Below are 249,195 nucleotides of genomic sequence, written 5' to 3'. Positions count from 1 at the left end.
CCTGATCAAAAGTTTACATACCTCAGTTCTTAATACCGTGTATTGCCCCCTTTAACATCAATGACAGCTTGAAGTATTTGTGGATGATGCTCTTTATCTTCTCAGATGGTAAAGCTGCCCATTACTCTTGGCAAAAAGCCTCCAGTTCCTGTAAATTCTTGGGCTGTCTTGCATGAACTGCATGTTTGAGATCTCCCCAGAGTGGCTCAATGATGTTGAGGTCAGGAGACTGAGATGGCTACTCCAGAACCTTCACTTTATTCTGCTGTAGCCAATGACAGGTCAACTTGGCCTTGTGTTTTGGATCATTGTCATGTTAGAACGTCAAAGTTCGTCCCACGTGCAGCTTCCTGGCTGATGAATGCAAATGTTCCTCCAGTGTTTTTTGATAACATACTGCATTCATCTTGCCATCGATTTTATTTTTTTTTAGTATAATTCTTTATTCAGATTCAGAAATGTTTTCATTATAACAGATCATCTGCGCAATAACATTAAATGGAATAAACCTATATTAAAATAGAAAATTAAATTAAGACCAGCAACGCCAAACAAATATAACAGATACCCCAGCAGCGACGCACATTAAATTCATATTAAAAATGATATGAAATGTAAATTTAAAAAATTAATACGCCACCCTAATGAAATTTCATTATCAAGTCAAGTAGGGTCCTGTAACCTCAAAGTATAAATGGTACATCAGCTATTAATCTATAATGCATTACATTTCGCTGCTTAATATCTTCCTTTATTGTACCTTGGCCTATATACTTTAAGATAATAACCTTTCTTCTGACCCTGACATTTGGGGGTCTGGAGACAATCTACTAGAAAGAAACTACAGAACATGAAAAAAAGGGGGAAACTAGCGCAAACTCAAAACCCTCCCGGCTTCCGTCTGGCCCCCCCCCCCGAGGTTAACCCATTAAACCCGGTTTGCCATCATAGATCTTCTCTCCTGGCCTAGATGGGGATGCACTCGGCATACTGGGGTGTGCAGGCAAAGCTCGTCCATGGTCGCCAGGTATCTCTGCATTGTCCTCTCTACCATAAAAAAATGGTGCCATACATTCCATTGTCCTGATTTCATCTATTCTAGATAACCAGTGTTTCAAAGAAGATTTAAAAAAAATAAGAAAAGGTCTGATGTCACCGGTAACCCACCTCCATCCCTGTAATTTGCAAAAAAAAAAAAAAAAAAAAAAAAAAAAAAAAAGGATTCGCCCATGGGACTTTAAATGAGGTGGGCACCATTTGGCCAAACAGTATCAGAACAGTAATTGAAGTATATGCGTTTATTCAGGTAAAAATCATGCATACATTATCATCAGCAATGGCCAATTGTAGAATAACATACGTATGAATTGAACAATAGGTACATAAATGAGTAATAGACCTGTAATACATGGGCATCTAATGTACCGCAGGAGTAAAAAAAGTGATACACAGGCATCTAATGTACACCATGTGTTTTGCAAGACCCAGCTCGCTCTTCAAGGGTTGATGCGTGTATTCAGTGCTGTTTCTTGGCGTAGGCTGACAAGGCCTAGGGCGGCACTTTGCAGGCTCTTGCCGCCCCCTCTCCCGCACTAGAAAAGCCCCCCCAGACCCTTCTTTCCGAGTCTCGCAGCCGCATCCCGCACAAATACAGTGGCCGGCTTGCTATAGCGGCCACGTGTAAATAATATTATGTGCAGTAAGTATGCCGTGCTTGGCCGAGAGGGAGCGCAATCTGACTGGCCGAGAGGGAGCCTTATGCTTCGCCTACCCTCCTCCGTGCAGCTTTCTACTCTGCATCGTCTCCCTGGTCTGGGGCGGTGTCTATTGAGGAGGAGGCGGAGAATATCATTATAATCACCTCCCTAATTTCAACTGGAAGGGCCGGTGTCTTATCAAATACAGTCCCCTATCCAGAAGTGTCCGCCCTGTACTGCGCAGGCGCAGTACGGGGGACAAACGAGACGCCGAAAGTCTCCGAAGTTCAACAGCTGATCGTCAGCTGTACACGGCGCCTGCGCATTTATTCTTACCCTATGACCAGGATCATTCCCTACTATCTAAGTGGACATAGAGTTAGAATAAATAGTGCCCGAAGCGTGGCGAGCGGCCCTCTTACACAGCCATCGCTAACAGGTCAGCTCAGATGGTCAGCTGATCAACTTCGGACATTTTCGGTATCTCCTGCTCCTCCGTACTGCGCAGGCGCTGCGCCTGCGCAGTACGGGGCGGACACTATTTGATAGGAGGACACTATATGTCAGAACACCGGGATGGCCCAGAATCGAGGAGAGTAGGAGACGGCTCATCTCACTGCAGGCAGTACAATGCTGAGCTCTCGGGATACGCCTCTGATCGGGTAAATGTATATCCATCCTCCCCCATACATAGAATGTCCAAGTAGTCAGTGTTCCCCTATACACTAACCACCCCACACACACACACACACATATATTTGAAGCTCTCATATACACTCCCCCCCTCCATGCAATCGTACATTACCTCCTCCCCCTCCATGCAATCGTACATTACCTCCTCCCCCTCCATGCAGTCATACGTTACCCCCCCCTCCATGCAGTCATACATTACCCTCTCCCCCCTCCGTGCAATCATACATTACCTCCCCCTCTGTGCAGTCATACATTTACCCCCCCCCCCATGCAGTCATACATTACCTCCCCCCCTCCATACAGTCATATATTACTTCCCCCTCCCATGCAGTCATACATTACCTCCTCCCCTCCATGCAGTCATGCATTGCTCTCCGATTCCTCTCACTCCTTGTGACAAATCCCCCACGGCTCCTGACTGCAAAACTTTTGTAATGTGTGCCAAGCAGCCAATCACATGTAAGTGCTCAATATGGAAATCAATATACAGATCTTGTTGCAATAAAGTGCTGAAAACTCATTAAACAGTCCTCATACAGTGAAAGTTCATGTACTGCAAAGTTTGCATGCATGGAGCACTTTGCACATGCTTAAATCAATGCAAACTTTGCAGTACATGAACTTTCACTGAATGAGGACTTAACCACTTCAGCCCCGGAATGATTTACCCCCTTCCTGACCAGAGCACTTTTTACAATTTGGCACTGCGTCGCTTTAACTGCTAATTGCACGGTCATGCAATGCTGTACCCAAACGAAATTTGCGTCCTTTTCTTCCCACAAATAGAGCTTTCTTTTGATGGTATTTGATCACCTCAGCCGTTTTTATTTTTTGCGCTATAAACGGAAAAAAAACGAAAATTTTGGGGGAAAAAAAAATGATATTTTCTACTTTTTGTTATAAAAAAAATCCAATAAACTCAATTTTAGTCATACATTTAGGCCAAAATGTATTCGGCCACATGTCTTTGGTAAAAAAAATGTCAATAAGCGTATCTTTATTGGTTTGCACAAAAGTTATAGCGTCTACAAAATAGGGTACATTTTCTGGAATTTACACAGCTTTTAGTTTATGACTGCCTATGTCATTTCTTGAGGTGCTAAAATGGCAGGGCAGTACAAACCCCCCCCCCCAAATGACCCTATTTTGGAAAGTAGACACCCCAAGGAAATTGCTGAGATGCATGTTGAGCCCATCGAAAATTCATTTTTTTTGTCCCAAGTGATTGAATAATGACAAAAAAAAAAAAAAATGAAGAAAGACAATAATTTTTTTTTCTTTTTTCAATTTTCAAAACTTTGTGAAAAAAGTGAGGTCTGCAAAATACTCACTATACCTCTCAGCAAAGAGCTTGGGGTGTCTACTTTCCAAAATAGGGTCATTGGGGGGGGGGGGGGGGGGGGTGTTGTGCCACCTGGGCATTCCATGGCCTCCGAAACTGTGATAGGCAGTGAAGAGTGAAATCAAAAATTTACGCCCTTAGAAAGCCTGAAGGCGGTGCTTGGTTTTCGGGGTCCCGTACGCGGCTAGGCTCCCAAAAAGTCCCACACATGTGGTATCCCCGTACTCAGGAGAAGCAACAGAATGTATTTTGGGGTGTAATTTCACATATTCCCATGGCATGTTTGAGCAATATATCATATAGTGACAACTTTGTGCAAAAAAAAAAATGTGTCTTTTTCCCACAACTTGTGTCACAATATAAAATATACCATGGACTCGACATGTCTCTCAGCAAATAGCTTGAGGTGTCTACTTTCCAAAATGGGGTCATTTGGGGGGGGTTTGAACTGTCCTGGCATTTTATGCACAACATTTAGAAGCTTATGTCACACATCACCCACTCTTCTAACCACTTGAAGACAAAGCCCTTTCTGACACTTTTTGTTTACATGAAAAAATTATTTTTTTTTGCAAGAAAATTACTTTGAACCCCCAAACATTATATATTTTTTTAAAGCAAATGCCCTACAGATTAAAATGGTGGGTGTTTCATTTTTTTTTTTTTCACACAGTATTTGCGCAGCGATTTTTCAAACGCATTTTTTTGGGAAAAAACACACTTTTTTAAATTTTAATGCACTAAAACACACTATTTGCCCAAGTGTTTGATGAAATAAAAAAGATGATCTTAGGCCGAGTACATGGATACCAAACATGACATGCTTTAAAATTGCGCAAAAACGTGCAGTGGTGACAAACTAAATACATTTTTAAAACCCTTAAAAGCCTTTACAGGTTACCACTTTAGATTTACAGAGGAGGTCTACTGCTAAAATTACTGCCCTCGATTTGACCTTCGCGGTGATACCTCACATGCATGGTGCAATTGCTGTTTACATTTGACGCCAGACCGACGCTTGCGTTCGCCTTTGTGTGAGAGCAGAGGGGGACGGGTGCTTTTATAATTTTTTTTTTGCTTTTTTATCTTATTTTTAAACTGTTCCGTTCATTTTTTCATTTTTTTAATCATTTTTATTGTTATCTCAGGGAATGTAAATATCCCCTATGACAGCAACAGGTAGTGACAGGTACTCTTTTTTGAAAAAATTGGGGTCTATTAGAACCTAGATCTCTCCTCTGCCCTCAAAGCATCTGACCAAACCAAGATCGGTGTGATAAAATGCTTTCCCAATTTCCCAATGGCGCTGTTTACATCCGGCGAAATCTAAGTCATGAAATGCTCGTAGCTTCCGGTTTCTTAGGCCATAGAGATGATTGGAGCCATTCTGGTCTCTGATCAGCTCTATGGTCAGCTGGCCGAATCACCTGCTACATTCTCAGGTTCCCTGTTGGGACAGGAGAGCCAGAGAAAAACATGGAAGACGGTGGGGGGGTGCATTAGCCACTAGAATTGCTTTTACATGAAAGCCGACCGCTGGCTGAAAAGAATGATACCAAGATGATACCGAAACCTGCAGGCATCATTCTGGTATAACTACTCAAAGTCCAGCAACATACCAGTACGCCAGTACGTTGCTGGTCCTTGTTGGGCATATATTGTAAACTTTTTTTTCATGCAGCCTGTGGGCTGAACGAAAAAAAGATATTGATCGGTGGGTATGCCCACCATTAGAATACCTCCCTTCATCCACCCACTTCTAATGATGGGCATACATGCACCGTTTATATGTGCCGAAGCATGGGGGCATCCTCCCGCAAAAGGTAGGAGCAAATTGCTCCTCCACCCACTGCTGCCCCCACGCTTCGGCATATATGCTGAAGTATGTAACTGTGGTGGTGAAATCACCTCCGACAGCGCTGGAGTCACGGCTTTATGTATCGTGGGAGCAAACGCTGTTGCTGTCAAGATAAATAAATCTGCTCTGCAGCTGAATGGCGTACCTGAAAACAAAAAAATGGTTACCAAACATGATAAAAACATAACAACAGTAAAACATTGCAGAATAGAATACAGTAAAAAAGAGCAGAACAATAGAGAGAGAGAATAGAGAGAGAACAATAAAACGACAACTATTTTTGGTTTTTATTATTTTATATTTTTTTTGTTTTTTTACTTTTTTTTTTGTAACTTTAACTTTTGTAACTGGTACCAGGTTTGGGTCTCTCAAAATGCAATGGCATCTTGGGAGACCCTGTGAAAGTGTGTCCTAGTCTGTGCAGTGTTGTACCCTACGCTAATATTTTAGTGTATGGTAGCGTTCAAAACATTCACCAATGCAAAGACCAGGATTGTCAGGACAGAAGGGACAATAATACCGGGTGTCACGCCTAAATCCGCGCTTGCTGCAGACACGACATCTTTTTTGGGGGGCTCGTTGGGTAGGGGTACGCCGGAGGACATAAGGAAAATGCCTCCCATGCAGCCGGCTTACTGCATTTGGTTGGGAAAGGTGAGGTGGAGCACTGTCTGGATACAGAAGGGCTCTGACGATCTCTTCCTGGAATTTAAGGAAGGATCCAGTCCGTCCTGAAGCTCTGTATAGCACATAAGCGTTCAGCAAAGCCAATTGAAATAAATAGACACTTTTTTGTACCAGCGTCTGGCCTTATGGGCAACTAGGTATGGCGCCAACAACTGGTCGTTGAGGTCCACCCCTCCCATATTTTGGTTATATTTGTGGACACAGAGGAGTTCCTCCACAACACCAGTCGCCATAGTAATTTGGACCGTCCTGTCTGCATGAAGGGAGGTAAGAACGAAAACATTCTTATTATCCCTCCACTTCATAGCGAGCAAATTATTACACTGCAAGCAGGCTCCCTCCCCCAGCCTAAGACGGGAATCTACAAGCCGCTGGGGAAAGCCCCGGCGATTAGGTCGCACGGTGCCACATGCTCCAATCTGATGATCAAAAAGGTGACTAAAAAGTGGCACGCTCGTGTAATAATTGTCCACGTACAAGTGGTACCCCTTTCCGAATAAGGGGGACACCAAGTCCCACACTATCTTGCCAGCACTTCCTATGTAGTCAGGGCAGTTTGTCGGCTCTACGTGACTATCTTTGCCCTCGTAAACCATAAATATACATGTATAGCCTGTGGCCCTGTCACAGAGCTTATACATATTGACCCCGTATCTGGCACGCTTGCTGGGAAGGTACTGTTTGAATGACAAGCGGCCAGAAAATTTATTCAGGGACTCATCAACGCAGACAACTTGATGGGGAGTAAACAAGTCTGCAAAACGTTGGTTGAAGTGGTTTATGAGGGGCCGAATTTTGTAGAGCCGATTGTATTCAGGGTCTCCACGAGGACAAAAGAGTTCATTGTCGTTGAAGTGCATGAACCGCAAAATCTGCTCGTATCGTGCCCTGGCCATGGAGGCAGAGAACACGGGCATATGGTAAATTGGGTCAGTGGACCAATATGACCGCAACTCACTCTTTTTAGTTATGCCCATAATGAGGGAAAGGCCCAGAAAGATCTTAAATTCAGAGACGGTAATTGGTCTCCAATCTCTGGCAAGGGGAATATGCAGCACACAAGGCAATTAGGGTGTGCCCAGGCACACCTGGCACACCCTGTGCGCACACCTATGGGTCTGGTATGCCTGACCATGGCAGGGACCACAACTCTGTCGTCAGAGCTATCTGTCATGGAGCCGCTGTCATCTACAGGATCGTATTCTGAGCCTGAATCTGACAGATGAGTGACTTCCTCTTCACTATCTGTCATGCTCAGAAACGTGCAGGCCTCTTCACTAGTGTACCTTCGATTTGCCATTTTGGGCTCTAAATTTAGGGGTACACTAGTGAGACTCACAGGCAAAAAAGCTCCTGACTGTTAGCGACTGATTCAAAATGCTACCAAAAAACTGTTAGCGATCGCAGGGATCAGGCCTGACTCTGCGAACGCTGCAGTTATGTGTGCTTAGTGTTTTGTAAGTGTCAGTGATCGATCGATACTGCACTTGGGTGGGCTGAGCAGGGCTGGGCCGAGGGGCAAAACGCAGGTGCTAGCAGGTATCTGGGCTGATCCCGCTAACACTGCATTTTTGGGAACCCTAAACTGCTGGGGACACTAGTATAGATCTGATCAGAACAGATATCGATCCGTTCAGATACTATAGCACTAAGGGAGGTGTATGCTGCGTGCGTGGGTGTTGTCGGTACTGGCGCTAAACTGACGCTGCCTGGGGCAACGCAGACCTTATCTGACCCTAAAAACGTAACTTATATCACCGCCGGGCAATTAGGGGGTTAAACCTTTATAAGGTAATAAACCGTGGGTGCCTTAAAACTATAATAAACTATAATAAACAATCTAACTAACCAACGTCACCCGTAACACTTATACGGTGATCACTGGTGAAAGGGTTAACTAGGGGGCAATCAGGGGGTTAAAACCTTTAGTAGGTAGTATATGGGGGTCCCTGTCGCTATAAAACGCTGATGGCGAACCTATATACTTAACTCCCTAACTAGCGTCACCTGTGTCACTAATACAGCGATCAGAAAAACGATCGCTTAGTGACACTGGCGACGGGGGGGTGATCAAGGGGTTAACCTTTATTGGGGGGGGTTAGGGGGGTACCCTAGACCTAAAGGGGGGTACCCCAGACCTAAAGGGGGCTAACCCTAACTGCCCTAACACTTATAACTGTCACAAACTGACACCAATGCAAAAAAAAAACTGCTATTGGTGTCACTGTGACAGGGGGTACAGGGGGGTGATCGGGGGGTGAAAAGTGTGCCTGCGTGTTCTACTGTAGGTGTAGTGTTGTGTAAACTCACATTGATGTCTTCTCTTCTCGGCGCCGGAACAAAAAGACCGGCTCGAGGAGAGATGACATCACTTCCTCTGCCTCTGTTTACATTACAGAGGCAGAGGAAGGATTTCATTCGCCGGGAGCGATCGCGAGGGGGTGGCCACGAATGGATGGCCTCCCCCTCACCTCTGATCGCCCGGGAACAAATGCTGGCCCCTTCTGGCACCGGGGGGGTCCGATCGGACCCCCCACCCGCGGGAGGCAGATCACGTACCAGGTACGTGATTTTGCCTGCCCGTGCCATTCTGCCGCAGTATATCTGCGTTAGGCGGTCGGCAAGTGGTTAATGAGTTTGCATTGATTTCAGCATGTGCAAAGTTCTCCATGCATGCTGAAATCAATGCAAACTCATTAAAGAGGAGGTCCAGGCCCCCCCCCCCCATGACAAAATTAAAAGTCAGCAGCTACAAATACTGTAGTTGCTGACTTTTAATATTAGGACACTTATTGGTCCAGGGAGACTGTGATGTCGGCACCCCAGCTGATTTTTGGATCAGCTCTCGTGTGCTGCCGCCACCGTACATGTTAAGGGAAACTGGAAGTGAAACTTCACAGTTGGTTCTGTTATGGAAATGATTAAGAGCTCCAATCGAGCCCAAGGTTATCTGCTGCTGTCTCTAATTTGAAAGTGTTGATATGCATGCATATAAAAGTAAACACTCTGAGACACGCTCAGCTCCGTTACTTCTTACACTTCTAATTTATTCAAGGCGGTGCTAATGTTTTATACACACAAATACGTCATTGCTATGTTAGTCTAATAGGTACATCTCATTGGTTAAGATAGAAAAAGAAAATGGAGAATCTTCATAACGAGGTCTGGCTGATCTTGGTTTTATCTTCAGTTCCGCGTTCTTCTGATGTGTGGGATGTAGGGGGTACCCGCCATCTTGAGAAAATATAGGAACAGAGCAAACCTGTATACTTATATAATGAGTAAGGAGAAAAATATGTATGCACATAAGAAAATAGACATTTTCAGATTACTATTATTATTATTTACATCACATTCCTTCACAATCCCCCCTAAAATGACTATTTTCTTTTTTCTGTCCCTAATACTAAAGGTCCCACTTTGGCCTGGCCCTTCTCCTTAGCAACTCTTTTAGGCTGTATATAGAATTGGGCAGCAACTGTTCACTTCCCTCCTCGATACAGCTGGAGAGGTGCAGTCAGGCGCTATCTATCCCTAAAACCCTATAGGATTGTGAGATTATGGACAGGGAGTGACTGTAGAGGAGTGAAGGGTTTGTCATCTTCCATCATAAGGGGGTCCTCTTCTTCTTGGTGGAGAAATGTAGGTGTGCTATTGTCTACAGCCTTGCTCATTAACTTTTTACGAAAGGTAGAATACAGCATACAATCAGGGCTAAAAGAACCAGGATTATTAATACCCTTACCCGTATCTGGGCGAGCACCTTCTGCCACCCACTCATCCAGCTAAAATATTGGTCCCATGGGTCTGTGATACCTGAGTTCTTCTTCAACTCCAGTGACAGATCTTCTAATTTCTTTATAGCTAGAGTAACCTTACCATTTGGGCCAATATTATCAGGGATTTATGTGCAGCAAGTTCCTGTTTTTATTTTTATGATTTTACAAAACACCTCCTTTCCCAGCTAGCACCATGTCTAAGGCCATCAGGTCCTGGAATGTCATGTAGGAAGTGGGGGCTAACTGGTCAGCAATTCGCTGGAGGGCATCTTTAGTGTAATTTACAAATCTCTGTTGGTTATAATATGTGTAGTGTCAGGTCACCTAGAGGCTGGGTGACAGATGCACACCGTTGGGATCAGGAGTGCACCGCAAGGTAGTGGACCCTACGGGTGACTGCTGCGGATTGAACCCTGGGAGGTTCAGGAAGCAGGTCTACTGGATCACTGACACAGATCCCACTGGGAGCTAGAGCATAGATTCCTCAGGGCGCGGAGCCTAAGAGCCAGCAGGTGTTCACCAGAGCCTTTAATGGTAAGGATGGACTGCGCTGCAGTCTGGCTCCAGGTCGCGGCCCCCAGGGTCTCACAGCTCACGCTCACGGTAGACTACAGGAGAAGAGGAAGGAGGCAGCAGGCTATAACAACAAGGAAAGTAAGGTACAAGCCAAGGTCGGTAACAGGAATCAGATGTAGGAAACACAGCAAGTACACACAGAGGCTAACACACAGTGGTTGATCAGCACTGCTGGCTTGCGGTGCACAGGTTAATATAGGGTTCCCTGATAGGGCCTGGGGTGGGGCCATGCTTAGAGGGGAGGTTACAAAAGCAGTCAGGTGAGGGTCAGCTGGTCTCTAGAGATGAACACATGGAGACAGGTATGCTGATCGACAAACTCTATTGCATAACCATGACATGTAGTTAATCCAATCTACATTCTTGCTGACAGTTTTTATGGGGATCAGAGACTCAAAACCAGCTTTTACCTGGTCCCTGGCTTTAAATTCATCAGGTACCCCCCTTGGGACCCCTATGGCATCTATGTATACATGAGGGTCAAAGCTTCCGGAGAGAGCTGCTCGCTTCCTCCTCTGACTGTATGCTGGGTCAGTGTATGTATCAGGGGTATCTTTGGTTAGGATATGGGGGCTTTCTATTTTCATCTTTTTTGTCTAATGCACTCTGTGGTCGCCCGCCCCCACAGAAACCACAACTCTGTCCCCAGTAACTGTCTGTGTGGCATACATATATGTCCTTACCGTCAGGGATATCACTGTACCAATGGCATCACCATGAAGGGTCAAACGGACAAGGTACTATGTCACAGTAATCTAAGGTAAAGGTGGTCACATGTGTACCTGAAGAGTTACACCAAAACGTAATTATGTTATCTTTTTTTGTGATGGCCACCTCCTGGGCCCCTCCCCCCTAGATCAAACAGAAAAAGGATATGCAGCGCCCGAAAACACGCTCTCCTGCAGTGATAAGCGTGCATTCAGGTGTTCTTCCTGGCCAACTTGACTGAGGTGGCTGTGGTCAGCAAAACTTGGAATGGACCATCATAACTTGGCTCAAGGATCTCCAGACAGTAGTTGGTGTGTTCCTGTATCTAATTCAGGATCTGGAATGGAAGAAAACACCTGGACATGCATTCAGGTTAATTCTCGTGATTATGTGGTTACATAATTAGTCAACACATCAGACTGCAACTGTAACTGTTGTGGAAAGTAACAACCAAGTCTGGGAGCTGAACCAAACAAAATGTCATAAGGGGATAGGGCATGTTTACCCTGGGGGTGTGTCTGACACTGAACAGGGCAATGGGCTAACTGTCTGGCCAACTCATGTTAGTCTCTTGGGCCATCTTTAACATCCTGTTTTTAGTGTCCCATTCATCCTTTCTACCTTCCCGCTACTTTGAGGGTGGTATGGGGTGTGTAGTGCCAACTGAACCCCCAGTGCTGCCCAAATCTCTTTAGTAAGGGTTGCTGTTAAGGCTGGGCCCTGATCTCTCAATATCACCTCTGGGACCCCAAATCTACATACTATCTCACTCAGTAGTTTCTTAGCTGTGGTCCTGGCAGTCATGACCACTTCCACTAGGGCGTATTCGAATCTGCCACTTCTTGGCACTTGAGAATGATCAATTTGCATCCTCTGGAATGGGGTATAGGGCTTTTGCCAGGTGCTTCTTCTGTGCTTCTTCTGTGCTTCTTCTGTGCATCCTGGGTTACATTTGGTGCAGATAATGCATGATCTGCAGAAGTTGTCGGTCAGTGGAGTAACTCTTGGTGCAACACTTGTTGATAAGAGAGTTCATAAAAGTCTTGTCAAGTGGGCAGCTCCATGTGCCCATTGCACCACAGCTGGGTACATACTCCTGGGTAGACAAGGCTTCTTGTTGCACTCGAATAGTCCATTTCTGAGAGTTGCTCCTCTCCGTTTCCAGCTTTCCTTCTTATCCGGACTTGTTGTTTCCTGTAGTTCTTTTAGATAAACTCTGTCCACTGGGAAAGTCTGTAAGGTAAGCACGGGGTGGTCTTCTTCTACCACCCTGCTGTCCACTTCCCGTGGACCACCAGCTGTCTGTTTGGCAGCTGAATTGGCTAGATCAGTGTTTCTCAACTCCAGTCCTCAAGGCGCACCAACAGGTCATGTTTTCAGGATTTCCACTATTTTGCACAGGTGATTTGATCAGGTTCACCACCTTAGTAATGACCACAGTCGTTTCATCTGAGAGAAATCCTGAAAACATGACCTGTTGGTGCGCCTTGAGGACTGGAGTTGAGAAACACTGGGCTAGATGATTGCCTTAAGCTTCCTTTGAGTTCAGTTTGTCGTGTGCTTTTACTCAGAATAGTCACTTGGGTTGGGAGAAGCAAGGCATCAATCAAGTTTTCACAGGTGTTCCTGCAGCCATCAGGAATCCTCTGTCCTAGATAACACCATTATCATGGGCAATGCTGAAAGCATATCTTGAGTCCATATGAATGTTGGCTCTTTTTCCCTCTGCCCATTTACATGCTGTAGTAAGTGCTTATAGCTCTGCCTCCTGTGTAGACATCACCGGTGGTAAGGCTTCAGCTTGTAGAACAGTGTTTTCAGTGGTGACCGCGTGTCCTGTGTGGTCATGGGGTGACAAGTCAAGACTCTACTCCTCCTCCTCCTTTCCCCCCTCGAGAAGTGGAAGAAGGGTGGTAGGGTTCAGTGTTTGACAACTTAATAGAGTAATGCTGTCCAATAGGAGGGAACACAGGAGTCTCAAGTGTTTGGTAGTGGACAAGTGTTTCAGCTGGATCTTGGTTGAATATGGCAACAACGTCATGGGGAGCAAGCAGAACGAGGCAGTGTCCGAGGACCAAGTTCAAAGTTTTGTCAAGCAAGGCTTGTGTAGCAAATCCAGCTCGCAGACACAATAGGCCTCCTCTTGCTACCGCATCCAGCCGACAGGAATAATATCCTACGGGGCGTAGGCTGATGCCGTGTGATTGGGTGAGTACACCTGCAGCATGTCCCAGACGTTCGGATACAAAGAGCTTGAGCGTTTTGTCGTAGTCTGGGAGCCCTAGCGCCTGAGATGGCACACTTAAAGGCTTCAAACTTTAGATATTTCTTCAGGAGACATCTGGAAGTCGTCTGATTGCAGAGCATCAGTAGGAAGGCTTCTGTAATCCATGCTCTGCACTAGGAAATTAGTCCAAGGAAAATGACAGGTGTTGAGCACCACTGCAATTTGGGCTTTGAGGCTCTGCAGCCCTGGTTGGCAAGAGAGCACAACAGGCTTTCTGAGGTGACTTCAACAGGGGGTAAGTCAGCTGCACAAAGGAGAAGGTCATCAACGTGTTGGAAGAGAATCACTTCCGGGTGTTCCTCTTGTCATGTGTCAAGGATGATAGCCATAGCTTTTGCAAACTGGCTTGGAAAGTTCTGTGCCCCTTGTGGCACAACTGTTTAGGTATGTTGCCGTTTCTTTCCGTGGATGAATGCGAAAAGGTACCAGCAGGAGGGGTGAGGGTGGACACTGAAGAAAACGTTTGTAAGGTCCACCTCTGTGAGGTACTTTGCAGTCAAAGGCATCCACACCTTTAAGTGACCGTTGTCTTCTGGTCCTGTGGACCATAGGCACGCAGGGATTCTGTCAAGTACTTCCTGCAGTATTGAACTTGAAGTTTTTGCTTCATTAAGTGTCATCAGGAGAGGCTGAGAACACAACGCAGATTAGTCTTCTAAAGATAGGGGAGTATGTAACTTCATCCCCCCTTCAGGCGTGTCCTGATTGAGGCCTGTAGTCTGGACAACACATCAGCTCCTAGTAGATTCAAGGGACATGTAGAGGACGCCGCAAATCAGGAAATGTCCCCACGTGGAGTGGCTCTACAAATGGACTGGAGCGGAGCACCCCATCCACTCCCACGCAGGAAACGTGTGTGTCTCTTTTCATAGTGGGAGAAACTCAGATCATCAAAGGCCTGTACGAGTTTAGTATGATACTTCTTCAGACTCCCCTTTATCTTGGGTAATATCTTGGATTGTGGTCTTCTGATCCGTCAACTTCTCCTTTGCCCAGTCGTGGAGTTGTGCACAGAACTCCACGCCTGAGGTGTAGGAAGGGCACTTGTCAGGCTGGCATCATTGAAGGCCGTCTGCATGACTGGCCAAAAGACATGTCCTGCTTTGATTTGGCATAGGCTGATCAAGTCTCTCCAGGCAGCTGAGTAAGTTTCTTGTATCTGCACTATCCTGTGGTAGAAGGGAATTGGCTGCTTCTCTGGGTCAGGCAGACTTGTCACTAAGGCCGCTGCTTGTGATAGAGTAAAAGCGACATACATCACTGGTGCCCCTTCTGGTAACCGAAACTGTTGTTGGGGCGGGGGCTGGCAAGGGGCACTGTTCCTTACGGTTGCCAGCATGTGTTTGAGATCCTCTCGGAACTGAGAGTCTGGAGCCGGACTGGGGGTTAAATCAGTGGGTGGCTTTGCTGCCTGCTGTTGGGCTTCCCACTCAGATGCTTCTTCATCATTAACATATCCGGCCTGGGAATGTGATGCTCCCGTATTGGGGAAGACAGGTGTGTGGTATGAACCATCTTGGTTTAAAACAGGGAGGGCTGGGTACAGGCTGTTTAAGCTTACTGGGTGTACCAAGATGGCCGCCGGCAGGAAGTGCACTGGACTGGGTAGAAAGTGAAGGCATGGGTGCACTAAGATGGCCGCCGGGCTGAGTTGTCACAGTGGGTTGTGCTTGGGTGGTGAGAAAGGAGTGGTTGTTAGACGGAGGGCAGTGCTGTCCCTCCCCTCCTTTGTTTCAAGTTCCAACATATCATCAGCTCTGTGATACACATACATAATACAATCGCCATCTTTCTTAACTTCTTTTATCCAATTTTCTTTATCACACAGGATTTTTCTCCCTGTTTCTTCAGCAACATAACTTTCGCCACTTCTTTCAACTTTGTTAACTATTTCAACATCTTTTCTCCTCTTCACTATCACATTCTTTTCTCTCTCTGTTTCTCGGCTAACGGCTTGAGAGGAGAATACATACAACCAAGGGGTTAATATTTTTTCTCAGTGTTCTTATCAACAAATTCCTTCGGTGTGGGCACATTTGCTATAACCCTGTAATGTACGGTTAATCTCAGAACAAGAACAAACACGTCAGGGGTAGTGAGGAGCAACGGCCCGCGACCCAACAGATCCCCCGGGCAGCCCCCCTCCGACCTTAACCAGTCCCCACCCCCTCTCGTGTATAGCAAACAGTAAACCACAAATACACTCACGACAGGACATTACACCTGCCACTCTTCGAACTGCAAAATTTCAGCAGGCTAAGATAACCCCAGGGGCAGACAACTCCCCCTAAAACCCAGTTAAAGGCCGTCATTACAGTTACCTCCCAGAGGCCGACAGCACATCTGGGGGTGATACATCTGTAATGCTTTCAGACTGCAACGCCAGCAGCTGAGATAACCCTCAAAGATTCGACGAACCCAGAGTAACCCGTCCCATAACCGACTACCACAATAACCCATCTCATTCCAGAAGCCGACAGCTCGTCTCGAGATGAGAACACACATGTAGCACTTTTAGACTGCTGAGTTTCGTAGCTCAAAGAATGGCAGACAGTGAACAAATACAGACAGCAGAAACCCATTGACAGGTTCGTTAAAACAACCTCAGGCGAGGAAATACCTGCCTCTAAGACAGTCTCAGCATACCGACAGAATCCAGCCGTCAACCGAAAGATAAGAGAGTCGTACAGTGGTAAGAATATAAATCAAACTTACCGGTACTGTTAGGGCTGCGCAAACCCCACTCTGATCAATCGATTAACGCCCGAATGCTTGTCGCGGTATAGCTTCGACTGTAGCCTGAGGTCCCGGGTTTCGGCACCATCTGTTATGGAAATGATTAAGAGCTCCAATCGAGCCCAAGGTTATCTGCTGCTGTCTCTAATTTGAAAGTGTTGATATGCATGCATATAAAAGTAAACACTCTGAGACACGCTCAGCTCCGTTACTTCTTACACTTCTAATTTATTCAAGGCGGTGCTAATGTTTTATACACACAAATACGTCATTGCTATGTTAGTCTAATAGGTACATCTCATTGGTTAAGATAGAAAAAGAAAATGGAGAATCTTCATAACGAGGTCTGGCTGATCTTGGTTTTATCTTCAGTTCCGCGTTCTTCTGATGTGTGGGATGTAGGGGGTACCCGCCATCTTGAGAAAATATAGGAACAGAGCAAACCTGTATACTTATATAATGAGTAAGGAGAAAAATATGTATGCACATAAGAAAATAGACATTTTCAGATTACTATTATTATTATTTACATCACATTCCTTCACAGTTCCTTACTGCACATGTGCAAAGCAAGCTGCGCTTTCTGAATGGCTTGGCGGTGGAGGAAGGAGGGCCGAACTTCCAAGGGATGGCACGGTCTCATGGAAGTGGGGAAGGGTACCTGTCAAAACAGGTACCCGGCCCCCCCCTCCCCCCTGAAAGGTGCCAAATGTGGCACCGGAGGGGGGAGGAAGCAGATAAGCAGAGTTTCCATGTTTGGGTGGAACTCCGCTTTAAACAGTCCACATTCAGTGAAAATTCATGTACTGCAAAGTGCTCCATGCAATAATCAATACATAATTCATATACACTAATAAACTGTGATATTATGAAACTGATAAAGCTGCACTGATAGGCTGCGCTGGTGGCCTCGATGAGGCTGCACTGATGGCCACTGATAAGCTGCACCATTGGGATGGGCACTGATGAGGCAGCGCTGCACTGATGGGCACTGACACCCACTAATGAGGCAGCATTCTTAACCACCTCAATACAGGGCACTTACACCCCCTTCCTGCCCAAGCCATTTTTCAGTTTTCAGCGCTGTCGCACTTTGAATGACAATTGCGCGGTCATGTTACACTGCACCCTAATTAAATTTTTATCATTTTTTCCCCACAAATAGAGCTTTCTTTTGGTGGTATTTGATCACCTCTGCGGTTTTTATTTATTGCGCTATAAACAAAAGAAGAGGGACAATTTTGAAAAAACACAATATTTTTTACTTTTTGCTATAATAAATATCCAATTTTTTTTTTTTTTTAACAAATTTTTTCCTCAGTTTAGGGCGATATGTATTCTTGTACATATTTTTGGTAAAAAAAAATTGCGATAAGCGTATATTGATTGGTTTGCACAAAAGTTATAGCATCTACAAAATAGGGGATAGATTTATAGCATTTTTATTATTTATTTATTTTTTACTAGTAATGGCGGCGATCTGCAATTTTTATTGTGACTGCGATATTGCGGCGGACACATCGGACACTTTTGACACATTTTTGGGACCATTCACATTTATACAGCGATCAATGCTATAAAATTGCATTGATTACTGTGTAAATGTGACTGGCAGGGAAGGGGTTAACACTAGGGGGCGCTCGAGGGGTTAATGTATGACCTAAGGAGGTGATTCTAACTGTGGAGGGAGGGGACTGACTGGGGGAGGTGACCGATCGCTGTCCCTATGTACAAGGGACACGCCATCGGTCTCCTCTCCTCTCTGACAGGACGTGGATCTGTGTTTACATGCACAGATCCACGCTCCTGCTCTGTTACCCGGCAATCGCGGGTGCCCGGCGGACATCGCGGCCGCCGGGCACGTGCACCGGGTCCCGGGCGGCGCGCGCGCGCCCCCTAGTGGCTCGGGGGGGCAAGGACGTCATATGACGTCCTCCCAGAACAATAGAAGCCTCGTCCCGCCGTCATATGACGGTGGGCGGTGGCTTAGTGGTTAAGCTGCACTGATGGCCACTGATGAGGCGGCACTCTTAAGCTGCACTGATATAAGGCACTGAAGGGGTATGGTTTACAGATGACAGGGTGGGTCTTAAACAGTAGGGGGTATGGCCTTGACAGGAAGGGGTGTGTCTGATTTAAACTAGGGGGTGCTGCATTTAGTCAGGCCTAGGGCAGCACAAAAGCTAAATACACCACTGCGTGTATGGGTGTACCTAAGATGGAAGAATATAAATGGGTAGATGGTATAATATTGATAAAGTAGTTGCAGGGCATGGGGGCCATGATGTAAGAGCCCATACTCACCACTAAATGAGGCCAAAACGGCAGGTGTGTGATTCCCAGAGGCAGCAGCAGGTGTCTCACCCGGGAGCTGAAGAGGCGGAGCCAAACGGGACCCCGGTGGGGCAAACCAGAGGACAGGCATGGTGCACATGTGAGAGTGTGTCCCCAAGAATCTCACTAGGTCCATATGTAATGAAGGCTATTGGCGTAAATAAGTATAATAATGCATTAAGTACTAATGATATGTATGTGTCTCTGTATAATTAGAGAGCCTGAGCCAAGGATAGTGAGGACATAGGAGACTGAACGGCGGAAAACGGAAAATTGTATACTTACCTTCTGTAATTTTCCTTTCCTGACACATCCCATGGCAGCACACACATTGGGTTGTGACTCCGCCTCCACAACCTGATAGGACTGGTTAGCTATAAGTTTTGAAGAGGAGTCCACCGTTGTATTCTCAGCAACTATCACCTTAGAAGGGTGGGATTCTATGTGCTGCCATGGGATGCGTCAGCAAAGGAAAATTACGGAAGGTAAGTATACAATTTTCCGTTTTCCTTACGCACCATGGCAGCACACACATTGGGAAATAACTCGCTACATGGGTGGGTGCTTTCAGAAAATTTTATTTACTCAGGTACAAGGTATAGAAGAGTTAGTTTGAATGATTGCTCTCCCGAACTCAACCGTAGTTAATTGAGCCGGATTTATTCTGTAGTGTGACATGAACGTGGTTCTGGAAGACCAAGTTGCTGCCTTGCAAATGGTTTCTGATGACACTCTACAGTACGCTGCCCAGGAGGTGGCTACCGCCCTGGTCGAGTGAGCCTTCAGTCCATCCGGTATTGGGAGTGATTGTATAAGGTATGTTCTTTTGATGGTTTTAATTAGCCAAGCCGCTATTGTTCTTGAGGAGGCTGCTTGCCCTTTTTTTGGGCCATGCAGAATAACTAGCAGGTTTTCCGTCTTCCTGAACGGTTTAGTAGCTTCTAGGTAGGAAGAAATAACAGATTTCACGTCCAAGGGGTGGGGATCCCCCTCATTAGTGAGGAAGACTGGAAAATTGATTTCAGAGTTAAAGTGGAAGGTAGATGCCACCTTGGGTATAAACTGTTCCGAGGGTCTGAGGACCACTCTATCCGGATAAAAGATTAGATGCAGCTCTTTAATTAACAGAGCTTGCAGTTCTGAAACTCTCTTGGCCGACGTTATTACGATCAGAAATGAAAGTTTTAGCGTTAGATCCGATAAGGATACCGATTCAAGAGGAAAGAATGGTTCTTTTGACAGGGCTTCTAGAACAATGGATAAGTTCCAGGTTGGAAAGTTTGGCTTCCTGGGTGGCCTTATCTTCAGGCATGCCCTTAGGAATTGAGTTTTATGAGAGGGTTTAATGCCCATCTGGTTCCCATCATTGTGGACAGGGCCGAGACTTGTACCTTGAGGGTGCTTGAACTTAGACCCCTTTCTAGGCCTAATTGCAAGAATTCTAGAATTTGAGAGACTGATGGAGAAAGTGGATCACAAGACTGTTGCTGAGCAAAAACGGTGAATCTCTCCCAGATCCTATCCTGTTATATGTGCTGTTTGTTGACCTTTTCCTGGCCTGTTGTAGCGTGGTCACTACTCGAAGTGAACATCCTTGATCCAGCAGCCTTTCCCTTTCAACCTCCAGGCCGTTAGATGTAAACGTTCTGGAGATGGGTGTAGGAATCGAACCTGCGAGAGCAAATCCGAGCTCACTGGGAGCGGAAGCGGTTCGTCTGTGTTCAACTGTAATACGGTCGCGAACCAAGGTCTCCTCGGCCAGAATGGCAACACTGCTATGACCGTGAATGTCGAGTTCCTCAGTCTGGCCAGAAATCTGGCTATTAGGGGAATTGGATAAAAAATATACCCCAGGTGAAACTTCCATGGGTGGTGAAGGCAGTCGATCCCTGCTGCTGTAGCGTAGTCGGCCCTCGCTAGGAATCGGGAACATTTGTTGTTCTCTGGAGTTGCCGCCAGATCTATGTCGGGAGTTCCCCATCTGCGAGTAAGGAGAGCAAAGGCTTGAGGACTGAGGGACCACTCGTTGTTCGATATACCAGTCCAAAATGCAACCAAAATGCAATTTTGTAGGAGAAGAAGAAATAAGTGTTTAATGCAGTACAAAGGACCACCGGAGCACTATGGGTTAGCTAAAGAGACTTTGACCTAGTGGAAACTGTAGCAGTCTCCAAAATCACATCCTTAACAACCGATGAGTCATCAGCTGTCAGCGGGGTTCTCCACTGATGCCCCCCCCCCCCCGAATCCATACCAGACCCTTATCTGAGCATGTAGCCTGGCAAGTCTGGAAAGGGAGGGGACGAGTGAGCGCCCTTCTCCCCTGAACGTGCCTGAAAAACGCATAGATGTGAACCTAGACTAAATGTGTTAAGAATTGCCCATGTTGCTTGCACTTTACAGGAAATTCTAACAATTAACTTCTGTTTTGGTCTGTTAAAACCATTTCAGTAATATATTCCTGTTCGTCAATCTGTTAAGTACAAAGAAATTACTTGTTGATCAATACATAAATATTTTCTGAAGAACTTCCTGAGCTGTATTCTTATCAGTTGCGTTGTTACCAGCTATCGCTGAGAGCTACAGAACCCTTCCCCCCGTTATGGAAATGAGAGGGTAGATTATTGTAGCCCTGTCCTAGGACAGTGATGGCAAACCTTGGCACCCCAGATGTTTTGGAACTACATTTCCCATGATTACATAGTTACATATAGTACATAGTTACATAGTAAGTGAGGTTGAAAAAAGACACAAGTCCATCAAGTCCAACCTATGTGTGTGATTATGTGTCAGTATTACATTATATATCCCTGTATGTTGCGGTCATTCAGGTGCTTATCTAAAAGTTTCTTGAAGCTATCAATGCTCCCCGCTGAGACCACCGCCTGTGGAAGGGAATTCCACATCTTTGCCGCTCTTACAGTAAAGAACCCTCTACGTAGTTTAAGGTTAAACCTCTTTCTTCTAATTTTAATGAGCGGCCGCGAGTCTTGTTAAACTCTCTTCTGCGAAAAAGTTTTATTTCTATTGTAGGGTCACCAGTATGGTATTTGTATATTGAAATCATATCCCCTCTCAAGCGTCTCTTCTCCAGAGAGAATAAGTTCAGTGCTCGCAACCTTTCCTCATAACTAAGATCCTTCAGACCCTTTATTAGCTTTGTTGCCCTTCTTTGTACTCGCTCCATTTCCAGTACATCCTTCCTGAGGACTGGTGCCCAGAACTGGACAGCATACTCCAGGTGCGGCCGGACCAGTCTTGTAGAGTGGGAGAATTATCGTTTTATCTCTGGAGTTGATCCCCTTTTTAATGCATGCCAATATTCTGTTTGCTTTGTTAGCAGCAGCTTGGCATTGCATGCCATTGCTGAGCCTATCATCTACTAGGACCCCCAGGTCCTTTTCCATCCTAGATTCCCCCAGAGGTTCTCCCCCCAGTGTATAGATTGCATTCATATTTTTACCACCCAAATGCATTATTTTACATTTTTCTACATTGAACCTCATTTGCCATGTAGTTGCCCACCCCATTAATTTGTTCAGATCTTTTTGCAAGGTTTCCACATCCTGAGGAGAAGTTATTGCCCTGCTTAGCTTAGTATCGTCTGCAAATACAGAGATTGAACTGTTTATCCCATCCTACAGGTCGTTTATGAACAAATTAAATAGAATTGGTCCCAGCACAGAACCCTGGGGAACCCCACTACCCACCCCCACTACCCACTCCCAATTTATCACCACCCTCTGAACTCGCCCTTGTAGCCAGTTTTCAATCCATGTACTCACCCTATGGTCCATGCCAATGGACCTTATTTTGTACAGTAAACGTTTATGGGGAACTGTGTCAAATGCTTTTGCAAAATCCAGATACACCACGTCTACGGGCCTTCCTTTATCTAGATGGCAACTCACCTCCTTATAGAAGGTTAATAGATTGGTTTGGCAAGAACGATTCTTCATGAATCCATGCTGATTACTGCTAATGATACCGTTCTTATTACTAAAATCTTGTATATAGTCCCTTATCATCCCCTCCAAGAGTTGACATAATATTGATGTTAGGCTAACTGGTCTGTAATTCCCAGGGATGTATTTTGGGCCCTTTTTAAATATTGGTGCTACATTGGCTTTTCTCCAATCAGCTGGTACCATTCCAGTCAGTAGACTGTCTGTAAAAATTAGGAACAACGGTCTGGCAATCACTTGACTGAGTTCCCTAAGTACCCTCGGATGCAAGCCATCTGGACTCGGTAATTTATTAATGTTAAGTTTCTCAAGTCTAATTTTAATTCTGTCCTCTGTTAACCATGGAGGTGCTTCCTGTGTTGTGTCATGAGGATAAACACTGCAGTTTTGGTTACTGAAGCCCCCCGATTCCCTCGTGAAGACTGAGGAGAAGATGATGCGTAGAGTATTTGTATATTTAAAAAAAAAAACTTAGTGATTGGAAACCCCAGACATGAAATATGAGCAAGGCATATTCTTCTTTTATAGTGTGTACTTTTTTTTTCAAGTAAGAGCACTAAGTGCTATTTCTGTATCGATAAATGTGAGAAAAGTCCTGGACAGCCGCACTTAAAATGATAATAGCCTTTATTGATAAAAACAACAAAAGTACATGCCACAGCAAGAAGTACAGGAAAGCTGATGCGTTTCACACTATAGTTAGTGCTTAGTCATAGCTATGATTAAGCACTAACTATAGTGTGAAACGCGTCAGCTTTCCTGTAATTCTTGCTGTGGCATGTACTTTTGTTGCTTTTATCAATAAAGGCGATTATCATTTTGAGTGTGGCTGTCCAGGACTTTTCTCACATTTATCGTTACTAGCATTGCTGGCACCTGAGGCTTCCAGTTTGGAGGAAAGGTTCCTGATTGACCTCCTTGGACCTCCTAGGAGCGGTGATTTTTCTTTCTCTCTGCTATTTCTGTATGCTGCCTTTGTTCCCCTGTTATCAGCATGAATAGCCTCTGCCAAGTTTTCCTGACACCAAGAGGTAAAAAGATGATGGGAGGGAGCACCAGGACACAGCCTGTGATTGACAGCCTCATCTGTGTGCTGTTTTTAAGGGGGTGTGTCCCTTTCCACCAATTGGTTCTCAGAGCTCCCCTCACTGAGCTCTGCAGTGTCTAAGCTTCCTGCTTTGACAGCTCAGACAAGATTTATAAATTCTGGACTTTGAAGGATGTAGAGAAGATAAGACTGCAGATAAACATGTACAATTTATGTAGGAGGATTTGTTTAATCTCTGTGTATCACCTGAGGTCAGTCTTCACTGTGTATATGTAAGGGTTTACAACCACTTTAATGCTACTACCACATCTGGTGGTAAGCTGCAATTTATTATTTTGTTGTTCTTGTGCTTGGGATTCATATTATTCCTGTGTGGGAAATACATGTTTAATTAGTTTGTTTTAGCTTTGCTATATAACCTTACCATAATGGCTTTTAAATGTGTTTAGTTGTTCTTGGCTGCAAAAAGAAGTGCTTGGGTAAACAGTTAAATGTGGTAGATAATATCAGGTCTTATAGGTTTTTCCATTATGATATTTAACCTGACATGGTCTTTACCTGTTTATGTTTCACATTCACTCCCCTCAAGGTCTTTCTCATGAGTGTCTGGAGATACTCTTAGAACGGCTTGGGTGACAACTAGCTTTGTTCTCATTCATCACATTTTCAAGGACGGCACACTTGGAACGAAGGAAACAAGTAAACAAGGACTGGAATACATTTAACACTATGGAATTGACTTTAAAGCTAAACTCCAAAAAAACAAGGTTAAATACACAGTTATGTATAGTGCAATACAAAAGCTATGTATTGCTTTGCATCTCTCTGAGCAGAGGTAAAGGGAAATCTGTGCAATGGGACAGGCTGCAAAATATAAACTGACAGGGTTCCTAACACATCTCTTCGCTGTCCAAAAAAAAAAAAGTGGAACAATAACTTCATTCAAATTCATTTAAAGTGGTGGCAAGCCTTTGAAATCACTCTATATTGTGTATTAGCCTTAATACAGGGCACCTAGTACAATTTCCATCTCTTCCCTCTGCTAACTACATAAATCACTTCTGACAAGTTATACAGACACCACAGAATCTAGGTGTCTAGAAAAAAGCTCTAGGTGATTTCCAGCCTCAGCTCTGCATGACTGTATAGAAGTGGGTGTGTCCATTCCTTGCACTGAGACCTCAGATTACACTCAGCTTTCTGCTCTATGCTATGTGGTGTGTGATTACAGATTCCTGCCTGCTGGAGCTGTGACATGGCCTTTGATCTGTGTGTTTTAGAAGATAAACAGGTACAACTTGCGTAGGAGGATTTTTCAGCTCTGGTAGTCACTTCACTGGGTATATGTTTGGGTTTACAACCAATTTAACTCTAGAAAACTAGTTGAACACAATTGAAATACATACATACGTGAGCATTATCTGCCAAAGGATTAGTAATTCTGTCCAGCCCCTTTTTTGATTAGTTACCTCTGCCAGACAACACAGTCAGGTGGGGGTCACCACTTTGTTTACGTCTGGAAAGTGCAAAATTTTGAATCCAGGCAAAGTGTATGTATAGCTAATACTTTTGTCTTTTACTTTGGACATTGTAGGGAAGGATTGGGGTAAATGTCAGGTTTTTATTGCGGTCTGTGCTTCTGCTAAGTAGGCTCGCTCTCTCTTTTTTTTTTTTTAACATAGAAGTTTATTTAAATTTTCACAACAAAAACAGTTCACTTCGTATTAGATTAAAGTACAGATGGCATGCATAAAACCGTTTCATAATCTGGTATATATGAGAATCAATTATCACAGTAGTTATCTATTTCAGAAGGAAATATTAATACACACGTTAAGGGTAACAATACATGGCGTAAGTGCAAGGGGTCCCACCTTCCATTTCAGAATATTCTAGTCAATACATATATAGTTTGGAGACTCCCGTGGGTAGGTCAACTCCGTTCCCAAAGGGCTCGAGCCCAACATTTCATTCAATAGTTAAGTGTTTTGCTTTCACCCATGCTGCCCAAATTTTCTCGAATTTTTTTGGACAATTCCTTCCCATATATGTCATTTTATATAATGGGAGCGCCTTATTTACCAGAGATTGCCAGAGTTGTTTGGTGGGAGGTTGGGACTGATTCCACTGCAGTAAAATTGCTTTTCTAGCGTATAGTGTGGTGTAGAAGATGAATAGTTTCTTTCCCCATGTGACTTCAAGAAAGTCACAGATACCTAGTAGAAGGGGTATTGGGCTATATGGGACTTGCAGTCCCCCTATAGAGTTGATGTCATCAAGTATATTCTTCCAAAATTCCACCACTCCAGGGCAGGACCAGACCACATGGAAGAAATCGGCCTCCCCTGACCCACATCTAGGGCACCTCGCTATTCTATCAGGGTATATCCTTGCCAGGCGTATTGGAGAATAGTAGGCCCTGTGTATGAATTTCAGCTGCATAAATCTGTCCCTTGCTGAGATTGTCAAGGGTAAATACTGTTGAATTCCCTCTTCCCAGTCCCCATCCGACAACTCCGGAACATCCACCCTCCATCGCTCACATAACTGGGAGACTTTAGAGGTATCTTGAGTCACAAGTAGGTTATAGACGACGGATAGTGTTCTTCCGCCCTCTTGGTTTTTTAATACCTTTTCTATCGGTGTCTCCTCCAGAGTCAACGGGCCGGGGAACTGGGACCGGAACGCATGCCTCACTTGGAGGAACCTAAAGAACATATGATTGGGTAGATCCTTTTCACTTTTTAAAGCATCAAAGGTGATTAGTTGTCCCTGGGCAACTATATCTCCCAAGGTTATGACTCCATATCTGGCCCACACAACCGGGTCGGGAATGGAGTGAAAATGGGGCAGGCGGGGGTTGCCCCATAAAGGAGTTGCTGGGGACCAGTTATCAGGTCCCAGAAATAGCTTATTGACAGTATCCCATACCTTAAGGGTTGTCTTCATTGGGCAGGTCACATCCGCATTTGATCTAGGGCCTCTGTGCACCAAATTTCTCAACTCTGCATATGAGCCGATCAACGCCGCCTCCAAGGAAGCCGCAGGATTAGCCGGCTCCTCTGAGAGCCACCATTTAACTGTTACCAACACCGCTGCCCAATAGTATTTTAGGAAGCATGGCAAGGCCAGACCTCCCAGGGTCCCTGGAAGTTGCAGAGTTGCCTTGGCTATTCTAGGAGCCCTCCCATTCCAAATAAATGAGGTCATAATGCTGTCTAAGTGTCGAAAGAAGGTTATTGATATAGGGATCGGGGTTTGTCGGAATAAGTATATAAATTTGGGTAGAATTGACATTTTAATTAGGTTGACACGGCCAACTGGAGTTAGTGGTAGGGATCTCCACGTGTTACATCTTTGGGATAGGTGCTGAACCACCGGGTTTAAGTTTAGGTTGATGTATTTTTTCAAGTCTTGGTGTATCTCTACCCCTAGGTACCTAAACTGGGAAACCCTACTAAGTTGTCCATCCGTCTGCGAGGGAGTAGACCCCGCCCGCAGAGGAAACAGGATCGATTTCCCCCAGTTAATACATATACCCGAGAATTTCCCAAATCTATTAATTACTGAGAGGGCCTCCTGTAGGGAAGTACCATCATCCCTAAGATAGAGCAAGGTGTCGTCAGCATATAACGACACCTTTTCCTGTAGAGGACCTCTCGTAATTCCCCTTATTCCGGGTGTGGCCCTGAGAAGGACAGCCATAGGCTCCATCGCCAGGGCAAAAAGACCCGGCGATAGCGGGCACCCTTGTCTAGTTCCCCTACCCAAAAGAAAAGTAGGGGAGAGTACTGTACCTGTACGAACTCTGGCTGTGGGGGCCTTGTATACCATCCTGACCCAGGAGATAAAGACCGGTCCAAACCCGAACCTGCGGAGGACCTCCCATAGGTAGCCCCACTCTACAGAGTCAAAGGCCTTTTCCGCGTCTAGAGAGGCCACTATTTCATCTCGGGCATCCTCCTCCCCAGAGGCCAGGACAGCATACAACCTACGAATGTTTATGTCCGTGCCCTTTCCAGGCATAAAACCTGTTTGATCTTCATGAATTAGATCCAATATTATTTCGTTTAACCGCTGGGCCAAAATTTTGGTTAGAATTTTCGCGTCCGAATTAAGTAAAGATATAGGTCGATATGAGGGGCATAGTTGGGGGTCTTTTCCGGGCTTTGGCAGGACAACTATAATGGCTTGTGACATGGAAAGCGGTATTTCCCCAGTTCGTAGGGTCTCTGTAAGCATTGTGTGTATCCTAGGTGCCACCTCGCCCATATACAATTTATAAAATTCAGGGGGCAAGCCGTCTATTCCCGGTGTCTTCCCCGTTTGTAGGGAGCCTAGAGCCCGTTGGACCTCTTCCAGGGTTATTGGAGCCTCGAGGCTCTCTCGTGCTGCAGCCGTGAGAGTCGGAAGCGTTATTTCGTCCAGGAAGTCCCGTAGTTCCTTCGCTGAGTATTGTGCCCTAGAAGAGTATAGGGACGAGTAATACTCAGCAAAGCATCCGTTAATCTTCACAGGATCTGATACTAGGGTCCCATCATTCATTCGGATACGAGCTATTGTGGATATAGGGGATTGCTCTCTGGACAGCCAGGCCAGAAGCCTACCTGTTTTTTCCCCTTGCTCAAATATTCTTTGAGTTTGGGCCAGTTGGCGTTTGTTCGCCTTGGCCACCCTCAGTAGCATTACCTCCCGATAGGCAACCTTCATGTCTTGTGCTATAATAGGGTTGGCCGTGAGGGTGTATCGGGTCTCTAAGTCCCGGGCTTTAGTCTCTGCCTCCTCCAACAACATCTGATTATTCCTACGCTCTCTAGCTATGGATGACATATAGCAGCCTCTAATGTAGGCTTTAAACGTGTCCCATACCATCCCCGGGGTAGAGGAGCCCGCGTTAGCCCGCCAAAATTGTTTTATCTCTTTTACTATCTCAATTTCTATAGTAGGATGTTCAATCCAAAATCTGGAAAGTCGCCAAATTCTGTCCGCCTGTGGAGTGGAAGTCTGCAGTGTGCATAGTAGTGGGGAGTGGTCAGAAATACCCCTCGGTAACGTTTCAATGTTTATAACTTTGGGAAGCATGGGCGAGCTTGCGTATAGAAGGTCAATACGTGACAGAGTGTTATAAGATGATGAGTGGCATGTGTACACGCGTTCTGTTGGATGTTTCCAACGCCAAACATCCTCCAATCCCAATACCTGCGCCCATCTAGTTAACGCAGAATCCGTGGCTGGGTCCGGGGACATTTTATCTAGTGAAGGGTTGGGCGTGATATTGAAATCTCCCGTAAGAATTACATAGTCTGTGGGGAATTGCGCTATTGTAGTGGTGATCTTCTGCAGAATGGAGATGTTAGCCGGCGGGGGCAGATATACCCCCACTATAACCATAGCCAGTGTTTCAATATTAGCATGGATTATTACGTATCTACCCTCTGGGTCGATGAGAATATCGAGGGGTTCAAAATTTAGCGATTTGTGGATCAGTACACTAACCCCCCTGGCGTAATTAGTGTAGGTAGCATGGTAATGGTGTCCCACCCACGGTTTCTTTATCCCCAGTACTCTGCCCCCCACCAGGTGTGTCTCCTGAAAAATGCAAATGCTGGGTGTGTATTTTTTAAGATATTCAAAAACTAGTGTGCGTTTAATTTTGTGGTTAAGACCCCTCACATTCCATGATAATATTTTCAGCTGAGCCATATTTCAAAGTGGTATATATTTCTTCCAGACAGCCATATATGATTAAAGTATATAGATAACTCCTTCTCGTCCCTCCCCCCTCCCACTAAGGGACCCAACTTGTCCCGAGGGGCATTAACCATTCTGTTAGCCTGAAGCATGTAGCCTATGCCTTTGCTATTTTTAAGCCATCTATATGAGTTTTTCCATGAGTGATGAAGCGAGAAACAAAGAACAAAACTTAAAATTGAACAACCTAAACAAAACATCCCTCCCATCCCACCCCACACCCCATTAAGTAAACCTCGGGGTGTTTGAGTACCCATAACAACCATAAAACAAGAAAACGCAAAAAAAAAAAATTAGGAGAAGCCTCCTGGGGGGCGGCGTGCAACAATTGGCACACCTAGGACCTAGTTATCTTAGTGTGAGATCAGAGATCACGCTACTCACTGCATCCGCAGGCCTTTACTGATATTAAACTAAAAGAGGGGAAGGGAGAATAAGTATTTATTCCCTAAAAAAAAAAAAAAAAAAAAAAAAAAAAAAAAAAAAAAAATTTTTTTATAGGGGGGGAGAAAAAAGAGAATCTTAGTAGTTGGGGGGGGGGGGGAACCTCCCCCATAACCAGGGCCCCTCCCCTCTATGTGGACCCGGGCAACCTATCTGCGCTGGAGCAGCCATTAACACTTAGATATTTCTAAGGGTACATTCTTAGTTACAAACAATAGTAGACTCTTAAAACCCGTAGAACGTGAAAGAAATTGGTTAGACAGTAATAACAGTCATTGAAAGTCCTCCTGAAAAATCAAACCAGGTGACAGAATTCCACCCTTAACCTCTCCCTCCACCACCCATCTCTAACAACAGGAAGAGCACTGATTGAGCAGGGCCTCGTGTCTTGCACCCTCCCCCTCTTTGTCATTACCCTTGGGTCCAATAAATACAGCAGCAAAGTTCCATAACTCCACACTGTTGGTCAGGACCGTCTAGATCCGAGTAGTCCCTTCGTGGGTAGAATAAGTCCCGGGAAGAAGAGGAAAAACAGATATGTGTGATTGGCCGGTATGGCCATATCCCCATCAGGCAACTAGGCCTCTCAGGATTTATGTATTCCCTAGTTCCCAGATATTGTGTCAGTCACCAATGGGGGTAGGGGTTATTAGAGATAACAAGTTATAGATCTTACCACCCGTCGTCACCAGGTAGATAGAGGGTTAGTCATGGTGTACTCCATACTTCGGATCAATGATTGCGTGGCAGGGATTCAAGCCATCTGGCTGCTTCCTCCGGAGAGGTGAAAAATTTAGTGGTTTCTCCATCAACCACCCTGAGTCGCGCAGGGAACAGCATGCTGTATTTTAGTCCTTTAGTACGCATTTGGGCCTTTACCTGGTCGAATGTCCTGCGTTGCCTCTGTGTTTCTACTGAATAGTCGGGGAATAGCATTATCTTCGCGTTCTCAGTGCGCAGCTCTCCCACCTTTCTTGCCTCCCTTAAGATCAGATCTCTATCTCTAAAGTTCAGTAGACGAAATATGAAGGTGCGTGGGGGAGCTCCCGGTGGGCCCCGAGCTGACGGCATTCTGTGGGCCCGCTCCACCGCGAAGTGTGCAGAGAATGGTGCCTGCGGGAGAAGATTTCGCAGTAGTTGCTCCGTGTATGCCTCCGGGTCTCTTCCCTCCACTCCCTCCGGGAGTCCCACCAGGCGCAGATTGTTCCTGCGGTTTCTGTTCTCCTGATCTTCCGCACGCGATTCCAGTGTCTTCATTTTAACTTGCAGTATACGGATGGAGGCGCCGTGGTCTCGCAATTCATCTTCATTCTCTCCTACCCTCCTTTCAGCCTCCGTCAGCCTGTCTCTGTATTTGTCCATATCCCTTCTTATTAGGCCCATTTCTGACTGTATTTGCTCTATTTTGGTAGTCAGGGTAGTTTGACAACCCGTGATGGCCTGCATGAGTGCTTGAAACTGGTCTTCTCCCATTTGGGAAGACTCAGCCTGAATGTCTGTGTGGTCTGTCTGTGAAGCCATGTTTAAACACACTGCTCCCCGCGGGCCCCGGGCTGGCGATGATGTTGTAGGCGCCTTTTGCTTCTGCTTCTGGGCACCACCAGTTCGTCTTCTCATGCCCAGGTTTGTTCCCAGACTTCCAGCTATTATGTGACAGGCAGGGTTCCCTCAGCAACCAGGGTATAATCTGTATCTTCTGCCCGCCGTGTAATCCTGTCTCCCTCACCTCCCAACGGGTCCTTCCTCTGCTCCCTCCGCCACTCACCCTCAGGTAGCACCACCGTGGGACACGCAGCGGCCCTGCGTCTGCCGTTCGCGTCACCTGAGGCTGGGGATTGCGGAGGCCTCGTAGGCCTTAGGATGGTGGATCCCCTCCGGGATGAAGAGCCGGTCGCAGGCCTCTGTGGCGGCGTGGATACCTTCTGTTGTCCGCCCCGTGTCCCCCAGCGGCGACAGCCGTAGCGGATGGTGCGTTGCGGCCCCTTCACGGCCGATTGCGGCACCCGAGGCCGGGGATCGCGAGGCCGCACAGGCCGCAAGATCGCGGATCGTCACCGCGGGGTAGAGCCGGGGCCTCCGGGGTGGCCTGGTCAGCTCCTTTTATCCGCTCCGGGTCCCCCAGCAGCGACAGCCGCAACGGATGGCGCGCCGTGGCCCCTCCGCGGCCGATTACTGTACCCGAGGCCGGGGATCGCGAGGCCGCACAGGCCGCAAGATGGCGGATCTTCAGTGGCAGATGGAGCCAGCCGAGGGCCTACAACAGCCGCATCCAGCGGTCCCCGCCTGCAATACTCCTCCGTTCCTTTAGTGCAGGTGTAGTATAACACCCCCAGGTAAGCTAGAAGGGGGTTTTCACAGGGTGGAGGCAGGATTCCTGCGGATGCAGCAGGGGGCCGGCGGAGCTCCCTCAGATCACTAATCCTGGAGCAGGGCACTATACTCAGGCTCCAGCTTTCCTCCTCTCAGTGGCCGATTGCAGCCACCTCTCCACGGTGTAGTGAAATTGGCTTTTGGTCCACGAAACAGCGGATTAGGAGGCCTTTTCTATGCAGAGCTCTGTCTCAACCTTCCTACCAGGTCGCCATCTTGACCACACCCCCCCAGGCTCGCTCTCTCTATATGACCTGGTGACCGTGGTCAGAGACAGAAACTGTAGGGAAATCTAAAATTTTAGTCAGCAGAACAAAAGGTAAGGAGAAATCTTCCAATGGGGATACCTGTTGTGGCAACTAAGAGTTTCCACATCGGGGAGACTTTCTTTCACTTCTGTTGCTTCTCTAGGCTAGGAAAGATAGGCAGACTTCCCAACAGAACACAGAAAAAAATAAACGGACAAATAACTTTTCTTATCCAAATGAAAAGGCATGAAAAAAAAAATTGGGCTATGCAAACAGTTTATCTAATTGAGAACACTTGGCATGCAACACAAGCTCAAAAAACATCAAAGTACACAGGACGTATGTAGCACATCCTATCCTGCTGCTGCAAACTTCTCCCACTTGCCAGATATTCCTGGCTTTTAAAAGCTGAATGTTGCTGCAGTAAAAAAAAAAAAACAGTAATCTGAGAAATGGTCATTAACACTGTTCAGGGGCCAAATAAAGAGATACAAAGTAACATCTACTCTGATTTGTTCAGTTGCAGACCAAAGAGATAAGATTTGATCTGTAGATTGTCAACTAAGGCTACATTTGCATGGAAGATTTGGCCTGGTTTGAATGATAGTGACAGGAATCTGCTGATTTCTGCAGCTGTTGTTGCCACCTGTGGGCAGCAGCTATCGGTGCCTTTTCACACAGCAAGTGATGACCTGTGGTGAACGCTATGTACGCACTTTGTATATATAACAAAGTTATAAACCTTCAGGTATACAGTATTCGGACGGAAGGGATAAACGATGGTGGTCATTTTCTATGAGAAAACCAATTAATAACATTGAAACATATAAATGCAAAGACTATTACAACAGAAATGTTTTGTTGATGTGGATTTATAGGAAACAGAAGTGAGCAAATAAAATTGTATATTTTATGAAAGGAACGAATTAAAGTGTTACAAACCCACAACAGTAAAATCAGTCTGTATATGCAGTAAAGCAGGGGTAGGTAACCCTGGCCCTCCAGCTGTTTTGAAACTACAAGTCCCATGAAACATTGCAAGACCCTAACAATCACAGGCATGATAGAGGTAGAGGCATGCAGTAAAGCATTCTTTACAAACAAAGTTTGTTTGTAACTGCTTATAAAATATTCACTGGAGTTTGGCTTCAATTTGTTAGTGTATCTAAATCTGTTAGTATATCCAACACTCCCCTCTTCCCAGACTGACAATGTTGTTGGCCAAAGGTGCCCCCTGTGCTCATTTATCCAGAGTGGGGGCACTCTAATGCAGGAGGTGTGTTGCTGGGCAGATCACCAGGTGAAAACAGAAGGAAAAAGCCTAAAAAAAGAATGCTAATGCAGCCACCATATCGAAGGACTGGTAAGCTGCAATATATTTGTTTTGTGTGTAATACCCAGTGGCGGCCTGTGCATTGTGGGTGCATGGGTGCCGCCCCCCCCCCCAACACCTCCACCGCCCTCCCTATCCTTGTGCCCGGCCCCTTTCAGAACGCCGGACACATGGATTCCTATGGCGGGGGTGTGTTTTTGAAGCACCTGATTAGAGCCAGAGGCTCTGATAGGCTTCAATATAGGGTGGGCTCTCTGCGCCCTGATCCCACCCAATTGTGTGACCATAGCGAATGAATTTTCGCTGTTTTCACACTACAGTGCCTCCCCGCCAATCAGGAGGCAGGTCAGTAAGACCTGTTTCCCAATTGGCCAAAGTGCCAGGAGATCCTATTGGATGCCTAGCGTTGTGGAAGAGGATACACTGGAGCCCAACCCGCCGCTGCTGCTACCCGGAGGACACAGCCAACCAGCCAGTTGCATAGTAAGTGATGGACCTGAGGGGGGGGGTTAGCTGGCTGACAGTGCCGCTAGTCCCACGGCCGCCCCTGGTACTGGGGGTCATCAGCGCCGCACCCCATCACCCTGAAAGGGGGGGTAGTGCTGGTTGTTTGCCGCCCCCCCAGAAGAGAAGCCCACCAGCCACCACTGGTAATAGCGCTTTAAAGGCTACATGCAAGGAATGTGATTCTTCTATTTTTCTGACTGTGCTAGGGAAATGCCTTGATAGCTGTACAGCAATTATTTATTTAAACTCACTGACTTTACAAAAAGATCTCTTTTTATAGTAAAGTAATAGAGAACATGGCAAACCCAGACCCAATTCTGACATGTTGAAGACATTAGGGGGGGATTTATTAAAACTGGTGCACACAGAATCTGGTGCAACTGTGTATAGTAACCAACCAGTTTCTAACTTCAGCTTGTTCAATTAAGCTTTGACAATAAAACCTAGAAGCTGATTGGTTAATATGCACAGTTGAACCAGATTCTGTGTGCACCAGTTTTAGTAAATCTCCCCCATTGAGATGAATTGTGATTTTGATGTGATTACTATGGAAGGAAGCTACATGAGTTACACTTACTCCAGCTAAGGTCAGGCACCCTTGTCAACAGTAGAAATATTACAATGTTAATTACTGGGATTGCATCATGCGTAGGTGGCATAGAGCTCCAAACAAATACAGCAACACAGATGAACGGTTTTCATGCCATCTGACAACTGGTGTTCTAAATCATAGTTTATAGTAATATAATAGACTACATGCCTTTTATAGTAGGGCATCAGTGTGACAACTGTACTTAGTACTGCACCCAAAAGGAGAGCAGAATTTTTAGCATAAAACTTCCAAGTGTGTTTACATTTTGCTCTAATAAGAAACCCATACCAGAAATCACATAGGTTGTCATTTCTGATCTCTTAAAAAAAAAATAGTTGCCTGGCTGTTATGTTGATCATAATGCTTCAATACTTTCTGAGGCACTGGCTCAAAGCAAATATATGATCAGGGAGTTCTGACGTTCCTATGACTTCCCTAGCTACATGCTTGTTCTGGTTCAGTGACTCAGAAAGTAGATAGACCATAGACAGCTAGCATATTCAGAGGCAAGCGGTGGCACCCTCCTTATTTCTTTTAGCAGAGCATTAAAGTGTATGTAAATCCTAACAAATAAACATCTCTTATTTGCTTATTTTTAGACTGTGCAGATCTATTACCAAAAAAGATGGAGGATAAGAGAACATATTCTGCACGTTCATACTCATATTTCCATTGGAGGTACGGGCAGACAGCTTACTGAGTGTCTGCAGGATCCACAGATTGCACCTTCGTTCTGCTGATCACGGATGCAATGCTTTAAAGGTTGCAATGTAAAAGAAAAAAAACACATTTTTTTTACCTACAAAAAGATATGCCTTTATTATTTTGTTTTTACAAAAGGTGAACTCATCCTTTAAATGTAATAGGGATGTTAGTTTATGCACTCGGGGCATAGTACTTTTTACTCTGATGGCCCTAATCTGACCCCCTGTCTTCAGCTGATCCATATACCCCACTGGCTTCCTCTGTCTTATCAAGAGAGGAATTTTCTGATACAATTTCAGATATTATGGGCAGAATTTCTGACCTTTTTGGGACATGAGATAGCAGGGAGTCACAGCCATCCCTCTTCCATCCAGAGGTATTTCAAACCCAAGTGGGGAACGCTGGACAGACAGGTTTGTCACAAGATACAAGGACCCTTCACAGTGGACGTTCTGGTAATGCCATGGGATCAGTTCAACCTGATCTATGCCTTTTTACCTTCCATATTCTCCCTCATCTGCTCCCCAATATCAAAATGGAAGGTGTTACATAAGTCTCATCTCAGCAAACTGGCCTAAAAGGAAATAGTCTGCAGACATACTAAGACTCCCTCCTGGCAGACACTCTGTGGACACTTCTGGATTGTTGGATTCTGAACCTTCTGTGTTCCAAGTGTTCAATCCTGCTTCTCGGTCGCTGGCTTTAACAGCATGGCTGTTGAAGCCATGACTCCAAGGGAGAGGGGCCTTTCAGACTCAGACCTGGAAGGCCTATTTTGCTTGGTGTGAGTTGAGGCACTTTCATCCTAGAAAGTAATCCATGAGACATTCTGTCTTTCCTCAAGCCTGGTCTGGTTCTGCATCTAGCCTTAGTACCATCAACGGCCCTTGGCCGTACTCTTTCAGAGCTCTTTGGTCTCTAAGTCATTAGTTAAGAGCTGAGCCTGAGCTAGTTAATCCATCTGATCCTTTTTCTTGAGCTAAAAGTTGAGCTAAACTTCGAGATACTTACCTATCCTTCAAAGGAGCGGCGTCCCTTGCATAGCACGGGCTGCAGCTGTCTTCATTGTCTGGTATGGGATGACCACACTCCTGTGGATGTACAAGAGTGCAGTCATCCCTGCACACAGGCGCTGTGCCGGAGTATGAACTAAACTGCATATTGGATGTCTCTTCTGCAATAAGAGACAATTTGAGAGTGGGACTTTACTTCTGCTTTAAGATCTACCATAAAGTAGAGAAGGAGGGGGGGGAGTCTGACAGTAACCCAGGTAGTGTGACAACAACTGTTAAATGGTGCCCATAGGGACTGTTCGATCCTAAAGAAGGGACGCAACATGTAGTGTGGAGTCAGAGTGACATCATTGTGCATGGATTCCTTGGTAGTGACTGTACCTGAATTTCTCTGATCTTTGCTATCATGCCAATTTGCACAGTGGGAGTAAACGTGGGTTACTATCTGTCAAGTTAAATCGTTCAGGAGAGGTTGTAAAAACGTCCCGTGTACATTAAGCCTAACCTTCACAAACAGATGCAGTGGTTGGGAGCATTGTATAAACCGCATGTAGTCTTAGCTACATACAGTACACAGCGCTGTATTCTAGATGTGGGATGGGATCATCCATCTCCCAGAACAAAGTGGGTGTTCATCTCAGGTGTTCTTAGGTTTTTGTAGGTCATTTGTAAGTCAGTATTCACAGATTCTAAATGTCCATGTAACATTATTGCTTCTTCATCGGGTGAGCTATCACACAACCAATTCAGGAATATATCTGTTGGATGAATTCTTCTGTATGTAGCTGTTCAGTAATAACCTTTTCTAGTATGCTAAAATTAAAAAAGTTAAACGGAAAGGGAAGCGTGCTTCTGATATTGTAAACTTGAAATAGATTTGGTGCATAGTTGTCATTTGTGTTATGTAATTAAAGCATTTTTAGATTTTCCTTAGTTTGCCAATCTAGATCCCAACTGACTGACTATCAAAACAGCGATTGTGTATATGCATCGGTTCTATATGGTCCAGTCATTTACCAAATTCCATCGTAATGTAAGTGATATGCGATTGAAGCTCTTATTTGCACTTTTTTTCTGTACTTTTATTAGTGATTGCAACTAAAACTAAAATCTCTGTATTGTAGAATGTATTACCAAAAGCCTGTTCCTGAAACTTACTTAACAGGGTACTGACATACTGGTGGGTAGAACTTCACAAGTGGTACAGGCTGAGCTCTTTAATGCTGTGCACACATGGGCGGACTTTTCGACCGGACTGGTCTGACGGAACGAATCCGTTGGACAATCCGATCGTGTGTGGGCTTCATCGGACCTTCAACGGACTTTTTCTGCTCCCCCCCAACACAACCCCCACCTCAAATCCCCCTTTTAGTACAAATTCTCTTCCCCTCCACCAATTTTTTTTTTGTTTTTAAATCAATGTTTATTGTAGACAAAAGATAAAATACACAAAAGGAATACAATTGTAAAATGTAGTACAATGCACTGTTACAAGTTATAAGACATAGCATTGGGAAGAATACATTATGCGTTAGTAAGGTGTAACAAGAAGAGAGCAAAAAACAAAAAGCAAAAGATGAACATCAAGGGTGACTATCCCTGAAAGTAACCAAGTGGCTATATAATCATCACAATTACCCTATTTAGTTAGCGTGGTGTAATTTCCCTAACATTACATTGCAATCTAGCATGCTTGTCCATTAGGGTAGCTGTGAGCCGTCGTGCGTCTTAGGGTATTTTCGTTATATCGGTGTAGGTCGAGGGTATAAGCCTTGAAGAGCATTGGCGGTGGTAGGGAACGTGTGTAGACTCACTAGCCAGGTTGCCCATTTGGAGATTGTTGCTTGTTGTCATTGGTTGGTTCCCTCCACCAATTTTTTCCTCAGCACAAATCCTCCCTCTCTCCAACTTCTTCCTTCTAGTGCAAATCCTCTTCTACGTCCAAAATCTCCCCTTCCAGAATAACAGCCCCCCATTGATGCACAAATCTTTTTCCTCCCAATCCCCCCACCTCCTAGCACAAATCCCTCCCAACAATCTTCCACCCCAGACCACCCCCCCCCAATTCCTCCTCCTAGTAAAAAAGTTTCTTCCCCCTTATAGCACAAACCCCCCTTCCTCAAATTTTCTTTCCCAGTACAAATCCTCTCCCCACTTCTATCACAATTTCCCTCCACCAATCTTCCTTTAGTACAAATGTTCTTCTCCCTCACAAATCACCCTCCTCCTAATACAAATGCTATCCCCCCCCCAACCCCCCACCCCCTATAGCACAAATCCTCTCCCCTCCCAAATTACTCTTCTTTTTCCTACCCCCAGTCTCCAGCGGCGGATGCTGTGTGCAGTAGAGAACCGACAACGGCTGGGAAATGCCTGGGAAGGGATGTCACCCATAGACTTACTATGTGGCTTCCATTGTCAGCCGCCTCTCCTGCACACTCCCACACAGTGAAGCCACAGCTGACAGCTCAGTGTGGGACCTGACCAGAGCGGCTGCAGAACAGGTAAGTATAGCGATTTTTTTTCTTTACATGGCTAGATAGCTTAGTCTTAGAATGTGACAAAGAGTAGGTTTAGAGTTAGTTCGGTTTTGACTAAACTTCCACTTTAGGCTGTAAAGGCATCGGGGGGGGGGGGGGGTACACAAGCGAAGGGGCACAATAAGGACCACACTTGCAACCACCCTGCAGCTGTGTGCAGTTCATGTGGTTGCCTTCTGGTCCAACGCCACCACTGAAGGAAATTCAAAATTTTCAAAATGTTATAATCTTGCAAAGGACACTTTCACTTTGCATTCTTATGAGGTTACAAAATTCTTGGTTGACCTTCAGTTACAGGAGACAATAAAATAACACGAGTGCATGCTAAACTATTAATACTAAAATATAACTTCATTTTTAACAAAACATGATTGAGAGTAGAGTGGAGACTGGGTCAGGCATTTGCTAATTAACATACCATGTTGTTGACCATGGTAGGTGAGTTGTAGTAGTGTGCTTGCAAATAAAATTGTGTTTACTTGCTGTGAATAACACAGCAATAGATTGCAAAGACTTATGGTTGCTTAGAAACACAGGTGATGCAAGTGGGTACCAAAATGTCACAGCTCCCAATTCTTTAGGGACATAAGACATCACAGATCACTGCTGACCTTTACTGGATCTCTGTATGTCTCGAATAGAATAACTCACATAGCAGACTCTGCTTGTTGGAGTCAATGTGGCTGCAGCTTGCTGTTTTTATGTCAGTTGCCATTGACTAGGGTATATGTCATGAACTGCTATGGTAAATTGTTAAGGACTAGTACAATGCAGTGTATTACATTTTTGTTTTTGGATTTAATACCACTCTGTAAGACTACAGTAGAGCGGGCCATTGGGAGTTGCAGCAGTCTCTCCATTCCATTTTTAGCCATATACTATCACTACCAAGTCACAGGGCAAACATAAAAGCAAATATAAAAGCTGAAAACAGCAGATAAAAAAAAACACTATGGAGTGTATTTATAAAAAAAAATGCAGCACTATTCAGTCTTTGAATCAGAAAAGTACTGCATTATGGCCACTAGATGGAGCTGATGATAATAGGAAATACCTATTTACTATGATTGTCAGCTCCATCTAATGGCCATAATGCGTTTTTTTCCCTAATTCACACTATTTTGTATCAATGAACAACATTTGACTTTTTTTGCCCCATTCACACAGAATGAATGAACTTGCAGTATCACAAGACAAATAGCTCTGCAAATCGTTTTGTAAATACATTCCTAGGTATCCATTAAAAAGTTATTACTGTATTTTAAATTAGCTCTGCAAAGTTTTTTGTTTTTTTTTATAAATACACCCCCGTGTTCATTAGAACAAAGTCATAATCTGTAACTAGTTTAGGTACCTGAATTGGTAGCATCCTTGTGCAATCTTCTGTACAGCAGAGGTGAGAATGAGAGCAATAAGCAGCACAAGGAGCCAATTGGTTGTGCTACAGTGCTCATGTGCTAACAAGGGACATGCTGACAGATGAAAATAAGCAGGGCGGCAGAGAGATGAGCTCATCAGTGTATTGCTTCTTCATTATTGTCCAGACACAGAATGTTAAAGGGGGGCACAACAACTTGGGCCCACCTTCGTGGGACTGTGGCTGCTCTCCCCCCTTTTTTCTTTCTCAAAGCTGCTGTAATGGGTATTGATGGTATATTCGTTTGCAGTATTGGGTACATGGCTCCTTTAAGAATTCCCTGAGTTTTCCCAGGTGGGCTATGAAAGCCAATGAGAACACCTTTTATTATTATGGGATGCTGGCCCAGGGTTATATAAGGCATCTGGATCGGGTTCTGGTCCTTTTTGGACCTTCTAGCAAAAAGAGCGCCCACCCTCTCGCCCTGTCGGGGTGTTTTCTTGTTCAAGTATTTTATTGGAGATAAAAGACAGAATACAAAGAACATGTTCACAGTAAAATTTTGTGATGCATAAGGATCAATACAGTTGGAATACAAGAACCATGTCTCGGAGAAATAGATGACATAAACATTAGAACAATCATCCTTCTTTGAACTGAAGCTAAACAAATCTTCATGATTGTGTGCCGTGGAAATCAATTGCTTTTAGAGTAATTAAGGTTTGTTGGGTCTATAGTAACCAGGCATGGGGGTGCGCCCAATAGACCTGTTTAGTTTAATTGATATAAATTGTTCTGTGGGTAGGCCAGGGGGGATGGATTTGTTTTGGCTGTCCCCTGCCCCGGGTGTCATGGTGGGCTTGTGTTGTATAGTAGATGGCAGTTCAGGGGAATTTTGAGTATGTGGTATATAATAATTGTGGAAAACCGCGTCGCGATGTTTTAAGTTGTTTTCTGCCACCCTGGATTGGGGGGGGGGGGGGGGGGCATTGTTTTTCTCTGTATATGCTTAAGTTCTAACAACTGAGCAAAGAAGTTGGTGAATCTGGCTGTTCTTTTTTTTTACAGAAACGGAATCTGGCTGTTCTTATTGTTATTTGAATTGAAATCTTCTTGCAATGATTAAATCAATAAAGTATCGTGGCCATTCCATGCCAGTTCCTGTGTACAGTGTTCTCTTTATTATTTTGTATTGATGGTGTTTATGGGTTGTGGGGGTTTTTGCGGCCTGCAGTCCCAAGAAAAGTCAGGTCTCTAGGCTCCCTGTACTGTCTGACAAAGCTATATGAATAATAGGAATGAATGGGCAAAAGTACAGTCATAACTACACTTCTACCAGTGTTGTAGGCTGTAGTAGCAAAGATTTTTGGAACACTTTAGGGTTAGGAAATAGGGGGAGATTTAGTAAGACTGGAGAGTGCAAAATCTGGTGCAGCTCTGCAAAGAAACCAGTTAGCTTCCAGGTTTTATTGTCAAAGCTTAATTGAAGAAGCTGATTGGTTACCATGCACAGTGGCACCAAATTCTGAGCGTTCCAGTTTTAGTGAATCTCCCCCATAGGGTCTATGTATGCAGAATGTGGGGGAATGTTAGTGTATTAGACCAACCTTTCTCAACCCAGGTGCCCTCTGGGTTCCTCAGGAGTGCCATGGCAAAATGCCTAAACGTTTGCCCAAAAATTTGTCAAGAAACTGGCTGCTGGATCAAGACTGTTTTTTTTTTTGTTGCATTAAACCAGAGGATTTATTGTGCAGTACCTTGAGCACCATAAAGACTAGCCTCCAGCGTTATAACCACTGATGATGCCATTGGTTGATAAGCAGCACATCGGGAACCTGCAAAGTGTCCATGTCTTCCCACCATCACTCGGGTCATGTTAGCTGCGTGAAGAAGAAGAGAAATGCTGGAATGCCAAAGGTATTTTTGCTTTGTAAAAATAAATTACCTCTATCGTTGGGTGACCCACATGTGGATGCTGCTATGTTATATAAAAACTATTAGTTAAGTATTTTCCATTTTAGAATGGGGGGGGGGGTCTCTAGATTGTTCAGAATTTTGAAGGGTGTCTTAAACAAAAAAAAAAAAAAAGAAACAATGTATTAGACTGTAAAATGTTCTCTGGGTTCCAAATCTTTTAGAGGTTTTTTTATTTTTGCCGAGATGTTTATCTCATGTTGCTTGAATGAAGTTTCTGACATAAAAAGGAAAATTAAAAAAATAAATAAAATAACAAACATGTTATACTTAGCTGCTCCTTTGCACAGAGCAGCCCCAATTCTCCTCCCACCTGCTGAGTGGTCCCAAGCCGCACTCTGTGTATCTACTCACACACCAGTGCAGCGCGGCTCGGGTCTGCCCCCCCCCCCACGCTCTCTCCTCATTGGCTCACTGGCTGTGATTGACAGCAGCAGGAGCCAATTGCTCCCTCTGCTGTGTGAGCTCTCGTGCACATCGCTGGATTGAGATGGGGCTCAGGTAAGTATAAGGGGTGGGGGCTGAGGGGGGAAGCTGCACCCAGCATGTTTTTTACCTTAATGTAGTGATTATCAAACTATGTGCCACGTGAGAGTTGAAGGTGTGCCGTGGGAGTTTAGAAAAATTGCTAGCGTTTTGAAACCGTGAACATATCGAAAAATTTAATGGTAAATAAATGTCGCACAAATTAAAGTAACATATATAAAAACGCAATCTCAGTCTGTCATGAATTGGTTCCTTTCGTAACGCAAGACTTGTGCGAGATCACGGGAGAACTTGATCACTCTAATTATATTATAATAATAGAGACTGTTCCATTCCAACATTGATGATTATAAATAAAATGTGTTCATTGTTAAGCGATGGAGAAATACTTAATCAATTCTGGAACTCTGAAAGAGAAACTGTTAAATGAAAAGCAAGGAAGCAATAAAAATAAAAATAAAATATATATGTCAAAATAAAGTTCTTCACCACAAAAATTGTTAAATCTTTTCAGGTGTGCTATGAAAATGTTTAGATATATTTGGTGCGCCGCAAGACAAAAAACTTTGAGAAACACTGCATTAATGCATGCGATTGCTTTTATGGCATGCTAAGACTGCACAACCAGTTTGGCAGGTAACTTTCAGGTAATTTTCTTCTAAACAAGTTCCTATGCGCGCACCTGGGAATCTTTAAAAAAGATAATAGCTAGTTTTTTTGTCAAGGTTATATGTTGTCACCTATACCTATCTACTGTCATTTGTATCTTTAACTCTTTAGCAAAAGTGACTTTTGTGGAAGAAAGAAATGTCTTTATTACCTGCGCAGTGTCTGGATCCTTAACTAGTTAAACAAAGCAGGATGTGCGGTTATTGACTAAGGCAAAGCTTTAGTAAAGGTCATATTTCATACTGGCTGCCAAGGGAAAGTGCCCCAGGTAAAGCACAAGCTGTCAGCTTACACTACCTCGAAATTCTACCACCTCCTTCTGACAACTGTTTGAAATGCTTGTACGGTCTGCAGGAACAGGTGCACGCATAGGGACTTGTTTAGAAGAAAATCTTACCTGTCAAACTGGTTGTACAGTCTTAGCATGCCATAAAAGCAAAGATCATTCCGTAACTGATGGCAGCAATGCTAAATTATGGCCTTACATGCACCTCTGATAAGCTCATCCCAAAAATTCAGATCCAAAGGAAACAGTTGGCTGCTACTTTGTTTAAAGTGAAAGGCAAATATACTTATGGTTGAAGAAAATAGACAAAATTCTGCCGTGCTAATAGTAATACAAACCACATTAATAGAGTGCAAAACTTATGTGAAAAAAGTATATAAATTATAAGTCTGTTTAAAATGTGCATAGATAAAAGCAACAGTCCCAATCAAAAGTGACATCCACCGCTGTGTATTGAGGAGCGTCAGAAAGCTTCTATATTCACCATGTGGACCATCACCAGCAGTTAGATGGACTCTTATCAGAACCTATGGACTCTATTACGGAATCAGATAGGCCTGAAAACAATATCCTAGTATTGGGTGCTGAGACACAAGTGGTTACAGCTGATCCTCATGAAACCTCCAGTTCCTCAGGATTATAATGGATATATATGGCCATTGGCCACAATGATGGTACATGATTCCTCATAGAATCAAAACAGATATGTCCACATAGTGTGCATCCATAAAACACATTTATTAAAGTAAAGTGCAGGGCTAAAACATGAAGATGATAAAAAAACAGCTCTGTGTATACAAAACATAGTAGTAAACTAATCCAGATATTCCAGAGATTGCCTGCAAGCGTTGCCACATCATGTACGTTAGTGTGGACCAACGCGTTTCGTCAAAATTGACCTCAGGGGGGGGCATTACCATAATCAGGCAGTACCATATGTTTCACTCTATTAATGTGGTTTGTATTACTATTAACGCAGCAGAATTTTGTCTATTTTGTTGAGTGCACAGTGTGTCTGACTGTCTCTGCCAGCGGCTTTCTTTGTGTATGCCAGTGCATTTTCCATTTTTTATGATTATGATATCTCTAAGGGAAGACCATACATGGAACGAATGTCTTTCGTGCAGAAAGAAATTCAATTTATTCTCCCCAAACCACGCAGACAGTATTGACAGGGAATCTCTCCCACCGAGACATTGTCTTCTCCCTGCGGGGGGCAGGGGAAGCCATCCCTGCCAGGAGAAGACACTGATTATTGCTAGCGGCTATACCAGCCACTAGCAATAACTACATTTAAAATCCAGCAGGCTGGTTGTACGATCGATCAACTTGGTACATTCAAGCTGCCCATACATAGTTCGCATCTCAGACGGTTCCTGCTGTACTGGTTAGGGTTTGAACCCTCTATGGCCGGCCTAAGACGCGCTCCCCTATGTCAGCAAGTGTCTCAACAATGGGGCTAAATTCCCAGAAAGGAGGAGTGGTTTTCTAAGCTAAGCACACTCTCCTGCGTGCATGCCTAAACTAAGGGCAGATGGATTCCAGGAAGTGAATGCTAAATAAATAATTTGCCCTTATTCAAGATGGCCACAGCTAGAAATGCTACGGGTTATTTTTCAAAGTGATTTCTCAACAAAATAAAACATGGAGACACGGATGGATGGGGGAGTTGCTTTGAATATTACAAAATAATTAATTAATCCCTCCTGAGATGTGTGCAAACCTGGTGGCCAACTACAAGAAATGTCTGACCTCTGTGATTGCCAACAAGGGTTTTGCCACCAAGTACTAAGTCATGTTTTACAAAGGGGTCAAATACTTAATTCACGCATTAAAATGCAAATTAATTTATAACTTTTTTTTTGTTGTTTTTTTTTAATTTTAAAATATTTATTGTTACAAAGGGTACATGTAACATGAAATAACCCTCGCAGGGGAATCTCCAGAGGAGAAAACATAAATGAAAACAGTAAATATAAAAGTTATTAGTGGAATACGGATTAACAATATAAATCCTAAAAGGACAAAGATATTAAATAATACCTGGACAGATCCACTTATGTTATTAAAACAAGGATAGAAATGAGAGAGAAAAATTTGCAGGTAAGGCTAAATGAACCTAGACAGATTATAAATCTCAGTTCGCCCTGAGGCCCCGACACCCCATATGGGATCAAACTGTGTGAGGGCTGCAGGGACACCCGGCAATTGGATACAGAATTAGTCAGAGTATATTTTTAGGGGGGAACTTAAAAAATAAATAAATAAAAACCAAGCTCCCCCTATTGTGAGCCTAACTAGAGAGTCTTCCTCGTGAAAATATTAACGAGTATAGTATTTGGGTCTGTTCCAGAGGTAACTGAGATAATGCAGAATGGCAAAACCACTACAACTTATGCCAAAAACATATGGGTGTGAAACTGCTGGAGGGAGGGATTTTAAGAATTATTATCTCCATTCTACTCACCAGCAGGAGCTGATGAGGGGAGTGGATATACACGTAAAGAAGAGAGGAGAGAAGAAGGTAGAGTAAGGCAGATAGAAAAAGAGGAAGGGGTAAAAGGGGGGGGGGGGACATGGAAGGGTTAGGACAGGAGAGGTGCCTGCTTCAAGAAGAGCTGTAATGAGCATAGAGAGTTATTCACAGGAACTTTTCAGAACAAATGAATAGGTTCCAGACTAAAGGGGAATCCCAATATAATTAGCCCAGGGTTCCCAAATTCGTTTACATTTTTCATTTTTATCGAGGATCACGTTAGAGGTTCTTTCCTGGAACATGATCCATGTAACTTTCTGTTTGGTTAAATGCATGGAAACCTTTGGGGACTTCCAAGCCCGAGCAATTGTCAGTTTGGCTCCAGTTAAGATATAGTGGGACAATATTTGATTATTGTTAGAAAGTTTGGGAATTTTCTGGTTCAGGAGGGCTATTGTCGGAATTTGGGGGACTACAGAGCCATAACTTTTTTTTTTAATAGTGCAACTGATTCTGACAGTTACACTTTTAAAAGAGACATAAAGCCAATCCTTTTTTTGGGCTATACTTCTAATAGAACTTTTATCATTATGGATAGAAATATATTCCTGTGACCCAAAGCCAGACATTGCTTACCTAAAGTCATGCCTGCTACCGGATGAAGGGGCAGAGCTGTTGTGGTTGAGAAAGATCCCGATAACATTGCCGGGATCCACCCCAGCTACATAATTAACAAGCTCTGCCTATTTCTGCACAGCTGGGAGTCAAGCCAGACATGTCATCCCCATCCCTGTAGTCACTGCTGGAGGAGCAGAGATGGGAAGGTGCATCCCTGCGTCTGTCAGTAACTACCCTGAGAGATCAGATCTCAGATGTATTAGACTTGAGGTAGGGGCCACAATTTGGAAAATGCCTTGGTGTGGCAGTCCAACACAATTACATCATAATATATATAAGATGTGCAGTCTCATTTGCCTATGATCCTGTGTGTATCAAACTCAATTTGATTGCATGCCGCATCAGCATTATGGTTGCCCTCAAAGGGCCAGTTGTATCTGTAAGACTAGATGTCCAGAGCACCCCACCCCCTTTACATTAGATGTCAAGAGCCCCCCCCAATAAATCAGAAGTCAAGAGTCCCTCATCCTCCCTTACATTACAGTGCACCCTCCTTATCTTGTGCTGCTGGGAACAATCTGGGGGTGGAGCTGGAAAGCAGAAAGTGCAGGGTCTGGAGGAGGAACAGAGGAGGGCTGGAGTCTTCTGAACACTGAGACCAGGGGAGACAGAGACGAGGGGGTGCTGCGGAGGAGAATCTGTAGGAGGAGTTCTGTACGCCTCTCAGCTGAGAAAGGAAAGGGGTTGGGAGGCAGAGACAAGCCTCTCTGTGGCTGCATGGAGAAGTGCAGGATTGGCAGAAAAGGGCCACATGAAACAGCTTGGAGGGCTGGACTCGGCCCACAGGCCTTGTGTTTGACCCATGCTTTAGACTATTGTTAAGTATGCAAGACTAGTCCCACTTTGTGTCAGTAGAAGAGTGTGGATATCAATTAAATGCAGTATCTCACAAAAGTGAGTACACCACTCACATTTTTGTAAATATTTTATTATATCTTTTCATGTGACAACACTGAGGAAATGACACTTTACTACAATGTAAAGTAGTGAGTGTACAGCTTGTATAACAGTGTAAATTTGCTGCCCCCTTAAAATAACTCAACCCTAAGTGAAAATGTCCAAATTGAGCCCAAAGTGTCAATATTTTGTGTGGCCACCATTATTTTCAAGCACTGCCTTAACCCTCTTGGGCATGGAGTTCACCAGAGCTTCACAGGTTGCCACTGGAGTCCTCTTCCACTCCTCCATGATGACATCACGGAGCTGGTGGATGTTAGAGACCTTGCGCTCTTCCACCTTCCATTTGAGGATGCCCCACAGATGCTCAATAGGATTTAGGTCTGGAGACATGCTTAGCCAGTCCATCACCTTTACCCTCAGCTTCTTTAGCAAGGCAGTGGTCGTCTTGGAGGTTTGTTTGGGGTCGTTATCATGTTGGAATACTGCCCTGTGACCCAGTCTCTGAAGGGAGGGGATCATGCTCTGCTTCAGTATGTCACAGTACATGTTGGCATTCATGGTTCCCTCAATGAACTGTAGCTCCCCAGTGCCGGCAGCACTTATGCAGCCCCAGACCATGACACTCCCACCACCATGCTTGACTGTAGGCAAGACACACTTGTCTTTTACTCCTCACCTGTTTGCTGCCACACACGCTTGACACCATCTGAACCAAATAAGTTTATCTTGGTCTCATCAGACCACAGGACATGGTTCCAGTAATCCATGTCCTTAGTCTACTTGTTGTCAGCAAACTGTTTGCAGGCTTTCTTGTGCATCATCTTTAGAAGAGGCTTCCTTCTGGGACAACAGCCATACAGACCAATTTGGTGCAGTGTGTGGCATATTGTCTGAGCACTGACAGGCTAACCCCCCCCAACCCTTCAACCTCTGCAGCAATGCTGGAAGCACTCATACGACTATTTCCCAAGGACAACCTCTGGATATGACACTGAGCACGTGCACTCAACTTCTTTGGTCGACCATGGCGAGGCCTGTTCTGCGTGGAACCTGTCCTGTTAAACCACTGTATGGTCTTGACCACCGTGCTGCAGCTCAGTTTCAGGGTCTTGGCAATCTTCTTATAGCCTAGGCCATCTTTATGTAGAGAAAGAATTATTTTTTTCAGATCCTCAGAGAGTTCTTTGCCATGAGGTGCCATGTTGAACTTCCAGTGACTAGTATGAGAGAGTGAGAGCGATAACACCAAATTTAACACACCTGCTCCCCATTCACACCTGAGACCTTGTAACAGGGAAACAGGGAAAATGGCTAATTGGGCCCAATTTGGACATATTCACTTAGGGGTGTACTCACTTTTGTTGCCAGCAGTTTAGACATTGATAGCTGTGTGTTGAGTTATTTTGAGGGGACAGCAAATTTACACTGTTATACAAGCTGTACACTCACTACTTTACATTGTAGCAAAGTGTAATTTCTTCAGTGTTGTCACATGAAAAGATATAATAAAATATTTACAAAAATGTGAGGGGTGTACTCACTTTTGTGAGATACTGTAACTGTTATATATATATATATATATATATATATATATATAAAAGGATATAACAGTTATTTATTTTATAAATAGTCTTTTTATAAATAGTTTTTACTCTATGACGTAGTTCTGACTTAGGGAGGTGGTTCCCCAGATAGACTGCTGGAAAAATGGATGGACTTTTTTGTAAAAAAATTTCCCTCTTCTCTTTTTTTTTTTTCTTTTCTTCCTTCTCTTCTTCTGTCGCTTCTTACAGTTTTTTTTTTTCTTTTTACTGTTTGTTTTTTTTGTGCTTTTGGATAGATTGTTGTCCAAGTGAAGTAATGATTACCTAAGAACAAATGCTTTTCCTGAACAGGTGGTAAGATATAAATATTCTGATCTACAAAATACTGGAAAGGATTGTCTTTCTCAACCTCTATTAATGCTTTGATATATGAGATCTAGGATTATGGGCTTTTGTATGTAATTTTGCAGCTTACTTAATAAAAATGAATATTTAACCACAGTCCCTTTAACAGCTACAGCGGGCGTGCATGCGCCGCCTGTAGCGCCCATGCAGCGTGGCAGGGGAGCCAAAATGCGTGGCCGGCGGCCGCGAGGCCCGCCGGCCACCCGCAATCGCTTCACAGAGAGCCAGACCAGGAAACTGTCAATGTAAACAAACAGATCCCTGTTCTGACAGGGGATATCAGAGTGATCGTCTGTTCCTAGTGATTAGGAACAGCGATCTCTCTGTACTCCCAGTCAGTCCACTCCCCCCACAGCTAGAAACACCTCCCAGGGAACACATTTAACCCCTTGATTGCCCCCTAGTGTTAACCCTTTCCCTGCCAGTGACATTTACACAGTAATCAGTGCATTTTTATAGGTCCCAAAAAAGTGTAAAAAGTGTCCGATTTGTCCGCCAAAATGTCGCAGTCCTGCTAAAGATTGCTGATGACCACCATTACTATTAAAAAAAAATAATAATAATAAAAATGCCATAAATCTATGCCCTATTTTTTATATGCTATAACTTTTGCGCAAAAAAATCAATATACGCTTATTGCGATTTTTTTTTTTACCAAAAATATGTAGAAGAATACATATTGGCCTAAACTGATGAAGGGGTTCGTTTTTTTACATTTCTTTTTTTGGAAATTTATTATAGCAAAAAGTAAAAAATATTGTTTTTTTTTTTCAATATTGTCAGTCTTTTTTTGTTTATAGCGCAAAAAATAAAAACTGCAGAAGGTGATCAAATAGCACCAAAAGAAAGCTCTATTTGTGGCAAAAAAGAGATATCTATTTTGTTTGGGTACAGCTTCGCACGACAGCGCAAGTGTCAGTTAAAGCGACGCAGTGCTGTATCGCAAAAAATGGCCTGGTTGTTAACCAATTACGGACCGCCCGGCATCGTTATACGTTGGTACTTTGAAGGGGAATATCATTGTTCTGGCAGCAGCTAGCTACCATAACCCCTGTATCCTCTTCTTCAGCGGGCGGTCCATTTTAGATAAAAGTGGTCTCTGCGGCAGGTTTGCAGTGAGATCAATTTTTTCTGCGGCAGGAGGCCCCCCGCCATGCTCCGCTGCCCTCCCCCGCACCGAAGCATCCAGCAGCGGCGGAGGCGATCTCATCCTTCTCCCTGTTAGGTATGGAGATGAGTGAGAGGAAGATGGCCCCATCCGTCTCCATACCATTGCAGGGCGGAAGCAACATCAAAACGCCACTTCTGCCCACAGCTCTTAAAGAGACATTTTTTTTTGTTTTTTTTCAAACAAATTATTATTTTTTTTTTTTAATTGCATTTTAGTGTAAATATGAGATCTGAGGTCTTTTTGACCCCAGATTTAATATTTAAGAGGTCCTGTCATGCTTTTACATTCCTTGTAATAGGAATAAAAGTGACATTTTTTTTTTAAAAGAACAGTGTAAAAATAAAAAATAAAAGGTACAATAAATAAGAAAAGAAAAAAAATTTAAACGCACCCCGTCCTGCCGAGCTTGCGTGCTGAAGTGAATGCATAGGTGAACAGCGCCAGCATATGAAAACGGTGTTCAAACCACACATGTGAGGTATTGCCACGATCGTTAGAGCAAGAGCAATAATTCTAGCCCTAGACCTCCTCTGTAACTTAAAACATGCAACCTGTAGAATTTTTTAAACATCGCCTATGGAGATTTTTAAGGTTAAAAGTTTGTCGCCATTCCACGAGTGGGCTCAATTTTAAAGCATGACATGTTGGGTATCAATTTACTCAGCGTAACATTATCTTTCACAATATATTTCTATTGTAGGGTCACCAGTACGGTATTTGTATATTGAAATCACATCCCCTCTCAAGCGTCTCTTCTCCAGAGAGAATAAGTTCAGTGCTCGCAACCTTTCCTCATAACTAAGATCCTCCAGACCCTTTATTAACTTTGTTGCCCTTCTTTGTACTCGCTTCATTTCCAGTACATCCTTCCTGAGGACTGGTGCCCAGAACTGGACAGCATACTCTAGGTGCGTCCAGACCAGAGTCTTGTAGAGTGGGAGCATTACCGTTTTATCTCTGGAGTTGATCCCCTTTTTAATGCATGCCAATATTCTGTTTGCTTTGTTAACAGCAGCTTGGCATTGCATGCCATTGCTGAGCCTATCATCTACTAGGACCCCCAGGTCCTTTTCCATCCTAGATTCCCCCAGAGGTTCTCCCCCCAGTGTATAGATTGCATTCATATTTTTACCACCCAAATGCATTATTTTACATTTTTCTACATTGAACCTCATCTGCCATGTAGTTGCCAACGCCATTAATTTGTTCAGATCTTTTTGCAAGGTTTCCACATCCTGCGGAGAAGTTATTGCCCTGCTTAGCTTAGTATCGTCTGCAAATACAGAGATTGAACTGTTTATCCCATCCTCCAGGTCGTTTATGAACAAATTAAATAGGATTGGTCCCAGCACAGAACCCTGGGGAACCCCACTACCCACCCTGACCATTCCGAGTACTCCCCATTTATCACCACCCTCTGAACTCTCCCTTGTAGCCAGTTTTCAATCCATGTACTCACCCTATGGTCCATGCCAATGGACCTTATTTTGTACAGTAAACGTTTATGGGGAACTGTGTCAAATGCTTTTGCAAAATCCAGATACACCACGTCTACGGGCCTTCCTTTATCTAGATGGCAACTCACCTCCTCATAGAAGGTTAGTAGATTGGTTTGGCAAGAACAATTCTTCATGAATCCATGCTGATTACTGCTAATGATACCGTTCTCATTACTAAAATCTTGTATATAGTCCCTTATCATCCCCTCGAAGAGTTTAAATACTATTGATGTTAGGCTAACTGGTCTGTAATTCCCAGGGATGTATTTTGGGCCCTTTTTAAATATTGGTGCTACATTGGCTTTATTCCAATCAGCTGGTACCATTCCAGTCAGAAGACTGTCTGTAAAAATTAGGAACAACGGTCTGGAGATCACTTGACTGAGTTCCCTAAGTACCCTCGGACGCAAGCCATCTGGTCCCGATGATTTATTAATGTTAAGTTTCTCCAGTCTAATTTTAATTCTGTCCTCTGTTAACCATGGAGGTGCTTCCTGTGTTGTGTCATGAGGATAAACACTGCAGTTTTGGTTACTGAAGACTGAGAATAAGAATAAATTCAATACCTTCGCCATCTCCCCATCCTTTGTAACCAGATGTCCTTCCTCATTCTTTATGGGGCCAATATGGTCTGTCCTCCTTTTTTACTGTTTACATACTTAAAGAATTTTTTGGGATTTTTTTTGCTCTCCTCCGCTATGTGTCTTTCATGTTCTATCTTAGCCGTCCTAATTGCACCCTTACATTTCTTGTTGCATTCTTTATAAAGTGTGAATGCTGAAGATGATCCCTCAACCTTGTGTTTTTTGAAGGCCTTCTCCTTTGCTTTTATATGCATTTTTACATTGGAGTTAAGCCATCCAGGACTTTTGTTCGCTCTTTTAAATTTATTACCCAATGGGATACATTGGCTAATGCCCTTATTTAATATACTCGTAAAGCAAACCCATCTCTCCTCCGTATTCTTTGTTCCTAATATTTTATCCCAATTTATGCCTTTTAGCAAGGTTTGTAGTTTAGGGAAGTTGGCTCTTTTGAAATTCAGTGTCTTTGTATTCTCTTTATGTTTCCTATTTGTGTGATTTATACTGAAACGAATTGACCTGTGATCGCTGTTACCTAAATTGCCCCGTATTTCCACATCCGTGATCAGGTCTGTATTGTTGGTAATCAGTAGATCCAGTAATATTTTATTTCTAGTTGGTGCGTCTACCATCTGACCCATAAAATTGTCCTGCAAGACATTAAGTAACTGGCGAGCCTTAAGTGAATGCGCGGTTCCCTCTGCCCAGTCTATGTCTGGATAATTAAAATCCCCCATTATAACACTTCCCATCCTTGCTGCTAATCCAAATTGTGATAGGAGATCTGTCTCCACTTCTTCCCTCAGGTTAGGGGGCCTATAGCATACTCCCAGTAATATTTTCACCTTAGCTTCATCCCTTTGGAGCTCTACCCATAAGGATTCCACCTCCTCCCTAGCTCCCTCAGTGATGTCATCTCTCACATTCACTTGTACATTATTCTTGATATATAGGCATACCCCTCCCCCTTTTTTACCCTCTCTATCCTTGCGGTAAAGGGTATACCCTTGAATGTTTGCCAGCCAATCATGAGAGCTGTTGAACCAGGTCTCTGAAATTCCCACAAAATCAAAATCCTCCTCGTACAACAGTATCTCTAGTTCACCCATCTTGTCCGCCATGCTCCTGGCATTGGTGAACATGCCACATAGTTTAGACCGGTCGCATATTGTCCTTGTATTGGGTGTTTCGAGATTGCAACTAGGACTTGCTACTATACTTACCTTGTGTTTTTGTGCTTTGGTCAACCTACCACTAATGCCCCCAATACTACCCTCTGGAATATCTTCCGCACTGACTATCTCTACCTCTGGACCCTCCCCCCCATCGCCTAGTTTAAAAACCCCTCTAACTTTTTGGCCATCTTCATTCCCAGCAGATCTGCACCCTCCTCATTTAGGTGCAGTTCGTCCCTTCTATAGTTCCGGTTATCGACTGAGAAGTCGGCCCAGTTCTCCAGGAACCCAAACCCCTCCTTACTACACCAGCTCTTCAGCCACTTGTTTACTTCCCTAATCTCCCTCTGCCTTTCTGGTGTGGCTCGATGTACCGGTAGTATTCCTGAGAATACTACCTTGGAGGTCCTTTTCCTCAATTTAGCTCCTAAGTCCCTAAAATCGTTCTAAGAATTGAGTCTCCTACCACCAGAATCTGTCTTTCCTTTCCCTTCGCTTCCCCCCCACACTCACTGGAGAAGTTCTTCCCCCTGCAGCTAGGAGAGTCCCTCGGCTCCAGCAGTGCTGGTCCCTGACTGGTTTCACCAGTGTCACTCAATGGAGCATACTTATTGGGATGCTCCAGTCCTGGATCGGCCTCCCTGGCACTTCCCCCTCTACCCTTCCTGACTGTCACCCATCTACTCTTTGCTAGTGCATGCACCTCTTTGTCTCCACCCGCCTCTGTGCTGGCCCCAGCCGGCACCTGCCGTGTACATTCCTGGCTCTCCTTTAGTATGGAGGGACTTCTCAGTGCTGACAGTTGCTTCCCCAGATTCCAAACCTGGGCTTCCAGGGAAACAATGTGCTTACATTTTGCACAGCAGTATTCGCCCTTGATCGGATGATCAAGGAACGCATACATGCAGCAAGATGTACAAAGAGTCGCCTCTCCACACCCATTGGGCATTTTACCTATTAAATTTAGTGAGGATTGGAGATTATACCCTGTCCAAATTACCTAACAGCTAGCTTCCTGGCACTAATACTCAAGACAATACACAGGTACTCACAGACCTACATGCACTCGCAGAACAGTTGCAGACCTACGTGCACTCGCAGACCTACGTGCACTAGCAGGCCACTCGCAGACCTACGTGCACCCGCAGGCCACTTTCAGACCTTCGTGCACCCGCAGGCCACTCGCAGACCTACGTGCACTCGCAGACCTACGTGCACCCGCAGGCCACTCACAGACCTACGAGCACTCGCAGACCTACGTGCACTCGTAGGCCACTCGCAGGCCTACGTGCACACGCAGATCTACGTGCACTCGCAAGCCACTCACAGACCTACGTGCACTCGCAGACCACTCACAGACCTATGTGCACTCGCAGACCACTCGCGGACCTACGTGCACTCGCAGACCACTCGCAGACCTACGTGCACTCGCAGACCTAGTATTTCAACGACCGCCATTTTATTCTCTAGGGTGTTAGGAAAAAAAAAAACCACAAGACAACAAAGACAATACACAGGTACACAACAAGACAATACACAGGTACACAACAAGACAATACACAGGTACTCACAGACCTACGAGCAGTCGCAGAACAGTTGCAGACCTACGTGCACTAGCAGGCCACTCGCAGACCTATGTGCATCCGCAGGCCACTCGCAGACCTTTGTGCACCCGCAGGCCACTCGCAGACCTTTGTGCACCCGCAGGCCACTCGCAGACCTACGTGCACTCGTAGGCCACTCGCAGACCTACGTGCACTCGTAGGCCACTCGCAGACCTACGTGCACTCGTAGGCCACTCGCAGATCTACGTGCACTCGCAGGCCACTCGCAAGACCTACGTACACTCGCAGACCTACGTTCACTCGCAGGCCACTCGCAGACCTACATGCACTCGCAGGCCACTCGCAGACCTTCGTGCACCCGCAGGCCACTCGCAGACCTTCGTGCACCCGCAGGCCACTCGCAGACCTACGTGCACTCGTAGGCCACTCGCAGACCTACGTGCACTCGCAAGCCACTCGCAGATCTACGTGCACTCGCAGGCCACTCGCAGACCACGCGCGGACCTACGTGCACTGCACTCGCAGACCTAGTATTTCAACGACCGCCATTTTATTCTCTAGGGTGTTAGGAAAAAAAAAAAAAAAAAATATATATATATATATATATATATATATATATATATATATATATATATATATATAATGTTTGGTGGTTCTAAGTAATTTTTTAGCAAAAAAACAAAACTTGTAAACACCAAATCTCAAAACGAGGCTCGGGGCTCTGCCTATCATCTCATAACAAGGTACCCAACAATTACTATTGTCTAGTCTTCATGGCACTGGCTCACCGCAACAGTAAGTGTTCTTATGAATTTCTTGTTAATCATTATCATCATTATTGCTATTCATTACAATGTGTTGCAAGGGCTGTATTGCACTGTATTAACTGTATTCTGACTACTGTACATTGTAATCCAAAACTAAGCTAATAACTAAGTAATAAAAAAAAAAAAAAAAAAATACTAGGAGATGCCACCACACTGTGCCATATATTGGTATGACTGCTGTGTCTATCAGATCTGGCGCTGCCTTGAGGGAAGAGCCGAATAGCTGGCAAGGGTCAAAGAACACGTTGGTCATGGGATGCTATTTCAGTATTTCAATTTTAAAGATTGACGTCTGCAGCTTTCTGTTTGCTTTTATTGTGTAATAATGACCATTCTCAGACTGTTTTTGATCTGCTTCCTATGATGATCTGGTTCTGCTGCTGCTCCAAATATCCAGTCCTGGGACTTACACAGCTGTGTCACACAGTACAGTCTTGCGAGCGGAGAAGAGCTATTCTTGCCACTTCCCACTTCCACATTGTGTCTGGGCACTGGGCAGTGAAAGTATTCTGATGAGCTCAGCTGTATCTACTCCTATCAGCTCGTATGCTGCTTCACCCTTCCCTTCCCTTCCCAAGCTTTGCTGCACAGGGACTGCAAGTGGCTGATACTAGGTCAAATGTAGGTACTTAAACTGCACGCATAAAAAAATATATATTTTAAAGTAGAACTAATGGCAAAACTTTGATTTTCATTTTGAATAGAGCAAGGGAGAGTTATAACCCCTGTCAAATTTTTTTGTAGCCATCTGTGTCCCATTGCGAGAATTTCCCTTACTTCCTGTCCCATAGCCAAACAGGAAGTGAGAGGAAATCCCTGTAAATTAACCACTTTGGCTCCGGGAGGTTTTACCCACTTCCTGACAGGACATTGTTTGCGATATGGCACTGCGTTGCTTTAAACTGGCAATTGCGCGGTAGTGCGACGCTGTACCCAAATAAAATTGATGTCCTTATTTTCCCACAAATAGAACTTTCTTTTGGTGAGATTTGATCACCTCTGCGGTTTTTATTTTTTTCACTATAAGGGACAGTTCACACCATAGAAACGCATTCTGGATGCGTTCCAGGTGCTTTTCTGCATGCGCGTTTTTGATGCATTCCAGGGCGTTTTTGATGCATTTTGGTGCATTTTTGATGCAGTCCAGTGCTTTTTTTCCCCCCCTCTTTTTTCTTAACCTTAAATAAGGACAAGGTGTTGCAGTGAGTTTTTGGTGCATTTATGTGCGTTCCGGTGCGTTTTTGATGCATTTTACAGCGTTCCAGTACAGTCCAGTGCAGAAAAAATGCAGCATGTTCTACTTAATTTCTGGAACTGGAACGCACTGGAACTGCAAGCACTGGTGTGAACTATGCCATTGAAAACAATATAACCTACTTTCCATGCATTTTTGATGCAGAAAAAAACGGGCCAGTTCACACCACATGCAGGTCCGTGCAGTTCCGAGTGCTTTTTTTCTGCACTAAAAATGCATGCACAGTGTTTTCTATGTATTCCAATGGCTTTAGTTCACACCATGCAGTCAGTTTCCGGTGCAGAAACTGACCAGAAGCCGACCGGAAACTGACTGCATGGTGTGAACTAGAGCCATTGGAATACATGGAAAACAATGTGCATACATTTTGTGCAGAAAAAAAGCCAATGGAACTGCATCTGGTGTGAACTGGCCTTAAACAAAAAAAGGTTGACTATTTTGGAAAAAAAAAACAAAAAAAATTTTTACTTTCTGCTATAAAACATTCTCAATAAGTTTTTTTTAAAAATCCAATTTCTTCATCAATTTAGGCCAATATGTTTTCTGTGACTTATTTTTGGTAAAAAGTCCCCAAAAGCATATACTTATTGGTTTGCGCAAAAGTTATAGTGTTTAAATATTTTTACTAGTAATAGCAGTGATCAGTGATTTTTAGCAGGACTGCGACATTGCGACGAACACATCTGACACTTAGTGGCACTTTTTGGGTACCAGTGACACCAATACAGTAATCAGTGCTAAAAAAATGCACTGACACTGTATAAAAGGCAGGGAAGGGGTTAACATCAGGGGCAATCAAAGGGTTAACTGTGTTCCCTATTAGTGTTTTCTTACTGTGTGGGGGACGGAAGCACTCGAGGAAGAGAGACATCTGTGTTCCTGATTAGCAGGAATCACAGATGTCCCTCTTCCTGTCTCACAGAAGGACGATCTGTCTTGTTTACATAGGCAGACCATCCTGCTGTCTCTCCAGCAGTTTGGCCAAGATGGCCGGCGGCCATTGCGGCTGTTGGACCCGCTGATTGGCTCCTACTGTGTCCAATCACAGAGAGAGCGTGGCTCCAGTGACGCGTGCGCCAGAGCTGTGCACAAGAATCACGTATAGGTATGTGATTTTGTGCAGTAAATGTACGTGGGGAGGTTAAGGTAATTCCTTGGGGACCCCCAAGTCACCAGAAGTAGTGTCCCCATTGGAAGATTTCCCCTCTATTACTTTTCCAGGGACAACTCAATATTTGGGAATTTCTTTCACTTTCAATGACAATGGTAAACAGGACAAATAGAGAGAGTGAATCTCCCTAACTGGGGCACAGGCAGCAATAAAAACTGACAGGAGTTCTAATCTCTCTCCACTCTATCCAAAACTAAAAAAAGTTATACTTATCATACCTTCCAATCGTCCCCGGATTTGCCGGGACTGTCCCGGGATTCAAGTAAATCCCAGTGTCTTGTGAATCCGGGCTGAATCCTGCAGTGGAGACCAGTGCCGAAACAAGTTCCAGTACTTGACCCCCACCTGTCAATGTGCACCACGCAGTGCCAAGCCAGCACAGTCCCCCCACCTCCCCGCCCGCCAGGTCACCTGCCTGCTTTACAGAATGGAAGAGGAAGGAGGTTAGAATTGCTCCACCTCCTCCTCATGTCCCCCTGTGTCCACCCACAAACCCCAACGTGGAGCCAATCCTGTGGCTGTGAAGGGGTTGTGTGGGCGGGAAGTTTTAAGCAGTGTCACAGCCTGAGCCTCAGGAGAACAGCCAGTCTCAGGTGAGTAAAAGTTTGTGACTGATCTCACCCCTCTCTCTCTTCCTGCCTTCCATGTGTCATAGTGATCCTTCCTGCCTTCCATGTGCCATAGTGATCCTTCCTGCCTTCCATGTGCCATAGTGATCCTTCCTGCCTTTCATGTGCCATAGTGATCCTTCCTGCTTTCCATGTGTCATAGTGGTCCTTCCTGCCTTCCATGTGCCATAAAGATCCTTCCTGCCTTCCATGTGCCATAGTGATCCTTCCTGCCTTCCATGTGCCATAGTGATCCTTCCTGCTTTCCATGTGCCATAGTGATCCTTCCTACCTTCCATGTGCCATAGTGATCCTTCCTGCCTTCCATATGCTATAGTAATCCTTTCTGCCTTCCATGTGCTATAGTGATCCTTTCTGCCTGCCTTGCATGTGATCCTTCCTTCCTTTTTTTTTCCATATACCATAGGGATCCTTCCTTCCATATAACAGTGATAACTTCCCTCTCTCCAATCTCTCTCCCTAAAGCCTCGTACACATGATCAGATTTTCGTCAGGGAATTGTATGATGACAGACTGTTGGCCTAAAACCCGACTGTTAGTATGCTCCATCAGACAATTGTTGTCCAACTTTCCGCAAACAAATTTTGGATTGCAGGCTAGTAAATTTTCGGTGGACAACAGTCTGTTGTCAGATTTTCCTATCGTCTGTACACAAGTCCATCACACAAAAGTTGAAAGTACAAACATGCATGCTCAGAATCAATGCTCACCAAACACGACATCAGCAGAAGGTGCCCAAAGGGTGGCACTCAAGAGCTGAAATTCCTCATAGTACGTCACTACGTTCGTGTTTGTTGGTCGACAATTGTGTACCGTTTGTACGCAAGTCAAGTTCACGGCACACACCCTTCGGACAAAAGTCTGACGCTTTGTTGGCCAACAATCCGATCTTGTGTACGAGGCTTAAGAGTTGGTTCACACTGGAGACTCCAGCTTGTGGCACAGCAATTAAACCATATTTTATAGTTACAAGGAAGCCCGTGTTTTGTTTAAACATGTCCCTTAAGCCCCTCCCACTATCATGTTTGGCCACACCCACTTTTTGCTAAGGTCCGCATAGCAGTTCACTATCTCCCTGAAAAGTCCCTCATTCTCAAGTTCAAAAGCTTGGAGGTATGTATTGATTAAAGGCCTGCAATAGGTTGTGTCTTTTATATCTGCCTGGAGTTCAGCTTTAAGTAGATGGAACCATGTCACAACAACAAGAGGGCATTCTGAATCTACCTGGAGCAGAAGCTCTGATGTGAGGCTGATTTTGAAGAAAAACTAGGTGTAATGGTTATTAATCTGCTGTCAGTGCAAAAACAACATAAAAAGATCATCTTGCACAAGTTCATAAACTGCATCACTTCATCTAAATGTGCAGGAAAATGTTTAACTGATGTGATATCCTTTACTGGCGGAGTAGATTAAAATCACAAGCTTTAGCAACCACTCAGACGCATTTATCATGCATGATTTTAATTTGAATCTTTCACTTGTATTAATAACCATAGACATATGAGGTCAGTCAGACATGCAGGCAAAAGGTTACCATCCACAGACATGTCTGTTGGCAAATTGTCACATAAACAGTAAAAGCTTTTTTAAGTTTTTGATAGAGTGGATAGAGTTAGAACACCTCTGAGGTTTTCATTGCTGTCTGTATCCCAGTTAGGGAGATTCACCCTCTATGTGTCCTGGTGATCATTTTTACAGAGAGTGAAAGAAAAGTACACATTTTCAGTGGTCACCATAACAGGAACAAGGGGAAATCTTCCAATGGGGACACTTTTTCTGGCGACTGCTCACTTTGGAGATATTTCCTCTTCCTTGTGGCTATGGGACAGGAAGTCAAGGAAAATCTCCCTAATGGGACACAGAAGACAAAAAAAAAAAAAAAACCCAGGAGGGGTTATAACCCTTCCTTATTCTATCCTAGAAGAAAAAGTTTCTTACTTGTACAGTAGTGGAAACAGGCTCCTTTAAATCTTAATGATTAGTTATATGCTGCCACCTTCAGGTGAGAATAGTGACAAACCATCCTGCTCCCATCAATCTTAACAACTCTGGAAGGTTTTACTCCCTTCATGACCAGGCCATTTTTTGCTATTCGGCACTGCGCTACTTTAACTGGCAATTGCAAGGTCATGCAACACTGTACCCAAATAAAATTGATATAATTTTTTTCACACAAATAGAGAGGAGCATGTTACATGTTACACTAGGGTTGCCACCTCATCCCTTTAAACCCGAACACCTTTGAGTTACACAGGTTCTGAGGCTAATTAAATGCAGCTAAGGCACCGAGTTTAATTACCACCTTAATCAGCCACAGAACCTGTGTAATTATATGTGTTACAGCCATATTTAGGGTGTAACTTGCTCCTATGCACCTGCCTCCAGAGCTCCCTTCTCTGTGACAGTGGATAGGGGATCCTCTCCCCAGACCAGCTGTCACATTTTGAAAATAGTAAGGAATCTGTGAATGACTAAACTACAAATACCACCCACTACCATGGCAGGCAGACTTGTAATATAAATGAATTGCAAACATGCTGATCAGCACGCTCCTTGTTCACTTACACTGCCTACAGCCCAGTCCCAGGAAGGAACGTAGTTTAGTAAGGCTACTTTCACACTGAGACGCCTTACAGGCATTACATCGCTAAAAATAGCGCCTCTCCTGTGTCTCCAGTGTGAAAGCCCGAGGGCCACCGTCACTATCACACTGGTGCGGTGCGCTTGCAGGATGGTCAAAAAAGTCCTGCAAGCCTCATCAGTGGCTTACATCTGGCCACCCATAGAGATACATTGCAGTCCTTTTTTCAAATCATGAGTCAAAAACTGACCGATGGATTGCAAATTTGAACCTGCACCTGAATAGAGAATACAGCCTTTTAGTCTATTCTAGTTAAGGGTCATTTGTAATACATCTGCATTCACAACAGAGATTATCTGTGAAATTACTCCTTGTGCATGTAACCTTATGCTTATGTATCGTTGATCACTTTTTTATGTCAACGGATTGAAGAAAAAAAAAAAAAATCTGTTTGAATTGTACAAATAAACTGATGTACTGTAATTAGAATGTTCTTGTAAAGCACAACAGAGACAGTAGAGGGAGCACTTGCTGCATTTCTATGGCCTCTTTCAAAATGAATTTACGCAATGTTGATGAAATGAAAGTCACATTCTGCTCAATCAGATGTCATTCAGACAAATACATGGAATATCACAGAGCACTAAAGTTCTAAGTACATCCCACCCAATGAATATTATAATTCTTTTTTTTTTTTTTAACATATTGGGTTCTGATCAGATTCACGATAAAAATCCACTATAAATGTAGATACTATGTGAGATAATTTGTGAGGTGCCAAGTTGAATTATGTTCTGCGCTCAAAACTGAAATCAGAGATGTTGTAAAGAACAAAAAATACCAGGGGCAAATCATTAAAATCTGGAAACGTCCCCAGTGATCCTAAATCAGGGGCATTTGGCAACTATGGTCTTAAGACAAGCAATCTACACTATAAACCAGTGGCAGCTGGTGCTCAAAATTTTGAGGGGGGGGAGGGGGGGTGTGTGCGGGGGCAAACAAACTGAAAAATTCTGGAAAATACTGATAAAAACGATCAATTGCAGCCTCACTGTGCCCGTCATATGCAGACACTGTGCCTGTCATATGCAGCCGCCGTGCCCGTAAAATGCAGCCACTGTGCCCTCAATTGCAGCCACTGTGCCATCAAATGCAGCCACTATGCCCATCAAATGCAGCCACTGAGCCCGTCAAATGCAACCACTGTGCCTATCAAATGCAGCCACTGTGACCCCAGCCCCCTCCCCTGCTCCCTGTCTGACTGCCACTTACCCCGTCTTGGTGGCGGGTTAGGCAGCGGGAGACGGCGGCGAGCTGTGGGATGGGCAGCGGGTCAGGTGGCGGCTCCTGTGTCCTCCATGCTTATTCCATGCTTTTACTCCTGCTAGGCATCCAATAGGAGGGCCTGTCCTTTCAGCCAATCAGGTGACGAGTATCAGACGCACTTCCTGATTGTTGGAGAGGCGGTTCAGTGTTAGAAAAGCAAATATTAATTTGCTTTTCTAACACACGGGTGGGCTCATGGCACAATGCTTTGCCCCACGAGTCCACCCTATTTTGAAGCCTATTAGAGCCTATGGCTCTAATCAGGTGCTTCAAAAAACAACCCCACCACTATAATTCAGGCGCCCTGCGTCCAAAAAGGGGCCGGACGCCTGAATAGGGGGTGGCCCCGGTGGCCATGGATAGATTCATGCTATGCATGAATCTATCCATTAGGCATATATGGGGAGGCATGATAGAGGGGGCGGCGCCCAGACTCCCCTAATGGACAGGCCGCCACTGCTATAAACCACAGTTGAATTGGCAGAGGAAGAGGGATATACCTTCATGACCATTCGCCCCTTTTTAACTAATGAAACCACCAAGCTACTCATTCACTTCCTTGTTATCTCTCACCTTGACTCTCTTCTCATAGGCCTACCTCTCCATAGGTTGTCCCTTCTTCAGTCTATCATGAATTCTGCCGTCAGATTCATCTACCATACCATCCGGTCAGCGTCTGCTCCCCCTCTCTGCCAATCCCTACACTGTCTTCTGATTATCCAGCGAATTAAATTTAAAATACTAACATACAAAGCCATTCACAAATCTGCCCCTGAGCTACATCACCAATCTCATCTCCAAATTTCACGCAAACCATCCTCTCCACACCTCCCAAGACCTCCTACTCTCATGCTCCCTTGTCTCCTCCTCCCACGCTCATCTCCAGGACTTCTCGAGAGCCTCTCCCATCCTCTTGAACTCTCTACCTCAATCTGTCCAGCTATCTCCTGCTCTGGCTGCCTTTAGGGGATCCTTGAAAACTCACCTTTTCCGGGAAACCTATCATGCCTCCAATTAATTTTTTATCACTTCTATCAGCTCACTCCCCACCCCAGTTATAGCCCCACACTATTAGATTGTAAGCTCTTATGAGCAGGGCCCTCTTAACCCTCTTGTATTTTATTGCAACTGTACTGTTTTCCTTTGTGTTGCGTAAACTGTTGGCACCATATAAATCCTGTCTAATAATAATAATAATTACAGGACCCTCACCAACTAATTATTAGGGTCGTGCCACCATCTTAACTACAAATTTATAAAAATGTATTTTTCTAATGTACATACTAACGTGTTCAATTTACAGAACTGTTCTAGAAGATAAACCGTGGTCAGCTTTCGTTATTCCAAACTTTATTTTTTTTTATAGTTGTTTTGATGTGATTTTAACACTTTTCCATACTTGTTGCAGTTGTCATATCATGGCCTTAGGTTATAATATCCCTTTAGAGATACACTGGCCTGCCAGTGAAAAAAAGCAAAGACTTTGCTCTCCTTGTAGCTATTGCCATTGAAGCAGACAGCACACAAAGCATATGGGAACATGGAACACCATGAATTTGACCTTGGATCAGCCTCTTGCAGCCCCTGTAAAGCAGAGCTGTAGTGTGAGAGGAAGAAGGAGTGCAGGGAGCCAATCTGTTGAACAGAAAGAAAAGTGACAGAAAGATCAGCTCATCACTGTGCTGCTTCTTAACTCATGGTTCAGTCACAGGATGAGGCAGGTCCAGGATATCCTGAGCTCACAGAAATTGGGTTGAAAGATGTTGGAGAATGAGAACATCTAGTGGAAGAAGAAAGTACTGCAGTATGTGTTAACCACTTTAAGACCAGACCTTTTCTGGCACATTTTGTTTACATGCAACAATCAGTATTTTTGTTCTAGAAATATTCTTAGAACCCCCAAACAATATATATTTATTTCCGCGGCTTCTGTGTTAACCCGGTCTTCTTTCCAGGTTCCAAATCTTCAGTCTCCTGATTGGCCGGGACGAGAAGCTGGAAACCGAAGGCGAATATTGATTCGCTAAAGTCACAAAATGGGAGGGTGCGGGGGCACAGAGGACAACAAAAAACAAGCCAATTAGAGCCTCAGGCTCTAATCATGTGCTTGCAAAAAAAATGACGGACCTAATAGAAACCTATTAGTCCGGCGCCCCGCACAGTGCACAGCCACACACATAGAACGATTGATTTTTAAATAAATGATAATATGAATAACATTTTTTAACTTTAAGATGTTAAAAATATTTAGTCATATCAGTTATTTAAAAATAAATCCTTCTATGATTAGATTACGCAAACTAGCTCCTTATGGACCGGCCATCACTGGTGCAGAGTATGGAATAAGGCAGTGCAAAAAATAGGTAATGTAAAATGCACATACATTACGCATAAGGCAATGTGAAACAAGGAAAGTACACTGCGGAATACAGAATAAGGCAGTGTGGAACAGGGAACATAAAGTGCAGAATATGGAATAAGGCAGTGTAGAACAGGGAATGTGTAGTGCAGAATACTGAATGAGTCAACATGGAATAACGAAAATACAGTGCAGAACACAGAATAAGGCGGTGTGGAATAGGGAATGTACAGTGCAGAAAATGACATAAAGCAGTGTGGAATAGGGAACATACAGTGTAGAATACAGACAACATGGAATAAGGTACATATAGTGCAGAATACAGAACAAGGTGGTGTGGAATAGGAAATGTACAGAATGTGCAAATTACAGAACAAGGTGGTGTGGAACAGGAAACGTACAGAACGTGCAAATTACAGAACAAGGTGGCGTGGAATAGGGAACGTACAATGCAGATTACAAAACAAGGTGGTGTCGAATTGGAAATGTAGAGTGCAGAATACTGAATAATGCAAAGTGGAATAGGGAATGTACAGCACAGAATACAGAGTAAGGTGGTGTGAAATGGGGAACATAAAGAGCAAAAATCAGTAGGGTGTGGAATAGGGACTGCATAGTGCAGAATATGGAATAATGCGGTGTCGAATAGGGAGCGTACAGTACAGAACACACAGCACAGTGGCTTAGTGGTTAGCAATTCTGCCTAGCAGCACCAGGGTCACCAGTTAGGATTCCCAACCACAGCCCTAGCTGCCTAGAGTTTGTATGTTCTCCCTGTGCTTGCGTGGGTTTCCTCCGTCACTCCAAAGACACGTTGGTAGGTTAATTTGCTCCTGTTTGAATTGCCCCTAGTATGTGTATGTATGAATGTGAGTTAGGGACCCTTAGATTGTAAGCTCCTTGGGGGCAGGGACTGATGTGCATGTACGACATATACGCATATGTAAAGCGCTGTGCAAATTGATGGCGCTACCTGTAATAAATATTAATAATAATGCTGTGTGGAATAGGGAATGCATGGGGCAATATACAGAATAAGGCAGTGTGGAATTGGCAACACACAGTGCAGAACAAGGCAATGAGGAACAGGGAACACATGGTGCACCATCAAATGCTTTAAACAAAGTAAATGGCAGGTGGTCACAGAGTTGGGATCCAGGGAATGTGCCAGAAATGCCCATGACAAGCAGTGAAACACAACCACTGTGGAGTATGGCAAAGATTAGAATCAGAGCCTGCATATGTAATGAACAAATATGGTTGCCATGTTAGTAAAACTTCACATTAATGTGATCACCTTTGAGATGGGAAAAAAAACAGTAGTAGTGCTATTTTGAAACATTGGTGAATGTTGGAGGGAGGTAGAAGTAGAACGTATGTTGTCTGTAGGGAAGTGGTAAACAGCATTTTCTCTATGATGTTTTATTCATAACTCTGGAATATATGCTGCACGGCTCTACATCAGGTAGAAAAGACAAGAGTGTACTTGTTACAATGCAGAAACAGCGCTGAGCAGATGGTAAACATAGTAGTAATACCCATACAATCCAAGGCCTTCCAAAATGTTCTCATTTGATAACGGATTCCGTTCGTTGTCCCTTTAATGTCACTTAGTATGAATCCTAGGATATAGCTGCATGCGTCTCCTATGAACACACACAAGTTGCCACCAAGTAACCCTGTGAGAGACATGACAGCATTGGAGAAATCCATGTTTCTCTTTCAGAGTAAAACGCTGCAAGCCACATTCCTACACACATCACTAGTCAAGCCAATGCTGCAAGCAAAATCTAATGTAAATAAGTCTGACTGCCATCAGAGGGCTTGTTTAAAAATAAACCTTCTCATGATGCACTGCCAGACCAATAAACAGGTCCCATGAGTGACGTGGCAGGGGCCTGTCATGGGAATGTCAAGGCTCAATGACATCAAAGAGGCAGACGCAAAATCCAAACGATAAAATTAGCTGCCAATGGGGTATCCAACCAGCACAAATGAGAAGTAGCCTGCAGCAAGCATTGCAATTTGCTTTGATGAATCAGGTATACATTAGTCATTGAGCTGCCATGTTACATGCTATTACTGTCATCCTATAAGTCGATGAGACAATACAAATACAAATACAGGAGGCTTCGTAATGCTAATGTACTAAATGATTGACATTTGCTGCTCAGCACATTCCCACTAAGGATCACAGATATACAGTGCACATGTAATGACAGAAATACAGGGGCTGCCATGGCTGATTTCCAATACAAAATACAACATGACTGGCTGTTATGCTGACCTCCTGGCTTTAAAGTGGTTGTAAACCCTTTAAACCACTTTAACCTACAGGTAAGCCTAGATTAAGGCTTACCTGTAGGTGCTTGAAATATCTCCCAGACCTACACGGTCTAGGAGATATTTGCAAATCGCCATAGGGTGATTTCTTCTGCACATGCGCCGGTGTTAGAAAGGGCACGCTGTGCCGTTTCTAGCTCGGGTCATGCCGTTAAAGGCGGCTCCCGCGCGCATGTGCGGGAGTGATGTCATGTGACTCCGGCCAGTCACAGAGCCGGAGTTCGTGGCCCTGGAAGGAAGAGGGGTGAAGAATGGACGCTCACTGCTAGCGAGGAAGACAGGGACATTGCAGGCTTCTCCTGCAGGTAAGTGTCACATAATGGGATGCTATGCAATGCATAGTAGCCCATTTGTTTCCCTGCAAAGGTAAAGCATAAGAGGAAGTAACACCCATCAGGGTTTTCATGCAGATCGGAAAAGTTGCAACTCTTGATTGACACGCTTCATTACAGGTCTGTGGATTAAAGCAAAAGAATCAGCATGATTGCCATGAAGCTTGCATTTTCAGGAAAGATTAGCAATTGTGCAAGGTTTCTCCTAAAAGGAACCACATTTTTTTTTCCTCTCTTCTGATGACTGAGTAATGCTGCTAACTGGGATTAGATGGGGTCTTACTGCAGAAGGTGTGCCACAGCAGAATAACACGGAGGTGAATTTATAAAAAAAAAAAAAAAAAAAAGAAAAGAGGAGCAGCAGCAGGAGTAGTTGTTGGCCTCAGCCAATCATATGGAGGAGCGCTTAAATAAAACGTTTTATTGGAGCGAATTCTTGTGCGCTGCTGAATATTGTGATCCATTGGGCTCCTAGGCTTAAGCTCTCTTGCCAGTCCAGGTTTGGTCCATGCTTCTGTCTCTTGTTGTCTTGTCACCAACCCCCACACTTTTTTTTATTTGATTTCTTTTGTTTAACTGTTTAGAGGGAGCACTGGAGCCATGGTTGCTACACACTTTCCAGTCATACTGTTTGGTTATGCTAGAAGTAAATTACAGTTTCCATCCTAGGACCATGTTAATCAGTTTGCTCCCAAAGGAGGAATTCTGTATTGCATACTGTACACTATGTTTTATCTTGTGCATTTTGCATTCCTGACCTTTGATGGTTGTCTTTTATTGTTCTCTTGGAGCATGTTGTTTTTTGTAATTTCTTTAAAAAAATGGTAAATAATTGAAAAAAAAAAACTGGTGCAGCTGTGCATGGCATCCAACCAGTTTCCATCTTTCATTTTCTAAGCTTAACTGAAAAAACAGAAGATGGAGGCTGATTGGTTGTCATACACAGATGCTCCAGTTGTGATAAATTCCCTTCAATGTCCTATATGTGTAAGGTCCCACTCAGGGGCAGACTGACCATTCGGGCACTCGGGCACTGCCCAAGGGCCCCATCAGTGTTGCCAGCCTCAATAAAACCAGGGACAGTATATAAAAATCTGTGTTTTTTAAAAAATCCCAAGATTATAGCTGCCCCGCTTCTCCAGTACCTATTCTGTGTGTATATTGTGTGTCTGTGTGTGTATACTGTGGGGGCCCCATAATCTCCTATTGCCCGGGGGCCCCATGAGTTGTCAGTCTGCCCCTGGTCCCACTCACACTGACCCTCCTTGTAGTTTCAATCCTTTAAAATAGAATGCCTGCATCTATAATACAACCCCTATTTCCCATCATCATGCTAACACCTCCCTGTAACCCTCACATTAACTTCAACTGTCAAACTAACCCTCCTCCTCTAGAGGATTTTTCCACCTTTGAGCGTGGATACTGGAATAAGTGTCCCCACTGGGACCTCCTAATCTGATGACAATATAAAATGTGAATATTTTCCCTCAATATACCATCAAAATAAGGGGAAATCTTCCCAGCAAGGACACAAATATCTATAAAAACTAACTTAATTACACTCTATCCATAATTTAAAAAGAATAAGATTTTGCATACTCCTGTGCCATTGGCAAATGACCAACAAAAAAAGAAGAAAGGGCAAATGTAACCAATAAGGAGCCTCACAATAAAATAATTAATAAAATCAGGGGTTCTAACCATTCTTATCCCAACCAGACCAGAAAAAAATTAAAGAAAAATAAAGAAAGAATTGAAAAAAAAAAGGATTGGAGTTACTCTATAAAGCCTTTTAAGCAATTGTTTGAATCTGTGAGCTGGGTTGCAGGTCCTTGGTGATCGATTAATACGAGATTTAGGACAGCTATAAAGGACAGGACCCCGATTAGATCGTATTCTAAAAGCAGTTCAGAGAGAAAGTGGAGTATTTTGATGGAGATTTCTGTTATGGTAGCTTCAGCTAATGGCTACACAGTTGGATACCAGTGAGAAGGAAAGACAGATTGCTTCTTTAACACAAATGAATGTCTTGCATCACTCATAGGCTGATTGAAGGTAGATTAGAAGATTAAAATCACACTTATTTGCACATTTAAAGAGATTAAATGGATGGAGCCCCAGGCCTTTAGTTTATGATAAAGATAGTGAAATATCTGAATTAGGGCTGCGGAAATTAACGATTAATTCCTTGATTAATCGTTAATTTTTTTGATCGATCAAAATTCTTTTGATCGGTACTCCCCTCTCCGCCGGCTTCCGGGTCTTCAGGGAGTTCCGTCGGAGATCAGATGACGTCACGGACATCGACGTCACCAGACTCCTCCCCCAAGTGCCTCCGTCTGCTAACGAAGGGAAGGGGGGAGGAGTCCGGTGACGTCGATGTCCGTGACGTCACCGGACAGCCTGGACAGTGATGGTAAATATGGATGTGGTTAACTGGGATCATTCAGTGAGCTAAGTGTAGGCAAATTTGATAACCTTTTGACAAACTTTGGTATGTCTGCGTGACTGGCTAAAGTGGTGCCTACTTGCCTACTATAAAGTGACTGACAGTCAATATACTAGATACATTTTATAATTAAAATTAAACTAACTTTCTACGTTTTTCTTAAAGTTTAATAAGAAAAATTACTTACGTCAGTGCTACAGTTTGGGTTTAAAACGTATTTGTGTGAACTGTGAAGTTAAGTCATGGATTGTGGAAACTAACTAGTGTCGGGTGATTGTATATAGTGTATACCACATTTACCACTGACTAATGTAGAGTTGCAATGCAAGGAGATCAACTAAAAGTAGTTGGATCTGTATGTGCGTTATAATTAATCAAAATTAGTCGATTAATCAATTAAAAAAAAAAATCGATTAATCAAACACGAAAATTTTAATCAGTAACAGCCCTAATCTGAAAGTTTCTGGGACAGTCAAGTGGTGCTATTTAAAGGGACAATTAACTGTTTGAAAAAACCCCCCAAAAAAACCTATTGTTATGTATTCCTAACCCTAACTAAAAATGATTGCTCTCAGCTCTCTTCCTTTTTTTGCTGCTCTGATTCGACTTCCTGTTAGGGGGTGGCTATGTTCACTTTCCATTGTCACAATGCATGTAGGAATGTAGCTACCCTCTCTTGCTCACACCCAAGATGGACTATGGTCTCAGGCCCGATTCCCACCTATGCAGGTCGCAGTTTGCATATTACCGGTGCATTTTTCATTACACGCTTTTGATCCATTGAAGTCTATGGAAACAAAAACTAGAAAACAAGTCCCTGGCCCTTTCCATAAAATGCATAGATGTGAAACTACATCCATAGGAAATCATGTTAAATGGACTGTAGTGTGTTTCTGCAAAACTGAAAATGTACTAAAAAATGCATAGGTGTGAACGCCTTAGGGATTTGTAGTGTGCATAGAGCAGTGCACACGGCTGACCAACATGCACTGCTTATTCCAAACAAGAAAAAGTAAAGGGGGGGGGGGGTGTATGGTCCTGGAACTCACAAAAGACATTAAAGATTACAGTGCCATTTAGTGTAAGTAGTGGGTGTGTATGGATGCTTTTTGGAGAATAAGGATATCATCCATTGTCACTTTACTAAAGTTTTCAGTAAGTCTTCTGGATTCTTGTAAGAAACAGCAGATAGGAACTAGTTCAGAAAAAAATTACTGTATTAACACACAAGGACTTTTTTTTTTGTCAAACAGCTGCTTCTCTCAAGATCCTGAATCCTGGCGTGAGTGTTAAATGGCCAGGTCTGTCTAATTTGGCCTCAATTTAATGACCCAATAGGAAACAGATTGACCAGCATGTTGCCAGCATAAGCATGAATGCTCTCTCTGGTTTTTGTATGATACACTAAATATGCACAGAAGATGAAACACAATTAATTGAAGGATTACTACATTGCAGGGGGCTGCAAGCATGACATATCAATCCTCTTTAGTGTAATAGGTTTCTAAGGCATTAACATATTCCACTCATATAATATCAATACACAACTATAAGCATGATCAAAGAAATAATCATATGCAAAGTGCAATAACTCATAGCAACAGTCAGAAGTAAACTCAATCATATTAACCGCTTGGCATCCGCGCTATAGCCGAATGACGGCTACAGCGCGGACCTACATTCCCGGGAGGACGTCATATGACGTCCTCCCCTGTGCACGCTCCCTGCCGGGCGCGTTGTGATCACCGAGTCACTGAGACTCGGCTGATCACCGATCTGTGTAAGGGGCCGGTCCCGGCCCCTTACCATGTGATCAGCTGTCAGCCAATGACAGCTGATCACATGATGTAAACAAAAGATCGGTAATCGTTTTTTTTTTTTACTCACGCTGACAGCGCGAGTAGAAAAAAAAGCCGATCAGCGGATCGGATGTGAGGGACATCGGTCCCCAAGTGGAAGAGGCACATCTGCCTCATCAGTGCCCAATAAAAGTGCCACCTAATAGTGCCCACAGTGCCACCTAATAGTGCCCACAGTGCCACCTAACAGTGCCCACAGTGCCACCTAACAGTGCCCACAAGTACCACCTATCAGTGCCCACAAGTACCACCTATCAATGCCCACCTGTAGTGCCAATCAGTGCCACCTGCCAGTGCTGCCCATCACTGCCACCCATCAGTGCCCATCACTGCCACCTATCAGTGCCCATCACTGCCGCCTCATCAGCGTACATCAATGAAGGAGAAAAATTACCCGTTTAAAATTTTTTAAAACAAAATATAAAAAAATAAACTTTTTTTTAAAAAAAAATTCAGTTTTTTACATTTTTTTAATAAAAAGTAAAAACCGCAGAGGTGATCAAATACCACCAAAAGAAAGCTCTATTTGTGGTGAAAAAATGATAAAAATTTCATTTGGGTACAGTGATGTGTGACCGCGCAATTGTCATTCAAAGTGCGTCAGCGCCGAAAGCTGAAAATTGGTCTGGATAGGAGGGGGGTTTAAGTGCCCGGTAAGCAAGTGGTTAAACTAAATTGTGTTTGGTTGCTATTGGTTAGTGCAAGAGCAGCCAATCACAAATACATTTTCATCTGACTTAAAGATGATTCCAAGCTCCAGCTTGGACCAGTGTAACTATGCAATACAGTACCTCACACCACTCACATAAATCTTTTCATGTGACAACACTGAGGAAATGACACTTTGCTACAATGTAAAGTAGTGAGTGTACAGCTTGTATAAGGCCCCTTTCACACGAGGCGGACTCCATTTCCACGGAGCCCGCCTCGGTCCGCCGGCTCAGCGGGAGATCAGTCCGTTGATCTCCGCTGAGCCGGCGGATGACAGGTCCCTCACTGCTCACTGAGCGGGGAGGGGCTTGTCAGGCGCTGCTGCCGCCTATGGAGGGATCGGATGAAAACGGACAGCATGTCCGTTTTCATCAGAGCTCACCCGATCCGATCTGTCAGCAACGGACCTGGACGTAGGGCCATCCGTCTGCTTTAAGCGGATCGGACCGGGTCGGATGTCAGCGGACATGTCTCCGCTGACATCCGTCGCTCCATAGGCTAACATGGACCGCCCGTTCAGGTCCGCCGTCAAAACTGACAGGCGGACCTGAACGATCCGATCGTGTGAAAGGGGCCTACAGTGTAAATATGCTGTCCCCTCAAAATAACTCAACACACAGACATTAATGTCTAAACTGCTGGCAACAAAAGTGAGTACACCCCTAAGTGAAAATGTCCAAATTGGGCCCAAAGTGTCAATATTTTGTGTGGCCACCATTATTTTCCAGCACTACCTTAACCCTCTTGGGCATGGAGTTCACCAGAGCTTCACAGGTTGCCACTGGAGTCCTCTTCCACTCCTCCATGACAACCCACTGCACCACTGTGCCGCCCACACTTGATACCATCTGAACCAAATAAGTTTATCTTGGTCTCATCAGACCACAGGACATGGTTCCAGTAATCCATGTCCTTAGTCTGCTTGTCTTCAACAAACTGTTTGCGGGCTTTCTTGTGCATCATCTTTAGAAAAGGCTTCCTTCTGGGATGACAGCCATGCAGACCAAGTTGATGCAACATGCAGCGTATGGTCTGAGCACTGACAGGCTGACCCCCCCACCCCTTCAACCTCTGCAGCAATGCTGGCAGCACTCATACATCTATATCCGAAAGACAACCATTGGATATGACGCTGAGCACGTGCACTCAACTTCTTTGGTCGACCATGGCGAGGCCTGTTCTGAGTGGAATCTGTCCTGTTAAACCTCTGTATGGTCTTGGCCACTGTGGTGCAGCTCAGTTTCAGGGTCTTGGCAATCTTCTTATAGTCTAGGCCATCTTTATGTACAGCAACATTTTTTTTTTCAGATCCTCAGAGAGTTCTTTGCCATGAGGTGCCATGTTGAACTTCTAGTAAGTAGTATGAGAGAGTGAGAGCGATAACACCAAGATTTAACACACCTGCTTCCAGAGGCGTAACTAGAACCTTCAGGGCCCCGATGCAAGAAACCATGATGGGCCCCTCTGCCCCCTTCCATCCGAGCCTCGGGCTTCCAATTTTGGGAGGGTGTCCATGGACATCCTACCAAAACTGTGCTTCCCGCATGCCCCCTGGGACATGAATCCAGCACAATCACAGCAGCCCTTTACCATGTGATCAGCTGATCACACCTAAACAGACTTGCCAGGCATCCGCAGCCCTTTCCTCCCATGCGGTGTCTGTGCTAGTTAACGGCAGTCATTTCCTGTCAAGAATGTCAGTAAATTGTTTACACTGATAATTAGTGCCCCAATCATCAGTGTCATCTATCAGTGCTCAACAATGCCGCCTACAAGTGTTACCCATCAGTGCTCATTAACCAGTTGCCGACCGCCGCACGACAATGTACGTCGACAGAGCGGCACGGGCAGGCAAAAGGACTTACAGGTACGTCCTTGCCTGCCCGCGGGTGGGGGGTCCGATCCCCCCCCCGGTGCCTGCGGCGGTCGGCAAATCTCCCCCGGCGATCGGTGGTGAGGGGGAGGCCATCCATTCGTGGCCCCCCCCTCGCGATCGCTCCCAGCCAATGGGATCATTTCCCTGCCTCTGTATTGTACACAGAGGCAGAGGAAATGATGTCATCTCTCCTCGGCTCGGTATTTTCCGTTCCGGGCCGAGGAGAGACGACATGTGAGTGAGTGCACCAACACACACACACACACACACAGTAGAACATGCCAGGCACACAAAACACCCAGATCCCCCCCCCCAATCACCCCCCCCTGTCACAAACTGACACCAAGCAGGTTTTTTTTTGTTTTTTTTTCTGATTACTGTATTGGTGTCAGTTTGTGACAGTTACAGTGTTAGGGCAGTGAGTATTAGGCCCCCTTTAGGTCTAGGATACCCCCCTAACCCCCCCTAATAAAGTTTTAACCCCCTTGATCACCCCCCGTCACCAGTGTCGCTAAGCGATAATTTTTCTGATCGCTGTATTAGTGTCGCTGGTGACGCTAGTTAGGGACGTAAATATTTAGGTTCGCCGTCAGCGTTTTATAGCGACAGGGACCCCCATATACTATCTAATAAATGTTTTAACCCCTTGATTGCCCCCTAGTTAACCCTTTCACCACTGATCACCGTATAACCGTTACGGGTGACGTTGGTTAGTTTGTTTATTTTTTATAGTGTCAGGGCACCCGCCGTTTATTACCGAATAAAGGTTTAGCCCCCCGATCGCCCGGCGGTGATATGCGTCGCCCCAGGCAGCGTCAGATTAGCGCCAGTACCGCTAACACCCACGCACGCAGCATACGCCTCCCTTAGTGGTATAGTATCTGATCGGATCAATATCTGATCCGTTCAGATCTATACTAGCGTCCCCAGCAGTTTAGGGTTCCCAAAAACGCAGTATTAGCGGGATCAGCCCAGATACCTGCTAGCACCAGCGTTTTGCCCCTCCGCCCGGCCCAGCCCAGCCCACCCAAGTGCAGTATCGATCGATCACTGTCACTTACAAAACACTAAACGCATAACTGCAGCGTTCGCAGAGACAGGCCTGATCCCTGCGATCGCTAACAGTTTTTTTGGTAGCGTTTTGGTGAACTGGCAAGCACCAGCCCCAGGCAGCGTCAGGTTAGCGCCGGTCGCGCTAACACCCACGCACGCACCGTACACCTCCCTTAGTGGTATAGTATCTGAACTGATCAATATCTGATCTGATCCGATCAGATCTATACTGGCGTCCCCAGCCGTTTAGGGTTCCCAAAAACGCAGTGTTAGCGGGATCAGCCCAGATACCTGCTAGCACCAGCGTTTTGCCCCCCCGCCCGGCCCAGCCCAGCCCACCCGGCCCAGCCCAGCCCACCCAAGTGCAGTATCGATCGATCAGTCACTTACTAAACACATAACTGCAGCGTTCGCAGAGTCAGGCCTGATCCCTGCGATCGTTAACAGTTTTTTTGGTAGCGTTTTGGTGAACTGGCAAGCGCCAGCGGCCTAGTACACCCCGGTCGTAGTCAAACCAGCACTGCAGTAACACTTGGTGACGTGGCGAGTCCCATAAGTGCAGTTCAAGCTGGTGAGGTGGCAAGCACAAATAGTGTCCCGCTGCCACCAAAAAGACAAACACAGGCCCGTCGTGCCCATAATGCCCTTCCTGCTGCATTCGCCAATCCTAATTGGGAACCCACCACTTCTGCAGCGCCCGTACTTCCCCCATTCACATCCCCAACCAAATGCAGTCGGCTGCATGAGAGGCATTTTTATGTCCTCCCGAGTACCCCTACCCAACGAACCCCCCCAAAAAAGATGCTGTGTCTGCAGCAAACGCGGATATAGGCGTGACACCCGCTATTATTGTCCCTCCTGTCAATCCTGGTCTTTGCATTGGTGAATGTTTTGAACGCTACCATTCACTAGTTGAGTATTAGCGTAGGGTACAGCATTGCACAGACTAGGACACACTTTCACAGGGTCTCCCAAGATGCCATCGCATTTTGAGAGACACGAACCTGGAACCGGTTACAGTTATAAAAGTTACAGTTACAAAAAAAGTGTAAAAAAAAAAAAAACACAAACAAAAATATAAAATAAAAAATAATAGTTGTCGTTTTATTGTTCTCTCTCTCTCTCTATTGTTCTGCTCTTTTTTACTGTATTCTATTCTGCAATGTTTTATTGTTATGTTTTATCATGTTTGCTTTTCAGGTATGCAATTTTTTATACTTTACCGTTTACTGTGCTTTATTGTTAACCATTTTTTTGTCTTCAGGTACACCATTCACGACTTTGAGTGGTTATACCAGAATGATGCTTGCAGGTTTAGGTATCATCTTGGTATCATTCTTTTCAGGCAGCGGTCGGCTTTCATGTAAAAGCAATCCCAGCAGCTAATTAGCCTCTAGACTGCTTTTACAAGCAGTGGGAGAATGCCCCCCCACCGTCTTCCGCGTTTTTCTCTGGCTCTCCTGTCTCAACAGGGAACCTGAGAATGCAGCCGGTGATTCAGCCAGCTGACCATAGAGCTGATCAGAGACCAGAGTGGCTCCAAACATCTCTATGGCCTAAGAAACCGGAAGCTACGAGCATTTTATGACTTAGATTTCGCCGGATGTAAATAGCGCCATTGGAAAATTGGGGAAGCATTTTATAACACCGATCTTGGTGTGGTCAGATGCTTTGAGGGCAGAGGAGAAATCTAGGGTCTAATAGACCCCAATTTTTTCAAAAAAAAGAGTACCTGTCACTACCTATTGCTATCATAGGGGATATTTACATTCCCTGAGATAACAATAAAAATGATTAAAAAAAAAAAAAAAAATGAAAGGAACAGTTTTAAAATAAGATAAAAAAGCAAAAAAATAATAAAGAAAAAAAAAAAAAAAAAAGCACCCCTGTCCCCCCTGCTCTCGCGCTAAGGCGAACGCAAGCGTCGGTCTGGCGTCAAATGTAAACAGCAATTGCACCCTGCATGTGAGGTATCACCGCGACGGTCAGATCGAGGGCAGTAATTTTAGCAGTAGACCTCCTCTGTAAATCTAAAGTGGTAACCTGTAAAGGCTTTTAAAGGCTTTTAAAAATGTATTTATTTTGTTGCCACTGCACGTTTGTGCGCAATTGTAAAGCATGTCATGTTTGGTATCCATGTACTCGGCCTAAGATCATCTTTTTTATTTCATCAAACATTTGGGCAATATAGTGTGTTTTAGTGCATTAAAATGTAAAAAAGTGTGTTTTTTCCCCAAAAAATGCGTTTGAAAAATCGCTGCGCAAATACTGTGTGAAAAAAAAAAATGAAACACCCACCATTTTAATCTGTAGGGCATTTGCTTTAAAAATATATATATAATGTGTGGGGGTTCAAAGTAATTTTCTTGCAAAAAAAAAAATTTTTTTCATGTAATCAAAAAGTGTCAGAAAGGGCTTTGTCTTCAAGTGGTTAGAAGAGTGGGTGATGTGTGACATAAGCTTCTAAATGTTGTGCATAAAATGCCAGGACAGTTCAAACCCCCCCCAAATGACCCCATTTTGGAAAGTAGACACCCCAAGCGATTTGCTGAGAGGCATGTCGAGTCCATGAAATATTTTATATTGTGACACAAGTTGCGGGAAAGAGACAAATTTTTTTTTTTATTTTTTTTTTGCACAAAGTTGTCACTAAATGATATATTGCTCAAACATGCCATGGGAATATGTGAAATTACACCCCAAAATACATTCTGTTGCTTCTCCTGAGTATGGGGATACCACATGTGTGAGACTTTTTGGGAGCCTAGCCGCGTATGGGACCCCGAAAACCAAGCACCGCCTTCAGGCTTTCTAAGGGCGTAAATTTTTGATTTCACTCTTCACTGCCTATCACAGTCTCGGAGGCCATGGAATGCCCAGGTGGCACAAAAACCCCCCAAATGACCCCATTTTGGAAAGTAGACACCCAAAGCTATTTGCTGAGCGGTATAGTGAGTATTTTGCAGACCTCACTTTTTGTCACAAAGTTTTGAAAATTAAAAAAAAGAAAAAAAAAATTTTTTTTTTTGTCTTTCTTCATTTTCAAAAACAAAATGAGAGCTGCAAAATACTCACCATGCCTCTCAGCAAATAGCTTGGGGTGTCTACTTTCCAAAATGGGGTCATTTGGGGGGGGTTTGTGCCACCTGGGCATTCCATGACCTCCGAAACTGTGATAGGCAGTGAAGAGTGAAATGAAAAATGTACACCCTTAGAAATCCTGAAGGCGGTGATTGGTTTTCGGGGTCCCGTACGCGGCTAGGTTCCTAAAAAGTCCCACACATGTGGTATCCCCGTACTCAAGAGAAGCAGCAGAATGTATTTTGGGGTGCAATTCCACATATGCCCATGACCTGTGTGAGCAATATATCATTTAGTGACAACTTTGTGCAAAAAAAAAAAATACATAAATAAATAGTCACTTTCCCACAACTTGTGTCAAAATATAAAATATTCCATGGACTCAACATGCCTCTCAGCAAATAGCTTGGGGTGTCTACTTTACAAAATGGGGTCATTTGGGGGGGGTTTGTGCCATCTGGGCATTTTATGGCCTTCAAAACTGTGATAGGTAGTGAGGAGTAAAATCAAAAATGTACGCCCTTAGAAATCCTGAAGGCAGTGATTGGTTTTCGGGGGGCCCCGTATGCGGCTAGGCTCCCAAAAAGTCCCACACATGTGGTATCCCCATACTCAGGAGAAGCAGCTAAATGTATTTTGGGGTGCAATTCCACATATGCCCATGGCCTGTGTGAGCAATATATCATTTAGTGACAACTTTTTGTAATTTTTTTTTTTTTTTTTGTCATTATTCAATCACTTGGGACAAAAAAAATGAATATTCAATGGGCTCAACATGCCTCTCAGCAATTTCCTTGGGGTGTCTACTTTCCAAAATGGGGTCATTTGGGGGGGTTTTGTACTGCCCTGCCATTTTAGCACCTCAAGAAACGACATAGGCAGTCATAAATTAAAGGCTGTGTAAATTCCAGAAAATGTACCCTAGTTTGTAGGCGCTATAACTTTTGCGCAAACCAATAAATATACACTTATTGACATTTTTTTTACCAAAGACATGTGGCCAAATACATTTTGGCCTAAATGTATGACTAAAATTGAGTTTATTGGATTTTTTTTAGCACAAAAAGTAGAAAATATCATTTTTTTTCAAAATTTTCGGTCTTTTTCCGTGTATAGCGCAAAAAATAAAAATGGCAGAGGTGATCAAATACCATCAAAAGAAAGCTCTATTTGTGGGAAGAAAAGGAAGCAAATTTCGTTTGGGTACAGCATTGCATGACCGCGCAATTAGCAGTTAAAGCGACGCAGTGCCAAATTGGAAAAAGTGCTCTGGTCAGGAAGGGGGTAAATCCTTCCGGGGCTGAAGTGGTTAATGCCACCTATTAGTGGCCATCATTTCTGCCTATCAGCATCACCTATCAGTGCTCATTAATGCCGCCTAACAGCATCCATCAGTGCCACCTATCAGTACTCTTCAATGCTGCCCATCAATACTGCCTGAGTTCTGCCGATCAGTGTTCCTTAGTGCCCATCAATGCCACCCATCAGTGCACATTAGTGCCTCTCATCACTGCTCATCAATGCGGCTTATCTGTGCCTCCTATCAGTGCCATCTGCCTTTGCAGGACAGCACGGCTCTGAGCGAAGAGCGTGTCTCTCATTGAACAGCAGAACAGAGACACCGTCGTTGACAGTTCTATTTCCCGCTCTGTCCATCCTCTCTCGCATGGGATGAGAGGGGACACAGCTGATCTGCTTCCCCTTCTCCCCCCTCCTGTGTGTGCTCTGCAGGCAGTCAAGCGTGAAGCTAACAAGCTCACATTTCCTGCGGAGCGCAGGAGAGGAGGAGAGAAGATCAGCTGTGTCCTCTCTCATCCCGTGCAAGAGAGGACGGACAGAGAGGGAAATAGAACTGTCATTGCCAGTGTCTCTGTGCTGCTGTTCAATTAGAGACACGCTCTCCGCTCAGAGCCATGTGAATAGCAACCCCGCTGCCCCCCCCCCCCCCAACAGTGACAGAATACCAGGCGCCGTCGCAAGTGCAACTGTTGTGACCCTGGTAATTCCACCACTGCCTGCTCCCCATTCACATCTGAGACCTTGTAACACTAACGAGTCACATGACACCATGGTGGGGGGGGGGGGGGAGTGGCTAATTGAGCCCAATTTGGACATTTTCACTTATGGGTGTACTCCCTTTGTTGCCAGCGGTTTAGACATTATTGGCTGTGTTGAGTTATTTTGAGGGGACAGCTTGCTTGGCACTATTCAGAGAATGCTATGCATTCTCTTAAATAATGCAAAATGTACTCTGGTTGGATGAGGTGAAGATTGTGATGTCACAACCCCGCCTCTCAAGCTTGTCCAATCCGAGAAGGCTTTGCATTAATTGAGTAAATGCAAAGCAATCTCTTGAGGGTGCCCACAATGCAGCAAGGCGGCTGCTTGGCATGGGACCTGGTAGCAAGTGAAGATCAAGTGGAGTAGCAGTATCTACTAGAGTGATTTCCAGCTTCCACGCAGATCAGCCAGGTATGGTATATGCATGGTTGCATAGGTCCGAGCTGGACCAATGTAACTATGTAAAAATATCCATACCTGGAATTCTTCTTTAGGTGTATTTATTGGTTGCTATAAATTTACTGTACTTTGCTCATCACCACCCTTCTCCAGAGCAACAGCCAGGTCTTTTCTTCGTAGTTCAACTCTAGTTATTTGGCTTCTCTCCTTTCTACCTCTTACACGAGAGACTCTGCAGAGAGGTAGGAGCCAGTGACAATGAAGTGGCTCAAGGGGATACACACCGTGACATAGCAAGGTAACCAAATGAAGTAGGCAGGGGGAACAAGATCATATTTTTTAGCAAAATTAATGTTGTCTAGCAAGACAGGTTTTGCGTTGTTTTTTGTAATATACAGTTGGTGACTGGTTCTCTTTATAAACATCTATTCTTAAGAGAAAATAATTCCACTACCATGTTTTGTATTGTAGTTAATTCCAGCCCGCATTTAGTAATGGTATCACATAGCCACCAGAAATTATGCTTCACAAGTGTTAGGGAAAGTACTCAAGAGTTGGCTCCAGTAAAGCAGCAGCAAATTGCACAGCAGCTGTCAAAGTCTGCTCATGCCAAGAGCTGGCAGTGACAAGGGCTTCCCCAACACTGATGATCTGATCTGTGTATGAAACAACTGTCACCAAGACCAATGCAGCAGAGCGTAAACCCAAAAAACATGAGACTGTTACAAGATCCAAAATGGCAATGAAGATATTGGATGTAGCATAGTGGGCAATGCTTGGAAGGATTTTCATTAGTATATATTGAGTCATACGGGAATTCCATGCAAATTTAAAAACAGTCTTTAGCCTGGTTAGACATTAAAAACTATTGAATATATTTTGATACACTGTTAGAATAACTGAACAAAAAAAAGCTGAACAAAAGAAACGTAACAGATTCCTTCATCTACGCTAAACGGTGCAGATGGATGAACCTCCCACTGCAGCTATTGTATTCAAACAAGCCAGCCGGTTCTTAGAATACTCAATAGAGCCTGCATCTGATCGCAGGTGCTGTATGGCTGACACATTTCTGCCCGGCTTCTTTGATTTTTCATTAGGAACTGGAAACATTTTGCTCATTGTTTGGCCAGCTTTAAAAAGATTAGCGGTATTAATAAGTCAAAAGAATAATTGCTGCTGTTCTCTTATTAGATTTGATTGTAGACCTATGGGTAGCTTAGGTTTTGGAGACTCAGAATCTAAATCTGTGTTTTTAGACATCATGGGGTTGATTTACTAAAACTGGAGAGTGCAAAATCTGGTTCAGTTCTGCATAGAAACCAATCACCTTCCATTTTTTTTTTGCCAAAGCTTAATTGAACAAGCTGAAATTAGAAGCGGATTGGCAACCATGCTCAACTGTACAAGATTTTGACCACTCCTGTTATAGTGTATGGTCAGCATTACTATACGAAAAATCAGCCGAACCTATTTTCGAAAAACGAACATTCGGCTGTGGGATAGTGCCATCATGTAATGACCGATAAATCTTTCATTGTACATAAATGAATCAACTTTGTGTTCGTTTTTTTACATATACCTAGTGCAAACACATTAACCTTTCAATTTATCGTTCGGTCGGCAGAAAATTTCCAAACTTGTCCTTCGTTTTTTTGGCTCAAAAATGTCCCAACAATTATCGATTTTGTGCCAATTAACTGGCCCAAAAAACAAACAAACTGGCCAAATGACCGAATTTTGGCCGATTTTTCGTATAGTGTATGGCCAGCATAAGTCAACCCCCATGCGTCAGACTCTACAAAATCACAGATATCAAAAAAGCAGCACAGACAGGGCTTCCTGCCTGTGTATGTAAACCAACAATGAACTTCTTTTATTTGCTCCATTTTGGTCTGTTAGCTAAATTTCTGAAAGTTTTGTTAAATATGTGCAAGAAAAAGAACCCCTGTGGATCCTGCCTAAATTCCGTAAATTGTAACTTCCTGTGCAAAACTTAAGCAGCGTTCATCTTTACCCAGATTAGCGCTGAACTACAGAACTCCACTTCCCTATGTCATGGAGACAAGGAGAGGGGGAGGTAACCTGAGTCCAAACTAAAAACGGGCAGCTTAGGGGGACACACTGCTAATCTGTAGAACAGTATTGTGCTTGAAATTTGTCAAAAAAAGAAAAAAAAAGAAAAAAGAAAAAAAGAAATACAATGAATGCAACCATCACATGTAAGGACTGATAAGCTGCAATACAATACACTTTTGTTCTAGGTGCAATGTATTGCTTCGTGTTATCCTCCGTTTTAAAGTTGTAGCAGTTAAGTAAAAAAGTGCATGAGTCAATGTCAGCCGTCACCTGCTGCTGCTCCCTAGAATATCTCCTAGGCCAGGGGTAGGCAAACTGGGGCCATCCTGCCGTTGCAGAACTACAAGTCCCATCATGCCTCTGGGAGTAATTGTAACTGCCAGCCTTGCAATGCCTCATTGGAAATTTAGTTCAACAACAGCTGGAGAGCCCCAGGTTGCCTACCCCTGTCCTAGACAGTGCAGGTTTAGGGGATATTTATTTAACCTACAGTTAAGCTTCATTATAAGTAGGTAAAATTTAAAATACATACTTTACTACCTACTTTAAGCAAAACAAGGCTTACTAGTTACAGATCCACACTTGACAGGATCCCCTCTGTTAAGGGAAATGTTCCCATATGTATTACAGTTAACATTCGTATAAGCTTTCAAAATATTAATATATTTGTAAATGAAGAATCAGTTTCCATAAACCAGTTGGATATTATATTTACTGATTAAAAAAGGTAAGCCAGTTATCAAAAAAAGGACACATACATCTCAAATATATTTAGATTTTTTTTTAATTTTAGCTTAAAAGGAAAGCGAGGCAGAAAAACAGTCACAATAACTTATATAAATAAGACAAAGAATGATATAAAATTTAAAAAAAAAATAAGGAAAAGGAGGAGAAAAAACCTGACGAAGAATATTTTTCCTGGTTAGCACCATCTTGAGAGCAACAGCATCGAAATAAAATAAAAAAAAACACAATGCATAAAAAAGGAAAGTAAAAACTAAACATTTACACAAATAAAAATATATATTTATATAAAACAGCACAAGTATAAATCAAAATTAAAAAAAAGGAACAAAAAAAAAAAAAAAACAAAAAAAACCCAAAAAATAAAAATAAACAAATCTAGGGGTCACGGAAGCAAGTGTCACATCTGGTCAAACTGGTCAATACTCCCTAATAATGATCACAATAACTCCAGATAGGCAGCTGAAAAAGAACTTCTTCCTTCCCAGACGTGCTCCCTGATAAAATAATTAAGAGGTGGTATTCAGCTTCTGGATCAGTGCATTAACACATAGCTGGGGTACTGATTAGTGAGACGGAGATGTGAGGTAATCTAGTAACCCGTGAAATCCCCCTTCACCAGTCTTCCTGCTGTAAAGGACATCAATTAAGCTGGTGGTATAGATGCATAGTAAAGGGGCTACCCATAGATGACACAACAAAAACGAAATAATACAAGAACGATGGCAACCTATGAAATAGGGGAGTAAACCACAGGACCCACCGCAGACTGGGACAGGACGAGGCAAGGCTGAGGCAACAGTTCCGCGGGATATCAGGACTTTTACCTGTAAGGTCTGAGGCAACAAGACTCTAGTATGTTGCTAATACTTGGGGGTATTGAGGCTCATGTGGGATGGACAAGGTCTTTCTAGAGGAGCAATATGGTCATGAAAAGGACAAAGACTCCACATAGAATAGCACCCACAGGCGGCCGGTATGGTCAGTCTACATCTGCAGTGTTAATCTAGGTGTCCGGCAGCTTGTACTATTAAGGTGGTGTAGGAATGCGCCATTAGCCTTGGCTCCCGCAAGATGACAGGCTGTCGTAGAGTGAATCACTCAAGGATTCAGAATTCTCCAGCCCTGTCTGACCCTGCTCATTGTCTCGAGATTTGGCTTCACTTGTACCCTCGTCGCCAACTTCGGAAGTGCTGGGGGTGCGGCTGCCCACAGTGCCCGGGAAACAGATTGATGGGTGGGCATACCCAGACATGTCACAGTCTCTGTCTCCTTCTGATGGGATCTAAAATAAAAAAAAATAAAACAATGTGAAGGTCAACAATGACTAATGTGAGTAAAAAGCATGATTATTATACACTGCAACGTTATTGCCTACACTACAGATGCATGGATTCCATTTCTCACAATATGGATTTATACCAAAAAAAAAAACAAATATACCAAGAAACCTTTCACTTTTAACATAAATGTATATACCCCACATCATGGACTAGTCTCTCTGCTTAGAACTGCTATAAATTAGCGTGGAGGATCAGGTACATAAATCTACTTTAATAGGTTCCCTAGACTCAAACAGTAAACCTTGCAGTGTGGGCGTAGCCCTAGTGCAAGGAAATTTTTCCTAGTTCCTTAGGGTTGGGTTTTAGAGCCCTTTCACACTGCCAGTGCCTGGGCATTGGCGATAAACCCCTGCTAGCGGCCGAATAAAGGGTTAAAAGCGCCCGCAAAGCACCACTGCCGATCAACAGGCAGGGGCACTTTAAGAGAGGTGTATACACTGCTCCTAAAGCACCTCAAAAAAGCTGCTTGCAGGACTTTGACGTCCTGCCAGTGCAGCACCCCAGTGTGAAAGCACTCGGGCTTTCACACTGGGATTGCAAATGAGGCTTTTTTTCAGGCGCTTTTTTAGCGCTAAAGCGCCTCCAGTGTGAAAGGGGTCTTAATAGTGTTATGTTGCCCATAAAATAGCAACCTTGTGGCATTTTTTGACAAGTAGTCATATCTACAACACATCTGGCTATCCATTGTGTTTGTTAGGATCTGATTAAAAAGGGTGTTTAATGTGGGCGTTCATAAAATCAAAAAAATAACAGGACAACAGAAACTGTCTAAAGCCATGTAGTGTATGGTAGTTAAATGATCACATCCTTAAAAAAAAAAAACACAAAAAGCCCGTAAATTTAGACAAAAATGATATACAATCTTGATGGTACTGTCAATGTACACAACTGCAGTGGTCATTTAAATTGTTAGATAGTATATATGTCTTCTGTGAGAAGGGTTTAAGCATTAACAATAAAAATGATCTCATTATTTTTTAATTAAAGTAATTTTCCCTGAACACAGCAGACGTGGCTCTGCGTTCTCCTCTCTGGTGACAGAACACTCCCTTATTTCCTCAAGGCAGAGAGGAGATGTGATTATCTCTGTCTCTGCTTTGACACAATAATCTTGCTCATTTGGAAGCACCAAGTGCTGCTGCACACTTGTATCATTTATTCATAGTTATATATTGAAGCTAACCGACAGATCAATTCAGGTATACCGAAAACTGCTCGTTAAAGCCAATGTGCAAGTACTTCTTTTTCAGACAATGCATTATAATTTATATATATATATATATATATATATATATACACACACATATACATATACACATACACACACACACACAGCAAAAAAGCAAATCTATTTTTATAAAGAAAAGCAGTTGTTCCTCAAACACAGATTAGACAACTGCTGACCTTGAAGGTCATGAAGCCCACCGAGAAAACTTGTACTGCATGAGACTACCATTGCTGCATTGCTGATCTCCACTTATAAAAATGCTAGTTGCCTGCAATGCCAATTCAATGGCTGTCATGGAGAAAGTCTAAAGATCAGGAGTTCCGATTTCCCCTTTTTAATCTGTACTCTGGTTCTTGGTCAATGACTCAATAGTGAAGACAGGGACAGCAAAGGAACTAGGAGGAGGTCAGCAATGGAAGTCTCTATATTTGTCTTGATACAATGCCAACTCAATAAAGAGTCCAAACCAGTGGCGGCCCATCCATACGGGGAACAGGGGCGCTGCCTCCCTACTCCATGCGCCTGACTGCTAATCTACATGCAGGGCGCCAGATCCATGGATTTCAACAGGGTTTTTTTTCTTTTTTTTTAAGCACGTGATTAGAGCCTGAGGCTCCAATAGGCTTCAAAAAAGGATGGGCTCGGGGCGCACCCACCAAAATATTTAGCACCAGCCGCCACTGGTCCAAACAATATCCAAGCAGATAAATATAGGGTGGAAAAGTGTATGGTGGCACATACAAACAACAATTCTTGCTAGAGAAAGTGTAAAGCTAATCTACATTAGTATTTAGCTAAAGGAAGGTTTATGGTGTCTGAACCAAAAATATGGCAGCATGTCACTATAATGGTAGATGTTCTTCATTTGGTCTAGATATGATCAGCTCAGAAAACTATATCTAGGTTTTATCAGTGACCTTGCAAACACAACCTTGCTGACCAATTTCAAGGGAAGAACTGATCATCTATGAAGGGTGTAACTACTTGTGTATATCTATTGTTATAGAGCAGCCATTCTCAACCAAGTTTCCTCCAGAGGTTACTGAGAGTTCCTTGAGCTGTGACCAAGCTGGCTTCCCAACTGATGGTGCCTGCATAATTCTGAGTCCAATGCCACTTGATAAGTCCCCAGCAGAATGACACCAATGGTCATTTTTTAGCTGTCCTTTAAGGGTGGCATTCTGACCGACGCTGTACAGGTCATACTTCCCTCCAACCCCAATTATTTTTATTTTATTAGGAGCTCCCCAAGACCTGGAAATTATTTCAAGGGTTTCTCTTGGGTAGAAATGTTGACAAAGACTGTTCTAGAAAATGAACATTATGTGACTACCATCTTATGCCTATGGCCAATTTAGGACAACCTCATGAGAGAAAAAAATAAATAAAACACACTTAAGCTCAATGCAGTCCTCAGAGAAGTACTTTTATGACAGCCTTCCATTAGTGCTGCTTGAAGGAACATCCCCTTACCTCTTCCAGATCATGTACTCTGGACCGGAAGCTTTCTGCAGAGCCAGCATTGATCTTGGCATTTGGAAAGGTCCAGTTCTTGTTCTGCTGTGGCAAACTGTGATCTCTACTGGAATCTACATTAGAAGGAACCCTATGTTAAGTTTATAGTAGCAGCTATAAATAATTTAAGGCTACCATTTACACCAGTGGTTCTCAACCGCAGTCCTCAAGTAACCTCCAACAGGCCATGTTTTGGGAATTGCTCTTAGATAAAATAGCTGTCCAAAATACCAAGCCATTGACTGATTTAAAGCACTTGTACAAGATAAAAGGAAAACCTGCAAACCTGGCCTGTTTGGTTACTTGAGGACTGAGGTTGAGAACCATTGATTTACATCATATACAGTACATATCCAGGAATGTAACCAATTAGAATTCAGTTTCATTTAGCTAGATCATTGAAAATATTAACCTCTTTTCACACCTAAGGGTAAAACAAATGTTAATGCCCAAGCACAATTTAGCAACTTTTACATGTGTTAGTAAAACCATACATATCACCACAACTACTTTGTGCATCCAGGTGGAATATACCATGTTTATTTCAGAACAAATTTGACTTTAATTTTGTGGTAAATGGTATTATTGTCAAAGGAAAAATTGGCCCAAAAATAGTGGAAAAAATCTTATTTTTTTTAAATTAGCTGTGTATTTCTGATTACTACCATAACCTACCAGCAAAGAACAACCCAAAGTAAATTCTCTTACTCCTGACGATCTCAATAATACCACATATGTGTGTTATTTGTTGTTTGTACCCGTAGTACAGCCCAGAAACAATAGAGTGCATTTTGATTTTTTTTTTCCTACCTAAAATATACTGACACGGATACTAAATTTCCAAAAAAAAAATAAAAAAAATAAAATCCTGCCCAAAATATACTGACCATGACCTTTGACCCAGACACTGGCACTGATCTAGATCAAACCTTGATCTAGGTTTTTTTTTCATATATGTGTACTATCTGCGGGAAGGGGTTAAAGCAGCATTAAACCCAAAACCATATTTTATATTACAGCTTACCAATTCTTAGATGGGATGGCTGCATCAGTTTTCTTTTTTGGGAATCTTTTATTTTCATCTGATGCACCTGGCCATAAGTCTGCTGTTTTTCAAAAGAACAAGCTGTTCAGAGAAAGCAGCAGTTAGAGGGTTGAGACAAACCATTTAACACCAACAGCTGTGCTTACAATGGTCAGCTTTTATTTTTGCAACATTTTTATCTTAAAAAAGGAACAAAACTGTTGCTGTAACTGCTTAAAAAGTGTTAACTGGAGTTTGGCTTTATTTGTTTGTGCAACACTGCCCCCCCCCCGACTCTCAATGTTGCTGTCCAAAAGAGGTGTATGTTGTTTCTCCATCCAGAGTGGGGGTCTTGCATACAGTAGCTGTGTTACTGGGCAGATCACCAGGTGGAAACAGAAGGAAAAAAAAACTAAAAATGAAACTATTAAAACCACTACATCCAATGATTGATAAGATGCATTATATTACATTTTTACTTTTGGGTTTAATATTGCTTTAATTCTATTTGCTTGCTGTGATTTTACAACATTTTATACAGTTCCCTTTGCTTTACAGATAAGGTCTATGCACAGTATATGCATGCATAGACTACTACTACTTCTAAGAACCAAACTATTGAGAACTTAGAGAGACATACCTTCTCTATACATCCTGTGTCCCACAGTAGGTTCTGGCTCTGCCAACAGTGCATGGAATGCTGGAATACTCTGATGCTGTCCCGGGGGGTACATTTCCTCTACACCCCTCATGTCCCTCTCCAAAGTCCGTGCTCTTCTGGGAACCTTAGGGAAAGCAGAAAACCTTCCCACTGGAAGGACAGAGGGAGACTCCTGCCTAGGCTTTATCTTTGGGGCACTTTTGTTTGGCGTTCCTCCACAGTAATCGGGTGGAGGAAATGTCCCAATACCACTGTCCAGGGTCCGAGTGAGTGAGTCGCAAGCTGTGGGGAAAAAAAAAAAAAAAAAAAGAATTCTGTAAGGTGGGCAAACTTAAATTTGAAGTTTCAGGGTCAGTACTTACAATGAATGGAAATAATTTGGAATGTCCATTTTCTTTTCAATGCTATCTGAAGCTAAAACAAAAGTTTTGGCTAAAATTGCACTTGAGATAAACAGTGGTGGTTTCCTATGCACAGGATATGGAAGTAGTATTATGGTGTCCTAAAGCTGAAGTGTAGAGAAATAATAATAAAAAAAAAAAACAAAAAAAAAAACCACGTGCTGTGGGCTACTGTGTTGGGTTGACATCTTTGGTCCTCTGCCCCAGATACTCTGGCAGCTGTGATCTTTTAGTGCTCCGGGGGTTATTATGAGACTGCAGCTGTGACAGGTACGTATCAAAAATGCTGGTTATGCCTGATCTTTCCACCCACTCTCATAGAAGCTGTACTTTACTGTTCACACAGTGAAAAGTGCTCAACGAATGGAGCAGACAGACCTTTCATTCATCTGCCCATGCTCCATTCATACAGTGCTTTGAATTGTGGGAACTAATATTATGACTTCTATGAATGGAGCACAGAGGCAGAAAGGGTGATCATAGCCAGCACTTTGGAACGCCTGTCACAGGTCCCCCCCCCCCATGTATATAACTGTTAAAAAAGGTTATACACTTAAAGCGGAGTTCCGCCTTTTTTTTTTTTTTTAAAGTCAGCAGCTACAAATACTGCAGCTGCTGACTTTTAAAATAAGGACACTTAACTGTCCAGGGCGCTCGCAATGTCGGCACCCAAAGCTGATCTATCCCTCGGCTGTCGGGTGCTGCCGCCGCCATCCTCGGTAAGGGAATAAGGAAGTGAAGCCTTCCTGGTTCCCTACTGCACATGCGCGACTCGCGCTGCACTATCCCACTTTTCCGTGCTGTTTTATGGGACCTGTGTCTCTCCCAGAATACAGCGTGGGGGACGGGAAGTGGCGTAGATACCCACGGGTGCCTCAGGTATCTATGCCCGGAAGTGGGAGCAAAATACTTGTATTAAACAGGTATCTGCTCCCCCCTGAAAGGTGTCGAATGTGACACCGGAGGGGGGAACCGTAAAAGCGGAAGTTCCATTTTTGGGTGGAACTCCGCTTTAAAGTATGACTAAAAAGGCAAAACTTTTTTTTAGTTTTTGATAGCGTGCAGAGGGATTAGAACACCGGTCAGTTTTTATTGCTGTCTAAGCCCCCATTAAGGAGATTCACCCTCTCTCTTTGTCCTGTTTACCATTATCATTGAAAGTAAAAAAAAGTTTTAAAAAATCCCAAATTTTAGGTTGTCCTCAGAAAAGTAATAGAGGGGAAATCTTCCAATGGGGACACTAGTTCTGGTGAGCTGGGGGTCCCCAAGCATTTCCCTTAAAATTGGCAGAGATTTCCTCTCATTTCCTGTTTGACTATGGGACAGGGGCTCAAAATGAAAAGGAAAGGTTTTGCCTATAGTTCCACTTTAAAGAGGAAGTAAACTTCCTCTGCTAACATTTACTTATAGGTAAGCCTATAATAAGGCTTACCTATAGGTAGTGTAAATATCTTCTAAACATATACCGTTTAGGAGATATTTACATTATATGCAGCCAGTGACATCACTGGCACATACGCTCTGAAGGAACAGCCTTGGGTGTGGTTCCTTCTGAGCCCTGTGCTGTGACTTTATCTGGCCAGTCACAGTGCCCAAGCCTGCGAACCTGGAAGTAACTCCGGGAAAATATGTCAGCCTTCTCAGCAGTGTGCAGGCACCACTGGAAAGCTTACAACCTCTTTAATGCTTCTGTTTACAGTAATCACATTGAGTTTCATTCTAAATGGATGCTGTGAAAACTTTTTTTTTTTTACACATTAGGCCCATACATGGGAGACAGCAGGCGGTCTTGGGAGTAACTCTCATGTGTCAAAGCTGGGGGTTCTCATCAGTGACCAAGTGCACTACAGCTGTGCCTGGATGGAAAGCTGGAGTATCAAGGTTTTATTTCCAGCTTTGACTAGTACATAAGTACTTAAGTTATTTTATGTACTTTCCCTTTCGTTAAGGAAACATCACATACTGCAACTATTCTATTTGCTATGCATTCTTTTACCTGAATCCTTTGGGGTACGTTAAAACTGTTGAAGAATAGCAGCTATCGTGCATTAAACAGAGCTAAAGCATATTCATACACACACACTAGATTTCCCCAGATAGCTTATAGTCCGTCAAAATTTCCAGTATGTAGAGGATAGCATGATATAAATCGGACCAAAAGGAGGTTTTCAGGTACCTGCAAAATGCTGTGAATTGATCGATTCAGAAATTCTCTCATCAGGGGGAAGAGCCACTTCTCTGTTCTGTTTGGAGAAGGAAGAATATATGAGAACCAATGCTGCGATCTGGACAAAAATCTCTGGCTCTTATATACCATGTGCCTACCTGATCTATGTTCTTCTGTTCACATCGCTGGACATGCGTGACCATCCCATTCCTTGGAGGCCGAAAGGGTCGAACTTCCTTGTTCTCAGGTGATAATCTAGGAAAGTCACGCAGAGGTGTCTTCCCTTCTAGACGGCCTTCCAGAGGTGGCTCTTTCCCATCCACTCTGAAATTGGAGAATATAGATGCACATCAATTTCCATAAGCCTATATCTTTGATTTACCAACACCAAAACAATTGATCAAGTACCAATAAGAGTTAGAATCCCGTCATCAATTGCCACCATGGTAGTGTATCAGTGTTTCTACCATGTGCATGGCTGACCAAGGTGTAACAAAGCCAAGTCATATAGATTAGAAAATATTAAGGAAACATTCTGTATACATTTGCTCTTTAGATAAAAGTGGATCTATGTAGGGAATCTCGAGCCTTGCAGGTGTTGGATCGTTTGCCACTATTAACTAACTCCATGGAGAGAACAGTTGTCCTGATATAGCACACTGAATAGGGATTTCACCAACAGGGACATGCTTTGGATTTCACAGACAGTATGGAAACCTTTTAAGACAGGACACTATAAAAAAATACGACTGACATCTCAATATACAGATATTTTTTTTTTTCTCAAGCAATTACACAAATCACAATGAGCACAAACTGCTCCTGCTCATAAACTGTTCCTTTTATGAGAGTGGTCTGTCAGACTCAAAATATTGGCTAACAGCCCAATCAACACTGATTATTTTTAATCCTCAAAACATACATTTATGTTAAAGTGGAACCTCACTCTCTCAATCAACATTGACTGTTTAATTCCTATGCTGCTAGCATTAGTAAATCCATAGGAAAGTATATATTTACTTGTTTTAAACTTTTTTACCTTTAAGTTACTTCCTGGTTTCTTGCCTAGGCAAATTATATCATACATTCCAGGAGTCTTCCAGAGAAGGAGTAGTTTTCAAAGCCAAGCGCACTCTTCTGCATGCGTGCCTGAGCTAAGGGCATATGGATTCCAGGAAGAAAATGCTACATGAACCATCTGCCTCACTTAAGATCTCCACAGCCAGAAACGCTAGGGTTCGTTTTTCAAAGCGATTGCGCAACAAAATAAAGCACATGGATGGATGGGGGCAGTTTGCTTTGAGTAGTAAAAATGAATGTAGTGAAGCTCTGCTTTAATGTGATATTAAACCCTCTGTTATTTGAGCACTTTCAGCCGTTGATTTAATCACTTTATGAGGATACAGATTCTTTATCTTTTAATCCTTGGCTATGTTACAGTTTTAGCTGGTGCCATGACTGCTGCCTTAGGGTTACGGTTTAAGGGTGGCTCGTTTCTCTTGCAGTGTTCTATAGAGTCATCCTTGCATGCAGGGACTAGAGTTGTGTCTCTCTAAACTGTGTGCATCAATAGCCCCAAAGCTTAGGATGGCAAGGCACTCCCCCACTCCTTCCTTCACTATTTTAACAGACTGACTCAAGACTGCACTGTCCACTGTTAGATTTAATACAGAATGCTTGCTATTAGTCTGAAGAAGATGATATACAGATTTCAAGCATGTGACAGATGAATTACTGGCTTCACAGATCTTTCAAGAACCTCATTTAAAGATTTCTGTATTACCCCCTGATTAAGAACAAACAAGCCTGCACACCAGCGACATAAAAACATCCATTGAGTTTAAAGTTCTTGTAAAGGCATAATGTTTTTTATCTTCATGCATTCTATGCATGAAGATAAAAAAACCTTCTATGTGCAGCAGCCCCCCTAATACTTACCTGAGCCCTCTCGATCCAGAGATGTGCACGAGAGCCTAGCCTCTCCGGGGACTCGCACTCCTCATTGGTTTTTGGCATCAGCGCAAACCACTGGTTCCCGCTGCTGTCAATCACAGGCAGTGAGCCAATAAGGAGATGGAGGGACGGGGCCGAGCCGTCGCTCCATGTGTGAATGGACCCACAGAGCCGTGGGTTGGGAGCGTGCCTGCTTGAGTGCCCCCGGAGCAAGCTGTGGGGGCACCCGTCAGGAGGGAGGAGCAAGAAGCGCCAGTGAGTGACCCACGAAGAGGAGGATCTGGGCTGCTCTGTGCAAAACCACCGCACAGGAGGCACGTATAACAACATGTTTATTTAAAAAAAAATAATAAAAAACAAAGACTTTAATATATCGCTTTAATAAGCAAGCAGTAAGGACAAGCGGTACGCACAGGCAACCTTCCACTTGAGGCCATGTCCCCCACGCAGATTACTTCCTACAGGGGTTAAATAGGGTGAGGGCCAACGAGTGGGGCGGCTTAGGTGCCTGGTCATACAGTATATAATCTTGTACTCAAGGGGAAATTCATGTGGTGACGGCAGTGTGGAAGTCTATGATGTACAGCTCTCTTTCGACCTGCTTATTGTCCTGGATTTCGGGAGATCCAGTTCCTGGTATTTTCCAGTTCCTGGCGCCCATTTACCCATTCGGTAGGACATGCAAGTTTGACTACCTGTTAGTTCAAGAGTCCATTGATTGAGGTGAGCGAAGCGATTACCCTGGAGGTGGAGGGATTGTTACTTAAAGCTGTTGCGCCTGCTATTTTCCATCACGTGGAACTTCTTCCCTACTACTTCCTGGGCTTTGTTGTTCACCATTCATGTTACATGGACTTCATGTTTATTCATTTCTTGCACTGCCTTTGGTTTGTCGATAAATAGGAACTAATGACAGTCCCTATGATTAAGTCCTGTAGGGGATGAACCGCGTTAAGGGGGGTTGCCTGTTTGTGCGGCTTGTCCTTACTGCTTGCTCTTTAAACTCACTGGATGTTTCCACATTACTGATGTGCAGCCTGGTTCTTTCTTAATGTACAGAACAGGAATAGAGGTAGGCTTCTGGGCTTCGGGCACCCAGCTATACCACAGGGCGGAGAAGAGCAGCGTGATGCTTTTGAGCCATGGTGCAACTTTGCTGGTCATTGCTGGATAACCCTCATACTAGAGAAGAACAAGAATAACAGAGACAATATCAGCAATCAGGTGGAGATCAGGGAAAGACAGCAAGAAGACCTCACCACTCAAGAGATAAAATTAAATTCTTACTACTCAGAGCTGGATCACTCACTGGGCAACCTAGGCTGGAGCCTAGGGGCTCAGCAAGTGTCCAGGGAGCCCTTTTGACCTCCACACCTTCCCCCAGCCTGTCACCATCATGCCAACAACCTAAAATAGTTGGAATTCACCTGGCTGTATTGCAGCAATGTATGATATTGGGCAGCAGCTGCCACTTTGCACACATGCATGCACATACCACATTGGTATTCCTCTCTGATATTCTGCAATTTTTCAGCAGTGCAGCACAGATGATCAAACAGTGTTGATGTTCAAAGCTGCTGCCAAAAAGCTGTACTCCTTAGGCAGCTGCCTCTGTTTCCTCCAGACTTCTGGCTGAGCTTGAATGATAATCACCAATGACAGGGGACCATGTCTGTCAATGGGCAGAAAGTGTGAATGCAAGTCTTCACATGTACTCTCCAGCAGCTGCCTCTCTGTGTCCCCGATATAAAAAAGGCACACATAGCTAAAATCCAGATTAGAGAGAACAACAGCCCATCACACAAAACCCAACAATATAGATGGGCCTTTGCCACTAAAATATCTGCATCTGCAAAGTAACATAACCTGTACATTACCCATAGTAGACAGTTTTTTGGGTTTTTTTGCTGTCTGTGTCCCTGTTGGGGAGATTCACAGTCTTTTCCTGTCCTGGTGACAGCGAGTCATGATGGGACATCTTTCTGAAAAGGACAGAGATGACTACACATTTAAAGAGTGTGGAGGGCTTAAAACATTTTTTTTTTTTTTTTTTAATTGCTCTGCGTCTTCCTGTCCCAGTGACATCCACATCCTCTGCTGTGATGCAACCCTGGCGCAGGAAGAGTGCTACCCAATCATGACACAGCCATACAAACTTAAAGTGGTATAAATTCAAAGGCACAGAAAGAGCTACCCAAATGATGACATAGCAGTACAAACCTAAAGCGGTATAAATCCAAAAGCAAACATTATATTGCAGTTTACCAATTCTTGGATGTGATAGCTGCATTAGTATTTTTTTTTCAGGGTTTTTTTTTTTTTTTTTTCCACTGTGTGTTTCTGTGAGTAAGTTAGTTTTTCAACAGACCAAGCTGTCCTGCAAATGTAACAGTTATAGGGTTGAGAGACCATTTAACACTGACAGGTGTGTTTAAAATGGTCAGCTTTTATGTAAAACTTTTATCCCAAAAGGAAAAAAAAAAAAAAAAAAAACTGTTGCTGCAACTGCCTATAAGGTGTGAGATGGAGTTTGGCTTCAATTTGTTATTGTATCTAATTTTGCTAGTGCATCTAACACTTCCCACCCCCAAGACTGGCAATACTGCTGTCCAAAGGTGTCTGTGCGCCTTCATCCAGAACCTTGCTGGAGGTAAATGTCTTTTTTGCATGTGTGCGCTGTAATATTTTGCTCTGCTGTATGGTCTTATGGCTGCACCAGCTTTAATGCATCTTTTAGGGTGTGCCCCCCAAATATCTTGTTTGTCTATTGTATGGATTCTGACCAAATCCTTTTGGGTGTGGAGCACCCCACTCCCTCATTAAGTACTTCTCATTAGTGTCCACGTGTGTCACGGGTGGAGACCTCAAAGTTCTCCCATATAGAAGAGTGTATTGCTCTCATGGTTCAGAGAAGCAGGATCTCCCAATCTATGGATAGTGTAGGACCCACTAATCATGGGGTACTTTGTCGCAGTAAGTGGGCTTAGCACCATATAGCAATATGGTGTGACCAAATCCCCATATTTTTTGAGAATGTCTAGGTGTTTTAAATTAGCCTTGCTGGAGGTAAACGTCTTTTTTGCATGTGTGCGCTGTAATATTTTGCTCTGCTGTATGGTCTTATGGCTGCACCATCTTTAATGCATCTTTTAGGGTGTGCCCCCCAAATATCTTGTTTGTTCATCCAGAGTGGAGGCACTTTAATACAGAAGGTGCGTTACTGGCCAGATCACAAGGGGAAAACAGAGGGCAAAAAGCCTACAAAAGAAAAACTAATGGAGCCACCACATCAAATAAATTATATTTTTGGGTTCAAATTTAATACTGCTTTAGGAGAAACTTGAACTCTTGCCCGCTCCATTAGAAAAAATGGCTGGATTTAGACTTTAATGTACACAATCAGTAAATATTGTTTAAAAGCCTTGATTCTGTGTTTAATTCATAAAGATATATGTACCAGAGACAGACACATTACCCAATACCATATACATGCAATGCATCTTCTATAGCAGTAAAACAGTGACTAAGCTTTACTGCTTTCTTTCTTAATGCAAGTCAGCCATTTTCCAGGAAAAAAAAAAAAAAAGTTTAAGAAATGTCCTAAAAGGCCCCTCTCCATTATAGGGAGGGTTAACCTCATCAAAATGGTGTGAGTGTCGCAATTGCTATACATCCTCCATAATACCCCAGAAGATATATAGCAAAATCTAATGCCTCTTCATGGACCTTATTTGGAATGTAAGGTCTAGAATCAGGCTAGAAGCTCTCCAACTGCCAAAAAGATGGGGGCGATCTGGTTATTCCCAACCCCTAAATGATATTTTTTGACCTCCCAAATCCAGCAGATTGCAAGGTGTAAATCTAACTTTACAAGATCCCATTCAGTGGATACTGTCATTTTATATGTCACAGAACCCCTAGTCTCTCTGCTGGAAGATTAGCATTTTTTAATCCAAACATTGGTATCCCTAACCTTTTACTGATTCGCAAACCTTGGAAGGCAGGGACTCAGTATATGCCTATATGGAACAATCAAATCTGGAATTAGGTACAACAAGGGAAAAAAGTTTTTGACCTCCTGCTGATTTTGTACGTTTGCCCACTGAAAAGAAATGATCAGCCTATAATTTTAATGGTAGGCTTATTTTAACAGTGAGACAGAATAACAAAAAATAGAAAACCGCATTTCAAAAAAGTTATAAATGGATTTGAATTTTAATGCGTGAAATAAGTATTTGATCCCCTATCAATCAGCAAGATTTCTTGCTCCCAGGTGTCTTCTATACAGGCAACGGGCTGAGATTAGGAGCACTCTCAAAGGGAGTGCTCCTAATCTCAGCTGGTTAACTGTATAAAAAGACACCTGTCCACAGAAGCAATCAGATTCCAATCTCTCCACCATGGCCAAGACCTTAGAGCTGTCCGAGGAGGTCAGGGACAAGATTGTAGACCTACACAAGACTGGAATGGGCTACAAGATCATCGCCAAGCAGCTTGGTGAGAGGGTGACAACAGCTGGTGCGATTATTCGCAAATGGCAGACACACAAAATAACTGTCAATCTCCCTCGGTCTGGGGCTCCAAGCAGGATCTCACCTTGTGGAGTTTCCATGATCATGGGAACGGTGAGGAATCAGCCCAGAACTACACGGGAGAATCTTGTCAATGATCTAAAGGCAGCTGGGACCATAATCACCAAGAAAACAATTGGAAACACACTACGTACACCGTTAAGGACTGAAATGCTGCAGAGCTTGCAAGGTCCCCCTGCTCAAGAAAGCTCATGTACAGGCCCATCTGAAGTTTGCTAATGAACATCTGAATGGTTCAGAGGAGAACTGGGTGAAAGTGTTGTGGTTAGATGAGACCAAAATCGAACTCTTTGGCATCAACTCAAATTGCCGTGTTTGGAGGAGGAGGAATGCTGCCTATGACCCCAAGAACACCATCCCCACTGTCAAACATGGAGGTGGAAATGTTATGCTTTGGGGGTGTTTTTTTGCTAAGATGACAGGACAACTTCACCACATCAAAAGGGATGATGGACCGGGCCATGTACTATCAAATCTTAGGAGAAAACCTCTTTCCAGCCATGCACGGAAAATGGGTTGTGGAGGGGTATTCCAGCATGACAATGACCCAAAACACACACCCAAGGCAACAAACGAGTGGCTCAAGAAGGTCATTAAGGTCCTGGAGTGGCCTAGCCAGTCTTTAGACCTTAGTCTCATAGAAAATATGTGGAGGAAGCTGAAGGTTCGAGTTACCAAACGTCAGCCTCGAAAGCTTAATAACTTAGACAGGATCTGCAAAAAGGAGTTGGACAAAACCCCTCCTGAGATGTGTGCAAACCTGGTGGTCAACTACAAGAAATGTCTGACCTCTGATTGCCAACAAGAGTTTTGCCACCAAGTACTAAATAATGTTTTGCGAAGGGGTCAAATACTTCTTTCACTCATTAAATTGCAAATCAATGAATTTCCTTTTTGAAATGCGTTTTTTTTTTTTTTAATATATTTTTGTTGTTATTCTGTCTCCCACTGTTAAAATAAACCTGCCATTAAAATTATAGACTGATAATTTCTTTGTCAGTGGGCAAATGCACAAAATCAGCAGGGGATCAAATACTTTTCTCCCTCATAGTAAAAAATAGGGTTCCTTCCCCTAAACTTACACAATTGTCTATTCTACACAGGATATATTGTACCCCTCAAAAACTATACACCTGGAGCAGGATCGACTCGCCTTGTTGCCTCAGGTGCTCTAGTGCTGCTGGCTCATCAATTCACATGCGCCGACGATGCCCTAAAATTATTCTGATACTGATCAGCTGTCTTTCAAACTATTCTGGACTTGTGCTCTATTCAAGTGCCGTTTGACCCCAAGATTGCCCTCCTAAGCATTCTCCCTGAGAATGTAGTACCACCATCATTTACAATTAGTGCTGGTGCATTTATGGTTTCTCGCACATCAACTCACTGCTTAAGCCCTGACTATCTCCTGGTCCTTCCACCTTTTTCCAATGGCCTAACCCAGTTAATGCCATTTTAAAAAGAGAGAAAAACGAACATATCAACATATGGGTTGTTCTAAGAAGCATAAAAAAAAAAAAAATCTGGTCCCCCCGGCTATCTCCTTCATTGACCTGCTCTTTCACCGCTTTTCTAGACTTGTTTAACTGAATAATTTTTATCTGCTGATAAGAACTGCTTATGTCCACTGTTAAGCCTGCATTTCTGTACTCTTTGGGTTACTTTCCACTCTTAAACATATTATGCCATGTACATCATAAGTTTCTACAGGTTTTATCGCACACTTTTTAAACTGTCTATTTTTGTATTCTGTAAATGAAGCAAAACATTTTAGTAAATATTACAATTCCTAAAAAAAAAGTCTTTAAAAGTACAAAAATTTTTTTTTTTTTTTTTTAAATCATAGTTAACCTAGATGGAAGCAGCATGGATCCGATGCTGCATCTGTCCCCCACCGGCTCTACGCTGAGAACCGAGCAAACACCACCGATCGCTCGGTTCAAAGGGCTCCCTCAGCAGCTGTCAGTTACCGTTGTCTGCTCTGCCCCCCTCCCCCCCACTGGAGCGTTGGGATGTGGAGGGGGCAGGAGTGGCCGGCTCAGGCTCTCAGCGGCTTGATGAGTTGTTAAGCAGGGTATCAGTCCAGGCCTGTGGACGGATCCCGGCCATATGGTTGCGATCTTTCCTGAGCCTAGACCGGCTCTATGACGTCACCTGACAGCGGGCTTCAGCCAGCTGTCTGCTAAAAACAGGGTCACAGGATTGCAGAATGACCTGCACCGATCCACAGAAGTACTACAGCCAAATGAGCTTTGGCTGTACTTCTTTAAAAACCAACATTATGTGAGTGGCAGCATTCTTACACAGCAGCTTTTCGAACAAACGCATTCCTCAATGCAACAGAGAGACCCGCTAATCACTTCACCTCCTAATGTTAGTTAGCAGTTAGGGAACACGCTTCTTAACAGGAGAACTTGGCAAATTACAGATAAATTATTAACTTACAGATCACGGAATATGATGAGTGTGCATTTTTGGCTGCAAAGATTTTACAAGGAGCACCACAAAAACTTGTGTCAACATTAAGGAGCTCCCATTTAATATCCTACAGGGCCCAAAACAACTACTAAAACTACTACTTCTGTAATACAAGTTCTGCATACAATATAACATTTTTGTTTTTGGGTTTAAAGAACCTTTAAATTTGATAGAAGTCACAAATCAATTTTGTTCATTGTAGAGAATCTACAATCTCTAGTTTTACAACAAGAATACATAACACCAAGCATGTAAAAGCACATAAAATACCTTTAAAGCCCATCTCCCAGGAAAGTAAAAATAATCCCTTATAGTGGGGCTGCCCTCGCACTGTAAGAATTGAACACTCGTTTAGGTCTAGGGGACCAGGAACAGCAGTTTTATTCAGCTGATCCTCCACTCCTCCTGGCAGCTGGTGCTGTCCTTTTTTCACCTATGCTTCTGCAAGGGCCTGTACCTCTGCAACCTGATGATGCAAGATGACCTTCAACATCCGGAGCATAGGTGGGAAAGGCTGCAGGAACCGTTCTTACAGCCTGGAGGGAGCCTGTGGGCGCAGACGATCGGGTAAATAAAAACTGCTTTTGGAGGCCCCCTAAATGTAAACAAGAACTCAACACTTGCATTGCGGGGGTAGCACCAACACAAGCAAACATTTTTCCTTTTCCTGGAGTTAAACTTTAAAAATATTGAGAAGTCCGACAGTTTGTCTTACAGAAAATACACTGCACTTTCACGTTACATTTTCTATGGACAATTTCATAAGTTTAATCATGCCCAGGACCTCACTCACACAGATGATGAGACCTGTAGTTCATGAATGGGTAGTGTGTGGGTGGCTTGAGCTGCCAGCTGCTGTGCAGGCTTCCCATGTAAGTGTATGAGGATGGAGCGGCTGCATGGACAGATGCTCATCCCAATGTGACAGGCATTTGGGTGAATGGCCCTGAACACGCACTGTATATGGGGCTGCTCACTTGCACCCCTTTCAAACTGGGACGAGCAATTGTGTCCATGCAGCCGCCGTTTCCCTATACATTTACATGGGCTGCCTACACACAGCGCCTGATGGCTTAAGCCAAATACATGGCCTATTCACAAACTACAGGCATCAGCGCCCGTGTGCAAGGCCAGAAAAGCTGTTTCTGCTCCCCTTGCTGATTTAGGTTCTCTTTTAGCACGGCTTGGCAGGGATTAGCCATGAAGGGAAAGTCAAGACCCAATATCAAAAACTAAAGCTGGCAATTGAGAAGTCTTTTTTTGTTCAACCAGGGGGTTGAATGACAAAAACTGACCCGATTAAATCCTCTCCGCTGTGTCATTGTATTCTGACAGTGGAGAGGCTTGCCTGCCATCAGATCACACTGATCAGCGCTGCAAACTATAGATCGAGAGGAAATTTTCCAGCAGGGCGATTGTACAGAAGTCGATCGGTAGTGCTTTACAATGCATTGTGTTGCACTGCAAAGCAAGTGTGCTGGGGTGCCATTTAAAATGAATACCATTTCAATGCTTCAAAATGCGCACATGCATTACCACACAGCACTTTTGGGAGAGAGTAGAGAGAAATGTATACAAATCTGAATCCCAAATACATATGAAAAATTGCATCCACAATCAAAATATTTTTACCAAAACAAAGCAGTTACTGGCGGGGTGAAACAGAGAAAAGGTTAAAGCCCAACTCCAGAAAAAAAAAAATGAAGAAATTTAAAGTGGTTGTAACGGCAGAAGGTTTTTTTTGCTTACCATCCTATGCAGTAAGGCAAAAACCTTCTGCATGAAGCCCCCCGCAGCACCCCTTAAACATTTTCCTGAGCTGGATCTTGAATGAGCGATGTGCACAAGAGCCAAGGCTCTCTCCCTCATTAGCTGATACAGCAGCCATTGGCTCCCGCTTTTGTCAATCACAGCCAGTGACGAGGGAGCAGGGGGCAGGGCCGAGCCCCATTCTGTTTTTCTTATGGGCATGCACGAATGCCCCCATAGCAAGAAGCTTGCTGTGGGGCACTCGGCAGGGGAGGATGAGCCAAGAGCACCGGCGGGGGGACCCAAGAAGAAGAGGATTGGGGCTGCTATGTGCAAAACCATTGCACAGAGCAGGCAAGTATAAAGATGGTTATTTTAACAAAAAAAAACCCACACAAGACTTTACAATAGTGCACTGTGCATCAATTATATTACTCCTCAGTTTCAAATCGAAACCATTTTTCCTAAGCCATCCTGCAGTGTAATTGAGCACAATGACAGTTTCCTCTATCATCCAAGCTAATTTCATGCCCTGGGGTCTAGGCATTTTCCTTGCTCCTTAAGTTCTTGGGCACCAGTCCCTTCTCTCCCTGTACGAGTTCCTCTGCCTCTGGAACCTATAAGAGGATGTGGCTGCTGGAAGTGCCACCTTCACCAAAGGTGTCTACATCATACAGGCAGCGATGTGGACACCTGAAGGAGGACCCCTAATAGACGTAAACAGAAGAGGAGAGAAGGATTAGGCCGGCGGTGTCAGGTGACTGTGGTTTCAGGTCAGTAAAACGTGTATTTGGATACGTTTTTCCTTTTTCATACCAGCAGTTAGAGGCAGGTGGGAAGGAGGCGTGCCTTCAATGTCCTGGAGTTGGGCCTTAAAGACTATTAGATTGTAAGCTCTTCTGAGCAGGGCCCTCTTAATCCTCTTGTACTTTATTGTATTATAACTGTATTGTCTCCCTTTTATATTGTAAAGCGCTGCATAAACTGCTGGTGCTATATAAATTCTGTACAATAATAATAAAAAGTAACTCCACTTTTGTTGTGATTAATAACATTCAATGTATACGCTATATTATTTTTTTATTTGCGATTTGTTTTCCCACAAAAGTAGAGTTAACCTTTAAGTCTCTGTATAAAGAGAATGCAATGTCCCACCCCAGACATTGGGAGAAGAGGGTAGGAGAATAACTCACCAAAACAATTCAGAGAGCCATTTCATAAGATTGATATCATATGCATTTTCATTAAAAAAACAAAAAAAAAAAAAACCACAGCTTTGGTTTTACTTATTTTAGTATTGTTTAGTCGCAATGAGTCATAGCTATGTATAGCAGCATTATCTGCACTTAGTAGACTCATCTTCTGCAACACACACCCCAGCGCCTGTATAATATGGGCACATAATTTAACCTGGCAGTAGTTTTGACACTAACTTGAAGTATTAGGAGCCCATTTACCACACCTCTGTTTTGGTGCATTTCTTTAAGCATTGTACATGCTGTACTGTTCATCCTCTTAGAAGATGTACTTGCTGGAATCTATACCAAAGCTAAAAACAAGCAAGACTTTTTTGTACATGTGCACCACACAGCAATGCATGGACGTGAACTATGCCTTATACTGCAATGCAGCAATCTAGTGTCACTTAACATGCAGTGACTTCTCCTAGTCTGTATGGAGAATTCACCGCAGCCAGTGACATTAGCCTAACTGTAAAAGCAAAGCAAGGCTTGTCAGTCATGCGAGGAGTGGGGGAAAGTCTAGTAGGGTGTTAGAAAAAAATATTTGAACCTGCCCCTAAAAAGTAAAAGCGGTTTTAGGTACAGCACTACTTCAAGGCCAATTGACTGCACACATTGTAATCTATTTTTACTACCAGCTTATTTAAAGCAAAAGTCTACATTAAAAAAAAAAGTAAAATATTGTGGAGCAAGACAGTTAAATATGTTAAACTTGCATATTAAGTTCCTGAAGTATGCCTATGTAGTCTTTTGAAGCATTCATTGTGTCTGAAAAAACTAATACCTAACAGTAATTGGCAAGAAGAAATTGGTTATATATAATTTATCTCTGAATTCATGACACTCACCGATTCAAAAGCTGTTGCATAAAGTTGTCCGCAGTCAAAGACCTCTGATTTTGTGCCGGGTCCACAGGCACAGGTGTACGATTTTTATCCAGAGAAAGTCCATTAATATAGGCCCTCTCCTCCTGGAGAGCTTTTCTCAGATCCTCTGCTTTTTCCATTAACATGGAGATATTTAAGCTTTCACCTTTTACATCTCTAGTCCGAGGAGAGCCTCCAGCAGCCCTGTCCCGCTTTTCCTCTTTCACTCGTCCAGCCTCTGGTCTACGGCTAAGTGCAGGCAGCTTACTTTTCTTTAGGCCAAACCAGCTGGCAATACCACTGGAATTACGCTGCTTAGGATCTGATGGAGGTGAGCGATGTTGTTCCTGTAGCCTTAACATGTTCTCTTTAATGCCCTTCATGACTTTTTCTTCTATAGCAGAATGCAGAGCACTTAGTGGAAGACTTTCTGTACCCTGTGGGCCTGTGCTACGAGGACAGGCATACTCTGGACATGTACCAGCTTTCTTTCCTATACCAGCAGATTGCATCCTTTGCTTATCTTCACTAGAGGATGTAGGCTGCCGAGGACTAGGCCTCAACTCTTCACTTAGAGGTCGGGATACAAGAGGTTTGGCTGTTGCTTTACTGGGGGATTTTGCAGGTAACTTTGTTGGACTGCCATGAGGGCTGCGAGGAGATTTGCTAGGGACAGGTGGTGCCCGAGGTTGATTACGAGGTCCATGAGGAGAACCGGGTGGACAGTTTGAGGCAGGCTGTCGAGTGCGAGCAGAATCAGATTTTTGGCCATGATACCGTGGTGGATAACTCTCAGTGGATCCAGGTTCAGGAGTCCTTAAACTACTAACAGCTAAGGATCGCTTCATTGATGGGCGGAGGTCAGGTCCATCAGTTATTACCCTAACATTCTCGGTTCCCGAAACAGTGAGCTCAGACTGTTGGCTGTCTGAACACCTCAGCTTTCCCATTCTTTCTTTAAATGGGAGATGGCCAGGAGACTCTACGGTTTTTCTGGAAGTTACATGTTTTCTATTGAATGCCTGATTACGATGATCTTCTGTACAATTTACTTGGGAATGAGCACAAAGTCCAGGGGAACAGCCAAAAGAACAAACTGAACTAACCAACTTTGAAGAACCCTCCAAATCTTCAACAGTTTGGTTTGCAGTGGAAAGTTCTGAATTTTTAGCAGGAACATTCTCATAATCATGAGACTTTTTGGTACAACACTGTACTGCAGATCTACTTAGTAAGCTGTTAGAACTTTCAGTTTGCCCTTGCCTATTGGAATCTGAGTTTATTAATTCAGACGGAGATGGTGGATCAGCATCCACTTCAGGACGAGGTATTTCATCAGCTGCCTTCCTACTTGGGCGCGGAGAGGGAAATGCCTCATAATTATTGCTCCGACAAGGAATTTTGGAGGTTTGAGTGAGCTGAGGGCTGAGCCTTAGAGAGTTTTGACTCTGTGACTTCTCCCCTGAGCCTGGAAGCTTCAAAAACTTGAGAAATTTAGCTGGAGATGGGATGTGGGGTGTTCGGGGCTCGGTGGAGGGAATAAGTGCATCTTGTGGGTCAGAAGAAGAAGAATTGTGAGCCATAGATGGGGGCTGAAAAGAATCATCTTGTGACTCCTGGGTTGCACTCTTGTGGGTAAGTCCACCTGTGTCTCTTGGTAAACTTAGAGTGCTCCCAGTAGAAGGACAGGGAGAAGCAGGTCCTTCAGGTGCATTTTCTGAACTTAACGTTTTTCCTGGGGAACAAGACATAGTGTCCCCTCTGTCTGTAACTGCTGGTGATGCTCCTGACACATGCTGACTTTCTACCATTTCATGAAGGCTTTTGCCATAGCACGTCAGTGAGTGAAGATGCCCAATGTGTCCCCTATTGAAACCAGTTCCATCAGAATGGCCCTCAACTGGGCCCCTTTTATCTCCTGCTCCACGGGAGCAGATACAAGGTGCTAAGCCCTTTGCCAAGTCAGTTAATGGTAAACGCTGTCTGATTTCACTTATTGGAGGGGGAGGCTCTCCAATATCATCATCTGAAGAGGAAGAACTTCCTTCTGCTTGACGTATTGACTGCTGTGCTTCCTCTGCTGCCAAACCAAAGTGTTCTCCTCCACCCTCTCCAGGGCTACCTGCTGGTGGTTCACGTTGTATTGACTTCCATTTCAGCAATTCCTCCCACCCACTTTGGGCTAAAAGCAAACAGGAAGCCCAAGGTTCATCTGCACCAAGTTCTGGAGGGGTCATGCCCTCACCATTAAGGTAATCTAAGCCTTGCTCTGTTCTGATGCGCAGCCCATTCCCACTCGATGCCGGCAAGCCCCCAAGATACGTTGAAGGGGCAGTGCAGCTTGATCCAGACTGAGATCCTGTCGCCTCTAATCTCCGTAGAACTTCCAAGATCTGAGCCTTTTTCCTGAGGAATGGAGACATGGCATCTAAGGAGCGACAAGACGACTGGGCTCTCGCAGAGCGCTGCTTCTCCTGTCGGGAAAAAAAAAAAAAATTAAAGATCCTCTGCCTTCTTATATGTTTTGGATAAGTCAACAGCTAGAACTCTCTGCCATAATTCCCAACAAAATTTCTGTCCACCTGAGAGTTTTGGTTGCTGACTACTTTTGCTTGTTCCAGCTCCTCCAGTTGCATTTTCCATCATTTTAAGAGGGAAGTTTCAGGAAAAAAACTTAAATTTTAAATAAGGAACTTTGAAGCAAAATAAGGGTCAGTGCCCATCTGCAGCCTCACCATTGCCATCAATGCAGCCTGATCAATGCCCACCTGCAGCCTCACAAGTGCCATCAATGCAGCCTTATTAGTCCACATCAATGCAGCCTCACTAATGCCATCAATGCAGCAGCCTCGTCGCCATTGCCATCTATTGACTTCCTATTACACAGAGGCCGCCAAGTAAACAGGAGATTCTCACTGTATGTAATCTGACGGCACTCGTCCTGCGCGCCCCCCCCCCTTGCCTCAGAGGCAGCTGAAATTGAAGTATTGGCGTATAACACGCACACGCTATTTGCATCCGATTTTCATGGTGAAAAAGTGAGTGTTATACGCCAATAAATACAGTATATAGCATCTATATTCTGGTGGACAGCAGCATTGTCAGTGTTGGAGGAGGGTAGTGTTGGACTAGCAGGTTTACATGGACTTGACAACCAAATTAAAAAACTTTATAAACTGTTACAGCAAACAAGTTTTTTTTCCTTTTTTGGGATACAGGTTTTACATAAATGAATAAAAGTTGACCATTGTAACCACCCCTGTGAGTAGTCAACCATCTAACTGCCACTTTTTCTGGAAAGCTTGGTCTGTTACGGGAAGTTGAAAAATAACAGTCTTACTGGCTGGATCACCAGGTGAAAATAAAGGTTAAAAGCCTACAAAAACAAAGCTAATGCATCCACCACATTTAATAATTGGTAAACCTCAACAGAATACATTTTTGTTATTGGGTTTAATACTGCTTTAATACTTAGAAAAGAAGAGGAAGGCATATATCTGTTTACCTCTCTCTGCACTGCACATTGTCCTAGTGGAAGAGACACAGGCAGCCTCTCTAGATCACCTCCATGACAGTCAGATACAGCCTGCAGTGGATGCAACTGGATAGGAAAAGAACAAAAGAAATATTAAATCTGAAAGTACCAGGATCTCAAAGTATCTTATGTCCACAGATGTCACCTATACAAAAGCATTTAAGAGTTTCCTTTGGATAGCTGTGCAGCAGTATTTTGTTGAACCACCTTTGCTTTAATTACAGCTTTTAGTCTGTTGGGATATGTCTCTACTAACTTTTCACATCTAGCTTTGCAATATTTGCCCACTTTAATTTGCATAACTGCTCGAGTTAAGTTAAATCTGATGGTGTCCATTTGTGGACTGCAGTCTTCAAATCATTCCACAGCTTTTCAATGGGGTTCAAGTCTGGGCTCTGACCAAGTCATGCAAGGACATTCACCTTTTTCTCCTTCACCCACTGTGTGGTCATTTTTGCTGTGTGCTTTGAGTCATTGTCATGTTGGAAGGTAAACCTTCTTCCAATTAACAACTTTCTGGCAGAGGCCAGCAGATTTGCCTCAAGAATTTGCTGGTATTTTGCCCCATCACTTTTTCCTTCTATCCTAACAAGTGCTCCAATCCCTGCTACAGAGAAACACCCTCATAACAGGATAATACCACCTCTATGCTTTACTGTAGGAATGGTGTTATTTGGATGGTGAACTGTATTGGATTTCTGCCATACATATGGTTTGGTGCTGAGGCCAAATAATTAAATTTTAGTCTCTGACCATAACGCCTTTTTCCACATGGCCTCAAAATCTTCAAGGTACATTTAAGGTCCTTGAATAGCCTAGTCAGAGCCCAGACATAAACCCCATTAAAAATCTGTGGAATGACTTAAAGACTGCAGTCCACAAACGGTCACTGTCAAATTTAACTGAACTTGAGCAGTTCTGCTAAGAAGAGTGGGCAAATATTGCAAAGTATAGATGTGTAAAGTTAGTAGACACATATCCCAACAGACTGAAGGCTGCATTTAAAGCAAAAGGTGGTCCAACAAAATACTGACATGGGGGGGTGGGAAAGAATCCTTTTTCTAACTCAGTGATCCGGTTTTTGATTTTTTTTCTGGTGGTGTTATAAGCTTTCACTTTCACTAATAAATACAGCTGGATAAAACAAAAACTGTGTCTATCTTCATTTCAGGCTGCAAAGCAAAAAATGGGATTCTATAGGGGGGGGGGGGGGGGGATTCTTTTCTACCTACTGTACATACTTTTTTTTTTTTTACAATATAAAACAAACTTGTGTAAAGTAGTGCAGACGGAAAGATTTAATGCATCAATGCACATAAAGTATGTTTGGTGAAATTAGGTTTGTGTGTATGGGCGACTTTACACAAATAAATGATGAATAGATGTGTACAGACACCTTTTCCAATTCATGTCTATGGGTGACTGTATGCAACTCTAGGACATTCAGGACATCAGAAAGATGCAGTGTCTTTATGCTGCACGGGCAAATGCATCCATGTGTTTGTAGCCTAATGCCTCATAAAAAGTTCCAGTGAGGCAAAGGTTACAATGTAGCTGAAACGGGAAGGTGATGTGTTATCACGTGATTCACCAATTCAAATCAACTCATCTGTGCTTTGTAATGTGACCTGATGGATACAGCTCTTACCTCCGGGGATGATCCTGAGGAGCGCTGCAGCTTTTGGTGAAAGAGGTCACCTAATGCTCTGTTCTGACGCTCAAGGTCAAACACCCTCTTTTTCAATTTTATACATTCCTCCCGAAGATCCTAGCAAAAGTAAGATTTTTTTTATTATACAACAATTAAAGCTAACATAATACAAGTCTCCTATAAGCAAAGCAGATGTTGAAGTGTATCTAAAATCAGGGACAGGTAAAACAGGAGCGGTTTTGTAATTCTGTGCAAGCTACAGAAACTGGGTTTTAAGCCACCTTGGCGTGCCATTAAGAACAAAACTCCAAAACTTAGAAAGAAACCCTTCAATTATAGACCAGACAAAAAGAATGCACTGCACCAGAAGGTGTTTAGCTTTTCAGAGCCTTGGATAATGAGTAAGAGGGTCCTGGGGTGCTGCACACATACATACGTTTCCTGGCCTTTTCTAGAGCAGTGATCCGTATATTTCTAGACTACAAGCTGTCAGACTAAATGAGAGTGCAGCAGAGAGGCCATAACAAGGCCACTGTGTAAAGAGCTACTCCTCAGGTTTCAAAAAGAATCCTTTGGTGCCCATGTTTTATGCAAAAACTCCTTCCACAACTGATCATTATGAATTTAACTCCATCACCATAAATACTTTTGAGTGTTTTGCACCATTTAAATAAAGTAAATCTGACAGCTTGGCAACGTTAAAAATGAGCAAACCACTGCACTGAAATCGGTTAACCCAAAAAAAAAAAAAAGATACTGTTCCCTTAAAGCATGTTATACAGCACAGTGCTTGTGCTGTGTCATTTGGACCCCCCTATCACCTGAAATACCTGGCTGATCCTGCCTGGCTATACCCTCCCCTCTGCAAACTGACCAGGATAATCATGGCTGCTGAGCCCTGACACCATGGTCAGTTTGCGCGATTCAGTCATCCGCAGCCTGCTATCTGTCTCCTGTGTCCTTCTCCCCCCCCCTCCCCTCTCTGGGCGCCACCCCACCGCTCCTGCTGCTCTCACATCTATTAAATACTCCAATCTGCTCTGTACCGTTATAATAATTGTCCCTGTGCCTGTGATCTGTAAGAAAAACTGCCCAATTGTACCTATATGAGCACGGCAACCAGCGCTCAGCTGATTGTCGGCTCTCTCTCCCCCTCCTCCCTGGCTGACGTCAGCGGGAGAGCTTGGCCCCGCCCACTGCAGCCATGAGCCAGAGAGAGAAGAGAGAGCTGACAGTCAGCTGAGCGCCAGAGCCACGCTCATATAGGTACAATTGGGCAGATTTTTTTACAGAACACAGTCACAAGGACAATTATTATAATGGTACAGAGAGGATGGGGGTATTTAGTAGAAGTGGTTTAACAACCACTTTAACTAAAGATAATGTTTCCGCCATGGGTCTCCCCCATTAAATGGCAAGGCACCGTGGATCAGGACCAGACACATGCCGGATGGCAGTTCTGAGTGAGGCAAAACCTAGCTAGGGTATATAGATCTTTTGTGTAGGAAATGGTTAAGCCCACTGCAAGCAATACGACCTTTTAAGGACTTGGACAGTTTGCAATCATACATGCCTTTTGTATGAGTCATCCAAAGTAATCAGGAAAACTAAAATATTAGGAGGCTTTAAGTCTTGTATGGCTCATTAACCAATTTTAGAATTCATTATTAGATATTGTGAGGCCTAGAAAATATGCAATTTCCCCATCAGGTAGAAATCAGAAATTATCAATATCTAAAAAGGAAAACCATATAAATACAGGGAAGAGACACAAACTCCGTGCTTATGAGGTTTCTGGAAGGAATGGACCCAACCATCCAAACACATTTTATTGTATGCTTTTGCATTCAAGACTGTATTACAGCAGTGCTGGAAATTGGCAGTAATTTTTAATAAATGTATGCTGCCCCTAATTGCAAGGGATACCATTTAGGTCAAATAACTTTTTATTCAGACAAAAATTTCAGGGTAGAAATATACAGGAGGTCATACATGTGATTAACTTTTCGCAAGGGGCATCTTTTAAATGTGCTCATTTATATAGATTGTCAAATATATGAAAATATTTTATTGGAGAAAAAAAACAGTGCCAACGTGAGAAGTGCCTGTTAAAAAGAAAACAGCAAGAACAGCACGTGCTTACCTTTTGATTTAAAAGTGCCTGCACAACATGGTTTGCAACCTATAAGAAAAGAAAAAAAAAAAAAAAGAAAATGTAGGTAAAAATGCCAAAAATGTATTTACTACAGTTCTCCTACACACTTCAGCCAACATGAAGACCTGCAGTTCCAAATTCAATGAGATGTCAAACCGCATTTATTCAAAAAAGTAATGAAAAATGATTGTAAATAAAGACAGAGGGTAGTATAACGCCACATTTTGAATGTTGTTTTCAAAGAATACTTTTGTCTGCAAATAAAATTTACACCTTTAGAAAACTAAATTTTTCCATAAACTGACTTTTGTAACAGTTATTTCAATTTACTCAAGAGACTACCTGTGGTTTGCGATGTGACCACTTAGTTCAGCAGGAGCGGCTGAGATTCGAACCATGTATGGGCAGGCTGAATGTACCACGTTGATCGATCAATCAACTTGGGTACAACCAGCATGGCGAGTTTTACCTGCGATTAACCACGACATTGGCTCAGCAGAAGAAATTCCCGCATCAACACTATTGATAGGGGAATCGACCCGTGGTTGCAGGAAAGAACTTAGCTGCATGTATGGCCGGTCTTACTCATGATAGCGATTATACAATATGTTGGAAGTCTTAGAGGCCCCCAGTACCTAGCAAATTGGATCACTTCCTGGCTTTGTTCTGAGTTCAAAGAAAAAACACACACACCAAGTTGTTAACAGAATGCCCCAACAACCCTTAATTGCCCATTGGCCCCCTGCTACCTCACCACTACATCACAGGGCAGAGCAGAAGTTAAGAACCTTTTAATATGAGCCAATCAGAACACAGAGGAACCCACTCAACAGTAGGCTTGTTAACACTTTTTGTACACTGGTTGCTACTGTGCATTTTTCTTGTAGTCTGTTCTTTTCTGGAGTATTTCTGACAGATGGGTCACTATGCACCGAACAGCTATCCTTACTAGTCCCTACTATAGATGAAAGTTTAAATCTCTGGCACCAAGTAAGAATAAATGACTTTCAAATAGAGCTTAAACCTATAGAGATTTCAAAGCCAATATCCCCAAGTTAGTTTAAGCTGTTCTCTTACATAACGTCATAGGACAGCCTTGTGCTTGACTAATGTTCTAGGAGCTGTGTGCCCAGTTATGTGTATTAAGTCTTATCTTCAGGATTCAAATACCGAATGAGATTTCTGGCATTCCATATGGATGACACAATAATTGAAGCCAGCCGTGGGCTGTGAAATATTTGCATTCCCGCAGCTGTCTGGAGCACACTGCTATTTCAGTGTCTACCCTCTCATTGAGGGATGGACAAGTGTGTTTCATAGACAGTCCATTGTATTTAATACCCCCCGGCGGCCTTCGGTGCTGGGTTCATATTACATACAATACCATAACGGGCATTTCCTACCACATAAAAGTCTAATAAAAATCTATCTTTGCCAGTTCCAGAGCATGATGCATCCCAGTCACATGGATAGCAATTATATTACAGATATTACCACAGCAAGCAGTGTATATAGCTTTCACAAACCATACAACAATTCAACATACCTCATCAAGGCAACGCTCATATGTTTCCCGCTGAGTTTCATTGGCTTGGACAAGAGCAGAGTTTTCAGCCTGCAAGAAACATTCATAGAGATTTACAACTTACAGCAAATTATTCTTCTATGAGTAATTTTAATAACCCCCGATATACATAAATGATTAAAATAGGGTGGATAAACAAGGAGTGCAGCTACCCCAGGGCCAAAAAAGCTGGATGAGGTCCAGATTCATACCCCTTTTGCTTCTTCAGGAGAAGAGATGTAAATGGAGGACCCCTCCACACCATGTGTTGTCGCTGTGAAGCGGTCTCCAGCCCTTAACATTTTAATTATAGATATCTTGCACTTTGCAATCTTTGATCTGAGATAGTCTCAGCCTGGTTTAAACATTATCATGCAATGTTGTATGCAATGTTGATGCTATAGATTGAGCTGCTGTGAAGTAATTTGTTATAACTGTATTCAGTGACAGGATCACCTCTTTGTTGAGAGAAGAAACTATGCTCTATGTGGTTTAGTGAATAGCATTTTTGACTTGCAGCTCTACCATCCTTTGTTCGAATCTCGACACGATCTGCATTAAGTTTACATGCTCTCCTTTGCTCTCATGGGCTTCCTCTGGGTGCCCCAGTTTCCTCCCACACTCCAAATACATGCTGGTAGGTTGAATAGCTACAGTCTAAAATTGGCCATAGTAGGATATTCTATGGCAGTGATGGCGAACCTTGGCACCCCAGATGTTTTGGAACTACATTTCCCATGATGCTCATGCACTCTGCAGTGTAGTTGAGCATCATAGGAAATGTAGTTCCAAAACATCTGGGGTCAAGGTTCGCCATCACTGTTCTATGGCGTATGTCCAAGATGGCTGCTTCATCTCCTGTCTGCCCCAACATCAATCTGAAAAGCGCTTTGAGTCCCCAGGGAGAAAAACGCTATAGAAATATAGGTTCGATCAGATAGAAATATAGGTGAGATTCTCTTACTTGATCCCTTTTGATCCATTAAATATACCATATAAAGTGTTTTATTAGATCTAAAATGCCTGTTGATCCTGACAGAAATCTTGTGAGCAGCCAGTGCTCCATATACTCTCTGCCTGTGCAAAAGGAGGAGTTATATACACGTGGTAAAGAGAATAGATGAAAAGAAGTCTGTGTTCTTAGTAATACATCCGATATGAAGTAGCAGGGCTGAAACCGCATGCTTAGGAATTCAGAGCTGTGCTTTCATGCCAAAGAAGGTGGTAGGAGCATATTTCTGGCATATCAAGAGTAATTTTCCTTACTTGCGCATATTATATTTGCCTTGACATACAAAAGTAAAATGGTTTGTATGAGTGTAGATTCTTTGTAATCTGGTTTTACCACCATGGTTTTGTCTACCTTGCCAACTAGTGGAGAGAAATAGCTGGCAGATGCAAGTCCAAGTGCTTAACAGCAGCAGGCATGCTGTCCATACTTTAAATAAAGGAAATAATTGCAACAAGCCCCCTGGCTTTTCTATTAATTCCAAGATGGCAGTGGAGACTCTTGCTGTGACCAAACCAATATGGGAGGTAGCCATGTGGCTGAAGAGAACACATATGACCTCTTTCCCACTGAAAATCATTAATACAGATTAATTCCATCATTTTTTTATATCACCAAAATGCACAGCGAAGGGAACCCTTTTAGTTGCTGTGTATATGAAGCCGTTATTTGCAGAATAATTTGGTGGTATGATAAGGCGATCAGCTTTTAGACATTTTCAGGTGTTTTTAATGCACCTGTTTACCAGCGACTCAGCGTCGAGTTTTTTATGATCATGAACTCATACAGAGTATTTAATGACATTTGCAAAATAAAGCTTAGTGTTTTTTCCCCAAATAAACATTTGGCTGCTCTAGAAAACACCTAATTTCATTATGGGAAAATGCCATAAATTCCCATAGTCCGTTTACAAGGGAAAACATTAGCATTTGCCTCACCTCAAGCTCTCGTAATCTTTCCAGTAGCTCCTGAATGACTAGTGGCTCAGACACCCCTCCACTAATAAGCCGGATTTCGTCCTCCACCTCTGACGTCATTCTCTGAAAGTAGGAATACACCCAAGCTTAGTATTGACTGACATTTGACATATGGCACAACACAATATAATGTGCCCGGCTCCAAAACACAGGCAACAAAACACAAGAGACATTTAATAGTGACAAGAATAGAAAACAACGGACGCACATCCATGAGGGCACAGACACATATTTGGATCTAAGAATACCAAAGACTAAACAAGGTCTTGGGTCTTCAATGGGCTATGAACTTCTTCCAGCTGCAGACTTATTCAAGTGGCAGCAGTTTTACCAGCAGAAGAGAACTAAACATACCATAATGATAGTTGTAGTAATTTGAGCAATGGCAACAAACAGAGCTCCCATGAGAAAGCACCTAAAGAGATTTAAAGGAAGCCAGCACTGAGTAGATTATGGAGCCTGTCTTTCCTGACTTCTCCTTGCTGGCCATAGAAGTCAAAATTCAGCCAGTTCAGAGGGACCCGCCAAATTCTGATCAGTGTGAGGCTGCCTGTTCAACAGAAATCAAATCGATTATTAGCCACCGATCAGTGCATTATGACAGGGCCAGATGCAGCTGTCAGAATACAATATCCCGGAAGGGGATGATTCCTCCATCCACCTTGACTGGCTAAAAGAAAATAAAAATCATCTTTGGCAAGCTTAATTCACTGACCTCAATATTTCGATAATCATGGACATGAAACGAGTATGGATATTAGAGTTTTGACTTCATTGACCGCATACTTGTTTTGCCATCAGTGAAGTTAATGGCTCAAAAAGCACTTAAAAAGACTGATACAGCCAAATAATTAGCATTTCCTAAAGGCCAACATGGGCAGCTTACAGATCTATCTCAGTACAGACTTTTAAATGTGGGCAAATAATTCTGTACTTAATACAACTGCAAATGGCATGTATGTAGTATTTTAGTTTGGAATGAAAATTTGTCCATTTTGAATGTCAGTTAACCAAGACCACCCCACCAATGTAGGTTTGCTTGTTACGAGAGCAGCGCCAGGATGTTAGGGTGATCCTTAAAGGAAATCTATGGTCATAGCTTGTACTTTCATTTTGGAACATCGGCATTGTACTAGCAATTCAAACAATCGTTCTATTTAATAATCCGATATAAGGCTACTTGAAAAAATTCACCTTTCATGTTGTAAGTTTTGCCTGTCTGTTGGCCATCTCTTTCCAGACATCCTGTACTCCCTCCCTTGTGTGCTTTGCAACTTTTCCTTGGTTGTCTATTTTCAACTTCTAAGGACTAAATTTCCCATGGTACCTTGCTGCCTGAAAGCAGCGATTCCTGTACGACTCCACCTCCTATAACTCCTCCTCTCAGCACCTCTGTAGTTCAGAAGGCAGGCTCTGGGAATTCTGTGACACAGCAATGCCTTCTCAATGATGCGCATCAAGGAAGTAAATGTGTGAGATTTTCACAAAGTAAGTTTACAAACTTCAAGATCATTCTGATTAATGGAAGTAGGCTAGAAAGAACTGAAATAGAATGTAGAGATGAATATATGATTTTACATTTAGACCAAATATACACTTTAATGTAACTAGTGAGAGATGTTAAAAGGTGTTGCACTATCAGTTGACGAATATCAACTCAGTTTCTCCCTAAATTTCTGCCTGTAGGCCCTTATTTCCTCCCAATTACTTCTCAGAACACCAGATCATTCAACCTTACCCTCACAAAGCTTCACCCACTGTTATCACGGTAAAAGGGAATATAGGGCTTATAAAAAAGGAAAGACCAAAAAAACTACACACAATAAAAAAAAAAATATTTAAAGCTAAAGTCACATTGGTCCAGCTTGGACCCACGTAAGTGTGTATGTATGTATGTATGTATGTATGTATGTATCATACGTGGAAGATCCTTGTAGAAGTTGGAAATCACTGTAGCAGGCACTGCTACTACAGTGATTGCTGCTGGCCTGGCCTCAAGGTCCTGTGTCAAGCAGTTGCCCTGATGCTTAGTAAACAAAAGAGAGTTTGCTTGCCTCGTATGACCGCCATTCATAGAACGCTTGCATTTTCTCAATTAGTGAAAAAGTGTTCTCAAATTGATTAAGTGGAGCTGTGAGGGGGTGACATCACAATCTCCACCTCGTCCATCAGAGTTCTCCATCATACGTAGTAGCCATGGGGTTGAGTTGTGGGAACGGCAGATGGAGAACTCTGAGTTTAGCTCACCATCAGATCTGCTTCTCATGTAAATGACAGTGTGTGGCAGTAGGCAGATTCCAAAACCATTATTCAGTCCAAAATTGGCTCTGGAATCTGCCTGTTGCCATGTGCTGTCAATCACAAGTCAGATGGACCTGATGAGGACCAATCTCAACACCTTGATCAAGGTTCACCCACTGTCTAAGTTCAGCCCTGCATTATTGGTTGATAGGATGCTGGCAGCCTGCATTCTAGCAACCAATAAAGCAAATACGCAATATTCAAAATCCCCCCACCCAATTACTTGTATTTCTGTCCCTATGCCAACTGTGTGTTGGTCCTAACTACCTCCAGTTTCGTTATCTACAAACTGTAGCTAGGGTTGCCACCTCATCCCTTTAAATCCGAACACATATTAATTACACAGGTTCTGTGGCTGATTAAAGTGCTAATTAAACTTGTTGGCACTTGGTGTCTTATCTGCATTAAATTAGCCTCAGAAACTGTGTAATTCATGTGTGTTCGGGTTTAAAGGGATGGGGTGGCAACCCTATCTGCAGCAGCATAACGAAACATTGTAAAAAGTAATTGCATGAATCTGTTGTACATGTCAGAACAGTTCCCAAAATGGTTGCAAGGCTTTCATGAATTTGCAGCAGTACATTTTAAAGGAAATGCCAGAAAAATCTCCTAAATGCTTTATTGTATTTACCTTATGATTGGCAAAAAAAAAATGTAGTTGCGTGCTAACTATACTTGAGTAACACATTTATAGTATTAAGTCATATGACCTCAGTCCGTGCTGTGGGGATCTTCTGTTATCTACAGTACTTAGAAAACCATGTGAATTTGGTTAAGTCAGTTTTGTGGATCAGCAAGTTCACTATGGGTGTGCACATTTAAGGATTACATACATTTAAATTGCATCAGACAGTTCAGTGTATGTCTGGTAGAAATATTTGCTGTTCCGTCATTTATAGTCTATGCTGCTTTGTATTAATGCCGAACTTGAGTCCTACAGCTAATACACAGATTAAATAAATATGAGAACTTTATCTACCAAATGATTTATATATGTTAAACCATCCAGTTCGGGGATTTGCGCAGTTCTGACTTCTCTCTACTGAAGTGAACAGAGCTAGGTCTTGAATGACTAGTGAAGGTGAAGGAGAAGGAGAGGGCTGCAATCTCACCTTTATCACTCTGCTTCTTCAGCTGGCCATGGATGGAAATTCGGCTCGTTCAGCGGGCTGAATTTCCATCCATCTATGGCAGTTTTGGTTTGTGAGAAGTTGATCTAATGATCAACTTTTCACGAACGGCCGTGCTGGAAAAGTTTTGCTCGCTCAATGCTGCAGCCAGCTTGTCCAGATGGGGGAATCTGTTCAATTTCTTTCTGATCAGCCTAACGGCTGATCAAAAGAAAAGGAAAAAAAAAAAAACAAAAAAAAAAAAAAAAAAACTGACCCATGTATGTCCAGCTTTACTCCTTCGGCCTTCATTTATGCAGGTATTTGAGCAGAGTACCTATACGGTTGCTAGTGCTGTCCCTCCCTCTCCCAAACTGAACTGCAGGGTACTTTAATTAAACCTAGTTTCTTTTACAAATGCACCTAAATATTTTATGTAATGACACATACAGTACATGCAAAAACTAGTGCCCTTTAGGCCTCATGCACACTGGACGTTAAAATAACGTTATAAAAAACGCCAGTAGCTTTGCAGTGAGTCTTTCAACGTTTAACGTTTTTTGCAATAGTTTTTTTTTTTTTTTTTTTTAAGTTTTTCTAACAAAAATGTTAGAAAATGCTGGTGAGCCACATTTGAGCGCGTTTAAGCGTTTTTTTGTGGTCAGAAAAACAGCTCCTGAACACGATTTTAGGGTGTTCATACAACAGCCCATAAACGCAACTGCTGACAAATGTCCAAAAATGTCCATGTGTGCATAGACACATAGGATAACAGAGGGGAGTTTATGGGCTGTTAAAAAAAACGCCCAAAAAACGTCTGTTTATGAGCTTCAGTGTGCATGGAGCCTTAGATTGTAAGCTCCTCAACCAAGGCCCTCCTTTTTCTTCTGTATTGAACTGTGCTGTATTTGTATACTGTCCCTCTTTATATTGTAAAGCGCTGCACAAACTGTTGGCACTATATAAATCCTGAATAATAATGTTTTTTTCCAGCTGCTTTAGTTTTCATCCTAAAGCCCTAAAACAGACCTTGAACGAAAAAGGGCATTTTAACAATAAAGCTCTTTAATATTTGTATTATGTTCTGATGTATGGTACCATGCCTCTGCAATAAAACCAATGCTGAATGAATAATACAGGCCAGTGCTAACAGATTCACATGCTGGTCATAGGATGCACAGTGTTGGCAAATCTCCCATCCAACAAAATGCTGAAGATAGAATTCCATGTCCCTGAAGTCTCAGTAGATTTTAGTAGCAGTGAGGATAACAATGAAGTAAAATATGCTCTTGTACGCCATGGGTTTACGAGCCATAAAGTGGCATCCAAAGTGGTAGGTAAAATGGAGGATATAAAAATTGGAGAAAGGAAAGTTCTCCACAGAAGAGGATAGCAAACAATGAGGTTCCATCTTTTGTTTTTTTGGAAATCAAGCAAGGAACCTGATTGGCCAATACAGGCAAACTTCGAACTTCCGTGGGGAACCTTTGTTCCTCCTCACATGATATAAAGCACTGCAATATCTTTGCAAAGGTCAAACTCATTTTGCAGTTTTTTTTTTTAGCAAATATGACATTTGTTGTCCAGCTTGACAAGTGTATTCACAGGTTTTTATTGGGCTGAACTAGGGCTGGGGAGGGGGGGAGAGGGCTGGGGAGGGGGGGGGGGGGGGAGAGGGCTGGGGAGGGGGGGGGATAGAGGGCGGGGGAGAGAGGGCTGGGGAGGGGGGGGGTGGGAGGGCTGGGGAGGGGGGGGGGGGGTGGGAAGGCTGGGGAGGGGGGGGGGGCTTGGTACACAAGTTATGTTCTGTTTTGTATGTATGTCTAACAAAATGTTGAATAAACATAATTTTTCCAAAAAAAAAAAAAGACAGAGCCTGCTTGAGGCCCCTTGCACATGGGCAATCTAGCCGCAGTGCACCCAGGAGGCAAAGGTGAAGAGTCCAGCTGACACTGAATGCTGCATTGAGCGGCACCGGTGTTTAGAACCTGGTGCATTCAGGGACAAAGGTATGGCTGGGCGGCTCCATGTGCAAGGGGCCTAACAGTGCAGGTATAGCACCCACTGGGGAAAGTTCTGCCAAACACTTTACCTGTCTGTGTAACTTAGTGCCACTTAGCCTGCAATTTTACATGTAATAAAAAAGGGCATTGACTCTTCATCAGGCTTTGGGGTCCTCCCTGATCTTACACACGGATTCCGTCTGGAGGTTTTGGAACACAAAAGACCATTCAGGGATTAGGTTCCAGGATGCAGAATAACTGCGTCCTGGACCCTCATTTCTGAATGGACAGGGGCCTAAACCCTGGTACCACTCAGTATAGTGTTCAGCCCTATCCAGCCACAGCTTGCTATACTCTATGACAGGCTGCCTGCAGCAGGGCCGGACACAACCTGTCCCTCCAAGAAGCACTAAAGTGCCGGGATGGATGCACTGCAGCTGGATTGCCCCGTGTGCAAGGAACCCTAATCAGTTCACTTTCCTGGTTACAAGATGTGGAACACTAAGAAATGGTTTTGTTTGCATAGTCAGGAGATTTATTCACAACAATATGTTTTTGATATTACAACCGCAAAGGCACTTTTTTTTCTTGCATATAGACATTTACATACATTTAGCTATGAAAAACCTGGATCTGACATGCAATAGCTATCATCCCACTTTAGTGACAAATAAGTGACTAGACTTCCCCCATCTGGTTTTAAGGATTATGGAGATTAGGCAATTCCCAGAATGCACAGTGTTTTGTATGGAATGTACATCTGGGTGGGAGGGGCCTATGTGGAGCCAGAGAGACAGCAAGAAACAGGTCACCCGTATATTCTCAAAACACAAAACATCTGGGGACAGAGGAACAAACCTTTCTATTGATCTCACCTCATTTGTGATCTCATACCCGGGAGCTTGGCGAGCGCAGGGTCCACAGCATGTCACCCCCACCTACGACAAAAAGATCAAACGGTTATCGGACCATCAAACAATATTACGTGCTGCCTAACCTTATAGCTCCATGGCTCATCTTCAATTAGATTGCAAGCTCCTTTCCTCTGATCTTCAGGGAGAGCACACATGCGGTGTTGGTACCATACCATTAAGCCAGAAGCCAGAGGTCTAACCCTGGACAATTACTCCCTAGAGACCATAATCACATCTGTTAGGCAGTTGTTTGACCTCTTTAATGACGTGTGTTTTTAAGCTCTCTGCACGGCACAATGCACACCGCATTAGAGATCTGTGCTTCTAGGCCATTCAGTAATTAAGTGTTTGACTCTGTATAACGTATAATAACCTGATCAGCACAGCACTACTGTCTACCTCATATTACCCTTGTGTTCAAGAGAGGACACTGCAGGCACGGGCTGGCCCCAGCACAAAGCGATGGCATGCTTAAATCCACTTATTAACTGCTTTTCACAGCAACTGATCCCTAAACTGGCAGAACATTTTGTTCATTGCAATATACTTTTTTTTGTTTGCATGACCCCATGACAGATTTCCTCTGTCATCTGCTATCTCTTCAGATAAAAACCCTTAAATGATGCAAAGTCTGTATAAGCAATATGCAAGTATGGCAACTGCCTAAGAACCAGGTTTAGCACATTAAGCAGATCTCTATCTCTGTGCACAGCTATGATAAATAAAAAGATGATCATTCACACACCCTACTCAACCGCCCTTTTCCTAAAGACCCTTGGCTTGCACTTCCTTGCTTCAAACTAGGGCTGCAACTAACGATTATTTTCATTATCGATTAGTTGGCCGATTATTGTTTCGATTAATCGATTAATCGGTTAATAACCTTAAAAAAAAGTGTAGTGTATAATTTAGTTAATATGTAAAGTTTAAAAAAACGCAATTTATTCCTAAATATCTTTATACGCAGGGGTAAATATAAATAACCAACTGTTTGGTTAGGGACTAAAATCTTTAATCCTCTCTGAGAATAACAGACAGAAGAGATATACTCTATTAGAGGTTGAATTGGTAAATATCATCAGACTCAGATCAAATTTTTTTATTTAAAGAAAAAAAAATTCTAGACTGTTTTGCAGATTTTCAAACAGAACTGTAATATTACATGCTGTTCTGCAGCTTCTCCATTGAAGTATATTGAACCAAAAAGCACCCTTTCCAAATACACAGCAGCTGAAAAAAGCATAGATGTGAACATTAAATGAACTGTAGTGCATTTCTGCAAAAAGCACCAAAAAAACACATGGGTGAGAACCAGGCCTAAGACATTTAATAACATAATGGAGTTAAAAAAAACAAAAACAAATTAGCCCTTCGTTTTTTTACTGTGCAACAGTGAAAGTAATATTTACAGTAGAGATTGTTTGCTCTTTTTGTACTATATAGGGCTAATTTTTAGCTTTTTTAACCCCATTATGTTACTGGCCGATTAATCGATTATGAAAATAGTAATCGATTAATTTCATAATCGATTAGTTGTCGATTAATCGATTAGTTGTTTCGGCCCTACTTCAAACCTCCCTTTAGCACCAAATCCCAATGAAAGCAAAATACCTTCTTGCTTTTTAGCAGGCAAACAAACCAATCGCTCAAGCACGGAAGAAACAATTTGTATCTAATAACGTATGGACTCAGTTTTTCTTTTTTATCAAGGGGAAAATTAAGCTGGCTATACACAGAGCAAAAATTTTTCTTTCCTGCAACCACGGGTTTCTGGGAAAAAAAAAATTGCCCCCCGCCCCCAGCTGGTAGAGGACAGAGATTATCACTAGCGGCTATAGCAGCTGCTAGCGATATTCACAAGTGAATTTGGCAGGCTTGTTGTACCCAAGTTCATAGATTGATCAACCTGGTACATTCAGACTGTCCATTAACGGCCGGCCTTACAAGCATACTCACAGATACCCACAAGAAATTGCTCAATGTGTGCTCCCCCATTGATCCATTATGCCCATGCTTCACTTCCCTTCCACTCAATTGATAGGTTTGTTTTTTTTTAAATAAGGACGGATATTGGGAGAAGCTCTAGGTGCAATTTACAAGAAAATGTCCCCCCCCAATCCTTGGCAGCTAGATGTGCTTGCTCTACACTACAAAACACTCTTCACATATTGGACAAAGCCATATGTTTGCTTTAAAATAGTATTAATATTATGATTATTATAATAGAGGATTTATATAGCGCCAACAGTTTGCGCAGGGCTTTACAACATGAGGGCAGACAGTACAATTACAATACAATTCAATACAGGAGGGATCAGAGGGCCCTGCTCGTATTAAGCCCAAAAACAAAAACATAATATATATTGCAGCTTACCAATCAGGTGTGGATTCGTTCTTTGTGTTTTTTAAAGGATTTTCCCCCTATTTTCACCTGGTAATCTGGCCAGTGACATACAGTATTAGAGTGCCCCCATTCTGGGTAAAGGAGCACAGGGGGCATAGCAGACAGCAGCATTGTCAATCTTGGAGGAGGGGAGCGTTAAAGTGATATTAAACCTACAATTTAAATTTTTTTAGAATAAAAATCATGTTATACTTACTTGCTCCATGCAATGGTTTTGCACAGAGCAGCCCCAATCCTCCTCTTTGGGTCCCCCGCCAAAGCTCTGGGCTCCTCCTCCCCCACCGAGTGCCTCCCACAGCAAGCCACTTACTATGGGGGCACTCACTCTCGATATGTGAGCGTGGCTCAATAACCCCCCCCACTCCCTCCTCCAGCTGCTGTGTCTCAGTCTTAGCCAATCAGGAGGCAGAGACCCAGGAGAGCAGTTGCTTTCATCCACATTGCTGGATTTCGGGGGGGGGGGGGGGGGGGGGGGCACGGGAATCGGGCAATGCATGAAGGTAAAAAAACTTCTGTCTTTAGAACCACTTAAAATGCACTAACAGGTTTAGATACACTAACAAACTGAAGCCATACTCCAGCTAATACTTTATAACCAGTTACAGCAAGCCGTTTTTTCCCTTTTAGCATAAAGGTTTTACATGAACAACAAGAAATTATTGTAAGCACCCCTGCCAGTGTTGAATAGTTTGTCTCATACCTGTAAACTGATAACTCTGGAAAAGAGCTTGTTCTTTTGAACAAAAAAAAAGACTTACTGCCTGGATCACCATATGGAAATAGAAGAAAGAAAGCCTAAAAAAAGAAAACGAATGAAGCTACCACATCGAAGAATTGGTAAGCTGCAATATAATAACTGTTTGCTTTTGGGTTGAATCCTGCTTTAAGTAGGAAACTGGTGTAAAAGAAGAGTAGCGGAGGTAGATACTGTACTTGTCTCTTTAACCGAGGAAGGATTTGTGTATTATGACATTTAAGGCTTAATTATCTATTATCAATGAAATGTGGGAGGCTGCGGAAGAAACTATCATTCTTTGTATGAAAACATGAAGGGACACCAAATTCATACACATTACTCTATATAACAGCAACAAGCAAAAATACAGGGCTTAGTAGTAAGACTAAAGGACTTCACTATCTTGGGTTCATTTCTAGTGGTGGGGCTTACCATTATTATTTAAAAACAGCCTAAAACATAAGGAGCGTGTCTATGCTTCATATATTTCTCCTTTACACAATATCTTCTCTAATAGTGAAAATACCAAAAAGGGCCCCACAATCTATCCTGAGAGATCAGAAAGTGAAAAATGAAGACCCAGACACACACATAGAAAAAAGGCACCACTTTTAAAAGGCATTCTTAAATTTTGCATTTCTTTTTAACAATTAAAGCCTCTGAACGCAAACTGTCGTGTCTAGGCTTGCATTTTAGAGCAGCATTCAAGGCCATCGATAAAATGCCCCAAACATCCTCAAACATCATGCCCTTGTAAATGTGCATTATGCATAAATTACGTGCCAAAACAATATTTTTTTCAGTCGCAAGCATAGACTGCAGTATTTTAATATGCCAATGTGCATGAAGCCTTAAAGTGGTTGTAAAGTCAGAAGACTTTTTTATCTTAAAGCGTTTGTTAACGCAATGTGACTCAGCTCGGGTGCCCCCATAACAAGCTCCTTGCTGTGGGGGCACTCAACAGGAGGGAGGGGCCAGGGGAGCTGAAGAGGGACACAAGCAGAGGAGGATCGGGCTACCCTGTGCAAAACCATTACACGGAGCAGGCAAGTGTAACTTTTTTTTTTTTTTTTCTCTCTAAAAAGAACAAGAGACTTTACAATCACTTTAACCGCTTCAGCCTGGGAAGATTTTACCCCCTTCCTGACCAGAGCCTTTTTTGCGATTCGGCACTGTATCGCTTTAACTGACAACTACGCGGTCGTGCAACGTTGCACACAAACAAAATCTTTTTTCCCACAAATAGAGCTTTCTTTTGGTGGTATTTGATCACCTCTGCGGGTTTTATTTTTTGCACTATAAACAAAAAAAAGTCCCCAAAAATATATATTATATTAATAATATATCTATAAATAATAATACTAATACTAATAATACTAATAATATATTATATATACACACACACACACACACACACACACATATATACATACATACATTCTTCTACATATTTTTGGTAAAAAAAAAAAAAAAAAAAAATTGCGATAAGCGTATATTGATTGGTTTGCGCAAAAGTTAGAGTCTACAAAATAGGGGATAGTTTTATGGCATTTTTTATAATTAGTAATGGCGGCGATCTGCGATTTTTATCATGACTGCGACATTATGCAGCCACATCGGACACTTCTGACACTATTTTGGGACCATTGTCATTTATACAGTGATCAGTGCTATAAAAATGCACTGATTACTGTGCAAATGACACTGGCAGGGAAGGGGTTAACCACTAGGGGGCAATGAAGGGGTTAAATGTGTTCTAGGGAGCAATTCTAACTGTGGGGAGGATGGGCTTCCACTCACATGACAGCGATCACTGCTCCAGATAACAGGGAGCAGTGATCTCTGTCATGTCACTAGGCAGAACGGGGAAATGTCTTGTTTACATAGGCATCTCCCCGTTCTGCGGCTCCATGACACGATCGCCGGGACACCGGCGGACATAGAGTCCGCAGGTCCCGCGGGCACGGTAGCGCTGTACGCGGCGGGCGCGCAGCTAGCCCCGCCAATTAAAGGGGACATACAGGTACGCCCATTTGTCCACCGCTGCCATTTTGCCGATGTATATAGGCGTGCAGCGGTCAGCAACTCGTTAAAGTGATTTTTTTCCTTTTTGAAAATAACAAAACATGTCATACTTATCAGCTCTGTGCAATCCTGGCTCCTTCCCCTTGACTAGTGCCACCAATAGCAAACAGTTTGCTTTGGGGGGCACTGGTGCGTGCTCGCACCTGAACCCCGCTCTGTGTGTCCATAAAACACAGAGCGGAGGCTCGGCCTCACCCTCTCTCCTCATTAGCTCACTGGCTGTGATGGATTGGGTCTCAGCCAATGAGGAGAGAAAGACCTGGGACAGCCGAAGCTCCAAAGCTCCCATGCACATCGTTGGACCGAGAAGGGGCTCAAGTTTTTTTTTACCCTTATCCATATAGTGCATGAAGCAAAAAACCTTCAGCCTTTACAACCCCCTCTAAACACTTACCTGACTCCTGGACCAATGTAACGCTGTGCCTGGATGCAATCTTCTCTCCTCTCTCTTCTAACAATGACTGACAGGCAGCAGTGGGAGCCATTGGCTCCTGCTGCGGTCAGTCAAATCCAGTGACGAGGGAGTGCGGCCGAGCCCACAGATGTGCCACCATAGAAATTGGCTTCCTATGGTGCTGCACCGAGCAGAGGAGTCAGAGCGGCGCAAGCAGGTGACCTCAGAGGAGGAAGTTTGGGGTTGCTCTGTGGAATACCACTGCATAGAGCAAGTATGAATTTTTATTACAAAAATAAAATAGATTTTACAATCACTTTAACTGGACTAGCTTTGAAGCATAAACACATCTTTTTAAACTAAGATTGATCATTAACGCGAGACCTAAAATCAGGAAGGCACATGTCAATACCAAATCTCAACTATTTTGATCAAAAAAAATTTCACTTTTATATTATGAAGAAAAAGCTTGTCGCACTTCATGCGATTACAGCAAGGCAAAGAAATAAAAAAAAATTACATGGCCACTGGCTACCAAAACCCCTTTTTGTAATCAAACCTTGTCTGATAGACATGTATTAAGATAGGAGAGTTAGTAAAGCGCACTGATCGAGAAGCACTACAAAAGAATATAGTAGAGAATACATATAATGAGCAAAAATGTCTGCACCTATGTGTATAAAGAATTACCAGCCAAAAAAAAAAAAATTAAAATGCACAGATTTCATTTTACCGATTGACACTGAAATAGAAATTGTAGTATTAAAGTTTTTAAAAGAGGTCAGCTGACCACTTTTATATGTACAGTATCTCACAAGAGTACACCACATTTTTGTAAATATTTTATTCCATCTTTTCATGTGACAACCCTGAAGAAATGACACTTTGCTACAATGTAAAGTAGTGAGTGTACAGCTTGTATAACAGTGTAAATTTGCTGTCCCCTCAAAATAACTCCACACACACGCCCAATTAGCAATTTTCCCTTTCCGGTGTCATGTGATTCATTAGTGTTACTAGGTCTCAGGTGTGAATGAGCAGGTGTGTTAAAGTTGATGTTATCGCTCTCACTCTCTCATACTGGTCACTGGAAGTTCAACATGGCATTTCATGGCAAAAAACTCTGAGGATCTGAAAAAAAAAAAAAAAAAAGAATTGTCGCTCTACATAAGATGGCCTAGGCTATAAGAAGATTGCCAAGGCCCTGAAACTGAGCTGCAGCACAGTTGCCAAGACCATGCAGCGGTTTAACAGGACAGGTTTCACTTAGAACAGGCTTCACCATGGTCAACCAAAGAAGATGAGTGCACGTGCTCAGCATCATATTCAAAGGTTGTCTTTGGGAAATAGACATAAGTGCTGCCAGCATTGCTGCAGAGGTTGAAGGGGTGGGGGGATCAGCCTGTCAGTGCTCAGACAATATGCCACACACTGCATCAAATTGGTCTGCATGGCTGTCATCCCAGAAGGAAGCCTCTTCTAAAGATGATGCACAAGAAAGCCTGCAGTTTGCTGAAGACAAGGACACTAAGGACACGGATTACTGGAACCATGTCCTGTGGTCTGACGAGACCAAGATAAACATATTTGGTTCAGATGGTTTCAAGCGTGTGTGGCGGCAACCAGGTGAGGAGTACAAAGACAAGTGTGTCTTGCCTACAGTCAAGCATGGTGGTGGGAGTGTCATGGTCTGGGGCTGCATGAGTGCTGCCAGCACTGGAGAGCTACAGTTCATTGAGGGAACCATGAATGCCAACATGTACTGTGACATACTGAAGCAGAGCATGATCCCCTCCCTTCAGAGACTGGGCCGCAGGGCAGCATTCCAACATGATAACGACCCCAAACAGTCACTTTTGTTGCCAGCAGTTTAGACATTAATGGCTGTGTGCTGAGTTTTTTTTGAGGGGACAGCAAATTTACACTGTTATATAAGCTGTACACTCACTACTTTACATTGTAGCAAAGTGTCATTTCTTCAGTGTTGTCACATGAAAATATATAATAAAATATTTACAAAAATGTGAGGGGTGTACCCACTTTTGGGAGATACTGTATATATGAAAAACATTAACAATACTACAGTTCCTCTTCCAGTGCAACCAATGAAAATTTATTCCACTGAAGATGGTGCCCAAAACAAGAGGAATAGGAAATGTACCAGAAGTGTACAGAATTCCCATTATCGAGAACTGTCAAAGGAACAGGTTCCCTATTATTATTATTATTATACAGGATTTATATAGTGCCAACAGTTTGTGTTATTATAGGATATAACAAATAAAACAAACATTTTGGATTTGCCTTCTATCTTTATCTTGGTTCCAACAGTCACAAGGACAAAGAGGAGCGAGTCTTCCCAGTGGGAACACAAGCACCAATAAAAACTAAAAGAGGAAATTCCTTTCCATTCACTATAATAGATTTATCCATAATCAAGACCAGCCTTTAAAACATTTTTACTCCAAAAAGAACCCCTGCTAATATAAAAGTTTATTAGGAGGAGTCCTTGAGAAGAATGCCGCACCCCCCCAATATATTGGTGGTCAGAATGCCACCCTTGCAGACAGCTAAATATAAAATTATTGTCATACTGCTGGCTCTGCTAAGTGGCATTGGACCCAGAAATATGCAGGCACCATCAAATGGGAGGCAAATCAGCCTCCGTTCAAGAAACTCTTTGTAAACTCTGGAGGAACGCTGGCTGATCTAAACTGATCAACTTGTGCTAAATCTATAGTAAAATAAGTATTTATAAAAGGTGCTATTTAGAATAACTAAAGCCGACCATGGACAACCACAGGCTGCAGGAAAGAATTAAAAAAAAAAAAAAAAAAAAAATTGCACAATTCCCTTAACACAGGCAGTGTTTATGAGGGAATTCCTCCCACTGAGCCATTGTGTTCTTCCGACGGGGGGTGGGGGAAGCTGTCCCCGCCAGGAGAACACAGTGTTTATTGCTAGGGGCTATAACAGCCGCCAGCAATAAATCGCATGTAACATCCAGCAGGCTGGTTGCACCCAAGTTGATCGATCAACTTGAGTACCTTGAGCCTTCCCCAAACATTGCTTGAATCTCAGCCTGTTCCTACTATGGCCGGCTTAATGGAATCTAAGTTTACATGACTACAAAACACCATGTATTACTGATCAGTGCTACCACTGAGATGGCATTGAGCTTTATTGCACTACCAAACATGACCAGTAGTAAATTAATGGCATTCGTCAATGAAGCTGCACAGAGCTTATAAAGTTTTAAAGTAGAACTATAGGCAACCCCCCCTAGTTTGGATAGGGTAAGGGAGGGTCAGATTTTTTTTCGCCATCTGTGTCCTATTAGGGAGATTTCCCCTCTCATCCTGTCCCATAGCTAGGGTTGCCACCTTTTCTTCAAGCCAAACCCGAACACTTTAGCTGCCTTTGGGTGCCCCACAGAGTAGTAATACGGTGCACATAGCGTGCCCCAGCAAACAGTGGATGTGGCCAATTTGCTCTTGCTGACATCACTGCCCTGCCCCCCCGATACCTACCCCCAGACAGCCACCCACAGCTCCCGGCCTGCAACAGATTTGTGTATGGGTTACTTGGGGAGCCACAGCCCGGTCTGAATAATGTGTCCAGGTTTTAGTTCATCTGAAACCCCAACACGTGATTCAAAACCTGGACTGTCCGGGTGAATCCCAGACAGGTGGTTACCCTACCCTAGCTAAACAGGAAGTGAGGAGAGGAGATCCCTGCAAATAAAGTGAATTCCTTGGGGACCCCCAGTTCACCAGAACTCATTGAAAGATATCCCCTTTTACTTTGCTGGGGACAACCCAAAAATGTGGGATTTTCTTTTACTTATAATGGTAAACAGGACAAACAGAGTGAATCCCTCTAATGGGGTGGCAGATAGCAATAAAAACTTACAAGTGTTCTAATCCCTCTCCACTCTATCCAAAGAAAAAAAAAAAAGAAAAAAAAAAAAAGAAAAAAAAAAAAAAAAGAAGGTTTTGCCTTTAGATATATGGAATACCCCCCCAAAAAAAGTTGCTATGCCAATGGTAGTCTACATACATCACACTTTTTAGGATATTGCACAGACTTACTCTGCCCAAAACGAGTCATTGAATTTTAATAGAGTTTTGGTGTGTAACTATTCATGATATAGCTCTACTCAGTTCAATCGGTATGTTCTGACATAAAGATATAATGATTCTGTCATTCATTTCATTCCAGAAGCCATCAGTGATATATCTGATGTCTCCATAATCTGTACTGAGGTGACAGGAGATGTTGTATAAAAATTGAATGAGAGGAAAGTGAACACGGTTTCCCGAGGGACTCCAGGTTTGTTTTACCTTTCTATGTTCTAGGAAAAAAACGATCTTAGGAATAAGACCAGCAGCACCAACATCCTGTCATCCCGTTTTTGTAAAATCAGGCCCATTCATCTTGAAGGCCAAAAGAAGGCTTTGAAGTTCACACAAGGACAAAATCCGATTAGCCCTTCCATAATATTGAGGCTGCACAAAAAATGCATATATCATTGTAGAGTCCTATTAATCACTAGAGTCTGCCGAGTAACTGGTGAGTCAGGAGAAAATGCTGCATTCTATAGCGGTTAGGGAGTTCAAGAGAACCAGAGCTCTCACTTGCTGACCAGGATCACGTAGGCAGCCTCTGCCCTTCTATCAAATTGGTGCTGTTCAGAATCCTGGTGATATATCTCAGAACACTGCATTGCAGACACCCCAGCACATACAGCACTACTCGTCCACACCACGCCACACTACACAGAGGCCAGCTCCGGGGGAATTGTTGCTCTGTATATCAGAGTAATGCAGCGTGCCGGTGACATGAGGACATTCAAAAAGGAACGAGAGAGCCTGGTTATCTGACCTGAAAACTGCACGCAACAAGGGACAGCGCAACTGGCCACCCACTCAAAACCCATGTACAGCATGGAAACCTGTAGTAACGAGAAAAAATTGCATCATATAACCAGGAACATAAATTATTTAGAGTGCACCAGCCCTTAAACACTGCATTTGCATGCACGAATATTAAAGCAAGGTTTGTGCAGACAAGTCATTTCAGGAGTTGTTTGAAATTCATACAGGGGAAGCACTTTGTGGGATTTAGTCACTCAGGTCAGGTATACAAAGTTTTCAAGCAGGTATGGATTCAGTAGCACAGTGGCTAAGTGGTTAGCATTTCTGCCTAGCAGCACTAGGGCCGTCGGTTCGAATCCCAACCATGGCACTACCGGCCTGGAGTTTGCATGTTCTCCCTGTGAGGGTTTCCTCCAGATACTCCCGTTTCCTCCCACACTCCGAAGACATGCTGGTAACTTAAAGTGTTACCAAACCCAGGACCCTGCATTCACTAGATATGGTCTCACACAGAACATGGCAATGCAATCACTTTAGTAAACACATATACAAAATACATAGTCTTGGGACTTCTATCAGTGTCTGGTTAGAGCTTGTAGGGGGAGTTTTTATTGTCCTATGAGGACGCAGGACCCCTGACCCTCTGTCTGGACAGTACTTGGCCCTGTGCTGATCACCTGCACCCTCCACAAAAAAAACAAACCGCTTTCTAGCAATGCGAACCAAAATGAGCATGTGCATCTTATCCCCTAGCTTCTGTACTATCAGGAGATGTATTGGGGACTCTGGAAGAAGGTTAGGATCAGAGGAGTCAGAAACAGCCTTTTGACACAATGCAGCAGATTAGGTTCCACAGTGAGTATAACAAGTATTAGTTACTAAATATACAGACTGCGTTTACTGTTGTGGGTTTAGTAACACTTTAATTGGCTCCTGTCTAAGCTGTCCCTAGTATGTATGAATGCGAGTTTATAGATTGTAAGCTTCTTGAGGGCAGGGACTGAGGTGAATGTACAATATATATATGTAAGGTGCTGCGTAAATTGACGGTGCTATATAAGTACAAGTAATAAAGAAAACAAAAAAAAATCATATTTTAAAAGTGATATTAAAAGGATAAGTTCACCTTTGGTAAAAAGTTACGCTCGTGACAGCTGGCAGGGGGATCCTCTCCCTCACATCCGCTGTCACATTTTGAAACAAGTGTGGCTGTGCGGAGCTCTACCCACACAGCTGTGTCATTCATTCACAGAGTTCTGTGAAACTAATGAATGAACTATAAGACTCGGTTCACACTGGGGCAACTTGTCAGGCTACTAAGCCGCCGGACAAGTCGCGTTCCATTCTGTACAATGGAACCGTTCTAATAGGAACGACACAAGTCGCTCCGACTTAGAAAAAGGTTCCTGCACTACTTCGGGGGTGACTTCAGGCGACTTGCATTGACTTCTATACAGAAGACGTTTTGCAAGTCGCCGCTGAAGTCGCGTGCAGGTTGCTTGAGGCATTCGAGCTGCAAATCGTGCTGCCTCAGTGTGAATCGACTCTTAAGTCCCATCTGCCACCGCAGCAGATGTACTTGTAGTTTGAATGGGTTGCAAGCACGCTCATAGTTCCATCACTCTTCCTCTAGCTTTGCAACAAAATGTCCAAATGGGGATACAAGCACAAAAGGAAGACTGTGCAGGAGCCTGACATTGCACCCATGATCTGCTAATAGCAGGTGTAAATATAAATGCACAATTTGCAGGTGAAAAATAATGTGCATTTATTTTTATTAGCCCTAAAACTACCAATCTTTTAAACATATTCAGCAGCAGATTTAACCACTTACTGGAGTATGCAGACTGTACATCTTGCCTATATTCCTGTTTAAGCTGGTGCCATGACCACTGCCCCAGGTTTCAAGGTGGCTCCTTTCTCTTTCAGTGCCCTATGAGTACACCATTGCATACAGGGATTAAAGCTGTGTCTATGTACACAGTGTACATCAATAGAAACACACAGCCCCATAGCCCAGGATGACAAGGTATTCCCCTGCTTCTCCATCCTCCTACTTTCTTCAAGTTTACACACTGGCTGGTAAATGCACCGTCTCCCCTGTTAACCCTTTCTAGTGAAGACTGGATGTTCAGGGAAGCTGCACTGAGAGAACAGGAGCCAGCAGCACTGAAAAATTGTAAACTGCTGGGGTAAGAAATGTAACCAGTGGTTTGCTGAAGAATGGTTACTTTAGTGTGCTCAATGTGAAACGCTGGGGGTATAATTCTAGTGTAAAGTTAGTACACAGAAAATTTCAGAAGGTGCAAGAGCAGAGCTTGTGAGAGACAGTAAACTCTTGTCTTATGGGAGAACAGGACTATGCTGAATACAAGAGAATGTAGATAAAGCTTGTAAAAGAGATTAATAATGGGAAAGAGGGGCTGCTGTAACACAGGTTCAGGAAGCCATCGATAGCAAACCAAGTCTGATATGGAATAATAATCACACAGCAAAACCATATCTCGGATTGCAAATAAACATATGTAGATTCCCCTGGATCTAGGAAAACTATGACTACTGATCAAACTGATTCACTAAACATTGACAGTGATTTGATTTTGGCAGCCAGACTGTTTGTTCGGAAACAAATTACTTCATGGGTGGTCCTCTGAATTATTTATCTTTACAGGGACATGCAAAAAAAAAAAAAAAAGCCTATGAGGAGTATGTCCTTTGTAAATAATGCAGGAAGTTACATACTAGAAAATTCTACAGTAGTTCCTTAAAATAAAAAAAATAAAACCCAAACACAATCCTTCCATACAGGTACACTTATTCTGACTAGTAAATAATTGTTTTTTGCAGTACAGGAGGTTTTCTAGAAACGCTGACGGGACATAGACCAAGCACATTTGAACTATACCTAAATTACATTGAGGGAAAAAAAGTATTTGATCCCCGGTTGATTTAGTATGTTTGTCCACTGACAAAGAAACGATCAGTCTATAATAATTAATGGTAGGTTTTTGTTTTTTTAATAGTAAGAGACAGAACAAAAATACCCCAAAAAATGCATTTCAAAAAAGTTATAAATTGATTTGCATTTTAATGAGTGAAATAAGCATTTGACCCCTCAAAACATGACTTCGTACTTTGGCAAAAATCTTGATGGCAATCACAGAGGTCAGACGGTTTCTTGCAGTTGGCAACCAGGTTTGTACACATCTCTGGAGGAATTTTGCCCCCACTCCGCTTTGCAGATCCTCTCAAAGTCATTAAGGTTTCAAAGCTGACCTTTTGGCAACTCAAACCTTCAGCTCCCTCCACATATTTCCTATGGGATTAAGGTCTGGAGACTGGCTAGGCCACTCCAGGACCTTAATGTGCTTCTTCTGGAGCCACTCCTTTGTTGCCTTGGCTGGGTGTTTTGGGTCATTGTCATGCTGGAATACCCATCCACGGCCCATTTTCAAATGCCCTGGCTGAGGTAAGGAGCTTCTCTCCCAAGATTTGACGGTACATGGCCCCCGTCCATCGCCCCTTTCATGCGGTGAAGTTGTCCTGTCCCCTTCACAGAAAAACACACCCCCAAAGTATAATGTTTCCACCTCAATGTTTGACAGTGGGGATGGTGTTCTTGGGGTCATGGGCAGCATTCCTCCTCCTCCAAACACAGTGACTTGAGTTGATGCCAAAGAGCTCGATTTTGGCCTCATCTGACCACAACACTTTCACACAGTTCTCTAAATCATTCAGATGTTCATTAGCAAACTTCAGAAGGGTCTGTACATGTGCTTTCTTGAGCAGGGGGACCTTGCAGGCGCTGCAGGATTTCAGTCCTTCATGGCGTAGTGTGTTACCAATTGTTTTCTTGGTCACTATGGTCCCAGCTGCCTTGAGATCATTGACAAGATTTCCCCATGTAGTTCTGGGCCGATTCCTCACCGTTCTCATGTTCATTGAAACTCCACGAGGTGAGATCTTGCATGGAGCCCCAGACCGAGGGAGATTGACAGATATTTTGTATTTCTTCAATTTGAGAACAAACGCACCAACTGTTGTCACCCTCTCACCAAGCTGCTTGGCGATGATCTTGTTGCCCATTCCAGCCTTGTGTAGGTGTGCAATCTTGTCCTTGACATCCTTGGACAACTCTTTGGTCTTGGCCATGGTGGAGAGATTAGAATCTGATTGATTGCTTCTGTGGACAGGTGTGATTTATACAGGTAACAAGCTGAGATAAGGAGCACTTTAAGCCTCGGTTCACACCAGAGGCGGCACGACTTGCAGGTCGCCTCACCGAGGCGACCTGCACACGACTGCCGGGGCGACTTGCAAAACGACTTCTGTATAGAAGTCTATGCAAGTCGCCCCAAGTCGCCCCCGAAGTCGTACAGGAACCTTTTTCTAAGTCGGAGCGACTTGCGTCGCTCCCCTTAGAACGGTTCCATTGTACTGAACGGGACGCTACTTGTCAGGCGACCTAGGTCGCCTGACAAGTCGTCCCAGTGTGAACCAAGGCTAAGGGAGTGCTCCTAATCTCAGCTCATTACCTGTATACAAGACACCTGGGAGCAAGAAATCTTGCTGATTGACAGGGGATCAAATACTTATTTCACTCATTAAAATGCAAACTTATAGCTTAATAACTTTTTTAAATGCGTTTTTCTGGATATTTTTCTTGTGCTTCTGTCCCTCCCTGTTAAAATAGGCCTACCATTAAAATTATAGACTGATAATTTGTCAGTGGGCAAACGTACAAAATCAGCAGGGGATCAAATACTTTTTTCCCCTCACTGTAGGATCATTTATAAAGAAGAGTTCAAAAGGTAAAAGGGTAATGTTGCATATAATTACAAGTCAGTTTAGAAGTGTAATTTTCTCATTCACTCTGGGAAAATAAGAATTGTTACAGGCCATACCGCTCTTTTTTGCGTAAAAAAAATAAAACACTCCACTGCTTTACATCTGGTCCCATGCCGCCATTTTTTTCTCTGACGTAATCAGGAGTCCGCCGTATCTTCTGGGATATTGCAGCGGACTCCCTGATGACACACACACAGAGTACCCAGAGGTCTCCTCGGATGGGTCACTTGGGTATCCTAGAAGACTGCAGACTACTGCATACATCATTCTCACCTAGGTGAGAACTCAAGGTGATGACACAAAGTGGGTAGAGAGGGTAAAAGGTCCACTTTAACTTGTTTTATTTCAATGTTCAAATTAAAACTGAACTCCAATAAAAACTAAAACACACATCAAATACATATGTGAAAGCAGTTTTAACTGTCAAAAGGATTTGTATTCCTGTCTATCCCATTCTGAGATTAAGGGGTCGTTCACACCACACCTACATGAGAACTGATGGGAAAACCATGTAGATTTCACTTGCAGAGACATCAGTTTTTATGTGCGTTTCAGTCAGCTTTTATGCACATTGACATCCGTTTTCATGTACGTCAGTTATGTGTCCTATTCACACCAATGTTGAAGTCATGTCAGTTTTTTTCCTGTGCTGAAAACTGCATACACATTGCAGATTCCTGCGCAGAAAAAAAATCTGCACATTTTAGTGTGAACAGGACACAGAGAACCACTGTTCTTTTTTCTGTGCCCTTGCAGAAAAAAAAAACCTGACATCTCTGCGCCAAGGTGTGAATGAGGCCTAACACAACCCAGCTCTGGAAGGAAGTGATCTTTTCTCTACTGCGACTTCTCTTTCACTTACAGGACCCTCCCCACCCCTGACTGAACAGTGAAAGGAGAACAACACTTATGAGCTAATCTCTCTGTCACTCTGCTCTCTCCTATTATCGGAATATCCATTGCACTGCATCCCACCTGATTTGCTCAGTGTGCTGCTTCTCCCCCTCTCTGAGCTCTGCTGCACAGTCAACTGCAAAAGGCCGATACCAGGTCAAATTCAGGTATGTTAACTGCTTGCATTAAAAAAATAAATGTAATATTGGAGAGCTGCCTTCGTTTGTTCATTTTATACTGGTCCAGAGTTCAGCTTTAACAGTGCTATTCAAAAAAATGAAAGTGCAAAAACACATTTCAGTTATCTACCAACTCTTTGCCATGCATACCTCCACTTTGCTCTGTCATACTAAATAAATCTATACATCAAAAGACAGTATTCACCAGAATGCTGGATGTTGGAACTACATGTTGGAGAAGACAGACGTGCTGAAAAATTATTGCATGGGGCACATTGAATATATATATATATATATAATTATAATATATTCAGATATCTATCTATATATATATATATATATATATATATATATATATATATATATATATATATATATATATATATATATATATATATATATATCCCGATCTATATCTGATTATGGTTAGAATGTATTCAAACATGTTAAACCTGATATATTTTTGCCAAGGATTGGGTGCTTCAACAACGGCTACTATTTCGCTGATGAATGTCAAAAACAGTAACATTGTGCAGCAACAAAACTTGCAGATAGAAAACGCACAAAAAGCACAGCACAGTGAAAGTCAAGGACGGTATGGAGATAAAGGCTAAGCTTACTGCAGTGTCCTTTCAAAACTGACACTGAACTAGTGAAAGTTGCAGCCTCCTCACACACTGGTACTGCAAGGCTGTCACTGAAACAACTAGTTATAAAGTATCATTTTTAGTATTCATGTAATTATCAACTATGGCACAGTTTCTAGATACTGCAACATGCACTTCCATTCCCTATAAACCGCAGCATCTCAGCAGCACAAGTTTTCTTGTTGGCTAGCTTTACGCATTGTACAAATGTACAGCAAGACAAAAAATAAAAAGTGCACACCAATACAGTGTCACCATTACTGCTGGCATAATCATAATCACTGTATTGCTTAAACATTAAATCACTGGCACAGATTTGCAGCGCATTGCAACAGATGTGCAGCTCAATATTACCACAGACCTTTACTGAAAAAAAAACAAAAAAAAAAAACAAAAAAAAAAAAAAAAAAAAACGCACAGCCTAATCACAGTCAATCTGTAGTAACTTCCTAGGTCAGCCTTTCTCAACCTTCTTAAAATTGACAGGTCTCTGGGAACAGTTACTAAAACCAGTTCATCAGGGGTCCATGGTAAAATGCCTCCTACACTGGCAATCAATAGGAAAAATGCAACCCTCATAGTGGTGCTCAGAATGCCACCTTTGCAAAAAACAAAAAAAGATCATTAGTGTCATTGCTTGCTTTGCCAAGTGGTGTTGATTCTGAAACTCTGCAGGCATCATCAGAAGGTAGGTCAATCGGCAAAAGCTCAAGGAACCCCTAGTAACCTCTTGAGGAACTCTGGTTGAGAATGGCTGCCCTTGGATAAACCCTAACAGCTATGATCATAATACCACTAAACCTATTTAATCTGTCAGTCACAGCAGACTAGTGATCAGTGACTGTAGACTGGTGAACAACAATGACAGTTGCCTCCTCTCGAAAAAGTCCACTGTCGGAACGTGAAAAAGTTTTTTTGTTTTTTTTTTTTTAGCATAAATTGTAGTGTCCTCTGTCTCTCTGGGATAATGCAGGTATCAGGTAACAAAACACTTTGAAAACATGCAAGGTAGATGGTGGGCGACCTTGTACAGCAAATCAGAAAGTAAGGGAACACCTGATCATTGTTACCAGGCACTGCTAGACTCTGCCATCCTGCACCTCTATATCAGACAAGTCCTCAGACACTATGGGGTTGATTTACTAAGACTGGAGAGTGCAGAATCTGGTGCAGCTGTTCATATTAACCAATCGGCTTCTAAATTCAGCTTGTTCAATTAAGAGTTGACCATACAACCTGGTTTCTATGCAGAACTACACCAGATTTTGAGCCCTCTGGTTTTTGTAAATCAACCCTCTATATCAGTGGTTCTGAACTCCTGTCCTCAGGACCCACTAACAGGCCAGGTTTGCAAGATAACTGAAATACATCACAGGTGATATCATTTGCTGCTCAGTGATTGCAGTATTCTAGTCTGAATCTCCCCAAGGTAATACTTAAAATCTGGCCTGTTGGTGGGCCCTGAGGACAGGAGTTGAGAACCACTGCTCTATAAAGTACTAAAAAACTGGGGTTCCTTGCAGATACCATGGGTTACAGCTTCATAATACAGACCAAGAAAAGTATTACACAAAACCTGGAGAAGGCAAAGAAAAATTCTGGGGTATCTCCTGCAGGTCCACAGATGTACTCCCTGTCCTGCTTTATCAGTCTGACTCTAGATCAACATCACGTTGACATCCTGACATGTACATACCCATCATAAATAGTACAAGCAGTATAAAAGCACTGTAACCTAGGCACTGATTAGCCAATTATTTAACTTGAGAAAGTACCCCAGCATTGCAAAGATAGTTGGGTAGAAGCAGAAACCTAGAGCTTTCAGAGCTGAAGACTGCCTTGTACATCTCAGTGGCCTGATTAGCAGATGATCAGATATCATCAACTTGGAAGTCACTGGTAAGCCATCATTCTCTGTTATCTTCTCAGAAAACACAGAGCGGTGCTCAGAAACTGCAACATACACCAGTGATAAAACAATGCTATGTAAGAATTTATCGGTCCGGTTTCATCACATGGCAGAAATGAGCATACCAGATGATGCCTGGGTTACAAGACGGCTCTATAACCATTGCCAACACAACATACATCAAGTTGGTGGAGCAACATCTGCGGATAAGCTGGGACTTTACAGCAGACAGAGTCCTGCCCTGATAATGGGAGCTAGTGATGTATAATTTTGTAGATCTGGAAAAAATATCTTCAAAACCAGCAATCATGGTAAGGCACCCAAACAAAGCAAACAAGCTTAACTACCATTACCAGCTCACCTCTCGCCTGCTGCCGTCTTTGCTCTCACTTCATAGAAGCTCTTTGAGAGCTGACTGCCTTGGTTATTGTGCTGCATTGTTAGCTAGCACAGGCGCAGCGGGGAAGAAGGGAGGGGGCTGAGAGATGTGGTGACGAAGGGGGGGGGGGGGGTTGCCAAGGCTGAGTCCCTGCCAGGATCAGAGTGTGCTCATCCCGGCCTGTAGTGCCTGCCCCCCTCTCATCTTGTATGATGTAAAGAGAGCCCCACGTCATATTACACACATACACATATGCACGGCAGCCTACACTTGCCCCGAGGGTGAATCCTTCTCCTAGCCTCATATAGTAAGTGCCTTGCCTTCTGGCACACAACAAAGAGAGGGGTTAGCTAGACATATTACCAAGAGGTTTTTTTTTTTGGTCAAGGTCAGGCCTTATCCTGTATCCCCACCATATTCTCTGAGTACTTCATCCAGATCTTCACCAGTAGAATACTTACCGCAACATAAAAATGTATTTTAAAATCTGGATCATTAAAATTTGAATCCTAGTTCACATTAGGCGATTCCAAATTGCGGCAAAATGCCCGATGCACATTTGGGTGCCATTATTCTTAACGGCAACCCAAACGCAGTGCGATTCTGCCATCATTGTCACACGACAGAATCGCGAGGCAATCACGGCAAAAATGTGCACAAAAAAAAAAAAAATCGCACTAAGCTTGTTGCCCAAAAAGGAGCAGAGGCTTCTTTTGGGTGACAAACGCACATAGGGCAGTCCATTTATGTGAATGGACCACCCTATGCGTGGCCCTTGTAAAAACACAAACAGAAGGGCACTTTTTTTTCTTTTTTTTTTTTTTTAAGGGCCTGTTCACACTACATATGTGCAGTGAATGGTGTTTCTCTGCACTTGTTAAATGGCAATCACTGCAAGGACACTAATTGTTTTCTTTTTTTTTATATAATTGACAGTTTTTATTAAGGTTTAAGTTACAATGCAAGAATACAAAACATAAAAACGGGGGGTGGGGGTTAGTGGGATAAAACAAACAGAGAAGGGGAGAGGGGTGGGAAATAAGAAAGCATCAGCAGACACTAATTGTTTTCTATGTGCCCTGTTCACACTGCAATGCTGCCATCAGGGAATGCTGCCATCATGTTTCGAAAAAAATGCAGACATGCTGTGCTCAACGCACCAGAGCCCAGGTAAAGTCAGCATCAGTTTTTGCAGCACAGCAGGAACATTAAATGTTACTTTGACATTTCAATAACATTGATAAAATAAATAAAATAATGCCCAGCAATGTATAAAACGCAAGGCACTGCCCCCCCTGACATGATCATACAGGTTACTGTTAAGCAGCAAGAGCCTACAAATGTAATAAATGTATTATATAATTTAAATTTCAAACCTTTATACAGAAACCTATCCTTTGAGAACAATAACAATTGAAAGAATATCATGCTTTTTCAGACCTCTATGACATCTGGTATATCTTTATGAGCAGGGCCCTCTGATTCCTCCTGTATTGAATTGTATTGCAATTGTACCGTCTGCCTTAACATTGTAATGTGCAAATGGTTGGCGCTATATAAATCCTGTATAATAATAAATCATCATCATCATCATCATCATCATCATATTTAAACTTAAAGTGGTTGTTACCCCAGCATTTCCTATTCCTGATATTTGCCATCTGTACCATGCTAATAATTATAATAATAATACAATATAGGATTTATATAGTGCCACCAGTTTACAATATAAAAAGGGAGACAATACTAATACAATAAAATACAAAAGGATTAAGAGGGCCCTACTCAGATGTATGAGATAGTATTCTGTTCTCTTTGTATGAAATCCCTGGTGTTAGAAACTGACCACCCTAAGCAGGAGAACATAACACGATCAGTTCTCTAGCTATGCTGGGAACTCAGCCTGCTCTCCTCCAATGATCAGACGTGTCCTGACACCCCCCCTCTGAATAGCCTCTTACTGGGAAGTTCAGTGTGCTGTTACTTCTCCTACCCCCCCCCCCCCCCAGCTCTTATGTAGCTGGGAACAGAGGGAATGTGATCACAATAAATAAATATAAAAATGGGAGGTATTTATAGTGTTATATATATATATATATATACACACACTATAAATACCTCCCATTTTTATATTTATTTTTTAATTACTTTTATTTCAGTCCTTCTACATTTATTACAAACGACTCAGGCCAAGATTACACATGTCCGGTACAAATTCCCCATTCGTTTGCACTGCTCAGTGGTTGTGCTGCGACTTCCACATACGTTTCAGATGCAAATTTTCAGAGCTGACGGCCACAGGCGTCTCTATCAATAGCTGGTTGTTAAGGAGCGGGCTGGGAAGCTGGCCGTCGTGTCCTTAAAGGGGTTGTAAACCCTCATGGTTTTTCACCTTAATGCATTCTATGCATTAAGGTGAAAAACCTTCTCATGCTGCAGCTCCCACAGAGACCCAGTTTTACTTATCTGAACCCAGTCTTTCTCCCCAGGGACGAGCACACCAGCTTTAGCTGGTATCTCGTGTCCGGATTGGATAGATTGATAGCAGCGCAGCCATTGGCTCCAGCTGTTGTCAATCAAATCCAATGACACGGGCGCCAAGGGGCGGGGCCGAGTGCGGCATTCGTGTCTGTGGACGCAAATGCTGTACTCGGGAGCGCGCCCGCATGGTATCCCCCTCGGGAGAGCGCTTCTCCTAGAGGGTTACCTGATGCGGTGAGGAGCCGTGAGAGCCACTGAGGGACCCCAGAAGAGGATGTTCGGGGCCACTCTGCAAAACAAGCTGCACAGTGGAGGCAAGTATGACATGTTTGTTATTTAAAAAACAAAAAAAAAATCCTTTACAATCACTAACAACCGATGACTCATCAGCTGTCAGCAGGTTCCCCACTGACTGACAGCTGAATGTAAAGAAAACAATTGCCAGCTAAGAAAAAAAAATTGCCAAAAAAAAACACCAAACACACACATGGGGTCCCCCCCCCAAATCCATACCAGACACTTATCTGAGCATACAGGAAAAATGGGGGGGGGGGGGGGGGGGGGGGGTTGGATGTTGAGCAAGCATCCCCCCCCCCCCCCAAACATATCAAGCCATATGCCCAGGCGACATGGGGGAGTGACGCACATTTAAAAAAATTGACGAATCCAACCACATCAACAGTAAATGTGTTTAAGCCATCACCGATTTGTCCTGTATACTGACGGGATACCTCCTCAGATACCAACAGTAGATCGTATAAAAATATGGGGCTGTGTGTGACAAAGATGTCACCAGAGAGGTAAAGGAGGGTCAACCACAGTTTAGTTTAAGCAAAAATATACAAGGCTTTATTGATGTAACATAATTAATCAAGCAAAGGGCTCAACAAGAGCGGCCTAGTGACCATATCCAGTGAACCACACTCCTACAATGTACCAGTTAAATAAAAAAGTATCACTGTAGAAAATTGACAATATTGTCGTTAAAAGGATGCTAGACTAAGAAAAACCCCGCAGATTCCATTTCCAGGACCCAAGTTCCAGGGTGGGACTTAAATAGTTGTGCTAGAATTAGGGAAAGTCCTACATGTAGCCACTGTCTCCTCCAATATTAGTCCCAATTATTATTGATATCTAGTGTCCATTAGGGCGAGTTCTTGTATACATCAATAAATGTATATATTTGTTGGAGACAGTTGTGGATAGACATTTATAGCAGTTCATTCCATTTTCTTACTTCCACATAAAATATTGTTGATGCTACAATTTAAGATAGATGGACAGGTAGCAAAGAGCATGAGGCTGTATACGGTGGGATATATATATATACTCTCACAATCAGCAAACATTATTCAGGTTGCCGGTTGATTCCATGTTCTTGCTTCCGCAAGGGAGTTGAATTGGGCTTCAGAACAGACAGTCAGAAAAAGGTGTTGAAGCTGTATATAATAGAACAGTAAATATTGCAAAGACTCTCAATACAGAAGGCAAAATTCATCTACACAGCTGTGTTAACAATGCAGGCAGAAAGGTAAAGAGGAGGGTCAACCACGGTTTAGTTTTAGCAAAAATATATTTTTTAAAACACGAAGGAGTGCTTTGGAGCAGGGGGAGCCAGGTTCAAGGGACAAGGGCCTCTCCCCACAACCATGGCCGGTGGTTGTGGGGGTCCGTGGGCAGAATGCTTATCATATACTGCCCCCAATACGTGAACGCAGCAGAGTGGCTCCACCCCCTTGTGACATCAACTGGTGCATGTAGGGTCGATGACGTCACATGGGGCGGGGTAATCTGGTTATGTCGCCAGGTGGCCCAGGCCCTTAGCTGTTTAAGAACTGGGAGATGGCAGAAGCCAGCCACGGGTGCGGATCTGTTTTTTCTTTCCCCCTGCCCCAAAGCACCCCATCCATGTTAAGGGCATGTGGCCTGATATGGCTTAGGGGTGGGGGGGGGGAGCTGCTCGCTCATTGGCCACCCTTTTCCTGGTCTTTCAGGCTGCATGCTTGGATAAGGGTCTGGCATGGATTTTTCTCTTACCTATTTTGCCATGGGGGTCCCCTTAAAATCTGTACCAGACCCGAAAGAGCCTGGTATGGATTTGTCAGGCGGACCCCACGTTTTTTTTTTGTCTCATTGAATTTGTGTTCAAAATTGATGATGTGTAATTCAGATGCGTTCCTATAGAAGGCAATGAGCCCGGCTTTCGCATTCCGAACCACACCACAGTGCGCAGAAAACACACAGGACTCTTTAACTTTGCAAGGAATTCACACTGCCGTTGGTTTAGAAAGCCGATTTGGTGCGCATGTGTATCGGATGCAGAGCAAAACGCATCCAATTCGCATATATGTGAAAGAAGCCTCAAGCAATGATATTTTCTTGCACTATGGTCGATCATCTTACAGCTATGTAAATGAAGTAATATAACCCTCCACATCAGATGTCACTTACACAAAAAGGGGAAAATGCCGTGGAAATTATGAGAAGATTATCCAAGCCTGGAAAACGCTGTGATCTAAACTGGGTCAGCATCCTGTGTATTGCCCTCTTTAACAATACGATGTATGTACAGTAACTGTATCTGTGATTAACAGTTGTGTTCATGTGTCACTGTATGAAATCACACAACAAAAGACAATATTGTCTGCTCATCACCAAGTGTAATTAATACAGAAAGGCGTTTATTCCACCTGTTGTCTTCTACTGTGCCTGTAGATCTAGGACAGGTACTCCAATTACAGCTTAGGGATATCACTAAACCATATCTTTTGCTGACGTTAATGGACGTCTGCAGTTATCCCAATTGATACCAGTTCAGAGGCAAAACTTCAAACTTGGAAACCAATGGATTCTGCTTAATGAGTTCCTTCACTGACAGCGGGCTTAAAAAGACCTGGTTTTCTGTCAGATCAACTCAGAAATAATAGGGTTAAAAAAGGAGTTTTTTTTTTTTTTAATATAATAAGCTTTATTAACTGTTGACATCTTTTCATAATGTGCCCAAAGATCTACAAGCACAGTAATAAAAATAATGGATGCCCAGCGGGTAACATACCTTTCACAGCTAGAGATCTGCAGCCTTTACCAGCCAATTGGTCAATGAAAGGTCCACTTTGAAGAAAGCCTGCAGAAGCAATAAGCAAAGGACAGAGCTTTCGCCTTTCTTATTTGACCCCGCGGCCTGATTCATATAAGCCATTGTATTCTCAAGCAGCAGCTGTGGATGGGTTATGTAAGGCAATATATACCCCTCCTCCTTGTATACCTCCAACTGAGCTGAAGGATTCATTATTACGTGAGGGCATGTGGGGTCTCAGCTGTACATCTAGAATCTGCCAATCCCACTGCACCTTTGCTTGGCATCCATGTGCCTCTCGGCTTGTGCTCCTATTAAGTAAACACACGTGAGTTGGCATCCAGGCGCCAAGCATTACTTCTGCTCCCATGAAACCAGCAGAATATTTATGCAGCATGTAACTGGCGAATCTACCTATAGATCACAACTTTGTTCTAAATTTTCAAAAAAAAAAAAAAAAAAAAAATTAGATATGTGCATATGTATATACACATGTAACAAAAATCATACAACATTAAAAAGGACCTCAAAACCAATATAAATTCTGTGGACATTCATTATCATATAATCTGTGGACATTTTCAGCCACTCCTCATAGATCCTTATTTTGATCAGATAAGAAAACATAGCTCTGGACTGCAGCCTACTTCAAGCTCACACAGTAAGGCCAATGTAAGACTGGCAACTCTGCCACTTTGTCCCAATCACCAGTGGCAGGATCACCAAGGTGCTGCCTGCTTGTCCTTATGGAATTGCTCCCTGTGCAGGTGAGGCCGTGGGATGTCGCTCCCATCTCTCGCTAGAATCTGGCTACAGAGGGACTGATTCCATAGGGACAGACAGACAGCCTCTTTAGCAATCCTTCTGCTGGCAATTTGTCTGAAGCATCAGAAAGTGCCCATCTGACAACAGCCTAAGCAACAACTGATCAATGGATGGGTCATGTCAACATCATGAGATAGCTAGACATGGACAATAATGACAACCACAAACTACAACAAGACCACCATGGGTCCAACAACCTAGATGCTCCAATACAGCCTTGCTGCAGGAAGCAAATGGCATGAGGCTAATACATTTGGTGAATTGCTGAACTTTATATTCATTTTATGACTGCCATGAAAACGCAGTTCTAGTACTACTGTGAATGGAGAAGGCTGAAGGGCCAGTAAGACCTATAATAATACCATTTATAAAGTTCTGTCCTTTATGAGACTGCAGTGCTTATGCCTACTACACATGATGAGAAAATCAGACGAAAAACACCGCTTTCGGAGCGATCGTCCGATAATCTGATCGTTTGTACACAGCTTTTGAGAGCGGATTACGACCGCTCATGCAAAAATATCCCAAGGGACAAGTGCAAAAATGTTTCTTGTACAATAACAACAGCATGAACGATTTTCCTGTAATTGGTATAGTTTTTGTAAAAAAATATCATGTGACCAAGACCACGCATGCTCGGAAATGAAAGACTGCATTACAATACATCACTTTCAAAGTTGTATTCTGTCATATGAGAATTTTCGTAACTTTAGTAGCCTATTGGTTTTCGATATAAGACTAGCATGCAGAAAATAAATAAATAAATGGACAATCATTTGTCAGATATTCTTATTGTGTGTGCGCAAGGCTTTAAAAAGGCTTTGCCACATTGCTCATTAAAGCAGAAGTAAACCCTTAAATCCTGTACAACCAAGGAAGCGTCCATCTTAAAGCGGAGTACCACTAAAAAGTGGAAGCTCCGCTTACATTCTTCCCCTCTCCGGTGCAACATTTGGCACCTTTCGGGGGGGGGGGGGGGGGGTACCCGTTTTTGACATGTACCTGTCCCCACTCTTGGGAGACCTGGCTGTGGCAAGGTCCCCGAAAGTTTAGCCCCTCTCCTCCTTCTCCACCGCCAGGCCAGTTAGAAAGCACAGCGTGCTTTGTTCATGCGCAGTAGGGAACCGGTCAGGCTTCACGGCTTGACTCCCACATCACAAATGGCGGCGGCAGCACCTGAGAGCCAACCGGAAAATTGTCTGGGGTGTCAACATCATGGGATCCCTAGACAGGTAAGTGTCCTAATATTAAAAGTCAGCAGCTACAGTATTTGTAGCTGCTGACTTAATTTTTTCACGTGGGCAGGGGCACAGAACTCCGCTTTGCTCTTTTGGCAGCTAATATTAAAAGTCAGCAGCTACAGACTTAATTTTTGGAGGGGGGGGTGCTGGAGTTCTGCTTTAAGCAGCCCATAAAGGAGTCTTTTTTCATCCAACCAGCAGGTTAAATTTAAAAATAAAAAAAAAATGTAAAAGAGACTTGATCCCCCAATCCCCCTCCCCCCCATTCACACGCTCGATATGGGTGGAGGAATCCTCCCCACTGAGCTATTGTGTTCAGATCAGCACTGCCGGCTATAGTCTGTGGCACTGAACAAGCAGGGTAATTCCAACATGGTGGTTATGCAGAAATCGATCGGTGGATCGACTTCTGTACAATCAGCCTGCTCATACATGGATCAATACTCGTCCAGTCCCTGCTGAATTGGCCTCTGTTTAATCTGCAGTTGCCACTGTGCTGCACATGCGATCAGTTATGACACAGGCCATTTTATGGCTTGACAGATCAGTTGAGAACACAAGCAACTGTGACAGGTATCATTTACAGCATGCCTTGAATAATTGTTTTGGAAAACAGTTAAATGGATGGGTCTCTTTAAAAACACAACTCACTTACACTCATCCTCTCCATGTTCCCCTGTCATTCTAATGGGCTGCAGTGCTAAACCTGTGCGAGCTCCGTTTTAGAGGGTGTTGGAGCTTACACAGGGATGATGTCACTTCCTCCTTCATATGACACGGCTGACAGTCCATTCTGCATCAAAACAGGGGGTCACAGGGGCCCCCATCTTGAACCAGAATTGGCAGGTGTTTTACAGCGGCCTTAAAGGTGGGGGAGCACAGCAAGGCCAGCATAAGTGCGTTGGGTGGGGTTGGGCGTTTTATTTCAAAAGGAATCCTTTGGTGAAAGAAATACTAAAGCCTAGTACACACAGGGCGAATGTCGGGCGACATTGGCTGATACAATAAAAACCATCTGACATTCGGCCCGTGTGTATGGCGGCCGGTCCAACAGAACTAGGCTTCTGTTGGATGAGCATGCTGGAAAACCAGAAGCCGACTGGCTCCCGATCAGTGCTCCGCTAATGGTGCCACTCTGTCGGAACACAATTGGGAGATCGCTGTACTAACATCAGATTGTTAGTACAGCTGCTCCAATCGTAACTCAGTTTTTTTTTACGGGTTGAACAGGGAAAAAAAAAAAAAACAGGCTTAAGGCTTCCGATGCTAGTAAGCAGGAAAGTACAATACAAAAAAGCTCCCCAGAACATAACCAGCTAGTCCGCAAAAAAAAAAAAAAATCTAAAATTGCTTTAACCATTCTCTGTTTATTCTGCAACTGTAAATTGTTCCGCTTTCAACATCATTGCTTCCCGAGTTACTAACACAGATGAAGACTGAATTCAGGACTCACAATCTGCAAGTCGGAGACTAAAAATAATGTGTCCATTAATCCTGCATTACAGCCAGGCAACTAGTATTTTCACAGGCCTGCGATAGTCGTCTCCATCCGACTTCCTTATTTCAGGCTTTGTCAATGTGTGTTGTATTGTGATTTTAAACACACAGAGATACTGACTTCCATTCCAATAACTTACATAACAGATAGGATAAACAAACTGACAAGATAATACTTCGCATAATAATACGCCATCCTCCCCAAAGGCTGGAATGCACAGAAAACATTTATACGCTGGTACAAATATAGCCCTTTTTAAATGGGGAAGTGCATTGTTTATAAATGAAAGCCATTAGCTGCCCAGATAAATCAACATTTAAAGTGCAGGATGTGTGTGTGTATTTTTACTGAACGGAAGTTACCAGTAAAATAGGAATACCATTGTCTGCCGATATTCATCCAACAAGAGTAGACTGCAAGCTTTGTGTTACAGTATTCACAGCACTGCCTGTAAGAAGGCATGGGATGCTTCACTACTAGAAAGTTTCCTGTATCACATCACAATAGAACATAGAATATAAAAAAAAAACAAAAAAAAACAAAAAAAAAAACAAAAAAAAAAAAAAAAACACACAAGTACAGGAGGTCACCCAAACGTTCAATTATTGTATATGATATTAATGAAAAATACATTGTATTAATACCAATGAACTGCAATTCTAAAAACACTGACTTACATTTAAAAGCATACACTGGTATAAAATAATGTAATGCACATATTTATACTACTAAGGAATACATTTAATAACACAATCTGCTCCATTTATAGTTGTAAGGCTATTTTACAAATACAGCAGTACCTTGAATTACGAGTATAATCCGTTCCAGAAGAATGCTTGTAATCCAAAGCACTCATATCAAAGCGAGTTTCCCCATAGGAATCAGTGGAAACTCAGATAATTTGTTCTACAGCCACTGCTTGTCTATGCAGTACTGCATGTGGTCAGAGGTGGAAGGGGGGGGGGGGGGGGGGAGGGGGGGGGTGTGACTCGGAGACCACCCGGAGACGCTCAGGAACATAGGGTTTCACTTGTGTCTTCGAGTGGCACCGGTGCCCCCGCACCTCTGGCCAAATGCGGTAATGCACACCCCAGAGGCTTGAATCCTGCTAGTCTTGCGAGATGACGCTTGCAAACCGAGTCACAATTTAAAGTGGAGCTCCACCCTATTTTACAAGTTTTGCTCAATCACATGCCATGACTGTATTCAGATATACACGGATATTTTTTTTCTTTTGTACCTGTGTTTTTTCAATGTCCATCTCTGCTTCCTGTCTTAGTTCTCTGCGGATATGGGCGGGTCATCTGCGGGTATTTTGCAATTTCCTTTATTCCTGCAATGTCTCCTGGGAGCTCCTGTCATTATTCCCAGGAGTCATTGCGGAGGCCTGCCACGAGTTCTCGTGGGATTTCGACACCGCCCACCCGCTGTGATGGCAACCCTGAAGTTTACAGGGCTGCTCACTGTAAACACCGAGCATGCATGGGAAATAGCAGTGAATGCTGGGAGCTCAGCATTCACCAGATCCCGGAAATCCATGCTTGTGGGCTTCATATGCCCACAAGCAAGATGGGAACGGCCACGATCGAGTTTTATAAATATTTATTTAAGACGAAAAACGGACAGCAGCAGCTTAAAACAACCGACACCGTGAGTGTCCCTTTATGATTGTACATGTGTCAGAATGAGATAGAGAGAATATATATATATATATATATATATATATATATATATATATATATATATATATATATATATATATATATATATATATATATATATATATATATATATATATATATCGCGGAAACCCCGCTTAAAAAAAAAAAAAAAAAAAAAAAAAAACAGCTCATATTGCGAAATGCTCATAAACCACATTACTTGGAGTCCGAGGTTTTACTGTACCCCACTCTGTACATTGTGTTGTACTTTATAAACTTCAGAAAAGTCCCACTCTGTATGCTGTGCTGTACTTTATGTACTTCTAAATGCCCCACTATGTACGCTATGCTGTATGTTGCATACTCTGAATCACTAAATGTTTTATACCATGCTACTCTCACTGTAGCCAATGTATACAGATGTATATCTAAAAAAAAAAAAAAAAACTATGAAAAGACTTCCTTTGAAGTGGTATTAAATTAAAACCAAAAATGTAATATAATTGCAGCTGATCAATCATTCGAGTGGTGGCTGCATTCATTTTCTTTTTTAGGCTTTTTTCCCTCCTGTTGATCTAGCCAGTAACCCATCTCCTGTATTAGAATGCCCCCACTCTGGATGAAGGAGCACAGGGAGCACCTTTGGACAGCGACATTGTTAATGTGGGGGGGGGGGGGGTTTTGGAGTGTTAGATGGACTAGAATATTTGGGATACACTAACAAACTAAAGCCAAACTCCAGCTAACACCTTACAGGCAGTCACAGCAAACTAGGTTTTCTTGAGATAAAAAGTTTAACATAAATACAAGTTAATCATTGTAAGCTCCCCTGTCAGTATTAAATGGTTGTCTCATCCCTGTAACTGCTTTATTTGCAGGACAGCTCGTTCTTTTGAAAAACAACAAACTAGCTATATCACCAGGTGAAAATAAGGAAAAACGTCTGAAAACAAACGCAGCCATCACTTCTAAGAATTGGTAAGCTGCAATATAATAAAGGTTTTCTTTTAAAATATAAATAAATAAATAAAACCCTCCAAAAAGGTGTAGGCATTGAAATGTTTTTTTTTTTTTTTTTTTAATAGGAAACCAGCTTCGGGCATCCTTGACATCCACTCCCCCCCCCCCCCCCAAATCTCCCCTTTTTCCCTTTCTTATTACCACTCCCCCCCCTTTTCTTCTCACTGTTCTACTGTGGATATACTTCCTCCCTCTTTTCTTCTTTCCTATTAATTTATTGCAGATCATGTTTGTTCAGACTTGACGTTCTGATCTGCTTATTGTTTTGTGGGCTGCTGCAAAATTGCCTGGCTCATGGATACCTACTCTACCATACAGGCTACGTATTTGGCTTATTACCATGCTATTTATACTATTGGATATTTTTCTATTCTCTGCAGCTACATTCCTGCTGCCAAACACCTTCTTGGCCATTTCAAAAAGTTTACTTGCGCTAGATTTTAACCTTTATTGAAAAGTGAAAAATTTTATGTGAAACCCCCCCCCCCCCCCCAAAAAAAAAAAAATTAAAAGTCAGCAGCTACAAATACTGCAGCTGTTGACTTTTAATATAAGGAGACTTACCTGTCCTGGGAGCCCACGTGTCGGCACCCCAGTTGATCTTCGGATCGGCTGTCGGGTGCAGCTGCCACCATTCCTGGTACGGGAACCCGGCAGTGAAGCCTTTCGGCTTCACAGCCGGTTTCCTATTGCACATGCACGAAGCGCGCTGCACTTTCTATCTGGCTCGGCAGTGGAGGAAGGAGGCCGATCTTCTGAGGAACTGCACTGTGGCACCATCTCCGGAAGTGGGGAACAGTACTTTGAAAGGTGTCAAATGTGGCACCGGAGGGAGGAGACGGATAAGCGGAAGCTCCACTTTTGAGTGGAACTCTGCTTTAATGTACAAAAAAACATCTTTGCTTCCCCATAGAAAAAGTACTGTATATAATCCCTTCTTACTGCTTCCATTGCTGCCTGTCAGCTCCTCCCCTGCCAGAAGCCCAAATCGTAGGCATTCATCCTGCGGAGTTTGGACACAGCTCAGTTGTCACTGGCCACTGTTCAGTGAATGCACATGTTGGGCATGCCTGCTCCTACTCTGCACTTATGTTGTAGATATCATACATGTGCTGCCGACAGACCTCTGCATGTGTTCCGCTGGGAAATGGAGGTAAGCACTCCCACTCCCTCTCACTGACAGCCTATTGCTATTGTGGAGCCTAAGGAGAGCTTACTTGCTACCACCACTTCTGCTGTGAGCACACCTTTGATTGTTTTCCAGGCAGTTGCTGCAGCACGCTCCCTTCCTCTGCATAGGTTCTGACAGTACTGGTCTCAGGCAAGGGCCTGGTGTTCAGACAAGCGCCGTCAATCAATGTGGCTTAGTAGTTGGCATTCTTGTCTTGCAGCACTAAGTTCCTCAATTAAAATACCAACCAGGCAACCTGCACGCAGTTCTCCCAATAACATGCTGGTAGGTTAATTGGCTCTTTTTTTTTTTTTTTACTTTCCCCTAGTAGGTTTATATATGCATGTCAAATAGGGACCTTAGATTGTAGACTCCTTGACAGCAGGGACTGATGTGAATGTAAGATTACCTAAAGGGTTGTGTAACTTGTTGGAGCTATAGAAATACATGTAATACATTAATATTTGTCACCTACTAGGCAGAGTGGTCAGACAGTGGTGGAGGCAGGGGACTTGGTACACCACAGATTTCCAAATGATCTCAATCTACTGTACAACACTAGTATCTTACATCACATGTAGGAAGCTTGCATTAGACAATCTAGATTGCAGCATTTTTTTTTTCATACACTACATACTGTATATGGGGAAAAAAATTACATAGTCCCTAAAACCGATCAACTATGCACAAAACACATTTCGGCTAAATAATTCAATCAGTTTTTTTCATGTTTGGATAATGACACTGACATTTTAAAAGTGGCCCTTGCAGTGCAAAGTCTGCATAGAATGTCTTCCATAATGTGACAGGGGGACCTTGCATTTTATTGAATGGCCTCTGCTTTAACAGTACACACAAATGTGAACACAAACTGTATGCTCCCTTTGCTTTAGTTTCCATAAGCCTCTTTCACCAGGCAGCTGGTGGTGGTAAAAACAGGCACTTTTACCCCCCCCCCCGACCACCTACCAAAAGGCCTACACACAACAGACAGAAGGGGATGTTCACACGTGGCAAATTTTACATGGCATATTATATATTGTAGTGTAAGGGATGGGATTTTTGAGGCAAAGCTACTGAATATTTGGCTCGGTGTAGGTGGCAGATGTAAACGATTCTATATTTAAGCACTGTGGGAAACGTTTCAATGTTATAAAATTAGTAAAAACATAAAAAAGATACAGAGGAAGTTTACAGAGGACATTCAAATCCAATATTTGCAAGTTAAAAAAGTTTCCACCCGAGGTTGGACCTAGTACGTGTTCGCATGTGCCTTTGTGAAAGTCGGAACACTACAGAAACCTTTCCTAAAGAAAATCAATGGGCTGCCATTGCTGGAACAAAATATTAAAAATGTGGGGAGAGTTGTCTCGCTGTTGTGTTGAACCCCCAACTCTGAGGGTCAGGTGCGTTTGATTGGTGCCCTAGAGCACAAAAAAAAAAAAAAAAAAAAGCCAAAACAAAGAGCGGCAACGCACATATGCTGCACGTTGTACCGCATGTTAATGCAAAGAAAAAGGATACACTACATAATTCAATTTTGACATTAGGTTCACACCTGAGCTTCTTCAAGCATGAAAAAGCTGGACACTGGGAGAAGGAAAAAAAAAAAGTCTTTATCTACTGCACTTTCATTCTGGGGCGGGGGTGTCGGCGGTAAATCGCCGCTATTTTTAGCAGTGCTTTACCTTCATTTTAGCAGCGCTTTTAGGCCAATAGAGGGGCGCTTTTAACCCCTGCTAGCTGCCAAAAAAGGGTTAAAAGCGATGCCAAAGCACTGTGGCAACGCTGGCCATTGAGTTCAATCGCAGGGGCGTCTTAGGAGTAGTGTATTCACCACTCCCGCAATGCCCCAAAAGATGCTGCTTGCAGGACTTTTTTTCCCCCATCCTGCAAGCGTACCATTCCAGTGTGAAAGCACTCAGGCTTTCACACTGGGGTGGCAGGGGAGGTGTTTTTCAAGCGCTATTTTTAGCCTTTTAGCACCTGAAAAACGCCCCAGTGTGAAAATGGCCTAAAGCATGTAGCTCAAAGCTTGAAAAAGGAGCAAACCCTTATCTCAGATTTTTACCTATAGGTAAGTCTATAATATGGCTTACCTATAGGTACTGTTAATAGCTCCTAAACTTGCGCAGTTTAGGAGATACGGTATTTACTTGTGAAGCCTCCGTTGACATCACCGTTGCATGCGCTCTGAAGGAATGGCATACCCGTGCCATTCCTTCAGAGCCGTGTCCTGAACAGTCACTCCCACGCACATGCATTCAAAGGACCAGAGCCTGCGAACCCGGAAGGAAGCCTGGGTGACTATGGATGCCTCGTTAGCGAGGACAGCGTTTTAAGGCAAATTTCACTTAATGCGCCATTATGCAATGCCTTTCAGGAGGAATTTTTTTTTTTTTTGCAATGAGTTTAGTACCACTTTAAGCTACAATGTCAGGTGTAAACGGGCATCACAGGATACCTCATTTCAAACACTTTATCAGGTGTGAACAGGGCCATGTCAAGTTGTTTGTATTCAGTTTTTACAGATAGAAGACCTTTAAAAATAATGAGAATCTCTCTTTAAATGTGCCATACTATGGTCCTTTAGTTGCTGTTGTGGGTGTAACCAAACCCCTTTACTGTTCATACGTCTACTTTTTTGGGCCAGGATAAAAGCCAACCATGGCTGCCTGCTGAGCTCAACCACAAGTTGAAAGTTTAAAGTACAGTTGGAACAGAGGGATAAATGGCATTAGCTTTTCATAAATGAGGCATGGCCTGTTAGCGATGCAGCAAAACAAAAACAAGCTTAACTCCACATCCATCCCTGCTCCCGATCGAAGCACTGTGGGTGCTTATCCATTGCGTGAGACGTGACCTGAATACGAGTATTGATGTTTGATATCTCTTGCTCCATTCACTCCTGTGATCAGGTTCAGTGTATTGCTGGCTATTCTATACTTGTAGTGATGGCAGAAAACGGGCCTACTCTAGTACATTCATTTTAGGCCTCATTCTCATGAGCAGCAAGAACAAGTATCAATGTGCTGTGTTCTGGAATAAGTAAGGTTAGGAAATTATGTAGTCTACATAGAGAATGTTTTACTGGCACACACACAATGCACTTATCCGCACTGTACATTAGAGCAGGCAATAGAATAAAAGCTTAGCTCAAAAAAATACCTTCTAGCAATATAAAGTGGTTCTAAAGTCCAAAGGATTTTTACATTAATGTATTACCTGCATTAAGGTAAAAAGCTTCCACCTAGCTGTGCTCCGAAACCCCCCCTTGCTAAATATGTATTTAAGTCCTGTATCGATCCAGATCTGTTGTATGCAACAGTGCTGATGCCTGGTCTTGCAAGCACAGAGGCAGCAGCAGAAGACATTGGTGGATGCTGCTTTCAACCAAATCATGTGAGGAGAGAGCTGGGATGAGCCATGCGGTGTGTGTCTATGGATGCACAAAACCTGCCTCGGGAGCACGCCCTCATAGCAAGAGGCTATGGTGGCACATGGAGAAAAGGAGCATCCGAGCGCGTCAGCAGGGGACCCCTGAAGAGGAGGAAAGGGGCCACTCTGATGAGCAAGTATACATTTTTTTTTTATTTTTTAGAAAAAACAAAGGCTAGAGCGTTTACAATCACTTTAGTTCAACTGCTTGCTTGTAAATAAAGAATTAGCCACCATAACCATATTGGTGTAGTTGCTGTACACGTCTCTAGTGTAAAAATTAAAAAAATCTCGTGGCCAAGAAATAAAGTGATAAGACCAAAAAAAAAAAAAAAATCTAATGGGCACACCCACAAACATGTATCCCACCTGAAATAAAAAAAAGTTTAGTTTTTTTTTTTGCATGTGTATAATATTGTATCATCTGTGGTTAACAGAAGGACATATGGTTGCGCCACTCAAGTGTCTCAGGAGCCTCCCCAAAAAAACCAAAGCTCCATATTTTCCAAATGTCATCTTTCACATAGAAAGCCAAGCTCCCCATTAGCGCCCTTCTGTACTTGCTCATTGGTTTGAGGTCGCAAATCACTTTGAAAGAGGCAGCAGGCTGAAGCCTGACCTTTGTTGCTAAAGTCAAGATTTGCATAATGGAATACTGAGTTACAGGGCTCCCAGGATGCTTGAGCAAACCTTGACTTTTTTTTGGAATAGTCAGGTTTGATTTTGCCACCTCAGCCTACTTATTGGTCTTTACTTTAATAGGCAGCCTATCTGGTCAACATCTACAGCAAAATTGAGATTTATACAGAAGTTTAGCTGCCTATATATCAGAAACTACTGATTGTCACGCCGCAGTGTTTTACTGAAGGGACCCTTTGATTATGCAGTTTTAGATCATATGCTCGCACAATTAGGAACTGGATAAGAGTCGCTGACCTGGCAATTTTTGGCAGGATGTGAAAACAAGCCTAAGGGGCAGCTTCAGACCATCACCCAACATATCTTGGAAAGGAGACTGAACGGTTGGGTAGGGCTGGCCATAAACAGCCTTAACCTCCAACCCCATGATGTTGAATGCATCACTTGGCCAGCATTGAACCAAATAGGGCTACCCTATGGAGTAAAGAATGAGCATGTTTCCCCATCAGAAAAAAAAAAAAAAAAAAAAAAGGGGAAGAAGATCAGGGATATTTCGTAACATATTGCAAAAGTTCAGTGCGATCTGGCTAATCCTTCCCTGTGATAATGAGAAGTTGGAAGGAAGCACAAGCGCCTTTTTTTGCTGGTCAGGCAAGCCACATGATAACCATGATAACTGGTGGTCCTAGTTATACAAAGGACGACAGATTTTTCCCCACCCATCTTTTCAGAGGGACAGCTGCACCTCCATGGCTAGCTTAAGTAAAAAAAAAAAAAAAAAGCCTCAATCACTAGTGTTTTTCCCTAGACATGGCAGCAATGGGGCCATCTGCAACATGTGAGCTGCTTGTGTGACCAGAGCATCCAGGCCTACAGCCAAATTAGTCGCATCAAGGCCTTCACCTTTGTATATCAGCTTTATGCAATTGCCTGGGACCATATGAACGAGATTTGTAGTGAAAAAAAAAAAATAACATAAAATAATAATATGCTTCAAAAATAAATAGAATAAAAGTTTTGCCCTGACAAGTAAAGACAAGAGCTCAAACGATCATTTTGTCATCTCTAAGATATCGGTGTCACATAAGCCTGTGATGTTTTACATAAAAAAATTGCTGTGTAACAATTAGCTAAACATAACTAGAAAAACAAGCACCAGATAAGATGAATCTAAGACCCCGTGAAAAAATTAATTTTCAGAATAAATGCGCTAGGCTGGCTCAATCAGCTCAAGAACAATTACACTGATTACATTTTTTCTTACTAACCGCACAGGACAAATTAAGTTTAATTACTGCCCCCGTGGGAGCATGCACCTTTGTAATAAGCATCAATAGAAACAATACGACATCTACATATGTGACTTGTTACATGTAAATTTTTCAGCAATCTTTATTTGTTAAATCACAAGCAGTCACAATATGCCTACTTCAAGGCAAAGAGTCTTCAACGTATTAATCAGCAGCTTACTGGATGTATAACTTCCATACTAAAAAGCCACTTCCAATTTAGGGGCATCAAACCAGTTGCCTTCAGTGCAGAGATTTCAGTGTTCATGTTCTTGATGTAGCTAAATGTGTGTGGGCACCAAAATTTGGATACAATATAGTTTGGTGACCTCCTAAAAATGCCAGGTGCCTGTCTGTTTCTGACTTTTAATATTATCAAAGTCACTGATCTGGAACAAGCATGTGGTTCTGGAAAGTAGGGACCAAGCATTTACATGAGAATCGGTACTTGTCCAAATGCTCCCGATACCAAAACTGATACTTTTGCGGTGCGATTTGCGCCAATACAAAATGAATGAGCGCAAATCACACAGCAAAGAATCACATGTGATTTGAGCAGGAATGCGGTTCGATTCCTGTCCGAACCACATGCAATTTCCCCCACCGTGTATGTAAAGGGAAAAGCGCCATCTAGTGGGCAATTTAAAAAATGTTAGAACTCAGTACATATCTGGCCACATGCAAAATAATCTACATAGGTTTCCCGGTCCTACCGATGATAGCAAGTCACGTCTACTGGGAGGTGCTCACAGGGCTGGTGAGGTGTAGAGGCAGTCCGTCTCCAAGCTGACATCACTTCTGCCCTTTACCCACGGGGTCCCGGAACTTCTTCTCCAGCGGCTGTGATTTGCCATAGTCAGTGGACCGGGACATCTATGTAGATTATTTTGTATGTAGCCAGATATGTACTGTGAGTTCTACAATTTTTTAAAAACTGCCCACTAGATAGCGCTTTTCCCTTTATACACACACGAGCAGTGGGGAAAGTTGCATGCGTTTTGGACAGGAATCGCACTGCATTCCTGTTCAAATCGCGTGCAATTCGCGTCAGTTTTTCTTTGTATCGACACAAATCGCACAGCAAAGTATCGGTACTAGGTATTGGCGAGTACTTGACCGAAAGCATCGGTACGCATACTCACCGATACAAAAAGAACGGTTAAAAAAAAAAAAACGCAACCCTACTGGAAAGTCATGTCTTACGTTTTTAAATGATCAGCAATGGCAAGCTCTACAACCTTCAATACAGTCTTCCTTTGTCACTATATTGCTGTTATAACAAATTTTAACCATGACAATACTGGATCCATGATAGGATCTCAGCTTGAGGTGTAATGATAGGGGTTAGGTCAATGTTAAAGCTGGCCATCTACTGTACAAATGTCAGCCAGTTGCAGAAGAACCAGCAGAAACTTGTCAAGTGCGTGGCTCTGTTGACTGCTTCCTACCTGACATCCTTTGACTGAAAAACCAGAGGGAGCCAGGTGGAAAATTATTGGCCTGAAAGTGGCTCCATCCAATCAGAATAAAGCCACTATCACTGTATTTTGACAGCAGACGGCACTGGCTGTCAATATATGGTGGGCACAGTGGGAAGATTCGTCCATACACAGTGTATAGCATGGATAGTGGAATTTGTATGGCCAGCTTTAGAAGACAGCTGTGATGACCAAAATATAAAAGGCTGCCATTGCAAACCTGCGGCTAAAAATGCTTGTTGACTAGAGGTTTCTGATTTCAGCAGATTGATGCTATAAACTGGAATAAGCATGCAGCATCAAAGTCAGAACTCCTGGTCTGCTTATTTCCAGGTCTGTTCTCCAAAGTATTAATGATAACATGACTGCCAGGCATCGAGCATTTTTTAGATCAGCAACAGCGGTCCACAAATATCTCTCAGAACAGGTTAACACTGGCCACACACTAGTTGAATTTAGTTCAAAATTTTTAGTTTAAGAACGTTCATTTAAATTTTTTTTTATCATTGGTGGAGTCAAATTGACATTTTCCACCACAGTGACAAGAGAATGCGACAGGCCAGGATGGAAAGTTTTTCTCGGGCACATAAATTTCTAACGGTGAATGTGATTTTCCAAAGTTGAATGCTGAAAGCCAATAAATCTTGGAAGTACTTTCGAACGTCATTCGCCCAAGTCTTTGAACATGATGAGAATCTTTTTTTAGCAATGTTCGTACAACATCTACTAGTGTATGGCCAGCAGCATGTTACCCCAGCATTTCATATCCCTGATATGTGCCTGCTGTACCAAGTACTTGTATGAGAAAGTTTTCTGTTCTCATTGTATTGCTTCCTTTGTGTGAAATCCCTGGTGTTCCGGCCAGTCCTTCTGCTTACCTATTAAAAACTAACCACGCTTAGCTAGAGAACTGACCACGCTGTGCTCTCCAGCCTACTTTCCTCCAATGATCAGATTCGTCCTGACACAGCTCCTGCACAGCCTGTCACTGGGAAGCTCAGTGTGCTGCGGCTTTTCCTCCCCAAGCTCTTATGCTGCTGAGAATAGAGGGAATGTGATCACTTTTAAAAAAGGTATTTATAATTTAATATCTATACGATAATGTTTTGCCTTTTATTTTGATTTTAAACCGAATGGGGTGTTTTACAAGCTGATCGTTTACAATCACTTTAAGTTTAGACGTTAGGTCGATATTCATATAGTTGTATAGTAGAATAGTTGTATAGTAGAATCCACAAGCCTTTGTCTGCAATATATCTTTAGGTCAGAATACAAAATAGTTTCAGGTAGCCCATTTAAACCATCTAATGCAGGTAAATAAGAAAAAAACTGCCCTAAGGGAAAACATATGATACAATAGATCTAGTTATGTTCACAGTTGGTTTAGAAAAGAGAATAAAGACAACAAAAAGTTGCAATAGACTGCAGGGTAAGGCAGCAAAGGCCAACTCAGCTGTATTGACTTGCAGCTGCATTGCGTGCCTCCCTTGAATGTATTGCTCCCTTCACTCAGGCATTTACAATTAATGGGGACTTCCCATAGTCAGGGTGAGGCGCAGACGGGGGGGGGGGGGATTGTAATAGAAAAAGGGAGCACTGCCAACACTGCCTATTTTTAGCAGCACAGGCCTCATTTTTAAGAAGCAGCGCTCGTAGTCCATTACACAAAAATAAACAGTCTGCGATGATTAAAACTTTGACAACGGTTTTCTTCTTTGTTCCCATCTTCAGTGAAGTATCTATTCTATTTTTTCATTATGTTGACATAGAATACTTTTTTGCTCTATTTGGCTTACTTTGAACCTTTTTCTAGTAATTAAAGTTCATGTTCCTCCTAATTGGCTCTGGAAGTGAAGTCATCCCCCAGCTATGGCCACGTGAGGCATTTCTGAATTACTAAGCTAGGTTTGAGAACCAAAGGACTTGCTCGTTAACATGACGCAAACAAAAATAAGCAAAACAAAGGCAAGCATTAATGTGTATTTCACCGCTAATTGGGTTATACTCTGTACAAATCAAGCAGTTTTTAGCACTTTCCAGTTTGGTGCCCTCAAAGAGTTTTAAAAGTCTGTTCCAAAAAAAGAAAAGAGTCCTCACTGATAGTTGGAGGGGTCACTTGTACAATCAGCAGAGCAATGGCGATAGCTCCTCACTTTAGCTCTTATCTAACTGTAAAAGGACAAGTATAGGTTCCATCTGTCATCAACGTTACTCCATAGCTCAAGGTCAAATAAGTACTCTGACCACTGCAATTCTTCTTCCCATTGTATTTGGGAGAAATACTTAAAGCGGGGTTCCACCCAAATTTTGAACATTATCTCTATGCATTCTCTTCCTTGCCCAGATGCTGACATGCTGTGTAAAAAAATTTAAATCGCCGTAATTACCTTTTTTTTTCTAATCTTCTTAGCACTTCCTGGTTTTCCTCCCATGGGAGTAGGCGTGTTTTTAGCCTCTCCCAGACCTCCCACAGTCCCCTGGGAGCTAGTCACAGGCTTCCCAGCATGCATTGTGCAACAGCGTCATCACAACATCTCGGTGAATGCTGGGAGCACAGCATTCACCGCATCCAGGAAATACATGCTTGTGGGCTTCAAATGCCCACAATGAAGATGGAAACCGCCTTCAGTGAATTTTATAAGTTATTCTTTACAACAAAATCGGACACAGGCGGACTTATTACACAGAACATGTGAGTAGATAATCATGAGAAGAAAAGTTTGTGAATGAACTCCAAAAAAAAAAAAAAAAAAAAAACACAATAGATAGGTGGACCCCCGCTTTAATCAAGCCTTTCTCAACCTCTTTACAACCCATAGAAACCCTGGAAATAAAATTTTAGGTTTCAGGGAACCCCTGCTAAAAAATACTTAAAGCTACAGGTCACAGTTCATTAGCATGATCAGTAAGTTGTAGAATAAATTCAGAAAAATGTAGCGCCCAACAAGAATAAAAAGGAATAAACGCCCATGCGTAGTGAAAATGTCCAAATGGTAAAGCAAATGCTCGGTAGTGAAACAAAAAGTTCATAAATCTGGTGATCATAGAGATGCTTGGGATGATCCTTCAAACTGATCCACCAACATCTTATGCAACACTGCGTGATGATTTACCCTCTTTACCTACATACTAACAAGCAGATTTAATCTGATGCAGGTGTTAGTGTTTGTAATGAAAATTTACAGGGTGATTCCATAATTTTTTCCTCAGAATTGAGTGATTCCATAATTTATTCCCTGTGCTTGTTCTATAAATCTAACTGTTACTGGCCACCACAATTATTTCTCTTGATTTCTTTTAGTGTTTCTTAAAGCCAGAAAGTTGCCATTTGAAATGCCTTTAGTTTTTGGCCATGTCTGTGATCTGCTTTTTTTCTACAACAATAAACAACTGAAGGAACATCCTCAGGGACTGGTGATTCCATAATTTTTGCCAGGGGTACTACACCCATTCCGTGTGGCTTTGCATATTACCATTAAGCGCTTGCAGATTTGTTTACTAGTAAATTGCAGAATGTTTTAGAAGGAAAAAAGAAAATGGGATGACTAGAGTATTTGACACCATGAAATGATTTTTTTTTTTTTTTAAACTCCTCTGCCCTATATAGCAATAAGAATTAAAGTGGAGCTTCGCCCAAAAATGAAAGTTCTACTTTTCTGGCTCCTCCCCCCTCCCATTTCTGGACACTTTTTTTGCGGGGAGCCGGTGTCTTGCCGAGAATGTTCCCTCGGCGGACAAGTTTCCCCCCCCCTGTACTGCGCAGGCGCAGCGCCTGCGCAATACGTACTACTGTCAGCCGCCGGAGATAGCCGAAGCTCAAACGCTTCAATCAGCTGTACACGGCGCCTGCGCCCTAGGTCCAGGTTCCTTCCCCACCATCCAAGTGGACCTAGAGGGGGAATCTAAAAGAGCCGAGCGAAGCGAGGCCGTGCCCGAAGCGTGGCGAGCGAAGCGAGCCCGCGAGGGGCCCTCTTACAGGCGCCGTGTACAGCTGATTTTCAGCTATTCCGCTTTGGCTATTTCCGCCGGCTCCTACTGCGCAGGCGCAGCGCCTGCGCGGTAGAGGGGGGAACTTAGCCGCCGAGCGGAACTTTCTCGGCAGAACACCGGTACCTAATTTTGATAGACCTTGGCTCCCACTTCTGCTCAGATGCTTTAGGCCAGGGATCTCCAAACTTTTCAAAGGGCCAATTTACTGTCCTTCAGACTTTAGAGGGCAGGACTGTGCCTAGTGGGCATAAACAATGCCTGATATTTGGTATTAGGGGGAGAAATAGTTGGTGTCAGTGGGGGGGGGGGGGGATGTGCCCCATTTTTTGTTGCGCATGTGCAGTGGTAAGCTGCAAGGAGTCACAGCCAGCTTCGTAAAGTAAACCCTCTTGCCACTCAAGCCTCCTCCATTAAGTCCAGCCTTCATAATAAAGTCCAACTCTGGAAACCGCTCCCTCAGCGCCCCCCTTCATCCATTATCCCACTACTAACCCATTATTCTTCATTTTTTACATCTCTTTTTCACATGTCTTCAGGGGCAGTCATGTGATGTGCTGGGTCTTCAGTGTCTTTTCTTTAACACTGGGCAGCCACTGATGTAGACAGACACTGACATCAGTGCTGATCTTCATCAATACCCTATGAGTGAAGGACGAGGAGGGGACTTTTCTTTGGGGGTGGGTCGAGGACACCCTGCATTTACATCCACGCCATTTAACCCGGAGGACATCTTGTGGCAAAAAGGTATTAGGCTGGGTTTACACTATTGCAAATTGGATGTGGGTTTCACCACATCCAATTGGCATGTCAGGAGATTTTGATTGTTTCTCTATGGAGCCGGTTCACACATCTCCGCAGCGGCTTCGGTACGAATTGCACAGGAGTCCTGTGCGTCTTTTAGTCCGTTTCAGGTCCAAATTCAGCCAAAAATTCAGGCTGAAATCGGACCTTAAAGGGTGAACAGGGGAAGCACCGGACCCCTGCTGTGAGCCACTCTGTACTACAGTGTGAACCCAGCCTCTCTGCAGGGGAGAGCTCTAGGGTAAGTGTGAGTATTACAGGCCAAGCTGCTTTATTTAATTTAAACACTTGTTGGGAAACTATTTTATGTTCAAAATAATTTGCCCAAAGCACTGTAATCAAACAATAGCTTTGGGCAAATTTTTCTTTTAATTGTTGCATTTCAGTGCTGCTAAGCTCCTGCAGTTAATTCCAGCTTACATGTACTCCATAGAACATACATGCCAAAAGTCCCGATTTTCCCTGGACATTCACGGGATTTAGACCCCTGTCCCGGGAAAAAAAAAATCACGATAAATTGGCATTTGTCCCTACTCCCAGAGAATCGCCAGAGCCGTCGCTAAAGGTAGGGCACTGGTAATGATCTCCGCCACCATTTTACAGAAGACCAGCTCCTGTGGAGCCCAGTCACTCGCCGAGGGAAAGAAATAAGCGGCGGAGCCCGGGTGGCTGCTAAAATAAATGGAGCTGCCGCCAACCCCCCACCCTGCGGCCTGCTGCCGGTTTGTGACCTGTTGTGGGAAAGGCCGCTGGGCATGGGTTTGGTGGCAGCTCCATTTCCATTGGCAGCCACCTGGGCTCCGTCTCTTGTTTCTTCCCCTCGGCAACTCTTTCTTGGCCTCCACGAGGGCTGGTCCTCTGTAATGGCGGTGGAGATGAAATCATGCAGGAGGGACTCTACTGGGGACACCTGATGGCAGGTGACGGTGGCAACTGACACGCTCAGGGCTCCCACTGATTCTGCATTATGGTGAGTTGAACTATTTCATTCTATATTACAATGTAATAATAGAAATAATGCGCTTCAATCATCCTGACACCATATCAACCATGGTGCCGTGAAGTTTGAAGCGCTAACACCAGGTGTTTGGAGTATCTTTATCTGCTGATTGTTAAACTTTCTGGAATACACATTTCTATTGTGGTATAGATCTGGGCCTGCTTGTCCCTCCATCCCTTTCTTTCCTTCCCTATCTCTCTCTCCCTTTCTTTCGCTCCCTCTCTTTCTTCCTCCATCCCTCATTCATCTCAGACTCTAACCACACCCCCTTTGAGTCACGCCTACAAATGAATGCCCCACCCCCTAATTATAAGAAGACTCCGCTTACAGAGAAAAAAAGTATCCCTATAAATTTTTTTTACAATGTTGGCAACCATGATAGAATGTTGTGTTGTAGTTCTCAGGATGGTAAAAAAACATGTACCATGCCTGCATGATACCTTAAAACAGCTACTGTTCTATGAGATTTTAGCGATTGGGCTCACATTTACTTTATAGCACTAATAGAGCGACACAAAGTAAAAATGGGTGTGGCAAGGCACCGTTTTCACAGTAGAAGTTTAGATCTAAATATAAATTCACTTCTCTGGATTCACGATTGCTCCAACATGCAGTTTTCAATACATTTTGTCACCTGAATTCACCTGGCCCTTCTGAATTAAAGTGTTTATTACCCCAGCATTTCATATTCCTTGTGTCTGCTGTACCATGTACTTGTATGAAAAATTATTCTGTTCTCTTTGCATGGCTTCCTTAGTGTGAAATCCTTGGTGTACCTGCCAGTCCCTCTGCTTTCCTATTAAAAGCTAACCACACTAAGCAGGAGAGCTCACCATGGTCAGTTCTCTAGCTACGCTGGGAACTAAGCCTGTTCTCCAATGATCAGACTTGTCCTGACGCCCCCCATTGCATAGCCATTCACTGAGAAACTCTGTGTACTGTTGCTTCTCCTCCCTGCTCTCTTATGCTGCTGAGAACAGAGGGAGCAAATGGTATGTTCTCAATTATATATAAAAAAAAAAAAAAAAAAAAAAAAGGAGGATAAAAAATTAAATATAGGTTGCCTGTATTCACAGAAAAAAAAAAAAAATAGATCAATGGGGTAGATGGGAGGAAAATATCTTCCAAGGATCCATTTAAAAAACCTTGATTAGGAACATCTATGCATAGCCAGCTTGTAACCATTGCAAGATTCTTTTCTGTATGTAAAATCTCTGCAAAAGGCCCTACGACCAACCGCATTTGGAGCTAAAATGTATGCAAACAGCTAAACACAGTTAAATTAGCTATACGGCACTGCTCTTCTGTAGTTTGGGATCCCAAAACACATCAAGCAGTACTGCCAGATACAAGACCTGCAATAAAGCAGCAGAACAGCCCTAGGCAAGAGTACTACTGGTCACAACCTCAACTTGCTGATTAGGTAATAAAGGAGCAGCAGGAGATAAAACGAAGCTGGTCTCATGACAAATGCTGGTTTTTAAACTAGTTGCATTTAAAAATACAATTAAACACAAATTACACATTTATATCTTGCTGGATAGTCTAGCTTTATTAAAAGGGTGCCTCTAGCCAAACAGCTCCATCCCCACACTAGTAGTGATCAACCTTAAACTTGAGTTCCACCCACTTTTACAACTGTTCAGCATCCCTCACTAAACTGTGCATTGTAAACGAATTGGATATTTTTATTTTTCTCAGCACCTACTGTATATCTGCTGTATTCATTTTTCACTTCCTCCTTCCTGGCCGTGGCCCATCGCATCATTTCCTGTTTGCAATGCCTTCTGGGAAGGGGCGGCAACTTCCTCTGACACTGCCGTTGCTATGAAAACCTGACCTGAAACCTATAACACTGCTTGTGCTACACTGAGCATGTGCGAGACCTGCATGGATGAGATCCAGGAAGAAATACAGTCTGGCTTCAGATGCCCACACTTAAGATGGCCACGGCCTGCTGTAAGTTTATAAAATAACAAACTACTGCTATAAACTAACAAAAAAGACCTTAGTTTACAGACTAACTTTACTAGAATACATTAAGCTTGTGTATTATAAGGGTATTTTTATTTAAAAAGTATAATTTTGGCCGGAACACCACTTTAAGGCCCGTACACACGATCAGAAAATCGTACTAAAAAAATATCGATTTCGAAGCGATCATGCAATAATTTTTGATTGTTGGTACACAGCTTTCGTCTAACATTTTCCAAAGGGACACATTTTTCTCGTATGATACCAGATCGTACGATTTTCGTTTAATCAGTACAGTTTTAATGCAAAACTACAAAACAAATACATTACATTACTTCCAAATTTTTATTCTGTTGTACGAGAGTTTTCGAACTTTAGTAACCAACTCGTTCAATATGGAGACCAACATGCAAAAAAACCCCCCAAAAAAAACAAAACAGAAGATCATTCTTCCGATAATCTCATAGTGTACTAGGTTTTAGCATTCGCCCTTCTGTGAGCAACCCAATCTGAATTTAGCACCACCTGGCATGTGGAAATCCAGGATAAAAGACAAATATCAGGTAGATACACTAAAGCAGGAACTGGCCGACATTCGAACCATATATGGGCAGGCTGAATGTACCCAAGTTGATCGACTGACCAACTTGGGTACAACCAGCCTGCCAGATTTTACATGCAATAATCGCTAGTGGCTGTTATAGCTGCTAGCAATAATCACTGTGTTCTCCCGGCAGGGACGGCTTCTCCCACCACCCACCGCTGGGAGAACACAACGGCTGCACAGAAGGAATGCCCATGTCAACACTGACCGATGACGTGTCTGCAGGAAAGAAATCTGCTCCGTCTATGACTAGCCTTAGTAGCTGCAAACGAATTGCTCAAGTTTCTGCCCTCTTGTCGCCAAGAAGCAATTGGTGATGCTACGAGTTAAACTAGTGCTACAGCATTGGGTTGCGGCTAAAAAAAAAAAAATCACTCTCGCTCAGCAAGTTGTAGCCAGCGGACCCTCATAGTTATTGATGAGCAACTGAACTACAATTTGCCGTAAAATGAGCAAGTTAGTAATTCTATAGAAAATAACCATGAGCAAAAAAAACCCTAAAGCAAGTTTGGTGTATTTAATTAGTAATAAGATCTGCAGCCACAAAAGAACTGTCCCTTGGCCTTCATTCTCCATACTGCAGCTGTGCACATTGACAATACAAAGTTTTTGTTAGTGTCCCAGAGGTGTTACCGGCATGCACAGTGTTTGTACTATTTTTTTTTTTTTTTTTTTGGCACGTCAAAGAAGATCTTCTGTAATGGATTCTTTAAATGTGGAATGCAATCAGAAACAACATCTGCCATCAGCAGCAGAGGTATTAGAAAAACCTGGCCCCTCAAACCAAACGCTTCATCTCTACAGCCCCCCCCCCCCATTAAAAGAAAACAGGAAAAATCGTCCAGGAAAGGCCACCCCAACAAGAGCTGTAATCAGGCCAGGACAGGAAGTGAGGTGCAGTCTGCTGAGGAAATGGCAGCCAGAAGCCCCTTCAACATTTATCCTCCATTAGTAATGCCACAGCAAGCAGGCACGGGCTTCGTAATCCATTGCCCCAGGCTAGAATTGACAAGCCATGTAATACATCAAAGTCTGATTCCGCTGCGATTTCTACGGCTTTTTTTTTTTTTTTTTCTCCACGCATACTAGATGAAAATTATTCACAACAAAGAGCCTGTTAAAAAGCAGAGGACCCCCATGTTACAGATCATTTTAGTTTATTCATTGATTTCTACTGTTAATAAAAAATGATGGCCAGCAAAACTTCATTAGCATAGACAGACGCCTGGCTAGCTGGTGAAAAAAAAAAAAAACAAAAAAAAAAAAACAAAAAACAAAAAAAAAAAAACAAAAACCTGCCTTCTTTCTTTTGCAATTTCAAAACTAATTTTAAAATGATCAATTAAACTTTTTTCACCCCCTTTCTTCAGCGCTAGTGCTGTGCCAAGTATGCTTTTCTGCAATTAAGCGCTGAAAAGAAGCAAAGCAATTACAGTAAGCACACAAACAAAACAATGATTATGGTCCACTGACGTGAATGTACTTCAACAGGAAAAGCCACAAATATATTTGATATTTAGGCAACGCTGGTCGTATGAGAAATTCATTTTTGCATTGATTTTTTTTGCCAACAGTATTTATTTTTTGTTTTGGGGACAATCTGATAAAACAAGCTTTTTCAGAGCAATTGAAATCTTTAGGGCTGATTGAAAGAAACATTCGACTCTGTTGGAAAAAGGATGCTGCTTAAAAATGTCATTTTCTTGGTAATGTAGTTATTAACCCCTTAGAGCTGGTGCTTGCCGGCGCTTTAAGGCTTTCAAAATGTCAGGAGGTGGGGTGGGGCTTATGGTCACGTGACCATCGCGATTGGCTGTCACATGATCTGAAAGCTCCCGACTGCAAGCAGCGAACAGGAGTTTTCAGTTAGCCTTTGGCAACTGTGCTGGGAGTGCACATGGCGCACGCTCTCGGCATAGCTCTATTGGTGCTAGTGCACACAAATTTGCGGACACTCGGCGCCAAGGCCCGGCCACCGAGAGGCCGCATATTTGCATTTGGTGCAGTGCGCCCTCGCTGATGTCAAACTGGAAGCCATGTTTGTGCAGCTGCTGTGTCCCAAATCAATAGGACTGTCTGCACAGGGATGCACAAAACATCTGTGTTTTCCCTTTGCAGGTAAACGCAGCCCTCCATGACATATGCTTTAGTATGTCCCATGTGAATGAGGCCTTAAAATTAGATTCTATTTTTTTGCTTCCTTTTCGTCTGTTATATACCAAAAATATTATATATATATAAAAATATCTGTTGATCATGTCAAAACTTCAGTGCTATCCTGTGTCATCTCAAGGAGTCTAATTAGCCAGTCTAGTTCTTCTGGACTTCACAATAGGAAGAGGCTTCAACTGCAAGTTCTTTCGCTGCTGTCAGAAAACCCACTCAAATTGGCCTTGAATTCCTAAAAAGTGACAAGCTGCATCTGCCGAGGGCTGTTCTGGCAGGCTAGCGCACAAGCTGCATCTGGTGGCAGGCTAGCGCACAGTTCAGCAGCCGCAGGACACAAGAAGTCAGAATATGTTTTTTTTTCTCACCCAAAGGAATCGAGAACTGTGGACAACTGATTCTGGTTTCATTTTAAGTGAAACTAAACCCATCATTTAAACTTTTTTGCCAAAACAATTACATTCAAGACATGCTGTAAATGCTAACTGTCATCATGGCTTGTGCTCTCAACTGGCAGGTGTCATAACTTGTCACATGTGCAGCACCATGGGGACTGAAGATCAAACTGAGGCTAAAGCCTAGTACACACGGGCTGAATGTCAGGTGGTATCGGTTTGGTTCAATAAGAACCGGCCGACATTGTGTACGGCAGCCGGTCCGACAGGAGCCGTTGTGGCGGAGGGATGATAGTACAGCGATCTCCCCTGCTAACATTGGATTGTTAGTACAGCGGCTCCGACCTGAGCTAGTAGTGTGTTGTGAGGCTTAAGATGGCAGGTCAAGGGTTTGGTTCCACTTTAAAAGCAACTTTTAAAAAACAAAAGGGTATTATTTCAAGCTACTATGTTTTTTCTCTTGAAAAAAACGTAATGCAACGTGATTAAAGATGGTGACCTTCGTGTCATTTGTTTGCTGACAAAGAAACAATACTGACATTTTCTAAAATCTATTTCTGTGAATTTTTTTACTACATCATTGTTATTTGACAGGTACAATGCTTTTATCTTGTGTTCTAGAACAAACACACTGTATAGGACACTGCACAATATGCAAAACATCTTTTTTTTTTTTTAAAAGAAACATACTAATTTAATGAAGTGACCCTGACAACAGCACATTCATGCTACAATATGAATATAACGATTTTAGGACAGGAGCGGAAAAAACAAAAAAAAGATACAATTTCATGGAGAATTGGAACTTCAAAGGATGAGCCTTCTTTGATGTTTACGAGCCTGTTAATGGCGGGAGCCAGGGAGACTGTGTTTTCCCCATATGTGATGACAGGTTTGTATAAATTTTTCTGTTTGCTAAAATAAATACGCTTTAATGTTTTGTGATCATCACGTGTAATTTGACGAAGGGAAAAAGCAAAAACTAATGTATAGCAAACATGCTCACAGACTTAAGGCTGACGTACACGGCACAAATTTTGGCCGATGACTGATGAATTTGATGAAATATGAATGGTGGATGACCCTATCAGCACTGTATTATCGAAGGAGCCAGGTAGAAAATTGTTGGCCGAACAGGGACTGCATCTAATAAGATGTAGCTACTTTTCAGGTATTCCGACAGCGTCGGGTGCTAGCTGTCGAGGGGAAGTTCCTCCATCCACACTGTTTAGAGTGGTTGGAGGAATTATTTGATTTCTCTTGTTTTACTAAATCTAAGGATATACTAAAAAAGGGGCCTCAAATATGATGAGTGTTTAGCTAAAGCAGCCAATCAGGAGTTGTCACTGTAAGGACTTTATCTAATCCGCCTGGTCTCCTAAGGATATGTGCTCCTGTGTCTGTTTTATATTTAAAAAAAAATAAATAAAAAGCCAATCGTCGCCCACATGACCCACCGACTCTCTCCTCTCCCCGTCTGATAGATGCAGTGGGTGGGGCCTAGATTCCCCCACTGACGTCAGTCTGGAGGGGAGGAGGAGAGAGCCGGCCAGTCATGTGAGCGCAATCGGCGCTCTGAAATGAGGCATAATCTCCATTTTTTTAATAAAACAGACACAGAAGCACATAGCCTTAGGAGACAAGTAGGATTAGATAAAGTATTAAATGTTATTTCAGCAGCAGGGGGGGGGGGCGGACCCTGACACAGTAGCCGAAAAGCAGGGAGGGGAGAGAGGACAGGAGAGCTACACATGATGGAGGCAGGTAAACTGACCACAGTGTCGGGGCTCAGCAGCCATAATACACCGTGGTCAGTTTACAAAGGGGAGAGCAGAAACTGGCAGGATCAGACAGCTTTTGTTTTTTAGGTATTACAGGGGGCCAAATTACACAGCAAAAGCACTGTGCTTTATACCATGCTTTAAGTGAACAGGTTACAATTTATTTTTTTAGGTAAACACTTTAAACAGTCAACTTTTTTTTTTTTTTAACAGAAAAGTTTTTATTGAACAAATCAGTATTACAATACAGTCAGCTTCCGACAATCAAATCTTGCATAGTTACAATATCAGTTAAATATATCCATATTTAGCATCCTACAAATCCATACAGAATATAAATTCCTACCATTTCTCACCAGTGATGATTCCCAATTATATTCCCAGCTAGATCCGGTCCACTACAACCCTAAGGTACTCGATTTCTCTTCCCTGGGGTAGAGCCCGTCAGTTGCCCGGCCTGTGTATTAGAATAATTTGGTATGGTCCGGCACCCGATGGGAAGGGGGGGCGGCGATGACCCCTTTCCGTAAAAGGGGGGGATCCATCATTTGGTCCCCTACCTCTCCGGCTCCTCACCCACACGTCCACCCATGCAGCCCACACCTTGTCAAATTTAGCCGGGTATTGCCTGTTCTCGTAGGTCAGATTGTACAGAGGGAGTACCAAATCAACCGCCTTTTGCCAGGATTTCAATGTGGGGGGTTCGGTTGACTTCCAGTGGATGATTATCTCACCCCTGGCATAGAAATGTGAAAAAGGAACGCAGAGTTTAGCATATCTGTCTCTCTCAACCTCTCCCAAGTAGCTCAGCAGGAGCACCATTGGTTCCCTTGGTACCAGAGTCCCCAGCAGTTCGCTCAGTTTCCCTGCTACGTGTTCCCAGTAGGTTTGGATTTTAGGGCAGGCCCATACCATATGCCAGAATGTGCCTACTTCTGTTTTACATCTGGGGCATGAAGGGTCTAAGTTCGGATATATGTTGGCCATCCTTTGTGGGGTGTAGTACGCCCTGTGGATAAACTTCAACTGTGTAAAACTGTCCTTGGCCGCTATCATAGATGGGATAAAGGTTGAAATACAGTCCTCCCATTCGTCTTCAACCAGGGCCGGGACGTTCTCCCTCCATTTGTCGAATGCGTGTGTGGGTTTGGTGTCATAGGCCACTGTCAGGTACAGATAAAGGGTGGAAAGGGGTAGCAGTAAACTTTACAGTACAGTGCAGGACAAAGGAAAACATTTGCTTTAAAGTGGTTAAAAGCAGACATGTGCATGACGAAGAAATGTGTTTAGTTTTGTTTTGATTCGTTAATCTAGTTATTTTGTCAAGTTAAATTCGGTTGCTTTGTTCGATTCGTATTCGGAATTTCCGCAGTTTCTTCAAATTCAACGATTTTCTAGATTCAAAATGTTTAAAAGCGATAAATTTTCGAAATCGGTCGAAACAAAAATGTTATGTTTTTGATTTGAATGCAGCAAAGTGAACAAAAGAAAAATCTTCAAATGATTACAATGATTCTTTAAATCACCTTTGGCTTAAAAAAACAGCATTATTTCGAAATGATACTCTAATATCACTCACAGTCTTTGTTTTCAGCAATATGTATACTTAGAATTCGACTGGAGTTCAATGTAAAATTTGATTCGAATTTCAGTCCGAATTTTGTTACGTTATTCGGAGCATTCAGTAAAGTGTGTTTATATTGTAATTGGGGTATTCGGATACATCCGAATAACGAAAAATTTGTCCGAATACTAATTCGGAACGAAACAAACCACTAGGGCTGGGAGATTTTCCCCCCCAAAAAATCTGCGATTTTTAAAAAAAAAAAAAACTCGATTCACGATTCAAATCCAATTTTGTTTTTTATTATATTGTATACAGTAATGTAGTGTGTCAGTATACAGTGATGTAGTGCGTCAGTATACAGTGATGATCACTGTATACTGACACGCTACACACTGTATACTGACACACTACACACTGTATACTGATACGCTACACACTGACTGGCTACATCACAGTATACTGACTATTGTACTGATGGATTGTCCTCTGTCAGTGTGTGTGTACTGATCACACCCACTATGACACACTGCCATCCATACAGCCAGCACTCATCCTCCCTTCTCTCTCTCTCTCTCTCTCTCTCTCTCTCTCTCTCTCTCTCTCTAGCCCGGGACTGTCCCTGTGATCCCCGATCCCTGTACAGGAGTCACCCACCGCCCTCCTCGTCCTGACATCACAGCCCTCCACCAACAGATCTAAGCCCTACCCACCCATGCACAGCGTCCGGCCTCGTGGACTAGGCCGAAGCCGCGGCCTCGCCTGAAAAATCGTGCCCGCAGCTCCTCAGGACTGGCGCGGTCCTGGTGAAAAAAAAATAAAAAATAGATTTGAAGATGATTTGAATCGATTTGACCTCTCAACTCGATTCAAATCGATTTTTTCCCCAGCCCTAAAACCACACATATCTAGTTAAAATACTTAATGCCTTGAATGGGCCACCACAATCAAAAGTGAAACCTATATTTCTTGATATGCCCCAAAAGAAAAAAATCTTTTTTTGTACCTTTTTTATTCACAATTATTCCTAGTAACGTGACTGCAATCTCCCTGCATTGGCAAACAAAGAGTGGCTGGTGGGCATGTAAATGCTAGTATAGAGCTGTTACCTACAGGAGTGATGTGTGCCTTCTGTGCTATTTCTTTGGAAACAGAATGCCAGACAGTAGTCTAGAAAAAAAAAAAAAAAAGTGCAAGCATGATGCAAGTAAAAGGGCAGTCATTTGTGAAGTTTCCTATTGAAATACACGTGAACCAATATCCCATGTTCACTGCTGTATTTACTCTTCAAGTCACTGTACCTACATATGTATGTACATCTTTTTGAAAATTTTGGAGAAGGAAAGGGAAAGGGAAAGGGAAAGGGAAAGGGAAAGGGAAAGGGAAAGGGAAAGGGAAAGGGAAAGGGAAAGGGAAAGGGAAAGGGAAAGGGAAAGGGAAAGGGAAAGGGAAAGGGAAAGGGAAAGGGAAAGGGAAAGGGAAAGGGAAAGGGAAAGGGGAAAAAGGAAAGGGAAAGGGAAAAGGGAAAAAGGAAAGGGAAAGGGAAAAGGGAAAGGGAAAGGGAAAGGGAAAAGGGAAAGTCATTCTCCGAACCCCATTCACATGACTAGGGGAAATAGGTGGGATGGGGCGGAGCTATTTGACAGAGAACGGAGATCAACACATGTCCGAGAGGAGCCACATTCAGCTGCACAAATCAAGCGGTGTCACTCCGAGAGAGGAGGGTTGCTGAATGATTTGACTATATGGTTGTTTCTAAACAGCCATTTAGAAAACTAAACAGTGCAAAATACAAAATGTTTTTGTTTTTTCCTTTTTGGATTGAACTAAATAAACTTATCTATGTAACTATGTTACTAATCAGAGAAATCAAGGTGAGAGCATCAGGTTTGCCTGGAAATCCACATCAATGTCTTCCTTTTCCTTCACTCAACCAACATTTTGCTTAGTGGCCAAGAAAATACCTAGGACATTTGTGAATAGAGAAGCATGGGGCTCAATCAATGCAACCGTGCCAATGCATGCAGGTTGTAGTAGTATTTTGTTTCTAAGCATGGATGCAAAGTGAGTTTGATAATACTGCAATTTCTAATTGTAATATTTGAAATATTATTTTAATTTACATGTTTACATAATTTTTTATTGCCCTAATTTTATTATTGCTCTATGGGACTTTATTTTTCTCCTTTCATGCATAACATGTTTCTGGAATGATAAGTAATCTTATTGGCCCAGTACTTTTTACATGGGAGCTGGACAGGGTGGATTTGATTTAAATCACTAGTAAAAAGGCTTGATTTAAATCTGAATTTTTAAAGAGCAACTGTCATCTCTGTCCCGCTGCTGACTCACCGACAGTCCCATTCACTGTAAGGGAACGGCTAGTGATGCGACAGTGACACAACAAGGTGAGGGACATGGTGGCAGCAAGCGAGTGGATGCCCGCTAACAGGTGCTGCCATGATGGATCTGAAATGACAGGTGCTCTTTAAATGTAAGGACTCATTCTTGCTGGTAGTTAGAATCTTTAATATTTGCAAACAAAATGAAAGTTTCTTATTTAGAAAAATAAGCTGTCAGGTTAGTAAAACAGCGACATCAGAACTGATTCAATCATACAGTTTGTAGTGTACATACTGTAGATTTGCAAAACAATGGGATAAAAGGAATATTCCTGGACTCTGTTTCATTTCACGGTTACTGTGAAATTGTGTGAATGCATCAATGCATTCCTGGAGCTGGAAGAGTCTTGTGGAAACTCCTACTGGAGGGAATAAGAGCTTACACAGGACTTCCTTTTCTCAAGAGCCATAGGGAAGCAAAGTAAGGATAATATATGCTGCTGGGGAAGGCATCATTAACCTGAACCTGTTACTGCCATGCTTAGGCAAGGTACAGGCTCACTTAAAAGATAGACCCCACTTAGCATCAGCTGCCTCCATATTTGACACGATGCCAATTGAGTTGGAGGAAGGCTACAAACCTTTCTGCACAATTCCGTTTCTGAGGTCCTCATCCCTCTAGCAATCAGGAAAATATTAAATACAAGTATTCTCACCAGTATATGATCTTTAACCCAGAAGTACGAGCTGAGCAGGTCTAGAAACTACAAATGCAGAGAAGGTGGGCACATCAATAATTTATAAGAGGTTTAGGTAATGGACAGCATCTGCTTTTCCCCATTGGAAGAACACTAACTGGTTATATTTAGCCATTTCAAAAACTCCTCCATTTAAAACAATATCCTGCTGTCCCATTAGAACGAAGAACTTAAAAATAGATAGGAAAACATTATGCTAAATGTTTAAATTGTTTAAATGCCAAAATAGGGACACTACCCTATATTTAATAATAGAAAACACCAAAAACAATACACTTCTACTCAAAGACAAACAAAACGAAGAAAACACTAACAACTATCGAAACACTAACATCTGCTTCTCCCTTGGCTAGCATCTAAATGAGCTCATCCCCCATGTTTCTCCAAGCAAGCACTTTCCAGTCATTCCTGAACTGACCACATATATCAACACATTCCCCAAACACAGGCTGCACCATCCCCTTCAACAAACATTTAGACTTCTTTCCCCCTCCATAAAACTCGGCCTCCACACCCTCTGCTTGAATTTAATTACAGAAAAAAAAAAATATCTGACCTGCCCAGCAGAGTGAAAAGCTCACGGGCAGATTTTTTAGCGAAATAAAATCATTACATAAATGGCACTTAACCCATTTTTAGTTTGCCAATTGATCATACAATGCTGGTGCTAAGCCTTGCCTTCACCAGGATTTACAGGAGAGAAAAAAAAAAAAGTTAGAGATAGGGTTCTTTCACACGGGATGGATCCGTGATGATCCGCCCCGTGAACATCCGCTCTGCTCAGTGGGGGATCGCTCCGTGGATCCCCGCTGAGCAGGCAGATGACAGGTCCGTCGCAGCACACTGTGCAGCGACAGACCTTTCAGAGTGCCGCTCTCCTCTATGGGGGGATCGGATTACGACGGACCGTAGAGTCCGTCACCCGATCCGAAAACGGATGGATAAGTAGGTTTTTCCTCCGTTACACTTTTTCGGATCGGAGCAGGTCAGATGTCAGCGGACATGTCACCGCTGACATCCGACACTCCATAGAGGTCTATGGAGCGTTCTGATCCGCCTAAAAAACTGACAGGCGGACCTGAACGGATCGTTCATGTGAAAGAGGCCATAGAGTTAAAGAAATTAAAAGAACACTTTTTTATCAGAGTATAGCATCAAGTCAGTTAAACTCCTGGGATATTGATCTGGTCAGTTAAGTAGCAGATGGGGTTGTTAATCAACTTCAGCTGCTTTAGTGTTAATGAAATTTTACAGGTGGCGGCCACTGACTTTCCCCGAATCATCTATTCTCATTGTTTTTCACAAATTTAGCATTTGGCTAGGGTCATTGTCACTACTGGTAGCATGAGGCGATACCTCAACTCTATAGAGGTTGCACAGACAGTCCAACTTCACCAGGATGGCACATCAATACGAACCATTGCCACATTTGCGATGTCTCCCAGCACAGTCTCAAGAGTATGGAGGAGATTCCAGGAGACAGGCAGTTATTTTAGGAGAGCTGGACAGGGCCGTAGAAGGTCCTTAACCCATCAGCAGTACTGGTATCTACAAGGAACAGGATAAAGCACTGCCAGAGCCCTAAACAATGGCCTCCAGCAGGCCACTGGTGTGAATGTCCCTGACCAAACACAGAAACAGACTTCATGAGGGTGGCCTGAGGGCCAACGTCCTCTAATGGGCCCTGTGCTCACTGCCCGGCACCCTGAAGTTCAATTGACATTTGCTATTGAACACCAGAATTGGAAGGTCTGCCACTGGTGCCCTGTACTTTTCACAGATAAGAGCAGGTTCACCCTGAGCACATGTGGCAGACGTGAAAGGGTCTGGAGAAGCCGTGGAGAATGCTATGCTGTCTGTAACAATGTTCAGCATGACCAGTTTGGTGGGTCAGTGATGGTCTGGAGAAGCATATCCATGAAGGGACACAGACCTCTACAGACTAGACAATGGCACCCTGACTGCCATTAGGTATCGAAATCCTTGGACCCATTGTCAGACCCTACACTGATGCAGTGAGTCCATTTCTATGTGGAAAATGAACAACAGCTGCGCGGTATAAACATTTGCAGTATTCTAAAATCTATGTGTGATACTAGGGCATCATTTATTTGGAAAGGTTTGCTTAGAGCAGCCTTTTTCAACCAGGGTGCCCATGCACCCTGGTGTGCCTCCTGTGTTCTTCAGGAGTGCTCTGGCAAAATGCCTTAAAGTTACCCCAAACTGTCCAAAAATTGTCAACAAGCCAGTGGGTGGATCAAGCCTGCCATTTGTGTTACAAAAGGCCACAGGTTTTTAATGTGCAGTGTTACAACCATGTAGGCCAGCATCCTAACAAGAGATTATGTTTTCGGTTGAGAAGGAGAACCTCTGCACAACATCCTTCCTGGTCCTTCTCCGCTAGCATGTGGGATACGTTAACTGAGTGAGGGAAACTGGGGGTGAAGAGAAACGCTGCAATATTAGTCAGGGTGCAAAGGTGTTTTTGTTTTGTAAGAATAAATGATCTCCAATATTGGGTGCTCTACATGCATGGAAGATGCTGCAATGTGTAAAACTGTTAGTTCAGTTATTTACAATTTTGAATTGGGTGCCGCAAAATTTTAAGGGGTGCCACAACTGAAAAAAGGTTGAGGAACACCGATTTGTGGAACCCTTGCAAGGTTTGGCTGTGGCCAGCAAGATATAAATCAGATTGGGACAAACTTGACAGTGTATTGCCAGCCTCATTCACGATCTACAATGAAAAAACACACTGGGCACAAAGGACCTAGGTGTAACAAATCAATGAGTTTGTGCTTGGTGGCAGAGATCACTGAAACACTGAGAAAACTCTGTGGCTGAATTTGCCCATCAATATTTCACAAGGTCATTGCACTACTACATGGCTGAGGAAGGAGATCAAAATACAATAAAGATACAATCAGATTGCAATGAATGGCAAGCTTTAGATCTGGCTGATCTAATATGGTTTAGTATCTTTTAGGAAAGACCCCACTCTTCTAGCATTTGCTTTGTCGGATGTATGCACGCTTAATAGCTACTGATGCTTTTAACCTATACTGTGTAAAATTATGAGGAGGAAATGGTAGTCACATGAATCTTTATCCTAGTTAAGTGGGTCTGTATGGAAAAAGTTTTCATTTTGTGACACCTTTCTGTGCAACTATCTAAGCCAGCCTCTCTCAAGTTTTTTTTTTTTTTTTTTTTTTACAACATGGAGGAACCCTTGAGATAATACTCAGGTCTCTGAGAACCCCTATTCTGCTCATTAGGTACACCACAAAACACCTATTAGCACATTAGGCACGCCACACAAGTGGTCAATGAGTCCCCGTTTAGACCTTGTGCAGTGCGAACGAGTATTCCCGCTCATGAATTTTAAAGCGTAATTTACACACAGAAATGCGTGTCGCACATAGGGCAGCCCATTAACTTCAATACGCTGTCCTATGATCGTTTGTTGCACAAAAGAAGCTTCTGCTCCTTTCCAGGAGACAAGTTTGGCGCATTTTTTAAATGCATGTTTTGCCGCAATCGCTGAGGCAGAATCTCCCTGTGTTTGGGGTGCCATTAGGAATAATGCCACCCAAACGCACGTCTCACATTCTGACGCAATTTGGAATTGCGGGCGGAATCTCACCAATTTTGCCCACAAGTTCAAATGGAATTAAACCTACAAAAAGAAAAAAAGAAAAAAGGAAGCCAGATAGGATTTTAGGACAGAAGAAACCCTTGTCTCAGATTGTCAGCATTTGTGTAGAGTGAGCTGTGATTGCATTTTTTTTTATGGCACAGTTTGTGCACATGCACAGGAGTGATGACATGGTAGCCCGGTCAACCAAGTGGCTGACGAGTTGGAAACTCGAAGGAAGACCAGGAGAAGATGAGATGGCAGTGCCTATGGCCAATTGGAGCGCTGACAGTACAGCCTTGGACAGGATCACTAACCAATTAAACCTGCCATAACATGCTAATATGTTGTGCACACTAATACATTATGACTTTGAAAAAAAAAATTGTGAAGGCTTAAATTCCACTTTAAAATAAAGAATTTACAAACAAAAAAATCCACTTTAAAGTGGTCGTAAACCTCTGAAATTAAAAATGAACAGAGCATATCACTTCTGACAGGTTGTCCTGACACCGGATTCCCAGGAGATGGCCCCATCCTCCCTCACCAGCACACACAGGTGATTGACAGCCACAGGTATGAGACTATGTAGAGAGGGACATCCTTCCCCTCCACTCAGGTCTCAGATTACACTCAGCTCCCGGCTCTATACTGTGCAGTGCGACATCAGATCCCGGCATCCTTGCACCCTGCCTGCTGGAGCTGAGAAATAACCATTGATCTGTGTGTTTTAGAAGGCTGTAGAGAAGAGAGGGCTGCAGATAAACAGGTACACCTTATGTAAGAGGATTTGTTTAATATCTGTGTATCACTTGAGGCCAGGCACTTCAGATATATGTAAGGATTTACAACCACTTAGGCTGGCCATACATTTTCTTTTTAAATTTCCTTTAGATTTACCTTCAACGATGTAGTGCAAAGGCCTGCCTGATTGCATACGATTTGAAAGTGTTTAGGTTTGACCTCATTATATGGTTTTGGAAAATCTAAAAGGAAAAAACTGTAAAAGAAAATTGTATAATGTATGGCCAGCCTTAGAGTTATTGATACAACAGTGCAACATGAGGTAAGGAGAAAGGAGGCATTGGTGTAGATTTTGAGCAGTGTAGGGGTACCAGTAAGTTGAAGGATTTTTTTCCCCCCCCAGATAGTTTTCCTTTAAAAGTGTAAAATCACTTTAAACACATTTTGGAAAGTTAGTCAAAGTAACCTTTCCTTTTTCCTTGTTCTTGCTGTGCCCTGAGAGCTTTACTGGGATGGTCATTGGTTCTGCCAGTTCAGATTTCGTGGCTGATGAAGCGATCTTCAGCCAAATGACTACAAGGAACGCATTCAATGCCTGACTCTAAATGTGCGCTCACAGCCCCCAATCTCCTGCAGTGATAAGGAAGGAACCTGCACATCCCAGGGGTTTAGGAAGATGCTCTGATTCACACAACAATGGAAATGCAGCCTGTTACAAGCAATCAGTATTCAACGTGCTTCTTTTTATCGATTTCTGTAGGTAACAAAAGAAAGAAAAAAAAAACAACTATCTGAATGGTTATTACTACCTCTGTCTTACTTCGTTAATGTCAATGTGTGCAAAACCCTTAAAGCGTATTTCCACCCTTGCAGCCAAATTGGAATAACACCTACCTTATATGTGTTGCATGTTCCTATTCACATAGCATAACTAATATTTAAAAAGTGCTGCTTACCTCTATTTACTAAAAAAATCCCATAAAAATCCTACTTAGATTTCCCCTTTATGTAATGGTATAGAGGAGGCTTGGGGAGTATGTTTACCATAATTAACACTTTCTGTACTGACCTGGCAAATTATTATCAGTTGTAAACTAAATGTGCACATGGTCTGTCCTAACAAAGGGTTAAAATATATCTAGGCCTGGGTGGTATGTATGTTTAACGTATTAAAATAAATCCCTAGCGTTTCCCTATAGCGTATTGTTCAGCGCGTTAATCTGAGCAATTCAAGCTGCCAATAGAGTAATGTGTATAATCCTGCTCTAAAGAAACAACTAGAAAGGTAAAATGATTTTTAATTTTGTGTAAATATGAACACAAACATATAGTGAGGGGGGGGGTCTCAAATTTGGTTGCAAAGGTGCAAATACTCTTTAAAAGCAAGAAGTAGCAGCCTTAGACAGCCCACTGTTTGCAACAATCCATTAGCGTAAGGGGTAACAAAAAAACTATAACAAACTATTCATCAAAACCAGATGGATACGTTTCTTTTATCCATCAGGAATAAGATTACAATGGGTCCCAGGGAATGTCAGTTGCACAAAGAGAGGTGTATGTCTTTACACCCATCAAGGGGTTAGCATCACATACTAACCAACACCACATATTGGCTCTGACTTCCATCTCTTTGTTCAACAACCCAAAAACATCTTGGTAGAAAAGTGTAGGTCTGGGAAAAATAAACAATTTCAGTACATCTTTAGAAAAGATGCACATTTCCCCATGTTTTATCACTTTATTCTCCAAATACAGTAGGAAAAAAAAAACCACAGAGAAATCCAGTAAGCTCTGAATTTCCTATAGCAAGTTGACAATGCTGTTCAGGAATTCAGTTCAACATAGAAAAGCGCAGCGCACTTCGCGCATGCACAGTGGGGTATCGGATGTGAAGCCGAAAGGCTTCACTGCTGGTTTCCCTTACCACGAATGGTGGCGGCAGCACCAGACAGCCGATCCAAAAATCATCTGGGGTGCCAACATCGAGGGATCCCTGGACAGGTAAGTGTCCTAATATTAAAAGTCAGCAGCTACAGTATTTGTGGCTGCTGACTTAATTTTTTTCATGTGGGTGGGGGCACGGAACTCCGCTTTAAGAGATTCGCTCTTTTGGCAGCTAGTGACGTCACTGGCACATGCACTCTGAAGGAACTGCAGACAGGTGCCATTCCTTCCAAGCGCTGTGCCATGGCTGTGATACCCACACGCATGCAGCTCAGCCATTCAAGCTGCCAGAGCCCACAAACCCCCGAAGGAAGACTTAGTGAAGATGGAAGCCCTATCAGCTGTAAGTATGCTTCGTTCTAAGACAAGTATGTGATGCATACTAGCACATTTTGTCATTGCTTGGCATGGGGATTTTTTATCTAATTTTTTAAATGCCGATATTTACTACCGCTTTAAAAAAAGGGATAAAAAAAAATGGGGAACTATGCATGTACTGTAGAGCTGTACTGAATGTGTTTATTATTTTGCCCAGACATACACTCTGAAGAGGAGCGTCACCTGGGTTACAAAAAATTAAAAAAGGCAGCAACCACAAATACTGTAGCTGCTGACTTTTAAGAAACAGATCATTACCAGTCCATGGAATCCAGTGATCTCTTCCCAACAGTCAATTCTTCGCCTGATTCAAGTCTCCCCACACTGCCATCTTGGATTCTGGAGCAAGCTGCAACTTCCTGATGTCTCAAAGCTGGCCCCCCACTGCGCATGCATGAGGCCTGGCAGTGCAGTAGGGCTGGTCCTGCAGCCCTCTGGGATGTGTGACATACCCCAGGAAGCTGAGGGGAGAGGGGGTTGCCAAGCACACATCATTTTCACCTGGGTGATGGCTGAAGAATATGGATTCCCCCTTCCCAATTGGTTTTTGCTAAAATTGCCAATTCGGTCTCCGTTCCGATCCCCGGATGTTGTTTCCATGGAACCGGATGTGGTTTAGGTTGGCCTGTGCGGAGGATGCGTGGCTGCGTCTGTTTGACGTATGCTGCGTTGCCTCCGCATTACCATCTGCTCAGAAGCAGAAGTGATAGTTACGCGGCTGTGCTATATGACGTATATCGCGTCACTTCCTCCCACGCATGCGCACTATAATAGGGACGCCATCGTGTCTCTCGGCGCCATTCCTCCTTGGTCGATCTATTGTGAAGCCATGTGGCCTCCTCTTTCCGGACTGCCAGTATTTGGAAGCCCTCTGGGACATTTGAACATCTCAATATGGGACTTTTGGATTGGGCTGTCTTTGACCTAGAAAGACATCTTAAGTAAGCATTTATCTTTTTATTAGGTATGGGGCCAGCCTTATGGGGAATAACACTCCAGGCTGACACCATTTTCCCTGGAATTAAGACTTATTTTCTTGCTGGGGATTTATCATCTTTCTTTTTTGCTTCTTTTCATCCGACAGTACCCTTTGCCCTTTAGGCAATCCAGATTTGTTTTTTTCTGGACGGGAACACCTAGCATCCACATGGGGCAGGCCTTTAATGGTCCTGATAAGACATCCATGCTTTCTGGAAGAATGCCTCTGCTAAATATGCACAGTCTTTGTAAGTGTATGTTCAAAGATTAATCAGATGCACATTTATAGGTATGAATTTGTATTAATGTTTTACTAATACAAGCTGTTTTTTCCAGAAGTGGCATTATTCCCTGAAGAAGATTCATAACAATAAATTTGAAACGCATTGGATATCCCTCTCTGCAGCATGCTTTGTTAGAAACCACGATTTAAGGGAACAGCAAGTAGATTGGGATTGCCACTTCATGGTTCAAAACAGCCAATGTGCAATGTCTGCAAATTTTATTCATATAGTGTGCAATGTTGACAATACTATTCTTATGATGTTTTGTATCATCAACATGAGATCTTTTTAATACAATTTTTCTATAATAAATTAAAATTTTTATATGTGGAATTTTTTATATGTATATATTTTTTATTGTCTATAAAATCCCAATCTTTAAGGCTATTTCAGATATACAACTGGAATAGCTATTCTACTTGCACCTTTCTACTCCCAAAAACGAACGTCCCAACTCAATACATGCAGAGGCTGCCAGGAAGGGCCATTGCATGTCCAAATACCACAAAAGCAGACTTGTCAAGTCTCTTTAGTAAGCATAGATTTATTCTACCATCTCTGAACAAGGACTACCATCTCAAAGAAAATGACTGGCCACACAGAGTTGAACTTTTCTGTTGACTGTATGTCATGCTTCAGTCAAATGCCACAGAGGAATTTTACCTCCCCAGACACAGATTTATTACTTTCTGCCTTTACATTTCACCCTGCCAGATTTCATTCTGGTCAGAAGATCTACATCGTTGTAACATGGATGGATGAGCTAGGTGGCAAAACAGAACAAAAGGTCACGGCAGGGGTAGACAAATTAAGGCTGAATTCTGAAGTCAGCAAGGGGTAATGTTTTTAAGAGCCAGGGAATATAAACTCCCATTAGCATCAACAGAAATCATGCTAGAAAACGGACATTAAAACCCATACTCCACAACCATTTACTGTACATTGCAAGGTTTAAAACACTCCATGTTCTCTTAAAAGAGACACTCCAGACGGGTTGTACTTGACTGCCTACTTTCTTCTTTTTCTCTCCCTTTACCTCTTGCTTACCTTTGGCCATTCCCTCGATATTTGCCTTGCTGAGCATTCAACAGAAGTTTGTCTGAGGCCCCGGGAGCTTGGACCCTAGCTAAATAGGGCGCCCTGAGGGACTCAGACAATTATGGTTGAAGGATGCTCTGCTCCTGACTTATAGTTCACCTAACACGCAGTGCAGTCTAGTGGTTTCACACAGATTAGGGTCGCACTGATACCGATAATAGTAGACAAGTATAGTGTCCCTCTCGGTGCTCCTCCTCCAGTCCCCCTTGTCTCAGATCGGTCAGGATGGAGAGCGGAGGAAGGAGCCGGTAAATCTGTCATTCACCAGCTCCTTCCTTTTCTGAATGCACACTGACTCTGTGCATTATAAACTGTATTTACCATGCTTCAGTTTATGAATGGAGAGGAGCCGCCGTCTCCTGTCCATTCACCTTCAGTGCAAACAAAAAGGATTGGGGAATCTGTGTCCTCAGTCCCTTTCCGTGTCTCAAAGGGGAGATATCAGGGGGTCAAGTATCGGCGAATACTTGGGGGAAAAAAAAAAAAAAAAGTATCGGCGAGTACTTGACCATGTGTGCAACCCTAAACGCAGATGTAATATATTGTTAGCCTTTTTAATTAGTTTAATGATATTGAAACAGGTGAAGCAACGGGCCCTAGAATATATTTGGCTAGCTTAAATGTTTTGATGTTATGCTCTTCAAATTACACCAAGGGAACGATACAACTACCTCTACCTTTTCTAGTGACCTCACGTTTTGTGCGACAAAATCTTTAATGCTGTCATACGCAAGGACATATGTAGTTTGTACTTCTCTTAAAATAAAATTATTGGATAGAAAGGCACTTCACAAAAAAAATAAATTAAAAAAAAAAAAAAAAAAAAATCGGGAGGATTCAGGATTTCAAGCAAAGGTAAGTCTGCACACATGGTCAAAAAAGGAAATCAGAGGTTCAAAGCCTTCCCCACTGTATTCAAAACTAGAGTTTAGCCAAAACATCAGCTGCCCCAAATATGTTAAAACTATCTGCCCCAGGTGCTTTTGAAAAGACAGAGGGTACCAACTGCATGCCATGAAAACTGGCTGCACTGTATAGTGTTATTTGTTAAAAATCTTTTTTCCACTGTATTTCTCAAGAGTAACAGTAGATTTACTTTTATTCTCCTTTGGCCATAAGTCAGCAGATAGTGGGCTATTGCCCGCTAACAGGGCAGAGCTGTGCCAGGCTCAGGGAGGATCCTGACAATATCGTCAGGATCCACCCAGATGCCTGACAGATGGCTCCACTATTCAGCAGGTGGCTGAGAGCTAGAGCCAGAAGTACCCACCCCCTCCTCAGCCTGGCTGATGGAGGAGCAGACCAGAGAACAGTGACTGGGGAAAATTGGGGGGGGGCGCGTACCTTCCTATATTCACTTTGTTAGTGTGAATAGATAAATCTGTTTTTTTTTTTTCCCCTGACAAAAAACAAGAGAAGCGAACCGTGCATGGCCAGCTGCAGGATCACACAGATGCAGCAGCATAGGGATGAGTCCATAGGCTTGATTTTTTAACCAGTCCCAAATTTCTCCTATAAGTCTCTGAGTGACTAATGCAGGCAATGTATAAGCAGGAAGACAGAATGGATTACGAAGGGTTGGAGAAAGAAGTCTTCAAAAGGGCCCATAGTTGACCTCAAAATATTCATGAGACAGTCATAAGAAATGTGTACAATCTGATATACAAGGCACTGGCATATAGGATGTGTAGACCCATAGCTTAAAGTGGATGTAAACCCTCACATATACCCAGTGAACTGAACAGCCTCAGATGATACACAGAGATGAAACAAATCTCCCTATATAAAGTTGAACATGTATATCTGCTGTCATCTGTATATATCCTTTAGAAAGTGTTCTTTGTGTTACAGATTTTCTCTTCCTGGTCACCACTGGGAGTGGATTATTGGCATACAGCCAAGACAACTGATTGGAGGAAAGGCACACCCCCCCTCTCCACATTGGCAAAGGAAGAAAGGAAAGGAATGTGCAGAGCTCTGCTCTGAGACAGCAAGCTGTCTGCAAATCTATTTATAGCAACCTCCCCAGAAATACACTTCAGGCTGCAGTCTCCAGAGAACTTGTCAGGAGTTATCAGGCTGATAACAGAGGAACTGAGCAGAAGAAAGCCACAGGACACAGTGCTTTGAAGAAAGATAAAAAACAACACTACAGATATATGTGCCCAGCTCAAATTTCATGAATCGGGTTTACATCCACTTTAAAATTCCTATAGATATGAGGAGTGTGTCAAGCAGTCAGAGGTTATGATGAAGTGTGAGTAAAATGTGAAATGTGTCAACCTTGATGTCTGTGTGTGCCGATGTCTTGCTTTTAACTGATAAAAATAAAATTTTTAGCTACAATCTGTGTGGTGTGAGGTGTGCAGTCATTAATTCTCACTTTGTAGGATAAATGCCATGTAAGGGTTTCCATACGCTTTAAAGCTTAAGGGGTTGTAAAGGTAAAAATTTTTTCACCTTAATGCATTCTATGCATTAAGGTGAAAAAACTTTTGACAGTACCGCCGCCCCCAGCCCCCCCGTTTTACTTACCTGACGCCTCGAATCTTCGCTCCTCGTCCTCGTCAGCTTCATTGCAGCTCAGCCTGGTCGCTGATTGGCTGCAGTGGATGGATTGAAAGCAGCGCAGCCATTGGCTCGCGCTGCTGTCAATCACATCCGATGACGCGGCGCGCCGGGGGGGGCGGGGCCGAGTGATACAGCGAGCGGCTATAGCCGCCGGCTGTATCACGGGAGCGCGCCCGCAAGCACTCACCACCGTGCGAGGGAGCTCGCATGAAGGTGGTAAATGCTTGCGGGGAGGAGCTGAAACAGCCGCCGAGGGACCCCAGAAGACCAGGTTCGGGGCCACTCTGTGCAGAACGAGCTGCACAGTGAAGGTAAGTATGACATGTTTGTTATTTTAAAAAAAAAAAAAAAAACATCTTTACAACCCCTTTAGGGTTACCTCTAGATGCCAGCTGTATTTTTTTTTTAACTGCAATATGGAATCTCCCTATCCTTCTGTGCATGTGCATCTCAAACATGGAGTAATATTCAAGCAAACAAAAACGCAAAAAAAAAAAAAAAAAAAAAAAAAAAACTCCCTGCCTATTTTTAATATTCAAGGTTTAATCATCTCCCACAGGTTGTTCTGATTGCTGAGCTCCCATGTTCAAAATTTCTACATCAGCATTCCTACATCCACATGCCAGAGATCACCACGGCAATACCATCAATATTCCCATGAGAATGGCTTTTTATATCTAGATCTTTTATACTTGCGGTTACAGTTTGAACATAGTTATGTGACCCTCAGGAACAAAGTAAGGGGCTCATACACCATACATTGTTTGACCTTAGCCAGCATTAGCCTGAACAGCAGATTCAGCAAGCATCTACAAAGCTCTTGAAGCATCCTTCCGTCTCAAGATGGGAATGCTGGCTGTTCATTTAATCAAGGCTTTAGTAAAGCTTTAGGTGCTTCAGCACTGCTTACAAAAACACTTTAAAACTACAGTCGGCATCGACATTGCGGTCTATAGTCAGCACTGGGCACCTACTAAAAGGGTGTCTATTAAAATGAGTATTAGCTTGTAAAATGTTTTGTAAGCTCAGATTAAACCTTTTATTTTTAAAAATCAGAACAAGGGACCATATGATACTTCTATTCAGTGCTGGCTTTGGCTGCTCTAGTTAAAAATCCAAAGTCCTCTTTGCCTTCCCCCAGTTCCTCTGCAACAGTAATCTCGCGGTGCTGCTGGGCCTTGGTGGGAATAGACAATTTACGGTTTTTCTCAAAATGTTGAAAGAGTGCCTACATGTTGCTACGAGGTTACATTGAGTTTCTTCATTTTTGGGATCTACTGTATGTGTATGGTGAGCTACAGCTTACTATATCATTGGAAAACAAAATACTTGTCTGACATTTGTGAACTATATTTAAAGTGGATGTATACCCCCATTTTTTATTTTTTTTGATGCCATAATGTAGAGTATAAGATTTCCCATCATTTGAGCCCAGTCTTGCCACAAAGAGTTAATCCAGCTCTGAGCAATCCTCTTTTATTGTTCAGCGAGATAAAACTTGACAAACAGAGAAAAACTTTGTCAAATCCTCCCCCTTGCTGTGAGTGACAGGTGATTTACATATATCTGCACTAGCCCAAGACATGCAGTATTTTTTAATTCCCCCCCCCACTCCTTTCTTCAGCAGCTCTGCAAGGATTGGCTGTTCCACACCTCAGCATGATTTGGCATGCTGAAGTCATGTGGTTACTTTCCTGTCTTTTCACTGGATGTTAGAGATCATAGCAGAAGTTCAGTGTGAGAAATACACAGGAGAAAATGCATATTGACAAGGGGTGTGTAGAGGTGGGCGGGAGTCTACTGACGACTCCACCCACCAAGTTCCAGACAACAGACCCACCCACAGAATCTGCAGTTTTTCTGGTCTAATAACAGACAGAGGGGAGACATTTGACAGGTAAAGATACATGCAGGAGGCATGTATATCCTTATAGATAACCCCTATGGCAGTAGTTTAGGAAGGATGACATTGGGTTTACATCCACTTTAATATATAGAAACAGAAATGTGATCTTTGAATGGAGATTATCCCGCAGTCTTCCATTCATAGTGTTTTTCATTAGTGGAGCCAAAGTACAGCCTCTACGAATAGATGAGGGAGGCGGAAAGAGTGGGCATAGTCAGCATTCTTGATAAGTTGCCTATGACAGGTCCAGTGGTTGTATAGACTAATATGGGGGAGGGGGGGGGGGCTGAAGTGTCAGGAACTTCAGATTCCAACTAAAAGAGCAGCACAAGACACACTACACATTAAATGAAAGTACCGTCCCTTAAATTAGGCTTTAAACTGGGTCTATGTGCATGAGGCCTAAACGGTAGCATTCACAGCCCTAAGGTTATCTGTCACAATGGTCTTATGCAAAAACTGTGCAATTGTCAGACAAGGCCTACAGATCTGAGTGAATCCTGATCAAGTTCACATTTACAGGAGAAGATATTCACATGTATGTACATGATGTAACAGCACAGTGGCCAAGTGGTTAGCACATATGTCCAGCAGTACTAGGGTCATTGGTTAGATCCCAACCACGGCACTACCTGCCTGGAGTTTGCATGTTCTCCCTGCATGGGTTTCCATTAGATACTCCTGTTTCCTCCCACACTCCAAAGACATGCTGGTAGGTTAATTGGCTCCGGTCTAAACTGACCCTATTATACGTGTGTATAAATGCGAGTTAGGGACTATATATATATGTATCATTGAGTAAATTGACAGTGCTATATACAGTGCCTTGAAAAAGTATTCATACCCCTTGACATTTTCCACATTTTGTCATGTGACAACCAAAAACGTAATTGTATTATATTGGGATTGTATGTGATGAACCAACACAAAATGACAAATTGTAAAGTGGAAGCTAAATGATTTTCAACATTTTTACAAATAAATATATGAAAAGTGTGGCATACATTTGTATTCAGCCCCCTTTCATCTAATACCCCCAAGTTAAACCTAGTGGAACCAACTGCCTTCAGAAGTCACCCAATTCCAGTCCACCTATGTGTAATTTAATCTCAATATAAATACAGCTGTTCTGTGAAGCCCTCAGGGGTTTGTTAGTGAACAAACAGCACCGTGAAGGCCAAGGAAAACACCAGACAGGTCAGGGATAAAGTTGTGGAGAAGTTTAAAGCAGGGTTAGGTTATAAAAAAAAATATCCCAAGCTTTGAACATCTCACGGAGCACTGTTCAATCCATCATCCGGAAATGGAAAGAGTATGGCACAACTGCAAACCTACCAAGACATGGCCAGGCAAGGAGAGCATTAATCAGAGAAGCAGCCAAGAGGCCCATGGTAACTCTGGAGGAGCTGCAGAGATCCACATCTCAGGTGGGAGAATCTGTCCACAGGACAACTATTAGTCGTGCACTCCACAAATCTGCCCTTTATGGAAGAGTGACAAGAAGAAAGCCATTGTTGAAAGAAAGCCATAAGAAGTCCCATTTGCAGTTTGCGAGAAGCCATGTGGGGGACACAGCAAACGTGGAAGAAGGTGCTCTTGTCAGATGAGACCAAAACTGAACTTTACGGTCCAAAACAAAGCGCTATATGTGGCGGAAAACTAACACTGCACATCACCCTAAACATGGTGGTAACAGCATCATATTGTGGGGATGCTTTTCTTCAGCAGGGACAGGGAAGCTGGTCAGAGTTGATGGGAAGATGGATGGAGCCAAATACAGGGCAATCTTAGAAGAAAACCCGATTCTGCAAAAGACTTGAGACTGGGGCGGAGGTTCATCTTCCAGAAAGACAACAATCCTAAACATACAGCCAGAGCCACAATTGAATGGTTTACATTAAAGCATATTCATGTGTTAGAATGGTCCAGTCAAAGACCAGACTTCTAGATGTGCAAAGCTAATAGGGACCTCCTCAAAAAGACTTGCAGCAAAAGGTGGTTCTACAAAGTATTGACTCAGGGGTGCTGATAACAGATGCACACCACACTTTTCACAGATTTGTAAAAAAAAAATTGAAAACCATTTATAAATTTTCCTTCCACTTCCCAATTATGTGCTGTAACAAAAACATCCCACACTTCGCTTGAGTGCTTTCGTCATATACCGATTCCTCCCAGTCTAAATATAGATATCAGATATTCCAAACCGCTGACAACTAACAAGGCAGTACTCGTTTGGTTGCTCAACATCAACTGTTTATTGTAAACACATGTACAGAGAGGCAACACTTTGCAGTCGGGGTGGTGTGTGTGTATGTGTATGTGTATATATATATATTTTATACATATACACACACACACACCATTCCAGTGTGGTTGTACAGCAAATCTGATTAGTACAGATCGGACTAGGGTTCTCGGTCACCCTGTGCCCCAAATAGACACAGGGTAACTTAGACATTGGAGGTGCATGGGGAGCTGAAACAAGGGTTTCCTAACCTCTCCAAGGGATTCTGGGTTCCACGGGCCCCCTGCCCAAAGTGACTCCCGTCACATGTGCCACTTTGTGTTGGTCTATCACATAAAATCCCAATAAAATACATGTTATTGGTTGTAACATGACAAAATGTGGAAAATTTCAAGGGGTGTGAATACTTTTTCAAGGCACTGTAAGTATCAATAAAAATAATCTTCATCACTGCTGAAAAGAGAAAGAAAAGTTCAAAACTAGCAGAAATCCACAAGCAAACACATACCTTCTGATTGGCTACAGTTTGTGGGCCCAGGGCCCATTTAGTAATAGGCACTTACTGGCACCTCTTGATACAAACAGAATTAACTGACATAAAGCCCAGCTTTGTTTTGGTATAAGAGGTAAACAAAAAAAAAAAATGACATTTCCTTACTTGATCCTCGGCTGCTCCCCGCAGCTAGACTGGCTCCTGCAGTGTCTTCTCCCATAAGCTCCAATAGTCTAGGGTACTGATGTCATCAAAACCAAAGCATAGTGAATAGCCCTGCACTGGACGTGATGACACTACTGCCAGATTGTGGGGGGAGCGCCATTTATTGGGGGGGGGGGGGGGATCAGTGTTTTTCTTCTGCCCTAGACAAAAACTAGCTACTAGCCCTTGTGACACTACCATGGACGTCTGATTTAAATTGAGTTGATTTAAATCAAGCCTTTTTAGTAGTGATTTAAATCAAATCCACCCTGTTTATACCATGTAAATTGCTTTTGTGTGTCATCCCATGTGTGACAGGTATGTGTGATCTAGGATGCCTTTTTGTACAGCCAAAAAGAACACAAGATTCTGAGACTTTACATAGGTTTCAGCACCTAAAGCTGCAGGCACAAGTGGATTCTTGGGGGGGGGGGGGGGGGGGGGGTTGGGTCATGCCCCTCCTGAGAATTGTGTCCCAAAAAGACTTAGAGGGTCTAACCCCAGCACATGCTTCTCATTTAGGGGTGCACAGCTGTTTTGACATTTGGAGGGGATACAGCATTATGGTCACTAGATGGCACTGTCTCATGAAAAGAGCTCATCAGCTCCTTCTAGTGTCCACAATGCAGTACTTTCCTTATTCACACAATCGATTTACAAAAAATATAGCCTAAGAACATTTAATTTTGCCCCATTCGCACAGAGCAAATTAACAAGCAGTTATGATGGAGCTATGCAAATTGTTGTTTTTTTTTTTTTTAAATACACCCCAAAGTTTTTACTGCTGTCTATATGCCCAAGTAAAATTGCCCTTACTTCCTGTTCATGTGAAGGGATGTTACCAATGCGTGGAGAAAGGGAACTCTCCTTAACAAGGACACAACCAGCCATAATGACCTGACAGGATCAAAGCCTTCTTCACGCCACCCAAAATATAACAGATTTTACCCAGAGTTGAGCTCTGTTATGATTAGGGGCTCCAACGTGAGTTTTTTCTACATACATTGACTGGTCTCTTCTAATCAGGTAGACATCTCCTGCGCAACACATAACAATGGCTGACAGCCTTTCTATTGTAAGACTATTTGTTCACAAAAGATGTCCCGCAGAGCGTATATATAGTTGTTACAGGAAGATTGAAAGATAGAATGAAGTCAAACATTGCTATTGTTTTATGGCTCTCCAAATGGTAGCTGTACACTACAAGGAAGGGCTTTATTCTGCTATTGTTTATTCAGAAAAGGCAAAGCCGGAAAATGAAAAACAAGCTATATTTACCTGAAGGCGCCTATGTGAAAGCGGATCTGTAGGAGGCTCACACCACAAAAATGGCCCACAGGACAATTCAAGTGCACCTGTTGTTTGGTAGTAAACAATGACACAAGGGAATAAAAGCAGGGAAGGGTTCTATGGTGAAGGGTGGTGTTCAAATTGCACCTGGTAGTAGACGCCATCCTGAAAGAGGGATGGGTAGGGAAAGAAGACCTGATGGGTTTTTTTTTCTAGGCTGACGGGAATGCAAGAAGTCTGCATTCTGGACATTCGTCCTTGGGCCTATACAGTGCTAAACATTAGTACAACTCGGCACAGTGTATGGCTAAGGTTGCCACCTCATCCCTTTAAACCCGAACACATATGAAATGCACAGGTTCTGAGGCTAATTAAATGCAGCTAAGGCACAAAGTGAGTCTAATTACCACCTTAATCAACCATAGAACCTGTGTAATTCATATGCGTTCGGGTTTAAAGGGATGAGGTGGCAACTCTACGTATGGCAGCCACATTTTTCAGGATCTTCGGCTTTTACAGGCTGCTGGCAGTGGGACCTGTGCCTTCCGTCTTACAAAAACGCTACAATCTGGGGCCTTCATTGTTTGTTTGTAGCAGTCACTCAATACAACATGTGGCGCACACAGCCACTGAAGGCAGTACTTATATCTGTGTCTGAAGCAAGTACTCCTATAGCACAACACAAGGAAAGAAAAGAAATATGTAAATTGGAGCAAAATATACTTTCCAGCAGTAGTAAAGATTAGATTCACACCAATTCTGTTGTATTAAGCCTGCGTTGATGCACGCTAAATGCACTTTAGTTGACATCCATTTCTTTTAATGCAATGTGTTGATGTGCATTTTTTGATGTGTTGCATTGATATGAAGGATTTTGCTTACAAGAGCCAAAATACATTATTTTTTAATTTCTTAAGGCAGAAGTTTTTTTTTTACCTTAATGCATTCTCTGCATTAAAGCGGAGCTCCAGGTCAGTTTTGTGGTTAATAAAAGTCAGTAGCTACCAAAAGCATAGCCACTGACTTTTAGCCTAGGTTCACACTGCTGCGGGACTGAAATCGTGCGAGTTCAGCTGAACCCGCACGATTTCATACCCGCATGTCAGTCCGACTTCGGGGGGGCGATTTCAGAGACATCTGTGCGGGTTCCTGCACAGATGTCTATTGAAATTGCACCCAAAGTCATTTAAAAGTAGTACAGAAACTACTTTTGGGAATCGGTGCGGCGCCGCAAAGTCGGTGTCGCACCAATTCGGCCAGCAAAAGCCAACGATTTGGTATACAATTTGACATCAGTGTGAACCTGGGCTTAATAAACACACTCGCGTGTCGCATGATCCAGCGATGTGGCCGCTCGAACCCACGCTTCTCTCCCTGGCGCCGGCATTATAACTGTGGGTACCTGGCTGTGACAGCTTTCGGCTTCACAGCTAGCTGGGTGCGCAATGCACATGTGCGAGTCGTGTTGCGCCTCCTGAATGGTCCAGCAATCTTCCTGTGAAGTGCCCGGAAGATTGCAGGGAGGGAGGGGGAGAGGAGAACTTTCACTTGGATCGCCTAGGCGGTCCAAGTGAAAGTGGGAGCGGCTACCTATCAAAACAAGGTACATGATCCACCCCCAAAAAATGTGACATAGGAGGGGGGGGGGGGGTGGAGTGCTTAAAGTGGAATGTCCCCTTTTAGGGTGGGGATCTGCTTTAAATTAAAAAAAACCTTCAGCAAGCAGCTCCCCCTAAGGCCTCATGCACACTGGACGTTACTTTAACATTATAAAAACGCCAATAGCTTTGCAGTGAGTTTTTCAACTGTTTTTTTTTAACGTTTTTTGCAATAGCATTTTTTTTTTTTTTTCAATGGATCAAAAACGTTAAAATACGATGGTGAGCCACATTTTTGAGCGTTTATCAGCATTGACATTAGAGCGTTTTTAAAGCTGAAGAACTCCTCTCAGAACCCACTAGTTTTGGGGTTTTTTTTAAAGTCAAAAAACACCCCAGCCAAAAACTGCTGATAACAGCCTATGTGTGCATGGACACATAGGATAACATGATGGGGAGTTTATTGACTGTAGAAAAAAAAATGTCTGAAGCCAAAAACAGCTGCTTTAAAAACGTCCCGTGTGCATGAGGCCTTATACTTTACCTGAGCCTGATCTTGATACAGCAATGTGCACGACAGCAAAAGGTTCTCTCTCTTCTCATTGGCTCAGACACAGCAGTGAAAGCCATTGCTGCTGCCGTCATTAACAGCCAGTGAGGAGGAAGCAGGGGGTAACATGCGTCAAACACATGCATGCTTGTCGCATGTTAAACTCACTTAAGTTAATGTGCATGGTCTTTTATTTATATATTAACACGTTGGTGTATGTTTTTTTTTTTCAAAGCAGAATCCAAAATATTTGGTCTTTCTGCAATGTGCTGCGACGCAACTGAGTAGGCAGCGCTACATTTACTGCAGCATGTTCTATTTCCTCCACGCACACATCAACGCAGTGTGTCAGTGTGACATGGGCTTATTGCAAACAATGGGTTTCATCTTATCATTGCATTGGGCCAGCATTGAACAATGCAGTCTAACAGACATGGTGTGAATGAGCCCTAATGCGTTGCCTTGATGCGTTGCACTGTGTTTAAAAATCAGATTATGAGATTACATTGTGGAAACGGAGGTGTGTTTGATAACTTACGATCATAAGGTATGATCATGCCTGAACTATCAAAAGTCCTAAGATAGGACTGTGTCTGAACTGAAAATCTACTTCCCCACGTGTGGCAAATCGATTAAATGGGTTGTCAATTACAGATTGATTATTCCCATTTATAGAGGTTGATTCGGGGGGAAAAAAAACCAATAGAGTGCTCATGAATGGAGACTGTAGTGTACAGCCATCTATTATCATAGTCCCCAGTGGTCACAGGCCATTTCAAAACCCAGATTATTAAGATTATATTTCTAATTGTAACTGTATTTCTTTTGTAGCATTAAAACAAGAACAAATACTAGGATTTGCCCATAGCCTGCAAAGCTAGAGCATGTGTTCGCTGAGGTCTGGCAATAGAAAAATATGTATTTTACAAGGGGCTAGGCTATAAATACCGGTCCTGTCCATGGAAACGTGGAATAGCTGGAAACAGTTCATTTTTGTTTTGAGAAGTATATATATGAAGTGTGTTTTCCTTTCTCCAAAATCTGGCCTCGCTAAGCATGTAGGTGGAGCAAGGAAGGTTTCAGTTCTCTGTACAGAAATAAAAATAGCTGGCCAATTTACAGCCGAGAAAAAAAAAAAAAAAAACTCTACATATTGCTTGTTTCTCCAGTAAAAGACAGCTGCTAGCAATATTCCTGATGTGTACCGTACAGCGACCAAGCTGAAAGGCGGGCGTTTATTGGCACATCTCCGCGATTGTGCAGGCAAATATACTAAAGAAGATGACATCCGGCGTTAAGAGGGTTTCTCAGCATTCCAGTAGTAATGAACAGTGTACACCCCATAAAGTGTTACTCACAGCACTGCCACTGCAGGGGGGGGGCAACTGTTGCCCAGGGGCATTAGAACCTGGTTCTGTAGCACATTTAACGCTCCAAATTTTATTGCAAACAGAATAAAGCAATTTTAATTTCTTTTACACACCATTTCCCTTCCTTTATCAACAGACCCTCCAGTTGGGTTATTGGCTTTGTAGAAGAGATAAGTGGAACCCCTACAAACTGAAATACAAATCCATACATCAATCAAGTCTTTATCAACCTTAAAGCAGAACCCAAAAGGGTTCTATTCTGCCTCCACCCCCACCCCCAAGTTTTGGCACTTTCCATTTTTTGGAGGAGCGGGTACGTAGTTTTGACATAGGCGATCCAAGCGGAAGTTTGCCCCCTCCTCTGCCCACAGCCTCTTGAGACATTCACAGGTCACAGAAGGCAGCGGGATCATACACAAAGCGCATGCGGAAGCCAGCTGTGAAGCCGCAAGGAATCACAGCTGGTTTCCCCAAGACCAGTGAAGAACCAGCCCGGGTGAGGACAGCACTGGATCCTTGGACAGATAAGTGTCCTTTTATTAAACGTCAGGACCTACAAGTATTTTTTTTTTGTTCCTAGGGTGAAGACCCTATTTAAAGCAGTATTAAACCGAAAAACAAAGATTTTATAGGTTACCAATTTTTAGAGATGCTGGCTGCATTCATTTTTTTTTTTTTTTACGATTTTGTGCCTTTATTTTAACCAGGTGATCTGGCTAGTCACTGGTATCAGTAGTGCCCCGTCATCGTCTATCAGTGGGAGGAATGGTGCCCCGTCATCGTCTATCAGTGGGAGGAATGGTGCCCCGTCATCGTCTATCAGTGGGAGGAATGGTGCCCCGTCATCGTCTATCAGTGGGAGGAATGGTGCCCCGTCATCGTCTATCAGTGGGAGGAATGGTGCCCCGTCATCGTCTATCAGTGGGAGGAATGGTGCCCCGTCATCGTCTATCAGTGGGAGGAATGGTGCCCCGTCATCGTCTATCAGTGGGAGGAATGGTGCCCCGTCATTGGTTATCAGTGGGAGGAATGGTGCCCCGTCATTGGTTATCAGTGGGAGGAATGGTGCCCCGTCATTGGTTATCAGTGGGAGGAATGGTGCCCCGTCATTGGTTATCAGTGGGAGGAATGGTGCCCCGTCATTGGTTATCAGTGGGAGGAATGGTGCCCCGTCATTGGTTATCAGTGGGAGGAATGGTGCCCCGTCATTGGTTATCAGTGGGAGGAATGGTGCCCCGTCATTGGTTATCAGTGGGAGGAATGGTGCCCCATCATTGGTATCAGTGGGAGGAATGTGCCCAATCATTGGTATTAGTGGATGGAATGTGCCCAATCATTGGTATCAGTGGATGGAATGTGCCCAATCATTGGTATCAGTGGATGGAATGTGCCCAATCATTGGTATTAGTGGATGGAATGTGCCCCATCATTGGTATCAATGGAAGGAATGGTACCCCATCAATGGTATCAGTGGATGGGAAGGTACCTCATCACTGGTATCAGTGGAAGGAATAGTGCCCCATCATTGGATGGAATGGTACCTTATCTTTGATGTCAATGGATAGACTGTGGTGCCCCAAGGGCAGGATTAAGACAAGCAAAGGGCCACACCTGGCCTGCAGGCCACAGTTTGGAGACCACTGGACTAGCAAATAGATTTGACTAATGAATTAAAGCCAAATTTCAGCTAACACAGAGCTGTTTTTTTTAATCCTTTTGGAAAAAAAGGTTTTGCATAAATAAAAGCTGATCATTGTAAGCACCACTGTCCATGTTAAATGGTCTGTCTCAGCCCTCTAAATAACAATGTTGCTGGACAACTCTCTCTATTGAAAAATAACAGAACTTTCTGGCAGGATTATACAGGTGAAATTAAAAAGGCAGCCACCATATCTAAGAATTAGCAAAATGCAACATAATACATTTTTGAGTTTAAGGGCTGGTTCACACCAGATGCAGTCCAGCATGTTTTAATCCTGTATCAAAAACGCAGCACAGGGTTCATCATGGATACCACTGGGCCTAGTTTACATCAGTGCAGTCAACAAAAGCAGAACGTGTTGCATTTTTTCTGTATAGAATGCATCTGGAATGCGGCAAAATGCATAAAAAAATGCACCAGAACATACATTAACAATTGAGACTAAGAAAAAAAAAAAAAAAGGGAAAAAGCGCACTGGCACACATCAAAAACATGCATGCAGAAATGCATCTGGAATGCAGAAATTGTGGTGTGAACCAGTCCTGGATGTAACTTGATTTTGCAGACATTGTTCTGGGTTCTTTGTTATTCCAGACTGAAGTGGTATTACAAGTGACAGTTGATCGTATCGTCCTATGGAATTCCTGGGAAAGGAAGTCAGCTGTGTGTAGGAAAATAGATCCCCCATAATAGCACATTAACCTCAAATACCTTCACTTCTGATAAGCTCCTAGGACAAGGAGAATAGCTTCATCTAGCTCAGAAGATCTGGAGTAATTCTCACTTAGACTAGCATGCGTTGTGTAGACTTAGTGCTATGATGTGCCATTTCAGAAAACCTAAATAATAATGACGCAGGACTCATCAGGGATATGTGGAAGAAAAACGCCAACAACAAGATTGACAGTAAGTGAACCCAACATTTAACAATGACAGCTGTTCTCCCTCGTCCTCATGTCACAGCTTGCGCAACTGGTGCAAAAAAAAAAAGTAACAAACCAAACAACACCACACTGTTACAATGACAACATCTGCTTTTCGGGCAACTTCCAGACTTGTGTAGCTGAATGCATGTTGTGCAACTTCCCACATCGGTCACCATGGGCTAGGCTGCCAAAAAAAGGGCCATTCCAGAGACACTGGCAGGATCAATGAGAGATTTCCCTAATTCCCTATTCTGGATTATTTTATCATCATGTCACAATATTTTCCTTCAGAAGAAGCATGCAGCACTTTTTGTGTTTGCATGGAGATAACGGCGACTATCACTCTGCAAAACTGAGCACATTTTTTTTTTCTACAAATAAAAAAATAATCAATTTTCCCTATAAGATTATTTATCAGAGATGAGGACATGGAGATAACATGTTGATTTCTATGTGTGGCTGGTGGACAGCAGATGGTCAGAGATAGCTGAGCTGTGTGGATCAGACAGGAGAGGATTCCCAGGCCCAGATCTGAGTGTGATGAGCCTTACAGGGGACTCTGGATCCATTTCCTATACAAGGAGGAGATGATGGCAGAGCCCCCATCATATCATCCTCCTGATCACTCATCCCATACCTACCTATACACAATGGACAGACCCTCCCCCCCATCTCCTGTACACAATACCTCTTCCCCATCACTGTCCATGGCTGGCATTGTGTCTGTGCCTCCTACCCCCACCCCCCATCAATCACTCCCAACACTTCTCCTGTACACCCCACCGGTGAGGACGACCGCCCCTCCCCTCCATCCTACCTCCGATCACCGACCCGCACCCCCGATCCGGTGCTGCTTGCAGTTGAAGTCCCTGCACAAGCTACACTGCGAGCCAGGAGCAGCCGCGATCCGTGACGTCACGGGTTTAAAGCGCCAGCCCCGGCCCCCTCCTGAGCAGCCAATCAGAGCAGGACTGGAGCAGCGCTCCCCAGATGTTTCCCATTTGCAGCGCGGAGCATCCTGGAGGTGTGAGGGGGAGGGGAGGAGCGCGCCAAGTTCGGGCACCAGGACAGATGTGCGCCTCTCATATCCCCACACAGGTAAGAGGAGAGCTATGGACTCCGCATGTCCAGGCAGAGGACAGAAAGTGTGGCCCTCCACATCACCAAAGGGCCACACATAACATCCATTAAATAGATATTATCAGAGACTGCAGACATCATACAAACATAGGGGTGCGGCGCCAGTGGCGGCTGGTGCCCGAAATTTTTGTTTGGGGGGGGGGGGGGGTAAATTGGAAAATACTGGAAAAAAACATGATATGAAACCACTGTGCCCCATGATATGAAACCACTGTTCCCATGATATGCAGCCACTGTGCCCCATGATATGGAACCACTGTGCCCCATGATATGCAGCCACTGTGCCCCATGATATGCAGCCACTGTGCCCCATGATATGCAGCCACTGTGCCCCATGATATGCAGCCACTGTGCCCCATGATATGCAGCCACTGTGCCCCATGATATGCAGCCACTGTGCCCCATGATATGCAGCCACTGTGCCCCATGATATGCAGCCACTGTGCCCCATGATATGCAGCCACTGTGCCCCATGATATGGAACCACTGTGCCCCATGATATGCAGCCACTGTGCCCCATGATATGCAGCCACTGTGCCCCATGATATGCAGCCACTGTGCCCCATGATATGCAACCACTGTGCCCCATGATATGCAACCACTGTGCCCCATGATATGCAACCACTGTGCCCCATGATATGCAACCACTGTGCCCCATGATATGCAACCACTGTGCCCCATGATATGCAGACATTGTGCCCCATGATATGCAGACATTGTGCCCCATGATATGCAACCACTGTGCCCCATGATATGCAACCACTGTGCCCCATGATATGCAGCCACTGTGCCCCATGATATGCAGCCACTGTGCCCCATGATATGCAGCCACTGTGCCCCATGATATGCAGCCACTGTGCCCCATGATATGCCGCCACTGTGCCTCACTGTGCCCCATGATATGCAACCACTGTGCCCCATGATATGAAGCCACTCTGCCCCATGATATGCCGCCACTGTGCCTCACTGTGCCCCATGAGATGCAGCCACTGTGCCCCATGAGATGCAGCCACTGTGCCCCATGAGATGCAGCCACTGTGCCCCATGAGATGCAGCCACTGTGCCCCATGATATGCAGCCACTGTGCCCCATGATATGAAACCACTGTTCCCATGATATGCAGCCACTGTGCCCCATGATATGGAACCACTGTGCCCCATGATATGCAGCCACTGTGCCCCATGATATGCAGCCACTGTGCCCCATGATATGCAGCCACTGTGCCCCATGATATGCAGCCACTGTGCCCCATGATATGCAGCCACTGTGCCCCATGATATGCAGCCACTGTGCCCCATGATATGCAACCACTGTGCCCCATGATATGCAGCCACTGTGCCCCATGATATGGAACCACTGTGCCCCATGATATGGAACCACTGTGCCCCATGATATGCAGCCACTGTGCCCCATGATATGCAGCCACTGTGCCCCATGATATGCAACCACTGTGCCCCATGATATGCAACCACTGTGCCCCATGATATGCAACCACTGTGCCCCATGATATGCAACCACTGTGCCCCATGATATGCAACCACTGTGCCCCATGATATGCAGACATTGTGCCCCATGATATGCAGACATTGTGCCCCATGATATGCAACCACTGTGCCCCATGATATGCAACCACTGTGCCCCATGATATGCAACCACTGTGCCCCATGATATGCAGCCACTGTGCCCCATGATATGCAGCCACTGTGCCCCATGATATGCAGCCACTGTGCCCCATGATATGCCGCCACTGTGCCTCACTGTGCCCCATGATATGCAACCACTGTGCCCCATGATATGAAGCCACTCTGCCCCATGATATGCCGCCACTGTGCCTCACTGTGCCCCATGAGATGCAGCCACTGTGCCCCATGAGATGCAGCCACTGTGCCCCATGAGATGCAGCCACTGTGCCCCATGATATGCAGCCACTGTGCCCCATGATATGCAGCCACTGTGCCCCATGATATGCAGCCACTGTGCCCCATGATATGCAGCCACTGTGCCCCATGATATGCCGCCACTGTGCCTCACTGTGCCCCATGATATGCAACCACTGTGCCCCATGATATGAAGCCACTCTGCCCCATGATATGCCGCCACTGTGCCTCACTGTGCCCCATGAGATGCAGCCACTGTGCCCCATGAGATGCAGCCACTGTGCCCCATGAGATGCAGCCACTGTGCCCATCACATGCAGCTTCACTGTGCAGTGCCCAGCATATGCAGCCACTGTGCCCCATGATATGCAGCCACTGTGCCCATCATATGCAGCTTCACTGTGCAGTGCCCAGCATATGCAGCCACTGTGCCCCATGATATGCAGCCACTGTGCCCATCATATGCAGCTTCACTGTGCAGTGCCCAGCATATGCAGCCACTGTGCCCATCATATGCAGCCTCAATGTACAGTGCCCATGATATGCAGCCACTGTGCCCCATCATATACAGCCACGATGACCCGCCCACCATCTGACCGGCACTTACCCTATCTTGGTGGCGGGTCAGGCAGCGGGTGACGGCAGAGAGCTGTGTGGGATGAGCAGCGGGTCCTCCATGCTTCCCTGCATCTCTTCTTCCGTTCTGCTAGGCGTTCAATATGATTGCCTCTGCCTTCAGCCAATCAGGTGACGGGTATAAGACCCGTGCTTGAAATATTCATGCTCTGTGCTCCAAGCCCACCTTTTTTGAAGCCTATTAGAACCTATAGTTCTAATTGGGTGCTTCAGAAAAACACCCCCGCCACTGTAATTGAGGCGCCCGGCCCTCAAAAATGGACCGGACGTCTGAATAGGGGGTGGCAGCGACGGCCATGGATAGATTCATGCAATGCATGAATCTATCCATTAGTCATAAAGGTGGCAGTGCCCGTGTACCCTTAATGGACACACAGTCCATTGCATTAGGGTGTACACCCCAAAGCTCAAATACACATGTATGTGTGTATGTATACAGTATCTCACAAAAGTTAGTACACCCCTGACGTTTTTGTAAATATTTTATTATATCTTTTCATGTGACAACACTGAAGAAATGACACTTTGCTACAATGTAAAGTAGTGAGTGTACAGCTTGTATAACAGTGTAAATTTGCTGTCCCCTCAAAATAACAACACGCGGCCATTAATGTCTAAACCGCTGGCAACAAAAGTGAGTACACCCCTAAGTGAAAATATCCATTTGAGCCCAATTAGCCATTTTCCCTTCCCGGTGTCATTGACTCGTTAGTGTTACAGGGTCTCAGGTCTGAAAGCCATACAGGGAGATTGGTGCCTGTAACTGCCCCCACCGCCCCACTGATCACCCCCAACGGATTGTCCCCCTATGTGTTTGTTCCTCCCACTCCCCTGCCTGCCCCTCTGCCCCCCCCCCCCCCCTTGCATGCTCCTTGGCCCCCCTCGTCCCAGATCTGTCAGGATGGAGAGCGGAGGAATATGTAATTTACCGGCCCCTTCTTTTTCTAAATGAACAGAGTCTCCTGTCCACTCATATTCAGTGCAGCTGAGGCTGCTGAGAAAGGGGCTGGGGAATCTGTGTTCTCAGTCCCTTACCCTGTCTCAAAGGGGAGATGTCAGGGTCTGTTTAGACCCCTGATATCTCACCAAAGCCACCTCGAACAGGGATGATAAAAATAGAAAAAAAAATTGTAATTACTGTAAAAAATGAAAAAAAAAATTGTACAAAAACCCCAAAAAATTAAATTGTGAAGAATAATAATAAATTAAAAAAAAAAAAAAACTACTGACACCATCCACTCCCCCACCCAAAAAAAGCATTGTGAAAATAAATAAATAAATAAATAAATAAATTGTAAAAAATAAAAACTGCTGACACCATCTACTGCTCTACTGACACCGTCCACTGCCCTACTGATACGAGCCACTTGCCCAACCCCCTCCCCCCCAAAGAAGAATTGTGAAAAAAAAAATTGCAAAAAAATACATTTGTAAAAAATAAATAAAAATAAAAACTACCAACACTGTGCACTGCTCTACTGACACTGTCCACTGCCCTACTGACACTGTGCTGTTCCCCCACCCGAAGCACTGTAAAAAAAAAAAAAAAAATAATAATAATAATAAAAAAAAATTGTAAAAAAAATAAATAAATAAAATAATAAAAACAAAAAACGACTCCACTGCTCTACTGACACCATCCTACACATACTTCCCATTCCCTACTTAACATTACCACATTCTGCACTATGTAAGTCATCTCAAACTCTATTTAATAGAGTTGAAAATTTTTTTAATAGAATTAAAAAATTGTATAATGTATGGCCAGCCTTAGGCATGCCATACACGGTTTGAAACTCGGCCGGATCCACTTGGGTACATCCAGCATGCTGGGTTTTACCTGCGATTATTCTAGCAGCTGCTACAGTGGCTAGCAATAATCACTGTCTTCTACCGGTGGGGGGGAGGGGGGGGCAGGGGAGCCGTAATTATTGCTAGTGGCTATAGCAGCTGCTAGCGATAATCATAAAGAAGACAATGGTCTGGCAGGAGGGATTCCCGTATCAACACTGTCTGTGTTGATAGGGGACTAAAGCAAATTTCTTTCCTGCAACCCATGGTTGCAGGAAAGAAATTTGCTCTGTGTTTGGCTGGCCTTAGTGTTTTTTCTAGGCTTTTATATGACAATTTAATTTCTAGGAACTCCTTTGTTTCCTAGTTTCCGCACTGTATATGTTTTGTGTCGCTTGTTCTAAAAGGTTCTAAAATGTCTGACTGGGGTTTTTTGTAACACTGAGCAGACGTGTGATTCACTCTGTATAAAATGTTAGCGTAGACCTTCCCACAATAATGATAGTCAAAATTATCCTCTTCCTTCCGTCAGCCTGTTAAGCAATCAGATTTTTTTCATTTTCAGGAAGCGATTACCTTTTTTGGTGGTACTCGCCCCACATCAATCCTCACCTGGACGTGGATGACCTGCCCTCAACTTGCCTGCCTTCTCACCACAGCCTCCTGGAATACATGTCACATATTCCAGGAGGCTACAGGTCCAGTCTCCCTACAACCCATGATTTTGCAGGAGGAGTAAGCTGTGAGTGATCAGGAAGTGACAACTGGCCCTCAAATACAAGATGGCAGCATGGAAGATCAGAAACTCTGCAAAGAATTGGGTGCGTACTAGCTGCCGACTATCATTTTTCCATAGCCAGGTATAGTTCCTCTTTCATTTGGATGGACCTTGGAAAGAACTGACTGTGGTTTAGTATCATTTTTTAGAACCATTAGTTCATAGGATATCATACATGATGGTAGCCATACACAGGCAGATTTTTGCTAGCAATGTGACTTATGCACACATCACTCATTGTAGGAGGTTAGGGAGCAACAAATAAAATATGGCAAACATTTTTGGCATTAGTCACAGAACTCTCCCAGCAGTACATCTCAGGGTGAGAAACGTTTCCCCAGATGAAGCAGTAGTGAACAAGATGGAACAGTGTGATAAACAAAATTCAGATGTGCTTATAAACACGGTATTTTATAATTATCGACGTCTGTCAGCCTGGCCAACTTGCTAGTCCAGCCAGTGCGCTGCTTAAATGAAAACGTTAATTATTTTCATTTAACCAAACATGTGAAAACGAGCAGCTTAAAGTGCATTTAAATCCAAAATTATTTTTTTTAATAGAATGTGGAAGGGTTAACAGCTCTTTAAGGTTTTTATTGCTGTCTGTATCCCCACTAGGGAGATTCACCCTCTCCAAGGTACCAGTGTCACAGAAACTGAAAGTATGGTAACACCCAAAACTTCTTTGAGTTGTCACTCAAAAATTGTAAAAAGAAACATGGAAGTGTTACACCAGGAGTAGGCAACCTTTTGAGCACAGTGTGCCGAAAAATGTTTTCAAAGAAATTGAGCATGCCGATTTTATAACAAAAAAATGCCAACTTTACACTCTCAATCACGAAATGGTTTTTTATAAAGTAAATGCTGTAAACTATTTTAGTAGTGAGAAATTAACATCCTGCACTCTCACGCCTGAGATCAGCCCCAATTCATGCACCTTCACACTTCAGATCACTGTCCCCCCTGCTCATCTGCCCCATCACTGTAACCCCCTGCACATCTGCCCCACCACTGTACCCCCTTTCTCATCTGCCCCACCACTGTACCCCCTTTCTCATCTGCCCCACCAATGTACCCCCTTTCTCATCTGCCCCACCACTGTACCACCCTGCTCATCTGTCCCACCAATGTACCCCCTTTCTCATCTGCCCCACCATTGTAACCCCCTCCACATCTGCCCCACCACTGTAACCCCCTGCACATCTGTCCCACCACTGTACCACCCTGCTCATCTGCCCCACCAATGTACCCCCTTTCCCATCTGCCCTACCAATGTACGCTAGAGTTGCCACCTCATCCCTTTAAACCCGAACACATATTAATTACACAGGTTCTGAGGCTGATTAAGGTGATAATTAAACAAACTTGTTGCCTTATCTGCATTTAATTAGCCTCAGAACCTGTGTAATTCAAAGGTGTTCGGGTTTAAAGGAATGAGGTGGCAACCCTAATGTACCCCATTTCTCATCTGCCCCACCATTGTAACCCCCTGCACATCTGCCCCACCACTGTAACCCCCTGCACATCTGCTCCACCACTGTACTACCCTGCACATCTGCCCCACCTCTGTACCCCCTGCGCATCTGTCCCACCACTATAACCCCCTGTACATCTGCCCCACCACTGTACCGCCCTGCTCTTCTGTCCCACCAGTGTAACCCCCACTCATCCGCCCCACCAATGTTCCCTCTTTCTCATCTGCCCCACCACTGTACCTCCATGCACATCTGCTCCATCACTGAACCATCTTCTCATCTATCCTAACACTGAACTTATCTGCTCATCTGCCCCACCACTGTAACCTCCATTCTCATCTGCCCTGCAACTGTACCCCCTGCACATCTGTCCCACCTTTGTTCCCCCTGCTCTTCTGTTCCACCAATGTACCTCATTTCTCCTCTGCACCCATCTGCACATCCGCCCCACCTCTGTGCCCCACCGCTGTAACCACCTGCTCATCTGTCCCATTAATGTACCTCTTTTCTCCTCTGCCCCAACAGTGAACCCCCCCGCTCATCTTTCCCACCACTGTAACCCCCTTCTCATCTGGCCCAACACTGAACCCCCCCCCTGCTCATCTGTCCCATCACTGTACCCCCCTGCTTTTCTGTCCCACCGCTGAACCCCCTTCTCATCTCTCCCACCACTGTACCTCCCTGCACATCTGCCCCACCACTGTACCCCCTTGCTGCTCTGTCCCACCACTGTAACCCCCCTGGTCATCTGCCCCATTATTGTACCCCTTTTCTCATCTGCCCCACCACTGTACCTCCCTGTACATCTGCTCCACCACCATATCCCTATGCTCTTCTGTCTCACTACTGAATCACCTTCTCATCTGTCCTAACGCTGAAGCCATCTGCTCATCTGGTGCACCAATGTACATCCTGCACATCTGTCTCACCTCTGTACGCCCCTGCTCTCCTGCCCCACCACTGTAACCCCCTGCACCTCTGTCCCACCAATACACCTCCTTTCACATCTGCCCCACTGCTCTACTCTCCTGTTTTTCTGCCCCAACACTGAACTGCCCTGCTCATCTGACCCATCACTGTACCCCCTGCTCTTCTGTCCCACTGCTGAACCCTCTTCTCACCTCCTCCACCACTGCACCTCCCTGCACATCCCTGCACATCTGCCCCACCGCTGTACCCCCTGCTCTTCTGTTCAACCTCTGAACTCCTCCTGTTTATTTTCTCCATCGCTGTACTCTCTTCTCATCTATGATATGCGTGATATGCAGAGTGGTGAAAGGAAGCAGAGATGAGACACATCAACCTGTCCTGGCACACTCATCCTGCTGATCCACCTCTTGCATCCAGCTCACGTGATGTATGGGATGTATGTGATGTCACATACAAGCATCTAGAATGGATGTGCAATGATGAGCTCAGGTCAGGGGCATTTTCTGAAAGCAGTGGGCCTGTGTGCAGGATCATATGTTGGGCCCCCGCTGGCTCTGGCTTAAAGGGACACAGAGTGCTGGGGTTCAGTAGTAAGTGACACAAAAGTTCAGGACTAATTTCAACAAAGTTCCCAGAAGCTCAACAGTAATTCCACAAACTGTCACCTGATTGTGGTTTTCTCAATCACAGTGATAAATAAATGAAGTGAAAAAAATGGCGTGCTTGCTTTGTGTTTGTGAATGCATTGTTCCATAAAGTGATGGGCTTTTAGCAGGAAATACAGTCTTTCCGACATCCTGGATCTCTTGGTCCCGGACAAAATAGTAGCCATAAAACACAATAGAGAGTTATTTAACAATGTATCCCTACCCATGCATTTCCACTGATTAGAGGAAGTTGCTCTCAGCTGATGTGATAGGGTTTGCAACATTTGTTATAAGCATTTCTGCAGGGAACTGTTAGAAAATGAAGAGTTAATTGAGCATAACTTTATATTATAAAGAAAAAAAATGAGTAGCAGTAACAGTACTGTGAGTAATAGCCAGACAGGTCAAGACCTCATAGTACTTAAAATGATCCAACACTTGGAGGAGGATGGAAACCACATAAAGTCCTGCAGCTTCCGTAGATTGGAGAAAATCCAGCACTGGCACAAAGAAAAAAAAAAAGAAAGGGGCTGCAGGTTTTATGGATTAAAGAAGTTTTAATGGTAACATTGTTACCAATTAAACTTCCTTTAACACAGAAGACCTGTGCGTATTTTCTGTTTTTTTTTTTCTATAAATTTAAATTTAGGTTTACTTACACTATTGCATGGGGATTGGATAGTCTTTAGTCCTCAATGAGCTCTGACTAAGATATGCGTAACGCTTAAGCTGGTCATACATTAGTAGAATTTTGTTGGAAAATTTAATTCTAAAAGCATTTTTTCGATTTTCTGATGGTTAGTTGGGTCAAAATCGATGCCCGCTTTTGACCACAGCGATGAGAAACTTTAAAGGAGCAGGATGGAAATCTTTCCTCAAATCAACAAAATTGTAACGGCTAATGTGGTTTTCCTTTAGGAAAGTCAAAGCACTCCATTATTGAATGTTAGAAGCAAACGTTTTTTGAGATACTTTCAAATGACATACGTCAAGTCATTGAATGTACTGATGAGAATGTCAGATTTGGAAATGTCAAAATTGAATGTTAAATTTGTGTACAAATGTTCATATGAACGTTTGTTTGAAAATCTAGTACTGTGTGGCCAGCTATACACATGGCCAAAGTGAAAGGCCACGTTAAGGCTGGGTTCACACTAGTGCGAATTGGATGCGGGTTCCCCGCATCCAATTTGCAATGGCACGAGATTGTGACCGGCTCTCTATGGAGCTGGTTCACATATCTCTGCTGCAAACTTGCAACGGGTCCTCTTTTGGTTCATTTCAGGTCTGAATTCAGCCCAAAATTTGGTCTGAAATCGGACCTGAAATGGTGAACGGGGACGCACCAGACCCCTGCTGTGAGCCGCATGCAGCTTAGATGTGAACCCAGCCTTACTGTTTCTTTATGGCTACATACACATGTAAGGTGAATACAGAGCCAGTGTAAATATTCTTGTATTTGGCTTAGTAATATTTTTACAATGAACACTGTGATTGGGTTTGGCAGAATTTAGAATTGCACATTAAGGTGTGTATATATGTGTTTATACATATATATATATATATATATATATATATATATATATATATATATATATATATATTCTTTTTTTTAACACAGCTTTTCCCAGGAATCACACATGCAGTGTTTCCAATTAAATCCAATTAGAAATACCGTATTTATCAGCGTATAACACACGCCGGCGCATAACATGCACCCCAAGTTTAGGAGGGAATTTTAAGGAAAAAAACTTACATTTAAATGCCCATCAATGCAGCCATATCAGTGTCCATCTGCAGCCTTGTCCATCATTGCAGTCTTGCCCGGTGTCCATCTGCAGCCTTGTCCATCATTGCAGCCTTGTCAAGTGTCCATCTGCAGCCTTGCCCAGTGCCTTTGTAGCATTGCCCAGCCGCTGATTAATTAAAATTGGCGCCGATCTCCGCTGACTGTGAGCGGAGAGGAGCGAGCACCGCCGACATACAGAAAGCCGCGTTTACTCGGCTAGACTCAGCTCCTCTCGCAGTCCCGCCCATCTCCACTGATTGTGAGAGGAGAGGAGCGAGCGCCGGCGACTTACAGAAAGCCGAGTGTACTCGGCTAGACTCGGCTCTGCTCCCAGTGATGGGCGGGACTGCGAGAGCAGCCGAGTCTAGCCGAATACACTCGGCTTTCTGTATGTCATCGGCGCTCACTCCTCTCCTCACAATCAGCGGAGATCAGCAGGGATCGGTGTATAACACGCACCCACGATTTCCTTTGCGTGTTATACGCCGATAAAGACGGTATGTGTAAATCCTGGATGAAAGTTGAAAAAAAAATCACTATAACGTTTATTGGTACAGAATGTAATACTTTGGTAAACATTCCCAGGTATTAATAATTAGGGCCGAAGAACATTTTGGGGAAATAAGGGTCAGTGTGGTCCACAACAAACAGATTCCATGTTTAATTTTCATGGCACAAGCTTACAATTTAAAACTTAGGCCTCATGCACACTAGGCATTTTTACAGCAGCTGTTTTGGGCGTCAGGTATTTTTTTTTCTACAGCCAGTAAACTCCCCAGCATGTTATCCTATGTGTCCATGCACACATAGGCTTTTATCAGCGTTTTTTTGGCAGGGGCGTTTTAAGGCTGGAAAAAACCCCAGAACTACTGCGTTTGAAAAGGAGTTTTTCTGCTGTAAAAATGCTCTGAACGCTGAAAAAGGCAGCAAAATGCGGCTCTCCAGCGGTTATGGCTTTTGTGGGAGTATAGTTTTGCTAAATGTGGCAAAGCGCTAAAAAAACGCTAATGCAAAGAGCAGCAAAACTCACATTTTTAACGCAGCATTCTACAACTAATGCTACTGGCATTTTTATAATGTCCAGTGTGCATGAGGCCCAAAAACTGAATGATTGTTATAGAAAACAACTCTTACTTACTGTGCTTCATTTTCCAAAAATCACCCAATTTGCCTATATTGTATTAACCTGAGCTATAATGACACTAAACTCTAGTTAAAGAAAATCTATTCAGGTATATATTCTTACATTTAAAAAAATAAAAATAAAAAAAACCTTCTATTGCTCTCAGCCTCCTCCAAATTCCTTTTTTTTTTCTGCTGTGATCTGACCCCCTATTAGCAGGTGGTTACATTTGTTCTCCGTGGTCCCACTGTATATAGAAACGTATACAGGCCCTTGTTTGATTCTTAGATGGACTATGGAATTTTCAATGTATAGCTTTTTTTTTTTTTTTTTTTACCAGGGTACCTAGGCACCATGGGGTGCCTTCAAGTTTCTCCAGGGGTAATGGAAAAAAGAAAACCCGCCGCTCCAAGTGAGATAAGGAAGCCTAATTATCCAGCAGGTGCTCGCCTCGGCTTGCCTCCGCACACAATGAATCTAGAAGAAATGGGCGCACACCACTGTAGATCAAAATTCTCTTTATTTGGACATCCCAAAAATTACAGGCATCAGAATGCTGGGTAGACGCGTTTCACACATTTACGTTCGCTTAGTCATTACCTGATGACTTAGGCCCCTTTCACACTGGGGGAAGGCGGCGTTGGCGGCAAAGTGCCACTATTGTTAGCGGCGCTTTACCATCGTATTCGGCCGCTAGCGGGGGCGGTTTTATGCCCCGTTCGCGGCCGAGAAAGGGTTAAAAACCACCGCAAAGCACCTCTGCAGAGGCGCTTTGCCGGCTTTATAGCCGTACTGTCCCATTGATTTCAATGGGCAGGAGCGGTGTATACACCGCTCCTTCACCGCTCCAAAGATGCTGCTAGCAGGACTTTTTTTCCCGTCCTGCTAGCACACCGCTCCAGTTTGAAAGCCCTCTGGGGTTTCACACTGGAGAGACAGCAGCAGCTGTTTTGGGTCGGTTTGCAGGCGCTATTATTAGCGCAATAGCTCCTGCAAAACGCCCAGTGTGATAGGGGTCTAAGCGTATGTGAACGTGGTAAAATGCCTAAAAATTACCCAAAAATGATATATATTCCAGTGGGTGGATCAAGCCTGCATTTAAGGCTGGCCATATAATATACAATTTTCTTATTCAATTTTCTTTAGTTTTACCGTTAAACTATGTAGTACAAATGCCTGCCTGCATACAAATTGAAATTGTTTAGGTTTGTCCTCATATTATATAGTTTTGGTAAATTTAAAGGAAAATTGTACAAGGAAATTGAAAAATGTATGGGCAGCCTTAAGCCTGATACACACTATGAGTTTTTTTAATTCAACCCAAGAGGTTGAACGAAAAAAAACTGTCCGATCTGGTCGGAGCCGCTGTATTAACTATGCAAAGTTAGTATAGTGATTTTCCCTGCTGAGCTGTTTTGTTCTGACTGGGGGACGCCCCCCGCCAGAACACTCCGATCAGCGTTTTCTGCCATTGGCTAAGAGCACTGATTGGGAGTCGGTCGACCGCTGGTTTTCCAGCACACCCGTCTGTCAGAAGCCAGCTAAACGGCTGATGTATCCCAACATTCGGCCTGTGTGTACTAGGCTTTAGTTACACAAAGTCGCAGGTTTTCATTGTGCACCATTACAACTTTCCAATCACCAGGTTCCTAACAATTAAGGATGAGCTCAGGCGTGTTCGCAAACAGCACGAGCAGAGTCCGACAGGAAGTCGGCACTGCACAGCGCTAATCACAACAGTGGGACATTGTCCCGATGGGCGGCTGCAGAGATCGGGAAATGTCTCACTGCTTGTGATTAGCGCTGTGCAGTGACGACTTCCTGCTGGGCTCTGCACGTGCTGTTTGCGAACACGCCTGAGCTCATCCTTTCTAACAATCAATGACATCATCAATGTCATTGGTTGATAAGGAGGATGTCTGGCCCCTGCACAGCATCCTTGTTTGCCCCTGTCCATCAGCACTGGGGTCACATTATCTGAGTGAAGGAGAAAAACACTGCAATATTTGTCAGTAATAGTGTGCAAAGGTGTATTTGCTTTGGAATAAATCACATTAGGTGTCCTACATGTTGCTGCATTATGTAAAACTATTAGTTTTGTTTTTTACATTTTAGAATAGGGTGCCTCGAGATTGTGCATCTTTTTAAAGGGTGCCTTGATCAAAAAAAAAGTTTGAGAAACACTGACATAGAGCAATGCACATGTGTGCAACTAACATACACTGCTCATTCCCAATAGTCAGGGAAAAGGGGAGGTCCAGGAGCTCACAGAGCACAATACAAGGAGGCAGAAAACACAGTAGGAAACAATTTAATAAACAATAGATTCCAGGGCCATTAAGTAGTGCATGCGTCCAGATTATTTTTGGAGAATAAGGATATAGTTTAGTGTCACTTTAATTTGAAAGTATGGCACGTGTAAACCACCTATGCTCGGGTACTGAAACTCACTTCTTCCATAGTAACAGCACTGAAATGACATCTTAGTGTTGAATACAAATGGTTTGGGCTACGCCTAGCTGCTGTTTCACATGATTAGCTTAGACTGTAAGAAATACCAGTACAACTTTCTGCCCCTAGGGGAAAAAAAGAAAGAACAGCAATCCTACAAGAGTCCAGCATCTGGGTCTCATTTAGTCTTGCACAGAGCAGCCAGGACCTGCATTCCCTTTATGTTTACATTAGTGCTGTTTGCTCCAAATCCCACTGGCGGAAACAGCCGCCCTGTCCAATGAGTTTTTTTCTTTCCTAAAGCTGCGCACACTGAGGGGCCCTTGTACTGAAATAAAGACTCACTGAGACCACTCTGGAATAGGTGAATACAACCTCCAGTCTTCCACATGTGGAACAACACAGTGATTTAATGGAGCAGCTCTAAATAAAAACTAATGACACTGACAGAATTGACTGCTCGTTCCCTGAGAGCCTATAATACAGGATTGCAGGACCAGAGCTAGGAGACTTCATGTATGAACTGTATAGGAAATGTTTGCAAACAGTTTGGAGTCGTAAATCCCATCTCTTTAATCTTTTTTGTTACTTGTAATCCCAGATATGAACCATTAGGAATGCAAGGTTTAAAGAGGGTCTGTCAGTAAAACCATAAATGTAACATAGTATACAAAAGCTGCACAACACTACAAAGGCAGGGCTGTCCTGTCCATGGAGAAAGAGGACAATCAGATCACTTTGCCACTGTACCCTGCTACGGTAACCTGCAAGAAGGGGACGCATGCAGGAAGTAAAATTACAATGGGGTCAATTCACTAACGATTACCGCATGCGATAACGTGGTCACATGACTCATTTGCATAAATTATTGCATGCGGTAAAGTCTTATTCATAACAAAAATTTTGCTGGCGGTATCACACCAGCTATATGTCAAAAAACAGCGTGGGGGTCGAGGGAGCCCCACACTGTTTTTTGACAAATAGCTGGTTGCTAAGGAACAGGCTGCCATGTCCTTAACAACGGATGACTCATCAGCTGTCAGCAGGTTCTCCGCTGGCAGCTGAATAGAAAAAAAGCAGACAATTAAGAATGATAAAAAAAAACAGAGTGGGATCCCCCCAGTCCATACCACGGCAAAATGTTAAAAAAAAAAAAAAAAACGATGTGGGGCCCCCCCCAAAATCCATGCCAGACCCTTATCTGAGCATGCAGCCAGCAGGTCAGGACGGGGGGATAAGCGAGCACCCCCCTCCGGAACCATACCAGGCCTTATGCCCTCAACATGGGGGGGGGTGCTTTAAGGGCAGGGGGGGCTCTGCCCCAAAGGGCCTGGTATGGAATGGGGGGGTACCCCACGCTGTATTTTTTCATAATTTTTAACTGTCGGCATGGTTTTTTTTTCATTCAGCTATCAGTGAGTTTCCCACTGAGTCATGAGTCATCCGTTGTTAACCACTTGCCAACCGCCGCATGTACATATACGTCGACAGAATGGCACGGACAGGCAAATGAGCGTACAGGTACGTCCCTTTAAATTTACCGCCGTGTGGTCGCGTGTGCGCCACTGACGGCGCGCACGCAACCCTGCCGTGAGCTCCGTGAGTGTGATCGCGGGTCCCACGGACTCGATGTCCACGGGGATACCCTGCGATCGTCTCACAGAGAGGAAGACCAGGGAAATGCAGATGTAAACAAGCATTTCCCTGCTCTGCCTGGTGATAGGACACTGATCACCACTCCCTGTAATCGGGAGCGGTGATCAGCGTCGTGTCACACATAGCCAATCCCCCCCAACAGTTAGAACACATCCCTAGGACACACTTTGTTTTGCATTTTTAATCGCACTGATCGCTGTATAAATGTGAATGGTCCCAAAATAGTGCCAAAAGTGTCCGATCTGTCTGCCATAATGTCGCCGTCATGGTAAAAATTACTGATTGCTGCTATTATTAGTAAAAAAAAAAAAAAAAAATATTAATAAAAATGCCATAAAACTATCCCCTAATTTGCAGACGCTATAACTTTTGCGCAAACCAATTAATAAATGCTTATTGCGATTTTTTTTTTTTTTTTACCAAAAATATGTAGAAGAATAGCTAAACTGAGGAAAAAAATGTTTTTTTATATATTTTTTGGGGATATTTATTATAGCAAAAAAGTAAAAAACATTGTGTTTTTTTTTTCAAACATGTCGCTCTTCTTTTGTTTATAGCGAAAGAAATAAAAACAGCAGAGGTGATCGAATACCACCAAAAGAAAGCTCTATTTGTGGGGAAAAAAGGACGTCAATTTTGTTTGGGAGCCACGTCGCACGACTGTTAAAGCGACGCAGTGCCGAATGGCAAAAAGTGCTCTGGTCTTTGGCCAGCCAAATGGTCCGGGGCTTAAGTGGTTAAGGACCGGCTTCCGAGCCCACTCCTTAGCAACCAGTTCAATGCGGTAAATTACCACATTGAATAATGCAGTAATTAAGGCAAAATCAAGCAAATACTGTATTTGGTATTTAACCCAAAATTCTTAGTGAATTGAACTTTCAACTGATTTACCGCATGCATTATTTTACCGCATTTTATTTGCACTTAGTGAATTGACCCCAATGTACAGTAATAATAAATAATATGACAGTAAAAAAAAACACTGTCACATAAATCTGATACAACATGGGATTAGAGACTGGAAACAACACTACTCAGGGATTATTAAAGCGGAGTTCCACCCAAAAATGGAACTTCCACTCATCTATTTCCTCCCCCCCTCCGGTGCCACAGGTATCTGCACCCACTTCCGGGAATAGACTCACGCCCCCTCCCGCACCAAACACCCCCCCCCCCCCCGCTGTCTCCTGGGAAAAACACAGGTCCCAGGAGATAGCGGGGACCACTTAGGACGCGCAGCGCGACTCGAGCATGCGCAGTAGGGAACCGGGAAGTGAAGCCACAACGCTTCACTTCCTTATTCCCCCACCGAGAATGGCGGCGGCAGCTCGGCTTCGGCTGCCGACATCGCTGGACTCCAGGACAGGTAAGTGTCCGTTTATTAAAAGTCAGCAGCTGCAGTATTTGTAGCTGCTGGCTTTTAATAATTTTTTTTCAGGTGGACTCCCTCTTTAAGCCTACATTTAGATAAAAAAAAAAAAAAGCACAAGGGGCATTACTTATATAGGTTCACAATGACTGTGGAAATGAAATTGTGCGAGTTCAGGTGAATTAGCACCATTTCATTCCCGCATGTCAGTCCCGATTTTGGTGGAGATTTCACAGAAATCTGCACCCAAAATCGCAAAAAGTAGTATAGAAACTACTTTTTGAAATCGGCGCGACAAATGCAGCGTCGCACCGATTAGGACGGTGCAATTGTTGCTGATTTGACATGTCAAATCGCATCAATGTGAACCAGGACTAGACCCCTTTCACACTTGTTCTGCGACTTGGGACTGCAAAGTCACATGACAAATCTTACACCATGATTTCCAATGAGTAACATTCATATCTGTGCGACTTAAAGTCGCACCGACTTCAAAGTAGTCCCAGTACTACTTTGGTTCGCCCCTGATGCGAGTCACACAAGCGTTCCCTGAAATCGCGGCAAAATCGCATGACTTTAAGTAGCAGTAGTGTGAAAGGAGCCTTAATGAGATGTGTCCCTTGTGTTGCTGTGTCCTCCTTTAGCAGACATCTTTCTCTTCTGAGGTCCCCTATACCAGAAGATTATGACAGCAGGGGTTAATAGAACTAAGGGAGCTGTCACAGGCACTCCTCAAGAGTGCTCACCCTTTTCACACAGCTCATCCATTCATAGAAGCTGGTACTAAAGCTTTCATGAATGAAAAGTGATCTATGAATTTAACACAGGTGAATGATTGATAGGTCCACCCCTTTCATTTATAAATCCTGTTTCTTTGTTAGAAACATTAGTATTGGCTTTTTTGAATGGGGGAGCTGGGCAGAAAGGGCAGGCATAGTCGGGTACTCTTGATGAGTGGAGTACCTGTGACAGTTCCCTTTTTTTTTATTACCACTGCTGTCATAATCTTCCAGTGCGGGAAGCATCAGATTTCTGCTAAACGAGGACATAGCAGCACAAGGGACACATCTTTCTGAAGGTAAATAATGTTCCTTGTGCTTATTCTTTATTTTTTCTTTTAGACTTTAACAGTAAACAGCACAGTGCTTATTGGTTGACACTTCTGCCTTTCAGCACACTAGTCCCTGGTTCAAATCACAGTCAAGACATGTATGGTAAAATCAATGTGCACTGCGCTTGTAAAACCACAATTCTAAATCATTAATTAGTGCTGCTACTTAAATACTAAAAATCAACCAACAGGTGAAAAAATAAATGAAAAAACGTTTCCACAGTAGCGCCCAAAATAAGTTAATTGAACAATAATTCTAATAGTGTCCAAAAAAAATGTATCAATAAGTGTCCAAAAATAATGTATCAATGTCCATAAATGAATAGTGAAAGTATATTGCAATTCCACGCATATGAAGAGCGATCCTCTTTTGAGATGTGCCAAATATTAATGTGAATTAACACCAACTCCTCCACCACAGTGATTAACGAGAGATCAACCCCTTAAGAAACAGGCTCACCAGATACTGTTGCCATTCACTCTTGTGTTTGGCAAATAAGCTTAGGATAGATTGAAGAGTCATTTGTAAACACCAAACTCCGTTCTCTTGTCTGACTATATACTCCACATGTAGGCAATAGAAATAGAGACAGAGCCTCCAATAGTATAAAATCACTTAGGATAAGGAATTGATTAAAAAATATATTGCACGTACATCAAATAAAAATAAAACCAGCCTTCGTGTTTAGGGAAGTATACAGTCGCCATGTAGCCCCCCCCCAACACAGGACTCCCTGTGACGAAGTCGGGAGTGATGAAACGCGTCGGTCTTGGGTACACAGGGACTGTATGCTGAGGCTGGGAATGCGAACTGACATCTGGCGAATGAAGGAGTGGTGAGATCGCAGCACAGCGCTTCCCTGCTTGTCTTGTGCCATAGAAACATGAAGGCTGGTTTTATTTTTATTTGATGTACGTGCAATATATTTTTTTATAAATTCCTTATCCTAAGTGATTTTATACTATTGGAGGCTCTGTCTCTATCTCTATTCCTTACATGTGGAGTATATAGTCAGACAAGAGAACGGAGTGTGGTGTTTACAAGTGACTCTTCAATCTATCCTCAGCTTATTTGCCAAACAGGAGAGTGAATGGCAACCGTTTATCACTGTATTGGAGAAGTTTGTGTTAATTCACATTAATATTTGGCACATCTCAAAAGAGGATCGCTCTTCATATGTATGGAATTGCAATATACTTTCACTATTCATTTATGGACATTGATACATTATTTTTTGAACACTTATTGATAATTATTTTTGGACACTATTAGAATTATTGTTCAATTAACTTACTTTGAGCGCTACTGTGGAAAAGTTTTTTCATTTATTTTTTCACCTGTTGGAAGACATGTATGGTATTTACATTTCTGCTTTTGCTTGTGTAGGTTTCCTCACATCCTACAAAGGTAGGTTAATTGACCCTAATATGCAATTAAGATAGGGACCTTAGATTGTAAGCTCCTAGAGAGCAGGGATTTATTTGATTATATAACATGTAAAGTGCTGTATAAATTGTCGGTGCTGTATACATACCTGAAATAAATAAGTACCATCTGCAATAATTTCCTTTTTAACCACTTGAAGACCAGCCCTTCTCTGACACAATTAAAAAAAAAAACACTTTAATTGATTTTAATGCACAAAAGCATAATATAATAGCCAATTGTTTGGTAAAATATAAAAGCTGATGTTATACCGAGTAAATAGATACCAAACATGTCACGCTTTAAAATGTACATGCCTGTAAAATGGCAACAAGGTACGTACATTTTATTTTCCATAGGTGAAAATGTAAGCCTTTACAGGTTACCACTTTAGTTTTACACAGGAGGTCTGTTGCTAGAATTATTGCTCTCGATCTGACGTTCGTGGTGATACCTCACATGTGTGGTTTGATTGCTGTTTACGTATGCACACAGGACCAACACATGTATTCACCTTTGCGTGTGAGCATGGGGTCGCTTTAAAAAAAAAATTCCATTACTTATTTATTTATTTTTACACTGTCCCCTTTAATTATTTTTTTTATCAATTTTATTGTTATCACAGGGAATATAAATATCCCCTGTGATAGCAATAGACAGTGACTGGTACTCTTTACCAGTGGTCTGTTAAACCCAAATCTCTGCTCTGCCCTTAAAATCTTCAGCTCATACTAAGATCGATATTTTTCAACATGGCTCTTTTCAAACCACTAATGGTTAGCTTACACCCGGCGAAATTGGTAGTGATGAAATGCAAATTTTTTCTGGTTTCTCAGACCATAGAGATGATCGGGGCCATTTCAGTCCCTGATAAGCTCTATGATCAGCCAGCAGAACCGCCGGCTTCACACTTGGGTTTTCCGCTGGGATGGGAGAGCTGCGAAAGGCGACAAGAGGGGGGTGGAACATCCAGTCCCGCCACTTGTAAAAGCAATCCAGCGGCTAATTAGCAGCCAGGATTGCTTTTACATGAAACCTGACCACCAGCTGCAGGCATCAGCCCAGTATAACCACTCAAAGTCCAGCGACATACCGGTATGTTGCTGATCGGCAAATGGTTAAGGCGTTTTTACCTTTATTTTTGCCTGTTGATCCTGCTAGCAAGGGCTCATTTACACATGTGTTGTTCTGTGAAGAGCGATCTGCAGTGGCAGACCAAGCTGCCAGGCTGAGATTTACACAGAAATACAGGGGATGATTTACTAAAGGCAAATAGACTGTGCACTTTGCAAATTGCTCCAGAGCTTAGTCAATGAGCAGAAGCTCTGCTGACTTCTATCATCCAATCACACGCAAGCAAAAATTCAGTTTTTTAAATTTTCCTTGCACGTGATTGGGTATTCTTTGCATAGTGAAGCTTTACCTCATTTACTAAGCTCTGGAGCAGTTGCACTTGCAGAGTGCAATTGCACTTTGCAAAGTGCACAGCCTGTTTTTCTTTAGTAAATCAACCCCACAGTATCAGACAGGACAGCCAGCCTAAGAATTGGTTAGGTAAAACAGCTGAATGGCCGCCCTGCCCTGTGCCTGTCGTTGGACAGCGAAGGAGCAAAATCAGGCTAATGAGCACATCTCTCTGCTTTCTCCTCCTTTCAGCATGTACTTTGTCAGCACATATGCATGTAGGAACCTTATTGGTGACACCTAACTGGCTGCTGGTGTGTTACTGTAAATGGGATTACAAGAGACTGACAGCAGAGCTGATAATCTCTATTCCAGGCTGATTGAATAATTGTTGGAGGATCTCCCCATCACCACTAACCTTGTCTTCAGGTCTCTGACACAAAGACAAACACCGCATTGCAATCATTCCCAGGGGTCCCTGCAACTGAACTTTGCTGCAACATTCATCTGGAGGTATCTTTATTAAAAACTATATATGCCCAGGTGTATGTGCACAATTTCACCAGGACTTTTGCCCTTTGCTGATAATACCTGTTTGTACATTGGATGTACAACTCCAATTCCAAAAAAAGTTGGGACGCTGTCGCTTACATAGAAACAGAATGCAATGGTTGGCAAATCTCATAAACCCATATTTTATTCTGCATAGAAATATATATCAAATGTTTAAGTAATATACAAAATTGTGTGGTGCTACTACCCTGTCAGTCTATAATCATGTGTATAGACAATACCTGTACCAGACAACAGCCGCAACCATTGTCCAACAATCTTTAGAAAACAGGTCGGCAGCATGGTATATCAAATATAAAAAGTTTTTTTATTACAATCCATAAAGCAGGGGAACAATACAAAAACGTTGATGCATGTCAGCTCTCCTGGGCCTTAGTCATATGCAGTGTCATCTTATCGAGTGGGTACACCTGGGCATAGCCAAGGGGCCCCAGATGCACATGAGGCCCCATCAGGGCTGGTCGGATCTAGAGCGAAGCTACTGGCAGTACTAGGGTGGAATTGTATACTGCACTGCTCACAGATTTAGTAACAGTAACTTTGTTAGCAGCGGCTCTGCGGTCCTTGCTCTGCGGTCCTTGCAGGGTCCGTGGCTGCTGGGGACTATTTTTTCACTAACTTGAGTAACTCCTGCTCTCACCATCCCTTCCTGACCCGCCCCGATGGCTCGGCTCCGGTGTCCCTCCTCCTATGTACTGGAGAGGTAGATCCGGCCGGCGCCGCTCACTCAAGTAGTGAAGTAGTGGTGGACTGCGGAGTGATCTGTTGGAGGGACTGGGATTGACTGTGCTGTGCAGCGGCTGCCCAGCAAGGGAGAATGGAGAAGAACAGGCAGCCCAGGAGGAGGAAGCTAGCTCAGCCTCAGACGAGGCAACATTTTTAACAAGAAAATAATAAGTTAAATGGTAGGTGCTGCTAGCTAGTACAATAATATATATAATGTGATCATGTAATTTGAAAACAATTCTCATTTATATAAGCATGCTGATGAAAGGATCTATATAGAGTGGACTAGATTATTCATTAATATGGAGTTGTGTGTGTAGTTAAAGTGTAGTTCCGCTCAAAAGTGGAACTTCCACTTATCCATCTCCCCCCCCCTCTGGTGCCACATTTAGTAACTTTCAGGGCTGGGGGGGGATGGGTATTTGACAGGTACCGTTCCCCACTTCCGGGACACGGGGGCCGTGGCCCCATCTCCTGGAAGTTTGGCCCCCTCCTCCTTCCTGTCCCGGGGGATGCGCAGTAGGGAACCGGCTGTGAGCCCGAAAGCCTTCACTGCCGAGTTCCCTTACCAGGAATAGCGACAGCTGCACCCGACAGGGGATCTGAAGATCGGCTGGGGTGACGACATTGCGGGCTCCCAGAACAGGTAAGTGTCCATATATTAAAAATCAGCAGCTGCAGTATTTGTAGCTGCTGACTTTTAATTTTTCGTGGGGTGGCGGACCTCTGCTTTAACTGCTGGGCGTGGGCGCAGATGCTGGCTCCTAAATGTAGCTGCTCAGTGTATGTCATGAATTTGTTTTACTGGATTATTCAACAGCTTTATAGCCCTTTCACACTGACATCGCGGGAGTGTCGGCGGTAAAGCGCAGCTAATTTTAGCTGCATTTTACCGTCATTTTAGAGGCGCTTTTCGGCCGCTAGCAGGGCGCTTTTAACCCCCGCTGGCGGACGAATAAAGGGTTTAAAGTGCCGCTGCCGAGGCCCTTTGCAGGCGCTTCAGCAGCGCTGCCCATTGATTTCAATGGCAGGGACGCTTTAAGAGTGGTATATACACCGCTCCAAAGCGCCCCAAAGGTGCTGCTTGCAGGACTTTTTTGACATCCTGCCAGCACAGCACCCCAGTGTGAAAGCACTTTTGTCTGAAGGGCGCGTGCCAGGAACTTGTCTTGCCTACTAACGTAACACAATTGTCGGCCAACAAACACAAACGCAGTGACGTACTACGTGGAATTTCAGCTCTTGAGCGCCACCCTTTGGGCACCTTCTGCTAATATTGTGTTTGGTGAACATTGATTCCGAGCATGCGTGTTTGTACTTTCAACTTTTGTGTGATGGACTTGTGTACATACGATAGGAAAATCTGACAACAGACCGTTGTCTGCGGAAAATTCACTAGCCTACCATCCAACATGTGTTGGCGGAAAGTTGGACAACGATTGTCTGATGGAGCGTACTAACGGTCGGATTTTAGGCCAACAGTCTGTCATCACACAATTCCCTGCCGAAAATCCGATCGTGTGTACGAGGCTTAACCTATAGGAAAGCCTTTAATAAGGCTTACCTATAGGTAGTGTAAATACACTGAGCAAAATTATAAACGCAACACTTTTGTGTTTGCCCCTATTTATCATGAGCTGAACTCAAAGATCTATGACTTTTTCTACAGTCAGGTCCATAAATATTGGGACATCGACACAATTCCAATCTTTTTGGCTCTATACACCACCACAATGGATTTGAAATGAAACGAACAAGATGCGCTTAACTGCAGACTTTGAGCTTTAATTTGAGGGTATTTACATCCAAATCAGGTGAACGGTGTAGGAATTACAACAGTTTGTATATGTGCCTCCCACTTTTTAAGGGACCAAAATTAATGGGACAATCGGCTGCTCAGCTGTTCCATGGCCAGGTTACATAGTTACATAGTAGGTGAGGTTGAAAAAAGACACAAGTCCATCAAGTCCAACCTATGTGTGTGATTATGTGTCAGTATTACATTACATATCCCTGTATGTTGCGGTCATTCAGGTGATTATCTAATAGTTTCTTGAAGCTATCAATGCTCCCCGCTGAGACCACCGCCTGTGGAAGGGAATTCTACATCCTTGCCGCTCTTACAGTAAAGAACCCTCTACGTAGTTTAAGGTTAAACCTCTTTTCTTCTAATTGTAATGAGTGGCCACGAGTCTTATTAAACTCTCTTCTGCGAAAAAGTTTTATCCCTATTGTGGGGTCACCAGTACAGTATTTGTAAATTGAAATCATATCCCCTCTCAAGCGTCTCTTCTCCAGAGAGAATAAGTTCAGTGCTCGCAACCTTTCCTCATAACTAAGATCCTCCAGACCCTTTATTAGCTTTGTTGCCCTTCTTTGTACTTGCTCCATTTCCAGTACATCCCTCCTGAGGACTGGTGCCCAGAACTGGACAGCATACTCCAGGTGCGGCCGGACCAGAGTCTTGTAGAGCGGGAGAATTATCGTTTTATCTCTGGAGTTGATCCCCCTTTTAATGCATGCCAATATTCTGTTTGCTTTATTAGCAGCAGCTTGGCATTGCATGCCATTGCTGAGCCTATCATCTACTAGGACCCCCAGGTCCTTTTCCATCCTAGATTCCCCCAGAGGTTCTCCCCCCAGTGTATAGATTGCATTCATATTTTTGCCACCCAAATGCATTATTTTGCATTTTTCTACATTGAACCTCATTTGCCATGTAGTCGCCCACCCCATTAATTTGTTCAGGTCTTTTTGCAAGATTTCCACATCCTGCTGAGAAGTTATTGCCCTGCTTAGCTTAGTATCGTCTGCAAATACAGAGATTGAACTGTTTATCCCATCCTCCAGGTCGTTTATGAACAAATTAAATAGGATTGGTCCCAGCACAGAACCCTGGGGAACCCCACTACCCACCCCTGACCATTCTGAGTACTCCCCATTTATCACCACCCTCTGAACACGCCCTTGTAGCCAGTTTTCAATCCATGTACTCACCCTATGGTCCATGCCAACGCACCTTATTTTGTACAGTAAACGTTTATGGGGAACTGTGTCAAATGCTTTTGCAAAATCCAGATACACCACGTCTACGGGCCTTCCTTTATCTAGATGGCAACTCACCTCCTCATAGAAGGTTAATAGATTGGTTTGGCAAGAACGATTCTTCATGAATCCATGCTGATTACTGCTAATGATATCATTCTTATTACTAAAATCTTGTATATAGTCCCTTATCATCCCCTCCAAGAGTTTACATACTATTGATGTTAGGCTAACTGGTCTGTAATTCCCAGGGATGTTTTTTGGGCCCTTTTTAAATATTGGTGCTACATTGGCTTTTCTCCAATCAGCTGGTACCATTCCAGTCAATAGACTGTCTGTAAAAATTAGGAACAACGGTCTGGCAATCACCTGACTGAGTTCCCTAAGTACCCTCGGATGCAAGCCATCTGGTCCTGGTGATTTATTAATGTTAAGTTTCTCAAGTCTAATTTTAATTCCGTCCTCTGTTAACCATGTAGGTGCTTCCTGTGTTGTGTCATGAGGATAAACACTGCAGTTTTGGTTACTGAAGCCCCCCGAGTCACTCGTGAAGACTGAGGAGAAGAATAAATTCAATACCTTTGCCATCTCCCCATCCTTTGTAACCAGATGTCCTTCCTCATTCTTTATGGGGCCAATATGGTTTGTGCTCCCTTTTTTACTGTTTACATACTTAAAGAATTTCTTGGGATTTTTTTTGCTCTCCTCCGCTATGTGTCTTTCATGTTCTATCTTAGCCGTCCTAATTGCACCCTTACATTTCTTATTGCATTCTTTATAAAGTCTGAATGCTGAGGATGATCCCTCAACCTTGTATTTTTTGAAGGCCTTCTCCTTTGCTTTTATATGCATTTTTACATTGGAGTTAAGCCATCCAGGATTTTTGTTCGCTCTTTTAAATTTATTACCCAATGGGATACATTGGCTAATGCCCTTATTTAATATGCTCTTAAAGCAAACCCATCTCTCCTCCGTATTCTTTGTTCCTAATATTTTATCCCAGTTTATGCCTTTTAGAAAGGTTTGTAGTTTAGGGAAGTTGGCTCTTTTGAAATTCAGTGTCTTTGTGTTCCCTTCATGTTTCCTATTTGTGTGATTTATACTGAAACTAATTGACCTGTGATCGCTGTTACCTAAATTGCCCCGTATTTCCACATCTGTGATCAGGTCTGTATTGTTGGTAATCAGTAGATCCAGTAATGTTTTATTTCTAGTTGGTGCGTCTACCATCTGACCCATAAAATTGTCCTGCAAGACATTAAGGAACTGGCGAGCCTTAAATGAATGCGCGGTTCCCTCCGCCCAGTCTATGTCTGGATAATTAAAATCCCCCATTATGATAACACTTCCCATCCTTGCTGCTAATTCAATTTGTGATAGGAGATCCGTCTTCACTTCCCCCCTTAGGTTAGGGGGCCTATAGCATACTCCCAGTATTATTTTCCCCTTAGCTTTATCCCTTTGGAGCTCTACCCATAAAGATTCCACCTCCTTCCTAGCTCCCTCAGTGATGTCATCTCTCACATTCACTTGTACATTATTCTTGATATATAGGCATACCCCTCCCCCTTTTTTACCCTCTCTATCCTTGCAGTATAGGGTATACCCTTGAATGTTTGCCAGCCAATCATGAGAGCTGTTGAACCAGGTCTCTGAAATTCCCACAAAATCCAAATCCTCCTTGTACAACAGTATCTCTAGTTCACCCATCTTGTCCACCATGCTCCTGGCATTAGTGAACATGCCACATAGTTTAGACCGGTCACATATTGTCCTCGTATTGGGTGTTTCAAGATTGCAACTAGGACTTGCTACTATACTCACCTTGTGTTTTTGTGCTTTGGTTAACCTACCACTAATGCCCCCAATACTACCCTCTGGAATATCTTCCGCGCTGGCTATCACTGTCTCTGGACCCTCCCCCCCATCGCCTAGTTTAAAAACCCCTCTAACTTTTTGGCCATCTTCATTCCCAGCAGATCTGCACCCTCCTCATTTAGGTGCAGTCCGTCCCTTCTATAGTACCGGTTACCGACTGAGAAGTCGGCCCAGTCCTCCAGGAACCCAAACCCCTCCTTACTACACCAGCTCTTCAGCCACTTGTTTACTTCCCTAATCTCCCTCTGCCTTTCTGGTGTGGCTCGATGTACCGGTAGTATTCCTGAGAACACTACCTTGGAGGTCCTTTTCCTCAATTTAGCACCTAAATCCCTAAAATCGTTCTTTAGGACACTCCATCTGCCTCTGACTTTGTCATTGGTGCCAACGTGCACCATGACAGCCGGGTCTTCCCCAGCCCCTCCCAGTAATCTGTCCACAAGATCCGTGATGTGCCAAACCCGAGCGCCCGGTAGACAACATACTGTTCGGCGCTTCAGGTCTTGGTTACAGATTGCCCTCTCTGTCCTTCTAAGAATTGAGTCCCCTACCACCAGAATCTGTCTTTCCTTTCCCTTTGCTGCCCCCCCACTCTCACTGGAGGAGTTCTTCCCCTGGCAGCTAGGAGAGTCCCTCATCTCCAGCAGTACTGGTCCCTGTCTGGTTTCACCAATGTCACTCAATGGAGCGTACTTATTGGGATGCTCCAGTCCTGGATCGGCCTCTCTGGCACTTCCCCCTCTACCCCTCCTGACTGTTACCCATCTACTCTTTGCTAGTGCCTGCACCTCTTTGTCTCCACCCACCTCTGTGCTGGCCCCTGCCGGCACCTGCCGTGTACGTTCCTGGCTCTCCTTTAGTATGGAGGGACTTCTCAGTGCTGACAGTTGCTTCCCCAGATTCACAACCTGGGCTTCCAGGGAAACAATGTGCTTACATTTTGCACAGCAGTATTCGCCCTCGATCGGATGATCAAGGAACGCATACATGCGGCAAGATGTACAAAGAGTCGCCTCTCCACACCCGCCGGGCATCGTACCTATTGAATATAGTGAGGATTTGGGGATTTTACCCTGTCCACAGGTGTGTGTTATTTCCTCATTATCCCATTTACAAGGAGCAGATAGAAGGTCCAGAGTTCATTTCAAGTGTGCTATTTGCATTTGGAATCTGTTGTTGCCAACTCTCAATATTAGATCTAAAGAGCTGTCACTATCAGTGAAGCAAGCCATCATTAGGCTGAAAAAACAAAACAAACCCATCAGAGAGATAGCAAAAACATTAGGTGTGGCCAAATCGACTGTTTGGAACATCCTTAAAAAGAAAGAACGCACTGGTGAGCTCAGCAACACCAAAAGACCCGGAAGACCACGGAAATGTGGTAAACCATTGGTGAGCCTCAAAAACAGGAAGGCCAGAATAGAGTTTGCCAAACAACATCTAAAAAAGCCTTTGCAGTTCTGGAACAACATCATATGGACAGATGAGACCAAGATCAACTTGTACCAGAGAGATGGGAAGAGAAGAGTATGGAGAAGGAAAGGAACTGCTCATGATCCAAAGCATACCACCTCATCGGTGAAGCATGGTGGTGGTAGTGTCATGGCGTGGGCATGTATGGCTGCCAATGGAACTGGTTCTCTTGTATTTATTGATGATGTGACTGCTGACAAAAGCAGCAGGATGAATTCTGAAGTGTTTCGGGCAATATTATCTGCTCATATTCAGCAAAATGCTTCAGAACTCATTGGACGGCGCTTCACAGTGCAGATGGACAATGACCCGAAGCATACTGCGAAAGCAACCAAAGAGTTTTTTTAAGGGAAAGAAGTAGAATGTTATGCAAAGGCCAAGTCAATCACCTGACCTGAATCCGATTGAGCATACATTTCACTTGCTGAATACAAAACTGAAGGGAAAATGCCCCAAGAACAAGCAGGAACTGAAGACAGTTGCAGTAGAGGCCTGGCAGAGCATCACCAGGGATGAAACCCAGTGTCTGGTGATGTCTATGCGTTCCAGACTTCAGGCTGTAATTGACTGCAAAGGATTTGCACCCAAGTATTAAAAAGTGAAAGTTTGATGGATGATTGTTAATCTGTCCCATTACTTTTGGTCCCTTAAAAAGTGGGAGGCACATATACAAACTGTTGTAATTCCTACACCGTTCACCTGATTTGGATGCAAATACCCTTAAATTAAAGCTGAAATTCTGCAGTTAAAGCAAATCTTGTTTGTTTCATTTCAAATCCATTGTGGTGGTGTATAGAGCCAAAAAGATTAGCATTGTGTCGATGCCCCAATATTTATGGATGGACCTGACTGTATGTACACAAAAGGCCTATTTCTCTCAAATATTGTTCACAAATCTGTCTAAACCCAGGTTCACATTCAGCTGCGGGAATGAAGCCGTGCGAGTTCAGCTGCACGATTTCACCTCCGCATGTCAGTCCCGATTTCGGCTGCGATTTCAAAAACATCTGTTCAGAGACATTCTGCACAGATATCAATGCAAATCGCAAAAAGTAGTACAGAAACTACTTTTTGAAATTGGTGCAGTGTCGCAGATGCAACGTCGCACCGATTAGGACGGTGCCATTGACGGCAATTGCTGCAGATTTGACATGTCAAATTGCATTTCAAAACGCTCCAGTGTGAACCAGGACTAAATCTGTGTTAGTGAGCACTTCTCCTTTGCCGAGATAATCCATCCACCTCACAGGTGTGCCATATCAAGATGCTGATTAGCATGATTATTGCACAGGTATGCCTTAGGCTGGCCACAATAAAAGGCCACTCTACAGTAAAATGTGCAGTTTTATCACCCAGCACAATGCCACAGATGTTGCAAGTTTTGAGGGAGCATGCAATTGGCATGCTGACTGCAGGAATGTCCACCAGAGCTGTTGCTCTTGAATTGAATGTTCATTTCTTTACCATAAGCTGTCTCCAAAGGCGTTTCAGAGAATTTGGCAGTACATCCAACCGGCCTCACAACCGCAGACCATGTGTAACCACACCAGCCCAGGACCTCCACATCCAGCATCTTTACTTCCAAGATTGTCTGAGACCAGCCACCAGGACAGCTGCTGCAACAATTGGTTTGCATAACCAAAGAATTTCTGCACAAACTGTCAGAAACCGTCTCAGGGAAGCTCATCTGCATGCTCGTCGTCCTCATCGGGGTCTTGATCTAACTGCAGTTCGTCGTCGTAACCGACTTGAGTGGACAGATGCTCACATTCAATGGCATCTGGCACTTTGGAGAGCTGTTCTCTTCACGGATGAATCCCAGTTTTCACTGTACAGGGCAGATGGCAGACAGCGTATATGGTGTTGTGTGGGAGAGCGGTTTGCTGATGTTAACGTTGTGGATCAAGTGGCACATGGTGGTGGGGTGGGGTTATGATATGGGCAGGCGTATGCTATGGACAACGAACACAGGTGCATTTTATTGATGGCATTTCGAATGCATAGAGATACCGTGACGAGATTCTGAGGCCCATTGTTGTGCCATTCATCCACGACCATCACCTCATGTTGCAGCATGATAATGCACGGCCCCATGTTGCAAGAATCTGTACACAATTCCTGGAAGCTGAAGACATCCCAGTTCTTGCATGGCCAGCATACTTACTGGACATGTCACCCATTTGAGTATGTTTAGGATGCTCTGGATCGGCGTATACAACAGCGTGTTGTAGTTCCTAAGAGGAATGGACCAATATTCCATAGGCTACAATCAACCTGGTCAACTCTATGCGAGGAAGATGTGCTGCACTGCGTGGGGCAAATGGTAGTCACACCAGACACTGACTGGTTTTCGGACCCCCCCCCCAATACAGTAAAACTGCACATTTTAACCTCCCTGGCGGTATGATTATTTCGGATTTTAGGTGCTGAAAGCGGTACAATTATTTTGCATGGAAATTTGGCGTTTTATATTGTAGGTCTGTAAATCTTAACAATAACACACTTAAATCTGTCCAAACCAGAGTCTAGTAGATATCCCGGGTATGATAAAGTTTGAAACACAAAAACATAAATTATAATATAATAAATAAAAATAAATAATTAAAAAAAATAAAAAAAAATAGTAATAAAATAAATTTCCCCACAATTCACTATCGCTCAATTCTGCAAGTGTTCTAATTTACTATCGCTGTTTTCTAGCTGGTCTAAAGCCACTTTTGACGTAAAGGGACACTTTTTGGTTGCTATGGACAATCTCCAGTTTCCAGGGCCAGAGCACTGGGGACAAAAGGGATGTGAAATCATTTCATACAGTACTGTAATCTGTAAGATTACAGTACTGTATGTGTTATGATTTTGACATTTTTTTGAATTTGCCGCCAGGCTCCGCCCCCGTGCGTCGCGCCGCTCGCAGGGAACGGAGCCTGGCACGGAGAGGCTTCGGAGGAGGACGGAGCCCTCGGACACTGCGGGGGACATCGCAGGATCCCGGGGACAAGGTAAGTAACGCTGCCCCAGGATCCTGCAATGCGATCCCGAGTGTGGCTCGGGGTTACCGCTAATGGTACTGAATTTTAACCCCGAGCCACACTCGGGAAAACCGCCAGGGAGGCTACAGTGGCCTTTTATTGTGGCCAGCCTAAGGCACACCTGTGCAATAATCATGTTGTCTAATCAGCATCTTGATATGCCACACCTGTGAGGTGAAAAAGGAGAAGTGCTCACTAACACAGATTTAGACAGATTTGTGAACAATATTTGAGAGAAATATGCCTTTTGTGTACATAGAAAAAGTCATAGATCTTTGAGTTCAGCTCATGATAAATAGGGCAAACACAAAAATGTTGTGTTTATAATTTTGCTCCATGTATCTCCTAAACGTGCACCTTTTAGGAGATTATTACATTACATGCAGCCAGTAAGATGACTGGCGCATGCTCTCTGAAAGTACGGCCACCCGTGTCATTTCTTCAGAGCCCTGTGCCGCATGCACGGGAGTGACATCATCGCGGCTCCGGCCAGTAACAGAGCCGGAGCCCGCGAACCCAGAAGCGAGACGGGTGAAGATGGAAGCGGCTGCAGCGCTGACATCGCAGCGCTGGAACAGATTCATTTCAAGGTAAGTTTCACATAATGTGCTAGTATGCGGTGCATACTAGCACATTTTGACTTTACCTTGCAGGCCGATTAAAGAAAAAATTCTTGTCTGAGCATATGCTGCTCTAAAACTTGAATATATCTTTCAGCATTGATGGTGCATTTCCAGATGTGCAAGCTGCCCATTCCATACGCACTAATGCAACCCCATACCATCAGGTATGCAGACTTTTGAACTGAGTGCTGATAACAAGCCGGAAGATCTCTCTCCTCTTTAGTTTGGAGGATGCGGCGCCCATGGTTGCCAGAAAAGAATGCCAAATTTCGATTCACCTGACCACAGAATAGTTTTCCACTTTGCAACAGACCATTTTAAATTAGCTTTGGCCCAGAGAAGAAGGTGGCGATTCTGGGCCATGTTCATATAGGGCTATTTCTTTGCATTATAGAGCTTTAACTTGCATTTTTGAAAGATACGGCAAACTCTGTTCACAGACAGTGATTTTTTTTAAAGAATTCCTGAGCCCATGCAGTGATGTCCATCAAAGAATCATGTCTGTTTTTATTGCAGTGCCATCTGAGGGACCAAAGATCACAGGCATCCAGTATTGTGTTTCAGCCCTGTCCCTTGTGCACAGAGATTTCTCCAGATTCTCTGAATCATTTGAAGATAATGTATTATAGGTGATGATATATTTACTGTCTTTTGCAATTTTACGTTGAGGAACAATATTAACCCCAGCCCCTAAAAAGGGGGCTATAATGGCATTATTCAGCCTACTTCCTCGGAGCCTGTCCCAGCCTGTGATTGGACAGTGAAAGGAGATGGAGCACAGTGACAAGCTCAACTCTTCCTCACTCTACTCTCTCTTCCTATCAGCATGCTTCTTGTCTGTACATAAACTGATTGGCTGCTTGTTCTGCTTCTGTCTCTCACACTCCACAGAGCCTACAGGAGGCTGATACCAGGTCACATTCAGGTACCTGCGATGCTTGCATATAAAATACAGTAATGATGTATTAATGATCAGAGCGTCATTTATTTGTGTATTATATATGTGCCTGGAGTTCAGCTTAAATCACAAATATTAAAGTAAAGTTCTAGGGACTATTTTAAGGGGTACAAAATGCCATTCTATTGCTTTAAGAATATGGTAGACATAGTCATTTTCAGAAAGGTCAATAGGTCTTCATTTTTTCTGGGACATCTGGTTACACTCAGCCACAACTTTTGGCCTTCATGAATAATTTCAAAGAACTTGTAGAAACAAAGCATCTAAACCTATATAGAAAAAAGGCCTAGCTGCTGTCATGTGTGCATTTTGGGCAATCAGTATTTCATGATTTTTATGTGATCTTGACCAGGGCATTCAGCAGGGCACTGTAATTAGCCCCTAAAGGGAATATTTCAATGAACAAGCCAGTGACCAGTATTACGACAGCATCAACAAATAAAAGCTAAACCAGTCCTAATACCCCCCTCATTTAGGCCCAGAATAATTACAAAGCCACAAAGACTAAAGCGTAGAGTGCCCAGCTCTTAAGACGGATGCAGACTGCCCATTATTCATTATAACACAACTTCTGTCTTTGTAAGCCTTCAAGTTTATAATGAAATCAAAGTTCCTTTGAACTATACATGCATATGTCTACAAAAAAAGGGCACACACAATGGAAATCTGGCCCTTTTTTCATTGACATAATTAACATAAGACATAACTAAAACGGAACTGAACTCAGAGGGAAGAGGATGAATGAGGTGATCCTAAATGATGAAAGGAAGACAAACACTCACTTCATTGTTTTAGGTAGTTATTCTCTGAAACACAGTCACATAGACTTACTAAAGCATCACAATATATATTGAAAAATAGAAGGGGGGCAAGGCGAAAATTGTCTCCTAGGGGGATGTAAATGTATTGCTATTCTTAGTATGCTTAAAGGGTAACTCCACTTTCGTGGGAAAAAAATAGCAAATAAAAAAAATAATATAGTATGTATAATTCCTACACAAGTCATATTGTAATGTAACACTATTACAAATTCTTTACAAATTTTTGTAAAATGCAATGCAATATGGCAACCTGGAGGCATTCTGTATACAAGTGTAATTTGCTGCTTGTGTGGATTGATTTTCCCAGAAGTCCGTACTAAGATACAAGTCAGATTTTAAGCATCCCCTGAAACTAAAATGTTATTTTTGGAGAGCTACTTCCAAAGGGAAATCACATATAAAGGGAAGCACACCCTGCCATTTTCCTTATTAGAACCCTGCCAGTGCAGCAGCGGATTCAAAATGATAAAATCACTCCTATTCACATTCACTTTGCACATGGACAAAGACAAACAAACAACTACTTCTTCGGAATAACAAAAGGTAGGAATCTGCAACAATGTTTGCTAAAATCTCTGCAATGTACATAGATCACCCGAGGAGAATGTTTTTTTTCTCAACAAAAGTGGAGATACTCTTTAACTGCTTCCCGCCTGGCCTATAGACAAATGATGGCTTTCCCATCCAGGGTGGATATCATATGACATCCTCCCTGTCAAGTGACTTGCACGCATGCTAGGGGCCGCGCTGTGATGCAATCTGTCACCTGCTGTGCCCGGTGGGTCACAGATCATTGTACCAGGCGAGTGCAGGTACTATGTGATCATTGTGACATATCAGCACTGCTAAACTCCAGCATCTAATTCCATACCTCCCAACTTTTTGAGATGGAAGTGAGGGAGTATGTAGGCATAGGACATCCCCCCTGCCACTCCCCCTTAAAGTAGAATTATTTTTAAAATGTGTTTTTTTTTTTTTTACCACTACTATTCCCTTAGGCCCCTTTCACACTGGGGCGGTGGGGGCGTTGGCGGTACAACAGCGCTATTTTTAACGCTGCTGTACCGTCGTTCTTGCAGCTGTATTCGGCCGCTAGCGGTGCGGTTTTAACCCCCGCTGGCGGCCGAAAAAGGGTTAAAATCCCTCGTATAGCGCGGCTATTGATTTCAATGGGCAGGAGCGGTGAATACACCGCTCCAAAGAAGCGGTTTGCAGGACTTTTTTCACCGTCCTGCCTGCGCACCGCACCCGCACCCTCGGGCTTTCACACTGAACAAACAGCGGAGGCTGTTTAGGGGCGGTTTGCAGGCGGTATTTTTAGCGCAATACCGCCTGCAAACCGCCCCAGTGTGAAAGGGGTCTTATACTGGCTTTTGAAATTTATGAAAGCAGCAATTTAGAACTTGTAGAAAAGGTTTAGCACTGGGAAATAAGAGAGAGAGCGGAGCGGCTTCTAAGCGTAGCAGAAGGTCAATGGTAAAAACAGACAAATGGCAACTTACAGGCTCAATAAGCATAACGAGCACATTGTATGGAATGGCAGACACTGCTGCAGCTGGCCGCTGGTATGCACGCTCAGGCTCCATTCACATCTGAGCATTTTGTAGCTTGAAGCCTGAAGCTACAAAACGCTTGAGGGGAAAAAATACATTATTCTCTATGGAGAACAGTTACGCGAATCGGGCAGATTTGGGCGTTTTTGGAGCAGGAAGCAGATGACAAAATCTAACAACATTGCAACAAATGATGAAACAGATGATCATTTCCTATTGGCTAATAAAAAAAATGTCAAAGCTCAAAAACGCAAGACAACGCTGCATGGAAATGCGCAAATATGCCCGAAAAAAACACGCGACAAAACGCCGGAAGAAACGCTCAAAAACGCTACGCTCAGGTGTGAATGCAGCCTTAGTCCCACTGTGGCTGGAGTCTCTGGCAGCTTCCAGCACTTCCTAGACAGTATGAGATCCTGGGGAGGCATCGATAACCCAGCGCCCAGTGCCTGATGTTATCGCCGCCTTCCCAGGATTAAACAGACCTACTACTACGCTTAGAAGGCGATACGCTCTTTCTCTTCTTTACCTGGCAGAGTCTCTTCTAGCTCGTACAGCAGCAGCCACCACTGAGCCAAGCGTTTTCTTCTCCTTTTGGACACATAGACTTTCATTAAGTGTCTTCTTAATGCCGTGTACACATGGGCGGACTTTTTGACCGGACTGGTCCAATGGACCAAATCCGGTGGACAATCCGACCGTGTGTGGGCTCCATCGGACCTGCAGCTGACTTTTTCGGTCAAAAATCTGACGGACTTTAGATTTGGAACATGTTTCAAATTTGTCCGAGGGACTCGAGTCCGGTCGAAAAATCCGCTCGTCTGTATGCTAGTCCGACGGATGAAAACCCACGCTAGGGCAGCTATTGGCTACCGGCTATCAACTTCCTTATTTTAGGACGTCATCACGCACGAATCCATCGGACTTTGGTGTGATCGTGTGTAGGCAAGTCCGTTCGTTCAAAAGTCTACTTGGAAGTCCGTCAAATGTCCGTCGAAAGTCAGTCGGACCAGTCCAGTCGAAAAGTTCGCCCATGTGTACACGGCATTAGCCCCACTGACTCTTTGGGTTGCCCCTTCCTGACTTTCATCAAGTGTCTTCTTAGCACCACCGACTCTTTGGGTTGTCCCTTTCTGATTGTGTGCTGGAGCAACCCTCTCCCTCATTCATTACATTAGCACTGGGAAAAACTTTTTGAAGGATAAATAGTGCATTTTATATACAACTATGCAGATCAGACCAAAATGAGGAGGAAAGAGGGACTTTGTTCCAAATGAGGGATAGTCTCTCCAAATCAGGGACAGTTGGGAGCTATGCAATTCCTGTCAACATGCATGCACGCCTGTGGTGACTGTATGTCAAGGTTCCTAAATAGTGACAAAGGCAGAACATGGATGCACAATAAGCATCAACGTGTCCATTTATACTGGAAGCACATATGATATGGTGAACACAAGTTTTGTTTGAGAGAGATTTTTGAAATTACATGATGGGGTTGATTTACTAAAGGCAAATAGACTGTGCACTTTGGAAAGTGCAGTTGCTCCAGAGTTTAGTAAATGAGCAGAAGCTCTGCTGACTTTCATCAACCAATCATGTGCAAGCAAAAATGCTGTTTTTTGTATTTTCCTTGCATGTGATTGGGTATTCTTTGCAAAGTGAAGCTTTACCTCATTTACTAAGCTCTGGAGCAACTGCACTTGCAAAATGCAATTTCACTTTCCAAGGTGCACAGTCTATTGGCCTTTAGTAAATCAACTCCTATATGTTAAAGCTTACATGAGGTTTCAGTGATTGAGTTTACAAACAGTTTAAATAAATGTGTAAAAATACCCTAATTTAGTCTATCCAACACTATATCATATTGGACACAATGTATAAAGTACATACTGCTTAATCCTTAGAAGATGTATGTTTTATTCCCTCTGGTTGACTGCCACAGAGGACGTTATTTTTTTTTCTCACGGTACATCAATGTAACTTAACTCCACATAAAAGATTAAAGTAACAATTTGGCGTATTTACATCCTGTGGAAAAAGAAATACTCCGCTTATCACACAATCTTTTGAAATCATGCACACCAGCTATGTAGGTTTGATTACTTAACTGGTGGTATCAGGGGGCTGGGGAAGATGAACTGACATGGAGATTAACAGTCACCGGAAGAGATCTGACACAAGATGCCTGAGGAGCTTTCATGGTACTATAAACTGTTTAAAGCACATATACCCTATTTAGTCTAATCATCATTGTGCCATCATTTGTTCTTCCCACTATTATCAAGTGAAAACTAGATAACGTATGTTGATTCTATAGGTTATTTTACTGTGTTTATTAGCATACCGCCTTCTATAATGGTAAAAAATAACATATTGTATGTTTTTATTTTTAATTTCAATCATTTTTATTGTTTTTAAATGGCCCTTTAAAGATGCTCAATAAAATTTAAGCTGGAAATGTGTTTTATTTTTTTTTTACATTCCCTTGAGATTACCTTAATCATACCTCCCATGATTTTAGACTGTCGGTGTCTCATGTTTCCCATGCATGTTCAGTATATTCAACTCTTATGTACATGGTCTACCCATTGGAGATTTAGGTTCAACTGCCAGTGATGACACCATAAGTTTAAGCAGTGATGAAGAGATTTGCACTCCAGAAGGAAAAAATTAAAGTCCTCTTTTGGGTGTTTTAAAAAGGGGATCTCCATGTGGCCTCTTCAATGCTTATCCATGAAGTTTCAGCTCAGAATGAGCCAAAAAGGCATATAATATAGGCACTGTCTTTTTTTTTTTTTTTTTTAATAAAAGACAAATATTAGTATCATCCATGGCAAACTAATTGCCATGTGTCATCCTTTTTCTGGAGTAGGTTTAAAAATGGAAACATTTTAACGGGTCGTTATGGAGAACTTTACATTTCTCTTACATAATTTTGAGAACAAGCAATACATAATTTAAAAGTGGATTAAAATTGATAAAGTTTTTTTTTTTTTTTTTTTTAAATCAGAAATAGCGTTTTATTAAACTGAAGCAATTATACTTTATATCACAATTACAACCATAAAGCATATTGTCAACAGTCGGATTCCAGGTCAAACAAGCACATACTACGGTACATTATAGCGGGCACAGTCAAAGCATAATTTTGTACAATAGATACTTTTATAGACCAGTAGCAGAGGATAAAGGAGTTATTATAAGCAGAGTATGGACTACTTGTAAAATACACCGGAAAGCAGATTAACCAAAGATCCTATCCATCACCAGCTCCGTGGAAGCAAGTCCCGGGACTGGTAACCAATCACCCCAGAGTCTGTCAAATTTGCTGGGACTCCCTCTATGCTGGAAGATAATTTTGTCCAGTTTGAGAGTATGACCCATATTATGTACCCATTCTTTGTGGGTGGGTACTCTGTCAGATTTCCACAATTTCAGAATGAGTTTACGAGCCTGGAATAGGGCTCTATTGACTGCTATTTGCTGTGGTTCTGTTAACTGTAGATCATCCAAGATGCCTAGGAGACATTTGGTGGGTTCAAGGGGGACGAAAATGTGGAATACGGAGTTTATGGTATTGGTCACCATCTCCCAATAACGATGCAGCTTGCACATCAGATGGATAAGGTCCCCAGCCACAGTGCTACACCTAGCACATAAGTGTGACTGCAAGATGCCCATGCGGTGCAATTTTAAAGGGGTGTAGTGCACCCTGAGCACAATGAAAAGTTGCGAGAGTCTCTGAGCAGTGTTAAGGGTGCTTTGTAGGACAGATTCAAGGGCATTGTTCCAAAGTTTGTCTTCCAGTGGGCCAACATACTGATCCCACTTATCTTTGGCATTGCACGGGTAACCCTCTAAGTAGGAAGGTAATAGCATATTATAACAAGTGGAGATAAAGCTTTTCGTGTCCACTACTGATTGTATATACCTGAACACAGGTGTGGGAGATAAAGTCCAGTCCGTGGATAAACCCTGAGCGCGAACTGCATGTCTGAGTTGAAAATAATAAAATTGCATCGTGTGAGGGAGGTGGAAGTTATTCCGTAGGTCCTCAAATGAACAAAGCTTGCCATTAGGAAAACCTGCTGTAGGTAAGTTATACCCCTGCGTTTCCACAGTCCCGCACACAGAAGCTTCGACAAAACCTCCTATCCAAAAAATTGATAAAGTTAAGACCTGTGTAAACATGTATTACCTTTTTTCACAATTATACAATTTGCCTGTCAGAGGGACACAAATGGAGTAATAAGGAAATACGGAATTTAATTTTAGTGAAGACACTTTAGAAGATATTACTGTATATAAAAAAGCAAATAAACAGAAATATCTGTCATTATCATATGAAACACCAGTTTATACTTGACAGTACAATTATTAAAAAAATGTCTTCAGTGGGTGTTTATTCATTGAAAGCGAGCTTACAAAATTAAAGAAAATCACATCAGGTCATCTCCTACTTGTGTACTTGGCCTCTATTCACTGTTAAATTAACTGAAATCCATTAGTTATGCTTGAAACCCAATGGAGCACGTGCTGACAATACAAATGAGAATTCAAAATCAATGCTAAATATAAGACATGTCCCAATGCTTTGCCATAATTGATCATGTGGGTATTATTCAGAAAGCCCATCTACAGTGCATGGGTTGAGGTTATTGGTGAACTATTGGACTCCAACATGCTTAGTGTGAGATTTTAAAATAAGGTACTGCTGGTATGTTGATCCAATGGCTTTGGTACTTTTCGAACCACTCACTTTTGATAAAGAGATCAGCAATGGTAGCTTCCATATTTCTGTCAGCACAGGTTTCTTTTAAACGTATTAAAAAGCGCCAGTACTAGGGAGTAGTAGTCACCTACCATACCACCACCTCATCTCATCCTCTGGTATTTAATAGAATTATTCAAGTATGTCATTTTAGGAAACAAAGAAGGGTGCTATGTGGTAGTAGAATGCAACCAACAAGTGGGCACAGCAGAGAACCTTTCAAGGTATGTTTGGGAAAAAATCCAAAAAAAATATTAAATACCTCTGTGTAGTACATGCACATTTCTTTATGTTGTATCCCTTTAAAAATGGAAAAAATACCTGTCGATCTAGTGAGAACCTAACCTCATCTCCTCATCACTGCCTGAGGTCTGAGTGCTGATGACATTGCCTGGAAATTTCGCGTCAGAGGCGGAGTTGTTAGCTCCTAACAGGGATTTAGGAGTCCGCTTGATTTCTGGCAGTATCTACAGGTATTTTTCTGTACTTGCTTTAACAGATAAAACAGGAAAAATGTGCATTTATTGCAGAGATGTACTAAGTGTTTTTATTTTTTTTTTGTTTTTTTCCACTTAAAGTTGTTAAATGTTTAAAGGAACGCCACCATGATAACAATGTCATCTGCCTCACATGTTTCAAAACTATGTCGATTTTTAGGGTTGACTCTCCATCTTCTATACGTTGTACAATAGAGAATGGAATTTCCTGTTCCATGGTAGAGTGCAGTCTAATAGGAATCTAGGAGACATGGTGATCTTTGAACAGAATGTGCCATACAAATTTGCATAATAGTAAACACATCTGAAACTAGTTCTCTGTACTGTTTGGATTATGTTTGCATATTCTTAATTGCACTTTCTATAGCTTATACTTTCCTCTTTGAGAAATTGTTTTTTATGTCAGTTTTTCTCAGTCTTCTCATGTAAGGGACCCCGTGGAAACTTTCTATCTTTAGTGAAGGTCACTGTTGTTACAGGACTTTTTTCTAGCTGTCATGGCATTTTAAACTGCATTTGGCTAAGCACTATTTATCTAGAATTATTTTATATCTGATAAAGTAATATAATTATTACATGCTGTACTAACAATGAAATTACAATTTTAGGTGTTTATATGCCAATGTTAGGTTCTTTTTTAATAACAGGAACATTTGATAGAATGGCTTTTGTTTGCAGAAAGATGTTAGTACAACAAGACCTTTGAAGGTCTTTTTATACAGTCTGTAGAGAGACCGTCTGCTAACATTCTACAACGCTCTGTCAAGCTGTTCCAAAATAACAGAAATTAATATTTCTTGTAGTTGTTCATGTTTGGCTTGTGCAAATTCCCAATAAGCTAAAGAGGTTGTAAACAAAAAAACAAAAACAAAAAAACAAACCCTGTAAGACAAAGGCATAATGAGCATAGTATGCATCGCATACTAGCTCATTATGAAATACTTACCTTAAAATGATGCCCTGGATCGGCATCGGCCCTCCGAGTACAGCGCGGACATCTTCCACCGGAGTTACTTCCAGGTTCACAGCTCTGGTGCTGTGATTGGCCGGAGCCATGATAACGTCACTCCCATGCATGCACGTTGGAGCCGCCGGTCATGATGCTACTCCAGACGAAACGGTACCATGCACATTACTTTAGGCTATTAGCGTTTATAGAATCAGAAAAGAATAGTTTTTGGAGCGTTTTCCCAGCAGAAAAAAACGCTAATGCTCCTAAAACCTTCTAAAAGCTACTAAAACGCTACTAGAAGCTGGCACAAAAATGCTATTATCAACGTTTTTTTATTCAGCGTTGTTTTCTAGCGGTTTTTGAGCTTATAGAAAACGCTAGTGTGCATGGAGCCTCAAAACCCTTCACCATGAGCAAAGGTTGTCACTTTCCTTAAAGTGATACTAAAGTAGTTTTTTTTTTAGTTAAAAATAACAAACATGTCATACTTACCTGCTCTATGAAGTGGATTTGCACAGAGCAGCCCAGATCCTCCTCTTCTCGGATCCCTTTTTGGCTCTCCTGGCCTCTCCCTCCTGTTGAGTGCCCCCACAGCAAGCAACTTGCTATGGGGGCACCCGAGCCGAGCCACAGCTCCCTGTGTTCATTTAGACACAAAGCCCTGCCCACTTTCTCTCCTCATTGGCTGACTGATTTTGATTGACATATAATCATAGATTAAGATAAAAAAAAATGATGAAAGAAGTTTACTCTTTTATAGTGTCCCCATGCCACCATCCAAAAAAGATAATGAGAAGTTCTAGGGCCCATTTGCATTTGTGCAGTTAACAAGCGTTATGTTAACATGCATTGCTTAAAGCAGCCAATTCATTTTAAATGGGCTGCCAACTCAACACAGTATGTCAAAAATTGGACATAACCCTTTTTTTGTAATGTAATGGACATCAAAAACACTACAGTACATTGTGGTGCACTACAACGCAGGTCTGTTGGAGTGCCATTCAAATGAATGGGTGATATCACCCTAAATCTATGTTATTGTTTGTGACCACTCCTACTTCGCAGTATATTTATAGCCTACTATTTCTGTACCTGGAAAAACAGCCCAACTCCCTTGGTGTAATGCAAGGTTTTCATATGTTTATTTTCCTTTTACTTGACCAGTTTAACACCTTAATGTCAGGTCCACTTTATTTATTTTTTTGTGAAATGTATAACAATAAAAAAAATTTGATCAAAACGTATTGAATCTAAATTGCTTGTATTAACCTTTTTCTTAAAGCTTTTATTGGCTAAGTAGGTATGGTGCAGATACACAGTCCGGTTTCTGTTATGCTGACATGCCCTTGGAGACCCAATGGGCTATGAGTTGATTGGCTGAGATTCCAGAACGTGGTAGTCAGTGGAATTGAAAGTGCTTCAGTGGAAGTGTGGAGGACTGTAATGATTAAGGAGATGGTGGGACAAGGGGCTCTGTGTAGTACGAGTTGTGTGACATCTTTCAACCAGCAGTAAGCCAAGGAGATATGAAGCTAACATTTGTGAAAGAGGAACTGTGGAGGTACATTCTCTTGTCATATAGATGAAGCATCGGGTCCAAGCTTTATTCCTGCCAGATGGTGCCCAGTGCTTGTTTTTCTTCTATCATGCTGTTCTGCGTCTGAACCTGTACCTCTAATACAGAGCTGACCACAAGCATCTGGCTATAAGATCAGAGAGGCTCTGCAACTAGCGCTTTACTTTCCTCTATGCAGTATCATGCAGCTTTAGGCCAGAAACTGTATCATAGACGTTTGACCCAGAACTGGGTCCTAAAAGATTTGCCTGGATTGTATCCTACTTTTCAAGTTTTAGTTTAAAAAAAATATAGCCTGCACACATGCTCCTGTGTGTGTGTGTGTATGCATCATTTCCCCGAGTAAATACTTTATCCCCAATCATGCTCAAGCTGTTTAATAGAAAAAAAAGTTGTCATGATCTGGCTGCCTGAGGGTATGGATTGTTAGCTGGGGCACACTCACCCATTCTTGGTACCTTGGTCACATTTAGCTATTTCAACATCTCAACAAGTTACCATTTTAAAACAATATTACATATTTTAAATAGTGAAGTATCCTTTTACAGTATAACTAAAGACAAAACATTTTTTTATAGATTTGGATAGAATGGGAAGGAGTTTGAGCTCCTTTAAGTTTTTGATTGATGTCTGTGTCCCCACTGGGAAGATCCTCTGATTTTGCTGATCACCAATGTTGCCGGGAATGAAAGTGTGCGTTAATCCAAAATGTTTTCATTTCCACCAGAACAGGAAAAGAATGAAAATTTCTCATGGGAACACTTTTCCCGTTGCAACTATCTAAAAGGTGGTTTCCTTTACATTGTAAAGAATTCCTCTCTCTTCCTTTAGAGTCTACAGGACAGAAAGTTACAGGATATCTTCGTAATGAAAAATAGATGTAAAAAAAAAAGGAGTTTTAACACCCCCCCCCCCCCCAACTCTACCCAAAATTAAAAAAAAATTTGTCTTTAGATATATGTGGGCAGGGCTTAGCGCCCTAGTGGGGGACACTAGAACTCCACTCCCTATTTGCCTAGGCTCTAGGTAGGAGTTTTCTTCAATGTGAAAACCAGCATTAAAGCATAACTCCAGACTTAGCAAGCCACAATAAACACAGTCT

General features: G+C 43.1%; 1 protein-coding gene across 4 annotated transcripts; it reads right to left on the bottom strand.

The window, feature by feature from the left end:
- Nucleotides 1–85,139: 85,139 nt before the first annotated feature.
- On the bottom strand, nucleotides 85,140–204,983 carry NCKAP5L (NCK associated protein 5 like). 4 transcript variants are annotated; one of them, XM_073614087.1, is made up of 14 exons: nucleotides 204,833–204,983; nucleotides 123,515–123,577; nucleotides 117,188–117,289; nucleotides 115,223–115,291; nucleotides 113,665–113,703; nucleotides 111,519–111,638; nucleotides 109,841–109,936; nucleotides 106,318–108,809; nucleotides 97,287–97,391; nucleotides 93,615–93,780; nucleotides 93,466–93,532; nucleotides 90,868–91,170; nucleotides 89,162–89,277; nucleotides 85,140–86,402 (listed from the first exon to the last, which is right to left on the bottom strand). In XM_073614087.1, the coding sequence occupies exons 3-14, from the start codon at nucleotides 117,284–117,286 to the stop codon at nucleotides 86,172–86,174; spliced, it is 3,903 nt and encodes a 1,300-aa protein (XP_073470188.1). In that variant the 5' UTR covers nucleotides 117,287–117,289; nucleotides 123,515–123,577; nucleotides 204,833–204,983; the 3' UTR covers nucleotides 85,140–86,171. The 4 variants fall into 4 exon arrangements, with proteins under 4 accessions (XP_073470188.1, XP_073470189.1, XP_073470191.1 ...); XM_073614088.1 differs by lacking the exon at nucleotides 204,833–204,983 and adding an exon at nucleotides 142,888–143,011; XM_073614090.1 differs by lacking the exon at nucleotides 97,287–97,391.
- Between the last annotated feature and the right edge of the window lie 44,212 nt (nucleotides 204,984–249,195).

This window comes from Aquarana catesbeiana, linkage group LG02, assembly GCF_042186555.1.
Source record: "Aquarana catesbeiana isolate 2022-GZ linkage group LG02, ASM4218655v1, whole genome shotgun sequence".
NCBI classification, from domain to species: Eukaryota; Metazoa; Chordata; class Amphibia; order Anura; family Ranidae; genus Aquarana; species Aquarana catesbeiana.
Note: the sequence above shows the minus strand (reverse complement) of the source record. Positions and strands in the feature narration are given on the sequence as shown.

Coding starts and splice junctions, on each gene's coding strand:
- NCKAP5L (XM_073614087.1), bottom strand. CDS start 117,286: ATGACGTCAGAGGTGGAGGACGAAATCCGGCTTATTAGTGGAGGGGTG. Junction 109,937..111,518: donor CCTCAGGATCATCCCCGGAG/GTAAGAGCTGTA, acceptor TTTCCTATCCAG/TTGCATCCACTGCAGGCTGT. Junction 91,171..93,465: donor CAATTCACAGCATTTTGCAG/GTACCTGAAAAC, acceptor TTTTCCCCACAG/CTTGCGACTCACTCACTCGG.